The sequence below is a fragment of the Leucopleurus acutus genome (genome assembly GCF_964270905.1).
Source record: "Leucopleurus acutus genome assembly, chromosome: 7".
NCBI lineage: Eukaryota > Metazoa > Chordata > Mammalia > Artiodactyla > Delphinidae > Leucopleurus > Leucopleurus acutus.
Window position 1 is genome coordinate 105,280,645 of NC_139150.1, and position 288,358 is coordinate 105,569,002.

The 288,358-nt window shown below is 41.7% G+C and overlaps 2 protein-coding genes across 2 annotated transcripts; one reads left to right on the forward strand and one right to left on the reverse strand.

The window, feature by feature from the left end:
• Nucleotides 1-32,860: 32,860 nt before the first annotated feature.
• Nucleotides 32,861-73,876, reverse strand: NUGGC (nuclear GTPase, germinal center associated; the record flags this gene model as incomplete). The annotated part of the gene is made up of 18 exons (XM_082842365.1): nucleotides 32,861-33,006; nucleotides 36,428-36,518; nucleotides 38,541-38,677; nucleotides 39,750-39,858; nucleotides 41,027-41,168; nucleotides 42,629-42,786; nucleotides 44,619-44,783; nucleotides 49,314-49,447; nucleotides 51,136-51,241; nucleotides 57,833-57,922; nucleotides 58,203-58,221; nucleotides 59,607-59,782; nucleotides 64,607-64,816; nucleotides 67,347-67,577; nucleotides 68,040-68,262; nucleotides 69,293-69,401; nucleotides 70,012-70,116; nucleotides 73,834-73,876. The coding sequence occupies 18 exons, from the start codon at nucleotides 73,874-73,876 to the stop codon at nucleotides 32,861-32,863; spliced, it is 2,394 nt and encodes a 797-aa protein (XP_082698491.1).
• A 10,283-nt stretch (nucleotides 73,877-84,159) lies between these two features.
• On the forward strand, nucleotides 84,160-195,492 carry ELP3 (elongator acetyltransferase complex subunit 3). The gene is made up of 15 exons (XM_082843287.1): nucleotides 84,160-84,268; nucleotides 89,985-90,084; nucleotides 92,829-92,967; nucleotides 102,438-102,508; nucleotides 103,451-103,514; nucleotides 105,196-105,264; nucleotides 107,629-107,783; nucleotides 129,399-129,560; nucleotides 132,644-132,770; nucleotides 141,244-141,437; nucleotides 160,931-161,021; nucleotides 163,568-163,633; nucleotides 165,209-165,436; nucleotides 166,364-166,445; nucleotides 193,887-195,492. The coding sequence occupies exons 1-15, from the start codon at nucleotides 84,250-84,252 to the stop codon at nucleotides 193,961-193,963; spliced, it is 1,644 nt and encodes a 547-aa protein (XP_082699413.1). The 5' UTR covers nucleotides 84,160-84,249; the 3' UTR covers nucleotides 193,964-195,492.
• Nucleotides 195,493-288,358: the final 92,866 nt, after the last annotated feature.

Here is a 288,358-nt window from a genome sequence, read left to right on the forward strand (position 1 = left end):
AATGGCAGCTAGACCTGGCTTATGAGCCGCGCAAGAAAACCAGCCTTGTAAATTTATGCAGAGGACGGAATTGGCATTTCTCGGTTCATTCACCAAACTTAGCTTAGAATTACTTTCTGTGTTTTCCTGGAGGCACATCCACCCGTAAAGGACACGGATTGCCTGATTCAGAAGAGGGTTCTGGGAGTGCTGAAGGAACTTCCCAAAGACAAGTTCAATGCAACTCAGTAAGGAAGCCAGCATTTCTGGAGCACTGACACCGCGCAAAGGTCAGGATACAGAGGTGAGTGAGGGGATACAGAGGTGAGTGAGAGGACACCGCCGGCCGCAGGGGGTTGCAGTCCAGGCTGAGAAGTGGGCTTGGGCACAGATAACTGTAAACCTAGCGTAAACCTAAGCATAACTGAAGACGTGTAAAAAAGGAGATTTCACCAAAATGTTCAGAGGGTAATTACCTTCAGGTTGAGGTGGTGATGGCAGCTCTGCCTGGGGGACAGAGCTCTGAGGTGACATTCACGAACACGCTCCCGTTTCTTGGTTACGAGCTCAGCCTTAACCCCTGAGGGTCAGACCTCGTACAGGAGAATAGTTTGCCAAGGCTCAGCTCTCCCCACTGTGCAGCCAGCAAACCACGGCTGAGTCGCAAATGTCTTAGTCATTTGCAGTGACTGCGCCTTCTGACCGTCCCTGGCAGGCAGCTACAATGTGAGGCTCCAAGACTCCGTTTTACAGGAAAAAAAACCCCAGTAATTATATCATAATGATGATGATAATAATAATAATTGGAAAAGGAAGAGGAAGAAGGAGGGGAGGGGAGCGGGGAGGAAGAGGTGGGAAAAAAACCCTTCATAATATATATGCTGTGCTAGGCAATTCCAAGTGCTTTTCATATATTAACTCATTTAACCTTGACAATAGCCCTATGAGGTAGGTACTGCTATTATTCCCACTTTATTGAGACAGAAGAACTAAGCAATATGTCCAAGGTCAAGAAGCCTGTAAGTGGCAGAGCTAGATTCCACTCCAGGCAGTTTGACTGTAGTCTGTGCCCCGAACAACTCCCCTAACTGCCTCTGATGAAGAAGAGTGTGTTTTAGTCACCCATCAAGTCACCAGTAATTCTGGGAATGTAATCTTACAAATAGCAGGAAATGTGCTCAAAACGTTACATCCAGCGATCTCACGGTGGAGATGTATATATTAACAATAAATGCCGTGGTTGGTGAGACCCTGGTGATGTCCCACTTATGTGAAGCAAGGCCTTTTTTTTTTTTTTTGAATATAGCTGATTTACAAGGTTTCAGGTGTACAGCAAAGTGATTCATTTATACATACATATATATTCCTTTTCAGATTCTTTTCCATTATACATTATTACAAGATGTTGCATAGAGTTCCCTGTGCTATATAGTAGGTCCTTGTTGGTTATCTGTTTTATATACAGTAGTGTGTATCTGCTAATCCCAAATTCCTAATTTATCCCTCCCCCACCCCCTTTCCCCTTTGGTAACCATAAACCTGTTTTCTATGTCTGCGAATCTGCTTCTATTTCGTAAATAAGTTCATTTGTGTCATATTTTAGATTCCACACATAAGTGATATCATACGATATTTGTCTTTCTTTCTGACTTACTTCACTTAGTATGAAGTATGATAATCTCTAGGCCTATCCATGTTGCTGCAAATGGCATTATTTCATTCATTTTTATGTCGGAGTAATATTTCATTGTATATATGTACCACAACTTCTTTATCCATTCATCCGTCGATGGACATTTAAATTGTTTCCATATCTTGGCTATTGTAAATAGTGTTGCTGTGAACATTGGGGTGCTTGTACCTTTTAGTTTGTTTTTGCACTACGCGGGCCTCTCACTGCTGTGGCCTCTCCCATTGCGGAGCACAGGCTCCGGACTCGCAGGCTCAGTGGCCATGGCTCACGGGCCCAGCCGCTCCGCGGCATGTGGGATCTTCCCGGACCGGGGCACGAACTCGTGTCCCCTGCATCGGCAGGCGGACTCTCAACCACTGTGCCACCAGGGAAGCCCTGGGGTGCTTGTACCTTTTTGAATTAGAGTTTTTGCTTTTTCTGAATATATGCCCAGGAGTAAGATTGCTGGATCATATGGTAACTCTATTTTTAGTTTTTTAAGGAGCCTCCTTACCGTTCTACGTAGTGGCTGCACCAATTTACATTCCTACCAACAGTGTAGGAGGGTACAAGGCATTTTTTTTAACACTCCTAGACTGGTGTGCCCTGCCCGTAGGGGAAAGGAAGGATGGGGACTCAAAGGCAGCCCAGGCTATTGGCTGAGCCTCTCCTTACCATTGGTAATTGATGATACAGACATGGAGGGGTCTCGTTCTCTGCATGTGAGACCCACGAGTGGGTACAGAACTATTAAACTCTAAAATTGCAGGAGGAATAAAGCTTAGCCTTTTAAACTCAGTAGCTTCAGGCAAAGGACATGACTTTCTCTCATTAATGCCTGATTTATTTCACTTCTTATAGTGATAAGATTTGTCCATATCAGTGCACATAGCAGTAGTTTGTTCTTTGTATTTTCCTTTGGGCTGAGTAATACTCCATCATATGCGTAGAGCACAACTTGTTTATCCGTTCTCCTTTTGATAGGCATTTGGGTTGTTTCCAATCTTTGTCATGAATAAAGCTGCCCAAACAGGCGAGGAGACATTTGATAGCAAAGTATAGGAATGACCTGGGAGGTATGTGTTCTAGTGGATGAGAGTCGTGCTGGCAGCTCATAGCTCCGATGATACCTTCTTGCCACCTGAAATCAGCATGGTCCAAAAAGCTTGTTTCCATTCAATGGCAGAAGGCGTTTATAATAGGCATTTTCCACCAGATGGTATTATGAAACTGTGATTACATTGAAGGAGAGTAGAACAAACTTCTGCAGTAGCTGCCTCTATGGATGTGGAAGCCAATGAGGCACATCAGTGTGCTCAAGGGCGTCCTGCTTTCTTTGAATGATTTCATTTGATTGTCCCAACAACTGTCTAGGGCGGAGATGGGGAGAGAGTTATCATCCTCGGTTTTCATATGGAGAAACCCAGCAATGCTGAAACTGAAGGTCACGATGCTGGGCTCTTGGATGCAACTTTCACAGCTGTCCTCTACCTCTAGAGCCTCTACATCTGTAGGGATTCCTTCCATACATTCAGTTATTCACTCAACAAACATCTGTTATGTAACCTTCATGCAATGTATTCCAAATATTTCTACAGACATGAATTAGACCCAGCCCCTGTCCTTCAGGATCTCGGTCCAGGGGGAGAGAAGGTATGAGACCAGAGAATCACAGTCCAGCACCCCTCAAGGGGCTCCTCGTGGCTTCAGGTTGGATGAATCTCAAACCTTCATCCTCAGGCCAGGATTTTCCCCCAAAAGGCTCTTTTTTTTCCCCCAACAAGAATCTTTTTTAAAAAACTCTAAAAAGTTTAACTTCCTTTTGTAATCTCAGGGAGATATATATATATATATATATATATATATATATATATATATGTGACTGGAATGAAGAAGACACAGAATTTTTTTTAAAGTCCCCAGGCAAACAAAATAAAACTCTAAAATGAAACATGGGGAAAAAACGTCAAAAAAGTTTAACATAGCGAAGGAAAAATGGACAAATCATAATCCAATTTGTACATTCTTCACCATCTGAATGGAATCCAGCACCTGAGTGTAGAGCAGAACATTCCAAGCACCTCAGAAGCTCCCCTCGTGCCCCATCTGGTCCCTGATGCCCCCGAACCAGATAATCACTATCCCATATTCCATCACCACAGATGGTTTTGCCTGTTTTTGAACTTCATGTCCATGGAATCATTCACTGCGTGTCTGGCTTCAACATCATGTCTGAGATTGTTCCCTCGTGCTTAGCAGTAGTCCGTTCGTTCTCGCTGCTATAAGTACTCCATTGTGTGAATATCCTTTCTACTGTGGATGGCCATTTGGGTAGGTTCCAGGTTTCGACTGTTGTAAAGAGTGCCGCTATGATCATTCAGTGCATGTCTCCTGGTGAGCAAATGGGTGCATTTCTGTTGGGTATATACCTTGGAAGGGAATTGCTGGGTCCTAGGGTGGCCTGTGTTCAGCTTCAGTAGATATTGCCCAAGAATTTTGCAGAGTGATTGTACCAGTTTACCTTCCTCCAGCAAAGCATGAGGGTTCCAGTTGCTCCACGTCCTGGCCTGTGTTAGTGATGTTTATCTTTTGTGGAGTCATCATACTGTGGTTTTAATTTACATTTCCTTGACAACCAGTGAAGCTGAGCTCCTGTAACTATACTTACTTAGTTTGATTTTTTTACCTGAACTCTGGACCTGAATTCCCAGCTGTCTGTGCGTCTCCGTCCCTGCCTGATGAATTTGTGTTGACTGTTCCATCTGCCGGGAGTGGTTCCCCCACATGTTTGCAGGGTGAAATCTTCCCTCCTTCCAGTCTTTTCTCAAATGTCACCTTCTCAGTGGAGCTGACCCTAAGAATTTTGTTTAAAGTCGCTCTCCAGGACCTGCCTGGAGATTCTCCTTACCCTGCTCCACTTTTGGTCTTTTTTTCCCATTATCCCAATAGACTTAAGTTACCACATCATTCGCTATGCTTGCAAATGATTACTACTATATTGTTTATGGCCTGTAGAAGCCCAGCTCTGTGAAGGCAACTCACTCATGCATCCCAAATGCCTACACCAGTGCCTGGCACACAGCAAGTGCTGCACAGATACGTGTTGTGTGAAGATCTGGGTTAAGAGCGTTCTACGCACAGGGAGCAAATAGATTCATAGACCCCAGTGTGGAGACAAAGTGGACAAGCTAGGGGGGCAGACAGGAGGCCTGCAAGGCCGAGCACAGAGAACACAGGAGGAAGGACCTGGATTATTCTGAGCACAGTGGGAAGGCCCAGGCCACTGCCCTTCTCACATCATCCTCTTTTTCCAGCAAGCACAAAGGTCCATATCATATATTTAGTGTTTTTTTTACATATATCTTCACTATAATTTGCTATTTATTTATTTTTTTTAATTGAAGTATGGTTGATTTACAATGTTGTGTTAGTTTCAGGTGTACAGCAAAGTGATCCAGTTACTTATATATCTATATACATACACACACATATATATTTGTATATATATGTATTCTTTTTCAAATTCTTTTCCATTATAGGTCATTACAAGATATTGAATATAGTTCCCTGTGCTATACAGTAGGTCCTTGTTATTTATCTCTTTTATATATAGTAATGTGTATTTGTGAATCCCAAACTCCTAATTTATTTTTAAAATTAAAAATTTTTAATTGTGCTGAAATACACAAAACATAAAATACACCACCTTGACTATTTTTAAGTATATAGTTCAGTAGTTAAGTATATCCAAAGTGTTGTGCGACCCTTCTCCTGAACTGTTTTATCTTGAAAAATGGAAACTCCATGCCCATCAAATAATAACCCCCCACTCCCTTCCCCCACCCCTGGGAGCTCCCATATACTTTGTCTCCATGAATGTGATGATCTAGGTATCTTGTTATTTCTTTAGTAGTGGCCTGCTCTACAAAAATATATTCTTCATTAATTTTTACTTTTAGTCTTTTCTTCATCATTTGTTTTTAATCTGGTTCAGGTGAAATATAAATATTAAAAAACAATTTTTGTCCATGGTTCACAAACCAGTGTTTATCTTTTTCTGTCATTGTAGGCTTCATAGGAATGTCCTGGTGAAAAGTACATAATCTCTCAAAACCCAGAATTTACATTTACCGTTTTAAAAAAGTAACTATTGTAGAATTATACAGTGAATTTCGTCAGTTTAGCTCTTGTTCAGGAGATTTTTGGTAAAAAGTAGTTATTGTACACATGAAATGATGTAGGAATTTGGCTTGTGTGGTTTTATACAAGTTAGTTTGATCAATAACATAAATGCTTTCTGGCTTGTCATCTTATTGTTTATCTCAAAGCACCCATCTGATCTTAACTGAAATCCATCAACCACCTCCAGCCACTAGCCCCATCGCCCCCTGCCAATAAGAGCTAAATGTGAGGGGAGGAAGAATGTACCCAAGGAAAGGGGCTTCTGAATCAGAACAGCCCAGGCCTCTGGAGAATCTATGTCTGATCAGCTTTAAGTCATTCCTAGTGAATTTTATTTCCTCCTCCATAACTTTCTATATCCACCCCACCCCCAAATAAGTATGTATACTCTGTTAATTAGGAAAAATACAATAATTGTCTTCAAAAGATGATTCAGGGCTTCCCTGGTGGCACAGTGGTTAAGAATCCGCCTGCCAATGCAGGGGACACGGGTTCGAGTCCTGGTCTGGGAAGATCCCACATGCCGTGGAGCAACGGAGCCCACAAGCCACAACTGCTGAAGCCCGCTTGCCGCAACCAGAGAAAAGCCCATGCACAGCAGCGAAGACCCAACGCAGCCAAAAATAAATAAAATAAAATAATTAAAAAAGAAAAAAAGATGATTCAGACACTGTACGCCTGAATTCGGACAAAGCCATAGACTCATAGTGTTGAGTCCAGACCTTAATCTGAGGATTCCTACTTGCATGTCCTTGGGCAAAGCACTAAGTTCTTAGTCTCAGCATTCTCACTGGACATAAAGATAATAACCCCTTCCCACAGGGTAGTTCTGAGGATCGGATGGGATGAGACAGTGACTGTGAGCCCACTAGTTTCATGAGATGTTTGTAGGAGTCCCTTGAAAAAGGGTTCTCTGATCAAAACAAAAGTGTCCTTTTATTGCAGGACTTATCAGAGCCTTTAAGATGCTATTGAGCGTGGTGCCGCTCCAAGAGGGGGATGGAGTATTAAGTTTTCTCCCTTTTTAAGTGCACACAGAGAACAGGGCTGGTGTTCTACAGCACATGCTGAAGGAAATTCTGAGCTGTAATAGTAAAAAGACTTTGTTTACAATTAAACCAAAACAAATTTTAGAAAATTGGAAGTCTCATTCCTTTGAGTGCCAAACAGTAGAAGATGTCTCGTGCTACTGGTGTGTGGGGAGGAGGCGTTCATCCTGCGAGGATGTAAGATAATCCTGCCTGTCACCTTCCTGAAGGAGGGACCGCGTCCTTCTTGTTACTGCCACCCCAGGCTGCAGCACAGCCCCATAAATGTTCGTGAGCTGGACGCCTAAAGCGTGGGTTTCACCTCCTTGCTCAAGGCCAGTGGCTGCCACCGGCTCACACTCTCCATCCTGTTTTCTTCACCTTGACCCCTGCTAGGCCGGTCCCTTCTCACCCCTCCCCTCCCCACTCACACCCACCCACTGCCTGGCCCCCACCCCCATCTCCCCAGACTTCCCAACACAGCTCACCCTGCAGGACCAGCCCATGCCCTGCCCCTCTTCTGCAGCATCCTGCAGCCAGCGGGCCTCCTCTTCTCTCCATGGCTCTTGTGCTCAGAGGCTGCCCCACCTGCTCAGGTGCCTGAACGAAGTACCATAGCTTGCTCTGAGCTCGTGGAGGTCAGGGTTCACGTGTCATACTCTTCTGTGTACCCCCTCCAGCATCTAGCCCAGCAGTAGGCCCAGCGCAGTTGGTAGGTCAACACTTACTAACGGATGACCTGACAGTTGGCTTCAGAGACACCCTGTGGTGAGAACACTGCAGGCAGGATGCCCAACCTTGCCTCCTGCTCCACCCTCCCGGGCTCTGGGGCTGTGGGCAAATCTCCGAACCTCTTCAAATCTTGGTTTCCTCATCGGTCACACTGGGTTGCTACTCCCAGGCCATCCCGTCTCAAGGGTTATGACAAGGGAGAGCAATGCTGAAAGCTCAAAGCACTTCGCAAATGTTAGCCATTGTGTTCATTTTTCAGAGTTGACAGCCCCTGACGGATGGAGTAGTCACTGTGACGTGGCTCTCTCGCTAGTGTCCAGCTGCTGACAGCTGGCACGGAGTCCGAGGCAGCGGGAGCAGGGGCCTCTACCTCGCGGGGTTCCCTGCTCCGCGTCCAGTATGGAACCCACCCAACCATCTGATCTGTCCCCACGTGCTCAGCTCATTTTCATTCATTTCCCAGAAGATGTGGGGACGGATGACGGATTACAGGAGACAGCTCAAGTTTTCTGACACTGGTCCAGGGTTGTAGGCAGTAAAGGCCATGAATCCCACTCCCCGTAATAGGCACAGGCCAGAGACCCAAGAGGAGGGCTGGCCTGGACTTCCTCCTATTGTCAAACTCAATGGCCCAGGGGATCCAACGTGGGTCATACAGTGAGGGGCTTGAAGGGGATGTGTCTTGGAGCTGAGGTGATGTAAATTTTGTTTGGGAATTGGGTGATGAAGTAATTTTAACGTGAGCAGTTTGTAATTGGGAGCGAAACATGTTCATTCAAGTGAATCATAAGGAACTTCTCAAAACAGGGTGAAAATTGGGGCCAAAACTTGGGAGAAGAGATTTAGTGGGATAAATGTGAAATAGACAGCAATGCTGGAAAAACTCATCTGTTTACATACAGGATATGGGATACCAGGCCTCTCAGGAACACATAAGAGAAAAAGATAAGATTTTAAATGACTTTGAGGGTGATGTAAGTCAGCAAGAGTTGAGGGAAATAGATCTTCGGCTATTTCAAAACTGAGGCTGCATCAGCAGAAGCATGGTGAGCGGAAAGAGGGAGGTGACAGAGCTCCTGCAGTCTGTACCACTGAGCTCACACCTGGTGAAGTATGTTCAGTTCTAGGTGCCTCTGATTGAAAGAGTAAGTTGCAGCTTAGAGGGTGCCCACGGGTGTGGGTAGGGTGGAGAAGGGTCCAGAAACCAACAGGAAAGAGTAGTGTTTAGCCCAGAGCAGAAATCACTCATGGGGTTGGGATTTCTGCCGACAGATGATATATGAAGAGCTGTCATGGGGAGCAGTGTTAGGTTTTATTTTTTAAATCCTAGAGAAAGAGGCAGATTTCCATTCAACATCTAGAAGCTCTTATTCACAACTGAGCTGTCTGGCTCTGAAAGACCTGGCTGATGACTGAAAATTCACATTGTTTAATCAGAGCCTGGGTAGTCTGTGCTGAACAGAAGTACCGCAGAGAGGGTCTCCTAAACCAGGTGACCGGTTGGACCCAGTGACCTCTGACATCTCTCCCAAGTCTAAGAGCGCCTTTACATGAAAAAATTTCTCCACCTTGTTAAGAAGTAACTTAAACTGATTTTGCTGCTTAGAATGCTCTGGTTGGGGGAAAGAAAGAACATTCCATGCATGCTTTTACTATTAAGAACTAAGAACAGGAAACATTATGTTCAATAAATATAATAAGTAATAATAATAAAGATATTTTGGCTACATGTCATGCCAGAAGGAGAGAAAAGGAGGAAAAAGGGGGAAAGTTGAAGAGAAATTAAGAAAGAATTATGGTGGTAAAAGAGAGGAGAACAAGGCAAATAAACAGAAAAAGAGAAGGGGAGGGAGAGAGGAAGGTGGGGAGGGAAAGAGTGAAGGAATCAGACAGAATATCAAGTGATAGAATATTTTCCTTTCTTTCTCCCCCTTCCTGAAGCGCTGGGTATATATCACAGCTAGTGCAACATGAAGGTTTTCTTTCTTTAATTTAGATTTTACGTTTATCAAAGATATGCATGCATTTTAAATAATTTTTTAAAATAATCAATTAGTTCTACCAGTTTATTATGAAACAACAGCTCCCTAAATGCTCAAACCCAAATCCTAATTCCCATAGGCACCCATTTTCAGTCTTTAAACTGTTAGTTTTTATATTTATTTCCATCTTTCTAAATTACACAGTTATACTGCTATTTCCTGATTTTTGCGTGTTTTAGGCATCATCCATTCCCACCGTGGAGAAAAGAATTAGCTTTCCCTGCCTCCCACCTCAAACACATTCCTTCCCCTGCCGTCCTAGTCAAGCCATATCATACTTCTGTTTAGACCATTTTTCAGCTTATTTTATTATGACTATGCAGATACTATTTACAGCCAAGCCATGTGATATATTTTCTTCTACAATATTTGATTTTCCGTGGAGTTAGTAATGATCTTATTTTTCTGATTCTGTAGTTTTCTATTTATGTATCACGAATTTTTCTCCAATCTCCACCCATCCCCCAGCATCGTTTGCATCCCTCTCTTCTAGATATAATCAAATACACCAGATATCCTACTAAGTTATATTTCTGTAGATATCCCCCCGCAAACTTTCTGATTGGCTTCATGTAGACCAGTTGCACGCTACACCTAGTTCATGGCTATTATCCAGAAATCTTCCTTCACCTGAATCCTGGAGCTTCTCCTTGATGCTGTTCTGGATTGGAGGCTCTGCTTTCTTATCATCCTGCCTTTCTCTTCCTTGCTTGGTGGAGCACATTTATGGTAGAATACTTTTACGGAGACTCTGCACAGCTGAAAATATCTTTACTTTTACCTTCACCCTGGACTGATAGTTTGTCTTGGTATAAAATTCTAAGTTGAGATATTTTCTCCTCCAAATTTTGAAGGCATTCTACTCTTGTCCTCTAGCTTCCAATATGATGAAGTTCAAAACCATTCTTATCCCTGACCTTTACCTATGACCTTCTTCCTTTCCTCCTTAGAAGTGTTTGAAACTTCCTCTGTCCCCAGTGTTTTGAAATTTTACAAAGATGAGGGTTGATATGGGTCAGTTTTTATCCATGGTTCCAGACACTAAATGGGACCTTTCAATCTGAAATCTCAGGTTCTATATTTCTGAGACATTTTCTTGAATTATTCCCTTCACAGTTTCCTTCCCTCCCTCCCCCCTGCCTTTTCTTTTTCAAAACTCTTCTTATTTTGATGTTGGACTTCCTGAACAGGTTTTCTAATTTTCCTAGCTTTTCACTCCCAGCTTCCATCTTCTCATTTTTTGTCCTACTTTTGGGGACATTTCCTTGAATTTATCTTGCAAATGCCCTTTTTAATTTTAAAAAATTTCTGCTAGCAAATTTTTTAATTTCCAGGAGTTTCTTACCATGTGATATATTTTCATCATAGCACTTTCTTTTCTCATCAGTGCCATATCTTCACATGTCTCCCTAAAGATATTAATGATAGTTTCTAAGTAATATTTTCTTCTCCCTGTAATTGTCTCTGTTTTCTCTAAGCTGCTTATATTCTCTTTGTTTTGGTCTTTATCTCTCATTTGAGAGACGTTTCTCTAAAGTCTTGATTGTGTTTAAGAGTGGAGGACTGAAAAAGCTATTTGAAAAATTTGTGGATGTGGGTGGGTCAACTCAGGCTTTCATTGTGGGGGTGATCTGAATGGGCTGTTTTACAAGAGAACCCCCAATATTTATCTTTAATATTGTTTTCTTGTTGTTTGATCATCTTCAGCCTTCTCTCTGGAGAGTCTAAGACTGGCAGTCAATTTTCTGGGAGCTGAAGGGGAAAGAGGGCTGAGAAGTAGGCATCAGCATCCTGCTGTGTACTTAATTTGTTTTCAGTATGCTATCAGTGTGATAGAACCAGGCTTGATGTTCCTCAGTCTAGAAACCCCCGAGAGACCAGCCCACAGTTTTCTGTTGGGGAAGGGAAGGAACAATTTCCTCAGAGTATGGAGTCGGAGAGACTGGCTGGGAGTTGAAATGCTTAATATACAGATTCTCAAAATCATCCAGTTTTAAGCTCTACCTTCAAACTGGTTCGAAAGGTATCTGGTACTGTCAGTTCCTGAGACTCTGGGGTGTTTTATGGTTTGTATCAGTTACTATTGCTGTGTAACAAACCATCCCAAATCCTCATAGCATGAAACTAAAACCATTCAACAGGTTCATGGAGTCCATGGGTTAGGAATGTGGGCAAGCCAGGCAATGATGTCTGGAATTCAGCTGGGCAGACTCAGATGGCTAAATGTGACTCAAATAGCTGAAGATTGAAACAGCTGAAGCTGGAAGATGATCTACTTCCAAGACAGTTTCATTACTCATCTGGTACTTGGGCTGCAAAGATTTGAACTGGACTCAGTCTGTTAGGCGGGACTCAGCTGGGACTGTCTACATGGTCTCTTCATGTAATTTGGGTCTCTCACAGAGTGATGGCTGGGGTCCAAGAGGGAGCACTCTGAGAGCAAGCATTCCAAGAGAAACAGGCAGAGGCTGCATGGTCTTTTATGAACTGCTTCAAAAGTCCTACAGCATCACTTCTGCTATTCTCTATTGATTGAAAAACTCACATCCTTCCAGATCAAGTAGAGAGGACATAGATGCCATCTCTTACTGGGAAGAGTGTCAAAGAATTTGGGGGCTATGTTTTAAAACCACCACATTAGTTTTCAAATCAGATTGTTCCTTGGCCTCTCTGCCTTCACAATTTGGGGAATTCAGTTTTCCTGAATCTTCGTTTTTCTGCTTTTCAGCTTCTAGAATTTTGTTGACATTGTTTTCTCTCCCATTCCCTTTGACTAGGTTTGTGCCTAAAAACCACAACAAAATGCCAAAACCATTTTTAGTTGTTTTAGTGGGGTTCTAAAGGCAGAGGAGATATTTATATTCAATCTGTCATATTTAACCAAAAGCCCCGTTTATTTAATTTTTTAAAATTCTTTGCACATGTAATTTTACACTAGTTCATTATTGTGACTGATTCATCCATGATTGTTTTAGCCAATCTTTAAACACTTATTGGGACTTCCCTGGTGGTGCAGTGGTTAAGAATCTGCCTGCCAATGCAGGGGACGTGGGTTCGAGCCCTGGTGTGGGAAGATCCCACATGCCGCGGAGCAGCTAAGCCCGTGTACCACAACTACTGAACCTGCTCTCTAGAGCCCGTGAGCCACAACTACTGAGCCTGCATGCCACAACTACTGAGCCCATTCCCCTGCATGACTGCATGGCTGGGCAGCAACATCTCCAGAGACCACAGGCATTTTGCCCAAAGGTTGAAGCCCAAGCATCCAGGTGCCAACATGCCAAGCCCACACCCTTGACCTCTCTGCACCCTGGTGATTCCCAGGACCCCTTTGGTGCTGACATTCCAGTATTCAGTTGGGCACATTTGAGCGCGTGGTCTCATATTACAGCACACCTTGGCACACATTCAAAGCACTGAGCAGTCGCTCCCAAGCTTCCTCTTCCAGGCACCAGGCCCTTTAGGCCTAATCTTTTCTGATGGAGAGGGGAAAGCACTTCTCAGGGGGCCAGGGGACCAGTCACTAGTGGGCAGTTGGAGGAGTATTGATCCCTCAAGCATACAGCAATTTTAAAAATTGACAATGCATTCTACATGGAGAGGAACTTTTGTGGGAATTCAAGAGTTAAAGGAATAAGCAGACATAGAAAAGTTTGCCTGGTAACCCTGGGGCTGCTCCATTGTACAAATACAGGGGGTCCCACTCACATGCATCCCTGGAGTTGTGCAGCACTGCTATCTACTGTGGCCTTCCTATTTCTTCATCCAGTCTATTATCATTTGGGAAAATGCCCCACCCCTTTGGCAAACTTCAAGTTAGTCTCTTAGAATGTGAGATCCAGAAAGGACCTTTGAATTCAGTGACACACTGTTCCCTCATTTTGGAGATGAGGGGTCTGTGGCCCGAAGAAGTGAAGTAACTGGTGCAGGCATCCCAGCAGAAGAGGCAGGACCTGTAGCCAGGGCTCTTGACTTCCTCTCCCTCTTTTCTCCCCGAAGAGTGGTCCGGAGACCAGCAGCTTGAGCAGATCTGGGAGCCTGCTCTATCAGAGCTCCAGCTCCAGCTCCAGCCGCAAACCTGCTATATCAGAGCCTGCCTTTAAACAAGACTCCCTGGTCACTTGTATATACACATGCAAGTTCCAAGCACTGACCTTCACCCACCCAAGAAGAAATCATGGAGATCTCTACGTGCGCTCTTGTTTTCAGAATGACCCAAATTTTCCCCTGCCCTCTGGAAGGAAAAGAATTGATGGGGAGAAAGAGGAGAGACTAGTGTGTGCACTTTCAGAATCTACTCGTCTGGGGAACTGCACCCTTCCAGGTGGACAGCCTCAGAGGGACATCCACGGGGCATGCTCATGTACGTCTGGGGAGGTATGACCTCACGTCTTCTCTCATCCTCTTACTTGAGCAGGCTTTTGTCTTGACTTCTGCCTTACTGAACAGAGGCCCAGCCGCTTGGCTCCCCACCCTCTTGATATCAAGAACATGACCCTTTGAAGAGGGAGGAGGGCCTGGAGGAGTGAGGGGCCTTGGACTTGAACACCCTCCAGTGCCATTAGCTCAGCTCAGCTTACCGTCTCCTGCAGTCACTGCTTTTCAGGAAGAGGCTACAGCTACCCAGGTGCTATGGGCTGAATATTTGTACACAAAATTCATATGTTGAAATCCTAACCCCCCATGTGATGGTATTAGGAGGTGGGGTCTTTGGCAGGTAATTAGGCCATGAGGGTGGAGCCCTTTTTTAAAAAAATCTTATTGAAGTATAGTTGATTTACAATGTTGTACTAATTTCTGCTGTACAGCAAAGTGACTCAGTTATACATATACATGTAACAATTCTTTTTCAGATTCTTTTCCCATTTAGGTTATTACAGAATATTGAGTACAGTTCCCTGTACTATACAGGAGGTCCTTGTTAGTTATCCATCCCATATATAATAGTTTGCATCTGCTAATCCCAAATTCCCAATCCTTTCCTCCCCCACCCCACGCCCTTGGCAACCACAAGTCTGATCTCTATGTCTGTGAGTCTGTTTCTGTTTCGTAGACATGTTCACTGGTGTCATATTTTAGATTCCACACATAAGTGATATCATACAGTATTTGTCTTTCTCTTTCTGACTTAGTATGATAATCTCTAGGTCCATCCACATTGCTACAAATGGCATTATTTAATTCCTTTTAATGGCTGAGTAATATTCCATTATATATATATATATACACACACATATATATATATATATATATAAATATATGTGTGTGTGTGTGTATATATACACACTCCACACCTCCTTTATCCATTCATCTGTTGATGGACATTTAGGTTGCTTCCATGTCTTGGCTATTGTAAATAGTGCTGCTATGAACATAGGGGTGCATGTATCTTTTCAAATTATAGTTTTGTCTGGGTATCTGCCCAGGAATAGGATTGATGGATCATACGGCAGCTCTATTTTTAGGTTTTTGAGGACTCTTTCCATAGTGGCTGCACCAATTTACGTTTGAGGGTGGAGCCCTTGTGAATGGGATTAGTACCCTTATAAAAGAGGCCCCAGAGAGCTCCTTTGCTCCTTTCATCATGTGAAGACACAGAGAGAAGGCCCTAGCCATGAACCAGGAAGTGGGTTCTCACCAGACACTGAATCTGCCAGCACCTTGATTTGGACCCCCTGGCCTCCAGAACTGTGAGAAATAAATTTCTGTTGTTTATAAACCTCCCAGCCTGTGGTATTTTATAGCAGCCCAAACAGACTAGGACACCAGGCAACAAGCTCCCTCTCCCCACTGAAGCCCCGTAACTCTTTGGACCTCTCTTTAGGTTTGGTTTTGTTTATAGAGGTCACCTCCACATCTCCAAAGCTAGATTGCAAGCTTTCATGAGGGGGGGCTTACTCTTGGGCATTGGAGCCCTAGTCAGACTTAGTAGATAGGTAGTGCTGACCATGAATTACTGGAGAAGGACTGGTGAAGAGCACATGTCCAGAGTGTGGAGGCAGCCAGCATTGGGCCTTGTCAAGGATGCGCCAGGCGCCCCTTGGCTCTGGGAAGACTGGCTGATGGTTATGGGCTGAACTGTGTCCCCCTCAAGTTCACGTGTGGAAGCTCTAACACCCCACTATCTCAGAATGTGACTATATTTGGAGATAGTGTCTTTAAAGAGGTAATTAAGTTAAAATGAAGCTGATGGGTGGTCCCTAATCCAATCTGACTGGTGTCCATATAAAAAGAGGAAACTCCGACACACTGGAAGACTCCAGGGAGCCCAGACAGAGGAAAGATGGTGTGAGGCTGCAGTGAGAAGGGAGGCTTCTACGAGCTAAGGAGAGAGGTCTCCTGCCAACACCTTGAGCTTGAACTTCTAGCCTCCAGAACCGAAGAGAATAACTTTCTGTTGTTGCAGCCACAAAGTCTGTGGTTTTTTGTTACAGCAGCTCCAGCAGACTAAGACACCCATGAATATGTATAGCAAACCAGATTCTGACTTACCAAGCAGACATTGTTTTCCATTTCTATGAAGAAATTGGAGCAATTTCTAGGCTCATAGTGAAAAACTTCTTCTCTTACTTTGTTATAAACAAGTGATAGAAGAAAACAGAAGACTGTGGAGAAAATGTAAAATTTTCTCCCCACTGGAAAAGAATCTGCAGCATATCTGATTGTCTTATGGCTGAGGTCTTTATTAGCATATTTTACAGCAGGGAGTGTGTACACTCCCTTTTCCAGGCATAATTAGATTTCCGTAGGAGCCGGAGAACCTACAGCATAGGGTCTGATTTGATCTGTTGGTTATTAGTCCTCCAGCAATATTTCTAAAGCTCTATGCCTCAGGAGAGCAGCACTTGAAACACTTTTTAAAAAGGTAGTTATAGTGCATAAATCTCTTTTTAAATTTCAGTTTTATTGTGATATAATTGACACACAGCACTGTATAAATTTAAGGTGTCCAACATAATGATCTTACATATGTCACGATTATCCCAATAAGTTTAGTGAACGTCCATCATCTCATATTGACATAAAATGAAAGAGATAGAAAAAGTGTTTTTTCCTTGTGATGAGAACTCTTAGGATTTACTCCCTTGAGTTTCATATATAACATACAGCAGTGTTAATTATATTTATCATGTTGTGCATGACATCCCTAGTACTCATTTATCTTATAACTGGAACTTTGTACTTTTTGACCCCCTTTATCCAATTCCCCTTCCCTATTCCCTGCCTCTGATAACCACAAATCTGATCTCTTTTTCTATGAGTTTGTTTGTTTTTGAAATATAATTGACCTACAACACTGTATTAGTTCCTGTTGTACAACATACTGATTTGATATTTCTATACATTTCAAAATGATCACCATAGTTATGGCTATGTCACCATACAAAGATATTACGTAGTTATTGACTATATTCCCCACCCTGAGCATTTCATATCTGTGACTCATCTATTTTGCAATTGGAAGTTTGTACCTCTTACTCTCCCTCACCTATTTCTTTCCTCCCCCGCCCCCGTTTCCTCTGGCAGCCACCTGTTTGTTCTCTGTGTCGATAACTCTGTTTCTGTTTTGTTATGTTTGTTCATTTGTTTTGTTTTTAGATTCCACATATAAGTGAAATCATACAGTATTTGTCTGTCTTCTGACTTATTTCACTTAGCAAAATACTGTCTAGATCCATCCATATTGTTACACGTTGTTACAGATGGTAAGATTTCATTCTTTTTTATGATCAAGTAACATTCCATTGTGTGTGTGTGTGTGTGTGTGTATGTGTGTGTGTGTGTGTGTACACCACATCTTAGGAACTTTCATATCTTGGCTATTGTAAATAATGCTTCAGTGAACATAAGCACGCATATAACTTTTCGATAATAGTGTTTTTCTTTTCCCTCAGATAAATACCCAGGAGTAGGATTTCTGGATCATATGGTAGGTCTATTTGTAATTTTTTGACGGACTTCCATTTTGTTTCCGATAGTGGCTGCACAAATTTACATTCCGACCAATAGCACATGAGGGTTCCCTTTTCTCCACATCCTGGCCAACACTTGTTATTTGTTGTCTTTTTTATAATACTCTTCTGACAGGTGTGAGGTGATATCTCATTCTGGTTTTGATTTGCATTTTCCTGATAACTAGTAACATTGAGCATCTTTCCATGTACCTGTTGGCCATGTGTATGTCTTCTTTGGAAAAATGTATATTCAGACACTCTGTCCATTTTTTAATTGGGTTTCTTGGGTTTTCTGATGTTGAGTTGCATGAGTTCTTTGTATAGTTTGGAAATTAACCCCTTATCGGATATATCGATTATCTTCTCCCATTCAGTAGGTAGCCTTTTCGTTTGGTTGATATTTCCTTAGTTGTGCAAAAAGTCTTTTAGTTTGATGTAGTCTCATTTGTTTATTTTGGCTTTTGTTTCCTTACCTGGAGAGGCATATTCAAAAAAATATTACTAAGACCAGTGTCAAACAGTTTACTGCCAATGTCTTCTTTTAGAAGTTTCATGGTTTCAGGTCTTACATTTAAGTCTTTAATCCATTTTGAATTTATATTTGTGCATAGTATGAGAGAGTATTCCCATTTGATTCTTTTGCTTGTAGCTGTCCAGTTTTCCCAACACCACTTAAAGATGCTGTCTTTTCCCCATTGCATATTCTTGCCTCCTTTGTCATACATTAATTGCCTGTATATGCCTGAGTTCACTTCTGGGTTCTCTATTCTGTTCCATTGATCTATGTGTCTGTTTTTGTAACAGTACTATGCTGTTTTGATTACTGTAGCTTTGTAGTATAGTTTGAAATCAGGGCACATGATACCTCCAGCTTTGTCCTTTCTCAAGATTGTTTTGCCTATTTGGGGTTTTTGTGTTTCTGTATAATTTTTAGAATATTTGTTCTAGTTCTGTGAAGAATGCCATTGGTATTTTGATAGAAATTGCATTGAAGCTGTAGGTTGCCTTCGGTAGTATGGTCATTGTTAAAATGACCATGAACACAATATAGCTTTCCATCTGTTTGCATTGTCTTCAATTTCTTTCATCAGTGTCTTACAGTTTTCCAAGTACAGGTCTTTTACCTCCTTAATTAGATTTATTCCTAGGTATTTTATCCTTTTTGATGTTATTGTAAGTGGGATTATTTTCATAATTTCTCTTTCTGATAGTTTCTTTTTAGTGTATAGGAATGCAACAGATTTCTGTATATTAATTTTTGTCTTGCAACCAAATTCATTGATGAGTTCTAATAGTGTTTTGGTGGCATCTTTAGGATATTCTATATATAGTATCCTGTTATCTGCAAACAGTGACGATTTTACTTTTTCCTTTCCAATTTCGATTCCTTTTATTTTTCTTGTTAATTTGTTAATTGGTTATCACATTGATTGATTTGCAGATATTGAACCACCCTTGCATCCCTGGGCTAATTCCCACTTGATCATGGTGTCTGATTTTTTTAATGTATTGTTGAGTACAGTTTGCTAGAATTTTGTTGAGGATTTTTGCATCTAAGTTTATCAGTAATATTGGCCTATAATTTTCCTTTTTCTGTAATATCTTTGTCTGTTTGTGGTATCATGGTGATGCTGGCCTCATAGAATGAATTTGGAAATATTCCTTCCTCTTCAATTTTGTTTGGAATAGTTTAAGAAGGAAAGGTGTTAACTCTTCTGTAAATATTTGGAAGAATTCATCTGTGAAGCCATCTGGTCCTGGACTTTCGTGGCTTGGGAGTTTTTAAATTACCAATTCAATTTTATTACTGGTAATTTGTCTGCTCCTATTTTCTATTTCTTCATGATTCAGTCTTGGGAGATTGCACCTTTCTATAAATATGTCCATTTTTCTTTTAGGTTATCCCTTTTATTGGTGTATAATTGTTCGTACTAATCTCTCATGATCCATTGTATTTCTGTGGTGTTGGTTGTGACCTCTCCTTCTACATTTCTGATTTTACTTATTTAGGCTCTCTTTCTTTTTTTCTTGATGAGTCTGACTAAAGGTTTATCAATTTTGTTTATCTTTTCAAAGAACCAGCTCTTAGTTTCATTGATCTTTTCTTTTTTTCCCTTTCAGTCACTGTTTTATTTATTTCTGCTCTGATCTTTATGATTTCTTTCCTTCTGCTAACTTTGGATTTTGTTTTTTTTTTCTTTTTCTAGTTTCTTTAGGTGTAAGTGTAGGTTGTTTATTGAGATTTTTCCTGTTTCCTGAGGTGGGCTTTTATCTCTATAAATTTCCCTTTTAGAACTGCTTTTGCTGCATCCATAGATTTTGGATCATTGTGTTTTCATTTTCATTTGTCTCCAGGTATTTTTTAAATTTCTTCTTTGATTTCCTCAGTGATCCATGGGTTGTTTAGTAGCATATCATTTAGCCTCCATGTGTTTGTGTTTTTTGCATTTTTTTTTTCTTGTAGTTGATTTCTAGTCTCATAGCATTGTAGTTGGAAAAGATGCTTGATATGATTTCAGTCTTCTTAGATTTACTGAGACTTGTCTTGTGGCCAAGCAAGTGATCTATCCTGAAGAATGTTCCAAGTGCACTTGAAGAGAATGTGTATTCTGCTGCTTTGGGATGGAATGTATATATACAGTCCATTTGTTCTAATATATCATTTAAGGCCAATGCTTCCTTACTGATTTTCTATCTGGATGATCTGTTCATTGATGTAAGTTGGGTATTAAAGTTCCCTACTCTAATTGTGATGCTGTCAATGTCTCCCTTTATATTTGATAATATTTGCTTTATGTATTTAGGTGCTCCTATGCTGTGTGCATATATATTTACAAATTGTTATATTTTCTTGTTGGATTGATCCCTTTATCTTTATGTAATCTCCTTCTTTGTCTCTTATTATAGTCTTTGTTTTAAAGTCTATTTTGTCTGATATAAGTATTGTTAACCCAGCTTTCTTTTTATTTCCATTTGCATGGAATACTTTTTCCATCCCCCCACTTTCAGACTATGTATGTTTTCAGATCTGAAGTGTGTCTCTTATAGGCAGTATATACCTGGATCTTATTTTTTTATCCATTCACCATTATATGTCTTTTGTTTGGAACATTTAATCTATTTAATTTAAAGTATTAATAATTATTAATAGATATGTACTTATTGCCATGTTTTTAATTGTTTGGGGGTTGTTTTGTGGTTTTCTTTTTGTTCCTTTTTTTTTCTTTTGCTCTCTTCCCTTGTGATTTGATAACTACCTTTAATGTTATGTTTAGATTCCTTTCTCTGTGTGTGTGTGTGTGTGTGTGTGTATCTACTATAGATTTTTTGTTTGTGTTACCATGAGTTTTATATATAGCAATCTATCTATCTATATGTATATATATACACGATTATTTTAAGTTACTGATCTCTTAAGTTCAAACACATTTTATCAACCCTACATTTTTACTTCCCTCCTCCCATGCTTAATGTTTTGTCTTTTAACCTTCCTGCTAGCTTTGTACATGGTTGATTTTTACTTTTACTGTATATTTGCCTTTACCAATGAGCATTTTCCTTTCATAAGTTTCATATTTCTAGTTTCTTTCCTGCTTAGGGAAGTCCCTTTAACCTTTCTTGTAAAGCTGGTTTGGTGGAGCTGAACTCTTTCAGCTTTTGCTTGTCTGTAAACTTTTGATCTCTCCATCAAATCTGAATGATAGCCTTGCTGGGTAGAGTATTCTTGGTTGTAGATTTTCCCTTTCATCACCTTAAATATATCATGCCACTCCCTCTGGCCTTGCAGAGTTTCTGCTAAAAAGTCAGCTGATTGCCTTAAGGGAGTTCCCTTGTATGTAACTTGTTGCTTTTCCCTTGTTGCTTTAATATTCTCTCTTTATCTTTAATTTTTGTCATTTTAATTACAATGTGTCTTGGTGAGGTCCTCTTTGGGTTGATCCTGTTTGGGACTCTCTGTACTTCCTGGACTTGGATATCTGTTTCCTTTCCCAGGTTAAGGAAGTTTTCACCTATTATATCTTCAAGTATGTTTCCTGCCCCTTTCTCTCTTCTCCTTCTGGGACCCTTATAATGCAAATATTAGTATGATTGATGTTGTCTCAGAAGTCTCTTAAACTGTCCTCATTTCTTTTTATTCCTTTTTCTTTCTTCTGTTCAGCTTCAGTGATTTCTGCTACTATGACTTACAGTGTGCTGATCTGTTCTTCTGTATCATCTAATCTACTGTTGATTCCTTCTAGTGTATTTTTTATTTCAGTTATTGTATTCTTCTCTCTGTTTGGTTCCTCTTTATATTTTCTAACTCTTTGTTAAAAACTTCTAGTTTCTCACTCAGTTCATCCTTTCTTCTCCTGAGTTCTTTGAGCCCCTTTATTATACTCACTCAAATAACATAAATAAATGTCATTATCAAAATAATAAAAATTGAACAGTCTCAGTAAGATGTAAAGAAGTACATGCCTAAATATAGTCCTTAATTGTCCTCAATTATTCCTACCTAATGTTGGCTCTGCCCAATCTGGACTTGAGTAGGAATGTTTCAATCACCCTGAACTGTTTCTAAGACATAGGTAGTTTCAGAGTTTCAACAATTCTACCAGGTTTTCAAAAACTTTCTACTACAGGTTTTGACTTCAGAGAGAGAGAGAGAGCACCAATCAGCGGTCATCAGCTTTCTTTCTACCTGTCTATACTGCCTTTTCTCATCTTCTCACTCAAAGTAAAATCTGCCTTTTTCTCCATGTGATGCCAAAAGACAAAGACCACAGTCACATAACTTGTCCCCTTTCCAGCAGCAAGAACCCACATGTTTCTGCCAGAGGGAAAAATAAAGGAGAAGACTTGTATAAAGACTAGGCAGCAAGATTTTAAAATAGAACTTTAAAGTGGCTCTTATTACAGAGGGTGTCTAGAACACAGTCTCATCCAGATTTCATGGCTTCTTATCAGTGTTCTCTTTATCCCTAATCAGATTAAACCATGTGGCTGGGAGAAGGGAAGATATACTGAGCTATGACATGGTAGTTAGAAAGAAGAAAATAAACCAGCACACATTCGTACTTTTCTGGGTAATTCAATTAGAATGGAGAGAAATGCAAGAGAAACAGAAGAACTGAAGGTAAATTGGTAACACACACTGCGTGTGGTATGATGCTTGCAGAGAAAATGAGAGGTCCCTTCTCAATTCTCTCCTTGACACGGAAATGCTGATGCTGTTGTATTTTGATAATAACACCTCATTTATCCCATGTTGTCAGGTAATGAAGTGCTCCACAAACAACACATTCCCTTATGTCATTTATCAGTGAAACGTTTTTTATTTTTTAATTGTTTTAAACTTTAAAAATAATTTTACTGACATATAGTTTATTTGCAATTTTGCATTAGTTTCAGGTGTACAACAATGTGATTCAGGTTTATATATATAAAAGGCTTTGGCCATGAGCTCTGGAGCTTTCACCAGAAGATAGAAAAGGGAGGAATTCCCAAAGGAGGATGTGTGGGGCCTGAAGGGGGCTGCTGGAAAATGAACAAGAGGAGGAGAGACCAAGGGAGGTCAGGAGACAGGGAGCTGCTAGTGGTCTCAGCCTGGCAGGGTCCTCTGCTTAGTGGCAAAGGTCATGCCTTTTGTCCCCCCCACTGCTGTGCTCTGAGATGCGCCCTGCGCTTCAGGGGTTCAGCCGATCTGGAGAGTCAGGGAAGCTTGAGAAAGGAAGGTATTGCCTCCTGAAGCCCCCAGGCTGATATGGAGCTGAGGGTCCACTGCCTTCTCCCTGCTCCTGCCCCACATTGTGAAAGTGTCTTGGCAATGCCTCCTGGTCACCAGCAGCCACGGGCAGAGGACATTCCAGGTCTAAGGGACTGGGAGGCTTATTCCCAGTCTTCCTCAATCTCCCTGCCCTACACACTCACCCCCATGGGCTAGTGAGGACTGCCCTGCAGGACAGAAAGTAAGGGACCTGCTTCTAGACTTGTATCTGCTTTTAGTTTCCAGATTCCTCCCTCATTGTCAGGAGGTCAGCGGTGAATTCCGACTCTGTTCATTAAAAAGGATGAGGCACTTAAACAGTTGTTTTTAGCCAAAGATATCTAATCCTGATCACGAAGAGACATCAGACAAACTCACATTTTACAAAACAGATGGCCTGTGTTCCTCAAATATGTCTGAGATTAAAGGAATCTAATGAAGTACTTGGTCCTGGGTTGGATGCTATACTGAAAAGTATTGCTTTATAAGCCAACTGGACAATTGATGAAATTTGAAAGTAGACTGTGGATAAGGTGATAGTATTATACTGATGTTGAATTTCCTGAATTTGGTCATTATACTGGGGTTATAGGAGAACATACTTGTTTTTATGGAATACACTACAGTATTAGGGGGTGAAGGGACATGATATACACAACTCCTTTGGAATAGTTGAGACAGGTATATGCACAAGCACACACACATACATTCATAAAGAACGGTAAAGGAAATGTTATAAAATGTTGGCAAGTTGATACACGGTAGATGGGAGTTCTTTGTACTATTGCAACTTTTCTGAGTTTGAAATTCTTTCAAAGTAAAAAGAAAAATGTCAACCCAAGCAGTACAAGGTAGTAATATTATAAATCTGATCCCATGGATCTAGTGCAGGAAAGAATAATATTCATGTTTGGTTTCAAAAAAAAATGGTATCACAGGAATTCTCATTCCTGCTAGTAAGCAGTGTTTCTTGAAAACATTTGAGTCTTTAAAATGCTCTTATACTCAGATCTTGTAATGGAATTCTTAAAAATTCATCCTGAAGATAAAAATCAGAGCTGGAGACAGAGATATCTGTATAAGAATATTCCCTACGATATTATTTACAGTGGAGAAAAACAGCACCATATAAATGTCCAACCATAGGAAAATGGTAAATTAAAGGGTAGTACATCTATACATCAGAATACTGTGTGGCATTTAAAGCTGTGTTTTCAAAAACTATTGTTTTCCCTGCCCACCTCCCAGTCTTCTGAGCAATGTAAATTCGCCCCTGGTCTCCTCTAGAATCAAGGCCTGGCTTGAACCCCAGTCTTGCTGTTTCTGATGGTAGCATCCTGCCTAACTCTAGCCAGTGTCCCATTTCCTGGGAGGATGGATCAGCTGTGATTTACAACCTTGATGGAGCCCGTGGGCTAGACTAAGGACCAAACGAAAGACTTTTTTTTTAATTGAAGTATAGTTGATTTACAATGTTGTGTTTGTTTCTGGTGTACAGCACAGTGATTCATTTATACATATATATATTCTTTTTTCATATTCTTTTCCATTATGGTTTATTACAGGATATTGAATATAGTTCTCTGTGCTATACAGTAGGTCCTTTTTTTGTTTATTTTATATATAGTATAGTGTGTATCTGCTAACCCCAAACTGTTAATTTATCCCTCTCCCACCCCCTTTCCCCCCTTACAACCACCAGTCTGTTCTCTATGTCTGTGATTCTGTTTCATAGATAGGTTCATTTGTGTCATATTTATTTATTTATTTATTTTTGGCTGCGTTGGAGCTTCACTGCTGCGTGCAGGCTTTCTCTAGTTGCGGCGAGTGGGGCTACTCTTCTTTGTGGTGCGTGGGCTTCTCATTGCAGTGGCTTCTCTTGTTGCTGAGCATGGGCTCTGGGCGTATGGGCTTTAGTAGTTGTGGCTCATGGGCTTAGTTGCTCCACAGCATGTGGGATCTTCCCGGACCAGTGCTTGAACCCATGTCCCCTGCATTGGTAGGCAGATTCTTAACCACTGTGCTACCAGGGAAGTCCCTGTTTCATATTTTAGATTCCACATATAAGTGATATCATATGGCATTTGTCTTTCTCTTTCTGACTTACTTCACTTAGTATGATAATCTCTAGGTCCATCCATGTTGCTATAAGTGACATTATTTCATTGTTTTTTATGGCTGAGTAGTATTCCATTGTATATATATACCACATCTTCTTTATCTGTTCATCTGTTGATAGACATTTAGGCTGCTTCCATGTCTTGGCTATTGTAAATAATGCTGCTATGAACATTGGGGTGCATGTATCTTTTAGAATTAAGGTTTTCATTTTTTCTGGATATACGCCCAGAATTGGGATTGCTGGATCATTTGGCAACTCTATTTTTAGTTTTTTAAGGAACCTCCATACTGTTCTCCATAATGGCTGCACCAATTTACATTCTCACCAATAGCGTAGGATGGTTCGCTTTTCTCCACACCCTCTCCAGCATTTATTGTTTGTAGACTTTTTAATCATGTCCATTCTGACCAGTGCAAATGAAAGACTCTTGCTCCCGACATCGACCACCTGAACCAGCAGCTCTTGTTCCTGAATCTCCTGTATTCCTCTTGATTCCACCCTTCGTGTGTAAGCTTTGTATAAGCTTTCCCATTCTTTCCGGCATCTGTTCTGATCTTCTCTCCTGGATTCTTGTTAGCATCAGCCAGGACTCAAAACTCTGCCCCAACTTCTTCCCCATTTGTTCTGCTCTGCCAGCTAAGTGCCTTCCTAACAGACAGCTCTCAGTTATGTTCTTCAGGCAGTTAACAAACAGCCCCACTGCCAGTGCCAGCTCCGACTAACTTACTAAGCTTTGGCTGCAGTCAACTCTACACCTCCTGTTAGCAATGAGGTAATTTTATTTGGGAAAAACTAAGATTTGGAGGAGAGAGATATAAATCCAACAAGATGTTAGTTTGCAGACCTCACTTTGCACAGAGGTTATTTGGAAGTGTGTTGTTTACTTTCCAAATATTTGGAGATTTTCCAGATTTCTTTCTGTTATTGATTTCTAATTTAATTCCACTGTGGTCAGGGAATAAACTCTGTATGATTTCAATACTTTTAAACTTATTGGGACTTGTTTTGTGGATCAGGATAGGGTCTATCTCGGTAAATGTTCTAAGTACACCAAAATGAATGTGTACTCTGATGCCGTTGAGTAGAATGCTCTATAAATATCAATTTATAATGTTGGTTGATACGTTATTCAAGTATTCTATATCCTTTCTGAGTTTCTCTACTTGTTCTATCAACTAACAAGAAGGGGTATTGAAATATCTAACTGTAATTGTGGATTTGGCTTTTTCTCCTTTGAGGTCTATCAGCTTTTGCTTCATGTACTTCATGAAACTGTTTGTGGTGTACAGTTAGGATTGTTATATACTCTTGATGAATTAACCATTATGTCACTGTTCAATGACTCTCTTTATCCCTGAAATCAATACTTTGACTGATATTAATATAGCAACTCTAACTTTATGTTAGGATTTGAAGTATATATTTTCTATCTTTTTACTTTCAACCTACTTGTGTCTTTATATTTAAAGTGGGTTTCTTCCCCTTTCTGAGAGCTTCATGATGGCGAATCATACTTCCACTTGCCACCATGCCAGGCCCCATGCCCTACAAGGACATAGCTCCATTATTCAGGACCTTGCCTTATATATCTCTTCATTTGATTTGCATCCTTTTTTAATAAATCAGTAATCTAGTGTGTAATAAAATAAATAAATAAAGTGTGTTTCTTGTAGGCAACACATAGTTGGGTCTTGCTTTTTTCAATCCAATCTAATAATCTCTGCCTTTTAATTAGTGTTTTAGGTCAGTTACATTTAATGTAATTATTTATATGGTTGGGTTTAAATCTACCATCTGGCTATATATTTCTATTTTACCATCTTTTATTTGTTCCTTTGGTCCTTTTCCTGCCTTTTTTAGGATTATTCAAGTATTTTTAATATTCCATTTTACTGCCTTTAGCAGCTTATTAGATATATCTTTCTTCTGTGTTTCTAGTAATTACTCTTGGGTTTATAGTATACATCTTTAACTTATCACACTCTATCTTCAAGTAATATTATATCACTTTAGATATAAAATCCTTACAATATATTCCATTTCTCCTTTCCTGGCCTTGTGCTGTTGTCATACTGATACATTTTACTTCTACATGTTATAAACCCTGTGGTACACTGTTGTTCTTTTTGCTTTAAACAATATTTTAAATCTTTCAGAGATGAAAGGAAAGTGATAAAGTCTTATATATTTACCCACACATTTACTATTTCAGTGTACTTCTTTTCTCTATGAAGATCAAAAATTCCATCTGGTACCATTATCCTTCTGAATGAAGGACATTCTTTAATATTTCTTTTTTTTAATGTATTTATTTCATTTGTTTATTTTTGGCTGCTTTGGGTCTTCATTGCTGCACACGGGCTTTCTCTAGTTGCAGTGAGTGGGGGGCTACTGTTCGTTTCAGTGCACATGCTTCTCATTGTGGTGGCTTCTCTTGTTGTGGAGCATGGGCTCTAGGCACGTGGAGTTCAGTAGTTGTGGCACGGGGGCTCAGTAATTGTGGCTCATGGGCTCTAGCGCGCAGGCTCAGTAGTTGTGGCACACAGGCTTAGTTGCTCTGCGGCATGTGGGATCTTCCCAGACGAGGGATCGAACCCATGTCCCCTGCATTGGCAGGTGGACTCTTAACCACTGCGCCACCAGGGAAGTCCTCTTTTTTAAAATTAATTTTTATTGGAGGTTGATTTACAATGTTGTGTTCATTTCTGCTGTACCGCAAAGTGAATCAGTTATACATATACATATATCCACTCTTTTTTAGATATTTTTTTCCATATAGGTCATTACAGAGTATTGAGTAGGGTTCCCTGTGCTATACAGTAGGTTCTTATTAGTTATCTATTAACATTTCTTATAATATGAATCTTCTGGTAATGAATTCATTCAGCTTTTGTATGTCTGACAAAGTCTGTATCACCTGGCTTTTGAAAAATGTTTTTGCTGGGTGTAGAATTCTCAGTTAATGGTTTTGTTTTGTTTGTCCTTTCAGTCTTTAAAGAGATCATTTCTCTCTCTTCTGAATTGCATTGCCTTTGATGAGAAGTCTGCTGTCATTCTTATCTTTATTCCTCTGTGTTTAATATCTTCCCCCCCCCACACTGGCTTTATGATTTTCTCTTCATTACTGGTGGTTTTCAGCAATTTTTTTATCGTGTGTCTTGGTGAGATTTTCCTGTTTTCTTGTGCTTGGGATTCACTGAGCATCTTGAATCTTTAACTTTATAGTTTCTATAAAGTTGGGAAATTCTCAGCCATTGTGCTTTTAAATGTTTTTTTTTTTCATATCTGCATCTCTTTCCTATCCTTCTGTGATTCCAGTAACACATATTTTAGGTTGCTTTATGATGTCTCATAATTCACTGATACTCTGTTCTTTTTTTTTCTTCAGTTTTTTTCCTCTCTGTGTTTCATTTTGACTGTATTCTGTTATGCTGTCTTCAGGCGCACTCTTCTTTTCTCTCTTTTTTTTTCAGCTTTATTGAGGTAAAATTGACAAATAAAATTGTAAGATACTTAAAGAGTACAACATGATGGTTTGGTATGATTTGATATACATATACATTGTAAAAGGATTTCCTCCATCAAGTTAATTAACTAGCACATCCATCACCTCACATATTTACCTTTTTAAAAAAGTAACCTTTTTTTTTTAAACAGCATCTATCCTGCTGTTAATTCCAGCTGAACATTAAATTTTTTTTATCTCGAGAAGTTCAGTTTGGGTCTTTTTCATTTCTTTCATTTCTCTCCTCATTGAGTTTATCTTTTATCCTATCTTCTTGAGCATTTGGAGTAAATTTGTAATAGCCATTTTAATATCCTTGTCTACTAATTCTGTCACCTGAGTCATTTCTGGGTCTGCTTCTACTGATTTTTCTCTTCACTGTGGGTCATATTTCCCTGCTTCCTTGCGTATCTGGTAATTTTTGTTTTGATGTCATACCTTGTGAAATTTCCATTGTTGGGTGCTGGAATTTTTATTCCTTTAAATGCTATCATGTTTCGTTTGGGGATGCAGTTATTTGAAAACAGTTTGATCCTTCTGAAGCTTGTTTTTAAACTTTGTTAGGGGGGTGCACAGCAACCTTTAATCTGGGACTATTTTGGCCCCGATATTAAGGCAATATTCTTCTGAGAACTCTACTTGACACCCCATGTGTATGAGGGTCTTTCCACCAAGGCTGCCCCTAGCTTGATGTGAGATTTAGGTATTTTTCTGGCTGCTCCTTTCCAGTGGTTCTTTCTGGGCAGTTGCATGTGCTAGTCAGTACTCAGTTAAGATTCAAGGGAAACCTGCTTCATACCTCTGGAGCTTTCTCTCTGTACATCTCTTTTCTTCGTGGTACTCACCCTGTGAATTCTAACCACCTTGGACTCGCCAAACTCTGAACTCTGTCTCAACTCAGGGAGACCTGAGGCTCTGTCTGGATTCTGCCTTCCTGTATTGTGGCCTGGAAACTCTATTCAGGCAGCAGAATGGGCAATTGTAGGGCTCACCTTTTTGGTCTCCCTTCTGGCAGGGATCCTTTTCCCGCACTATTATTTTCTCCTACCTGAAAACTGTTGTTTCATAAATCTTGCTTGGTTTTTTTTTTTTAGTGGCTTAAGGCCAGAGGGTAAATCTGGTCCCTGTTACTCAAGCATGGCTGGAAGTAGAAGTCATCCACATTCCTCACTTGAAATATAAAAAGTGAAACTATGCAAACTGCAATGGAACTGTATGTGTTTAGAATTTTTAAATGAAAAGGAAGCACTGAGACCCACCTAACCTACATGGATGAATCATTTTTTATCCTACTCAGGGAAAAAAAAAAAAACACCAAAATAAGAAGGGAAGAATTTTAAAATTCTAGAATTTTAAAGACGCAAAAGATTTAAAAACCATCCAGTTCATCTCCCTCATTTGGTATATGAGAAAATGAAATCTGAGAGATGTTAAGGAATTGTCAAAAGTCATATTAGTAGTGGGAAGAGCTGGGATTAGCCAAGTATCCCAATAAACAAGCCATTAAACCATGCAACTTCTGTTCTGCCCCCAAATAATAACCATTTATCAAGTAGTCTTGAGTACAGTGTGTCAAAAGCATTCTTGAAAGCATTATTTTAAACTTCCTGGCACCCCTAGTAGTTTCAAGGTAGGTATTACTGTTTTCATATTTTAGAGATAAATAACCTGAAGCTGAGGGAGTTTAAATGATTTGTGATTCTCGGGGGTTCTTGAAATACTTCTGGGGTCTGGTAGGTCAAACTATTTTTATACTAGAATTAGGACGTTTTTTGCCTTTTTCTTTTTACCATGTTGACCCTTACATGGAAGGTTTAAAAACAAAGGTAGTAAAACCACTTGCACCTTAGCATGAACCAAGGCAATGCCACCAAACTATTCTAGTAACTATTGTATTTCTCACTATTCTGCACTTGCAGTTAAAACAAAAAAAGGCCAGTTTCACTTTCAAATGTTCTTAGTGAAATATTATGTTATTAATTCTATTCATTATTGACCCTTAAGTAGATGCCAATTTATGTGACAGAATGGCGAGTACACTTCAAGCCCTTCTACTGCCTCAAAGAAAAGCACTTGTATGGTTCAGTTGTGAGTTGAACTTGACAGTATTTTCATGGAACATCATTTTTGTTTGAAATGGCATTTGACAGACAAACTATGGTTAATCATACTTAGTTATATGGTGGACATTTTCTCGAAAATGAACAAAATGAAACTATCACTTCAAAGAAAACACCTGACAGTATTTGTTGCCAATGATAAGCTGAACTTTTAGGGGAAAATGGATATTTATAAAACTTGTATCTTCCACCACGAGCTTGACAGATTCCCAGTACTTCAAAACTTTCCTGGTGAAGTTGGTGGAGATATCAACAAATATGATTTTTAGTATTATATAGTGAAATGGCAACATTTGGAAGGTCTGCTTAACCCAGTGAATGAATGTTTTCAAAATGACCAACGCCTGACACCACAATTGGTAAAAGATACATTCAGAATATGAGATAGAAATGTATTTTAATGTAACAGGATATAAAAAAAAATTCACCAGTATGATTTCAGATTCCACACTGCAACTAACCTTTAAGAAACTACCACTTGTCAAGACTGTAGTATCAAAGAAGATATCCAGAAATGACCTAAGAGTCTATTAAAAGACTCTTCCGTATTCCACCTCTGTATCTGTGAGACTGTATTTTTTTCATATTCATTGTCCAAAAAGATTGCAACAGATTGAATGCAGAGACAGATAAGGGAATCCAGCTGTCTTCTATTAAGCCAGAGAATAAAGGAGATTTGCAGAAGTGTAAAAGAATGTCACTCTTCTTCACTAAATTTTTTTGAAAACTTTTTTTCATAAAAATATGTTATTTATGAAAGCATGTAGTGGGTTTATTATTGTCATTTTAAAATGAATTAGTAAATAATTAGTTACAATTTTTCTTGGTTTTAATGCTGAGTACAGTATATATCAACCGATATAACCCACATCAAAAAATCTCTTTAAGGTTCTGAGTAATTTTTAAGAGTGGGGTCCTGAGATCAAAATGTTTGAGAAGTGCTCATTTTAGATAACAATCCTGAGAAGTGGTAAAGCCGGGTCTCTTATCTGTCTGGCTCTCAACCCACAGAACAACCCACGTTGTTTCCATGGCACAATGTTACCTCCTTACCCAAAAGTCTCATCAGTATTAAAAGGGCAAATAGAATTGGGTCCCTAAAGCTTTATTTTGCAATTTTTTTCCTCAATATTTAAGTTTTTCAATGTTTATTTTTGGTGTTTGCTTTTTATTAAACTATAGTTGATATACAATGTTTTGTTAGTTTCTGGTGTACAGTAAAGCAATTCAGTTATATATATATATATTCTTTTTCATATTCTTTCCATTATAATTTATTACAAGATATTGAATATAGCTCCCTGTACTATACAGTAGGACCTTGTTGTTTATCCTTTTTACATATAGTACTTTGTACCTGCTAATCTCAAACTCCTAATGTATCCCTCCCCACCCCATTTCCCCTTTGGTAACCATAAGTTTGTTTTCTATGTCTGTGAGTCTGTTTCTGTTTCATAAGTAAGTCATTTGTATCATATTTTAGATTCCACATATAAGTTTTTCGCTGTTTAGATATTTTTCTCCAGTAAAGCACACGTTTCTTGTCCCTAAAGCTTTAGACCTTCGTGAGGGTTTCACGATGACTCTTTCTGGCAATAGTAGAAAAATGAAATGATGTTGCTTCGTACTCAGCTTATGACAGAAGTAACAATATACTGAGTTGTCTATAAAGCCCCCCAAAGTTGGGAGGTGTTCTTTATTAGGTTTTAACAAACAGTAGTAAATCTGATTATTTGCCTCCAGGTTTGTATTCAATGGTGCTAAGCCCCAAGAATTAAATCCATGTTTTGGGGGGGCCAGATTTGCTGGGGGACATTCTCAGAAGGAAATCTTGCATGCCCCTACGCAGCAGTGCATTCTCAGCAACCTCCCTCAGGCTCCTGTGCAGCTTCTCCATCTCCTTGTATTCACTTTTGACATCTACAGAAGAGCAGAAAGTAAGCGTTAGGAGGTAGTCCTTTTCAGAAACGTCCCCAGAAAACAAATCCCCCGAGAATCCTGTTCTGACCTCGGTCACCTGTCCCAGAATCTGAGCTTGAGAATGGAGCTTAGAGATCAGACAGTCCAGTCAATATGTTTTATAAATAGCTCGATCAAACCAGGCATTCTTGCTCTTATCTTAAGGCTTATCTCAGCATAGGGGGCACCTTGAAAATAAACACAAACCTACCCATAAAAAAGGTCTGGGAAATCACTGAGTTCTTTACAAAGGCCTCATAAGTGCTCAGTGGAAGGAGATACAAAGCACACCCCCCACAAAACCTCCCCCAAGTCTTTTCCAGGCATCTCTCTCCTTTTCCGATCTCTCTCCCCACAGCTGTGCCCATTCTAAGGGAATCTGCTCTTACTTTTGGCATCTCAGGCTCTTAGCCCATGACCTGCAATCAAATGGTATCCTTTTGATGGTTAATTTTATGTGTCCACTTGTCTGAGCTGTGGTGCCCAGATATTTGGTCAAACGTTATTCTGGTTGTTTCTGTCAGTATATTTTTGGATGAGCTTTACATTTAAATCAGTGGACTCTGAGTAAAGCAGATTGCCCTCCGCAATGTGGGTGGGCCTCATCTAATCAGATGAAGATCTGACTAAAACAAAAGGCTGGTCTCCCCTGAGCAAGAGGGAATTAATTCTCCAGCAGACTGCTTTTGGACTTGAACTGCAAGTCTTTCTTGTATCTCCAGCCTGCTGGCCTCCCTTATCAGATTTCGGATGCACAAAACTGCCATAGTTGCATGAGCCAATCCCTTAAAATGATCTCTTTCTCTCTCTCTGTATGGACATACGTATACATTCTATTGGTTCTGTTTCTTTGGAGAACCCTGACAAACACAGTCCTCTTTGAAGGGACACTTCAGACTGACCTTGGGGTTGGCTCTGGCATTGCTCCTGGAAGCCCCTCCATCGCCCTTGGCTCTATATGCCCGGCATCATGACTCAGACCCACCCACCCTGAGCTGGCCAGTGATGGGAGCCAAGACCTTGACCAAGAAGGGAGTCAGGGGCTTCCCTGCTGGTGCAGTGGTTGAGAGTCCGCCTGCTGATTCAGGGGATGCGGGTTCGTGCCCCGGTCCGGGAAGATCCCACATGCCGCGGAGCGGCTGGGCCCGTGAGCCATGGCCGCTGAGCCTGCGCATCCGGAGCCCGTGCTCCGCAACGGGAGAGGCCACAACAGTGAGAGGCTCGCGTACCGCAAAAAAAAAAAAAAAAAAAAAAAAAGGGAGTCAGAACCCTGAGTCTATTTGTCTTTCTCCTGAGTCTAGAAGGTCTCCCATTTCCTCACTGCCTCTTAAATCGTATTTATCCTTCCAGGCTCCATTCTAGGGCCCAGCTTACTTGAAGCTACCCCAGTGTCCCAGCCCTGAATAACCACTGTCTTCTGCACTGTGGGAATAACAGTCTGGTGCCCAAGTGCATCCCCTCCCTCAGGTTTTTGTTTAAATGTCACATTTCCAGTGAGACCTTCCCTGGCCACCCTGGCCCCTCCTCCGGGACCTCTCTCTCTCCTTCCCTGCTTTATTTTTCTCCATAGCATGTATCACTCTTTGGCTTGCCACACACTTTATTTATTCTGCTTCCTGTCTCCCTTCTGCCCTCTGGGTTGTAAGCTCCATGAAGGTGGAGATTTTTGTCTGTATTGGTCACTGCTGTATCCTCAGTACCTAGAACACTGCCCAGCGCCTAGGAGGGGGCTGTGGTTTCTTGTAGAGTGAATGCATATGATCTGCTATTGTGATTTACAGTCTTGCACATCTTGTCTTAACACCCAGCTAAGACTCAGAGCAGGCACTGTTTCAGACCTCTTTGGTACCTGGCACAGTACTCCCTACATAGTGTATATTTGCTGGTGATGGGAAGAAAAGGAGACGGTCTTAAATTATGGCAAAGAGTAATTTACATCAAACTCAGGGGAACATTTTCTGTCTGTGAGACCTGGAGAGTCGGAAGACCTTTGACCACTTCGGGGGGGGGGGTTCTTAGAAGACACGATTGGGTGACTCTAATCTTAAAACAGGTTCAAGACAGATGGTCATGGGAAAGACCGATAAATTGCAGTGCAAGGGTGTCGTATCTCCTTCCCAGAGACCACTAGGAACAGGTTAGACGGCCGTCTCACCAGCCAGAATTGGGAGAGAACGATGATTTCCAAAGAAATACGTTAAGTGCAGGACAGACCTTTAGAAGCAGAAATTGTGGCTTTTTCTTTGGAAATAGCCCTGACCACTTTCACCCTGATGGACTCACCAAAGGCAGCAGCTCTTTTTTTTTTCCAAGCAGGCAACTGTGCACATAGTTTAAAACCTAAAAGACCCAGTGCAAAGCGAGTCTCTGCCCTCCCCATTCTCCAGCCTCCAGTTCCCCTCCTTAGAGGCGACCAGTGTGACCAGCTGCTGTATATCCCATGGAGATTTTTCTGCATACACAGACACAAACATATGCTTTTCCTTTTTTCTCTCTCACAAATGGCAACATATTACATGCTTTTTTTTTTTTTTACTTTACTATATATCTTGGAGCTTGTTTCTTACAGCTACATATAAAGCTGCTTTTTTTTTAACCAGTTGCAAGGTCCTCTACTAGTGGTGTAGCTAAGTGAGCTTAACCATCATGACCCCTAAGTCTATGGACGGATCTCTGAGGTCTTGACACCATGAACAATGCTGCCCTGCCTGAATAACCTTGTGCACGTGCCACTCTGCCATGGATGAGGATATCAGAGGATAAATGCCTAGAAGAAGGATTGCTGGGCCAAAGGATGTGCACATTTTTAATTTTGCTAGCAATTGCCCAGTCGCTGTTTGCACCAGTTTACACTTTCCGGTTTACACCAGGGGACCTGGTGGAGCCCATGGTGTGAAGGGGAGATGGTTGCCTGTACCACATGCCCCTGGTGCTGCATCCCCAGCTTCCTGGTGGATGAAAACAAACCTTCTCCACCACAACCAGAAAATGAGGCTTCTCATGGGAAGATATCAATCTAAAAGAATGGGTTTATGGAGACACCAGGACAGAGGTATGGACTTGACTTTGCCGCTTTCCAGCTACGGATCCTCAGCACATTATCTAAGTTTCTGCATCTGCAAAATGGAGCAAGAATGCCTGCCCCTGAGGGTGAATGTAAGAATGTGGTGAGACGTTGTACAGAAAACCCGAATATAATGCTTGGTCTCAGCTGGGTGCTCAGCAAAGGAGGGGGCAGTTTTGTTCTTATCATCTCCATCCCTTGCCCTAGAAATTCTTCCTAACTTAATTTCTTTAAATCCAGCAAAGAGCAGCCACAGTTTGGGGGGTGGGGTAAGGGTGTGGCATCATCACCCTTTATGCAAAGGTTGTATGTATTTACCTGCAAGCTCCTTGTAGAGCCCATCCCCCTGGGACGAAGCAAGGGTCAGCATGGTGGTGACGCTGCCCTTCACCTTCTCCGTGATTCCATTCTACACGACAAAGGACGGTCATTCTGTTAGGAGGGCACAGCCTAAGGGAAAGGAATCTCATGAAAGGGACCCCACCCAATCCCCCAGCCAGAGAGTGTTAGCGACTGGGATTGTCTTTCGGCAACTTTTTCAAAGTTTGCATTTTGGCACATTTTTCAAAGTCAGGTCCAAGGGTGGACCGCTTGAGAATACCCTGGGTGACCAGAGTCATCAGGACAACATTTCTGAGGGGTCCCACCTGCCTTTGTATCTCCTTTCCCAGACTCGTGGAAATTGTACCTCTGATGCTGAATGACCAAATCAGGAATAACGAGGAGTCTCAGAGGCGTGGTGGGGGGATAACAGCCACCGCAGAGACAGAAAAAGAGGCAAAGCGAGGGTCACCGTCCCATTGTCCTATCATGCATTTAGTCACTGCGTAAATGTTTGTTGACCTCCTGCATTTCATAATACACCATTAATATATAACTTTCCAACTACCTGAGAAATGTCTTCTTGCTACTGTCAGTCGTTCTATCAACTAAAACCAGTTTTCCTCTTCTAAGCATCTCTTGCCTCCCGTTGAAAAACACTGGACTCTCCACTAGCCTGACAGAGCCTAGTTTTGAACCTGCATCTCCTGACTCCAAGTCTTATGGTCTTTTCTTCAATGCACCAGGCTGGGAACCCAAAGCTCTAATCTCAGCTGCATCTGTGAACCTTCTTCTAGTACCTCAGGCCCTTGGCCTCAGCTTCCTTGTTTGTGAGATCAGAGAATGGGAACCCTCTGTGGTCTTGCCCAGTTTCACCTTCCTGCATGGCTGTCACTTAAGATACATTTGTACATGCTCAACGTGCTAATCATTTTTCCGTGGAATTGTCTTCTTGGGCACCTTAAGGGCCGGTTTTTAAACATTCAGTGGGGATTGGCAGCTGTAGAGTTTGGCAAATTTTCTGCAGGTATTTGTATTCGGTGGTAATATGTTAAATGATGGAAACTAAACCACGCCTGGTAAATGAGATACCTCTTAGCCTGGTCCAAGAGATATTACATGCCTTGTGTTGTGGAGAAATGTATTTTCCATAACTGTGGTGAAGCGGGGAGAGGAGATTGTGCAGAAGCAGGTTTCAGGAAGCAGGCTGGTTCAGAGGTGGACGGAAATAGCAAGGAGCCGGGGTCCTCAGGAGGTTGGGAGAGAGTCAGCTAAGCCTGGACTGAGGCTGGTGAATTTGCAAACCCTATTGGCTTAGGGCCTGGGGAGGGTGGGGGGCAGCCAGCAGTACCTTGGACTAAAACAAAGAACTTATATTACTTGGGGAGGGGTTGGCTAGCTAAGAGACCCAGGGCTGGGATAAGATCATCCAAGCGTACTTGACAGAAGCACTTAGGGTTGAGGAAACTGTTAGGAACTGTCTTCTGAGATAGACAGCATCACACCTAAATCTATGCCAGGGACTGTAACAGACTGATCTATAATAGTTGACTGGCATTTATCTATTGGTATTTTATGTAGACAAGTCATTTTCCCTCATTTTAAAAAAAATCTGTCTTAAGATTATGCTATTGCTGGAGCCAGGTTACCTGGTCCCAAATCCCCGCTCTGTAACTTACTAGCTGTGTGACCTCTTGATACACCTCTCTTTGCCTCCATTTTCTCATCTGTAAAATGGGAACAATAATAGTATACTTCACAGAGTTGCTGGGGATTCAATGAACTCATGTTTGTGAAGAGCTTAGGATCCCCTCTAGATATTACAGTTGTCCTAGTGATGACTCAGTAAAGAGGAAAGAGGCAGGAGAGGGCTGGAGGGGCTGCATTTCCGAAGCCACGGTCTCAGAGAGAAGCCCGAGCCAGCATGTGGTGGCAGTGGAGGCTGGCCTCCTCCCCAGAATCATGGCCATCGGTTGGGCACTCTCTAGAGAAGGCATCCGGCTCTATTTGGGCCCAAACAACTACTACTTCTTCTGTCTTCTGTACCTGCTTCCTGTGCTCCCCCAGGAGCCTCTTTGGGACTGGAATTCAAACCATGGATGTCAAATACCTTCAGCTGGTGAAATTGGTGCTGCATCCTTTCTTGAGCCCGTTCGAACATGCCCTCGTCCACCTGCCGGTCCAGCCCTCTTCTGAGGACATCTTTCATTCTTTCACATGCTTTTTTGCCCGTGATCTGAGCTACCTCTGGCAAAAATGATAGTCACAGTCACAGCACAGCAAGGACTTGCTTAGAGACCTTTAGCACCAGAAGGACAGACAAGCAAACAGGGACTTCCCTGGTGGTGCAGTGGTTAAGAATCTGCCTGCCAATGCAGGGGACACGGGTTCAAGCCCTGGTCCGGGAAGATCCCACATGCCGCAGAGCAACTAAGCCAGTGCGCCACAACTACTAAGCCTGTGCTCTACAGCCCACGAGCCACAACTACTGAAGCCCACGTGCCACAACTAGTGAAGCCCGCACGCCTAGAGCCCGTGCTCTGCAACAAGAGAAGCGGCTGCCATGAGAAGCCCGTACACCACAATGAAGAGTGGCCCCCGCTCACCGCAACTAGAGAAAGCCTGCGCGCAGCAACGAAGACCCAACGCAGCCAAAAATAAATAAATAAATTTATTTTAAAAATAAAAAATAAATTTAAAAAGCACATTAAAAAAAAGACCAGCAAACAAACTATACACACACACACATACACACACATATGTATTATACATACCTACCTACATACACATATATATTCATACATGTAGCACCATTTTCTACACCGTGGAAATAGAATAACATGATACAAAACACTAACTCAATGTTTAGATCATTTTCATGTTGAAAATCTAATGAGTGTATTAAGCAGAAGCTTCCAAAATTCCAAACTCACCCGCCCACCCCAGAAAAAAAAAACAGTGGGACCACCAAACCAAGAAAAAGTTGGAAAGTGAGTTTACAAATACTTAAAGAAAATAAGGATGAGAATTGGATAATGGATTTTATAGTTTAATTAGCTGAGATGCAGCACGGAGAGGAGAAGCAAGGTGTCTAGATAAAGGGTAGACAGAAAGAACTAGAAACACACAGATAGAAATGGGTCATGACTGACCTCTCCCCACACCCTTGCAATTGTTTGGTTTTAATTTGTAGACCAAGAGTGTTATGGGGACTCAGGACACAGGAGGACAAATACTTTGAAGGGGGAGCAGCAGACTAGGATGCTAAAGGAGCCGACAGACCCCGGAGGAGGTGGAAAAGTTACTCTCGGGGGCCCACCTTCGTAACAGGGCTTCAGGTCGTTCTGAACAGAGGTGCTGAGAGACTCATAAATCCTCCTCTTCTTTCTGAGGATGTGTCCCTCCAGGCCTCCCAGGATGGCGCTTATCTGAGAATCCACGTTAACAAAAAGCCATTTGTGACAATCCCTTAATAGAAGCAGGGCAGGGGTTCCCGTGTACGGCCACCGCCTCCTCTGCCCTGTATTATCGTTGGCTGTTCACACGTCTCCGCCACTGTGAACTCCTCACAAGCAGGAACTTTATCTGAAGCACTTTTCTATCCCCAAGTGCTTCCCACAGTGCCGGGCACCTCAGAAAACTCGATAACTATTTGCAGAGTTGAACTCGGGTGCATGCAAGCTGCTGGGATGGGGCATTTGGGGGAGGGCGGGGGAGGCACAGGCGATTTCTCTAGTGTTACCCTGTAATTTGGGCTGGGCCTCTGCTGTGGACTGAATAGTCACGTTCCCCCAGATTCTTCTGTTGAAATCTTAAACCCCGATGTGATGGCATTAGGAGGTGGGGCCTTTGGAGGTGATTAGGTCTTAAGGAGGGAGCCCTCCCCATTGGGATGATTCCCCTTATAGACAGGACCCCAGAGAGCTCCTCTGCCCCGTCTGCCATGTAAGCACACAGCAAAAAGATGGCCACCCGTGAACCAGGAAGCAGGCCCAACCGGACACCAAACCTGCCTGCGCCTTGATCTTATACTTCCAGTTCCAGAACTGTGAGAAGTAAATTTCTGCTGTTTGCAAGCTGCCTGGTCTACGGTATTTGTTACAGCAGCCCAAACAGACTAAGACAGCCTGGACTAAGCAAATGAGTCCCAGACAAGAGTCTTGAGGCCTCAAAGCTAAAAAATGATCTACAACAAAAGACTCTTCTTTAAACTTCACCGCTGTGGATAATACTTCATGATATCGGCAAAAATGATAAAGAAGTCGGTGAGAATGTTACAAGTGGGTTCAAATGTTTATACTTCTAAGGATTCTTTGAAGATTCTTCTTGGGAACAGGGGCTACTTGACAATCTCAGCATTTACTCTTCCTTTCTTCTCAGTGGGACAAAGCTCGCTACGTCTGTAGCAGACTCAGGACCGCTTCTCTTCGCCCCATCCCACTATGTTCCGTATCCCACAGTGCCTGCTGTAAGGTCCACCCAGACCCTGGACACTCCAGGGAAACAGGTGGGAAAAGACAGGCAACCTCCAAAATCCCGCTGGGAAGAAAACCACTACCCAACCTCGCTGCCCCCTTCACTTTATAAGGATCTTACCTCCTGGATCAGGAAACTCTTTTTATAGCTATCATATTTCCAGCCATTTCTTATCCCAATTTCCGTCATCTTCTCCTGCAGAGAGTGCTTAAAAGCATCTATGTGGGGCATCAGAGCTGAGCCATCACTGGGCTTCCCAGACCTACAGGGGAAAGCACGATAAAATGTTAAGAGACAACAATGGCTATTGTGGGGTTAAAACAAAGAGGAAACTAGCTGGTATTCTTTTACTCATTTTTAAGAGAAGGAGGACGAGATCTAACAGTTACAAAATTCCTATAATGAAGTCCGTGCAATGATGTCCATTTTACAGATGAGAAAGCTGAGGTTCAGAGACGGTAGCTAATGTGTTCAAAGTCACACAGCTAGTAAGTAGCAGGGCCAGACCTTGGGCACCGGTCTGTTTAACCTAAAAACTCATAGTCTTTCTGCTGCCCAGGTGTTCCCACTTGAAAGGGTGGGACGAACTACACCTTAAAAGATGGGTAAGATTTAGGAACGTGAAAAGGAGGAGGAGGCATTCTCCACAGGGAGGACATAGTGAACTAGGTTTCAGGACATCCCAGGAATAAGAAGCATCAGGTGAGTAGAGGAGAGGGCAGAGGCTTGAAGTCCTAGCTCTCTTCTTATGAGCCTGGGAAAACTATACGATTCCTCCGAATGGCAGTGTGTTCACTTGTAAGAAGACCAGAGCCACTTCAGGGGGTTATGGGGAGGATGTGATGACATGATGCATGCAAAGTGCTTAGCACAAGTCCCTGGTACATCTCAGTTGCTCTTTGCTGTCCTCAGGCTGGTTAAAGCCAGGGGTTGACACTGACAGGGGGGTGGGGAGAGATGGGAAAGGCCAGTTGGAAGCAGGTGGAATGTCTTGAAGGCCGTTTCAAGGAATTTGGAGTTTACCCTACAGATGTGTAAACAGGGGTGGGTGAGCATAGGTAGAATCGCAGGATTCCAAACACATTTAAAGGAAGGTTGGGGGCACGGGGGTGGAGGCACTGATTAAGAATCGAGGAAAGGTAGAATGGCTCAAACAGGAGAGGGTGGTAGGCCAGGTGAAATGCCAGGGGCAAAGGAGGGAGACTGGGGACAGGCTGGGGATTAGGAGAGACTGTTTCTGTGGATGGAGAAAAGGATCGGAGGTCAAGGAAAAAGGGAAGGACGGGGTGCTGTGAAGGTTCGAGCCCCCCACCGCACGCTGTGTGATCACGCTGTGTGTCAAAAGCAAGCAGAGTCACCATGAGCCACTTTTCCTTTCCTCATTCAGGGAAATTTACAAAGGCCGCGTGGTTCCTTAACTCCACGCTCTCCAACCCAAATACCCCTGTCCTGGGCTCAGACCCCCGGTGCATGTAGGAGATATTTGGAAAATAATGAGAATCATAATATTAATCTGAAAGCAGCATCTCCAGCTGCACTCCAGGTCACCACAGGAAATTTTTAAGTAAACCAAACTAAGGCTTTTGTGTTTTGCCAAAGACTAAGTTTTCCTCCTCAAGTTGCAAGCTACTCCGGACCCTTCCAGGTCCAAAGTACAAATTCTTAAAGATGAGCGTTCTTCGCATGTTTGTTCACAGAGGATCCAAGTGAAGGATCCTTTACCTAAAAATGCCTCCAAAAACAGGATCAATCTGTTCATAGATGGGCTGCGTGATGGCTTCGTTCAGATCTATTCTCCCAAGAGTCCTGGAGGCATAGATACCGTTTTTCAGGCAAACCGCTTTCAGAGTCTGGTGAAAACCCTGGTTTCCTCTACTCCTCTGGATAATTAAACAATAAGATAGTGGAGTTAGTAGGTGTTACCTAGAATTCACGGGATCAGAGCTGCACTGCCTTTGGCCAAACACCATTACTAAGAATCACAGGGAAGAGTAGAGACATGATCTTTCAATGTATTATTAAGCTACACAGAGAGGACAGCAGTCACACCTCAAGTTGGCAGGTGCCCCTGCCCTGGGTTCCCAAAGCATCCTCTGCTCTCTGCTTACATACAGCTTTGCGTTTGTCTCTTTACTCATCAGGCTGCTAAACTGGACCATCAGCTGGTTAAGATCAGGCCCGATGTTTCATCCATCGTGATATCCTCACCATCTGGTCCTGGTATAGGTCATGCTTGATAAATAAGTGCTAAATGAGCAGTTATTAAATGAAAGTGTGCTCTGACTCTACCGCGAGTATGTGTTTTAGGTTTTCCGAGCACAGCCTTGATGTTTTACACTTTTTATTACATATTTGATAAAATGTAACTTGATGTGTATCTCTTTGTAGTATTTTCTCCCAGAGACATAAACTCACACATCGGAAGAAAAAAATAATATGAAGCTAGAGCTATAAGAGACTTGACAAATTTTAGCCACATGGTGATTGATCCTCAGTAAAGAGAGTAAAATATACATTTACACTGACTGAAATTTCAGTAGAGGCCTTTGTGATCATTAATCAATGATATATGTTTTCCGTGAATGGCCATGTAGCATGGTACAACTGGCATCATACTATCTCTATCTATCTATCCATATCTATCTTCCCATATCAATCTGTCATCTATCTCTATTTTAATATTCTGCCATTTTTGCTTAATATTATAACATGAGCATTTCCTGAATTCATTGTAAATACTTCCAAAAAATTATTGGAATAACCATGTAATGTCATATGGATGTATCATATCATTAGCATTCTCGTATGATTAGACATTTAGGCTATTTTACTATGTTACCTAAAGATATGATGTTAGTATATACATGTCTGCCCAAATATCTGATCGCAAGGGCAAGTTGCTTATCAAATAGGAACGCCCATAGTCACAGAGTAAAGAAGCCATTGAAGGGCTGAGGAGAGCGGGGACAGTTCCTGGGATGAAGCCCTGGTGACAGCCTGAAGGTGCCTGATGCTGCTTCTTCCTCCACAAGCACATTGTCTCAGAGGACTGGTCCCCACCTCGTGCCTTCGCCTTCTCAGCACCCACCCACTCATTCACTTTTTGTGATCTGGGATCTTCCACCATCGTATAGAAACAGTTCTCTCCAGGGTCACTTCGTTGCCGATCACTATGAAACAAATTACCCCAAACTTCATGGCTTAAACAACCACACACATTTCTTATCTCTCATCCCTTAGAAACCCCATATAACTGTTGAATAATGAAAAGATAAAACAACAATTTGTGTGCCAAGTGAGAGATTATAGGGTGCTTTCTTACTGTGTATCTAATTGACACTTACATCAGCCCTGTGAAATAGATTGGGCAAGTGTTTACCATCCCCATGTTACAGAAGAAAAGTCCCAACAGGCTTAAGTGGGTTTAGGGCCTTGCCCAGGCCTACAGAGAGGATATTTGGTGGGGCTGGCATTCCAAACAAGACCCTCGGATCCTCAATTCCAGTTCTTTCGGCTGCACATGTACCCTTCCCTGCGTCCTCACAGTGCACAAACAATTCCCTCAATATGCTTTCCTGTGTGCAATTTTCACTCTCTCCTAATTTCTTCTAGCTCTTTATTTCTTTCAAAAGCAATGGCATAGTGAAAAAAGGTGGAGAATCAGGCGGGCCTCACCGAACATCACGGCTTTTCTTTTTAGAGGGTCACTCACCACCAGGCATGCCCCGAGGATCTGTCGGTAGGAACTCCTGGCATTTCGGACCCCTTCTTGCAGAGGCTGCACTATGTGGGCAAAGCACTGGTCGATGGCCTTCTCCAGCAGCTGTATCTTCTCTTCCACAAATCTCCGTAGGCCACTCACGTGCAAGTATTCGTTCTAGGGACAAGGGCCATCGGGAACGTGAGGCCACCCCCTCCCTAAAGGCACCATCTCCTCCAACTCTGCTTTCTTTAAGTGTGTCACCAACACAAGATTTAGCTTGAGCAGATCACCCACGGTGGACTCCTCCCTGTCAGCCCCGTAAGGCACCCTTCAGGGCACAGACCTCCTTACGCTTTGTGGGATTGGAGAATCGAACAAATATATCCTCCTGCAACTTTTCCTGGGGTTTCACCCATTAGGCTACTTGAAAGAGTAAATATTTTTTAAAAATCCAGTTGTCATTAAAAGAGATTTTTCCAATGGCATCTGATTCAACGAATATTTAATGAACTTCGTGCACAAAGCAGTTTTGGAGGAGAGGGTTTCTCAAACTTTAACGTGCATAGAAACCATCAGAAGAGTTGGTTCAAACCCAAGGGCCTGGGATTCTACAATGCTAGCGAGCCCCAGGTAATACTGATCTTCTGGATCCTGCTTTAAATAAACAGCAAAGCTACAGGACCACAGAAATAAGGACTTGGTTCCTGCTTCAAAGGAGAATAGTCTTGTCAGGGAAGAAAATATCTATTCAAGTAATACAAGGGAGTGACCGCCAGGGGTGGTTCTAGGTTCCAAACTGGGAACTCTGTAGTGTCTGTCCCCTGTATGAGAACCCTGGGGACCACACAGTGCCTGACTGCAGTGGAAAGAAACCACACTCCTTAGCTCATCACTTAAGGTCCTTCGTGACCAGAACTCAATCAATTTCTCCAGCACCACCAGCTCTCTGTTTGCCCAAAAGGTCCTCCCACGTAGCTGCCTCCGAACTTTCTACCATTCCCCAAACGTGTCATCCTTTTGGTCCTTTGCATGTGCTCTTCCCATGTTCTCATACTCCCAAAGCTCAAAAGTCACTTCCCATGTGATGCGCTCCCTGACTCCCCGGGCAGAGTTGGGGCGCTCTTTCCTGGGCTCCCGTTGCATTTAGGACACCCCTGCTGTGCTATGTCTCTCTCAGGCCATGTGTCTCCTGACCTGGGCCAGGACCTTGCTGGAGAGACAGACTCTGTTATTCATGTTTGTTTATTCCAAGGCAGGGCACGGAGAGCACGGTCCATAAACATTTCTGGGGTGAATGAGTGGCGTGGAGAAATGGCTGGATAACGTAGGCTTTTAAAGTGTATTCCAAATTTGATGGCAGAAATAGCTCTTGAATTGAGGTGTGACCTTACAGAGATGACTTAGCATCTCTGGATCGCAAGGGCATCGTCTGTGAAGTAAGTGAATGGGGCTGAATGGTCCTGAAAACAGCCTCAAACTCCTATACCCTGAGTCTCAGAATACAGGAGTTTTAGAAGTTAATGGAAACTATTCTGCTTCAGGCAAGCCCTGGGGAGTTTCAGAGTTTTCACTAGTTAGAATTCTATAAGCCATACTTTCTCCCCCAGAGTTCCCTCTAGATTCTTTGGAGTTTTTCGTGTCACTAGTGATCAAAATGAAAGAAGAAAAGAGTCATGAGAAGAAACTCCACGGGCAAGATTCTCACAAAGGCTCACTCTCAAAGAATCCTTGTTGAAGAAGCAAAAGAATGATAAGAAGGGAAGGGGCTGGAAATAAAAGAGCAGTGAGAAAGGGAAAGGCTGGCATCTACTATGAATAAATGCAGGACTCATTCAACATTGAGATCGTCATAATCAACTTCCCATTGATTCTTCAAAATAAAGACTAGATCCCTGTTCATTTAAAATCACTAACTATCCAAACTCTAAAGTTTTTGGTTTGAGTCACAATCTTAAAAAATGATCTGTCACATTTATTTTTAGATTTGATTTTTTTTTCCCAGAATGCAAAGGAACTGACAAACTCTTGCCTTCCAGCTTTCCATCAGAGAACTAAGACTGAGACCAATAACTGAGGCCAAAGAATGTTGAGTAAGCCTGCTGGCAACTCCTTCTAAAAGGCTATCACAGAAGTACCAGCCAGCCCCCTCCTCTGTGTCTTCTGTAACCTGCAGTCTGGCTACAAGGAGGGACTGAGCCCCTACACGGGTTGCACCTCCACAGCACGCTCCAACTTCGATTGCAAAATGCTTTGTCCTGGTGTTTATAAAATAAACCAACAACACACAGCACCACATCCGATTCGTTTTCCATCAGCACTTCCAAAAACCATCTTTTGCTGAGCAGAGAGGCAACTTTCACCCCCGAAGAATTTTGGGGGGAAGTTAGAATGTCAAAACGTTCACTAGTATTTCAGAGGACAAAAGTCAAATTGGAAAATCTCAGATTCAAGGAGGGTTTCTTTTTTCTTACACAGAACTAGACCCAAACAAGGAATAAGAGATACGATGAAAAAGATGGTGAATCTTACTCTATATGGCACTTTTAATTTCTAAAATGTGGACATTTGACTGACACTGCGTGGACCATCAAGAGTTGACATTGCTGGGATTTCCCTGGTAGTACAGTGGTTGGGAATCCACCTGCCGATGCAGGGGACACGGGTTCGAGCCCTGGTCCAGGAAGATCCCACATGCCGCGGAGCAACTAAGCCCGTGCGTCACAACTACTGAGCTTGCGCTCTAGAGCCCTCGAGCCACAACTACTGAAGCCCACACGCCGCAACTACTGAAGCCTGTGTGCCTAGAGCCCGTGCTCCACAACAAGAGAAGCCACCGCAATGAGAAGCCCGTGCTCGCCGCAACTAGAGAAAACCCACGCGCAGCAACGAAGACCCAACACAGCCAAAAATAAATAAATTAATTAATTAATTAAAAGTAAAAGAGTTGACATTGCTTACTTTTCACACTGAAGTCAGGTCCGCACCAGCTGCCTCTGCTCATCACTCCACAGGGCCCTCCCAGGTTCACTGTCCCACATTCTCAGGACCAGCCCTACCCGTACATTTCTCTCCCCTTTCCCTATTCTGCATAACAAGAAGTCAGACAGCTTGGCTGTGCAAACCTGATAGCTGACAGCAAGTGTGGAAATAAAGAAATACCAACCAAATGAGAACCCACAAAGGCTATTAATTTAGAGCTTGCTATAACAAGAGAGTCTGTGGCCATCACTTGCGTTTGGCAGACACTCAAAGGCAAGCAGAGGGATGGGAAGGCTGCTGGTGCCCTGATCAGAGGCCCCTGGCGTGGGGCAGCCGTAGGTGGAGACCTCGAAGCAGGGATCTTATGTGATTCGTGAGGATGCGTATTTATCTTTTCTTGGTTGGTCCTCAGTTGGAAGCAGGGATAAGGGTTAGGGAAGCCCATGAGCTAACAAGGCGGTCTGTGATGAGAGTTTCATGGGCAGCCAATTATACCGAGGATGTGCGGGATCAGAATAATGCAGCCTGCCGGGAGACTGTCATTTGCAGAATTAAAGGCAATGCCATCGTTGCTAAAGGGTTTAGTTTGGACGGGAGATGTAACCTTCCAGCCATACTTCTGTCATCTGAATCTGATGGGTTGTTTTTGTGTGTTTCAGGTTGTTTAAATTTTCTTTTCCGTTTTGTAAGCAGCCATTGCGCGTATGTTAAAACACCTAAGAGAAATGGCAATCTCTTTGCCATAAAATATGGATGACAGTTAAAAAAAAAAAAAGGATAAGGGAAGACTTCGTTAACAAAGGTCTGGCCATTTGGGGCTGATTGTTTCAGAAGTTATTGTTTAGCTTCTTAGATTGTTACTAGAGATAGCAGTCTAACTTCCTGCAGGTGTTAGAGCAGGCTGGCTTCCTGAGCTGTTCATTGTAGATGGGGGGTTGGTTTCCCAGGCACCCCAGGTTGTGGGTCAGATTTCTGTCTTTATATGTGCTTGTCTGTTTGTATTTTCATTCCCTCACAAGGAAACAATGCAGTTGGTGATTGATTCCAGCAACAAAGTTTTCTCCCAAACCTCGAATTTAGCAGCTTATCCCTCTTATCTTAGGGTTAAAAAAAAATTCATCCATCAAAAAGATAACTTTGTCCACTACTATGAAAAAAGTCATTTTTAACTGGTTATTCAGAAGACCTGCATTCTAGACCATGAAGATAATATCTCTCTGCTGAAAGGCCCTCCTCTTTTCCTTCCCCTCACATTATATAACCATGCTGCTCTGAGTTTGAGATTCTGACAGCACCAGGCCATGCAGGAAGTCCACAGGCAGAAGAAAGTTTTTTGGACTGTATGTGCACACATGCCTCTTTAGGATAACCAAGAACTGACATATTCCAGTAGAAGTAGACAAATCCCTCCTGCCATTAAACACATTCTACCCGATTCAAGTCTCAGGAGAGGCAAAAGTGACTATTTTTACCTTCTCCTCTCAGCCCATCTGTCCTAGGTAAAACATTATTTCTTTTCTCTTTTTTTTTTTTTTTTTTTTTTTGCTCAAAGGTTACAATGTTAACCCTCGAATTCTCTTTCTGCTCTCTTTAGATTCTGTAAGCTTAGGGTCTTCCTCTGATGAGAAAAGAAAGATTACGGTGAGTTAATTTTCTAACTTGGTAAGAGGGAGCACTCTGCCCAGGTCAGGAGGCAGAGGACACACAGTCCAGGGGTCTTCCTACCGGCAGGTTGTCCGTGCAGCTGAAACTGTCCGTGAGGAGAAACAGGCCAAAAGCTTCGGTGACATACTTGGTCACCATCCTCCTCTTCTTATCCAAGAGCCTTCTCCTGATATATTCTCTTAACTTGGGGATTTCTGGAATTCACAGGCAGCACAAACAATTTGAAAAGGCCAGAGCTGGTGGGAAATAGAATTCTTAAACATTAACAGATCATGCTGGCAGTCTGAATTAACTTCTGCTGAGGTCCTATGCGGGTGGGTTGCTCACTAAACCAACCTATCTGTTTTCCCCAGTCTAGGATCAGCAGTTATGGATGGTAGATCAGCAGTGGTGCATGCTAATTTTATTCAGTGGTGAACAAACTCTGTGGAAAAGTTCAGGCTGGGTAAGAAAACGGGCACTTCCCTCTGGACGATAGTTACCTGGATAGTATATAGAACCCGGGGCTCACATCTCTAGAACCTCAGCCATTTGGTCCCGCTAGACTTTTCTATCTATATCAAATAACCATTAACATCAAAATAGCGCATGCTTGCTGTAGAAAGGGTAGGACCTCTCACAAGTGCAATTCCAGATTAGACACGTATCTTAGTCCGAATCCTCTGTTAGTCGGAAGATAATAGATGTCAAGCTCCTTTCCCCCCATTATCCCTGTAGGTGGAAATGTTTCTATATTATTCCTTGCCTGTGCCGTGCTGATTATTTCTTTGATATCCTTGTTCAAGCAGTTCCCCATTTCTGGCAACTTTTCACATCTTCTGCTCCTTAATCGCCTTTGACGCTCATCCATGTCTAGCGACATATCGGCCCATTTTAAACCATTTTCAAGGTCAAGCTCGGATCCTGCCTCCTCACACAGCTTCCTTCAGTAATCCAGTCACACAGGTCCTGGGTTCTCTGAATTTCTGCTGTACTCAGAGCACCATAGAACTAGCCTCATTTTTACTTTGATTTTTGCACATGGCTTAGTATAGTAAGTCTCCTACTTACGAACTTTCACGCTGCAAACTTTCAAAGATGCAAACGTGCATCTGGTTCCAGCAAGGAACCAGAACCTGCGCCATCCACATCAGGCGTGAGTGACACTGCAGCCTGCCCTCCCTCTCCTATCGCTGACCATCCTTCAGCTCTACCATCTCCCACCTCCTCTCCCTCCTCCAGTCAGTAACTCTTCTTGCCTGTTCACTCCATGCCAGCCCCTGGATGCCAGCTGTTGTTCTGTACTACTGTACTTTCCAAGGTACTGCACTGTAAGATTAAAAATGTTTTCTTTACTTTTTGTGTTTGTTTTTTATGTATTATTTGTGTGAAAAGTATTATAAACCTATTACAATATAGTACTATATAGCCGATTGTGTTAGTTGGGTGCCTAGGCTAATTCTACGGGACTTACGAACAAACTGGACTTACGAACGCGCTCTCGGAATGGAACTCATTCGTATGTAGGGGACTTACTATATTAGCTCTTCATGTACATTTCAAGTTCTCTGAAGAAAGCAGCCATGTTCTCTAACCCCACCCCACCCTCAAAGAAAAAGCACGCCATGGATGCTTTTTCTACCTGTCCCTGGGTGAGCAAGGACTCTCAAGGCAAACACTAAGGAAATGACAACTCATCGTAAGATTTGGAGGAGAAAGGAATTGTGGTCTCAGGCACCACAACAATGCAGAGACAAACACGCATATAGCTGCTCATAGGTATAGAAACTGTGGCAAACTAGAAGTGCGGCACAGAAAGTTCTAGAACGGGAAATTCAGAGTGCCAAGCTTAATCCTGAGAATTGGAGTGATTGAGATGAAAAAATATATATGTATAAATTACCAGTTTCCTCCTCGGTGAGGAGAGCCTGCTGCCAGTACTCCTGGGCGCTGACCGTGTACACCAGCTCTGAGTCTTCCAGAACCCTGGAGTCAGCTGGCAGTTTCCTCTGAAGTGAGAGAGGCACACAGAGAACAGAATAACTCAACCGCCGCAAAGGCAACCACGCACATGCTCCACAAGAACCTTCAGCAAACTTTAGCTCATTCGTTTTCAGTTCTGCACAAGCCCTGTAAGGAACAAGCAGTAGTCCCAGTGTCAAATGTTCCCATCTGTCCGCCTTACAAGATCGGAGGTTGTGAGGACACTGTTGGAGAGATTCTCTTGGGAGTTAAAAAAAAAATAGCAATTCTAGAAGGAAATGTATAAAGAAAATAGTTCAAAAGTGTATTTAACCTTAAAAAACTAAAGATAGAGTTACCATAGGATCCAGCAATCCCACTCCTGGGCATATATCTGGAGAAAACTGTAATTCCAAAAGATACATGCACCCCTATGTTCATAGCAGCACTATTTACAATAGCCAAGACATGGAAGCAACCTAAATGTCCATCGACAGATGAATGGTTAAAGAAGATGTGGTATATATACAATGGAATACTACTCAGCCATAAAAAAAAATGAAATAATGCCATTTGCAGCAACATGGATGGACTTGAAGGGCATTATGCTACGTGAAATAAGTCAGGCAGAGAAAAACAAATACCGTATGATATCATTTATTTGTGAAATCTTAAAAAAAATGATACAAATGAACTTATTTACAAAACAGAAATAGACTCACAGACATAGAATACAGACTTACGGTTACCAAAGGGGATAGTTGGGGGGGAGATAAATTAGGAGTTTGAGACTAACATATACACATTGCTATATACAAAATAGGTAAACAACAAGGACCTACTGTATAGCACAGGGAACTATAGTCAATATCTTGTAATAACCTATAAAGGAAAAGAATCTGAAAAAGATTAGATAGATAGATAGATAGACATAGATATTATAACTGAATCACTTTGCTGTACACTTGAAACTAACACATCATAAATTAACTATACCTCAATTTTTTAAAAAGGTATATTTAAATGTTCAGAGGGGGGAAAGTACCAGGATCCATTTTGGAAAAAGAAGCACAGCCCTGACAAAGGCAGCGATGGGCAGGAGCCAGCTTGGACCAGCTCCTCCCAGCTCCCCCCTCAGCACCAGCACATCGGTAGCTTGAAACTGGCAAGGGAACATTTACACCACAGGAATCGGCAAATGGTACACATTGGGCCTTTTTTGTTTTTTAAACAGAGAGCTGACTGTTAAAACATGTATCAATTTATCAGCACAACACAACACTGGGCAAAGGTCCTATAAAAGTGCAAGTTTCTTAACTGGGTGGTTAGTCATCCTACACATTTAAATGCAGAGTAATGTTTAAGCAAATGATGGTTTTAAATGTCAAGGAATTAAGAATCATATGAGAAATTTTTTATGATTAGAAAAACATCACCACAGAGAAGTCATACTAGAATGACACATAAATGATGTTTCATAATCCTTCATTCTTCTCACTTAAAAGAGAAAAGCCATAAAGAGTATGCATGTGTATGCATGGGTATATGGGGGCGGTAGAGCACAGTAGGGAGTTGTCAACCTTCTTCTGATGCAAAGATATAAAAAAAGCTGAGTGAGTGGTCCACTGGGAGAGGCAAGAAGCTGCATCTCTGGCAAGTTGTGAGCCCATCTAGTCAAGGCTGGAATAGAGATTGCTAGAAGCCCCACACTCTAGTCAGGACTAAAGTTATATAAAGGAGCTGCCAAGATTATTATGTTTTCCCTGCTTGATAGAGTTTTGACTCTAGGAAAATGTTTAGGGAAAGTTGACCCCACTTTCTACTGGGAGATAAAACTAATGTGCAATTAAATGTTAGTAGAGTTTTAAAATAGTTGAAAGGAGTATTCCTAGCTTTACCCAGGTGTTTGCATTATTTAAAATTTTGCTCTAAATTTTGTATATCTTTTCTAAAAATTATTGAAGATTCGTTTACACTTCTTGTTATTGTAATCCAAAGAAATATTTTTATAGTGTCAGCGGGATGGCTACAGTAGCAGGTTCTGTATTATTGTTAAAGAGAAGTAGAAACAGTTACAGTTGGAGGGTAGGATCCAAGAGCTAAGTAGATGCTCATCAGATTATCCTATAGAAAGATGAGCCCCTGTTATCATTTACACACATGGTTTTTAATAACTATATATAGCATAATATATTACGTTTGTAAGAAGATATTGTATATAAGAAAGGAGAAAACCTGGAAGCTCAAAATAGAAGTGACACAAGATGGAAGCAGAATCAAAAAGCATATAGTAGGGCTTCCCTGGTGGCGCAGTGGTTGAGAGTCCGCCTGCCGATGCAGGGGACACGGGTTTGTGCCCCGGTCCGGGAAGATCCCACATGCCGCGGAGCGGCTAGGCCCGTGGGCCATGGCCGCTGAGCCTGCGCGTCCGGAGCCTGTGCTCCGCAACGGGAGAGGCCACAACAGTGAGAGGCCCGCGTACCGCAAAAAAAAAAAAAAAAAAGCATATAGTAAAGTTGGAGTTAGATTGAAATCAGGAATATAATTTGTAACCCCATTTTAAAAAAAATTTTATACAATTTTTAAAGGTTACTTTTCATTTACAGTTATTACAGAGTATTGGCTATATTCCCCATGTTGAGCCTATCTTACACCCAATAGTTTCTACCTCTCACTCTTCCACCCCTATATTGCCCCCCCACTGGTAACCTCTAGTTTGTTCTCTATATCTGTGAGTCTGCATCTTTTGTGTTATATTCAATAGTTTGTTGTATTTTTCAGATTCCATATATAAGCCATTATCATACAGTATTTATCTTTCTCTGACTTATTTCACTTAGCATAATGCCCCCCAAGTCCATCCATGTTGCTGCAAATGGCAAAATCTCATTCTTTTTTATGGCTGAGTAGTATTCCATTGTATGTATGTATGTGTGTGTATATATCTCTATCTATCTATTTATCTACATATATATATATACACACACACATATATACACTGCAACTTCTTTATCCATTCATCTGTTGATGGAGACTTAGGTTGTTTCTAAGTCTCAGCAATTGTAAATAACGCTGCTATGAACATTGGGGTGCATGTATCTTTTTGAACTAGTTGCAACCCCATTTTTAAAAAAATCTGTTTTCTAGCTTTGTCATTAAAATGACTTTGCAGTGACATCACCCTGTCCACTTCTTTTACTTGTATGAATTATTTGATATGTACCCCTTGCACCCCAACTTTTATTTTTAATATTATTCTCTGCTAAAAGAAACCCAAGTTTCTTCAATAGTAATAGTTCCATGCCTTGGGGCAGGGAAAAAGAAAATGGGCCTGAATATGTTCTTGTTACCAGAGAGGAAAGATATATTTTTTTAATGTCTGGGTAATGCTAAAAGGAACCAGCTTAAATTAAAGGCTCCCTTTGGCCAAGATGTGAACTTGAACATAAAAAAGAACACAGTAATTCTGTGAAAAGCCATGAGTTCATTATAATCCTCAAACTGAGTAAACTAATAAGGTATTATGAAATAATAAGCTCTATCTCTATCTATCTATCTATCTCTCTATCTATCTGTCTACAGGTCTCTGCTCTGAGTTCCCAACACAGGGCTCCTAAACCCCTTATAAATAGGGGGTTTCATTCTAACATTGAGTCTTTGGCCCCAGTTCCCAGCACAGAGCTCCCAAATCCCTTGGAATTTCTACCCCCCACCCCCATTCTCCAGAGAGGGGAGAGGAGCTGGAAATGGAGTTAATAATTGATCATGTCTATCTGATGAAGCTCCCTAAAATCCCAGTAGTGTGGGGCTCGGAGAGCGTCCAGGTTGTGAGCACATCCACATACTTGGAGAGCGATGCACCCCAGTTCCATGGGGACAGAGGCTCCTGTGCTGGGGACCCTCCCAGACCTCGCCCTATGTATCTCTTCATCTGGCTGTTCATCTCTTATCATATCCTTTATTATATAGTAAACTGGTAAATGTGAGTGTTTCACTGTGAGTTCTGTGAGCTGTTCTAGCAAATAACCCAATGCAAGGGAGAGGAGGTCATGGGAACCAATTTGTAGCCAAGTCAGGCAGTTGTGGGTAACCTGGGGACCTACTTCTTGCGATTCATATCTGAAGTGGGAGGCAGTCTTGTGGGACTAAACCCTTAACCTGTGGGATCTGACACTATCTCCAGGTAGACCATGTCAAACTGAGTTAAATTGTAAGGTGCCCAGCTGGTGTCAGAGAGAATTGCTTAGTGTGAAGAAAACTCCTACACATCTGGTGTCAGAAGTATGAGTGCGGTAGTCATGTGCGAGTGAAGGAGAGAGGCACTGGAGCAGTAGCATAGGTTTTCTTTACAGATTTGCTAAAGCAAAGGCAAAATGCTGTATAATAATCAGCTCAAAAGACATGCCTGAAAAAAAAAAATGCCTGAGAACATCAAAACCCAGCTTTCTTTTACCTGCCACATACAGTTAGTCGTCCAGACCTATGGATCTGAACCCCCTATTAGTTCTTGAATGCATCTCCTCTACTCTATTTCTATGGTTACTGCCTAGTTCAGGCTCTTATCACTTTTTTTGGGGGGGGGGGCTACATTGGGTCTTTGTTGCTGTGCGCCGGCTTTCTCTAGTTGCGGTGAGCGGGGGCTACTCTTCGTTGCGGTGTGTGGGCTTCTCATCGTGGTGGCTTCTCTTATTGTGGAGCACGGGCTCTAGGCATGTGGGCTTCAGTAGTTGTGGCACACAGGCTCAGTAGTTGTGGCTCACAGGCTCTAGAGCACAGGCTCAGTAGCTGTAGCGCACGGGCTTAGTTGCTCCGCAGCATGTGGGATCTTCCCGGAGGGCTCAGACCCATGTTCTCTGCATTGGCAGATGGATTCTTAACCACTGCACCACCAGGGAAGCCCTATCACTTCTTTTTTTTTTTTTTAACACCAACTAGATTACAGAAAAAGCCTCCCAGCTGGTCTTTCTACATCCAATCTTCACCAGCCCCTCTCCCCACCATCCATTCTCCATATTCCCGAGAAAATCACCTTTCTAAGATGCATAATGTTTCCAAATTGAAATCAATAAGTGTAGTCCCAGGAGCCTGAAATTTTTCTTACAATATTTTTCTTAATTTTCTTTTTTATAATTAAAAAAATAGAGACATCTCTATGAGTGGCTACCCTATAATCAACTTCTGACTCATATTTTCTATGATCGAAATTAAATTTGCTCCAAATGAAGGTCTGCAGTACAAAAAAAGGTCTCACAATAATTCAAACTGAAAAGAAGCGGTTGGAGAATGAAGGCGTTACCTAGCCATCAGAGGTGTAGGTGTGCAGACCTAAAAGAACTTGTGCCATAAGAATCAAAACCACAGTCACCCTGCAAGCTGATGTACTGTTGCCCAGACCCTATCCTGTACATACCAATTTGCCACATTTTTTAGCAATAAATATAATTGTAAATTGTGTATTGAGGTATTTTATGTTTCTGCTTCCAGAAACAATATAATTAGGTCCTCATAAAATGCATATTTCTTTAATGCCAAGAAGAACAATTAAAGAGAATAAGAACAGCTTTACTGAGTTATTGCCTCATTAAAATCAACATTCAAGAATTGCTCGGTAGAAGACTTTGGCTTGAGTATGAGGTCTGATTATTCTGAATTAGAAACAAAAGCCCTGAAATTTCCAGTTCCACATTGTACGCCAGACATTTTCTGCATCAGTATAATGGAAGTCAAAATACAGAAAGCAATGAAACATAGAACTGGACCTAAGGCCATGTGTTTTTACTGTTAAATCCAACACTGAAGGTTTAGTTTCAGCAAAACCATCCCTTCTATCACATTATACTAACTGTGATATAACATTTAAGTTGTTTTGTTTATATTTTATCTTCAAGTTGGTTTCAGTTTTATAGCTGCATAAGACTATTACAGGAAGAAGTTTTATGTTTGTACCTATTTTAGTGACAGCATAATAAAAATAATTTAAGAAACAGCAAGATTCCCACAGAACAATTAGTCAAGCTTGAAAAATAGAGCTCAGGGCTTTTCTCCCAACACTCCTGCATATGCCCCTTGCTGAGCTATTCCAAACTACTTGCCTGTAATTCACCAAGCGTGGCAGTTTTCTTCAACCATGTTCTTCCTTCTGTATCAAACACATTTTCTCCGACTTCTTCACCTCACTCAAGACTATTGGTTCTTTAAAATTCTGCTGAAGAGGCTGAGAAGTTTTCCCTGAACTTCTCCTCCACGTCGCCCCCCCCAACGGCCCGCGTGACTGGGGCATCCTTCCTCTGTGTGTCCGCAGCCCTGCCGCATCCCGCATCCCTCTGGCCAAGCACACTTCAACCTGCACTGTGACCCCTGATTTTATCTGCACACAGTTCTCAGTAGACCATATGCTCATTCAATCCTTCCAACAATCACAGGCAGTAGATATTATTATTCCCCCATTTTACAGATGAGAAAATGGAAGCTCAGAGAGGTACGGTAATTTGCCTAAGGTCACAAAGTAATTAATCAACAGGACTAAGTTGTCTACTCCAAAGCCTCTGCCCTTGCTACGGCGCAAGACCAAATAGGTGTTTCTCAAAATCTGAGTGGTTGAAAAGCAGAAAAATGCATAGGAGAATCTGTTAACTTACCTTTAGTTTTTCCTTGAGAACTTTATTCCTTTGTAGCTTTATCATTTCATTTCTTTCTAAAACAGCCTCTCGCTGACTTTGAATAGCTTGCTGGATTGTGAAAAGAAATAAAAGCATGGCAAAGAGTCTAGGGTTATCAAGAGTGATAAAGGGATAAGATGCACATCTTGCGGGCAGCTCTTCCTCTGGCCCAGACAAATGTGCATGTGTTCGAATCATATAATACTAATCATAAAAAGTATTATTTAAGAATAACAAGTCCAAACTCATCAAGATGTTTACATTAAATGTGTGTAACTTTTTGTCTATCAATTATATCTCAATTGAGCTTTAAAAAAGAAAGAAAAAAAAATAACTAGTCCATACTTACACTTCCCACTTTTCTTTCCCTGAAATGAGAAATGTAACAATTATTTATCTCATGACGTGTCACAGCAGTCTTGACTTTCCCTGAAGGCAGCATATACTGTCATGCCTTTATGCCTCTTCCTAAGCTCTTTCTTCAGTCCAAATGCTCTGACCCATCTCCAGTGTCCATTTGAAAAAAGTATCTTAATTTCTCAATATTTGGTTATCGGTGGAATTTTCTGTGACCTCACCACCTGGCCCAGTCAAAACGCAGCCCTCACTCTCCGAGGTCCCATGGTACTTTACTTGTCCCTCTCATATAACCTTTCATCCTCTTTTAAGACAGTGACCTCAGTGACTAAGCAGGATGCCTCTCTGAATCTGCTGCCCCTACCACAGTGTTCAATAAACATTTAATAAATTCAACTGTATTATGTTCAGTTTTAGAGCTGGCATTGGAAAGGGAGCACTTGAGATACTATCCTGTGGTAGGGAGTGGGGTGAATGGAATTGCAGGGAAAAAAATAATGGAGCTGAAATTCCAACTTAGACCGTGAAAGCAAGAAGTTGGGGGAAAAGTCTTAGTCTGTTTCTTCACTGAGGAATTTTTCTCTGCTAAGTTAGTTCCTGGAGACAGTAGACTCAAGTCGGGGGGGATACGGCAGAGCGGACAGGTGGAGAAGCTTTTGTTAGAGCAGGGAAACACTGGCAAGGGTAGAGCCCATGACCATATGTCCCATGTCCCTGGAACAGACCAGTGTACACCTGTGATCCTCTGTAAAGATTAATAACAACCCCTTTCACTTTCAGAGTGCCCCAGCATGGAAGATAAGTTCCAGTCCGCCTAGTTACAGGGGGAACAGACATGTGCATGGAAATCAACATATATTAACATCTATTAAGGTCTAAAATGCTTACCCTTCATTATGTTTTGTTAGAATATGACTCTAAGAATGCTTTTACTTTGGGCCGAGTTCTGAACCTTTGAGAACCTTACTCCATATGGGTTTAAAATCTCAGGAGGAGACAAATCTGAAACAGAATCTTGACACTTCAAAGCGGTACCGGGCCAGACGGTGTTATAGGAAGTGCCCACTAGCTGTGGGGCGTCTACACTTCCCATATCTGGGGGGACGGGCAGGTCCACCACTCTGTAAAATGCCAGGAGCTGCTCTTTGCATCTCAGACACCTGAGTGGCGTAAGAGCACAGCCTGTTGGGCGTTAAGCAGCTGCTCTGGAAGATTCCCAAGACAACCTACCCAAGAGTCCTGATGTCCCAGGAAATCACCCAGACTTCTCTTTTAGCCCCAGTGGTCACTTCCCTGAGTCCGAAATGCCCATGAGTCAAAGCTCTGTTGTTACCGTAATTACGGCAGTCAGGACCCATGGAGGAAAGCCCGCATCCCTGTAAGCCCAGCACCGTACCTTAGATATTCCGGCAAGTGGAGCTTGTCGGTCTTGGTGACCACCAGGGCCATGTCCCTGCAGAACCCCCTTTGGCAGGCTTTGATGCTCTCGTTCAGAAGGTCTTCATGGGCTCTCCCTCCAGAAACTCTTTCAATGTCACTGATCAGCCAGATCACTGAGCATTTATCAATGGTCTGTGAAACATGACCACAGCATGTTTAAGAGCATAAATGGTGCCTCGGTTGTAGAGCATGTGCTTCCTTAATGTACCATGTCTGTCCTCGATGCCCTGCCCCGACTCTCTCTCCAGCCCCACCTCTCATCCCTCCCCACCACATTCTTTTAGGCACCAACCATACAAGCTTCTTACACTTCCTGGGATGTAAATTGTTCATCTATCTCTTGGGCCTTTGCCCTTGCCGTGACCTCTGCTTGACCTCCATTTGCCATCTGAGACTGCCAAGGGCCACCTGAGGCTAGGTTGGCCACCTCCACCTCTGCATCCCACAGCACCTGGACTTACCCGCCACAGTACTTCTCAGGCAGAACTATTGTACACGGTCGGCACTCTATACCCCTCTCCCCCTCTTCACCCAGACTGTGAGGTACCGGATGGGAAGGGGCTGCACCTTCCAGCTTGGAATCCACATCACCTCAAGCACAGTACTTGGCCCATAGTAGAGGCTTCAGAGATGTTTGTGGCAGTAGTCATTGATAGAACTCAAGAAATCAGACCTCCAGTTCCAGGTCCATCACGGGCTTGCTTTACCTCAGCTGTCCTCTAGGGAAAATTATTGTTCTTCCAGAGCTAGTCCTGGTCATGATCTACCCCAAAGCTGTCACCACAGGGCATCATTTTGATGTCTGGCTGCCCCTGCATATTCAGCATACTACCACCAGGTGGCAGCAGGGAGCCAGAAACCGCGTGATTCAAGTTGCAAAGGCCAATGCACCTGAAATTGCAACCTACTCATCGATCACATATGTATTGCTTCAGCTAATATGCAACTTTCACGTGACAAGCAATAGTGTGTTGCCTTGTGACATTTCTCTGACTGTATTGTTTCACTCATCTTATCTCGCCATATAAGTGAAAAGCGGGTCCATCACCAGGACTGAGTTTGTTTATGGTTCCTCAGAACAGCACTTTGTACAAAAAGCTGTGACAAGTTTGCGAGTTGCTAATTAAATCATTATTTGCTTTATACTAATGGTTCTTAACTAGTGGAGATTCTATACCCCAGACGACGCTTGGCAATGTCTGGAGACATTTTTAACCGTTTTGACTTGAGGGGGCGCTAGTGTGGGTAAAGGCCACGGATGCTGCTAAACATCTTGCAATGCCCAGGTCGGGCCCCTACAGCAAAGAATTCGCCGGACCCAAAATGTCAAAAGAGCTGAGGCTGAGAAAGCTTGATCTAGAGCAGGGGGTTTCAAACATGTTTTTAATGGTGGAGCCTTTTTCAAATGAAATCTTAGGAAGAATTCCAATTGCCAAACTTGATTTTTTAAAATAGAACTGCTATAGTTGAATTGGGGGTGGAGGGTTGGGAGTCCCCACGTGCTCTGTGTCCCACACCCTCTGCCCATGAACCTCTTGGCTTCACGGATCATTGTTATGAAAGCATCCATCTCAAGTGTCAAACAAACTTCATTGTTTTATAAAGAAGGTACATGACAGGCCCCGAGAGGCAAAGGATCAGCTTAAGGCCACACAACCATGGGTCCTGAACTTCCTCCCCTACATGGATGGACTCACATTCGGGCAGGAAAATAAAACCAATTGCTCCCTCCCACTTCCCAAATTATAACCAATTTAGGGATGCTTCAGATTATGCCATCAGGCTGTGGAAGATGAAGCTCCTCCTCTAGGGCAGGGCCCCTTTCACTTTTATATTCCCCTGGTCCTGGTAAACTACAGGTGCTTAATAAATGTTTATTAAAAGAGAAGAGAAATGCAATCATAAAGGTTGCATTGGTTAAATTTCAGGCCCTACACAAAGCTCCCGACTGCCAGGATTTGGTAAAGTTAGAGTCACAGAAAACACCGGAAAAAAGCCGATCTATAAGACAAGAGCCACTGGATTTGGGAGTGGGTAGGATGGCCCCCTGCCATCGCCGCCCTCCTCCCTTCCCACAATGAGAATGGGCCTCCAAGAGGTCAGGTGACCCAGGCAGCACAGGCACGTCTGAGCTCTTAATGGTTTTAGTGTAGGGAAGGTACTGCTGGGCAGCTGGGGAGGTGGGGGCGAGGCATCGTGTTCTGTTCTCCCTGGAAGGAGGGGTGTCTTTAGTAACTTCTCATGAGAGGATATCACAAAACCACAAGCACGGAGGGGAGCGGCGACCAAGCAGAGCAGGCCGGGAGCCATCACTTCGCTTCAGCCCCACCTCCTCAGAGCTCCTCTGTTCTGAGCAGCCTTTGATACGGTGCCCAGTGTATCTGAACTGGCAGCAGCCATGGCTCCATCCTGTGAGAGAGGCCGGCCACCTCCTCAGGCTGTCGTTCCCTGGGACTGGCCTGGAACTAGAGGAGGTTGGCGATTCCACTCCCAGAGCTGAAACCCCGCAGAAACAAAGGCTCTCCCGGCCAGGCCTGAGCAGACCACCAAGGGTGAAGGATGCTGGGACTGCCTCCCCTTTAAAGAACTGTTAGGGGATGTCCTGGGGGGTGAGAGACAGAGCCTCAGCTGGAAAGGCAGGAACCTGCTCTCTGGTTCAAATTCTGCCACTCAGTAGATGTGTGGTCTTGAGCAGATGACTTCCCGTCTCTGAGCCTCCATTTCCTTATCTGTAAAATCAGGGCATAGGCTGATTATCTGTCAGCTGTCATCCTGGTCTTTATCGGAAACCACAGTCACAAAGCTCCCCCGGCCCGCTGTCATTCGTTTAGCGCAAATCTGCTGAATTTAAAGTCTACCTATAACAGAGGAGCAGTGGGCCCGCAGTGAGTTTTTTGGCAGTCACTGCACTGATCGTGACTCACAGACACTGGCCCTCCTTCCCAGTCTCTTCTGGCTCTGGTCCTGTGCCCCGTGTTCCCTCCCACCCTGCACTCCTGAGCTCCTTCTAAGACGCCCTTTCTCTCTCTATCACTCACCCGAGTCCCTCCTGTCCTTCGAACTTCCCCAGGAAGCATGGTATTAAAGCCCACCCCACCTTTCCCAGGCTTGGCTTCTGCGCCTCTCTCCATCCTTCCCCCACGCCCTCAGCCCTCTGGGCTCCGCAAATGCTGCAAACGGCGCTCAGGGTCCCACTCCCACCTGCCTCCTCTACCTGGGGGAGGCTGAGCATCTGTATCCACTCCACTCTGAAGCCTCACCCACCTCCCAAATGAAGTCATCACCTTGTGCTCGCATTTTTAAGTAACGGGGTTTGTTCATTAGTGTATTTCATTCCCTCTGGACTACGAGCCTTCCAAGGGCAAGGACTTTGTCTCCGTCCGTCCAGAGCCTATCATAAAATTGAGGAGATGCTCAGTGGCTATTTGTTGAAGGAATGAGCTCTCTGGTTGGAGGTGATTTCGACTTTTGAGAGCTCATAGCTCCTTGTGCTTCTCTTACATCATTTTCTGCCACGTATTTCGTCATCTGCGTGTTTCATTTCTCCTAGTAGACTCTAAGCCCCTTGAGGGAAGGCTCCGCTTCGCATTCACATTGTTTTATTTTGTTTTCATCTTTTTAGTTGTAAAGATAATACATGTTCAGGCAAAATATACAAACAATACAGAGGTGTCTGTAGTAAAGAGCGGTAGGAGACACAGAAGCTGCTGTTAACAGTTGGGTATGTATCTTACCAGAAGGCAGGATCTGACTTTTGCCGTGCATTTGCAAACATTACACACGCACACACTTCTTAACATAAAAGGGCATGTTCTGTATCTGTTCATTCACTCTTCATTTTGTGTTGTTTATCTTGTAGGATATAGTAGAGGTTGACAGCAGAGAGGCTCTTGAGCCTTCTTGCATGGGTTATGAGCTATAAAATTAGCTCAGCTCTCATTATTATTTGCTATAATCTTTGCATCCTCAGTGCTTAGTACATAGTCTTACATATTGTATGTGTTTGATGAACAGAAAGCAAATTAACAAAGAGATAAATTCTTAAAAATCCCCCAGCCTCTAATCACTAGGTGCAGCTCAAACTGCCCTAATGCTTAACTCTCTGGCTGCAGACACATCTGGGGGGGCCCCCCGATCAGCTTATGCTCCATTTGCCGGGAATTGAACTCCTACCCACTTTCATCTCAATGACCCCCTTCAGGCACAGCTGACTACACTAGGGATGGATACTTAATCCAGAGAGAGTTGATCCTTAGCTGAGTGGTAATTGATCAGATTTTCCTTCTGAGGAATTTGAACTAAAAGACATAGAGACTAGAGTCAGACAGTGACAGGCACAGGAACAGCAGTGTCATTCAGAGACGCAGCTAAGGCGGTCCTGTTCCACAACATGGGCGCTAATGGCTAAGGGAGAAGCAGGACTCAGCTGACAGATGCACAAAGAGAAACAGAGTCACAAGAGACCAGGCAGAGGATGAGCGAGAAAATAGCTGCTTCCAGCCTGATAGGTGGGCCTGGGGCCTGGCTGTGTCTCATGAGATCCTTCGATAGCCTTGTGATGAACCCTTCTTGACTTGGGATTTGCTTTAGTGAGTTTCTCTTCCCTACAACCAAACATGGGAGCAGCCTCCTGGTTCCTTGGTGCGTGGCTATTGGCTTCTCTGCTTTGTACCCAAATCTGGGCCTCCCTCTCCTGCTCTGTCCTTGTTTCCTCTGCTCACTCTTGGACAACTTTATTGCTGGCTCTTTTCATCTGTCACATACTCATGATTCCTCCCTCCCCAATTTCTCTGGCCAACCATATCCTGCCATGGCCCTGAGGCTTAGAACGTGGAAGAATTTAACTACGATGAGCTCATAAAATCCTGTAAGCGGAAAGCAGAGCATTCTTTGCTGCTTTAGAAAGGGTGCTGGAGTTGAGGAGAGAGGGAACAAAGCCATATGAAAGAGAATCACCTTTCTCCACATCTCGTCCCTCTTGCTGTTGAAGTCGCCTGTGCCTGGAATGTCCACCAGCACAACGCCTTCTGGAATCAGCTCCGATTTGGGAAGAGTCACTTCCACCAGTTTGATCAAGGGCCAGATTTGTGTCTCAGCTGATCCTTCATCCCAGCCTCTCCTCTGAGTCCGGATGTAGGGGTCCAGCTTGAGAGACAGCTCTCCTGCCTGAGGAAGAGGGACAGGTGACAGGTCACACACACCAGACATTCTCCCAGCACGTCTACCCTGAATGGGCTGTGACTCAGGTTCACCGAAGGTCCACCGAGAAACGTGAAAAGCAGCACCTGGGCAACAGGCACCAGGAGGCCTCAGATCCAGCCTGGAAGGGTCTAGACTCAGAACCAGAAAGGACGCTGGAGATCAGGAAGTTCAAGTTCCTTAACTGACAGAGGCAGAAAACAAAGTCAGTTAGAACAGGGCTTCGGGAAAGTTATAGCTTCACTGGATAATGAGTGTATCTTCTAAATTCCGTTCCAGTTCTAAAATTAATGGAAGTCATATGCAATATTCTAAATTTGAGAGAGAGAGGATTCTTCCCACATGGTTAATGTGAGCATGTTCGTTACCAGAAAGCCCTGACTGTGGAAAATGGATAGTGAGATGGTGACCATATTTTCCAGATGGAAAATTGAAGTTGATCTTCAAAAAGATTTTAAAAATTTATCTTCCAAGTACCAAAAAAATATATTGACATATAGGCATTTCCAGGATGTTTTCATGATGGTGGGTGAGATGGGGGATCACTCTCAGCCTGTTGTTTTTCACGAAACATATCTTGGTACAATGACATCTCCATGCCAGCTACTATGTATGGCAGCGAATCTCTATGGGATACTTCAGGGGAGAGAAGATTTGGGATGCACGGTAGTCATTGTTAATAAATATCTACAGAATGGTCCTGAAAGAAAGATAAAGTAAATTCTTAAGAGAGTTGAGATTAAGTCAGAGGATTTGTTGCAATCTGATTTAATTGCAGGGTAGGGAGTAAGAGGTTTCATCAATTCTAATCGAATCACAAGAAATTGTGAGAGAGGAAATGATAAAAGTTCTTTACGATATTTTGATTAAAAAATAAAGGAGATACAAAAAGAGCAGCCTAAAAGAAAAAGCATGGGCTTTCTGTAAGAAGAGGGCTCCACTCAATAAACTGGTGGAGGCGAGTCATTCTGGAAGGGAAACTCAGATTCCCTCACCCCAGCCTACAATCCCTGACCCAAACTCTGAATTTGTGCCCTCATTCATGGAGATGTTAATTCTGTTCCTCTTGTTTCAATGGGTAAATTCGTAACACCGGGAAGGGATATTTCTAAATACAGAGTAGTGAAGAAATGAATATTATATTGATACCTTGGTGTAAGTTGTGTGTATTCAGATAAAGTAACCAGTTTTATCATCATTATGTTTCTTTGGACGTGCTCGGTCTATGTTTTAGATATTAGGAGCATAATGCGTTTTAACTATAATAGCCATTTAAATATAAGAAATGGCTACTACATTTGTTCCATTTTCTAGTTATATAAGAGCTAAGTGCCTTGAAAGGTTTAATTCATTTGACTTCTAAGTATGCCTGGTCAAGTATTTCAATTTTTTTGAGAGAATCAAATATATTAAATTTGAACTATAAAAAGAAATGTTGATTAATTATGTAAGTAGCATTAACTTTGAAAGGAGGCTTTTCTATGGTAAACTTAGGAGATAACTGAACATTAAATTTTAGAACAGGTGTAAGTAATTGTTCTTGTTTTATACAAAAATTGCCAGATTTACAAATGGAATAACAATATATTAAAGGGAACTTTCAGATGCAAGAAACACTAGGTTTTTAAATGTACAACATTAATAAATTACGTATTAGTTGCCCGTGTATTCTGGTTTAATTTAAAAGCGAATTTTAATTTTAATAAAATGAATATTGATCATAAAAATGAAGAGGGCATTGTTCTACTAGGTGCCCATCCTGTATCCATCCTGCCCTTCACCTGCACCAGCAGCATCCTGACTATGTGTTTACTGGGGAAGGCAGTGGATTGAGATTGGTCTCAGCCAATCTCGGCAAGTCTGCTTCTTGTTTTTTCTAGACTCTCCTTCCACTCAGAAAGGCCATGTGACTCAGTTCTGAACAAGAAAGTCTACGTGGAAATTTGTTGGGTGTGTTTCTAGGAAAGCTTTTACTTCCCAGTGATAGAGGAGATGTGGTTGGTGCCACCTTTTTATCCATGTCTTCCTCCCATGAAGCTAGCTGTGAAGTCCAGCACTTCAGTAGCAATTTTGTTACAATGAGGCAACAGATGTGGAAGGTCAGGGGAACCAGAAGATGCGGCCATGGTTGAGCCACTGAACCAACCCACAGACCCAACTGCCTCCAGACTCCTTACGTGAGAAAATGAATAAATCCCTATTTGTTTAAGCCATTAAAAATTGGGCTTATTTTTTAAATTATTTGCCACTAAAAGCATCCTTAATTCATCTTCAAGTAACTGTAAATAGTCTTTCCTGTGAAAAAAAACTCCCCATTCAGACACTAAAAATTCCCATTTGACAGCCATAAATAATGAAAAACCACTTTCTCATGGATACTTCTGATTTTGGTATCAACTTATTTCCAATAAGAACACTGTGCCTTGCACAAATCCCCTAAGGGGATGCAACTGTTATCCTTGAGACTCATGAAAAAATAAAGACGTCCTGAACCCACCTCTTCCGCCTTGAGGGTGATGACTCTCGAGGTGGGGATCTTTCCTTTGGGCTTTGCCCTTAGTAACTCCTCATAGCTCTTCCTTTCCACCCCGTTTCCATAAACCATTTGTAGCTTCCAAATGGCTTCCTCCACTGCATCGTCCCTGTCCCAGGCATCCTCTTCTTCTCTGCCCAGCTGCTCAGGCCTGTGCAGGAGTTTCGTCAAGTTCTTCAGCTCCTGCTTCCACTCCTGCCAAGGCAGAGTGGGGGCCAAAGCCCCCCAGGACACAGATACAGAAGACACTGACAAAGAGAGAAATCCATCGTCCCTGTGGAGGGCAGGGGGCTGCATACCTGGGAAATCTAAAATCACCTAATCCCGTCAGGGATCATCTAATCCAACCCCCTTGTTTCGTCCATGAGGAAACAGGAACCCAAAGAGGGAAACGTCCTGCCCAAAGTCCCATAAAGAGCTGAGACAGGACCCACTAGAACCCCCATCTTGTTCTGTTGGACTTTCTCATTCTGTACTGTGTTCTTTTCGTTTAACGAAGACGTGAGCTATATTTACAAGGAACATAATGTTAGTCTCTGAGAGGGGGCGGGAAGGAAAGAAAAGGAAGAAGGAAGGAAGAGAAGGAAGGAGGAAGGAAAGGAGGGAGAGAGGGCGGATAACAGGGAGGGAGGGAGGGGGGAGGGAGGCAACACTTACCTGGTTGGAGAGTAGGTGGATTTTGGCTTCATACTGCTCACAGCAGCCTGAGCTCACTTGAACAATACAAGATGTACATATACTTTCTCCAGACACTGGCAGAAACATGGCTTGCTGGATGATGGCATTGATCAGGGAGCTCTTCCCAGCCCCAGTGCTTCCAAATAATCCGATGTAGATTGGGTCCAGTGATGGTTTTTCAATCAAGGCAAGAAGCCTGTTTCTAGATCGATTTAAAAATGCTCATTGTCACGGTCCTCGAAGCATAGTAGGGAGGTCATCAGAACAGAACACAAAACAACTGAGTTCTAGGGGCTTCCCTGGTGGCACAGTGGTTGGGAGTCCGCCTGCCGATGCAGGGGACGCGGGTTTGTGCCCCGGTCCGGGAGGATCCCACGTGCCGCGGAGAGGCTGGGCCCGTGAGCCATGGCCGCTGAGCCTGCGCGTCCGGAGCCTGTGCTCCGCAACGGGAGAGGCCACAGCAGTGAGAGGCCCGCGTACCAAAAAAAAAAAACAACTGAGTTCTAATCCTGGGCAAGTCACCGCATCTTTCTGAATCTCCGTTCTCTCCCTGGTCAAGGGGGAATATTCATCCCTGTTTACTATACAGAGTTGTCATGAGGGTCAAATGAGATTATGCAAAAATACTTGGTAATGATAACTCTACACAAACTCTACAGTGTCTATATAGATGTGAGGTCTCCTTGTTTGTGTTCCATGGAAATTACATAGTCTTGATCTTAGAAATAAAGTTTATGCAGAGGTGAAGTGTTATTAGGAGCAACATGAAGAGTCTTACTGGGCGGGAGATGCGGCCTTGACACCACTCAAGTCCTTCTAGTCAGCTGGGCACAGGCCATTGAGGGCACAGGCTCAGAGTCCCACAGCCTGGGCTGGATTCCAGGCCCTTTCACTTACCAACCGTGTGACCTTGGTCAATGTCTTGGCCTCTCAGAGCCTCAATTTCTGCAAAATGGGGGTGATAATAACGGCTCCTACTTTATAGGGGTATTGGGACACTTAAACGAAATTTGATATATATAAAGTATCTGGCAGATCACCTAGCAGCAGTGACAGCTCAATGAACGGTAACTATGGGAAATAACAATAATGGCCCGTAGCTACAGAACTTGTTGGCTTTCTTTGCTCTGTTTTTAATTGAAAATTCCCTTTCATTGTTGGAGAAAAGCATCTACCACCACCTAAGGAAAGACATCCAAGTAAGATCTGATGGTAGCTGATGTCAGACTCACATGAGGTACTTGACACCATTAGGGATGCTGTCATCCAGGAACACAGACTGAATGAGTTTCTGGTAAGTGTTGCTCAAAACCCTTCTGGTCCGTGACTCCAGTTTTTCATCTGGAATCAATAGAGATGTATTAGCTGGGGTGTACCTGGCAGGGATCAAGTACTTGGTCTCCACAAGAGGAATCTGCCCAATATTACAGAGAAAGGAAAAAAAGAAAAAGAAATGAAAAGCCAATTAAACAAGAGAACAAGGTATCTGACATAAGAGATGATAGCTTGTGGGAGAGCAATCATTGATAATGAGGGCATCCCATGAAGCCAGCCTGCTCTGAGGCTCAGTGTAACAGAAGTCACACAGGCTTCGCCATGGGCTGCAGCCCTTCTAGATTCTTCTCTCCTGTGGTCACAAAAAGAAAAAGAACAATGCAGGGACATCCTATAAATGCCCATGAAAGGACCAAAACAACCGTTTTCATTCACAGTTCTAATCAAGAAGAGATTCTTTTTGTAAGAAGCCGCCTATCCAGATTCTGAGAGACAGACGGTCCTATTACATTATCTCTGCAGAGACTAGGAGGCCTCCTTTTTTGGATCGGGATCATTCGGAGATGTCCCATCCTGCTTCTCAATGTAACCTCCTCTTCCTTTGAGCACGTTAACACATTTGGAAAAGAACAGAGCCACATGAAAACACGCGGCAGAGCCCTTTCAGGACACTCACATTCCCTAAGGGCGCTTTGTTCCACAGAGGGAAACGCTCGGAACCGCTGGTCTCGATCTGACCGTCTTCTTTTTTTCATGGGTTCTTTAAAGAAATCATCATCAACTAGGGATAAACAGAGGTTATATAAAATTATAGGTCTTGGGGGCATAGTATACGGTTGACCTTTAAACTATACGCAGATTTTTGACTTCGAAGCAGGGTGGGCGCTCTAACCCCTGCGTCGTTCAGGGGTCACTGTGTTTGCCTGACCTCTACCGATACACAAACCCAAAGAGTCTAGGAGGACCCCTGCCAGCCCTGGATGTCCGGGAGCTCATTTCAGAAGCAGCCCTGTTGGGCCATTCCTAATGCCCAGAGTCCCAGGACTCTGCATCTAGTTCCAAAACGCAGAGTCCAACGTATGTCCCCAGAAGATAAGTTGAAGTGACATGAAAAGTTCCTGTTTGGGAATCCTGAGAAGACAAAATGGCTCCATATTCTTCACCAAGTGCCGAGAGTGTAAAGAGAAGCCCAAGACGGCTCAGCGTGGGGTGGAGAAAGGCCCCTGGGAGATCTTTTCAAACAGGGAAATTGACTGGGAGCAGAATCAGAGGAAAGAACAGGCCACGTGACCACGGCAAATCTCTTCTTCTCCCGGAGCCTCAGTTTCTTCATCTGTAAAATGAGTCGGCTGACAAAAATATCAATATAAGTAATACAAGAGTTTTGGAGGGTGCCCTCCCAGTGGACATCCTTCAGAGATTAAACTGGGGGGCTTTCCCCCCGCTTCCTCACTGAAAGACATTAGCAGCCGCTTCCTTACATGGGCGAGAAAAGAAAAAATTGCCAAGAAGCAAATCTTTGTAGTTCTGCAGAGATTTATTTACTTTAGTGGCTTCCATCAGTTATGAAGTGAAGAACTGGAAGGGTCCATAAACCTCAGGAAAGGGTGTAACCAACACTGTGTGTTTGGGTGAGTTTTAGAAAACACTCCCCTGGCAGGATTCACCTGGTTAGAAAGGGGCAGTAGGTGGGGTCTTTGGAGTCAAGATTGTTGGAAATGGTTCTAACCCAGTGCCCCTGGGGCTGGCGTGGGCCGTAGGAAACGGCCATGAGGTGACCTGGAAAAACAGGTGACCCCAAAAGTCATACTCTCTAAGCTCATAAAAGGGCGTGAAGACTCCAAACTGAACATGACACAGGGTTCATATTCCTTCAAGAACCACGGAGAGGGAGTTTCGCTCAGGGACCCAGGGTGGCAGCCTGAGCTGAAGGACCAGCCTCTGCCCCTGGCCTGCAGACGCGGGTCTCCCAGATAACTCAGGCGGCCTCGGCCTCGCATCTTCCAGCACAGATTCTGCTGTGTTCTGGAGCCAGTTCACACCCCACAGAGTACTGCAGCACAGCCTGAGCTGTCTGCCAAAGCCGGAATCTCTGCACCCTCATGCTCACACAGTGACAGAGAGTTGAGAGAACTTGTCCTTAGACCCCCTCTCTCAGACATTCTAACTTTACGAGTGAGCTCCGCTCAAAGAATTTATCCTGGCTCAGTCTAAGGACTGCCTTAGAAACAACCAAGGGGTTGCTGGCTCAGTGGCTATGCCGGAGTGGAATGGGCAAAGAAGAAAGAAAAACATGCCACTGGTTAGGGAGTTGGGGATGGACATGTACCCACTGCAGTATTTAAAATGGACAACCAACAAGGACCTACTGTATAGCACAGGGAACCCTGCTCAATCTTACGTAACAACCTAAATGGGAAAAAAGAATTTGAGAAAGAATAGATACATGTATCTGTATAACTGAATCACTGTGCTGTACCCCTGAAACTAACACAACATTGTTCATCAGCTATACTCCAATATAAAATAAAAAGTTTAAAAAAAAGTGGAGCCAGATAAGGTATTCCACAGTCCCCAGATTATTTGATTATAATATGCAAATATCAATAGCTAACTTTAATAATTTAGCTTAAGTAAGGGAATACACTGTAGGTTAAACTTTTGAACCTAGATATTGATAGTGGGGGGGGGGTGACAGAATCACAGGATTTTACATTGAAAAACAATGTAAAATATGTATGAATTGAGATGTAGAGTTCCAGAGAGATCAAGTGACTTGTTATAACGGGCACAGAGCTGGCAAATGACACAGCAAGAACAAAAAGTCAAGGATGTAAACTACAAGTCCAATGTTTTTTAACGCACAATTACAGTCTTAATACTTTAAATCATTATAAATTATGGTTTAATATTGTGGAAGATGTTTGTAACTCATTCTTCTATTTTATCCATGATCTCAGAGTGTGGACAAGAAAAACATTTAGAGTTATAAATATGTCATGACTGAAGCTATCAAGTGAAATTCTAGAAAATCTGCCAATAAGTTTTAACAAGATAAAGCAAATAATTTTAACCATTAAAAAAAAGACAAAAAAACCAACATGCAACTTGGGCCCCTAGGCCAGAGGCCAGCTGAAGAACAATTTAGTACATGTTATAAACGGTGTCTTGGAACTCCAGCGTGTTTCCACCCTGCCTGTGGAAAGAAAGTAAAAGGATGGAGGGCCTTGATCTTGACCCTGTAACTCGGGAACTCTTCTGTGTAAACAACGTTTGCACAGTATCTTAGCCACATGTACAAAAGAGTCTCAGTACAGCCCATGTATCCTGGCCTTTATTTCAATTTTGTAAAGACTGGCAATTAATCTGATCAAAGTTTGGAAGCTTATTCCTCAACTAAAGCAAACGCTGAGAAGTCAGATAAAACAGCAAGGTTTTAAACTTTTCCTTCAATTTCTAAAATGAAAAACCACGTGGAAAGGAAAAAAGTACTTCATCTGGGATTTAAACCACTTAAGGGTAGTGGTTTTATATTAAACTGTAACCGGAATGAATTGGTGTGAACCGGCCACATTCATTCGTCCCTGTAATTGCTCAAGCACTCCCTCGCCTTTTCCAGCATTTTACACTGATTTATTCGAAGGAAGAGCAGAGGGGCGAGTAGGAGCAATCCAAAGAAGTCTACCTTAGTCTCTGCTGCTGTTGCTTCTTGTTGCCACAAGGTGTCGCTTTTGACAACTGCTCTCAATACACGCTCTGTGTTGATCCAGACCGTTGCCAGCACCTGCCGCAGATCTTCCCAGCAGAACGCCCCACGCCTTCAGGGCTAACCTCAACCAAGGGGTCCCCAAAGTTGCAGTTCCTTCAGTTTTCATGCCCAGCCACGTCTCAGATGCTAGCACTACCCCACTGACCCAGAAACACTGATCCCTTGCTCTTAAAGGAATTCATCCCCAGGAGTGAAGCAATTTTTCCTCTTCAATTCTCAAAACACGAAGGATGTGATACACCCTGCTTTCTGCACATAGGAGTTACTCCCCTGCATCTTCCGAGGGAAGGTTCCCTCCTTGTCTCCGGGGGCCCTACACCCAGCCTTCTAGGAAGGGGGGCCACCCTCACAGACTCCAGTGTTGTTCACCCTACAACTCTCCTTCTAAGGAAAGCACCTGCAGTGATTCCAGGGGCTCACCTTGCCCGTTCTGAGAGGGCTACCCCCAGAAAACCCAAGACGGTTTCCTGGAACCTTCTTTTAAAGGAGGGGGGATCACAAATGTAATTGCTGGTCAGACAACCCACTGTACTATGAATGGGGTATTTTAGTTGTTACTGAAATAATTGATGTCCATTCACTGTTAAAAATGTGTCATGAGAAAGCGGCTTCTGAATGAAGAGCAAGGAACTGACTGTAGTTCAATACAGTCTCAACTCATTTGTCCTTGATTATATAATGGTAAATAGTTCCCATTCATTTCATCAGGTGATATTGTAGGGATGTTACCTGGATGTGGCTCCTGACCCACACAATCTTCAGTTTCTGGCATTTCCTGTTGTGTAATCACCTGCTTTTGTCCACTTAGAGCGTCAGCCTGAAAAGAAATGCACGCAAAGTACAAGGGTGGAGGTGGGAGGGGTAGACTGCAGAAATTGTAAATACAAAGCAAAAAACCAAAAATAACGTGTAATTTTGCTTACGCTTTGTCTCCCCAGGTAGATCCCAAGCTTCTAAAGGGTGGTGGCCATTCTAATTTATTTTCAAATCCATCACAACAGCTAATTCACTACACATTGGTTTAAATATGACAAAAATCCATGTTTGACTATTGGTTTTCAACAGTAGTTGTATCCGTAGAACTTTAAACTGAAAAGACTGAGATCTTTAAGGCAACTCACTCTGAAAAGAGAGTAAACCTCTAGTGACCAGACCCTTGAAGGTGAAGTTATATAGCTTTGCTGCTTTGGGAGACATCGGCACCCCCATCAGGTAACCCTTGAACTCCTTTGCCAGTGATGTCGAGTCCCAGGAGGTCTCAGCAAGTGTCTGGGAGTTGGATGGAATATTTGATACTCCTGGGGCCCCCTGGAGTTGCCCTGAGTGGGGGAGGAGAGGTGCAACAACTAGGGTCTCTGGATTTTCCTCACCAGCCCACCCAACACTTCAATCAGGAAGACACCCCTACTGGGGGCTACGAGAAGCTCCGCCTCATGGAGCACCTGCGGGTGGCGGGGTGGGCGGACAGAAGGAGAAGCCCCTCCAAAAGAAGGGCCAGATCCAACCTGTCTCTAGTCCCGGGCACACAGGGTTGGGCACAGAGGGAGAAGTGGGTCTGTAAAGGCTCAGAACAGTGGGCCCTGCTCCCCTGGAGTTTCTTTGTCCCCACACGTTGAGGAGAATCTGAGGGACACAAGTTGGGCGGCATCTGTGCTTCTTCTCCACTTCTGATGTTGCTATTTGGATCACTCAGCCGCGTAATTCAAAAGCAGAGAGTCACCAGCCCTTCTGAAATATGCAAAAGCCCACCTGACCTGTCAACCCCGACTAGACCCACAGGCCGTTGGTTGTGGAGACGGTGCCTCGTTTACATATTACCCCCAAACGAAGATCACCACTCATCAGTCGAAAGAGCCCCTTACTCTTAGTTTGCATCATGGGTATCAAACCAAACAAATGGATTCTGTACTTGCTGGGTTTTTGTTGAATGTGGGGTGAACCGTACTATGTACAAGGTCCTGAGCCTTCACTAGAGCTCCTCATATCTCCGTTCTTCCTCTCGAGGCTCCCTCTCGGACCACCCCAAACTCCTAGCGGTCCTCCGAGGCAGGGAATCCAAGAAGAAACGTGCTTCTGTGTAGGGTACCCTTCCCCTCTTCTTCCTGGTGGATTCCTACTCTTTCTTCAAGATCTTGTTTGAGTATTTCCTCTGTGCAGCAGTGTCCTGATTCCCATTCATTCCCTTCTTGTGTCACCACTGCTCCAAGGACATCTGTGCTATGATGCTTGCTATGCTTCCTTTATGTCTCTTCCTCTTTACTGAACCGTGAGCTATTTCAGGTCATGGTGCATTGATTTCAATGCTGCATTTCTATCATGAAGTGCAATGTCTGACAATAATGCTGGATGACTGAATGAAGGAAATAGTGGTGGGAAGCTTTTGATGAGATTCTATACCAAAGGATGTTTTAAAATCAAATTCATTTTGATAGGACTGCTCCACAGAAACTGAGAATGCTTAGCTTGAGGAAGGGAAGACACAGGCAAAGGCAGAAGCCAGGGAGAGGACTTCGTAGTGGTCTTCAAATACTTGACCTTAGAGCTGCATATAAGAGACGGACGATGCATGTTTCCAGTGGTCCCAAGCAGGGAGAACTAGATCCACTAGGTGTAAAGTATGAGAAAGCACATTTATGCTGAACATTCTCTGGTGGTCAGAGTTGTCCAAAATGGAATGTAACAAATTTTCTGCCCCAGAGTCTAAACCTTTACTGATACAGCAACCTAATAATAGCATTGGACTAGATGGATTTTAAGGCTTCTTTAAATCCCAAGATGCTGTGTTCTTGCTTGAAATGGTCACCAGTAAAGCTGGTGGTGGGAGGGCTCTACGAGGTCACTAAAATTCATGAGAGTTTCCTGATTGGAAATGCTGAGTTAGAAATGCTAAACCACATCAAAACCTAGGCGAGTTAGGAGGAAAAAATATGGTAACGTCATCAATAACTTTAGATGAGGAACTGGGAATTGCCCCTCAGAAAGAGATCTGTTGTTTTCTGAAGACAGCAGCTCCATGAGCCATAGTCACACAGAATATTAGGCATCATATCACAGTGGGCACTGGAAACAAAACAACATGTGTGGTCCTCCCAGGGGACAGATCCACTGTAGACCTTCAGGACAGCTTATTCTGCTAGTCAAATGCCAGGAACAGTTAGAGAAGCCGGATGAAGCCCCAGAGAACTAACAAGTTGATAAGTGTTACCACCATTTGAACACTGAGATTAAGGCCCTTCAATCCAAGACGGAAGAGGGCCTGGAGTACAAGCAGACATGTTCGCCAAATTCTAGACTATGGGCAGTTTTGGGCTCCCCAGGGTCACAGGACTTTACTGATTAAATCAACAGTGCACAGTGGCCAGCAAGGGTTATTGGCATGTAACTGTCTGGGGTTAGATTGAGTTTAGCTGCTTGCAATGCAGACACCAAACCATGAGCCTCCCACTATAAAGCATCTATGGTACCAGTATAGGAGTAATGTGTGACCCCTAACTGAAATTTGGGGAAGCTGGAAATTATTTGAGTTGTGGTTGTGGTGAATTCTGCTTCATTTGTTCCTTCTGCCAATGTTCCAACACGGGCAGAAAGGGCCCATTTGATTGATAAACGCAGACACCGGAAAATGGAAAGGGATCGTTTACTAAAAGGCTGAAGAGGCAGAATGAAATAAATGCCAAGCACTTACAAAGGAAAACCTATAGACAAACATATCAATTAATAGGAGATAGTGTGGTATAGCCCCTCAGTGTATAGCCATTGAGTTAAACTAAATGATATGGTGGGAAGGGCATTAAGCTTGAAATCAGGTGTGGCAGTTTCCAGTTCGGGCTTTGCCGAAATCAAAGGCGTCATGGGACTTGAGACCCATCGTTGTACCACCCTGGGCCTTAGCTTTCCCATCTATAAATTGAACTAGTCCTTAAGGTGCGAATGTTCTCTGATTTAGCTGGGAGCCAAAAGGATTAAGTTCTTATTTTGAAACGTCGCTTGCCATGGAAACCAAGATTGTACCAATAACTAGGGCTCCTGTGTCATCAAAAGCAGCACAGCTGAGATTATGGTCATTTCAGGTTCATTTTGCTTTGAAGAGCAAAAGACCCATAGTCCTTCCTCAAATGACGTTGGGCTCCACTTTCCACCAAAGAGAGGTAGCAACGATGGTATATTTTGTGAGAATTTATTTCTGTAGAGAAGCAGTTGAAAATGTCCTAATGCATTGCTCACACGGGCAAGCTTTTTATGTGTGGTTTATTTCACTTGTATTTCAACTGTGTGGTTAACAGTTACGTTTTTCTCTTAGTACTTATTTACATTTGTGTGCACTGAGCCTAAGAATAGCATCTTTTAAATGAGACTCTCTGCATATTTATCTAAATGTGGGAAGGGTGCACAGAACCAGTTTCCTGTCAAATAATTGTGACTATTGACACTTTTTCTTGCTTCTCTTGCTCTCCTTTCCTTCTGTTTGTGTTTGCTTACTGCCTTTTTTCTTAAGAGAACATAACAGAGGTGACACAAATGCCATGGTCACTCCTATACTAGAACAGCTTCATGCAGTGGAATTAAATAATGCTCTTGAGCCCCCTTCTACAGATTTGGACACTGAGGCCCAGAGAGGGGAAGGGACTTGTCCAAGGTGACGTAGTGAGTCCAAGTTCCGTGTTCTCTTCGTTCCACCAAGCAGCCTCTAAGTGGTACTATTTAAACAAAGTCTCCGGAGCTTAAGAGTAGGAGAATGAGGGAAAAGTGCCCACAAATGAGGGGCTCCCTCTAATGCATGATGAAGGCATTCGGGGAGTGAAGGCTGTTGAGTAGCAGGGAGAGTGGGAACTTGATAAAAATTGTGCTTAGGGGCTCCAGCTGAAGCTACTGTCTGCAAATTCTTCAATGCCCTCAGAAGAAAACAAGCCAGACTGTGTGCGGGGTGTGTGCGTGTGTGGTGAGGTGGGGGACGAGTAGTACATTTCACTGCCTTCAGTCCGTGTCCGAGGCAAACTGCATGTGTTTATTAAGAATGACAAGCGTCCAGGTTTCTTCTCCTCCTTTAGTCAGAATCTCATCCCACCTTCCGTTGCTCCCCATTAACCCCTCCCGACATGATTCTTGTTTTCCTTTCATTTCTGTCCCCTACCCGCCATCCCAAGGTAACACTGATAGGAAAAAATTAAAATGCTTCAATTAGCAAAGTTCCTTGAAGGGGCATTTTGATCATTAACATTGGTTTATGCCCTACTTTTAACAAATGTGGGAAGTGCTCAGTGCTTAGTAAACACTGAATAAATATTTGTTGAATGAATGAAGCGTGTCATTAATAATGGCAGGAATTATATTCATTCATTCAATAAATATCTGTTGAGTGTCGACTGTGTGCCAGGCACTGTTATAGGTGTTGGGGACACATCAGGGAAGAAAATGGGCAAGGTGTGCCCACGCCCAGAGCTTATATTCCAGACTGGGAGTGGTGTAGTGGGAAGTACTCAGGTTTTGGAGTTAGAATGCCTGGATTTGGAGATCCTGCTCTGGTATTTCAATGTAACACTGAACAAATCACTTAATCTCTCTGAGCCTCAGTTTATCCACGTATAAAATGAGAATTAAAAATACTTATGTCTGGAGTTCATCGTGGGGACTAAATGTGACATTGCATGCATAGTTGGTCTACAGACACTTACACATCTGTACAGATGTTATTGTCTTTCAGAATATTTGGTGAAGACAGTTAAACACGAAATCAGTACTAATAGTTACCAAGGCAAAGTCTATCTATTTTGGGGGGAACAGATGCCACCTTAATGATAAACTGACACCCCCATTCTTGTCCCCATTGACCAGTCGCCTTGAAGGTTCTATGCACTTGGTAGAGTCTTGTACCCTTCTCACAGGGAGGTAGCTGAAGAAGGAAATAAGGGCAAGGAGGAGATTCTTAATAAAATGATGGAATGTTGATGACGTTTAGGATTTATCTCCTTTCTGTTTTTAAATCTTAAATACCTTTGGTGTTGGCAAAATTTCCTAGCCACTTTATTGGACATTGCACTGCTCTTCCAGACTAGGTACATTCCAAAGGAACCATTTAAACACGTTAGCTTAGAGGCAGAATTGAAACAAGGGCCTTCAAACCCCCAAAGGAAAAGAGTTCTGTTTTGAGCATTAATGCATCAGCAAACGTGTGCAACATTAGAAGCACAGCCATGGGAGGCAGATACAGTAGAGAAGGCATTGGGGTGACATGCCTCCAACCTTCTCCCCCAGGCGAATAGGTCAGTAAAATAAGCAGATATTTTCATTACATACTTTATCAGATTCTAAGGAAATGAACTTGAATCCTCTCATATTGTTTCCTCAAACTTGCCAAAGTTAATGAGACTTTTAACTCTGTAATCTTCCTCCCTAAACCCATAACGCCAGTCTAATCCTGAGAAAAAAAGGACAACTCTCAATGGAGGTGAGCCCTACAGAATGTCTGACCAGGACTCCTCAAAACTGTCAAGGTCATCAAAAACAATGTCACAGGCAAGAGGAGCCTAAGGAGACATGACAACTAAATGTGATATGGTGTCTTGGATGGGATCCTAAAACAGAAAAAGGACATTAGGTAACAGCTAAGAAAATCTGAATAAAGATAGCCTTTAGTTAATAATAATATTATAAATGTTGGTTCATTCATTATAATAAATGCATCATACGAATGTAAGATAAGAGGGGAAACTGGGTGTGGGTTCTATGGGAACTCTCTGTACTATCGTCTCAAATCTTCTATAAATCTAAAGCTATTTTTTTAAGCAACCATAAGTTACAGCATAAATTGCATAAGAGAAACAACTTACCAGACGTCACTTTTTCTGCTTCAGCTCCAGGATTCCAGAAAGAAGACAGTGGCAGCTTCTTTGCCTTGGTCTCGGTATGTGGAACCAGCCGGGATATAGAGCCCTTTGTAGCCACAGTCACAAAGCCACATTTACCAATAAGCAGAAGTGAAACTAATTTGTCATCTGAGGGCTATTTATGATGACTTCCCCCCTCAGAAATTGATTCATGCTATTTGCCTCTTTCATTTAAACTTAAATTGTATGTGAACTGGGGCTCTTATCTTCTTTCTTCTCTGCCCTATCCCTACAGGTTAGTCATTTCTCCCTTCCAAATAGATTGCAGGAGCCATCCTGCAGCATTCTTTCTTTGAGGATGAGAATTATTCAGATGGATCTGACTTACATGAGCAAGAGAGGAAAAATGCCCCCGTCCCAAGAGAGACAAAGTACTCATTTCCCTCTCCCCGCCCCCTGCCAAATACAAGACAACTGGAAGAGATGGATAATATGAGATGATGAAGATAAACTGATTCTTGATACACAATCTTGAAATTTACCGAAACCCATACAACATTGGATTGTTTGATTGTAGAAATGTCATATAGTTTTAAATAACTCTTTCTGGAACTTAAATTTTACATCCGTATTTAAAAAACAAAACAGAAAAACAAGGATTTTTAAAACGCTGTCCAGGAGAAGAAAGCAGAACCTACTCCACGTTGCTATATCTGACAACCCAAAAAATCACATCAAGTACAGGGGAAAAGTATGTTTTTTAACCTTCAGCTTCAGGTAGTGTTTGACCCTCAAAGACAGAGTCAGTCATTACTAGGATAACCCTCGGTAACTGTAGGTATGTTTTTAGTCCAAAGTGGGGATTCAGAAAGCAAAAAGGTCAAAAAGAATGTGGTCTTAAAAATTGCTTTGAACTTTTAGCAAGATGGCTGCCTTATCCATAAGAAAACCATAGAAATACCAATATAAAGTTCAAAACAAAGAAAATCAGCGTGAATAACATCGTTAGTGTTGGATCTACTTATCTCTGGGCAAAATCATACCTTATATTCATGACATATGTGCTGAGCTCTCCCTCTGCTGGCTGTTTCTCTGCTTCAACAGGTAACTGTATTCTTAATCAGAGGTGCTACTAAAGTACCTTATAACTGACATTAATTTTGGTCCTTTTTTTTATATATAAATTTATTTATTTATTTATGGCTGCGTTGGGTCTTCGTTGCTGTGCGCGGGTGCCTGGGTCCTTGACACCTGCTGGTGGACATCCGAACGCTAAGTCCTGAATGCTCGGTTAGAAGTTTGGGCAAACTACCAGGCTGAATTTTCATTGAACTCACTGGAACCCCTGACGCAATTGAAAGAGAACTTCCACAGAGCCCCACCATCACACCCAACCACCTCTCAGGATCAGCATCACCTGCTCCGCCTTCCAGCCTGTAAACAGATGAACTACCTAGGCATGTGCCCATCAAAAGCTAATCCCTCCTCATGTGCACCAGATCCCACCCCCTCTCTCCAACCGCAGGACGAGGTAATTTCCCCTCTTCGTTCATCAGATTTTCACTCTCCACTGGATTATTCCCATCGGCACACAGACATGCTGTTATTTATTCCATTTTAACAAACACTCCCTCTGACCCCGGTTTCCCTGCCAGCTACTGTCGCATTTCTCTGTATTTTATGGCGAACCCCCTCAAGAGTTGTGTCTAAACTTACTGTCTCAAATCTCTCTCCTTTCAATCATCAACCCACTCCAGTCAAGCCTTCACTTCTACCATTCTGTGAAACTGTTCTTGTGAAAGTCCCCGGTGACCCTAGTTAATTTTCAGCTCTCCTCTTTTCTTGACCCATCAGCCGCATTTTACCCAGTGGATCACTCCCTCCTCCTTAACACGCTTTTTCCACTCGGCTTCCAGGAACCACACTTGCCTAGTTTTCTTCCCAACCTCCCTGGAGACACCTCCTCAGCCTTCTTTTCTAGTTACTTCTCTTTCCTGATAATAGAATGCCCCCGAGCTTAATCTTTGGTTGCTTTCTTTTCCACGTTCACCCAGTTTCATGGCTTTAAATATCACCTATATGCCCACAACTCTCACTTGATTATCTCCAGCCCCAATCTTTTTCGTGTCTTACTGCTCACTAGGCATCCCAAACCCAATGCGTCCAAATTAAGCCCCCCACACTCCCCTCCCGCCAAACCCCACTCCACCTACAATCTTCCCCATTTCAGCTCAGGGCAACTACACGGTTCCAGTCCTTCAGTCCAAAAGCTTCCGTGTCACCCGTGACGTTGATGCCTTTCTCCCACATACCACATCTGGCTGTCGGGAAGTCTTGTTGAAATCTTCCAAGCGTATTCAGAATCGGAACACGTCTCACTGCCTCCACTGCTTACTACGCTGATTCAAGTCATAATCCTCCCTGGCCTCGTTCAGCGGTTCCCAAACTTTGCTGCATTTTGAAATCACCCAAGGATCTTAAAAAATACTAATGCCTGGCTGCCACCCCCTTGAGAGTTTGATTTAATTGGTTTGGGATGTGACCTGGGCACCAGGATTTTTTCACTTCTCTCCAGGTGATTCTCATGTGCATCAAAGTTTGGGAATCCCCGGCATAGGTATGCTAACAGCCACCTAACTGATCTCCCTACTTCTACCCTTCCTCCCTACAGTCCATTCTCAACACAGCAAATAGAGGTACTTTTAAATTATAAATCAGATTATATCCCTGCTAAAAACTCTCCAATGTCTCCTCGTGTGCCAAGTAAAAGGCAAAGGCTTTACACTGGCCTACAAGGTCTTACATGAGTTGCAGTGTCCCCCACTGTACCCCATCACTTCTCTGACCTCTGTTACACTTCCCCTGGTTCACTGCTCAACTGACAGCGGCTTCCTTACTTTCCTTGCATACACCAGGCATCCTCTCTCCCTAGGACCGTTGCTCTAAGTGTTCCCTCTGTCTGAAATACTCTTCCCCCAGATATCTGCATATCAAATATTAGCTCAAATATCACATTTCCAATTATAAGTTAAAATCTACAAATGTACTACCCACCTCTTTCTCTTGTGTGAGGTAAAGGAGTGATGAGGTAGAGGATGGTGTCTTCATTTTAAGGAAGATTGGGGAAAGAACAGAACTGAAGTAAAAGCAGAGTTCCTTTTGGGACATGTTAAGTTTCCGATAGATATCAGACATGCAGATCTAACAAGATGTCAAATAGGGAAGAAGTTGGAGTTGGACTATAAAAATGGGAGAAGGCAGATGGTGTTTAAAAGCTCTGGTACTCTGGGGATCCCGTTGGGGAAGACAAGGCTGAGAAGTGACCCCTCTGGTACACCAATATTTTGAGAAGATATACAGCAGGATTGAGAAAAAGCAGAAGAAAAACTCAGAGCGTGGAGGGTCCTATCATAAAAGACTTCCTAAGTAGCTAACTTATGTCACTTGGTACTAGGATGACAATAAGAACACATAAATGCTACTGAATTTGTCCTGCTGGGCAGTCACAAAAGACCAGGACAGTTTCAGTGTCATGGTGAGGTCAAAGACTTGGAGGTACCTCAGTTCTAGTGGAAAGTAAGGAATTGGAACAGCACAGATTCCTGTCTTTGTTAACGAGCGGCGTTCTTAATTTCTGGTCCATGAACAAAGGAGATCATGGATGGGTTTCAGGAAAACATGATTCCAAGTCCTGCCTGCAAACACTACAAAACTTCGTGCGTGTGTGCGTTTTTCTGGAGAGACCTCCAGAGCTTTCATGATGGTTACTGATAACGCGCCATTCATCTGAGACCAGGGGGATCCATTGGCGTCAGAGCCTGAACCTCAGATCGTTACTTGATTCCTGCGTGGTCCCTTCCAGGCTCTGAATCTAGTTTCCCGCGATCCCCACTCACGTTCCCGCCCAGCCACCCTGGACGCAACGCACCCTGGGCTCCTCCACCTTTATTTAGAGACCACCCACATCCCCCCTCTTATCTAGGTTTCCTGGCACAGCCTCTGTCCATAAGCTCTGTCCTGTCGCTGTGCTGCCCAGATCGCGGTTTCTAATGCCCAAGCTGCCCTTAGGGGACCCTACAGCCCTTAGACTCCAGCCTGCCTCGCCCGGGCCGCGGCTTTGCCCCGCCTCCTGGAGCTCTGCGAGCAGCTGCAGGGAAGCTGGGCGGACCCTTGCGCGCGCTGTCTTCTGGGAACAGCTTTACGATATATTGATCGTCGTTTTACGACAGGACACGGTTACTTTGTGGCTGTCAATTTTACCAGAGGCCCGAGTGGGTAGCGCTACATTGTCTGGGGTGGCGTCTGCTACGACAACGGAGAGATGAGGCAGAAGCGGAAAGGTGCGAAAGGGAGGGGGAACGGGGCGGTGGTAGGGAAGGGGCGAACCCCGGGCCCTCAGATGCTGAAGCCAGTTTTTCCCGCGGGAATCCGCTACCTTGTCCAGTCTCCCCAGCCACCTGTGGTCCGTCTGTGGCCTCCAGCCCCCTGCTTTCTCCTTTCACCTGTTGTGTTTTTTGAACCAACTTATCTTTACTCTTCCTTTTTGGCAGTCACTTGGTGTCTTTTGCATAAAGGACAAAAGCTCTAGTCCGAGGTATACCCTCCAAGAAGTTAACGTGGTCGGTGGATTTAACACGTTCTCGGACTCTTAATTTGCTAAGATTCGTTTTACGACACATTTCACGTGTTTTTTTATCTGAGATTGTTTTAAAGCTCAAAGCTAAAAAAAGAAAAAGAAAACCACTGAATTATTCTTGGATTCTGTGGGGGCAGTTAGGCAGCCATTCCCATTTGTATTACCTCCTGAGTTAGCGTGGAGCAATTCCACCTTTAGTTTTTCAGCCGAATGGAGTCAAACTTCAAGTATTTTTTCACAGGTGCTAGTGTTATCTCGAAGCTCAATTGAGCAGTCGGTCTAATAATAGTGATGGGTATGATAACTATGGCTGCCATCTGTTGAGCCTTTGCTAATAATTCTTAGGCTGATATCGTCGCCTTTTCACAAATGAAGAAGCCGAGATTAAGAGTTCAGTAAGTTTCTTAGCCCAGAACTGGTTTGTCAGGCTGTCTCTATGAACCCCAAAAACATAAAATTAAAAAAAAAAATCTGTTCTTTAATCACTGTGCCTCTTGGCATCAACTGCTCCAAGTGTTCAAATTACCTTCAGTTGTTTTGTGGCATCAAATTCTACATGCCCCTAATTGATTACTCATCTTCTCCCTCTAACTTGCTCCTCCATCTCCAGCTTTAACCTTTTGACTTCATTTATCACCAAGTCCTGTTAGTTCTTACAGAAATTGCTTCTTGAAATAGTTTATTCCTCATCATTCTAGCTACCATCTCCCTAACCCACCTTCATTAAGAACTGATATTTGAATAATACTTTGGCTTTCATATATACATTATTTTTGTTGATTCTTACTGAATCTTGTGAAAGATATGTACGGATAATCCTAATTCTGCAGACAAGGAAATGGGAGCTCAGAAGCCATTCATCTTCCCATTATCACACAGCCAGTAGGGTTTGGAAGCTAGGGACTGAGTCTGTCATCCAAGTTTTTTACTGTAAATCTGTTTTGTTTTGTTTTTTAACAGTGTTGCCTTTCAAGAGCCTTTTACTTAGTATCCAGAGGATGTGTATTCTTTTCATCTTCTGAATCATTTTTTGTATCCTCTTTTTCTTTAGTATATTTTGTATACAGTTGACCCTTGAACAATGGAGGGGGGTGGTTGGGGGCACTGACCCCTACACAGTTGAAATTGAGTGTTGCTATCTCTGCCTGAAAAACAAAGGAATTGATAAATGACTCACCAAAGGGCAGGAAGCTGAAACAGTTTGGATAGAATCAGGACTCAGATCCTCAAACACAAACTTTTCCGCACACTTAGTTAATTTAAGGATCTGTAAAATAAAAATACAGGTACTGTATTTATTTGAAAAAAATCTGCATATAAGTAGACTTGTGCAGTTCAAGCCAGTGTTCAAGGATCAATCTGTACTTATTTTCTTTCAACACTACTTTCATCTTTTTACTCCCAAACTTGAGAACATATAATTCTCCACTGTGTATTGCATCCTATTTAAATGCCTTTGCCTTGTAGCCAGTGATCTGTTCTTACTGAACCCTGTCAAAAAGCCTCTATTCTAGTTAGGCAGTACTCCTGCACATAAAGATGATCGGTAACTCCTATACCTAACATTGTTCCTTCTGGATTGCCCTCTGTTTCGCTTGTCCAGATCCTGCCCTTTAAAGATCCCTGTGTGATTTCCTCCATGAAGCCTTTTCTTACTAATTTACTTCTCTGATTAATTCTTGATATACTCAAGGGCTATACAAGTGTTTTAAAAATCTTTATCTTCACGCATACATACCTCGTTTTATTGCACTTAGCTTTAGTGTGCTTCACAGATGCTGTGTTTTTTACAAATTGAAGGTTTGTAGCAACCCGTTTGAGCAAGTCTATCAGCTCCATTTTTCCAACAGCGTTTTTGCTCACTTCATGTCTCTCATTTTGGTAATTCCCGCAATATTTCAAACTTTTTCATTATTGTTATGTTTATTACGGTGATCAGTGATCTTTGATGTTACTCTTGTAATTGTTTTGGGGCCCCACAAATTGCCACATAAGACGATGAACTTAATTGATAAATGCTGTGTGTGTTCTGACTGCTCTACCTGTTGACCATTTCCCCATCTCTCTCCCTCCCCTCAGGCCTCCCTATTAAGACACAGCGATATTGAAATGAGGCCAATTAGTAACCCTACAGTGGCTTCTAAGGGTTCAAGTAAAAGGAACAGTCGTACATCTCTCACTTTAAATCAATAGCTAGAAATGATTAAGCTTAGTGAGGAAGGCATGTCGAAAACTGAGGTAGGCTGAATGCTAGGCCTCTTACACCAGTTAGCCAAGTTGTGAACACAAAGTTCTTGAAGGAAATTGAAGATTATACTGTATTGGACACATGAATGATAAGAAAGCAAAACAGCCTTATTGCTGATATGGAGAAGGTTTTAGTAACCTGCATAGAAGATCAACCAGCCACAACATTTCCTTAAGCCAAAGCCTAATCCAGAACAAGGCCCTAACTTTAATTCTTTGAAGGCTGAGAGAGTTGAGGAAGCTGCAGAAGAAAAGTTTGAAGCTAGCAGGGGCCGGTTCATGATGTTTAAGGAAAGAAGCCATCTCCATAGCATAAAAATGCAAGGCAAAGCCCCAGGTGCTGATGGAGAAGCTGCAGCAAGTTATCCAGAGGGTCTAGCTAAGATAATTAGTGAAGGTGGCTGCACTAAACAACAGATTTTCAATGTAGACAAAACAGCCTTATATTGGAAGAAGATGCCATCTGGACTTTCATAACTAGAGAGAAGTCAGTGCCTGGCTTCAAAGCCTCAGAGGACAGGCTGACTCTCTTGTTAGGGGCTAATGCAGCTGGTGACTTTTAAGTTGAAGCTAATGTTCATTTAACCATTCTGAATTATGCTGAATCTACTCTGCCTGTGCTCTCTAAATGGAACAAAGCCTGGATGGCAGCCCATCTGTTTCCAACATGGTTTACTGATTATTTTAACCCCACTGTTGAGAGCAGATTGCTTTCAAAATATTACTGCTCATTGTTAATGTACCTAGTCACCCAAGAGCTCTGATGGAGACGTACAAGATTAACGTTTTCATGCCTGCTGACACAACATCCATTGTGCAGCCTGATCAAGGAGTCATTTCGACTCTCAAGTGTTATTATTTAAGAAATAACATTTTGTAAGGCTATAGCTGCCATAGATAGTGATTCCTCTGATGGACCTGGGCAAAGTCAATTGAAAACCTACTTGGAAAAGATTCACCATTCTAAATGCCATTAAGAACATTCATGATTCATGGGAAGAGGTCAAAATATCAACATTAATAGGAATTTGAAAGAAGTTGATTCCAGCCCTCATGGATGACTTTGAGGGGTTTAAGACTTGAGTGGAGGAAGTAGCTGCAGATGTGGTGGAAACAGAAATAGAATTGAAAGTGGAGCCTGAAGATGGGACCGAACTGCCACAATCTCACGATGAAACAAATGGATGAGGAGTTGCTTCTTACGGATGAGCAAAGAAAGTGGTTTTTTGGGATGGAATCTACTCCTGGTGAAGATGCTGCGAAGATTGTTGAAACTACAATTAAAAATGTAGACTATTAGGTTAAACCTAGTTGATACAGCAGCACTAGGGTTTGAGAGGATTGACTCCAGTTTTGAAAGTTCTGTGGGTACAATGCTGTCAATCAGCATTGCCTGCTACAGAGAAATCGTTCATGAAAGGAAGAGGCAATGGATGAGGCACACTTCACTGTGGTCTTATTTTAAGAAATCGCCACGGCCACCCAGCCTTCGGCAGCCACCACCCTGATCAGTTTGGTAGCTAACATCGAGGCAGGACTCGCCACCAGCAAAAAGATTATGATTTGCTGAAGGCTCAGATGATGGTTAGCATTGTTTAGCAATAAGGTATTTTTTAATTAAGGTATTTTTTTAAGGCATAATGCTCTTGCACACTTAACAGACTGCAGTACAGTGTAAACATAACTTTTATATGCACTGGGAAACCAAAAACATTCGTGTGACTTGCTTTATTGCAGTATTTATTGTGATGGTCTGGAACCGAACCTGCAGTATCTCTGAGGTCTGCCTGTATTTTTATCACCCGAATCACCTTTTCTCCAAATTCTTATGCCGAACTTCAGCATATAAACAGATGAAAGCCCAGCGGCTTTGGTTGAAATGGAGAAAGAGACCCTCCCTCTTCCTCCCTTCCTCCTTTATCTTAATCACCACCAGCCTGACCTGTTACATGGCCCCTCAGGCACCTTTGTAGAACTCTGAAGGGCTGAGTTACATGGTTTAGAAAGCACTTAAGCCTCTGACTATAGATGGACTTCTTTTTCTCTCAGATTGTTTTGTATGTGTTAGCTTTACCTCATTAAATTAGATGTGGCTTGGTACAGTGGTTAAAAGCATGTAAGTTGCGGAGAAAAGACCTGGATTTGAGTCTTAACTATGCCATTTACAATTATGTCTTAACGAGCCTTAACTTTTCACATCTGTGAAATGTGGTAACAATACCTACCTTCCAGTGTTGTGAGGTTTCAAATGAGATAAATGAAAGGGCTCCATGAGCGCCGGGGCTTTCTCATCTGTGTTTCTCTCCGATGATATCATTATCTTTGCACACCAGCTTTCTCTGCAGGCAGGAGGCAGGCTTGCTAGGAGCTCCCAAGCTGAAATCTCACAACTTTTTATCACTGGAGAGGGGCTGGTGTCTTTTGCCTTGAGAAAAAGAGCTCAGATTTGCCGGACCTGGATAGGTGCCCATCCTTGAACCAGTCAGCCTTAACTGGGGGGATGGGGTCATGTAAGAACATGTCAGCTTCTGCTGTTGCCTTTTAGAGGAGAAGGGCGGCCTCAGTTGCCAGGAGAATGTTGCGATGGCGGACAGACTATATTTTACAGATGTGTTAAGATCCCTAGGCACGCACAGACCCATGTCTTTGTATTTCAAAATAGTACTACATTGCTTTGTTTTTCAAAATAGTATTAACATTACTTCTGCGGATACCTGGGTTTGAGTTTCAACTTCACCCCTTGGTAGCATTTTTATGGGACAGCCAAATATTCTTGTTCCGTCTACCTCACTGTGTTCTGAGAGTCAGATGAAATAATGCATCTAAATGTAATTATCAATCTGGAGATAAAGGGAAGCTACTTTAACTACTTTGGTCCTTTCCTGTGTGATTAGGTTCTTTTTTCTTCATGTTTGTCTCTACTCTTTCCTGCATCTATCATTCTTGAGGTGTATATGCTTCTAAAGTGAACTCTTCCCATATATAGGTGAAGCCAGGTTGGTTTTATAACTAAAGATATAAAATATATGATCAAATTGTAAACAACAGTGTCTTGTGTACTTGAGCTATCATTTTGACATGATTGGAATGATTTTGGAAGACAAACTCCTAATAAATACGAAAACCTTTACTGAATAATATGATTTTTTTAGTGTCAAATATTATCCTTTCAGGAGATCTCAGCCCTGCTGAGCTGATGATGCTGACCATAGGAGATGTTATTAAACAACTAATTGAAGCCCACGAACAGGGGAAAGACATCGATCTAAATAAGTAAGTGGATCTATAAAAAAGAAGGTAATCTTGTTCTTGGGTAGTAGATCTCTTTTATGAAATTATCAAATACTACTGGTTCTATCTATGTTTCATGTTTTAGTTGAGAATTTAGCTTTCTGCCCTGGCCTATAGATTATTTATGGAAAAATTGCCTTGTAGCCTTATAATACTAATAGTTTCTAACATTCCTTGGGCGCTTACGGTATTCCCGTCACTGTTAGTAGTACGTTATGTGTATTGGCTCAGCTGATCCTCTTAAACACTATATGAGGTAGGTATTTACCTCATTTGACAGATGGGTCCTCTTAGACAGAGAAAGGTTAAATAATTTGTTCAGGAGTAAATAACGTGATTGGCAGAGCTGGGATTTAGAATCAGGTCGTCCATCTCCAGAGCCCAGGCGCTGTCCTTCTGTGCCATCTCACTTCACATCCTTCCTCTCTTCCCGGTCGTCTCAGAGAGGTGGTAGCTCTCTTCCAGGGAAGCCCTCTCTTTGGGACCTTTGATCAAATCCAACCTTTCCCTACTTCAGAACCTCCTGGACACGTTCATCCACTTCCTCTCCACCACATGTTCAGCTTTGACTTGGCCACATCCTCAAATAAGAGTGGTTTTTCCTCTCTGCATGTATTTATTTACTATATATTTGTGATACAGATCTGCTGTAGTGAAAGGGTTCTCCCCCCATCCCCAGGTCGTCAATGGTCTAGTCATTACGCACATGACCTTATTTTGGACTCTGTCTTCTGTTACTTGAGATACTACAATGTTATACCCCTTCCTTGGAACATTGTGCTTGATAAACATTTGCTAAGGAATAAATTAATAACTATTCTTTTATACCATGAAGACATTATATTTTATTGGTTTTTCTACCATGTGTTTAGCAGTGGGGTTTTTTTCCTCATCTTTGTTGGCTATACCCCTAATTATACAAATCTTTTGTTTCTCATGAACATTCCTACTTCTTGTATATCTTTGTCATTCTCTTTAATTTAGCACATCTAAAGCTAAAGCTAGCATCTTCTTTAAAACCAGCCCCTACTCAGATGTCTCTTTGCCTAATTGTTTTAACCTTCACCCAGGTTTGAAACTCTAGTGTCATCTTTGAATCTTTTCCCTTAGGTCCACTTAGAGTCAAAATTTTGCCTACTGTTTCTTCATTATAACTCTTTCTTGTTCACCACCAACTTCCTCTTCCATTCCTTTTTAAACTTAAGTCTGGACTCCTGCAGTAGTTTATGCTTTCAGTTCTTTTTACTGTCTTGCTGGATTAATTTTCCTTCGTCATCTCCCTGTGCGGGAACTTTCAGCACATTGCCAGTGCTTGTGGAATTAAACGCAGATTCCTCAGCCCATTATGTAAGGCCTCTCGGTGTGGCTTCAACTTACTTTTCCAACTTTTTAAACTTCTGTATCTTCATATTGAAAACCTTCTGCTTTCTGTTAAGTTGGTCTACTCATATTTCTTAAAATCTGTACTATCCTGTTTTTGCATCTTCACATAATAAGCCAGCCTTGGTGGCTCTCGGTGTCATCTCTGTGTCTTTATTGCCTGTCTGAAGCCTGTCTTTTTTCTGTGCCCATTTTCTTTGAATATCTCCCCAGCACACACTGAGTTCCTCTCTTGAGCTCTGGAATCATTCATTGTTGTGTGTGTGTTTTATTATTGATACATATGTTTTTATTACTTGTAGATTTATTTTTGTGCATGCCTGTCTGCAAACATGCGAACATAGAGCACGAAACAGCTATGCCTTACACCTCCTGACGTACCAAGTACTTAGGTAGTCTCTTGTACCTATCAGGTACTCAGTAACCATTTGTTGAAATGATTTGAACACCCCATAATACTTCTAGATGGATTAAAGTGAGAAGATAAAGTGATTATTAGGATTTGGTTAGCAGCCACAAAGAAAAGAAAAATTTCTAAATTATAGAGGAAAGCGAGGAATTATTAGTTGGAATAAAGGTTACTTCTGGGGGTTAGGGATAGGGTTACGGTCAGGAAGGGGCAAACGGGTCTTCTGAAGTGCTGATCATATTCTCTTTCTTGGAATGTGGTTACAAGAGTGATTGTTTTATAATTGTTAGAGTATATTTATATGTATCTTTATATAATATTTATATGTATCTTTATATAATATTTTGAATTAGAAACTAAGTTTTAAAACTTTTAAAGCTTTAAAAATTTATCTATTTTATTTCCTATTTGGTTCCACGTAGCTTTGCTTTGAATTGTTTTGTTTTGTGTTGTTGGCCTGAGGCAGTGCTTTGCAACCAGGCATGACCATCCCCACCCCCAAGTCATTTGGCAATGTCTGGAGACATTTTTGGTTGTTACAGCGGGAAGAGGTGCCCGTGGGTAGAGGCCAAGGATGCTGCTAAACCTCCTACGATGTACTGAACAGTCCCCCACAACAGAATTAATCTGATCCCAAACGTAGTGGTGTGGAAGCTGAGAAAATGGTAGAATCCTTCGAAGCTGGAGCACTACTTTGAACGAGACCTACACTGTATCACTGTCCTGGGCCTCCGCCCTGTAGTCATCTGGTTTTCTTTGTGGTACTCTGGAGAAGAGGAAGTCATGAATTTTGTTCTAGTTCCCTGATCATTACAAATGTTAAAACCACTGTTGTCATCTGGTGAAAGGAGTTGATGATGTTATTTATAGGTTATCCTTTTGGTAGCTTGTCCTGGAAATATTGTGATCTTGATAATGCTAGATGCTTTATTTTCAGGGTGAAAACCAGGACAGCTGCCAAATATGGCCTTTCAGCACAGCCCCGCCTGGTGGATATCATTGCTGCAGTCCCACCTCAGTATCGAAAGGTCTTGGTCCCCAAGTTAAAGGCAAAACCCATCAGAACTGCCAGTGGGGTGAGTGATTCAATTCATCAAAGATTGATTGTGTATCTGTTCCACCACAGATCCCTGCCTCCATGTAACACCCAGGTAGTGAGGTGGAAGTGGGGGATTTGGACTAATAAAATCCATATGCTATGGTGTGTGCTGGAGTGGAGACACGTGCAGAATGCTAGGAGGGCACAGGGGAAAAGGTCACTGTTCTTAGAGGAGTAGATGATGTTTTGATTTTTGGTGTCTTTAAAAGTATAGCTAGATGCTTGGTGACTATCATAAGATGACCAATATTGTCGGCCATCTTAAGCTTGTGGCTTATAAGACTGATACTTATAAAAGGTATTTTGAAAAGTTAAATTGATAGTGCAAAGTCATTTTGTTAATATATATGGTAATTGTGAAACAGTTGACACCATAGAGAGTGATATGGGAGTCCAGAGGACAGAGATGTCCCTGCAGTAAAAGGGACTAGGGAAAGCCCAAGAGGAAGCGTGGAGCTTGACTAACATATAAATGGCACCCATACAAGCAGAGAAGAGCAGGTTCAAAGAGTAATGGGAGCAAGGACCCAGGAACTAGGGCACAGAGGTAGAGATGATGTAAGAGGTGTGTGTGCAGGGAACCACGAGTGTACCAGACTCACTGGGGCTGACAATTCATTTTGGAAAGCCGCAGGACATTGGGGTGAAGAGTTAGCGTGGGATCCACTTGTAAAAGATCTTAAATGTCCTGCAAAATAGCCAGATAATAGGAAACTGAAAGATTTTTGAGAAGGGGAGTGATGGGAACCAGATAGATTTTCAGAAAATTAATTTGCATACAAGTTGTAGGGTAGCTTGGAGCCAAAAGGACCAGTTGGGATACTCTTGGTTTGACCTAGGTGTGAAGTGTTAAGAGCCTGAATCAAGGTAGGGCCTCCAGGATAAAAAGGATGAGTGTGAAAGACATGAGGGAAGAATTGATAGTATTTAGACCCTCTTAAAACATGGTACCCAGAAGCGAATGCTGTGTTCCTGATGTGATCTAAGAAGTTCAGTCTGTTCTTTGGATGGGGATATTGTACTTCTAGTAAATGCAGCTTATAATGACTTGCTGGGTAGCCGTATCTCCTGGATCATATATTTGTGACTAATTAAACCCCAGACCGTTCACACAGAGTGTACCACCTATCCTAGTCTATTCTCCTTTGAACTTAAGTGTTTGGGGTTTGTTTGTTTGTACCTAGTATAAAAGACTCTTTCAGAAAAACGAATTAGGTCCAAACCCCTCACCTCCCATTCTCCCCTGACTGTTCCCCCAGGGCAACCACTTTTAGGTCTTAGCTGATTTCTTGGCATTTACTTCCATATCCCTAAATAACGTGCTTTATGGGTGAGTCTTGGATTTTCAGTTTTCAGCATTGTGTGTGGGCTTGCTACCATGGAGACAAAGGTTTAGCAATGTTTCAACCTGACAAATGCACTTGGCTTTCATAATTCCATTCTCTCTGTCTTCTTCCTACCTCGGATCATTTCTTTCTTTGACAGCTACTCTTGTTCTGCTTCCCTCTAAAAATTGATTTTTCTGTGGTCCTGGGCCAACTGCTTTTAGTGCCATACATGCTTTCTTTGGTGATCTCATCCATTGATGTTTTTAAGTATTGCCATATGCTGACTCATAGCTCCAACTTCTCCCCAAGCTTCACATCCATGTCGGATTGCCTGTTAGACATTTCTCCTTTGACTGCCTGTAAGTATATCCTTAAGTGTAGCATAACCAAAACCTCAGACTTGCTCACCCATCTTCCTTGTCCACCTTAGCTAACGGTGCCCCCGTCCACTCAGTTTCTAAAAGATGCGAAATGCATTGTCCATTCCTACCACCACTGGGAGGAACGTTTTGGCCTTTATTATTTCTTGTTTAGATTGTTTTACTCATTTCCTAATGGGCCTACTTTGTCTTACCTGCACCAAATCCATTTTCTGCAGTATCACCAGAGTGACTATTAAAAATATCAAATGAACACAGCTGATTGTCATTCCCTAGCTGCTATGCATCCTAACCTCTTTGCTTTTTAAAAAATTTATTTTACTGAAGTATAGTTGATTTACAATGTTGTGTTAATTTCTACTGTATGACAAATGTATGATTAAGTTATACACATATATACATTTTTCATATTCTTTTCCAGTATGGTTTATCACAGGATATTGAATATAGTTCCCTGTGCTATACAGTAAGACCTTGCTGTTTATCCATTCTATATATAATTGCATCTACTAATCCCAAAATCCCAATCCATCCTTCCCCCACCATGTCTCCCTCTTGGCAACCACAAGTCTGTTCTCTGTGTCTGTGAGTCTGCTTCTGTTTTGTAGATAAGTTCATTTGCGTCATATTTTAGATTTCACATATATGCAATATCATATATTTATCTGTCTCTTTCTGACTGACTTAGTGTTATAATCTCCAGGTCCATCCATGTTGCTGCAAATGGCATTATTTCATTATTTTTTATGGCTAATATTCTGCTGTTTATATGTACCACATCTTCTTTATGCATTCATCTGTTGATGGACATTTAGGTCGTTTCCATGTCTTGGCTGTTGTAAATAGTGCTGCAATGAACATTGGAGTGCATGTATCTCTTTGAATTATAGTTTTCTCCAGATATATGCCCACTAACCTCCATGCTTTTACTTCTGCTGTTACTGTAGTGCTTTATATTTTTGTATAGAGCAGCTTTAGGCTTACAGAAAAATTGAGCAGAAAGCACAGAGAGTTCCCATATACTTCCTCTCCCCCTTCCCCAGGTTGCCCTACTATTAATACCTTGCATTGGTTTGACACATTTGTTATAATTGATGAACCAATATTGCTATCTTCTTATTAACCAAAGCCTGTAGTTTACACTGGGGCACTCACAGTGTTGTACATTCTGTCGGTTTTACCAAATGCATAATTTCACGTATCCATCGTTACAGTATCATATGGAATAGTTTCACTGTCCTAAAACTCCCCTCATCATTTCCTGTTTCATACCTCTCACAACTACTGATCTATTTACTGTTTCTGTAGTTTTGCCTTTCCTAGAATGGTATATAGTTGGAATCAGCGTGTTTTGTAGCCTTTTCATATTGGCTTCTGTTACTTTGCAGTGGGCATTTAAGGTTATGCCATGTCCTATTAGTGGCTTGATAGCTCATTTCTTTTTAGCACTGAATAATATTCCATTGTCTGAGTGTGCCACGATTTGTTTATCCACACACCTATTGAAGGACATCTTGGTTGCTTCCAATTTTTGGCAATTGTAATGGACAAAGCTGCGATAAACATTTGTTTGAAAGTTTTTGCATACTCAAAAGTTTTCAAACTCATTTGGGTAAATAAATACCTAGGAGCATGATTGCTGGATCATATGGTCAGACTACGTTTAGCTTTGTTAGAAATTGCCAAACTGTCTTCCAAGGTGGCTGCACTGTTTTGCATTCCATCAACAGTAAATGAGAGTTCTTATTGCTCCACAAGCTCATCAGCATTTGGTGTTGTCAGTGCTCTGGATTTTGGCCATTCTGTTAGGTATGTAGTGATATCTCATTGCTTTAATTTGCAATTCCTGAATGACATACGATGTTGAGTATCTTCTCATATACTTATTTTGCCTTCAGTGCATCCTCTTTGGCGAAGTGTCTCTTCAGATCTTTTGCCCTATTCCTAATTGGGTTGTTTGGGTTTTTTATTGTGAAGTTTTAAGGATTTTTTTTTAATAGTTAAGATACATGTCTTTTATCAGACATGTGTTTTGTAAATATTTTCTCCCAGTCTGTGGCATACCTTTTTAGTATACTTAAGTCTATGATCCATTTTGAGTCTGTTTGTATTTGAGTTTTTGTTCGTTTTGTTGGTTTTTTTGCTTTGAAAATCCTGATTTTTATTATTCAGAGTAGTATCATTACTCATTGCAACAGTAGTGACCATATGTTGCCCACCTGTTACATACCAGCCACTGCACTGGTGTGTTTTCTAATTTAATCCTCAAAACTGTTTTGAGGGTAGGTAGTATTGTCTTCATTTTACAAAACAGGAAAATACACAGTAAGAGGCAGAGAAAAGATTCAAAGGTTCATCTCTCTGGCTGACTCCAAAGTCATAGCTTTTTCTACCTTATCAGTAACCTTTAAGCTGTATTCTACAAAACTACAGGATCCGTATAAGTGTTTTAGGAGCTACTGTGGGGAATAATAGGGAAGCCGTGGGAGCCGGCCCCATCTCTACTTCACCCAGGGCTGTTGCTTTTCTCTCTTCTGTAAGTTGATGTTCTAAGTAAAACATTACTTGAAGGGAGAGTTCAGCCACTTAAAAAATGCTTGAAAACTCCTGCACATTGCTTCCCTGGTCCCCACGTCCCTCTGCCTTCTTAGCTTAGTTAACTCTTACTCAGCATGGCTGTCAACCCCTTAGGAAGGCTTCCCTGACGCCCCCGGTCAGGGCTAATTAATCCCCTTCTTTGGGCATCCCTAATATTTTCTTTTATCACATGCTTCTTACCATGTGGTTTTGAAATAACCTATTTTTCTATGTCCTCCTCCCCTGCTAGCTTGTATGATTTCAGAGGACAGAGGCAGTGCATTAATATTTTTGTAGTCTTAGGGCCCACCTGCTCTGTGTAGATCAGAACCTGGCCTATATTGTAGGCCCTCAATAAAAGATTGGGAAATTAGACTGACCTCATCAGTGGTATACATATACCACTGGTGTCTCATTTTAAATACAAACATTTGTTTGAAAATCTAAGTTTTTAATTCAGATTTGCAAAATTATTATTATTATTTTTTTGTGTGGTACGCGGGTCTCTCACTGTTGTGGCCTCTCCCGTTGCGGAGCGCAGGCTCAGCGGCCATGGCTCACGGGCCCAGCTGCTCTGCAGCATGTGGGATCTTCCCGGACCGGGGCACGAAACCGTGTCTCCTGCATCGGCAGGCGGACTCTCAACCACTGCACCACCAGGGAAGCCCTTGATTTGCAAAAGTATTTATTTTGGAGTTTCTCTAGATCACTAATGATTTAAGTTCAATTTTAATCATTTTTATTATTAAAAAATAATCACAGACTTACAGAAAAGTTGAAAATCCACTACAAAGAACACTTTATCCCTGAGCCATTTGAGAGTAAGTTGCAAAGCCAATGGCTTTGAATACTTTAGTGTGTACTTCCTAGAAACAAGAACATTTTCTTACATCACCACAATACAGCCATCAAAATCAGAAATTTAACACTGATACATTATCATCATCTAGTCCTCAGACCTCATTCAAGTTTCTAATGGTGTGTCAGTAATGACCTACAGGACCCAGTTCAGAATCACATGCTGTGTTTAGTTGTCATGGCTTTTCAGTCTGGACACTTCCTCTGTCTTTCCTTTACTTCATTACCTTAACACTTTTGAAGATTTCAGGCAAGTTGTTTTGTATCATCTCCCTCAATTTGGTTTAATCAGATGTGTCCTCATAATTAGATTCGGGTTTGCATCTCTGGCAGGAACATCACAGAAGTGATACTGTGTTCTTATTATATCCTGTCAGGTGGTGCATAGTTTGTTGTCCTGTCACTGATGTTGTCTTTGATCAAGGTGATGTCTGCTAGGCATCCCCTTTGTAAAGTTATTCTTTTCCACTTTGTAATTAAGAAGTTTTGTGTGGTGAAGTACTTTTTTTAATTTTAATTAATTTATTTATTTATTTTTGGCTGTTGTTGGGTCTTCATTTCTGTGCGAGGGCTTTCTCCAGTTGCGGCGAGCGGGGGCCACTCTTCATCGCGGTGCGCGGGTCTCTCACTGTCGTGGCCTCTCTTGTTGTGGAGCACAAGCTCCAGATGTGCAGGCTCAGCAGTTGTGGCTCACGGGCCCAGTTGCTCCGTGGCATGTGGGACCCTCCCAGACCAGGGCTCGAACCCGTGTCCCCTGCATCAGCAGGCAGGCTCTCAACCACTGCGCCACCAGGGAAGCCCAGTGAAGTACTTTGAAACCATGCAAATATCCTGTTCCTTATCAGATTTCCAGTTTCCTCATTCATTTGTGTGACTGGATTAAATGGTTTCCTGTTTGGTGGGTTATAATCTGTTCCATCATTATTTATTTTGATGTACAAATTTTCCCAGTTTTGACCAGTAGGAGCCCTTTCAAGCTGCTTTCTGTTCCTTTTTTAAATGTCCCCATCATTCTTTGGGCAGTTTCTAGCTTTCAGTCGTAATAAAATGTTCCAAGCTCATCTTGTACTTTCTTTACCCCAGCCCTGGAATCAGCTGTTTCTCCAAGGAACCCTGGTTTCTTTTAGTGGAGAAGAATATTTAGAAACAAAGATCTGAGTGCTAGATGTGCTCAATGCCATTAGGGTGTTGCTGCTCCCAGACCCTCTCCGTGGACCAAACTAGGAAATATTATGTACATACGTGCACACACATATACATAAAACATTTGCATCTATATTTGTGTGTGTGTGTGTGTGTGTGTATGTATGTACTGTGAGTCCACAACAGTACCTTTGATTTCATCCAACCCACAGAGTTCATTCTAGTTCTCTCCCTTTGCATATTTTAACTTTCTTCTCTGAGGTACCGCCTCACACCGGTGAGAATGGCCATGATTAAAAAGTCATTACAAATAACAGATGCTGGAGAGGGGGTGGAGAAAAAGGAGCCCTCCTACATTGTTGGTGGGAATGTAAATTGTGCAGCTGCTATGGCAAACAGTATGGAAGTTCCTCAGAAAACTAAAAATAGAGTTGCCATATGATCCAGCAATCCCACTCCTGGGTATGTATCTGGGTAAAACTATTGATATAATTCAAAAAGATACATGCACCCCTATGTTCATAGCAGCCAAGACATGGACACAACCTGAATGTCCATTGACAGATGAATGGATAAAGAAGATGTAGTACATATATACAAAGGAATACTACTCAGCCATAAAAAAGAATGAAATAACGTCATTTACAGCAACATGGTAAGTAAAGTAAGTCAGAAAAAGAAACACAAATACCATATGATATCACTTATGTGGAATCTAAAATATGATACAAATGAACATATCTACAAAACAGAAACAGACTCACAGACATAGAGAACAGACTTGTGGTTGCCATGGGGGAGCAGGGTTGGGGAGGAATGGATTGGGAGTTTGGGGCTAGCAGATGTAAACTATTTTATATAGGATGGATAAACAACAAGGCCCTACTGTATAGCACAGGGAACTATATTCAATATCCTATGATAAACCATATGGAAGAGAATATGAAAAAGAATGTATATATGTGTATAACTGAATCCGTTTTTTGTAGACAGAAATTAACACATCGTAAATCAACTGTACTTCAATAAAATAAATTTAAAAAATCATAACTTTCTTCTCTGACAGTAAGAAATCTGGCTTGCATTCATCTTAGTGTATACCCTTATTTGACCAGCTGCCCCCATATGTAACTGATTGTCTAACTCTGCCATCACGTCCTTCTCAAGCAGATGCCCTTCCTACCCCACTGGGCTCTGACAGACCCCTCTGAGAATATCTTGCACACACTCTGAAGTCTAGCTCCAGTTTAATAGTCTCTATTCTAAATAGTGAGATCTATTGGGAAGAGTTTGAGATACAAAGGTTAGGTTTAGATATAATTTTACAGAATTGCATAAGTAATTGTTCTCTTATAGGCTATTTTATTAAATCAGAAAGAGCAAGAGAGAATAAGAATCGCCGTGACTTTAAAAATTATTAATTCCTTATTTTGCACTTAATTTATTATAAAATATAATACAAACTAGTGTATACAATGCATATGTACATTTTGAAAATTAATTATATTGAAAAGAGATCACCCTGGTACCCACAGCTCAGTTTAAGAAATACAGCGTTACCAGTACTTTTGAAACCCCGTTGTGTGCCACCCTCTGATTGCATTCCTCTCCCACTTTCTGAGCGATAACAACTCTCCAGAATTTTGTATGAATTATTTTTTTTTTTTTTTACATTTTACCAGGCTTCTTTTGTTATGCACATATACATAGGCACTACATACAGTATGTTAAAGAACATGTTAAATATCAGGAGGACATGGGGGCGGGGGAAGGGTAAGCTGGGACGAAGCGAGAGAGTGGCATGGACATATATACACTACCAAATGTAAAATAGACAGCCAGTGGGAAGCAGCCACACAGCACAGGGAGATCAGCTCGGTGCTCTGTGACCACCCAGCGGGGCGGGACAGGGAGGGTGGGAGAGAGACGCCAGAGGGAGGAGACATGGGGACACATGCACATGCACAGCTGACCCACCTTGCCATACAGCAGAAGCCAACACACCATTGCAAAGCAACCACACCCCAACAAAGATGTTAAAAAAAAAAAAGAAATACCAGGAAGTTTATGTATCTTTTTCGTTTACCCTGTGTTTTGTGGCCTTGTTTATCACCTCCTTGTACCAGCTCACCAAACTTCCCTGGAGGAGCAGCAGACCAAATTCCTTAGCACCCAGTGGCTCTGAGCAAATATAGAACGTAGTAGCAAGATGCAAAAGTAATGAGACAGACCGAAGGCACATAGCAGGGGGACAATTTGTGAGTGGGGAAAGGGTTTTTCCGTTTGTTTGGTTTGCTTTTTACGGGATAGGGAAACACCAACTTTGGACAGTGGGAGAGAAAAAAGCTGCAGTTGGTCTTTTTAACACACACAGAACAAGTTAATATTGTGCTAAAAATATGTCTATGTATTAGGTTGGTCGAATAATGTGAAGGGGTGGGCACCCAGAAGGAAGACATGGAACCTAATGTACTCAAATATCCTCTCTTGTTGTTTGAAAAGTTGTCTGGAGAGCAGTGCAAAGCCTCTTCTTCCGCTCGGGCCTGGCGAGTCTGCCGCCATGCTGTCCTCAGCAGCGCCATGGGGTGGTGACTAATTGCCCCTGTAAATCACCGAGCACCACTGTGCTACTCCGTCTATTTTTCTGACAGTAATTTAGTGCTTGCTCTTTCCCACACTTGTCATTCCATGTTTTTCCTCACATTGGAAGCCTTACTACTTGAGAGAAGTCAATACAATTTTCTGTTTGTATAAATGAAAGGCCACAGTTTTTAACTCTTTTATAATAATATTCCTTGAGCCAGAAGAAGATATATTTTCCACATTTTAGTTACACTTCAACAATTATGTATTATATGCCTATAGGGCTCATGCTCAATGGCAAAGTGAAGTGGACTGATGGTCTCAGATGTTTCCTTGTAAGATAGCATGTCAAGAACTGGCTTATATATTATCCGTCCTCCAGACTGACATCACACTTCATAATAGCTTGGTATGATGATTGCTGTCAAAATTGCACTGAGCCTGGCCGTGCCGCGCAGGGACCTCGCCGGGAAGGACGCGCAGGCTTGTGCAAGGAGAGCGGAGCCCCAGCGGGTGGCACCCATGCCGCCTGTATGAATTATTTCATAATTGCTTTTTTATTAATCTTCCTTTTATAGATTGCTGTTGTGGCTGTCATGTGCAAACCCCACAGATGTCCACACATCAGTTTTACAGGAAACATATGTGTGTGAGTATGATGATTGTGATAAATTGTGTATGTGTATGTATTTTAATTGAACCAGTTAAGTCCCCTAGAGCCTTGATCAATACATGCTGGTAATATTTAAAACTGTTTTTTGTTTGTATTTGTTTTTTGGCCATGGCTTGTGGGACCTCAGTTTCCCGACCAGGGATTGAGCCCGGGCCACAGCAGTGAAAGCCCGGCATCACTAACCACTAGGCCACCAGGGAACTCCCTGGTAATATTTAAAACTTTGACTTAATAGATTCATAAGTTAGTTCTTTGAAACAAGCACCTATTAGTAGGATGTCTCAATGCTTTAAAAATGAAGCATATAAAGATTTTAATTTGTTGCAATACACAGTAAAAAAAATTCATAGGTTACAGAACTCAAAACAGTAGATACTCTGTTAACTTGATAAATGATACATGGGAATATAAGCTGCGTAAATTCCAAATGTCAGAAGTTTATAATGAATTTGGATCAGAAAAGTATCAAAGTAAAAACTTAGCCTTACTAATAATCTTTAAACTTATTAAATTTAGATAATTAGAAAAATTAGCAGAAGAATATTCATGACTCTAGACAGGAAGATTATTAATCAGGAGAAAGATTTTCTTAAGTGTAGTTACCAAGAGAGCACTGTGAGTATCAATCCAAACTTAGGAAAACTTAGGCCCGGTTATTTGCCCCTAAAAGCTTAAACTTCTAAAATAATAGTGACTGCAATACTCTGAAAATGACTGTAATAATGTTCCTTTATATGTTTATCTTTTTACTTGTTAGTAGAAAATGTATATATTTGTAGATGCTACAAAGGTACAACCTTCTGTTAGGATTCGAAAATGAAGCTGGTTCAGTCAGGATTTTACGGAGCCTGTAGATACTTGAACTAGACTGTTGAACTAAGTTCTGTATCTGACATCTTCATTTTATTGTATTGGCAGATACTGCCCTGGTGGACCTGATTCAGACTTTGAATATTCGACCCAGTCTTATACTGGATATGAGGTAAAGTAATGTGAGGCTGTCCTGAGGAGTGTTACAGCATACTTTATTAAGAGTCTGCTTTTATAAGTACCGGCTCTCTTAAAATTTTTATTTTTTTCCTGATTACATAAGTTATTCATTCACCAAACATTTGCTGAGTGTCTGTTGTTCTAGTCACTGGCGAAATATTTATGTAAGCACTTATTATTAATATGTCAACATTGTTCTAAGTGCTTTACAACTTTAAACCTGACAGCAGGATTTTGAAGGTAGACACTATTATTATCCCAGTTTTTTAGATAAGGAAACCAGGGCCTAGAAGTCTTACATGACTGGCCTGGAGACATGCCCCTAATATGTAACAGGGCCGGGCTTTGAATTCTGTGCTCCTCACCAGTACATTGTCCTGCCTCTGCAGCTGTGAAAAAACAGGTCAGGTCTTGAGAAATTTACATTCTAATAAATGGGGGTAGACAGTAAAGAAACAAACAAGAAAAAACAACCAGGTACTAGTAAATGCAAAGCAGGGAAGTAAAGTCAAGTAAGATGTCGTAGCAGGGTGGATACTTCAGCCTTGGGGGCTAGGAAGGAATGGTCTGAGGAGGTGACATTTAAACTGAGCCCTGAATGACAAGAAAGAGCCTTTCAAGAATACCAAGAAAGAGTATTCCTAGCAGAGAGAATAGCTGGAACACGGAGCCAGGCTCAGAATGACAGTGGGGGGCTCTGGAGCAGAGCAGGTGAGGGGAGAATGAGATTCGGGAGACGGGTGCTGCAGGGGATTGTAAGCCAGGGCAAGGAGTTTGTTATAGGTGTTGTGAAAAGCCATCCAGATTTAAAGCAGGGGTTGATATAATCCAGTGTTGGTTTTTAAAAGATCATTTGATGGTTCTGTGAGGGCAGGATTAGAGCGGGTGCAAGAGTGAAAGCAGGAGGCCAGCGAGCAGGCTTTCGAAGTCGTCAGCCTCATCCAAAGAGGCCAGCAGCCAGGAAACCATGTGACTTTTTTCTTATACATGGTTTTTCATTTCTTACCTGTTTTTCATAGTTCAAATTTTTAAAAATACTAAAAGAATTTTTCAGTGAAGACTCCCTCTCGTCACTCTCCCCTGGCCACCCCTGTCTGCTTCAGCCCCCGAAGACAATCAGTATCATCCCCTTCAGAGATAGTATATAGATATAAAAGCAATACATACTCTTTATCCTAACTTTTTACACAGGAGGTAGTCTATCAAAACCTTGCACCTTACCTTTCTCATTTGACAATGTATCTTAGGGAACATTTTATATCAGTATATTGTTTCATGGCCATAGACTATTCCATTGTATGATAGCATGATGGCTTTTTGTTAAGCCATTACAAACTGTTGTTGTATTGATATTTAATGATCTGGTTTAAAAGTTATTTTATCAAGTAACTCTTTTGAATGTGTATACACAGCTATGTCTGTGAGCAGTATAACAATTTGGTGACCCTGGGGTTTCCATAAGGGTTTACACAAAGATATAACTATGGTCCAAGGAGCTGCCTCCTGTTGAGTGGAGACCAGCCAAATGCTATTCAGGACATTATTTTGAACCCTGACAAGACTGAGAGAGGAAGAAAGGAGCCCAAGGGAACTTTATTTTTAATACCCTTTTGAAACTACTTTTTATTCTTAATTCAGTGTGGGCATAACAGGATACTTCTCTTTTTTCTTAGCCAACCTCCATGCGAGCTATCCGTGCTAGGTATGACCCTTATCTACAGACAAGACACCGAATAGAACAGGTAAGGTTTTAAAAAGCATTGTTACATTAGATCTTTATACTTAGAAGGTATTCTTGCTTGATTTGAGTTGAACCAGAAATAAGAACTGAAAGAATATTTCTCCCCTTTGTAAGTTTTTAATATCCATCTGAGGGAGGGGGACTATTTTGCAATACCTAGCAAGGTCAAAAACACTGCTTCCTTTAAAGACTGTATTATTTTCTGTAAGGATTTTATAGTCTCTAAAGTTCTTTCAATTTGTAGAAAGTTATTTGTGGTATGAAATTTACAGAATGTGGATATGTCTTAGACAATAGGTGGGTGGATTGAATTTTAGCTTCCATAAGCCAAGTGAGAAGTATTGTGACTAGTTTGCTGGGGTGTGAATGGGGAATTGACTGTACAGGGGGATGAGGGACTCTTGGGAGCCATGGAGTTGTTCTGTATACTGGTGGTGGTGGTGGCAGTGGTTACACAACTCTAAACATTTGTCAAAACTCATTTAATTGTACAGTTAAAGTTAGTGGATTTTGTTGTATATAAATTATACCCCGGGAGTTCTCTGGTGGCCTAGTGGTTAGGATTCCGGATTTTCACTGCCGTGGCCTGGGTTCAATCCCTAGTCGGGAAACTGAGATCCTGCAAACTGCATGGCAAAGCCACAAAAAAAAAAAAAAAATTATACCTCAATATAACTGATTAAAGACAAGTACTGTGTAGATGGCCTTGCTCTGTTCAAGAACTCTGAACATTAATACAGATTTTCTTTTTCACAATTTTATTTTAAACTTGTCCAATTTCAAACAATGCAAGCACTGTCCATAGTTTTTATAGTTACATCTAGTAAGACAACTAGAAAATCTCAAATGGAAAGTAGCACATACCATAGTCAGTAAGTCGCTTCTGTGCTTAACTGTTATTACGAGTGGATACCAGCCACTTCTGATTTTCACATCATTGTCACCCAAGCATATATGGATCAGGATTGTCAGCTGTAGGAGAGGACCCCACCTGCAGGGAGCCAACATAGTTCCTAAACTGACCATTGCTTCAATTTCTTCTTTAGCCATAATTTTTTTTTTTTTGGAACCCATGCCCCTTGCAGTGGAAGCACGGAGCCCTAACCACTGGCTGGACCACCAGGGAATTCCCTTAGCTATGATATTTAACTCATTTGAAGTGTTTCAGTAGAGTTCAAAATGTTTATATTTTCCAAACAGGAGCATGGGTTTTGAAAGATTTTAGAAACTACCAGAGAGTAGTGATTCTTTTCCTAACTGTAAATGCACTAGAATCACCTGAGTAACTTTTCCAAAATACATGCCAGATTTCACTGCTGAAGTTCTGATTAAGTCTGGTTTAGGGTCCAGGCAAGATATTTTGAAAAAGCTACCAGGAAGATTTTGTTGTGTATTCCTGGTAAACAACCGTAGTTATAGAGTATTCTTTTAGTGTTGATAGCTATATGTACACGTACTTACAGATATATATTTGCATGTGTATGCACATGCATGCCCATATGCTTATGTATCTGTAAGGATTTACATATGTATAAGGATGTATGTATGTATAAGTTATTTGCCATTTTCAGAAACAAGTATAAAACAAGGTAACCTTTTGCTCATATTAAGTGTGGACATCCTCTTTACGTAGTACATTAGAGTTCATAATTTGTAGTCTACTTGACCTAGTTTTCCTCAGGCCTAAGATATGGCAAGAAATTTAAATACCTGTTTCTAAAAATTAGAATCTTGCCTTATTGTAGTTTAAAAACCTGAAAGATCTATACCATTCTCTTCCCAAATAGAAGAGATGTCATATTTCAGAGTTTATTGTCCTTCCCCCACCCCTGAAACTAGGCTTAAGGTGCTACCTGTACCCAGAAACTTCATAATTAATTCAAAACTTTTAATTTAAAACTGCTTTCTTAACGTTTCTTTCTAATCTAGTGTTCTCTTTCTTTCACTTGCATCAAGTCCTGATTATGTTGTGTATAGTCTTCTTCGTCCCCAATGCTGACCACAAAGTCTCGCATAAAATATGTAATCAATAAATATTTGTTTATTCTATTACATATTGTGTTATTTGCTTTGCTGCTCTCTAATTTATATTCTTTGTATTATTAAGTTTTCACTTAACTCTGTAAGTTGACATCAGACTTCTTGTTTATTATTTTTAATTCTCGTCCTCCTTATTTGAGCAATAATTTCCTTTTCAGACCCTGGAGTCTATTTTTTTTAGTCCATAGAATTTGCTTAACATGTTTGCTTCTCATTTTTAAACTATACTGATGAGAACACCGCAAAATAAAATTAGAAATTTGCAATAACCCTCTTAGGGTAGTTGACTATATCTTTCTAATGCTGATGAATTTATATCTTTCAGTTAAAACAGCTTGGTCACAGTGTGGATAAAGTGGAATTTATTGTGATGGGTGGAACATTTATGGCCCTTCCAGAAGAATACAGAGATTATTTTATTCGAAATTTACATGATGCCTTATCAGGACATACCTCCAACAATATTTACGAGGCAGTCAAGTAAGAAATTCTTATTTTATCATATTCACCAACGCTGGTTGTCAGTTTATCCTCCTAGCAGCAGTCTGTGAGAATTCCTTTTGCTCTATGTCTATATTCCTAGTTCTTTTGGGGAGGGAGGGGAGAGGATGTCATTCTTTTTATTTGCATACCTTTCATGGGTTGTAAGGTTAAATACATTTTTTCCCAATTTTCTTGAGATACAATGAACGTAGAGCACTGTATAAGTTAGGGTGTGCAGCATAATGATTTGATGTCACATATATCATGAAATGATGAGCACAGTAAGCTGAGTTAACATCTGTCATCTCATGCAGTCCTAGTCCTTGTAGTTGCTTCTGTTTTGTGGGAAAAAGGATTATGTTTTTAAAAAGTGAGTATGGTCCATTGGTTATTAGTATTTTCACAAAATCACTATGTGAAAGAATAAAAAGAAACTTAAGAAAAAGAAAGAACAACAGCAACAAAAAACCAAAACCAAGGGATTTCCCTGGTGGTGCAGTGGTTGAGAATCCGCCTGCCAATGCAGGGGACACGGGTTCGAGCCCTGGTCCAGGAAGATCCCACATGCCATGGAGCAACCTAGCCCATGTGCCACAACTACTGAGCCTGCACTCTAGAGCCCGTGAACCACAACTACTGAGCCCGTGTGCCACAACTACTGAAGCCCAAGTGCCTAGAGCCCGTGCTCCACAACAAGAGAAGCCACCGCAGTGAGAAGCCCCCACACCGCAACGAAGAGTAGCCCCTGCTCGCCGTAACTAGAGAAAGGCCCCGTGCAGGAACAAAGACCCAATGCAGCCAAAAATAAATAAATAAGTAAATAAATTTACTTTAAAAAAAACCAAAAAAATCACTGTGCAGATCTTCTCAGCCTGAGGCTGGTCTAAACTGCAGGGGTAGCTTTGATTGGACTAGGTGAGCCCACCCAAAAAGAGCACTGGGAGTACTTTCAATCTGAGACATTTAACTGCTATATAATCCACAAAACAAGTGACTTTTTTTAAAAAACATATTTATTGGGTATAATTGTTTAACAATGTTGTGTTAGTTTCTGCTGTATAACAAAGTGAGTCAGCTATATGTATACATATATCCCGGTATCCCCTCCCTCTTGTGTCTTCCTCTCACCCTCCCTATCCCACCCCTCTAGGTGGTCACAAAACACCAAGCTGATCTCCCTGCATGTTGCGGCTGCTTCCTACTAGCTATCTGTTTTACATTTGGTAGTGTATATATGTCAGTGTTACTCTCACTTTGTCCCAGCTTGCCAACTTCCCCCTCCCTGGGTCCTCAAATCCATTCTCTATGTCTGCGTCTTTATTCCTGTCCTGCCCCTAGGTTCATCAGAACCTTTTTTTTTTTTTTTATGATTCCATATATATGTGTTAGCATAAGGTATGTGTTTTCCTCTTTCTGACTTACTTCACTCTGTATGACAGACTCTAGGCCCATCCAAACAAAACACTCCCATTTACCATTGCAACAAAAAGAATAAAATATCTAGGAATAAACCTTCCTAAGGAGACAAAACACCTGTATGCAGAAAACTATAAGACACTGATGAAAGAAATTAAAGACGATACAAACAGATGGAGAGATATACCGTGTTCTTGGATTGGAAGAATTAACATTGTGAAAATGACTGTACTACCCAAAGCAATCTACAGATTCAGTGCAATCCCTGTCAAGCTACCAAAGGCATTTTTCACAGAACTAGAACAAAGAATTTTACAGTTTGTATGGAAACACAAAAGACCCTGAATAGCCAAAGCAATCTTGAGAAAGAAAAACAGAGCTGGAGGAATCAGGCTACCTGACTTCAGGCTGTACTACAAAGCTACAGTAATCAAGACAGTATGGTACTGGCACAAAAACAGAAATATAGATCAGTGGAACAGGATAGAAAGCCCAGAGATAAACCCATGCACATATGGTCACCTTATCTTTGATAAAGGTGGCAAGAATATACAATGGAGAAAAGACAGCCTGTTCAGTAAGTGGTGCTGGGAAAACTGGACAGCTACATGTAAAAGAATGAAATTAGAACACTTCCTAACACCATGCACAAAAATAAACTCAAAATGGATTAAAGACCTAAATGTAAGGCCAGACACTATGAAACTCTTAGAGGAAAACATAGAGAACACTTTGACATAAATCACAGCAGGATCCTTTTTGACCCACCTCCTAGAGAAATGGGAGTAAAAGCAAAAATAAACACATGGGACCTAATGAAGCTTAAATGCTTTTGCACAGCAAAGGTAACCATAAACAAGATGAAAAGACAACCCTCAGAATGGAAGAAAGTATTTGCAAATGAAGCAACTGACAAAGGATTCATCTCCAAAATATACAAGCAGCTCATGCAGCTCCATATCAAAAAAACAAGCAACCCAATTCAAAAATGGGCAGAAGACCTAAGTAGACATTTCTCCAAAGAAGATACACAGATTGCCAACAAACACATGAAAGATGCTCAACATTACTAATCATTAGAGAAATGCAAATCAAAACTACAGTGAGGTATCACCTCACACCAGTCAGAATGGTCATCATCAAAAGATCTACAAACAATAAATGCTGGAGAGGGTGTGGAGAAAAGGGAACCCTCTTACACTGTTGGTGGGAATGTAAATTGATACAGCCACTGTGGAGAACAGTATGGAGGTTCCTTAAAAAACTAGAAATAGAGGGCTTCCCTGGTGGCGCAGTGGTTGAGAGTCCGCCTGCCGATGCAGGGGACACGGGTTCGTGCCCGGGTCCGGGAGGACCCGTGTGCCACGGAGTGGCTGGGACCGTGAGCCATGGCCGCTGAGCCTGCGCGTCCGGAGCCTGTGCTCCACAACGGGAGAGGCCACAACAGTGAGAGGCCCGCATACTACAAAAAAAATAAAAAACTAGAAATAGAACTACCATATGACCTAGCAGTCCCACTACTGGGCATATACCCTAAGAAAACCATAATTCAAAACGAGTCATGTACCCCAATGTTCATTGTAGCTCTACTTACAATAGCCAGGACATGGAAGCAACCTAAGTGTCCGTCGACAGATGAATGGATAAAGACGATGTGGCACATATATACAATGGAATATTACTCAGCCATAGAAAAACAAGTGACTATTATTTAATAACTATTGTTCTAATTACTGTTTAATAACTATTAAATAATTTGTTGATGGGATCATTTATTTCAAATTCTAGTTGACGGAAGACAATTATGCTTTCTTTTGATACCTCATATCTCCATTTTTAGTGAGAAGAATACTAAGGTTTCATATATAGTTCAATGATTTAAGAAGTGAAAGTCTTAGAATAGTTTTTATTTTCAGAAATTTCAGGAACACCTGGCTAAGTTACTGTGTACTGTTCTCTTTTATTTACTGAACATTAATTGAAGGCCCATTAGGGGCCATGCATTGCCTTGGACACTGGGAACAACGTGGTGAACAAGACGGATGTTGTCCTTGCCCTCGTGGTGCTTACATTCTACTGGTTCAACAAATACCAAACAGCAAGTGCTGTGATGGATATAGACGGCTATGATGGAGAATACCTGGGCTGATTCTGCACACAAAGTGGTGACGTTTAAGCTGAGATCTGAAGTATAAGGAGGGAGTCAGGCCAAGCGCAGAAAAAAGAAGAGGCACTGAAATGAGGAAGAACTTGAGGTGTTCCAGGAACAGAGAGGAGGCCAGGGTATCTAGATTCCAGTGAAAAGGGGGGCATATGTCATGAAGGGAGATTGAAAAGTTAGGTGTGGGCCTGATTATACATGCTTTTGAGGACTTAAAAACTTTCGAATCAGCAGTAGGAAGTAGATGAATGGTTTCAAGCAGGAGACTGATGTGTTCGGGTTTGTAAGAAGCTCATTCTGGTTATTGTGTGGCTGCAACATGAGAATGTTGGTGCAAGAGTGGACGTGGGAAACTGGGTGGAAGAGTGTTGTATCCACCCCAGCTCAGATGAGGGTGGTGGCAGTAATGACAGAAAAGAATAGATGGAATAGCTGTATTTTTGTGTGGAAACTGACAGATTTTGGATCAGGTCCGCGGTAAGAAAGAGGAACGAATCAAGGATGACACCCAGGTTTTGGTTGTAGGAAATGATCGAGAGTTGTGTCACATACTGAGACGGAAAAGACAGAAGGAAGAACAGGTTTGTGGGAGAAAATCAAGAGTTTTACTTTGGCTGCATTAAGTTTGAAATGCCTAGAATACATTCAGGTGGGGATGTCCATAGGCTATATAAGAGATGTCTGGGCTGGCGATATAAAATTGGGGATTATCAGCTCATAGATGGTATTTATAGCCATGCAAATGGATAAGGTCACCTTATGGGAGAGTTACAGATTTCCAAGGTATGCTACATGAAAACGCAATTTTTAGGGCCATTCTTGCAGTGTGAGCCCATCATTTTTGTATACGTGCCTGTGAGTATAAATGCATAGAAGAGGTGGTAGAATGGTGATCATCATAGGCAATAGTTAGCACTCAGGAGAAAGGGACATGAGACGTGGGGGTAAAGGAGGACGTGTACAGCGTACAGTGTGCTGAGCATTGTGATAAGTATTCACTTATTCAATTCTTATAAGAAGTCTTTAAGTATTTAACTCATCCCTGTTTTACAAGTGAGGAAACTTTCATTACCCTGTAATTAAAACAGTTTTGGACAAGTACACTTGTGAATGAATTTTGAATGATCCATCTGTTGGTCAGATATTGACAGCTAACGACCTAGGTGGGGCTTCCTCTTGGAATTGGGGACAGGGCCGTCTTTTTGTGCTCTCCCTACTTCTCCTAGCCCCTTCCTTTGCTCTCCTTTGGGTTGGTAAAAATGAAAAGAGTAGAGACTTTTTCATAAGTTTAAATAAATCTCAAGGGTAGTTTGAGGGGCCTGGGTAGAGAGTTCAGCAGCTGGGAAAGCATGTGTGAGCAGCTACTTTGTGTGATTGCCAGTAGAGGATGTGACAGGTTAATTCTATGTCCATGAATCTGGACTTTGAGCAACAGCTGGCCCAGGTGATCTCTCCATCCTGCAGGGCCTTTCGTAGCAGGATGAGATGGGACCGTATTTTACTGCTCATTCAGAACCTTGATCATTCATGAATATGAGTCATGCTGAGTAAAACGCTGAAGTCTTTCAATCTTTAGAGGAGTAATGATGTAAATCCATCGCATTCTTCCTAATAATACTGAAAATCAGATGATAGCTTAGAATAAAATGCAATTGGAGGAAGAAAAACAACCTTAATTAGTTCAAAGCCCCATGATATTAGGATGGCAGCAGTACCTCAGAGGATTACTGACTAAAATCCATTGAACTCTGAGAATTCCCTCACAGGATAATCTATTCAGACCATCATATTTTTCTACGCATGCTTATGTATTATATATTTTTTCGTTAGTGCAGCTGTTCTCATGTTGCAGACCTTGCACATTATGTGGATTTGAGCCATAAATATCTTGGACTTGTCCCGCCCTTCCCCACCCCCATGAAAGTTTGCTGCAGAGCTTTTCAGTCTACAGTTTGGGTCCCCCGGGTCATGTGAACTAGGCCAACTGAAGATCTGCATAATGAATTTTTAGGATGCAGTTAGTCTGACATCTCATCAGCTGAAACTTTAAAATATTTGCTATATTCTTTGTGTGAAGTTTTATCTTTATTTTTGCAGAAATGGTCCAGTGTCTAGTGGTGTTTGTAAATTGCCTCTTTTTTTCCAGGTGAAAATAGAGTTTTATTATTATTATAACTTGCGATTACGGTATGTGTGTAGAAAAAGCCGTTTGGAGAAGCAAGCCTCTTTCTCTAATGGACCAGGCAGAGCCGGCGTTGTTTTGTTTCTTGAATTTACCTCAAGGGGGCAACAAACACTTTACTTTCGGATAAAAATTTTTATGGGATTTGAGCCTTCATTGCAACAAATATCATGAATGGCTCTCGGGAAGTAGTAAAAGTACAATCTGGGAGTCATGAAACCATCCATAAATGCTACACTGAATCCTGCCAACCCACATTCGACGTGTTTTGCTTTTTACTCCTGGTCTCTATACTTTTATGAGATTATCTGGAAAAAGCCAATTTCTGGTATCTTGTTTGCTTTGTTGAGGTAAATTTTTACTGCCAATTCCCTATAATAGAGTTGGTATTTGTTTTTCAGGGAAGCTTTGTATAATTTGAAGAAATAGTTGTCTGGTTTGTATTATAGAGACATAGAAAACTATTTTCAAATGTTGACATCTTTGCAAAATGTAGAGCAGCCCAGAGATACTGTGTTTTGAACATAACGTTTTCTTCAAAATTTTTGGATGAGATATTTACTTTGCCGTTCTCTAAGTTCTCTTGCGCAGAGGGTATTCATGAAAATTGTTTGGGTTACCCAGCGTGACCCACCTCTCTCAGAGGTAAGGTGATGAATTTCATGTTTATTTTACTAGTAGTTGATACTAGTACAACTACACAGATGTAATACTGACTTTGACAAGCTTAGCATAGGTGGGGTGTTTTTTGTTGTTGTTTTTAATAAATTTATTTATTTTATTTATTTATTTTTGGCGGCGTTGGGTCTTCGTTGCTGCGCGCAGGCTTTCTCTAGTTGCAGCGAGCGGGAGCTGCTCTTTGTTGCGGTGTGTGGGCTTCTCATTGCGGTGGCTTTTCTCTTTGCAGAGCAAGGGCTCTAGGCGTGCGGGCTTCAGTAGTTGTGGCATGTGGACTCAGTAGTTGTGGCTTGTGGGCTCTAGAGCGCAGGCTCAGTAGTTGTGACACACGGGCTTAGTCGCTCTGCGGCAGGTGGATCTTCCCGGACCAGGGCTTGAACCTGTGTCCCCTGCATTGGCAGGTGGATTCTCAACCACTGCGCCATCAGGGAAGTCCCTAGGTGGGTTTTTTTTTTAATATTAATTTTAAATTAAGTTAAAAGTTACATATTGTGACAGATGAGTCAACCGTGTTTAAGGTTAAAAGTCTTTGTTCGAATTAGTGTCAAGTTCTACTATCAGCTCAAGTGTGTCTCTGCTTTGCTATTGTGTGTGCCATCTGGTTAAAGTTTTGTTTTTTTCTTAAAAGATTAAGAGTTAGGGTAAGGAAAAGCCCTAACAAGGTGAACTTGGTTGTTATTTATGGCAGGTTAGTAACAAGCAGTATGTTATATCCTTGCAGATGGAAACATTGGAAAGCTGAGTGAACAGAGAGGTCAAGGACAAAGCAGGTATGATTTCTGTGAAGGCTCATTAAATCAAGCAAAGTGATAATCACTCATTACTCTCAGCTAGACTGAGACTGCAGTAATCTCCAGAGATCATCAATTACTGGTGACTATCATCCTCTAAAAATCATAGCTCTGGAGGTGAAAAGGACCAGCAGTGGGATCTGAGTCACCCGTTCACCAGAATGCAAATGTTGCCAAATATCTCAAAACAACCTTTTAAAATGGTTTTATTCCTTTTTAATCAGCCTTGCCCAGAAGCAGTTTTGCATTCAATTTTTAATGCTCCTTGGCTGTTTTCACAAGATGCAATTTAAAAGGGTAGTTACCCACCAAGAAGTAGGTGAGTCATACCTTCTCCCTGTGGAATTTTTAATTCAGTTCTGTTCCTTCCTCTTTTTTTCCCCCTCCATCAATGACTTTAAATCCTCCAACTATGTCCTTCTGTGTCTTGGAAAAACTAGAGTGCTAGGTAATGCTGGGTCCCAGGCCCAGAAGCTAATTTCATAGACTTGCAGAGGAATGAAGAAAGCAAAGCAACCTAAGAAGGCCTGAAAGTGGCCATCTCCTGCCTTGCTGCCCTGGCCTTATTTCTGGCAGGCCTCAGAACCTCTTGCATGTCTGGACTTTGGCTCTAATACCCTCCCCATCCCCGCCCCTCACTTCACATTGTTGATCACTTTTGCTTTCTCCCTTGGTAATCAGATTTTCGTAGATGGTGACCAGGATCCTCAACATTGGCAGTCCAACCTAGGATACAATCTTAGTCATCATAAAAAGAGGTGATATTAGTTGTTTTTCTTCCAACATTTTATTTGAAACAAACAGAAATTGAAAGAATTTTCCAGTGAACATCCCATACCTGTCACCGAGGTTCTACAGTGTTTGCTTTATCACATACTTATCCAACTAGCCATTCCTCTATCAACCCATCAATCCTTCTTTTTATTTTTTTAACACATTTCAAAGCAGGCTGCAGACTTCAGTACCCTTCTCCCCGAATACATGCATTTTGCACATCGTTAGCTACTTCACTGTTTGTAATATTTTCTTTTCAAGTAAATTTACATACTGTGAAATGCACAGGTCTTATGGGTACTCTTTGATGAGTTCTAACAAATGCATATACCTGTGCAACAAAATCATACTAAGATATAGAACATTACCATCATCCCAGAAAGTTTCCTCCTGTCTCCTCCCAGTAAATCCTCACCTGCACCTCCCAGAAGCAGCAGTCTTCTCTTTTTTTCCTTTCATAGATTAGTTTTGCCTGTTCTAAAACGTCATATGAATGGAACCATATAGCACATACTCTTTTGTGTAAGGCGTCTTTCACCGAGCGTTATATTTAGAGATTCATCCACGTTGGGTATTTCAGTAGCCGTTACCTTTTTAGTGCTGGGTAGGATTCTATTATATGCATAGAGCACAGTTTGTTTATCCATTCTATTGATGGATAGCTGGGCTGTTTCCAGTTTGTAGCTATTATGATAAAACTTCAGTGAACATACTTATATAAGTCTTTTTGTGAATATATGTATTTATTTCTCTTGGGTAATAACTAGAAGTGGAATTGCTACATCATATGTTTAGTTTTGAAATGGCCAGACATTTTCCCAAAGTGGTTGTACCATTTTTACTCCTACGAGTGATGTATGAGTGTTCATTTGTTCCACGTCCTCACCAGCATAAGGTGTTGTCAGTCTTTGTAAGTTTAGCTATTCTAGTGGGTGTGTTGTGGGTTTAGCTGTGGTTTTAATTTGCATTTTTCTGATGACTAATGATGTTGAGCACTTTATTACGTGCTTATGCTTTCTATATATATTTCCTTTGTGAAGTGTGTGTTAAAATCTTTTGCACATTTTTTATTGGGCTATTATATATCCTGGATTCTAGTCCTTTGTTAGATCTATATTTTACAAATACGAAAACCCAGTCTGTGGCTTGAGTGTTCATTATGTTAATGTATTTGAGCAGAGTATTTTGTCTTGGTAAAGTCTAATTTGCAATTTTTTCTTTCATAATTACTGCTTTTTGTATTATCTCTAACAAACCTTTGCCTACTCACAAGGCAAAAAGATATTTTCCTGTGTTCTCTTCTAGTTATTGTTTTAGCCTTTATATTTACCTTTCATACGTAGGCTTATGATCCATCTTGATTTAGTATTTTATATATAGTGTGAGGTAGGAGTCAAGATTTCTTTTTTTCCATATACATACCTAATTGTTTCAACATTACTTGTTTTAAAACTTCCCTTTCCTGTATAGATTGTATTGGCACCTTTGTCAAAAATCAATTGGCTAGGGCTTCCCTGTTGGCTCAGTGGTTAAGAATCCGCCTGCCAATGCAGAGACGTGGGTTCGAGTCCTGGTCCCAGAAGATCCCACATGCCGTGGAGCAACTAAGCCCATGCACCACAACTACTGAGCCTGCGCTCTAGAGCTCACAAGCCACAACTACTGAAACCCGTGCGCCTAGAGCCCATGCTCCGCAATGAGAGAAGCCACCGCAATGAGAGGCCAGCACACCACAACGAAGAGTAGTCCCCACTCGCTGCAACTAGAGAAAACCCACGCGCAGCAACAAAGACCCCGTGCAGCCAAAAATAAATAAAATAAAATAATTTTTTAAAAAATCAATTGGCTATATAAATTTGGGACTGTACTCTCTTCTGTTCCGTTGATGTGTTTTTGTCTTTATGCCAGTACCACAGTCCTGATTACTGTAGTTTTATACCTTTAAGTAGTATAAGTCTTCTAACTCTGTCATTGTTTTTCAAGATTGCTCTGGATATTTTAGGTGCTTTGCCTTTCTATATAAAGTTTATGCTTATCAATTTCTATTAAAAAGTCTGATAGCCATATTAACAAACTGAAGGATAAAAACCATATGATCATCGCAATAGATGCAGAAAAAGCTTTCAACAAAATTCAACACCCATTTATGATAAACACTCTCCAGAAAGTGGGCATAGAGGGAACCTACCTCAACATAATAAAGGCCATATATGACAGACCCACAGCCAACATAGTTCTCAATGGTGAAAAACTGAAACCATTTCCTCTAAGATCAGGAACGAGACAAGGTTGCCCACTATCACTGCTGTTGTTCAACATAGTTTTGCAAGTTTTAGCCACAGCAATCAGAGAAGAAAAAGAAATAAAAGGAATCCAAATCGGAAAAGATTTAAAACTGTCACTGTTTACAGATGACAAGATGCTATACATAGAGAATCCTAAAGATGCTACCAGAAAACTACTAGAGCTAATCAGTGAATTTGGTAAAGTAGCAGGATACAAAATTAATGCACAGAAATCTCTTGCATTCCTATACACTAAAGATGAAAAATCTGTAGGAGAAATTAAAGAAACAGTCCCATTTACCATTGCAACAAAAAGAAAATACCTAGGAATAAATCTTCCTAAGGAGACAAAACACCTGTTTGCAGAAAACTATAAGACACTGATGAAAGAAATTAAAGGTAATACAGACAGATGGAGAGATATACCATGTTCCTGGATTGGAAGAATCAACATTGTGAAAATGACTGTACTACCCAAAGCAATCTACAGATTCAGTGTAATCCCTGTCAAGCTACCAATGGCATTTTTCACAGAACTAGAACAAAAAATTTTACAATTTGTATGGAAACAGAAAAGACCCTGAACAGCAGAAATAATCTTAAGAAAGAAAAACAGAGCTGGAGCAATCAGGCTGCCTGACTTCAGACTATACTACAAGGCTACAGTAATCAAGACAGTATGGGTGGGAGGGAGATGCAAGAGGGAGGGGATATGGGGATATATGTATACATATGGCTGAGTCACTTTGTTATACTCAGAAACTAACACAACATTGTAAAGCAATTATACTCCAATAAAGATGTTAAAAAAAGAAAAAAGACAGTATGGTACTGGCACAAAAACAGAAATATAGATCCATGGAACAGAATAGAAAGCCCAGAGATAAACCCACGCACGTATGATCACTGTATCTTTGACAAAGGCAAGAATATACAATGGAGAAAAGACAGCCTGTTGAATAAGTGGTGCAGGGAAAACTGGAGAGCTACATGTAAAAGAATGAAATTAGAACACTTCCTAACACCATGCACAAAAATAAACTCAAAATGGATTAAAGGGCTTCCCTCGTGGCGCAGTGGTTGAGAGTCCACCTGCCGATGCAGGGGACATGGGTTCGTGCCCCGGTCTGGGAAAATTCCATGTGCCACGGAGCGGCTAGGCCCGTGAGCCATGGCCGCTAAGTCTGCGAATCTGGAGCCTGTGCTCCACAACAGGAGAGGCCACAACAGTGAGAGGCCCGCGTACCGCAAAAAAAAAGATTAAAGACCTAAATGTAAGGCCAGACACTATAAAACTCTTAGAGGAAAACATAGGCAGAACACTCTATGACATAAATCACAGCAGATCCTTTTTGATCCATCTCCTAGAGAAATGGAAATAAAAACAAAAATAAACAATGGGACCTAATGAAACTTGAAGCTTTTGCACAGCAAAGGAAACCATAAACAAGACAATAAGACAACCCTCCGAATGGGAGAAAATATTTGCAAACGAAGCAACTGACAAAGGGTTTATCTCCAAAATATCCAAGCAGCTCATGCAGCTCAATATCCAGAAAACAAGCAGCCCAATCCAAAAATGGGCAGAAGACCTAAATAGACATTTCTCCAAAAAAGATATACAGATTGCCAACAAACACATGAAAGGATGCTCAGTTGTCACTAATCATTAGAGAAATGCAAATCAAAACCACGAGGTATCACCTCACTCTGGTCAGAATGGCCATTATCAAAAAGTCTACAAACAATAAATGCTGGAGAGGGTGTGAAGAAAAGGGAACCCTTTTGCACTGTTGGTGGGAATGTAAATTGTTACAGCTGCTATGGAGAACAGTATGGAGGTTCCTTAAAAAACTAAAAATAGAACTACCATATGACCCAGCAGTCCCACTACTGGGCATATACCCTGAGAAAACCATAATTCAGAAAGAGACATGTACCACAATGTTCATTGCAGCACTGTTTACAATAGCCAGGACATGGAAGCAACCTAAGTGTCTATCGACAGATGAATGGATAAAGATGTGGCACATATATACAATGGAATATTACTCAGCCAAAAAAGAAGTGAAGTTGAGTTATTTGTAGTGAGGTGGATGGACCTAGAGTGTGTCATACAGAGTGGAGTAAGTCAGAAAGAGAAAACCAAATGTTGTATGCTAACGTATGTATGGAATCTAAAAAAGAAAAAAAAAGAGGGTTCAGATGAACCTAGGAGTAGGACAGGAGTAAAGACGCAGACGTAGAGAGTGAACTGGAGGACACGGGGAGGGGGAAGGGTAAGCTGGGATGAAGTGAAAGAGTAGCATTGACATATATACACTACCAAATGTAAAATAGATAGGCAGTAGGAAGCAGGTGCATAGCACAGGGAGATCAGCTCTGTGCTTTGTGACCACCTAGCAGGGTGGAATGGGGGGGGTGGGAGGGAGGCGCAGGAGGGAGGGGATATGGGGATGTAAGTATACATATAACTAATTCACTTTGTTATACAGCAGAAACTAACACAGCATTGTAAAGCAGTTATACTCCAATAAAGATGTTAAAAAAAATAAGTAAAAAATAAAAAGTGTGATAGGATTGGGAATGTGTTTAAACCATAGAAGAATTTTGAGAAAATTACCATTTAATATATTTTTTTCCAGTTTTTGAACATAGTCTATCTCCTGGTTTCCTTAAGTGTTTTTTAATTTCTCTTAGCAGTTTGGATATTTTGTAAGCTTTTTGTTAAATTTATTCCAAAGTATTTTGTTGATGCTATATTAAATGAAATTTTTAAAAATTGTATTTTCAAATTGTTTGCAGCTAGTATCTAGATACATGGTTGATTTTTGTATATTAACCTTATATCATATGACCTTACTATAAATTCACTACTTAGTTCTAAAAGTTGTTTTTGTAAATTTGCTGGGATTTTCTTCAAAAACAATCATATAATCTGCAAATACAGTGAGTTTTAATTTTTCCATTTGGATTTGCATGCTTTTCTTTTTCTTGCCATATTGCAACGGCTAGGACATTCTGTACAGTGTTAAATAGAAGTGGTGAGAGTGAGTCTCTCTGTCTTATTCCCAGTAATACAGGGAAAACATTTAATATTGCAGTGTTAAGTATAGTGTTACTTGTGAGTTTTTTTGTAGATACCTTTATCAGATGGAAGAATTTTGCTAAGAGTTTTTATCATTAACTCATTTGTCTAATGATTTCTCTGTCTGTATTTAAATGATCATATGATTTTCCTCCTTTATTCTGATAATATATAGCACTTTGATCTTAATGTTAAACTAACCTTGCATTCCTAAGATAAACCCTATTTGGTCAAAATGTATTTTTCTTTTTATATATCACTGGATTCACCTTTCTAATACTTTGTAAAGGATTTTTTTCATGAGGGATGGTGGTTTGTGATTTCCTTTTATGTAACTTGTCAGGTTTTGGTTTTAGTGTTATGCCGGCCCTATAAAACAACTTATGAAGTGTTTCCTCCTCTATTTTCTGAAAGAGTTCATGTAAGATGAATATTATTTCTTCTGTAAGTGTTTGCTAGTACTCAACAGTAAAACTATCCAAGACTGGAGTTTCTTTATGGGAGGGTCTTAGATGATTAATTCAATTCCTTTAATAGATAAAGGGATATTCAAATTTTCTGTTTCTTCTGTGTCCATTTTGGTAAATTATACTTTTCAAGGAATTTGTTTTATCCAGATTGTCAAACTTTTTGGTATTAAGTTGTTCATAATGTTCCCTTATTTTGTCTTTAATGTCTGTAGGATGTTAGTGATCATCCCTCCTTCACTCCTGATATTGATTACCTTGTGTTCTCTCTTTTTTTTCTTTATTAGTCTAGTTAAGGTTTATCAAATTTTGTTCTTTGTAAAGAATTAACTTTTGGTTTTGTTTATGTCCTCTACTTAATATATTTCTGCTTTTATTTTTATTATCATCTTCTACTTGCTTTGGATTTCCTTTGCTCTTTCTGTGCTTAAGTAAGGTATAGAAACTGATCACTATAGACCTTTCTTCTTTTCTAATAAGTATTTAAAGCTTTAAAGTTTTCCCCTAAGCACTGCTTTGGCTGAATCCCACAAATTTTAATATGTTGTATTTTAATTATTATTCAGTTCAAAATGTTTCCTAAAATTGTTTGTATTTTGACCCATGGATTATATACAAATGGATGGTTTAATTTCTAAATTTCCAAAAACTTGGAGTTTTTCTTGATTTCTTAATGTCATTGATTTCTAATTTAATTCCATATTGGTCAGAGAGGATCTGTTCTATACAATTTCAGTTTCTTGAAGTTTTTTTATTGAGGCTTATTTTGTGGCTCAGCATATATGGTCTGTCTTGGTGAACAAACTATGTATATTTGATAGAATGTGTATTCTGCAGTTGTTGGATGTAATGTTCTATAAATATCAATTCAGTCAAAGTGGTAGATAGTGTTGTTCAGATGGTCCTTGTCTTGGGGTTGGTTTGTTTTGTTTTGTTTTCTGTGTAGTTCTATCCGTTGCTAAGAGAGATTAAAATATCCAACTATGATTGAAGAATTATCTATTTCTCCCTTTAGTTATATTAGTTTTTACTTCATTTATTTTGAAGATCTGCTCTGAGGAGTATGCACGTTTATGATCGATATGTTTTCCTGGTATTTGAACTTTTTATCAATATGAAGTTACCTTTTTATCATTATGAAATGTCCTTTCTTTCTGGTCTTGAAATTTCCTTTTATTGATGTTAAATTAGACATTACAGCTTTTACATACTTAACTGTTTTCCCTATGTAGTATCTTTTTCCATCCGTTTACTTTCCACCCACATGTGTCTCTGCATTGAAACTGTGTTTCTTTTAACAGTCTAGTTGGCAGTTTTATGGAAGTCTACAGTAGTTGGGTCTTGTTTTTTTTATCCATTTTGACAATGTCTGCCTTTTAATTGGAATGTTTAATCTGTTAACATTAGATACCATTAATATTTGCATCTACCAATTTAGTCACTCCCTCACTTTGGTTTTCAGTAGCCAAGAGTAATGGTTTTACTGAATACCATTATTGTCTAATTCTGTGCAATGCATTTTTTCTATATCCTTTAATAGGGAATGTCTTCTTAAGAGAGAGGGTCTGTCATACCTAACACAATTCCTTGAGGAGAGAAGGTGTAGTAAGTCCCCTACATACGAACCTTCAAGTTGGGAACTTTCAAAGATGTGAACATGCGTTTGCGTGTCCAGTCATGTAAGTTAGTTCATGTGTCTGGCATTATCTGTAAAAGTTGGTTACCTAGGCTAATTTTGTTGGACTTACGAACAAATTGGACTTACGTATGTGCTCTTGGAATGGAACTCGTTTGTATGTAGGGGACTTACTGTACTTAAAAAACATTGTTAAATGAGTGCAGTGGGAAGAACTGTGCATTAAGAATTAGGTTCCAGACTTATTTCTGTTGTTATCTTACATTATTAATGAGGAGGCAGGACTATATTATTTCTGAAGTTACTTCTTTCTGTGACATTGTATGCTTTGAAGATTTCTACTGGAATGGGAATTTTTATCTAAAAGATGTGCTCGGGGGCTTTCCCTGGTGGCGCAGTGGTTGAGGGTCCGCCTGCCAATGCAGGGGACACGGGTTCGTGCCCCAGTCTGGGAGGATCCCACATGCCGCGGAGCGGCTGGGCCCGTGAGCCATGGCCGCTGGGCCTGTGAGTCCAGAGCCTGTGCTCCGTGACGGGAGAGGCCACAGCAGTGAGAGGCCCGCGTACTGCAAAAAAAATAAATAATAATAATAAAAGATGTGCTCGAAGGTTATTTTTCATCTAGCAGTCACTTTCTGACAATGACAACTTTTCTGTAATGCATTTATGTGTATAGCCCTTAAATTTGAATGTGAATACAATATTAAAAGAATGTGTAATAACCATGATTGTTTTTTTCTATTAATAGTACATTGCTGTTGGCTCTTCAGCTGTCTGATTAGGAGTATAAAATGGTAGCATTCTTGTCGGCTACTGAAAGAATCAAAACCCAAACTGTTAATGGGTTGTTTTTCATATATCTTAAACCTTGTCAGCTAGCATGATAAGGGACCAAAGGTCCCTGATTACTCTCTAAGCTATGTTACCAGGTGAGTTTTTCATAGGTTGTACTCATTTAAAAATTGAACTTCTGTTCCTGTCTGTTTCCTCAGTTTGTGTTGGGCAGAACCTTATGTTATAGACCCTCTTGACATAACTGCCAATATCCAGGAAGCAAACTTGACCACCATCTCAAAAGGGAAAAGATAGTTATTTTTAAATTCTCAAACATTCAACTCAGTCATTCTTAAGTTTGGAATATCACTAGCACAGCATTATACAAAACATAAAATTTGGGCTTAGACCTCTAGTGAGATTTCACACAGGAAATCTAAAGTAAGACACATCCAGCTTAATTAATGACAGAGGTTTTAGAGAGCACTTCAGGAGATTAATAGTAATCAGAAGTGTTCTTTGATGCCACAGGCTTCTTGGAGCGAATCAGAAACCGTTTACAGGAGATAATAAAGAGACCTTCACATCGTCTTTCTTCCGTGTCCCCCTGGTTGGGACCTTAGTGTGAAGGGACAGTAAGTAATAACAATAGATGTCACTTTTATAGGTCACTTTCTTCCTTCCAGAAATAGAAACATGCTTTCCAAGAAATCATTTCTATCCAGTTATATATCTGCCACTTCTGGCTCTTTGTTCTTAAGTGGTTCTTGGTTTTAGCTGTGGGTCTTATCCCTACAGCTAGACTGTTGAGCATCTCTGGGACAAGAACTACTGTATCTTTACTTTCTGTAGATTACCTGGCCTAGTGTTCAGCAACTTTTAGGGTTAACTATTTGCAAGAGGAAAGGTAACCAGTAGAATTAGCTAGAGGCTGCTATGGGAGTAGAGAGAGACCTCCTATGTCTTCGGTTATGCCTCATTCATTTACTCATTCTTCATATTTGTAATTTTTATATTGAAGGAGAGTTTTTAGTGCTGAAGCCCTTACCTCTAAATGTATACGAGCCTACTGCCTTCCAGAAGCTTCCTGTCTAGGTGGATAGACAGACATAGCCACAAATAACAAGACAAACTCCATTCGGAGGAGGGGTAAGGTACGTTAGGGATGAGAGCGCAGAATTACTTAGAGGCGCTGGGAAGATGTCATGGCAGGAGAAATGTATTTGAGCTTTGTTTTGAAGTCTGGGTAGCGTTTGGTTTTTATTTGCTTTTATGTTCCCAGGTTATTGTCCCATCTCCCACCCCCTCCTAGCCCCAACCCCCCAGTTAAAAAATAAATACTGTCGGCATAAGTTATTGGCTTAAATTATGCTTCACAGAGAACATTAGCATCTTTTATAGTTGATGCCACTCCTATGGCATACAGAAAAGTGTAGGATTCAGCATAGCCCCACAGTGGTGGCATTTAGGCTTATTTAAAATGACCCTATAATGCCACAGAAAGAGAAGTGGAATTGGAATCAGAAGACCTGGGTCCAAGTCCTGACTTTGTCTCTTAGAAGCTCATGATCAGGGTTGGAAAATTTGGTACATTTCCTAAACACCTAAGAATTTAACAAGTCTGCCTCTCCCCGCTCCCCAATGGTATGGTAATTGAACTCGGTAGTAAATGAGAGCCACACTGTCGGATGGCTGTCTAAACAGTGTGGTGGGTTATAGCAGGCCATAAAATGCCAGCGCAGACATTTTGCTTAGATTAGTTGACAGCCTTTGTGAACATATTTGCAATATTTTAAAAAACCAATCATACTGATATCTTTACATCTCCCTTTAATGAAGAGGCAAGAATTAGTGATATGTAGAACTAAATATAGCATTAACAAAAATCCTTTTAAAAATGACCTTATACTGTATAAGATGACCTTATATTCTGTTCTTTAGAAAATACTCCATTGTTTTTGCTCAAATTTGATAGGTATTTCTGCTTAATTGCTTTTCAGATGAAAATACAATTCTGAAAGAAAGATAGTGGTAAATAGAAAATACTGGCTTTTAAAAACGAGTTATTTTTTGTTCCTCCATTTCTGCTCCTGCAAAAGGTAATGACATTTTCCCCAAGAGGAAAGACACTTTTGAAATGGAGTTAAATTATTGTTTGCGAATAAGGTTTGCCTCTATGTCCTGTACTACATTCTAACTACTTATGAAGAGACCTTATCATCCTCGCCGCAGCTTTCTCTATCAGTCTTGCTTGGGCCTTTGATGATCTGTGCAATAGAGATTAGCTAGTGGATTTCTCTTTCCTCTAGATGAATTCCCATCTGTGCAGTTACCTGTCCTCTAGTTTTAGTATTGCTAGGTACTGTTGTGCTGCCAACTTTGCTGATAACTTAATGGCATCCTTTTAGGAAATACTGTGGGTTGTTTTTTTGTTTTGTTTTGTTTGTTTGTGTTTACTTATTTATTTATTGGCTGCACCTTGCGGCACATAGGATCTTTGTTCCCTGACCAGGGATTGAACCCGTGCCCCCAGCATTGGGAACATGGAGTCTTAACCACTGGACCACCAAGGAAGTCCCAGGAAATACTGTGGGTTTTATAAAAATATCAGTTAATAGAGAGGTTTTATGATACAATTTTGGAATGCCTGATTGTAAAATGTTCTCACTTATTTTGTTAAATATACTCAAAACTTAGAGTTTTCCGCTTTTTGGTTTTTTCAGCTGTCATGCAATATGCCTTCTCCATAATACATTAGTGTTTTCTTTTTTTTTAATTTTTTTAAATATTTATTTATTTTATTTGGCTGTGTCGGGTCTTGGCTATAGCACGCAAGATCCTCGTTGTAGCACGCAGGATCTTTTTTGTTGTGGCGCACAGGCTTCCCTCTAGTTGTGGGGGCGCAGGCTCAGTAATTGTGGTGCACGGGCTTCGTTGCCCCGCGGCATGTGGGATCTTAGTTCCCCCAACCAAGGATCAAACCCACGTCCCCTGAACTGGAAGGCAGGTTCCTAACCACTGGACCACCAGGAAAGTCCCTTAATATTTTAAAACAATGGTTTTCTCCAAACACAATAATTGGTATTCAAAGAAGGTGAGTTACATGTATTCTGCATGCCTTGGGACCCACCTGTTTGAGAGGCATGAGACTTTCTGATCTGATTGTTTCAGAGAAGCTAGCTGTCAGAGGCAAGATTTGATAAGATCTGTACCCTTTTTTGTCTTATGATTCATCGTTTAGTAACTATAGACTAATTGTTTACCTTTGGTTCTTGCTGCCTGTAGTAATCCTATATAAAACCTTAGGAATAGGGTAATAGTGTAAACACTTTGAACGTCTAGAGTGAAAGACTTCAGAATCAGTCCTTCAGTTCAGTGATTCGTAACCTTCTTAATAATTATTATTAAATTAGATAAGTCAGTTTTATTGACAATTATGAATTGTCAATAATAAATGAACTTAAAGGAGAACAGTAGTTACAAAACTGGAAATTTTATGATTTTTATTTTTCAAGAAAAAAAGCTATGAACTTCTTTGGAAACACGAAATTAAGTGGCAAAAAAAGGCTTCCCTCACCCTGCCCGAAGAATTGAGAAAGTTGTAGAAGGGTACACTGAGAAGAATTATTTCATTCTAGAAGTTGAAGAGAGGACAGATCTGATGTCCCATGCTGAATTGTCCAAGCCATGTGATAGAGTGAAACACAGGGTAGGATTTTTGAAGTCAGACAGACCTACCTTCAAATCCTGACTTGGATTTTATGAGCTCTGTACCCTTGGACAAAGTATTTAATCACTTTAGGAACTTCAGTTTCTTTATCTGTAAAATGGGGATAATAAGACATACTTCATAGAGCTAACGGGAGCATTCAGTGCGTGTGGAGTATATAGTGCAGTGCTTGGCCGCAGTGGCCTCTAGGTAATGGTTCCTATTCCGTCGCATCAGCAGACCACTTAGCAAGTCATTTTCCTCTTCTAGATTCTAGCTTGAATCTAAAGTGGTACTCACGGGCTTCCCGGGTGGCGCAGTGGTTGAGAATCCGCCTGCCAATGCAGGGGACATGGGTTTGAGCCCTGGGCTGGGAAGATCCCACATGCCGCGGAGCAGCTAAGCCCGTGCGCCACAACTACTGAGCTTGTGCTCTAGAGCCCGTGAGCCACAGCTACTGAGGCCCATGCGCCAGGAGCTCGTGCTCCACAACAGGAGAAGCCACTGCAGTGAGAAGCCCACACACTGCAACGAAGAGCAGCCCCCGCTCGCCACAACTAGAGAAACCCTGCACGCAGCAACGAAGACCCCAACGCAGCCAAAATAAATAAATAAATACATTTAAAATGGTCCTCACTACTCTGATATCTGGTTTTAGTGAAGGAGAAAAATGATTCCTAATTTTGTAAGTTGTTGCTAAGATTAATAGGCTTGACAAAAAGACTTGTGGGTATAGAAGACATTTCATCTGAATTATTCCTATGATCATTATGCATACCCTCCCTTCCCCCCTCTTTTGTTTTCTTTTATTTAACATAACTCTAAAATATGGAGTGGGAAATATATAATGCAGATGGTTTTCACTTCCATGAAAAATCGTTGCTAGGAATTGAAAATTAGGGTTCTCACAGTTGAAATCCCTGCTTTCAAGGAGATTATGGCTGCAGCACACTGAGGAGAATAATAATGATAATGGTGATGATAACATTACTTTGTGCTGGCTCAGTCACGTCAGTCCCATGAGGTATAGCTACTATTATCCTCATTTTGCAGATAATGAAACCGAAGCACAGGGAGGTTAATAACTTTCCTGTTTGCATAGTTAGGAAATAGCAGAGCCAGGATTTGAACTCAGATAGTCTGGCTCCAGAGCCCACGCTCTTTTTTTTTTTTTTTTAATTTTTAAAAATTTATTTATTTTATTTATTTTTGGCTGAATTGGGTCTTCGTTGCTGCGCGTGGGCTTTTTCTAGTTGCTGTGAGCGGGGGCTACTCTTCGTTGCGGTGTGCGGGCTTCTTATTGCAGTGGCTTCTCTTGTTGCAGAGTACGGGCTCTAGGCACACAGGCTTCAGTAGTTGTGGCACGCAGGCTCAGTAGTTGTGACTCGCGGGCTCTAGAGCGCAGGCTCAGTAGTTGAGGCGCACGGGCTTAGTTGCTCCGCGGCATGTGGGATCTTCCCGGACCAGGGTTCGAACCTGTGTCCCCTGCATTGGCAGGCAGATTCTTAACCACTGCACCACCAGGGAAGTCCGAGCCCATGCTCTTAACCACTGGGTTAGAGCCGGGAGGACAAAAGGAAAACATCCTTTAAATGAGAGCAGATGTCCTAAAGCTTTGGCAAGTTGTTTACTTTTCGATTTTACTCTACAGGTATTCTGAGAGAAGCCTCACAAAGTGCATCGGAATTACTATTGAGACCAGACCAGATTATTGCATGAAGCGGCATTTAAGTGATATGTTGACTTATGGCTGCACAAGGCTGGAGATTGGGGTGCAGAGTGTCTATGAGGATGTGGCCAGAGATACCAACCGGTAAGACGGTGCAGATGATCTTGCACAAGGCTTCCTTTTCCCCCACCGATTGGATCTGTGTTACTACCCATCTGACAGGGAGAGGTCTAGGTATTCCTCCTATTCATTCTTCTGTCTGTGCTCTTAATTCCATTTCCTCCTTCCTTGATTTTCGGTCTTTGTTTACTGGCTTTTTTCCAGTAGTCTATAAACATGCTCATCTCTCTTCCAATTCTTGTGATAAATAGCCTTTCCCATATGGAAAGCAGAGGGCAGGGCTCAAGGTTAGTAGTTTAAAGCATGAGAGAAGGCCAAGGAGAATAGGAACAAAGAAAAGGGTTTGAACAAGAAGGAAACTAGTGTGAGATTTAAGAGATTAGTTTTGGTGAAGCAAATGCCAGTTGGTAGGGTAGTGAAAGAAAGGCTGGTGAGGTGATGGGTATAAACTTTGAGAAATTTGGGAGTCTAAGGAAGGAAAGAAATAAGGGTTGATAGAGCCATATGAAGTTCTCTTCCCTCCAGAAATAAAGGCAGGCTTCAGGGAGTAAGTGTGTGTTGAGTTGGACCTTAAAGGCTGCTTCACTTTAATAGGATTTGGGTAGACATGGCAGAGGGTTGTGCTCAGAGAAGGAAGTAAAGGGATACTAGGGAAACACACGGGTCAGCATCTTAGCAACAACCAGGAAGAGTGCCAGGCTAAGGAGGGCGGATGCTTCCCGTTACGTAATAGAGGTCTATTAAATATTTTGCACAGGAAGAGTCAGATGGATATCAAGCTTGAGAAAGAGCCTGCATAGGATGCGTTCTTGTCGGGGAAGGCTTGAACTGGGAACGCTGGTAGGGCTGCTGCAGTAACCAAGGCTACACCAGAGAGGTACCTTGTGGGTGGAAGGAGTCTCTGGAAGGTCAGGGAAGCTTTTCGAAGAAAGTGACATCGAAGCTGAGACTTACAGGAAGAGTCTGAGTTAGTCAGGTGGGGAAGAGGCAGATTTTTTCAGGCAGAAAGAAGAGTACAAGCAAGCTCCTGAGGATAGGAGCACATGGCACATTTCAGGAAATTGGAGTGGTTTCATTTGGTGGGAGTGTGGAGCGTGAGGTAGGAGCGTGGTAAGAGGTGAGGCTGAAAGGGTCAGCAGGATGGCCGGACCATGGGGCGCCTTAGAAGTCAGCCCAGCAAGTTTGGGCTTTAATCCAAGGCCCGGCTGCAAGCTAACTTGTGATCAAGGCATATCTGCGTTTTATTTTTATTTATTTATTTATTTTAAAAGATTCGTTTTTTATTTTATTTATTTTATTTATTTATTTTTGGCTGCGTCAGGTCTCAGTTGCGGCACACAGGCTCCTTGTTGTGGTGCACGGGCTTCTCTCTATTTGTGGCGTGCGGGTTTTCTCTTCTCTAGTTGTGCACGGGCTCTGTAGTTTGAGGCATGCGGGCTCTAGTTGAGGTGCACGGACCCAGCTGACCTGCGACATGTGGAATCTCAGTTCCCTGACCAGGGATTGCACCCACGTCCCCTGCACTGGAAGGCGGATTCTTTACCACTGGACCAGCAGGGAAGTCCTGGGAATCACAGTGTGAGGGTGGACTAAGGAGACCAAGCTAGAAGCAAGGTCAGTTCAGAGGCTGCTACGGTAATTTAAGCAGGAAATGATGTCCTGAAAAGCAGTGTTCGGTGACTGAGTGGGAATGAGGGTAAGAGAGAATGGGAAATAGTGAGGCTTGGAGGGAAGATGAGTTTCATTTTGAATAAACTAAGTTTTAGATACTTGTGGGACAACTGGTTGAAGGTTTGCTTTAGAGCAGGCTGTCCAGCAGAACATTCTGCAGTGACTGAAATGTTCTGTACCCGCACTGTCCACTGTGATAGCACAACCGAGAATTGAATTTTTCATCTGAATTAATTTAAAGATAAACTTGAATAACCACGTGTGCCTCGTGACTCTAATATTATACAGTGCAGCATTAGAGTATTGGATATTTGGGCGTGGTAGAAGAGAGGCCTGGCCCAGTCATATAGATTGAGAAGTCATTAGCAAAAAGAGATTAGAGGGGCTTCCCTGGTGGTGCAGTGGTTGAGAGTCCACCTGCCGATGCAGGGGACACGGGTTCGTGCCCCGGTCTGGGAGGATCCCACATGCCACGGAGAGGCTGGGCCCGTGAGCCATGGCCGCTGAGCCTGCGCGTCCGGATCCGCAACGGGAGAGGCCACAACAGTGAGAGGCCTGCGTACCGTAAAAAAAAAAAAGAGAGAGAGAGAGAGATTAGCGATGGAAGCCATGGAAATGGATGGGAACCTTCAGAGAGTGGGAAGGAGTCCATGGTTTGTAGGATTCTTTGGTGGTGAATGGGAATGGCTAGGTGGCGAAAGGATTGACACAGGGCTTCAGTCTTTAGTAGCCCCAAACTATTATTCGGGCTTGCTTCTTACTTGAATGTGGCACTAGAATGTTAAGATGATTTATACAGCTGGCCCCAAATGATTCTGCCTTGTCACTAAATCATTCTCTCTTCTTACTTTTTTTTTTAGGGCCCTCCAGCCCACCAGAGTGAATCTACTTTGTGTATAGATGTATCTCTCCCTCCCTCCCTCCCTCCCTCTCTCTCTCTCTCTCTCTCTCTCTCTCTCTCCCTCTCCCTCCCCTCTCTTTCCCCCCTCCCTCCCTTTCTTTCTCCAAATGAAATTATTTGTTAAAAGATTTTTAAAGGAAAGAGCATAACAAGATGCTGCTCCTGCATGGTTTGGGGCTCATTATTCTTGTTTTTAACCTAGATATTTACATTAGCAAGCTTATTTTGGCTGATGATGCTAAATCAAATAATTTTAGTGTATATTAACTCCTGTGACCTAAGTCACTTACTGTCAGAACTTTGAGTAAGTGCATAAGGGAATTTCTGAGAAATATCTCAGAAGTAAAATTATTTTTTTCCAGGCCTTCTCAGAGGTGGAGATGTAAAAATGACTTTCTAAGATTTCTTTTTCCCCAACCATATTCTTCATTATAGAGCTACTGTTACCTGTCTCAGAGATTGTTTTCCCTCTATTCCTTGTACTCACCTTGTTGCCCATTTATTTGTGTAACAGGTAGTGAATTTTCTTCTTCAGGGGCCACACTGTGAAGGCGGTATGTGAGTCCTTTCACCTGGCCAAAGATTCTGGTTTCAAAGTTGTGGCTCATATGATGCCCGATCTGCCAAATGTGGGACTAGAGAGAGACATTGAACAGTTTACAGTAAGTGTTACCTTAAACCAGGCTACTTGAGAATGCCTCTGCATGCTGCTTCTACCCTCTCTGCTCTTTGATTATTTACTGTTGATTTTTTTTCCCATTATTAAAGCAAGACATTCTCATTATGACACAGTGGAGAAAGAGGAGTCACTCACAGCCCCGACACCAAATAAAACTCTTACATGTCAGTATACTCCCAGGACTTTTTCATACTTAGGATTTTTTAGGGGATGAGGTGGGTGATACATAGATACACAAAGATATACTTAACATATATGATAGGCAATTATTTTAATAGCTTTTCCACTTAACATTATAGCAAGCATTTATTCCTGTTATAGTATGGTCTCTGTTAAAAGGTTAACATGTTTAAATATCCACTTAATTTCCATTGAACAAATATGCCATACTTCACTTAACCACTTCCAGTTTTTTTAATTGAAGATATTATCAGTTTTTGATATTATAAATAGACTGCACATCAACAAATTTTACGCCTGTAATTTTTTGTAGTATTTAGGGTTATTTCTTTAGGACAAATTCCCTGGAGTAGAATTATCAGGTAAAAGTATAACTACTTTAAGAATCTCACCATATTACTTAGTTGTTTTTCCCAGGGTTGTAACAACTTACACTCATTTCAGCAGGGTTATCTTTTTCCCAAAATAATTCTCTCCTATGTATGTATTTTCTACATACATATATATATATATATATACACACACACACACACACACATATACAATATTTTATCTTCGTTAATTTGATGGATAAAAGTGCCGTTTCAACTTGTATTTTGTAATTATAAGTAATGTATTTTTCAGGTTTGTATTTAATAAGTATAATTCTTTCATCTTTTTGGAATTGTGTGTTTTTGTCCTCTGACCAGTTACTCTATTGGATATGAATATTTTTAATATTAATTATATGGACTTTCTAGGTAATAACATTATGGATTGTTTTTTATATTTGTTAAAAATATTTCCCCCAACCTATCCTTGACCTTTTGTTTCTGTTGTCAAATCTTATTTACTTACTTACTTTCTTCGTGATGATTTCTTAAGATACTTCTAAGCTTAGAACTGCCTTTCTCGTACAGCATTTCATTAAACAGTGGAAGAAAATATTCTGTTTTCCTCTAGCCTTTCTGTTCTTTGAATTTTAATACCTAACTCTGGGGTTCATTTGTTTCTTTGTTTGTTTGTTTTTACTCTATCACGTGTTAGCTTGATTCATGTTAGCTTTGTCTTGGGAAATGAGATTGCTCAAAACGCTTTTTTCCTTCAGATTCTCAAATAGGGAAAGTGGCTTAAGGATATCCTTTTAGAGAAGAGAATGAAAATATTTATCAAGTTATTTCATCCACAAAATTGCTTTTATTTTGCTCTGTTTATTAGAACAATAGAATTCATCATGCCTTATTTGTGAAGTTAATAATTATTTCCTTTTAAAAAGTTTATTATTTCTAAGCCAATGAATTACAAATAAAAGCCTATTTTATAAGACAGCATTAATTCACAGATGTTATTAATTCCCCCATATTGACTGTGTAATAGATTTTGTGTCTAATATCTTCCCCTCAGTAGTACTAGCCAGGCACCCAGACTTCAAGCCTAAAAGGCACCTGAAACACACTTTTCTTTAGCACAGCTCCTAGGTGGGCCAGTGGTATAACCAGAATTCATAACTTTAAGTGCCCTTGGAAAAAATATGTCAAGTAATACCAAATAGCTGAGTCTTAAAATTCATTTTCTTAGTGTCTTCAAAATAAAGAATAGTTCAGAAATAATATTGCAAAGACAGCCCTTCATGTAAACGGATTTATCTGCTTGTTTATAATCTTTTCAAAGAAACCTACAGGGAATGTGAGCAGACCATATGCCTTTTCTAACTGCATCCCAGCAAATGAGTAACAAAATAGAGCTAAAATGAGAAATCTGATTTCTCTCTAGAGAAAAATTCTCTGAAAAATTAATCTATAGATGGTCTTAAATATTTTTACAAATCAATTAAAAAAAAAAGACATGGGCTTCCCTGGTGGCGCAGTGGTTGAGAGTCTGCCTGCTGATGCAGGGGACACGGGTTCATGCCCCGGTACAGGAAGATCCCACATGCTGCAGAGCGGCTAGGCCTGTGAGCCATGGCCGCTGAGCCTGCGCGTCCGGAGCCTGTGCTTCGCAACGGGAGAGGCTACGACAGTGAGAGGCCCGCGTACCGAAAAAAAAAAAAAAAAAAAAAAAAAGACAGACCACCTAATAGGAGAATGGGAAAAAAAAAAACTTGAACAAACACTTCACAGATAGGATAGTCAAATATTCAGTAAAACTATTTAAAAGTTCTCAAAGTCATTTATCTTCAAAGAAATGAAATTTAAAACTACATTGCATGGCTACTGTATACTCATCAGAATAGCTAAAATGAAAAAAGACAATATCAAGTGTTGGTAAGAGTATGGAGCAACTGGAACTTTCATTTACTGCCAGTGGGCATATAGTACATCATATTAGAAAACTGTTTGACAATATCTGCTAAAAGTGAACGTAGGCATACTCCATGACCCAGCAATTCTACTCCTTCACGTTTACCTAACAGAAATGCACACACATATTTACCAAGACACAGTCACAAATTACTGAGTGTAGTATCATCAGATTGGAAACAACCCAAGTGTCCATTAAAGTCAAATACATCAATATTGTAAGTTGTGGTGTAGTCAAACAATGAAATACATAAAACAATAAGAGTAAATTAATTACGACTTCATGCAACAACATGGCTGATTCTATTCAGCATAATATTGAGCAAAGGAAACCAGATCCAAAAGACTACCTAACGTACAATCCTATTAATGTGAGGTTCAGAAGCTTTGGATGGAATTGTAGCTGGAAACAGGCATATGGGAGGCTTCTGAGGTTTGGATAAGGTGCCTTTTCTTGATTTGAGTGTCTAGGTGCTGGCTACATGATTTGTAAAAATCTATCAAGGTGTACACTTATGATTTGTGTACTTTTTTATACTAAGATATATTTCAATAAAACGTTTACTAAAATTTTTTTAAACTAGTTTTTGTTTAAGAAATCTTGTTTGGGCCTATTTGGAATTCACAACTTTTCCTGAATTAGTAGGCAGTATATTTTACACTTTAAAAACTTCTTTTTTCCCTACTTTATTTTATTGTCACATTATTAGCAACCCACAGATACAGTTTCCTTAATGTGTTTTATCCATAGGAAGGGTTGCTAAGTAAAGGGTCTACTTGTATAATTGTAGAAGTCTAAAAAATGTTATATCTGTAGAGGACAAGATACCCTTGCCTGGCACGGATCCATAAAGCCTCTACGCAGCTATGTGCCTGCATGTGTTAGTTATAAATTGGCTTTGCTCTCACACCTTGTTGCTTAGGTCAGTTCCGGGTCGCTAAGAGCGGAGCTGGTCATTTGCGTCTGTTCATTGCAGATTCACGCTCTTATCTAGTGGTAGGTACAGAGCTCATAGCTGTTTGTGATAAATAGCACTTGCTTATATTTTTCAGTAACTGAGATTTATTTTTGAAGTGAAGTTTTCTTTTTTCTTATAAGCTGAAAGTCCTGGTTGTGATGGAGAATGTTTAACATCTTAGGAATTTATCCTCCGAGCATTAACTTCACCCTTTCCATCTGTCCTCAGGTCTCCAAAATGGTATATCATTTACTACTCAAAATAACCTTTAGCTGTTTTTGTATTTTATTCTTTTAAAATTAGACTGCTCCTGGATATCCAAGCTCAGGTTGCTGAAAATGCTTAGAGAGTGTCAGTTTCTCTTGAGGAAAAATTTATCTCCAGAACCTCTTGTCAGTAATGCAAAATCTTTCAAAGTCCATTAATGTTTGCCCACCCTTTGGACACTCAGAAGTTCTTTTTTTCCCCCACTGAGCTGTTTTTCCCAAAAGCCAGTGTGATCAAGTTACAGTTTGGCAGGTATGGTTAGAGGTGTTTGTTGTTGTTACTTCTTCATTTGCTTGGTTTTCTTAATGTAAAGGCTCGATACTTAAGGTAATATCATAGAATACAGGTAGTGTAGAATTATATCAGAAAAGACCACCTGTTGCAGCCTCCTCAGATAAGGAAACAAGACCTGACGCAGTTAAGTAACTGTTAAAGGCCATGGTGAGTCTCAGGTAGAAGCAGGCTCTTAGGAAGGCACCCTTTCTATTGCACCTTTCTGTGTCTCCTTTCTTAGGCCAAGGAAAGTCTGTTTTATGATGAATGACTATGCATGACCTGAATGATGTTGAAATCCTGGTCGGGTTGGATCTTACAGAAACAGAACTTTACATTTTCAGTTATTTTTTATTTGTATCAAAGGAACACATGCAAAATTTTAAAAGTCAAATTGTACTGTAAGGCCTACAGTGAAAAACAGCAGTACCCTGCCTTCCTTTCCCTTGAGTGCCCCCACGTCATTTACAAACGCTTCAGTGTCCCTGCTTCCTCCAAATCCACTGCAGCTTGGCTTCTACTCACTCCCCGCTGCCCGCCAACACACACACACACACACACACACACACTCTCTCTCTCTCTCTCTCTCTCTCTCTCTCTCTCTCTCTCTCTCTCTCTCTCTCTCTCTCTCTCTCTCTCAAACTATTCTCTCAAACATTGTAAAGTACTTGCTAATCTCCAAATCCAAAGAATACTTCTCAGCTGACATTTTATCCAGTCTTAGCACCTGTTATTGTTAAAGACTCTCCAGTTTTAAATTCTCATCTCCCTGGCTTTTGTGACTCTGCTGTCCCCTGGTTCCCTTTTTAACCTCTAGGACTATTTCTTTTCCACTAGATCTTCTTTTTCTTCCCACCACTTAAATGTGGCTTCTGTCTTTCGCTCTCATCTATATGCTTGTCTTTCTTCTGTTGTTCTAACTTTACCACTTACACTTCAATTAATCTCATTTCCTCTCCAGCCTTAAGCCTTAGCTCTTAAGTCCAATTGCTGAATACTCTTCAACTAGCACCAGATGTCTTACTTGTACTTCGGACTTAACGTGTCCAATATGGACATACTTCATTCCCCCCGTGGTCTCCTCGTCTTCTGTTTCCTGTGATATTGGTGTTCCATCATCCACATACCCTCCCAAGCTAGAGATTCAGTCATTCAGAAGGAAAGAGAGAATATGTGGAGCCAGACTGGGCCTAGTTTGAATCCTGGCCCCACCCGCCACTTGGTAGCAAACGGACTGCTTTGTTCCTCAGCCTCCTCATCTCTGAATGAGGCTGTTGTGAAGGTGGGCAGAGGTAATGCATGCATCATGCTTAGAAGAATGCCTGGCACATAACGAGTGCTCAGTACATCACTGCTGCTGCTGCTGTCGCTGTTCCCTCTACCGTGGGTCTACTCTAACAGGAGGTCCTGTCTGTTACTCCCTCTGCATATCTTTGAGGGCTGTCGCCTCCTCTTCATCCCCACTGCCACAGCTTCAGTTCATGCTTTTGTCAGCTCGCTGCACAGGCAGACAGCTGCTTAGCTAAGTCCCACGGCCACCAGCCGTGTTCCCTTCTAATATATCATCCACATTGCCACCAAAATGATGTTTATTAAATTAATTTTTATCTTTATAGTATAAAAGGTATTAATTAATAAAGTTATTATTAACTAGTGTTTGAAAATCCAGTAAGTCCTAAAGGGGTCACATCAAAACACAGTAGTCCTCCGCCACTTTCAACTGTTTCAACTGTTGGGGGGGGGTGTCCCAGTATTTACCACTATGTTTCCTTCTTCTATGCTTGGATTCCTGTTTCCTGACTATCAGTAGAGAGATTCTCTTGTCTTACTGTTACCAATACAATAGTTAAAGAGTTAATTCTTTGAACTCCCATTCTCCCAATATTATTAGGCCACTATTTTAGTTATATGAGTAGTCAGTGTTTTCATTACAGTTTTTACATAAATTATTATTTGCATGGAGCCAAGTAATATACTATACTTACTTTCTTTTCTTAAATAACTTTTTGTTTTTCCTAGAGTCAACAGTAAAATTGTCTTATTTCTTTATTTGCTTATTAGTTCTCTGAGTATCTGTAACCTTCAGGTGTGCCCATTCAGTGTTAAAGCCCCTCTCTCAGTGGCCGACCCTATCAGATATTCTCTAAGTTCCTTTTTTAGGCTGGAGTCATAACTCCTGGAGGTCTAATCTTCCAGCTCCAAACTGGACTGGCAGTTCTCTGTGCCTAGTTCACAGAGGTCTTCCTTAGGGCTCCTCTTCTCCACTCTCTAGGATCAGATCCTTTGTTTTTTAGAAACCAAGTTAATCCTTTTTATTGGTTTACTCCTTTACTTTACTAAAACACATTCTCCAGCAGCTTTCTAAGAAAGGATTCATCATGGGAAGTAAGCCTTTTACATGCCCAAAAATGTCTCTGTTCTAATATCTTCACACTTACAGAATTCTGTGAAATCATTTTCCCTCCTTTTTTTTTTTTTTTTTAAACTCCTTATTGACCGGGGTATTTTTGCAGAAATTAATGCCTGTGGCCAGCAATTTTTATTTCGGCTGATCAAAATTAATTCTGTTATTTCACTAACACTTTGTGGGTTATTACATTCAATAGTTACACCTGACACACCTGTAGAGTCTTCTAATTTTCATGAAATTTTGTCTTCAGTCCACTCTTCTGTAGAAGCAGAGGAGCATTCTCCAGCATCGTGAGTTTCATTTTCACTTTCCATATCAGAATCAATCACTAAGGTTTTTGTCTTTTTGTTGGTATAATATTCACATCATCTGAATCATAACTATATTCTGAAGAACTGTCATTACTGCTATTTCTGATCCATGCTCATTCCTGGGACTCTGGTGTGACTGAGCTGCCCTTTCATCCGTATCCCCCTTTGCAGATAGTTTGTTTACAGTTTTCTTCATTTGCAAAGTCATTTACCAATCTTCCATCCATTTTCTGTCTTCCAAAAATTTATTGATATCACTTATTCCCCCTCCTGTCTCCTCTGATGTTCTCTTTGTTCTTCTGGGTTTGTGCTTTTTAAAAAAATTATTTCCTCTTATTTCAGTGTGATTTTGGAAGGAAAGGAAAGAAACACATATTTTAATTCTCCATGTTTAACCGGAAGTCCAGCACCAATTCCATCTATCATCATTCTTATGAAAGGATTATATCAGCCCATATGTCCCCCTAATTTATTACACGAGTAACCAGAAGTACTGTACTGAAATCCTATGTTCCAATATAGATGCAGACTAGGTAGAAAGTGACTTGCATACATACTCTTTGTGGATGGCTATAGAATATTAAAGACCTCATGAATCTTTAATATATAAATGTTACAGGGAAAATTACATGCAATTACAGAAGAATAGCCCTAAGAGCAAATGGTGCACAAAGATTATAGCATTTAAGACTGTGACAGAAATCAGTGAGAGAGATCGAAAACTCTGTAGTTATATATTTCTTTGAAAACCAAGTTAAACAATGGAAAGCTCTGTAAGAATAACAGCACGAGATAAAAAAGCATTTTCACAATTCACAAGATACGGTACTGCTGGCCGTTTAAGTACTAACGCCAGGGTCGGGGTGAGAGGGAGCTGTATGAGTCCACCTTCATTCCTCTATCACATGTCAAGCGAAATCAAGATAAGAGCAGATTAGCAGTGCAAAGTCATAGAAAGGAGAATGCCTGATGTCTCCTTGCTACAACCCAAGTAGAGAAATAAGGCAGCCAGCTGGGATGATACAGTGCAGGAAATTACTATGTCAAAGTAGATGAATTAGATGTATCCCTCAGTGTCCAGATAACAAATGGACTGTGTGTATCCCGGGTTAGGAATGCTGCCAGTTGGCCTGAGGACAAAATAGTCATATCCAGGGGTCGGCATACTTTTTCTGCAAAGGCCCATATAGTAGACAGTTTAGGTTTTGCAGCCCAGATGATGATCTATGTCACAACTTTTAAAAGTTTAAACAATTAAATATATTCCATTATTAAAGGAGGATACAGTCTAGAGGTGAAGGCAGGCATCAGATAAATTGTCAGTATGATGCTGCTAGGAAGGCAAGAATACAGAATTCCAGAAAACATTTTTAAGTGAAGCAACTTGTATTTGAAGGTAAGGAAGACCTCTCTGAAGAATTGGCATTCAAGCTGAGACCTGAAGATTAGCTAGATGAAGAAAAACTGATGAAATTTCCAGGCAGAGGAAATTGCCTTTGCAAAAACAGAAAAGCAAGGTGGGGAGGGTGGCATGCGATGACACCACAGCAGTGGACCGGGGTTGGGTTGGTTGGCAAGGGCTTGGTCACCCAGCACACACATGTTTTGCTCCACTGAGGCTGTAAAAACAATGAGTTTCTGTTCTGTATACCTTCCCTCGCTTGATAGGAAGGAAAGTCAGTCTAAGAACCACATAGGTATGTGAGAGAAGCCAGCCCCACTTCACTGTGGGTAATCTCCATATAACTAATGGAGAAGTCATTTTCTCTATTCACAGGAGTTTTTTGAGAACCCTGCTTTTCGTCCTGATGGTTTGAAACTGTACCCTACCCTGGTGATTCGTGGAACTGGGCTTTATGAGTTGTGGAAATCGGGAAGATACAAGAGTTATTCTCCCAGTGACCTGATTGAATTGGTGGCCCGGATCCTTGCCCTCGTGCCTCCGTGGACTCGAGTGTACCGAGTGCAGAGGTAATGTGTTAATCTTTTATGCCAGAAGTCATCAGTGATGAGTCTTATCTGTTAACAGTTTCTAATGAGAAGAGTCTTACTGCAAATTGATGGGTTTGAATTTTTTTTAATTAAAAATGGGACACCTAGAATGCTGTCTGTAGATAGAGAGGATGGAAATGATAGGACAGCACGTCCAAGCCTCTTTGCCAGTATCACGTTTATTCACATGTTCATCTCTCCATTCGCGAGCCAGGAGGTGGAGGATGATGGGAAGTGAGCATGGTGTTTGGTTCCAGGAGCTTGTGATCTACATCAGCGTTTCCTTTCTCAGATCTGCTCCAACCCAGATACTCTAGTGAGTGTGGGAGGAGGACGTGGAGCCATGTGTCTGTTATCCCTGTTCTAGAGCCTCTGAAGAAAAAAGAAAGAGTAGCAACGAGCATTCTTTACTGACATTAATGTAAATGTGGAGAAAGAGTGACATATTCCTGATAGTGAAGGAAATCATCTGAACTACTTTTCTAGGAGAAACTGAGATCTCATTTACAATCGTGGTCTTTTTTTTTTTTTTAAATAGAAACATAACACTGAAGGAAAAATTTAGAAGCCATAGAGTTACCTATTTACCTACAATCCTGACAAAGCCATTCCTGTACTTCCTGGTCGTTAAGGCACATTTCCACCACCCTGCCAAAAACTGCCTGGATTCCAGTATTACCAGTACGAGGCCAAATGGGGATCGATAAATGCATGTCCAGTCAGCTGCTGTGACTAGGATTCCACTGAGCACAACAACTGTGCTACTAATAACATAAAGCAGAACTATCAACTAAAGGGAAATTATCAAGGATATAAAATAATGGATTTCCTTAAAGGTCAAAGGATATTTACACCACATTTCTGGCACAGTGTATTTTTTTCTCAAATTTTTTAAATTATTGGCCCAACTTAAGGACCTAAATTGCTTAATGATCTCTATTTTTAAAAATACTAAGGAGATAGTGACTAGAAAATCAGCCATCAAAATCATTTGCATTATCCTTCCTCTTCTCTTCCACCTTTCTGGAACAATTCAGTCCAAAATACATTAGGAGCTACTGAGCAACGCAGGCATCCACACGAGGGACACAGGGAGCCGCAGGGCCCAGAGCACAGGGAGAAGGGTGTTCTCGGGGAGGAGGTGGTGGTGTGGTTCAGGCTGCTGCAGCCCAGATGTGTGAGGAAGGCGTTCTCACTGACGGCTGACCTGGCACCAGATGTCAGAGCTCAGTAGGGCGAGGAGGATGTGTCTGAGGGGTGTGGAGACGAGGACAGCAACACAGGGTCAGTAACTTGCAAGGGGTGGATCTAATAAGCAGATAATATTAAGGATAATGGGAGCTGGGTTTTCTGTTATCTGAAAAGGGAATGACAAATATGAAAAAGGAGAAAATTCGAATGTACCCCATGGTGTTTGGGAATAGGAGATACTGGTGTGAACTTGTGGTTTTCAACATATTGGTAGAGATAGAAATAATTGTAAATGTAACAAACGATAACAAATGCAATGGTGTGTGCACATGTCCTTTTCACAGTCTGTTTAATGGCCACGATTTTTGCAGTTTTGTGCTGTTTGTTGGTGATTTCACTGTTTAAAATGGCCTCTAAGCATAGTACTGAAGTGTTGTGTGTAGTGTTCCTGAGTGCAGGAAGGCTATGCTGTGCCTTACCTTATGGGGATTCCCTTGTGTGTTATTTGTTGTTTTTCCCTTGCTGCTTTTAATATGTTTTCTTTGTATTTAATTTTTGACAGTTTGATTAGAAAAGGCATGTGTTAGGTTAGCTTCATTCAGACATGAGCTATGAGCCATGAGTTTCATGATAATGAATAATCTGCCTATTTATTGAGAGAGAGAGAGAGAGACACCTTAAACAGAATACACATAAAGGAAGGTCATGTGTTGATCAGCTGATGGAAATGCTGTGACCGGAGGCTCACAGGAAGCTGGGATGGAGCCTAGGATTAGACAACAGTAAAGTGCCAATGTTAGTTTCCTGATTTTGATGGTTGTATTACTGTTATCCAAGAAAATATCCTTGTTGTAGGAAATACTTAGAGTATTCTGGGGGTATTGGGACATCTTGTTCCCAATTTACTTTCAAATATTATACTTCAGGAATATAGTTATTTGTACCACACTTGGGAATTTTTCTGTGACTTTGAGATTGTTTCAAAAACTTAATACAATAGAAACAAAGATGCAATAAGTAATACTAATAACAACAAAAGAAAAATAGTATTTGCATTTAACTCACTGGGGCAACCAGAGAACAGTGAAGACACTACTTCCCAGCAGCAGAGCAGGGTAACAGATACCACAGAATAGAAATTTCACAGCCATAGACACCATAGTTTTCCTACCAAGAGTAACAAGGCATAGATCACACGGGCAATCAGATGAAGAATTTGCATTCTCCCCATTCATTTTTAGCTTTAAATTTCTTCTTTTTTCTTTATACATCTTTATTGGAGTATAATTGCTTTACAATGGTGTGTTAGTTTCTGCTTTATAACAAAGTGAATCAGTTATACATATACATATGTTCCCATATCTCTTCCCTCTTGCGTCTCCCTCCCTCCCTCCCACCGTCCCTATCCCATCCCTCCAGACGGTCACAAAGCACCAAGCTGATCTCCCTGTGCTATGCGGCTGCTTCCCACTAGCTATCTACCTTACGTTTGGTAGTGTATACATGTCCATGCCTCTCTCTCGCTTTATCACAGCTTACCCTTCCCCCTCCCCATATCCTCAAGTCCATTTTCTAGTAGGTCTGTGTCTTTATTCCTGTCTTACCCCTAGGTTCTTCATGACATTTTTTTTCTTAAATTCCATATATATGTGTTAGCATACGGTATTTGTCTTTCTCTTTCTGACTTACTTCACTCTGTATGACAGACTCTAGGTCTGTCCACATTACAAATAGCTCAATTTCGTTTCTTTTTATGGCTGAGTAATATTCCATTATATATATGTGCCACATCTTCTTTATCCATTCATCCAATGATGGACACTTAGGTTGTTTCCATCTAAGGGCTACTGTAAATAGAGCTGCAGTGAACATTTTGGTACATGACTCTTTTTGAATTATGGTTTTCTCAGGGTATATGCCTAGTAGTGGGATTGCTGGGTCATATGGTAGGTCTATTTCTAGTTTTTTAAGGAACCACTGTTCTCCATAGTGGCTGTACCAATTCACATTCCCACCAGCAGTGCAAGAGTGTTCCCTTTTCTCCACACCGCCTCCAGCATTTATTGTTTCTAGATTTTTTGATGATGGCCATTCTGACTGGTGTGAGATGATATCTCATTGTAGTTTTGATTTGCATTTCTCTAATGATTAATGATGTTGAGCATTCTTTCATGTGTTTGTTGGCAATCTGTATATCTTCTTTGGAGAAATGTCTATTGACATCTTCTGCCCATTTTTGGATTGGGTTGTTTGTTGTTTTGTTATTGAGCTGCATGAGCTGCATATAAATTTTAGAGATTAATCCTTTGTCAGTTGCTTCATTTGCAAATATTTTCTCCCATTCTGAGGGTTGTCTTTTGGTCTTGTTTATGGTTTCCTTTGCTGTGCAAAAGCTTTGAAGTTTCATTAGTTCCCATTTGTTTATTTTTGTTTTCATTTCCATTTTTCTAGGAGGTGGGTCAAAAAGGATCTTGCTGTGATTTATGTCATAGAGTGTTCTGCCTATGTTTTCCTCTAAGAGGTTGATAGTTTCTGGCCCTACATTTAGGTCTTTAATCCATTTTGAGCTTATTTTTGTGTATGGTGTTAAGGAGTGATCTAATCTCATACTTTTAAATGTACCTGTCCAGTTTCCCTGGACAGGTACATTTCCCAGCACCCCTTATTGGAGAGGCTGTCCTTTCTCCACTGTACATTCCTGCCTCCTTTATCAAAGATAAGGTGACCATATGTGCGTAGGTTTATCTCTGGGATCTGTATCCTGTTCCATTGATCTATCTTTCTGTTTTTGTGCCAGTACTATACTCTCTTGATTACTGTAGCTTTGTAGTATAGTCTGAAGTCAGGGAGACTGATTCCTCCAGCTCTGTTTTTCTTTCTCAAGATTGCTTTGGCTATTCGGGGTCTTTTGTGTTTCCATACAAATTGTGAAATTTTTTGTTCTAGTTCTGTGAAAAATGCAGTGGTAGTTTGATAGGGATTGCACTGAATCTGTAGACTGCTTTGGGTAGTACAGTCATTTTCACAATGTTGATTCTTCCAATTCAAGAACATGGTATATCTCTCCATTTATTTGTATCATCTTTAATTTCTTTCATCAGTGTCTTATAATTTTCTGCATACAGGTCTTTTGTCTCCTTAGGTAGGTTTATTCCTAGATATTTTATTCTTTTTGTTGCAATGGTAAATGGGAGTGTTTTCTTGATTTTTCTTTCAGATTTTTCATCATTAGTGTATAGGAATGCCAGAGATTTCTGTGCATTAATCTTGTATCCTGCTACTTTACCGAATTCATTGATTAGCTCTAGTAGTTTTCTGGTAGCATCTTTAGGATTCTCTATGCATAGTATCATGTCAACTGCAAACAGTGACAGCTTTACTTCTTTTCCGATTTGCATTCCTTTTATTTATTTTTCTTCTCTGATTGCTGTGGCTAAAACTTCCAAAACTATGTTGAACAGTAGTGCAGAGAGTGGACAATCTTTTCTTGTTCCTGATCTTAGAGGAAATGGTTTCAGTTTTTCACCATTGAGAACCATGTTGGCTGTGGGTTTCTCATATATGGCCTTTATTATGTTGAGGAAAGTTCCCTCTATGCCTACTTTCTGCAGGGTTTTTATCATAAATGCGTGTTGAATTTTGTCAAAAGCTTTTTCTGCATCTACTGAGATGATCATATGGTTTTTCTCCTTCATTTTGTTAATACGGTGTATCACGTTGATTGATTTGCGTATACTGAAGAATCCTTGCATTCCTGGAATAAACCCTACTTGATTATGGTGTATGATCCTTTTGATGTGCTGTTGGATTCTGTTTGCTAGTATTTTGTTGAGGATTTTTGCATCTATGTTCATCAGTGATATTGGCCTGTAGTTTTCTTTCTTTGTGGCACCCTTGTCTGGTTTTGGTATCAAGGTGATGGTGGCCTCGTAGAATGAGTTTGGGAGTGTTCTTCCCTCTGCTATATTTTGGAAGAGTTTGAGAAGGATGGGTGTTAGCTCTTCTCTAAATGCTTGATAGAATTCGCCTGTGAAGCCATCTGGTCCTGGGCTTTTGTTTGTTGGAAGATTTTTAATCACAGTTTCAATTTCAGTGTTTGTGGTTGGTCTGTTCATATTTTCTATTTCTTCCTGATTCAGTCTTGGCAGGTTGTGCATTTCTAAGAATTTGTCCATTTCTTCCAGGTTGTCTATTTTATTGGCACAGAGTTGCTTGTAGTAACCTCTCATGATCTTTTGTATTTCTGCAGTGTCCATTGTTACTTCTTCTTTTTCATTTCTAATTCTATTGATTTGAGTCTTCTCCCTTTTTTTCTTGATGAGTCTGGCTAATGGTTTATCTATTTTGTTTATCTTCTCAAAGAACCAGCTTTTAGTTTTATTGATCTTTGCTATTGTTTCCTTCATTTCTTTTTCATTTATTTCTGATCTGATTTTTATGATTTCTTTCCTTCTGCTAACTTTGGGGTTTTTTTGTTCTTCTTTCTCTAATTGCTTTAGGTGCAAGGTTAGGTTGTTTATTCGAGATGTTTCCTGTTTCTTAAGGTAGGATTGTATTGCTATAAATTTCCCTCTTAGAACTGCTTTTGCTGCATCCCATAGGTTTGGAGTCGTCGTGTCTCCATTGTCACTTGTTTCTAGGTATTTTTTGATTTCCTCTTTGATTTCTTCAGTGATCACTTCGTTATTAAGTATTGTTTAGCTTCCATGTGTTTGTATTTTTTACAGATCTTTTCCTGTAATTGATATCTAGTCTCTTAGCGTTGTGGTCGGAAAAGATACTTGATACAATTTCACTTTTCTTAAATTTACCAAGGCTTGATTTGTGACTGAAGATATGATCTATCCTGCAAAATATTGCATGAGCACTTGAGAAAAATGTGTATTCTGTTATTTTCAGATGGGAATGTCCTATAAATATCAATTAAGTCCATCTTGTTTAATGTATCATTTAAAGCTTGTGTTTCCTTATTTATTTTCATTTTGGATGATCTGTCCATTGGTGAAAGTGGGGTGTTAAAGTCCCCTACTATGAATGTGTTACTGTTGATTTCCCCTTTTACGGCTGTTAGTATTTGCCTTATGTATTGAGGTGCTCATATGTTGGGTGCATAAATATTTACAATTGTTATATCTTCTTCTTGGATCGATCCCTTGATCATTATGTAGTGTCCTTCTTTGTCTCTTCTAATAGTCGTTATTTTAAAGTCTATTTTGTGTGATATGAGAATTGCTACTCCAGCTTTCTTTTGGTTTCCATTTGCATGGAATATCTTTTTCCATTCCCTTACTTTCAGTCTGTATGTGTCTCTCGGTCTGAAGTGGGTCTCTTGTAGGCAGCATATATATGGGTCTTGTTTTTGTATCCATTCAGCCAATCTGTTTCTTTTGGTGGGAGCGTTTAGTCCATTGACATTTAAGGTAATTATCGATATGTATGTTCCTATTCCCATTTTCTTAATTGTTTTGGGTTCATTATTGTAGGTCTTTTCCTTCTCTTGTGTTTCTTGCCTAGAGAAGTTCCTTTAGCATTTGTTGTAAAGCTGGTTTGGTGGTGCTGAACTCTCTCAGCTTTTGCTTGTCTGTAAAGGTTTTAATTTCTCCATCAAATCTGAGTGAGATCCTTGCTGGGTAGTAATCTTGATTGCAGCTTTTTCGCCTTTATCACTTTAAATATGTCCTGCCAGTCCCTTCTGGCTTGCAGAGTTTCTGCTGAAAGATCAGCTGTTAACCTTATGGGGATTCCCTTGTGTGTTATTTGTTGTTTTTCCCTTGCTGCTTTTAATATGTTTTCTTTGTATTTAATTTTTAACAGTTTGATTAATATGTGTCTTGGCGTATTTCTCCTTGGATTTATCCTGTATGGGACTGTGCTTCCTGGATTTGATTAACTATTTCCTTTCCCATATTAGGGAAGTTTTCAACTATAATCTCTTCAAATATTTTCTCAGTCCCTTTCTTTTTCTCTTCTTCTTCTGGAACCCCTATAATTCGAATGTTGGTGCGTTTAATGTTGTCCCAGAGGTCTCTGAGACTGTCCTCAGTTCTTTTCATTCTTTTTTCTTTATTCTGCTCTGCAGTAGTTATTTCCACTATTTTATCTTCCAGGTCACTTATCCGTTCTTCTGCCTCAGTTATTCTGCTATTGATCCCATCTAGAGTATTTTTAATTTCATTTATTGTATTGTTCATTGTTGCTTGTTTCATCTGTAGTTCTTCTAGGTCCTTGTTAAATGTTTCTTGCATTTTGTCTATTCTGTTTCCAAGATTTTGGATCATCTTTACTATCATTATTCTGAATTCTTTTTCAGGTAGACTGCCTATTTCCTCTTCATTTGTTAGGTCTGGTGGGTTTTTATCTTGCTCCTTCATCTGCTGTGTGTTTCTCTGTCTTCTCATTTTGCTTATCTTACTGTGTTTGGGGTCTCCTTTTTGCAGGCTGCAGGTTCGTAGTTCCCGTTGTTTTTGGTGTCTGTCCCCAGTGGCTAAGGTTGGTTCAGTGGGTTGTGTAGGCTTCCTGGTGGAGGGGACTAGTGCCTGTGTTCTGATGGATGAGGCTGGATCTTGTCTTTCTGGTGGGCAGGTCCACATCTGGTGTGTGTTTTGGGGTGTCTGTGGACTTATTATGATTTTAGGCAGCCTCTCTGCTAATGGGTGGGGTTGTGTTCCTGTCTTGCTAGTTGTTTGGCATAGGATGTCCAGCACTGTAGCTTGCTGGTCGTTGAGTGAAGCTGGGTGCTGGTGTTGAGATGGAGATCTCTGGGAGATTTTCGCCATTTGATATTATGTGGAGCTGGGAGGTCTCTTGTGGACCAGTGTCCTGAAGTTGGCTCTCCCACCTCAGAGGCACAGCACTGACACCTGGCTGCAGCACCAAGAGCCTTTCATCTACACGGCTCAGAATAAAAGGGGGAAAAAGTAGAATGAAAGAATTAGTAGAAGAAGAAAGAGAGAGAGAGAGGGAGGGAGGGAGGGAGGGAAGGAAGGAAAAAAAGAAAGAAAGAAGATAAAGTAAAATAAAATAAAGTTATTAAAATAAAAAATAATTATTAAGAAAAAAAATTTTTAATGGACGGATAGGACAAATGGTGGAAGCAAAACTATAAGACAAAATCTCACACGGAAGCATACACATACACACTCACAAAAAGAGGAAAAGGGGAAAAAATCATAAATCTTGCTCTCAAAGTCCACCTCCTCAGTTTGGGATGATTCGTTGTCTATTCATGTATTCCACAGATGCAGGGTACATCAAGTTGATTGTGGAGCTTTAATCCGCTGCTTCTGAGGCTGCTGGGAGAGATTTCCCTTTCTCTTCTTTGTTCTCACAGCTCCCAGGGGCTCAGCTTTGGATTTGGCCCCGCCTCTGCGTGTAGGTTGCCGGAGGGCGTCTGTTCTTCGCTCAGACAGGACGGGGTTAAAGGAGCCGCTGATTCGGGGGCTCTGGCTCACTCAGGCCGGGGGGAGGGAGGGGCACGGAGTGCGGGGCGAGCCTGTGGCAGCAGAGGCCGGCGTGACGTTGCACCAGCCTGAGGTGCGCCGTGCCTTCTCCCGGGGAAGTTGTCCCTGGATCCCGGGACCGTGGCAGTGGCGGGCTGCACAGGCTCCCCAGAAGGGGGGTGTGGATAGTGACCTGTGCTCGCACACAGGGTTCTTGGTGGCGGCAGCAGCAGCCTTAGCGTCTCATGCCCGTCTCTGTGGTCCGCGCTTTTAGCCGCAGCTCGCACCCTTCTCTGGAGCTCCTTGAAGCAGCACTCTTAATCCCCTCTCCTCACGCACCAGGAAACAAAGAGGGAAGAAAAAGTCTCTTGCCTCTTCGGCAGGTCCAGACTTTTACCCGTACTCCCGGCTAGCTGTGGTGCACTAACCCCCTGCAGGCTGTGTTCACACCGCCAACCCCAGTTCTCTCCCTGGGATCCGACCGAAGCCCGAGCCTCAGCTCCCAGCTCACCCGCCCCGGCGGGTGAGCAGACAAGCCTCTCGGCTGGTGAGTGCCGGTCGGCCCCGATCCTCTGTGCGGGAATCTCTCCGCTTTGCCCTCAGCACCCCTGTTGCTGTGCTCTCCTCCGCAGCTCCGAAGCTTCCCCCCTCCGCCACCCGCAGTCTCCGCCCGCGAAGGGGCTTCCTAGTGTATGGAAACCTTTCCTCCTTCACGGCTCCCTCCCACTGGTGCAGGTCCCGTCCCTGTTCTTTTGTCTCTGTTTTTTCTTTTTTCTTTTGCCCTACTCAGGTACGTGGGGAGTTACTTGCCTTTTGGGAGGTCTGAGGTCTTCTGCCAGCGTTCAGTAGGTGTTCTGTAGGAGTTGTTCCACGTGTAGATGTATTTCTGGTGTATCTGTGGGGAGGAAGGTGATCTCTGCGTCTTACTCTTTCGCCATCTTCCCCTCGTCCTCCTTTTGCTTTAAATTTCTTACTGCTGTAACCAGCGAGTCAAAAGCAACACAGACATTGCTGTAACATTAAAAGCTTAATTTTATAGGCGTTATGAAATGCCACTATGGGACATTATCCTGGCTTACCACCAACTGAAAAAATAAGGATTTCAAGAAAACAGGAGCAGCAAATATAGTCTCTATAGGAAAATTGTAAAGGGGCCATGACAGCAAGAATTAAGAATATGTATATTATACAACCAAAAGGGTGTACAAGGAGAAAGGCATGATATTATGGATAACGAACATGAGGCTGATTAAAGACACCTCCCTGTTCCCAGTTCTCCTGTCATGACCCCATTGCAGCCCTCTGGAGAGCTGTCCTTGTTCACATAGTACACTTAACAGTTAATAACAATTTGGTAGCTGTGTTCTGACAAAACGGCTTCATATCTCTGCATAAAAACTTTATGCTCCATTTACTGATGTTTTTAAAGTTATATTCAGATATAGTTGGAACTTGGTATATCTGGACTTCTAGAAAGAAACTTGTATCGAGGGCTTGATGGTAAAATGTTGAAAAAGAAGTGCTAAGGAAAGTGTTAATGGGTAACTCAAGGTTTACATACAGATGTGTACAAGAGAAGGCTGAGTGTTTAGACAGTGTTCAGGGGCTGAGAAACCTTTTGAGTTGGGAAAAGAGAATCGCAGTGTTTCTTCTATCTTCAATTTTAAACTTTTAGAACGATTCTGAAAATGTAGAAAACTGATAGTGGTCTAGAAGTGCAGTTAAGTACCCTCACTCTATTAATTTGGAAGCAGTTGGTTATGTCTTGCTGGAAAGAAGCCATTGGCAAAGCAAAAAGCCTCCTCTTAGGGTGTTTAATCCAGGTGATTTTAATAAGTATAGTTAATTTTTGCTTTAAATCATAGTAAAGGAAAATCATGTGTGTCTTTTTGTTCTGTGCCTTTAGAAAATCTGGCTATCTCTATGTTGGTTCACCTAGTGACAGCTTCTACTAATTACAAGCAACTTGCTTAGTGTTCACTAGCAAATCTAAACTTATGCATGGAGGAGAAGATTTTAGGAATTATTTTCTAGACAGGTTTCAGAAGGAAGGAACAAAGGAAGGAAAATGGGAGGGAAGATATTTCAAGTGAGAACACAGTGTTTTACACTTGTCTTTTTTTAAAAAAAACACTATAATTTACTATTAGATTACCTGATATTTTTTTAATTGGCCATTTTCCCCACCCCACCCCCCTTTTTTTTCTTAATTAATTTACACTTTAAATTTTATGACAGTTGAGTCAATACCATTTTACGGGTGTTTTTATGAAGTAGCATCCCAATAGATGATTCTGTATTGCAGCCCTGAAGGGTGCAGTCAATGATTAAATGTAAAATTCTGTCCAGGCACATGATGGAGCCACATTAAACTGCTGGTGCCCACAGGCTGTGTAACAGCTGTCTGCCTTGATGTGATTTTTTTAAATCACTGTGAAGCATTAGAATAGAATACCAATTTGCAGCCAAAAGATGCTTCTGAAGTGCAAGAAACCTCAGACCAAAAAAGCTCTAGACAGCATTTTGAAAGGCTTTTGATGAGCAGATTGCAAATATTAGTGCCTGTAAGCTTGAAAATGTTACCTGTGAAATAGAAAAGTGAATATTTTTGAATGTAGTATCTCTTCAAGCCAAGAAAGTGAAACAAATGGAAAAACCTAGAAATAATTTTAAGTCCCACCTAGATGGATGTATCAAGTTCAGATGGTCAGTAATCTTACCTGGGTTTTGAACTCCTAGGAGTCTGTAACAGTGTCTATTTATATATTCCAAATTGCTTAATATACTACTTTGCACATAGAAGATGCTCAACATATATAGAACTCTCTCTCTTCATTTTTAGTGAAAAAAACTTTATCACTGAAAGTGGAGGTTGCCACATTTCTATTCCCTAATGAGGAAAAACTCCTGTCTGGTACACTCCAGGCATTTCACTGCCAAAGACCATTAAAGCCATATTGCATTTGTAGTGACAGACATAAATTTAAGGACATTTATGAACTGTCAGCATCATTATAAAGCCCTGTGTTACCAGGTCCACACTGACTTGTGCTTTGGGGTAGTCAGTGCCAGCTTCAGGGACATGCAACCTGTGTAGTCTCATAGGTCTTTAACTTGGCCTAATGCTCTGCTCTCACTGTCTTGAAACCATTAATAATTTTTTCAGAAGAGGCCCCCTGTTCTCCTTTTGCACTAGGCACCACAAATTATTAGCTAGCCCTGCTGGTAATTCTGTCTTTCTGTCATATAGTTCTGCTTAACAACACCATATGATAAAACCTAGACCTTAGAGAGTTTACTTGTATTGAAAATTTTAGTGTCTTTTAAAAGTACCGGTTCACAAGAGATCACTGAGGAAATCAAAAATACCTAGAAACAAATCACAATGAAAACACGAGGACCCAAAACTTATGGGATGCAGCAAAAGCAGTTCTAAGAGGGAAGTTTATAGCAATACAATCCTACCTCAAAAAACAAGAAACATCTCAAACGACCTAACCGTACACTTAAAGCAATTAGAGAAAGAAGAACAAAAAAAAAACCCAAAGTTAGCAGAAGGAAAGAAATCATAAAGATCAGTTCAGAAATAAATGAAAAAGAAATGAAGGGAACGATAGCAAAGATCAATAAAACTAAAAGCTGGTTGTTTGAGAAGATAAACAAAATTGACAAACCATTAGCCAGACTCAAGAAATAAAGCGAGAGGACTCAAATCAATAGAATAGAAATGAAAAAGGAAAAGTAACAACTGACACTGCAGAAATACAAAAGATCATGAGAGATTACTACAGGCAACTATATGCCAATAAAATGGACAACCTGGAAGAAATGGACAAATTCTTGGAAAAGCACAACTTGCCAAGACTGAATCAGGAGGACAATATAAACAGACCGATCACAAGCACTGAAATTGAGACTGTGATTAAAAATCTTCCAACAAACAAAAGCCCAGGACCAGATGGCTTCACAGGCGAATTCTTTCAAACATTTAGAGAAGAGATAACATCAATCCTTCTCAAACTCTTCCAAAATATAGCAGAGGGAGGAACACTGAAACTCATTCTACGAGGCCACCATCACCCTGATATCAAAATCAGACAAAGATGTCACAAAGAAAGAAAACTACAGGCCAGTATCACTGATGAACACAGATGCAAAAATGCTCAACAGAATACTAGCAAACAGAATCCAACAGCACATTAAAAGGATCATACACCATGATCAAGTGGGGTTTATCCCAGGAATGCAAGGATTCTTCAGTATATGCAGATCAGTCAATGTGATAAACCATATTAACAAACCGAAGGAGAAAAACCATATGATCATCTCAATAGATGCAGAAAAAACTTTCGACAAAATTCAACACGCATTTATGATAAAAAAAACCCTGCAGAAAGTAGGCATAGAAGGAACTTACCTCAACATAATAAAGGCCATATATGACAAACCCACAGCCAACATGGTTCTCAATGGTGAAAAACTGAAACCATTTCCTCTAAGACCAGGAACAAGACAAGGTTGTCCACTCTCAGCACTATTGTTCAACATAGTTTTGGAAGTTTTATCCACAGCAATCAGAGAAGAAAATAAATGAAAGGAATACAAATCGGAAAAGAAGTAAAGCTGTCACTGTTTGCAGTTGACATGATACTATGCATAGAGAATCCTAAAGATGCTACCAGAAAACTACTAGAGCTAATCAATGAATTCGGTAAAGTAGCAGGATACAAAATTAATGCACAGAAATCTCTGGCATTTCCTATACACTAGTGATGAAAAATCTGAAAGAAAATTTAAGAAAACACTCCCATTTACCACTGCAACAAAAAGAATAAAATATCTAGGAATAAACCTACCTAAGGAGACAAAAGACATGTATGCAAAAAACTATAAGACACTGATGAAAGAAATTAAAGATGATACAAACAGATGGAGAGATATACCATATTCTTGGTTTGGAAGAATCAACATTGTGAAAATGACTATACTACCCAAAGCAATCTACAGATTCAGTGCAATCCCTGTCAAGCTACCAAAGGCATTTTTCACAGAACTAGAACAGAAAATTTTACAATTTGTATGGAAATGCAAAAGACCCCGAATAGCCAAAGCAATCTTGAGAAAGAAAAACGGAGCTGGAGGAATCAGGCTACCTGACTTCAGACTATACTGCAAAGCTACAGTAATCAAGACAGTATGGTACTGGCACAAAAACAGAAAGATAGATCAATGGAACAGGATACAAAGCCCAGAGATAAACCCACGCAAATATGGTCACTGTATCTGTGACAAAGGAGGCAAGAATATACAATGGAAAAAGGACAGCCTGTTCAATAAATGGTGCTGGGAAAACTGGACAGCTACATGTAAAAGAATGAAATTAGAACACTCCCTAACACCATACACAAAAATAAACTCAAAATGGATTAAAGGGGCTTCCCTGGTGGCGCAATGGTTGAGAGTCCACCTGCCGATGCAGGGGACACGGGTTCATGCCCCAGTCCGGGAAGATCCCACATGCCACAGAGCGGCTAGGCCCATGAGCCATGGCCGCTGAGCGTGCGTGTCCGGAGCCTGTGCTCCGCAACGGGAGAGGCCACAACAGTGAGAGGCCCGTGTACCGCAAAAAAAAAAAAAAAAAGGATTAAATTTAAATTTAAGGCCAGACACTATAAAACTCTTAGAGGAGAAACATAGAGCACTCTATGACATAAATCACAGCAAGATCCTTTTTGACCCACCTCCTAGAGAAATGGAAATAAGAACAAAAATAAACAAATGGGACCTAATGAACCTTAAAAGCTTTTGCACAGCAAAGGAAACCATAAACAAGGCGAAAAGACCACCCTCAGAATGGAAGAAAATATTTGCAAATGAAGCAACTGACAAAGAATTCTTCTCCAAAATATACCAGCAGCTCATACAGCTCAATATCAAAAAACAAACAACGCAATCCAAAATGGGCAGAAGACCTAAATAGACATTTCTCCAAAAAAGATATACAGATTGTCAACAAACACATGAAAGGGTGCTCAACATCACTAATCATTAGAGAAATGCAAATCAAAACTACAATGAAGTATCACCTCACACCAGTCAGAATGGCCATCATCAGAAAACATACAAACAATAACTGCTGGAGAGGGTGTGGAGAAAAGGGAACCCTCTTGCACTGTTGGTGGGAATGTGAACTGATACAGCCACTATGGAGAACAGTTTGGAAGTTCCTTAAAAAACTAAAAATAGGGCTTCCCTGGTGGCACAGTGGTTGAGAGTCCGCCTGCCAATGCAGGGGACACGGGTTCGTGCCCCTGTTCTGGAAGATCCCACATGCAGCGGAGCGGCTAGGCCCGTGAGCCATGGCCGGTGAGCCTGCGCATCTGGAGCCTGTGCTCTGCAGTGGGCGAGGCCACAGCAGTGAGAGGCCCGTGTACTGCAAAAAAAAAAAAAACTATAAATAGAACTACCATATGACCCAGCAATCCTACTACTGGGCATATACCCGGAGAAACCCATAATTCAAAAAAGAGTCATGTACCACAGTGTTCATTGCAGCTCTGTTTACAGTAGCCAGGACATGGAAGTAACCTAAGTGTCCATTGACAGATGAATGGATAAAGAAGATGTGGCACATAAATACAGTGGAATATTACTCAGCCATAAAAAGAAACGAAAGTGAGTTATTTGTAGTGAGGTGGATGGACAGAGTGAAGCAAGGCAGAAAGAGAAAAATAAATACTGTATGCTAACACATATATATGGAGTTTAAAAAAAAATGATTCTGAATAACCTAGGGGCAGGACAGGAATAAAGACGCAGACGTAGAGAATGGACTTGAGGACACGGGGAGGGGGAAGGGTAAGCTGGAACAAAGTGAGAGAGTGGCATGGACTTACTTGTACTACCAAATGTAAAATAGCTAGTGGGAAGCAGCCGCATAGCACAGGGAGATCAGCTTGGTGCTTTGTGACCACCTAGAGGGGTGGGATAGGGAGGGTGGGAGGGAGACGCAAGAGGGAGGAGATATGGGGATATATGTATACATATAGCTGATTCACTTTGTTATACAGCAGAAACTAACACACCATTGTAAAGCAATTATACTCCAATAAAGATGTTAAAAAAAAAAAAAAGGACCGGTTCATTATTAAAAATACTTGTAGAGCCCATCTTCCTTTCCCTTCATCTCCCCTTCCCATCACCTCCAGAGGCAGTGCCACAGAGGTGTTGAGAGCAGCATGCCTGGCATCTGAAGAGATGTAGAGTAATAGTGAGCGCAGAGGTGTCACCAAGCGTAGTTGGGAGATTGGTTATACTGAGCAAATAAGTTGTTTGATTTAGCAAACAAATAAATATACTAAAGATAAGGAAGCCAGGTTTCTCACTGTCCAAAGGGATTTACAGACATTGAAGCTGAAAAGAACACTGAGGCACTGGATTAGAATTGAAAGCTGAAAAGAACACTGAGGCACTGGGTTAGAATTGTAATTATCAGCATGATTTCACAGCTTTTTAAATTTGTATGTAGCAACGGTTATAATGTTTATATATTTGAATATATGAATATAAATATATATATACATATGTGTATACATACATAAATTTCTTAGTTGTGTACACTGAAAGGGTCTAGAGGCAATGATACCTCAATAGTAATGAGCACAATGAGTGCTCAGATCTTGGTTTCTAAATACCACCCTCCACTAAAAGGAATCAGCGATGCTTGGATAAGTGGCCAATTCTAGGACTGGGGCAGCAAACATATAAGATCAACGTGTAACATCATGTTGTTCCAGAAAGTAAAGAAATATTCAAAGAATGGTGGGAACATGTCAAAAGGACCCCAAAGCCAGCCTGAATGCATGCCCACTGACCAAATCTAATGTAAGCAACAAAATAAATACTGTTAATATCAGATTACAGCTCATTGAATAAAGTAGAAATCTATGCATTTATAAATAAATGAATAAATAGAGAAGGGAACATTCTTCCTTAATATACAAGCTTAACTAATAAATGCAGAAGGGATGGTAGAAATAGATAATCACCATTGATGTCTATTATACGGACGGTGATACAGAAGGAGTCATTGGTGGATGCTAGACTGGTAGTTGGAGGCTTGGAGAGGAACAGGATATTGGCATGATGCAGTGTACTTGTTTCAGCTCTCATACTGTAACAAGTGTCCTTTCACAGTCCATTTAATAACACACTTTTCACATTTTTATGCTTTTTGTTGATTTTGCTGTTTAAAATAGCCCCCACATGTAGTGCCGAGGTGCTGTCTATTTAGTGTTCCTCAGTACAAGAAGGCTGTGATGTGTCTTACAAAGAAAATGAATGTGTTAGATAAGCTTCATTGCAGCATGAATTATAGTGCTATTGGCCACAAGTGCAATGTTACCGAATCAATTCTGTGTTAAATAAAGTGTTTTTAGCTAGAAACCCACATAAAACAAGGTTACATGTTGATCAGTTGGAGAAAATGGACTAAAGGCTCACAGGAACCTAACCCTGCATTTTCCATAGGAGCAGTGCTTCACTGTTTGCTAATTCAGTGTTCATGGCACATTATAGGACTTCACTGCCACGAATAACAAGAATCAGATGTATCTCGTGTAATGGGTACTGCCGAAACCGATAAGTGTCGTTTCAGGGGGGCCCCAAGGAGCCCGGTCTTTTATGTCTCAGCACAGAAAGAATTCAGCGAGAGTCAAAGTGATAGATAAGCAGTGATTTATTAGAATAGAATAGGATGCTTGTGAGGCTTACAAGCGGCTGGGCAAGAAGGTGCTGCGCCCTGAGAACTTAGTGGGCTACAGTTTTGTAATCAAAGGAAAAGTGGGGAGGGTGAAAAGACCACCTTCTTCCTCATTCTTGAGTAGACGTCATGCTTCCATCATCAGCTCCTCCTCCAGATTGGGCAGGGGAGTTTTCTTGTCCCTACATGGTCAAGCCAGGACTGTCATGGCACTATGGAAAAATTATTTCAGGTCTTTCACTTTGAAATGTCACCTTTCCATAAAGTACTGTTTTTTATGTGTGCAGAGAGCATGTCCTAGGGATCATTAACTTACTGAGCTCACTGGGCAGGATGTGGGTCTCATGTCACCATTGTTTTTATTGTTTTGGGGCTTGTCTCATGCATGGGTTTTGTTGCTAAGCAGGCCTGCTTGGCTTTGTGGTTAAGCAAACCTGCTTTCTTGAATGACCATTAACTTACAGGGGTCTCCCATACTTTTTTCTTTACTTACAATCCCCTAGTGGGACTAACTGTTTAATTGCCTAATTTGTCCCTTTACTTTGTCCCTATCACTAACAGTGGTTGCCATTGGTTTTATCAGATTAATTTCACATGATGTATAACAGTGTTCAAAATTTTACTCTGTTGTGAAACTATACATATGTATTTGTGAGTGATATATAAAAAATTTCAGGGTTAAAAGGGACATGTGGAAGACTAACTTTGACTTATATAATATGAAATAGTAAAATATTTAAAACAGTTGTTTGTGCATTTCTTGTTAAAATAAACTATACTTTTTAGTTGACTAGCCTTCTTTCGGTTTCATCTGCTTACTGATTTAAGATGAATTTGATTTTAAGAAATTATAGTTCCAAAAATAGAAAGTTTATTTTACTAGAAAGTATAAGTAAACCATATCTATTAACTAATCACTCTAAAATATGTTTTTTATGTTGCTCTCACTTTGAACTCCTTGGTATGTCTTTCTCTTAAAGAATTTTGGCTTATCAGTGCTTTATAGTTGCTTCCAGAGCCTGATAGATTTATTGTGTATAGTTTTTAATGCTTATCAGTTGGCTTTTGATACTTTCTTGAGTGATTGGGGAATATCTTATTAGAATCAAATAGATGAATTAGCTAATTTTATTTACTTAACATTTGGAGGGATAAGTGAAAAGAGAAGGAAAAGACTCACGCTGATTCAAAAGCAAAAATGAGAAGAAAAGATAAATGACATATTCTTCAAGTCTTCTAATCAACCAAATATTAGACAAAAGAAATTAGACAAAAGAAATTGGGGATTTGTCTTTAAACTGGAGATGTGCTGAGCATATTCTTACTTTAGGGGTTTTTTTTAAACTGTCTTTAGATACTGATTTTTGTCTAGAAGGGATAGTGGGGGCTGCTAAAATGAAACTCATAATTTCAACTTTTGCTTGACATTTCCTTGGTGCTGGGCACTTTACACTATATTAATGCCAGGAAAAAAATTTTATCTACTCTCATCTTTAGGCAAGTTCTTATTCTTCGAATGCAGAGTCACTTCTAATTTAGATTTTTAGGAAATGGGAAAAAATTTGTTCTTTGAGACCAGTTGTCTAAGCCAGGCTTTTGTGCTTCCTGGTTACTTGTCATTCAGCAACTGTATGGGAAAGTGTTTGTAAGCTATAAATCAGTGTGTTAATAATAATTTTTATTTCTCCTCTGAAATTGGACTTTGTAAAAACTTTGTAAAAAACAGTTTTATTTCTTGTTTTGTTTAGTACAGATGTCTGTCTCTTCAGCCAAAAATCATTACTAATGGTTATTGGGCATTTGTTTTGTACTTTGTAATCTTATAAAGTGTTTTCATCAGACGTTTCTTAGAAAAACCCTGAGTGATAGGTGAAAGTCATAATTTCATAGATGGGAAAACTGGGAGGTAGAAAAGCGGTGAACCTTGCTTTTGGGTCAGAATATTCAACCTCTGCTTTCCTGGTCGGTTTTGAGGTGGGGAAGGGGTGGTTTTGTTCTTTTTGTTTTTTTAAATATCCCTGCCTTTTACTGCTGTAGAGAGTGACTTATATTTTACAACAGCTGATGTTTTTCTCCTACAGAGATATTCCAATGCCCTTAGTCAGCTCAGGAGTAGAGCATGGTAACTTGAGAGAGCTGGCATTTGCAAGAATGAAAGACCTTGGAATACAGGTAAGAGTCTGACCATAACTGTTGAGATCAAAGTAGTCTGAGACGCGAAAACCTGTGATACTATCACATTACAAACTTACAGGTTTGGTCAAAAAGCTTTCATGTATTGAAGCCATTCTTACTGTATAACACATTGAAATTGAAGCTAGTGGTTGCAAAGTCTGCATCCTATCCCCTACACCCCTCTGCTTTCTTCTAAAAGAGCGTAGGTTTGTCAATTTAATGGTTGTTTTTCCTGCCTTCTCAGATTGCCAACTATGTGTTCAACTCCTTTTTTTAAAAAACTTTTTTTTTTGTTTTGAAGTATTGGGTGTTCAATTCTTGACTAGTGGTTAGAGAAGAATACAACCATTGAAGAAACAAGGCTTACATACTGAAATAATTAGCAATGTTATTGCTCAGATATACCAGTCTCCCTCGCCCTGCCCCACCCCCATGTCTATTCACTCACTCATTTATTTCACAAATATTTACTAAACACCTCCTTTCTGCTTTCCCTGAAAGAGCCCAGGAATCTGCAATTTGACAGTCTGTAGATGATTCTGAAATCACGATAAGGTTTGAAACTCAGTGCCCTAGGAGCTATTTCTCAGAGCTGCTAAAGAGAAAAGGCCAGGAGGGTGTCTAGGCCTGAGCACTGATTCCTGGCCTCTGCCTTCAAAGATTCTCGTTCACTCCATCTGGGATGGAGCTGTGGGAGGTTCTCATGCACAGTGCAAACATGGACCCCACTTCGAAAGATGTCGTTGAGAGGACTGCATATCATGTTTGTGGACCTACCCAAAACATTTTGTCCTCTGTCAATATATTATGGAGAAAATTTTTCAGAAAGTTGTTTGTCCGTAGGAGAATTTGTGAACATTATGGCTTATTCTACCCTCCCCCCCCCAAAAATTTCAGTTCTAGAAAAACAGCAAATGTATGTACAGTAATGAAAGCCCCAAACAAGAGCGTGTGCCTGCTCAGCCTCCCAGTCCCTGCCTGTCCTTGTCGTCCAGCTCCTCCTCCTGAGAATACCACTGCCCAGTGACCCACCCGGCCTGCTCAGCCTGCTGACCTCATCAACCAGGCACTGTTTTTAACCCTGTACCCCTCTTAATCCGTGATAGCCTGTTGTAAGGTAAACTGGGATTGAGTCTAAAGACTGGAATGCAGTCACACCGAAAGACATCCAGTTCACATAGGCAGTGTCTTTACTAGAAAATAAGCACACACCAATCTCTGCCTTAAAAAGCATTCCCCTCCCCTCCAAAAACAAAGAAAAAAGCATGCAAGTGTTCATTAAAAGTATGTAATATGGGTTCCCGGGGCATGGAAATAGCTTAGTTCTTTTAGAACTGAATAATGAACTCTTATTTTTCTCATGGAATTCCATCCATATATATACTAAATATACTATTAGTAGTATAGCTGCATGACATCATCAGATTTCCTATGGCAGTCTTTTCTCACTGATGGAAAATGTTAGAATCCTGGAAATAATTTTTACAGTTCTATAGGGGAAAATATACCATAGGGCATATAATAGTTACTGTAATTATAAATGTCAGGCTGTGTAGCCTGCACACTGGGTTGTGGAATAGGAGCAAGAGTTACATCACATAGCTTGGCCGTGCAGACCAGGCACTGCTTCCGTATCATCCACAGGCAGCTTTGTGCTTCCAAGGGACACTCAAAGAGCCAATCTGTGACTGTGGTTCAGATTGTATAATAAATAGCTCAAGGTTCTTTCTTTCCATTCTTCTTCCTTCCCTTCCTTCCTCCCTCCCATCCTTTCTTCCACAGAGCCCTTCTCTGCAAAAAACACCAGTCTTAGCTTCCCTCTTTCTGACATTCCTAAAATGATACAAATATGGTGATGCTAAAAATGTTAACTGCCATAAAATGGTGAAGGTTTTAAAAAATTAGGAATTGGGTTTTTTCTTTTTTTTTTCTTTTTTTTTTTTTTTGCGGTACGTGGGCCTCTCACTGCTGTGGCCTCTCCCGTTGCGGAGCACAGGCTCTGGACGCGCAGGCCCAGCAGCCGTGGCTCACGGGCCCAGGCGCTCTGCAGCATGTGGGATCTTCCCGGACCGGGGCACGAACCTGTGTCCCCTGCATTGGCAGGCGGACTCGCAGCCACTGCGCCACCAGGGAAGCCCAGGAATTCAGTTTTTACTCTTCGGTAGACATAGTTTTGGGTTGCACTTTCAGATACAGTTATATCCTCTGGATTTTCAGATTTTAGAATGTATGTTCTTTACTTTCAGTATTGTATATTGATCTCCTTTGGATTCTAAACTTATTTTAAAAGCAATACTGTACCAATTTCATGTATTTCTAGTTTGTTTTTCCCTATCCTCAGGTTTATTAAAGATGGCTTCATTTTTAATTCCTTTCTTTTACCTCAATGTAAATTATGTCCAAACTTAATTTTGAGCGCAGGATTTGGTGGAGAAGTTTCAATAAAAATTGAATTAGTTACCAGTTTTATATTTGCCCCCCCTTCCCACTTTTTTTTCTTTCTTTCTTTTCTTTCTTTCTTTCCTTTCTTTTTTTTTTGGCAGTGTCGAGACGTGAGAACCAGAGAGGTTGGAATCCAAGAAATTCATCACAAAGTGCGTCCATACCAGGTTAGTTTCTTCATTTTATAGAGAGATTGGGTCCTGTTCATTAATCTTTGTCAAGCCTGGGCCTACACCTACTTACCAGTAGGACCAAACCCTAGAAGTTAATGAGTAAACTAGGAGCAAAGAGTAATTCAGAATGAAGTCAAGCCAGGAAAGCCAGATATGAGGGTGGCTCAACCCTAGAAGAGCCAGGTTAGGAAAACCAAGTTAGAACTTCACTGTAGATCAGCACTGTCCAGTAGAACTTTCCGTAGTGTTGGAAATATTCTATAATCTGTGCCATCTAATAGGATATCAGCTACCAGTCACATGGGACTTGAAATGTGGCTAGTGCAAAGAAGAACTTAGTTTTTAATTTTATTTAATTTCAAGTAATTCCAATGTAAATAGCCAAATGTGACTAGTGGCTACCTTTAGGTAAAGCTGAGTGTCATGTGCTTATCTCTGTGTGCAACTGTTAAATTATTGCCTGTTGATGGTAATCAAGCGAATAGATCAGCCATATCAACAGGGGTTCCACACAACGTGTTTGTGATGAATTAACTTCTCTCCTAGAATGACATCGTGTTAGCCATTTGCCAGATTTTCTGTGGGGGTTAGCTGTCGTGTAGGAGCCCATTTGAGAAAGGCTAGAGTAGATCTGCATTGATATTCCTGTTCTCAAAGTGAATTGTTTATTTGATTGACGTTTTTCACATTTTGGATCTTTTGAGGAAAAAAGTAGACCCAAGCATAGTTAGTCATTTTGTCAAATTCTTGTGCAATCCAGTTATTCAGCAAACATTAAGTTGAGGAGGAATATCAGTATTAGTCTGTTTATTCACCTCGCTGTGGGTCCAGTCTGCCCATTTTCAGTGTATCTGGGTGTGACCATGCCCACATATGTAGCTTTCTCTGCATGCATATTGCTTATATTTACGCAAAGTACGAGGGACACTTGAGCAGGAAGCAAGAGTCAAAAGCCCATGTAGACTGCTAACACAAAAGCTTCCCCAAAAGCCCCTCTCCGGTGATTGGATTTTCTTTAACGTGTTAATCTCATAACTAGGCATACTATTTTAAAGGTCCTGTGGGATGCTTTTTTAAAAAATTCCATCAAGGAATAAGTAACCAATAACACATTTTTTCCCCTAAAAGCAGGTTTTAGTGGAGGAGGTAAGGGCTAGAAAAGAAAACCATTGAGTGAGTACCTGACAGTTCTGGGGCCTCAGGGTGCTCCCAAGAGCTGCACACGTGACATAATGTATAATTTTACCTTAGAGACTCTTCATGGAGGATCAGATTTAAATACATGGAAGCATTTACTGAGCCAAACTGTAAGAATCACAAGGTTAATGAGGTTCAGATATTTATGAAATTGTAAAACTGGTTTCCTTTTTTATAGTCCACGAACAAGTCATGAACTCTCGTTTAATCAGTGCTATTGAGAGGAGACAAGTAAAAAGAAACATAATTTGTGGTTATTTATTCTTTATCCCTAATCGTGGATATTAGTCTAAATAAACATATATAATAATAGAAATGTACTTTGTTCTCTAGTTTAAAAAAAAAGTTCTTGCGTGGCTTTTTATGAAACAGGTTGAATTGGTAAGAAGAGATTATGTTGCAAATGGTGGCTGGGAGACATTCTTATCCTATGAAGACCCCGATCAAGACATTTTGATTGGCCTCCTGAGATTACGGAAGTGCTCAGAGGAGACATTCCGTTTCGAATTGGTCGGCGGGGTGTCCATAGTCCGAGAGCTGCATGTGTATGGAAGTGTCGTCCCCGTCAGCAGTCGGGATCCCACTAAATTTCAGCATCAGGTATCCTGTATTCCATTTCTGTTTGACTGTGATTAAGAAATTGCTCAAAGGAGGAAAAGAGAAAAAGAATGGGGCAAGGGTGGGAGCAGAGGAAAAGGAGAGGGGAAATTCGGGAAGTGTAGAAACAGGAACCAGTATAATAGTACAGTTGTTCAGAGATGTTTTCTCTTTAAATTGCTCCCCTTTGGGTGTGAGGGAGGGGGAGGGAGAGACAAATTGAGACTCAGTCAAGTGGAATATAATAATAGACTGAACCGTATGAAATTGCTATTTTTGAAAGTCAGTAATGGTCTAATACTGGCAATTTCGTATGATTCAACTATTTTGGGATCGAAGGAGATGATAATTTGAAAGAAAGCACTTATGAAATGTTAAAGCACTTCGTAAAGACAAGCAAGCTATGTGATATATATAGTGGAACACTATTCCACTCCCCCAAACAACCTAAATAAATAACTCACTTTTTTAAATTTCAGGAGAATAGGTTAAAACTGCTAATGGTGGATGTAGCATAAACCCCCATATTGGTGATTTAAGAATATTGCCTGGTTTCAAAAAGCTTTTTAGAAATTGAAGGGGTGACTAATAATACAAGGGTAGATGCCCCAGACTTTCATCACCTGGAGATTGCCTAGAACTTGTTTAAAAAGAGACAAGTGGAGAGGCAATTACCCCCTTGCTATGACTAGATTAGTCACCCACAGAATACCTTTTGATGGCTTTTGTTGCAGTTATTCCTAGTCTGCTACAGTGTGCTTCTGGTACAATTGAATAGTGAAACTTTTCCTTACCCCCGTAAATGGTTTTTTGTCACTCTTATCTTAAAAGAGTTTAGCAGCTACAAAATATTACCCTTCTTGTTTTATGGACCCCTCTTAATGACTTCTTCCCTTCTTAATTCCCTAACCCCTCCATTGCCTCTTACAGGGATTTGGCATGCTACTGATGGAGGAAGCAGAAAGAATAGCTAGAGAAGAACATGGATCTGGGAAAATAGCTGTTATATCAGGTAACTGGGGGAGGGCAAAGTTCATGATTCGTTCACATTTTTAACTTGGTACCACAATGAAAAGTACCTCAGGCCTCTTTTTTCCCCATATATGATTATTATGTTCAAAATTGGGCAGAGCCAAATAGGGAAAGGCTGGTGCTCAAGCACAAAGAAAATTCCTGTAAGCAGTTTGGCGGAATAGAGCTTGCAGAAGCTCTCCATCCCTTGAGTGGCAAGGCCAGTAATCCATATCCTGTCTTCCTCGTGGTCTGTCACACTGGTCTCTTGTGCTTTGTGCCCAGTTACTCTGTCTGGGAAAAATGAAATTTGATGTATGGATCTAAGAAAATCGTAAGTCAGTGTGGAGATTTGTCAGTATCATTCTGGAAATTAAAACAGAACCTAGTTGCCAGTACAAGATGTTGAAAGGCAGAGTTCCTTGCTCCTTAAAAATTGTTTTCAGTGACTTTGTTCCTGGGGAACAGATTTCCCCGGTTTGGAAGCTTTCCCCTTACCTTGCCTAGGACATCAGATAAGTGGAGAAGTGGGCATGTAAAGGAAGGCCTGCTGTAAGTGGAGCAATAAATAACACATATGCACCCTTTCACTCATATCCTCACAGACTTTGCTGTTCTCAATAAGAAGCTAACATGGTGAAAGCCATGATCAAGATTCAGGTTATTTTCCCTCCAGCATTTGTTTTCCCATTAGACTATGGCATTATTAAATGAAAGTTGAAATGACACTTTTTAAAAAAAAATCAGTAAGTTGTTGCCAATCAATAAATCAGTACCTTTGCCCAGATTTCAATGATTCCAAATACGGAAATGTAATGACCCAGGCTCACTTAATCGATTATTCAGTCTGGCTATGGTTTTTGGCATTATCCAGACAGATAATAAGCATTTTTTAACATGGCTAGCTCTATGTTTCTGTGTTATCTTTAATATTTTTTATTGAAGTACAGTTGATTTACAGTGTTGTACTAATTTCTGCTGTACAGCAAAGTGACTCAGTTATACACATATATACATTCTTTTTTATACTCTTTTCCATTATGGTTTACTCCAGGAGACTGGATATAGTTACCTGTGATATACAGTAGGACCTTGTTGTTTATCCATTCTGAATGTAACAGTTTGTATCTACTAACCCCAAACTCCCAGTCCATCCCTCTCCCTCCCGCTCCCCCTCCCCCCTTGGCAACCACAAGTCTGTTCTCTGTTTTTTCTGTGTTATCTTTAATCCCACTAAAGAAGTAGGAACTAAATGAGGTTCACCTAATTGGTGCCAATATTTGTAATAAAAAAAATGTTTACTTCTCATTTGTTTAGCCTGTGGTTGTCCAGAAGTCAGCCTTTCCTGGTACCAGGAAAGAGCCAGACCAGCTCAGAGCTCTTTGTACATGTGCACCCGTGGATTACCCGAAATTTCAGTGGCCTCTCTTGCCAGCGCACTGTCAGTGTTTTCAGTACAGTACTTCCCAAGCGTTAATGTGCTTGTGAATCATCTGGAGATCTTGTTAAAATGCAGATTCTGACTCATTAGGTCTGGGGTGGGGCCTGAAAGCCTAGATTTCTAACCAGCACCCAGTGATAACCTATACTGATTGTCTTCAGACCATACTTTGAGTAGCAAGGGTTTTAGTATTCTCTTCCAAATGTAGTATTCTCTTTCAGATCACTAAGGTAAAGATATTCTCTGTGACCCTGGCAGTGCCTGCATTCCCAAAGTCTGATATGCAATCAAGTGATTTTCTGGTATCTGTGGGAACTTGATCAGTTTTAAAACTGAAGGGCATCTGTATTCTTCTTTTTTCTTAATTTTTTTTTTTTTTTGGCTGTGTTGGTTCTTCGTTGCTGCACGTGGGCTTTCTCTAGTTGCGGTGAGAGGGGCTACTCTGTTGCAGTGTGCGGGCTTCTCACTGCGGTGGCTTCTTTTGTTGCAGAGCATGGGTTCTAGGCGCAAGGGCTTCAGTAGTTGTGGTGCACGGGCTCAGTAGTTGTGGCTCATGGGCTCTAGAGCACAGGCTCAGTAGTTGTGCATGGGCTTAGTTGCTCTGTGGCATGTGGGATCTTCCCCAACCAGGGCTCGAACCCACGTCCCCTGCATTGGCAGGCAGATTCTTAACCACGGCGCCACCAGGGAAGTCCCAGGGCATCTGTATTCTTTCACTTCTCCATTATATTTAATTTGCCTTCATGATATCTATCTCTTTTTAGAAATGTTACGTGCAGAGAGGGGCCTCTGACTTGCCTGAGGTCACATTCAGTTGCCTGTAAGAGCCTCAGTTTCTGCTTTTTGAGCAGTGTCTTTCTAAGTGGAAATCAGCGTCTGTCCTCTTTCTAGCCTTTTGTTATACTCTAAATAATAGCTCAATTTCAGATCATCTGCTTGTAGAACTTTTAAAATAACAAGAAGAGACTTGCTAAAAATAACAGGGAAGAACCTTTCTGCTTATTAGTTGTCACAGTAAGACTTCTTGGTTTCTGTACAGGGGTTTCTCTTAGCCAGAGGGTTTCTACAGAAGCAGCCCTGGAATGCATTCTTGGCGCTCAAGGGAGTTCTGTGTTACTTCCTGTCTCTCTGGTCTGTGAGCTTCCCCACCACTGCTCTGTGCTGGGGAAACCAGCTAGGGCCTTGACTTGCTGTTTGACTGACGACCTGATCACTCTTCAAATGAAAACACCAAGAACATTTACTCTGTGTGATGCATTTTATTTCTCTAATTTAGTAATATATTACTGTTCTATTTAAGTTCCTGAATCAGACATCTGAGGTGTCCATTATTCAGAACTTCAAGGAAGGCAGATTTAAAGTGTTTTTTTTATCATAATGTGTTCTTTGGTTGTTTTTTTTCTTCCATATTTGTTCAGTTGACTTTGGTCTTTCTGATTTAAGTACAGTGCTGTGTGTGTGTGTGTTTAATTGGTTTTTGTAAAAAGTGAATTATTCTCCATAGGTTGATCCTTAGAATGCAAATCTCCTTGTGATATTACTGGTGCTTGTGTGCTGCATTTATTCACAAGACTTCATTAGATGTGGTGTGTAAGAAGAGACACTTGGACGGGGGTGTTAGGATTCTATTCCTGCATTGACAGTAGCTCTCCTTGTGATCTTGAATAATGTTGCTTGATCTCCATGGACCTTTATTTCTCTACTAAAAATAAGTGGGTTAGGTTATCTTTTACAGTTCTAACAGTCTAGAATTCTGCCCCTTAATATCTTCATTTCTTTTAGTTCTCAACAAGACCAACTATGTTGTACTGATTACATATGAAGTAGATTCTTTTCTAAAACCATATTAAGAGACCCTTTAATTTCATTAGTAATTGATCTCAGTCTCATTTAGTTTGGGGTATTTGATGATAAAGTCTCCCGTAGGTAGCTAATCCTAGCCATGATTTGTGGAGGCATGTCCATTTCTGTCCCAAGTAGTGATATTTTATGACCTGTGTCCTACTTTTTTTTCCCTGACCTTGTCCTTTATTTGTAAATCCATCTTTGTTCTGGTCTGTAGGCTTTTGCATAACTCATACACGGTGGTGGTCTAGGTATTCTGTCCTGGCATAACTAGTAGCTTGAGTAAAGGGAGAGACAGATCATTTATCATTCTGGTTTCTGTGACTGTAAGAGGAATGCATTTATGTAGAATTTTTTTTTTAATTACATCCTGATTCATTGTGACTTCCCTTCATCTTGCCAGCAGATTTTCTCTGTTTTCTTGGCTTTATAACCTTTGATTCTGCCTCTAGACAGTATTATTAACTACACAGTAGATGTGATTTGAATCACTAGTCAGAAAGACTCCATATAGTCTATTTTTCCATATTAAAAACTAAATTGTTTTTATCTGTTACCTCAAGATATTTTGTTAATAAAAGGTACATACTGTATATTTTATAGCTGATTTATCTTTTTTAAAAGACTAACTTTATAGCTACATGAGAAAACTGAAAACTTGTTTATCAGAGTCCAATGAAGCACTTTCTCAGAGTGACTTTTAAGTTTATTTATTCTGCTTAAGTATATAAAATTGTCTTAGTAAGTAAACTGTGTGTTTTAAAATTAACCATCAACTCTAAATGTGAAAATTAAACAAAGCAAAAATGAAATGGCTAAGTTCATCAACATCAAAACACTGCATGTATTGAGTATCTCCTGTGTGTGGGGAACATGGACTGAGAGGGCAGAGAGAGGAAGGAGGAGATGCCACCCTGCCTTTGAGGGATGTTGATGGGGCCAGAGCAGCTCGCTCAGTCTTCACCCTGCAGATTGTCCTTAACTGCAGAGGAAGACAAATTTTTCCTACTTAGACTATTTCTCAACTCAGGATTAGTTGCTTCAGCGTAAGAAAATCATCTTTTCCTACATATAAAAATGGGTAAATCAGTAGTATGAGAACAACCAGCTTATAATGTGTAGGCAGGAAATAACAGTTAATTGCTGCTTAAATATCTAAGCAGTTAATTAATCTAAGCAGTTAATTAAGTTAATTAATACTTAAGTCCAAGTACTTTAGTATCTTTCATCAACTTACTCATGTAGCTTCGATCAGCACACATCTGTTTAAGATTAACAAATCGTATCTCCTTAAAAGCCATGATGTTTATCTACTTGGATGATCAGCATTCTTTCCTTTAAAAACGTTAAGATGGAGCAGTTTTTTCCTTCCCTCTCATATGGTGTAAAGTGCAAAGATTACACTGTAGAACTTAACCATAACATTTGAAATGCCATCACTAATAATCACCATGGAAACTGGAGAGCTCTGATGTCACACTGCCCGTGTGATTTCTCAAAGGGCAAATATAACTGTTGATAGCCACTATTTAAAGAGCCACTTAATACCTCCAACAAAATGATTTTTTTTCCTTTAGGCAATTTTGGCTAGGCATCAGATCCAATCATGTTCCTGTTTCTGTTTGCCAAGCTAATTGCTGTGCATCAAGATGAACAGCTATTCCCCAAGCTCCCCCTACTACCTTCGTCATAAGCGGTATCCTATTTGTGTTCTTTCAAGGAGAAAATTAACATGGCCATTGGCCAAGAATTGTACCAGGCTGACGGATCAAACAATGATGATGAGAAACGAGGAAAATGTCTGAGTGTTTGATGACAGAAATCACTGAAGTCAGAGGCTGATAGCCATTTTGTTTAAACCTTTTAAAAAGGCAGAGAAGAGGGGAGAAGAGCTTAAATACAGGATGAGCAAACGAGTCACCGTGGGATGACATCGTTCTAGATCATGATGCTCAGAGTTGTATGACTCTAAAGCCACATGTACAATCCCCACTAGTGAAAAAAATCAATGTGCCTGAGACTTATAGCATCCGATATGGCTTCCTGGGACTGAAATTAATGGTCTTGTGCCCCAGAGCCACTGATTAATCAAATGGTATGTGGGCAGAAAGTAACAGTCGTTTTGTTTCAATGAACTACCAATGACTGAGATTACTTACTGGGCCCCAGAAACTTGGCCTGTATTCCAGGCTGTGACACATCTCCCTCCTTTTGAGGTGAAGGTAGTTTTATTCTTTGCATTATAATCTAATTGGAAAAAGAAAAAGGGTACATTTGTAACTAGATCTGTCTGGTAGTGGACTTGTAATCATTACCAAAATGCCTAGAAAAGCTTTCCTTATTTTGGCTTACCTATTTGCTAATGGACACAGGAAGCCTGCCAAATGCAAACCGGTTTGTGCCGCATGTGTTAATATAGGACTTCTCAGAAAGGAAGGGAAAAGGCTGTTTGCTCTTTTATAGCTTCTGTTTCATCCCTTTACATAATTTATCTTTTCATAAATTATCCCCTAACTATTCCCTCGTTAAATGCACATTATTAGGGCTCTGTATATTCCTCTGTTTCTTTCATTTTGATATTCTAACTGTGATCATACAGATTTCTTTTTTGGTGCATGTTCCAGTGGGATTTTGTCGTGGTGGTGGTGAATATCTTTCTTTTCAAGAACAATAGGTACAACATAAAATATTGCTTTACAACAAGAACTTTATTAATTTCATCGTCTTTATTAATCAGACTAGCACTGATGACATAGAATACTACTTAGCTTGGTATCAAATTAGCTAAATGTGTGCTAAGTGGTGTCTGTATTGCTGTGGAGGCATTGATGCATAGCTCACTTCAGGACTCTTTATTCCCTGACTTGATGTTTATTCATTTATAGATGAATCAGGTACCAGTTATATAGTACATTGCATATCAAGTGCATTGGACCCATCTCTCACTTGGCATCACATGACTATATTAATTAATGCATGTTTTTCAAATATTCCCAAATAGGCCATTAGTCAGTTTCCACTGTTTGGATCTTGTGGGCAAGTGAATTTTTGGTGACGTTTCCTAGGCAGAAGCTAGTGATACCAGTAGATATGCTGGCACTGGAGGAACAGGATTTGCATTTGGCACATCCTTCCCACATCCATGCTGTCAAGTCTTCCTGTGTCTCCGAAACGTGCAGGTTAAAGTCTCGGAGGATAGCCTTGCTAATTTGGCTGACACACCTACGTTTGTAGACTTTTTCTCCCCATTCTTGTTCCCTTTTGTTTACGGGTATTGGGAATGATAGCTGTATACTTCTGCTTGGGTAGAGGAATAGAGTTATGTGGTTCCTAATAATATGCCCGAGAGGTCTGGGAGCTTTAATATAAAGGACCGCCTTTATTGTAAAGTTACATGCTTCACAGGCTTTTCTCTGAGCAAGGACTCCTTTTCCAAAGTGGTCTAGCCTGCACTGCTCACCATCTGCTGTCTATCACAAAGGCTCTTTTATAGTTTGTTGCAGCGTTAACTCCTTACCTGTGTAACATTCATGTGATTAGTACTGTGCTTTTCTCTAAATGTTTGACATTGCTGTAACCCATTCAATTTGATAAAGCTTTTCTCTTTTAGATCTGTTAGAGGCAGGGCTTTGGCAGATTCTTCCCATTTGGGTGAGCAGGTAACTAAATAATGCTGGAAAATACTGATGCTCCCTTTTTTTAGCAACAACCAAGATACTGATATTATAGAGCCTTTTTAGTTTGGGCATTTCCAATTCCAGCAAGACATACACAGGGGATTTCTTTGGTCAGTCTGGCTTAAACTGTTGACTCTAACCAACGGCTCACATTTTCAAGACATTAAGTGGTGGATTTAGGTTTTAGATTGTAGCCACAGGGTAATGTTTCCTTACGCACCTCATCCTGTGCCTCCCAATGCGTCCAGTTGTTCAGTTTGCCCACCATTTGTGAATGAATCACTGATGTCTAGTATACCAGTCAGAAGCCCCAGATCTATACCCTGTGTGGTCTGTTACCTCTTACTGCAAATCCTACTAACTAGTGGTTGTCTGGGTTATTTATTGTGGTGGAACACACCACCCCAAAATTCAGTGGCTTCAAACAACCATTTTATTTGCTCAGTGATTCTCTAGGTCAGACATTCAGCAGGGCACGGAGAAGATGGCTTATCTCTGTTCCATGATGTCTAGGGCCTCGGCTGGAGTGGCTTGAATGGCTGGCAGCTGCTGGGGTGGCTTGCCTAGAGTCTGTCTTCTAGCTGGTAGCGGGTGCTGGCTGAGACTGTCCACATGAGCACCTTGCTGCTTCTCCACATGCCTTGAACTGCTCCTAGCATGAAGGCTGGCCTCTAAGAGGAGGGAGGAAAGGCCTCGGTTTAGAAGTTGCAGAACATCTTATATGCATCATTTATCGCTGTGTAATAAAAAAGCCACAAAACGTAGTGGCTGAAAACAACAAGCAGTTATCTCATGGTCCCTGTAGGTAAGGAATCCAGAAGGGACCTAGCTGGCTGCCTCTGGCTCAGAGCATCTCATAAAGCTGCATGTACAGTGTCAGCCGGGACTGTAATCATTTCAAGATTCAATTGGGATGGAAGGGTCACTTCCAAGTTCACTGTATGGTTTTTGGCAGGCTTCAGTTTCTCACGGGCCGTTGGTCTCAGGGCCACCATTCCTCCCCATGCCATGTGGGCCTCTCCATGGGGCTGCTCATCACGTGGCAGCCTGCTTCCCCCAGCAGAGTGATCACAGAGACAGAGTCCCTTTGACATGGAAGCCTAGTCTTCATAGCCTGGTCTCAGAAGAGAGCTGACGAGTCTAACGCCACCTTCAAGGGAAAGGGAGTACACATGACTGTGAATACCGGGAGACAGTGAACTTCGAGGGTCATTTTAGAGACTGCCTGCTACGATGTGACTTCTGCCCCATTTTTTTGGTTAAGGAAGTCATTGGGCCAGCCCAGATTTAAAGGGAAAGGAAAAAAATCCCACTTCTCAAAGAGAGAGGCTCTGGTAGTGACCATCTTTGGATACTAAGTGAGTGAATACACTTCCATTAACTTGTGATTAATAGGCATCCAGCCCCTTTCTACAGGAAACTTCATGTAGCCTTCTCCCAGGATGGACTGTCTTTGGGCATACCTAGCATTAGGGGTTCTTGTCCCCGTCATGATGTCAGTATTTTCATGCAGCCATCATGCAGCACAGGCACACCTAACACTGTCTTAAGCGGAGTTTGGCAGGCCGCACAAGAAGCACCTGCATCTGACCTATGTCTGCCCTCTCTTCCATGAGGACATTCCTCTGTTTCCCCTTACAGGCCTGTCTAAATGTCTCACGCTTTAGGTCTAAGATGTTGCCCATTTATGTCTTCCTTCTAGGCTATGGAATATAGAAGAGCATCTTAGGCAAGGGTACATGCTTTCCCTAGGGAGATCTGACCCTAATCGACGGATGTTCCTTCCTCTCCATAAATACCGAAGATAGTTAATGCACCTTAAAGACTTTTTCCCCCCATTTGGGGAAGCAGTAAATTGTATATAACATAAAATTTGCCATTGCAACCATTTTTAAGTACACAGTTCAGTGACATTAGTTACATTCACAATGTCGTGCAACCATCACCACTATTTCCAAAACATTTTCATCACCCCAAACAGAAACTCTGTACTCACTAAGCAGTAATTCCCAATTTCACCATCTCCCAAGCCCCTGGTAACTTTTTTTTTTTTTTTAACATCTTTATTGGGGTATAATTGCTTTACAGTGGTGTGTTAGTTTCTGCTTTATAACAAAGTGAATCAGTTATACATATACATATGTTCCCATATCTCTTCCCTCTTGCGTCTCCCTCCCTCCCACCCTCCCTATCCCACCCCTCCAGGCGGTCACAAAGCACCGAGCCTATATCCCTGTGCCATGCGGCTGCTTCCCACTAGCTATCTACCTTACGTTTCTTAGTGTATATATGTCCATGACTCTCTCTCGCCCTGTCACAGCTCACACTTCCCCCTCCCCATATCCTCAAGTCCGTTCTCCAGTAAGTCTGTGTCTTTATTCCTGTCTTACCCCTAGGTTCTTCATGCCATTTTTTTTTCTTATATTCCATATATATGTGTTAGCATACGGTATTTGTCTTTTTCTTTCTGACTTACTTCACTCTGTATGACAGACTCTAGGTCTATCCACCTCATTACAAATAGCTCAATTTCATTTCTCTTTATGGCTGAGTAATATTCCATTGTGTATATGTGCCACATCTTCTTTATCCATTCATCCGATGATGGGAGAAAATATTTGCAAATGAAGCAACTGACAAAGGATTAATCTCCAAAATTTACAAGCAGCTCATGCAGCTCAATAACAAAAAAACAAACCAATCCAAAAATGGGCAGAAGACCTAAATAGACATTTCTCCAAAGAACATATACAGACTGCCAACAAACACATGAAAGAATGCTCAACATCATTAATCATTAGAGAAATGCAAATCAAAACTACAATGAGATATCATCTCACATCAGTCAGAATGGCCATCATCAAAAAATCTAGAAACAATGAATGCTGGAGAGGGTGTGGAGAAAAGGGAACACTCCTGCACTGCTGGTGGGAATGTGAATTGGTTCAGCCACTATGGAGAACAGTATGGAGGTTCCTTAAAAAACTGCAAATAGAACTACCATATGACCCAGCAATCCCACGACTGGGCATATACCCTGAGAAAACCAAAATTCAAAGAGTCATGTACCAAAATGTTCATTGCAGCTTTATTTACAATAGCCCGGAGATGGAAACAACCTAAGTGCCCTGGTAACTTCTAATCTACTTTCTGACTCTGTGAAATGGAATCATACAATATGTGTCCTTTTGTGTCTGGCTTATTTCACTTAGCATAATGTCTTGAAGGCTCATCCATGCTTTACACACAAACACACACACATACACTCTTGGGTTGTTTCCATCTTTTGACTATTGTGAGTAATGTTGCTATCACGTTGGTATACAAATATCTATTTGAGTCTCTGCTTTCAGTTCCTTTGTGTCTGTACCCAGAAGTGGAGTTGCTGGATCAGCGGTCATTCCATTTAACTTTTTGAGGAGTCATCAAATTGTTTTCTACAGCTGCTGCATCATTTTACTTTCCCATCAACAGTGCACAAAGGGTGCAATTTCTCCACATCCTTGCCTGCACTTGTTATTTTCCTTTTTTTTTTAATTTTTTTTATTTTATAGCCATCCTAATGATATGAAGTGATGTTTTATTGGAGTTTCGGCTTACATTTCCTTGATGACTAAAATGATGTTGAACATCTTTTTGTGTGCTTATTTGTCATTTGTGCCTTTTAAAAAATGTCTATTCAAGTCCTATGCTCATTTTTTAATTGGGTTGTTTGTCTTTTTGTTGTTGAGTTGTAGGAATTTTTAATATCCTCTGGCTACAAGACTCTTAAATATTTTCTCCCATATATATTCATAAAGATAGTGGTCTGTAATTTTCTTTGTAGTGTCTTTGTCTGGCTTTGGTATCAAGGTATTGCTAGCCTCATAGGATGAGTTAGGAAGTGTCCCTCTTCAGTTTTTTGGATGTGTTTGAGAAGGATTGTGGTGTTAATTCTCTAAACATTTGGTAGAAATCACCAGTAAATCCGTCTGGTCCTGAGTTTTACTTTGATGGGAGGTTTTTGATTATTGAATCAATCTTTTTACTTGTTACAGGACTATATCGACTTCCTGTTTCTTCTTGAGTCCGTTTTCGTAGTTTATGTTTCTAGGAATTTGTCCATTCAACTAGGTTATCCGATGTGTTGGTGTACATACATATTCATATTGTTATTCATATTCTCTTATAATTCTTTTTATTACTGTAAAGTCAGTAGTAATGTTTCCTCTTTCATTTCTGATTTTAGTGATTTGAGTCTTTTTTTCTTTGTACTTTTTTTTTCATACTTTCTATGATTTCAGTCTTTTAAAATTTATTAAGACTTGTTTTATGGCCTGATATATGATCTAACCTGGAGAATGCTACGTGTCCACTGTGGAAAACGTGTATTCTGTTGTTGTTGGGTGATGTGTTCTGTTAGATCTAATTGGTTTAGTCCTCCATTATTGAAAATGTGTATGGTAGTCTCCAGCTCTTGTAGAACTATCTGTTTCTCCCTTCAGTTCTGTCCATTTTTGCTTCATATATTTTGAGGCTCTGTCATTCGATGTATATACATTTATAATTGTTAAACCTTGATGAATTGAACCTTCTATCAATTTGCAACGTCCCTCTTTGTCTCTTATAAACTTCTGTTTACTTAAAATGTGTTTCATTTGATACTAAATCCACCCCAGCTCTCTTTTGGTAATGAGTTATTTTCTTAGTGATTACCTTAGGGATTGCAATTAACATCTTAAATTTATAACAACCTAGTTTGGATAATAACCATTTTAGTTTGAGTAATATGCAAATATTCTGCTCCTATACATCTCTATCTCTTGTTTACATTGTTACTGTCACAGATTACATCTTTATACCTGTCTGACCTTTGACATAAATTTATAATTATTTTATGAATTTGCCTTTTAAATTATATAGGGAAAAAAGAGGAGTTACAAACCAAAAGAACAATAATATCAGCTTTTATATTTATCTATGTAGTTATCTTTACCAGTGTTTACTTATTTCTTCACATGGCTTTGAGTTACTACCTAATATCCTTTTATTTCATCCTGAAGGATTCTTGTAGGGTAGGTTTAGTGATAATAGATTTCCTTAGCTCTGGTTTATCTGGAAATGTCTCAATTTATCCTTTATCCTTGAAAAATACTTTTGCCAGATAAAGAATTTTTGGTTGACAGTTTTTTTTTTTCAGCACCTTAAATGTGTCACCCCACTTCCTTTCTGACCTCCATGGTTTCTGATATCAGCTCTTAATCTTATTGAGGATCCCTTGTATGTGACGAGTCACTTCTCTCTTGCTACTTTCAAGATTCTGTCTTTGGCTTTCAACAGTTTGACTGGGGACTTCCCTGGTGGGCCAGTGGTTAAGACTCTGCGCTTTCACTGCAGAGGGCCGGGTGCGATCCCTGGTCAGGGAACTAAGATCTCACATGCCACTCAGCACAGCCAAAAAAAAAATTTTTTTTTTTTTTTTTTTTTTTTGACTATAATGTTCCTTGGTGTGGCTCTCTTTAAGTTTATCCTGCTTGGAACTTGTTGAACTTCCTAGGAGTGTAGATTCATGTCTTTCATCAAATTTGGGAAGTTTTTGGCCATTATTTATTTTTTCTACCCTTTCTCTCTCTCATCTCCCTCTGAGACTCCTATGATGTGGTGTTAGTATGCTTGATGGTGGTGGTGTAACACAGGTCCCTTATTTTAGCTATTGTACTTTTCAGCTCCACTATTTCTGTTTGATTCCTTTTTATAATTTATCTTTATTGGGTTCCCCCCTTTGTTCATACAGTGTTCTCATTTCCTTTAGTCCTTTTTATTTTCTTTTTTTAATTGAAATAGATTTGACATATAACTGTGTAAGTTTAAGATGTAGAACATGTTGATTTGTTACATTTATATAATGCAGTATCATTGCCATTTTAGTGTTACACCTCTAAGACATCACATGATTATCATTTCTTTTTTGTGGTGAGAATAAAGATCCAGTCTCTTAGCAGATTTGATGTTTATAATGCAGTACTGTTGTCTGTAATCATTATATTGTGTATTAGATCACCAGGATTTATTTATCTACAGGTGTCAAGTTTGTACCCTTAAATGGCATCTCTTCTATTTCCCTACCCCGCAGCCACCGGTAGCCACCATCCTATGCTCTCTTTTTACAAGTTTGGCTTTTTCAGATTCCACAAGTGGTATACAGTATTTGTCTTTCTCTATCTGACTTATATCAATTGGCATAATGTCCTCAAGGTTCATCTGTGTTGTTGCAAATGGTATGAAAATGAATTTCCACCTTTCTTAGGGCTGAATTATATTTCTCTGTATGTGTGTGTGTGTGTGTGTGCGCGCGCGCGTGCCTGTGAACAGTTTTTTTATACATTTATTCATTGACATACTTAGGTCGTTTCCATATCTTGGCTATTGTGTATAATGCTACAATAAATATGGAGGTGCAGATTTCTCTTCAATATCCTGTTTTTATTTCCTTTGGATACCCAGAAGTGGAATTTGCTGGATCATATGGTAGTTCTAAATTTTTGAAGAACCTCTGTACTGTTTTCCATAGTGGAAAAAAACATTACCAACTTACATTCCAGCAGTGGTGTACCAGGCTTCCCTTTTCTTCATGTCCTCACCAGCACTTGTTATCTCTTGTGACTTCTTGGTGATGGTCATCCTAACAGATGTGAGGTGCTATCACATTGTGGTTTTGACTTACATTTCCATGATGATTAGTGATGTTGAACACGTTTTCATGTCCCTGTTGGCCATTTGAATGTCTTCTATGGCCAATAGGGAAAATGTCTATTTAGTTCCTCTGCCAGTTTTTTTAATCAGATTTTTTTATTGAGTTATATGAGTTTTTATATATTTTGGATATTAACTCCTTATCCAGTATATGGTTTGCAAATATAAATATTTTCTCCCATTCTGTAGGTAGCCTTTTCATTTTGTTTTTGGGTTTTTTTTTTGCAGTGCAGAGGCTTTTTAGTTTGATGCAGTCCCACTTGTTGACTTCTGCTTTTGTTGTTGGTGCTCCTTTAGTTCTTTGACATGATTTCCTTTAGCTCCTTGAGCATAACTGAGACAGTTGACTTTGCCTAGTAATCAGTGTTTAAGATTCTTCAGGCATAGTTTCTGTCCACTTCTCTCTTTCTTGTGAATGAGTCTTAGTTTCCTGTTTTTGGTATGCTTTGCAATTTTTTGTTTAGAACTGCACATACTCAAGAATTATAAAAGTCAGATTCTCTCCCTCCTCGGGGATTGCTCTTCAGGGCTGTAGTCATCCACTTGTATTTCTTCAAGCTATTTTGGCAAAGTCAGTATTCTTTGTTGCATGTGCTCACTAAAATTTCTTGTTTCATTTTCTCTGCAATCAGCCTGTGACCTGACAGGGATTTCCTTAAATGTCTGAATCTTTTTTAAAAAGGTGGTAAGGGAATACAATAGATACCCTTACTGCCCACCCTGGCTCCAGCTGGCTACTCTAGGAGAGGGGGATGGTAGGTGGTTCACATCTGCTGCCCTCTTACCAAAGGGCAGCAGCCTCTCCCTTCATCAGGCACTCCCCTGGTTGCTGTAAGTGCCTTATCAGGTTCTGGTGTCCCCGTGTAGTTGGCTTTGATGGTTGTTTCCAGCTTACTGGTTGTTTCAGTAGAGGGACTGATCTCTAGCGTTTTCTACTCTACCATTTTCCTTCTTAAAGTCTTTTTTTTTTTTTAAAGACTATAAATAGAAGGGATCCCTCTTCCTACCAGGTTACCGATGACAGCCTTTAACTTCTACAGAAACACACTAATGATTTGAGACATGAAGTAGTGAAAACGATCTGTGACATAGCATACATTCTGCACTGGTGGGAACAGAGCCACTCATTCTTGAATTAGATGACTGTGGGCCCTCCTATGTCAGACTCCCTGTGAAGAATAAACCTAAGAGCTATAGGATAACCCTCCAGCATCTCCCTACTGTAAGTATCATCCTACTGTAAGTTACCACAGTAGCTTCTATTTAGAGTCTATACGTGCTTTATAAGTTACTGCTTTTATTCTTTGTTCATTTTTACTTTGTTATCTTGGTGTACCCATTTCAGAAGGAACAGGGGAACCTTTAGGCTGCTGGGTAACTGGTTGAATCTATTCTCCTGAGATAGTCTCTGTGATGGAGAATAAATGTACTAACGTGCTGTGTTAATGACTTGCAATAACCAACTACTTTGAAGAGCTAAGATCATATGTGGGTAACCTTCTAAGAGTTTCTTTTTAACAGAACAGGAAAAAAAATTCTCTTTCAAAGATTTAGGGTCATTGAGTTAATCTGGCTCATTTTCAAACAGAAGAAAAACCTTTCCCCAACTCTGATACCAGTGTGTATTGTTGAAGAGTGAAATATTGCCATCCTACTAAGAGATCAATGAGATGTAATAAAATCTCATTTCAGCAGCAAATGAATGAAACTAATGAATACATTTGCCTTGTATTAATGCTGCTAGTCATACATCAAGCACTCAATAAATAGTTGATTAATTGAACCCAAAAGTAAAACATTTTTTTGAAGTTATTTTTATTTCACTGATTTTTTTTTTTACTAAGTGATCATGACTTATCTCAGTCTTTTGCATCTAATCAGAAAAATCAGAGATTTAAGTTTCAAAGGATAGATTTAGCATATTTTCTCTCTTTTTTCAAGTTTGGCTTTAGGAATGTGATGTGGGCTCAATTTTAATTCAGTCCAACACATAACTAGCCATGAAGCACAGCCCTGTGTCCTAACAAAGGTCGTGTCAAAGAACAGGAATGAACCTCCAGATTTCGAATTCATTTTCCTTCTTCAGACATGAAAATGTCTATTAGGCTAGAGTTTTTCTTTTCTTGAAGATTCTAGGAGGTAAAACTCATTAATTTCCAGGCTCCTAGTATATCCTCAATAAATACTTGATTAAACGATTTCTTCCTCTATTAAGTCACATTAGAAATTTCATGTTTTCTTTGTCCAGTTGGAATCACTAAACCCAAGTTTTCTCATTTGATTTTCCATATGCATGAAGAACTGATTTATTTCCCCATTTAAAGAAACATTCATGTAGTTGAAATAACTTAATCTTACCTTCTCGTTTTCATTTTTTTTTTTTTTTTCATTTTTAAAAGTTGACAGTGAACTGTAGCAAATAGACAGCAAAGTTGATTAGATGTTAAAAAATGAATTGTTTAACCAGCTGCCACTTAGGTCAAGAACGTAACCAACATCCCTGTTGACCCCACCCCACTGTAATCCCCTCCCCTCTCCTTGCCTTCCTCCTTCACCAGTAGCCTCTTTTTTCCTACTTTCTTCTGTGTGTTTCTTTATATTTCACTACCTAATTATGAATCATTTATAAATAGTTTAATTTTGTTGTTTTTAATTTTAGATAAGTGGGATCATTTTGTTGTTCTGGCTACTTTGGTGCAACATTGTTTGTGAGATTAGGTCACATTGTGTGTGGCTATGTCCATTCATTTTCATTGGTAGGCTAGATTCCATTACGCAAATATCTCACAGTTTATCTGTCTTACTCTTGCTGGATATTTAGGTAGTTTCCAGTTTGGGCTTATGAATATTCTTATATATGTATCTTAAGGCTCATAAACACACATTTGTGTGGAATATATACCTAGGGGTGGCATTGCTGGATTTCAGGGAGTACATATGTTCAACTATAAGAGTCTGCAGAGTGGTTTTCCAAAGGGCTACCAATTTTCACTCCCACCAGGAATGTATAAGAGTTTCAGTTGTTCAGTATGATGTGTATGTAGTGGTGTTTCTTTGTAGTTTTAATTTACAATCCCTGATGACTAATGAAGTTGACTGCCTTTTCATATGCTTGTTGGCCATTTAGATGTCCTCTTTTCTGAAGTGTCTGTGTGTGAGAGATATTTTTTCAAAAATCTAAAAGACATTATTATTATTACTACTATAATTATTGTTATATACAGTCCATATTCATTTAGATTTACTGGTATATTTATCGCTTTCTTTGCTCTTCAATCGTTGCTGAATCTCTAAGATAGTTTATTCATTTTCATTGATATATAGGATTCCATGATCTGGATATAGCACAGTTTATCTGTTAAGTATTTATTTGGGTAATTTGCAAGTATTGTTTTCTTTGTACCTAAAGAATTTATTTTAGTAATAATCTGGTAGCAAATTATTCTAATTTTGATTGTATGAAATATCTTATTTTGCTTATTAAAGTAAGTTTTCACTGAGTATAGAATTCTGGGTTTGCATTTATTTTTTTTCAGCACCTTGAAGCTGTCTTTCCAGGGTCTTCTGATTTTTAATGATGCAGTTAGGAGGTCAGATGTCTGTCTTTGAGGATGCCCTCTGGCTGCTTTTATGGTTTCTTTAGTATCTCTATTTTTAGATCGTCTTTGTTTTCTCTAGTTTTCCCATGATTGTTGCTAGATGTGCATTTCCTCTGCTTCAGCTTGCTTAGGTTTCCTTGGGTTTCTTTAATTGGTGGTGGTTTGTTTTTTTTTTCCCCATGTAATTTTCAGTCTCTGACTCATATATTGATTTTATCCCATTCTCTTCCCCCTCATCCTGGGACTCCAGTTAAACATATGTTAGACCTATACATTGTATCCATTGTGTCTCATACCCTCTTTCCCCCACCCCTTATTCTGTTTCTCCATGCTTCCTTGTTGATAGTTCCTTCTGACTTAACTTACACTTTACTGATTAAGTCTAATCTACCATTAAACTCATCCATTGATGCCTAAGTTCTTATTTTGTCATTCAATTCTCTGATTTCTGGCATCTTTTTCAACTCTGTTATTTCATGTTTTATAGTTTCCTGTTGCTTCTAAACATTCTTAAATTCGGTATCCATTTCCATGTATGTAGTAAACATAGCTTTTCTACAGTCTATGTCAGATAATGGCAGGGACTCCAGATTTGAAGTCTCTTATTTCTTATCATGTGGTCGTCTCTTAAGTGTGCCTTGTTTTTATTATTCGCTGAGCATTTTATGAGAGAATTTGCTTTCAGGAATACTTCAAGACCTAGATGTTCGTTGCTCCCCCACCTCCCTTCGTGAAGGGGAGTGAGATTCAAGGTGTTGGCAGCTGGTTCTCTGCCTCTGGTGGCCACGTGACTCCTCCCATCCTACTTGTCTCTGGTCGACCTTCCTGGGTTGGCACCACCACTGAGGTAGAAAAGGCTCTACTTCCTTCTCAAAGCTCACGTTTTCTCCTTATTTTCTGCCTGATAATAACTGTTAGATCTTTCGATATTTTTCTAGTGGAAGCATTTTTAATTTTGTCTAAATTTTTAAATTGTCTTCAGCTGGGAAGTTGATCCTGGTCAAAGACTGAAGTCACCTTTTCTGTAAGCTTAAATACTCCTGACTTGTCTCCTCCTCTAGGGTCTAGTTTCCATCATTGTTCCATCTTTGTTGCTTTTTTTCCCCCAAACTCTACATCGTATTTCTCTTCATTTTAAAAAGGGTGACCACATTTATCAAGTTGTTATTTAAAAGTATCCCCCTTCCCAGTAGTTCTCACACTTGTAAGCCATATCTTTTAACACAGTTTTGTGTTGCCTACCTGTGTTATCAGAATCTTTTATGTAAGTATTGTTTCTTACTGAGCTCTGTTAGTGAAATGGAAATAAGGTCACCATGTTTGTTTCATCTAGTGATTTATCAAACAAAGGACACTGAGAAATTAGACACAGATAGAGGAGGTAAGGTGATTGAGACAAGTCAAATGTCCTTTCTGTGCTTTAATAAAAAATGGATGTACTGTTATCAGAGCCAACTAGATATTTAAAGCCAGAGCTGGGGAAGCAGGGTCTGGCATCACCCACAACACAGGCACCATGGCTCCTTGGGAACACTCTGCGTGCTGTGGAGACAAGCTGGCCCTGAATTATGGTTCTTCTACTTCCCAGCCATGTGACCTTGAGTTATGACCCTTTCTGAAGCTCTCGCGCCTCCCAGGATAGTAATCTCAGTCTTGTTGGTGTGTGTTGAGCATCCAGCATGCGTGCCTGGCATGTATTTCAGGGCTCCAAAAAGAGTCGTCTTCCTCTAGCTTTGTACTTCACAGTCGCTCAGCTATAAAGTTGTTGCTTCTTTTGTTTTGAGATGGAGTTAGTTAGAATCACAAGCTGGGTTGAGTTGAGGCTCATTTCCTGCTCCTGACTTATTTTCTCTTTTAAAGGGAAAATGTGTTTATTTTCAGCTTCTAAGCTTTACTCTGGTGTTGGATTTATCCCCTTAGAAAGAAAGGGCTGCAGTAAGGTGGAGAAGCAGAGTTTTGCAGCCAAATCAGGTACCACATTGACTAGTTTACTCCTTTTGCCTGCTTCCTCTAAAGTTATGTTAAAATAGATTGCATCCTTTCTAATACAGAATCAGTAGAATTTAAATAAACAGCTAGGTTTTTTCCATTTTCATCTTTGATTCATCTTTTTAAGGTTTTGTGATTCCCCCCCCCCACCCCACACACACACTTTTGTTTTTTAGTTTTTTGTTTTGGTTTGGTTTTTTGGCTGCTTTGGGTCCTCATTGCTGCACTCGGGCTTTCTCTAGTTGTGGCGAGCAGGGGCTACTCTTTGTTGCGGTCACGGGCTTCTCATTGTGGTGGCTTCTCTTGTTGCAGAGCACGGGCTCTAGGTGCATGGGCTCAGTAGTGGTGGTACCCAGGCTTAGTTGCTCCGCAGCATGTGGGATCTTCCCGGACCAGGGCTCGAACCCGTGTCCCCTGCATTGGCAGGCGGATTCTTAACCACTGAGCCACCAGGGGAGCCCCAAGGTATTCTTTTTCACTTTCTCTCCTTTCATCATCATCATAGCTGGTAAAGTAGTGAAGATAAAAATATTTATCCTGCCTCCAAGAGTAGGAAAAAGGGCCCCGTGATATAGGTAGATTCAGGTTGTGGGTCCAGCAACTTGGAGGATAAAACAAAGCAAGCATGTGGACTGCCCCTCTGCTCCCCGTCCTTACTGCTCCGCTGACAACTGTTGGCTCTGCCGCTAGGGCTCCCTGAGGACTGCTGCACAGAGATTACTCCTGCTCACCCCCAGCCCAGGGATTGGCAGAATCGCACGCAGGCGATCAGGTAGAGAACACGGATACTTGTACAGCCCCGCTGCGTGTCTGTCCTCAAGGGCAGGAGCCTGTGACACAGCTGCCCACGTCAGTCCAGGAGCTTGGCTGACGTCAGCTGTGAAAGGTAATTGCTTTTTCTTGGCTGGCTAACGAGAGGAAAGTTACTGTGACGAGGACTGTAGGAGCCCTGCTAACCAAGGAGAAGGCTGCCGAGTGTGGCCCACCCACGCTGGTGATGGTGTGTTCCCTTCTAAGCTGGCTAAGAATGCTAATACTTCTGCCAGCCTGTTCTGCAGAGTGTAGAAACGGAGGAAGAATCTTTCTTTCAAGAAACAAGAGGCACAGAGAAATACAAATGGGGAATATTTTTGTTCAGTCATTTAAGTAAGAGGTTGGAGTCCAGACTGGCTAGAGGTTAAAAGACTTAAGGCCGGGCTTCCCTGGTGGCGCAGTGGTTGGGAGTCCGCCTGCCGATGCAGGGGACGCGGGTTCGTGCCCCGGTCCGGGAAGATCCCACATGCCACGGAGCGGCTGGGCCCGTGAGCCATGGCCGCTGAGCCTGTGCGTCCAGAGCCTGTGCTCCACAAAGGGAGAGGCCACAGCAGTGAGAGGCCCGCATACCGCAAAAAAAAAAAAAAGACTTAAGGCCTCCCTGAAGGTCTAGAAGTAGACTTCTCATCTCAGTGCTACAGCATGTTACTGAAAACAAGGAGAGGAGCTTGAAAGATGCCTTTCCTTCAAAAAGGCTCATAGCAAAGCCTGAGTGCCTCTCCTCAAGGTGGTAGCAGTTTCCAGCGCCCACCTCCTGTATTAGGGCAAAAGTAGAGAACCTGAGGAGCCTGCATGCTCAATGGGAATCTGACTGAGGAATGCTGAGTTGTACCCCAGTAAAGCTGTCCCTTTAACCGGCACACTTAGGGAATCAGGGCACTCCAGAACATGGCACTTTGTGGTTGTCCAGGGGTGTTGAGTCCTGTGCTAGGTGTAAGGAACAGCTTCTCTGTCACCTCTACAGCTATTTATGGTGGACAGATGAAGCTTGTGGCATGTTTGGGGAAGTAAAGCTCTTTGACCAGCTGCACATCTTCAATCTGGTAATAACTGGTAAAGAAGATGGTAAAGATTACCATCATCTTTATTTGAAAGAGGGGAATTAAACATGTCTCCAGTGACTGAGCTGAGCAGAACCAAAAGGAAATGTTAAATCTGTCTTGTGACTTCACATGGGTAGACAGCTAGAAGCATTAGAAGTCTGATGGATGAACTGATAATCGTTGAAGCTGGGTAGTGGGTCTGTGGAGGTTCAATATACCATTGTCTCTCCTTTTGTATATTTGAAATTCTCTGTAATAGACTGTTTTAAGCCCATGGGAAATGGCATCTATGTTGTAAAATTAGAAGTATAAAAAGCCAACCTCACACCAGTCAGCATGGCCATAATTAAAAAGTCTACAAATAATCAATGCTGGAGAGGGTGTGGAGAAAAGGGAACCCTTCTACACTGTTGGTGAGAATGTAAATTGGTGCAGCCACTATGGAGAACAGTATGGAGTTTCCTTAAAAAACTAAAAATAGAGCTACCATATGACCCAGCAATCCCACTCCTGGGCATATATCTAGAGAAAACTCGAATTCGAAAAGATACATGCACCCCAGTGTTCACTGCAGCATTATTGATTGATACAATAGCCAAGACATGGAAGCAACCTAAATGTCTATCAGTGGATATATGTCTATAAATGTCTATAAATGGATAAAGAAGATGTGGTATATATGTACAATGGAATATTACTCAGCCATAAAAAGGAACAAAATAATGCCCACACACACAGAAAATAGACTACTACACGGCCATAAAAAAGAGTGAAATAATGCCATTTGCAGCAACATAGTAGACCTATAGGTTATCATATTAAGTAAGCAAGAGAAAGACAAATATATGATATCACTTATATGTGGAATCTAAGGAAATTATACAAGTGAACTTACTTACAAAACAGAAATAGACTCACAGACATAGAAAACAGACTTATGGTTACCAAAGGGGAAAGTGGGGGGAGGGATAAACTAGGAGGTTAGGGTTAACAGATATACACTATTATATGTAAAATAGATAACCAACAAGGACCTACTACATCACACAAGGAACTATATTCAATGTCTTATATGTGTGTCTGTGTGTGTATATATATATACACACACAGACACACATAACTGAATCACTTTGCTATACACTTGAAACTAAGGTAACATTGTAAATGAACTGTACTTCAATTTTTTAAAAATCCAGAAATATTCCTGAAAATTTTAGGGGAAGTTTTTTATTAGTTAGAGGTAATAGTATAAATCAGAGAGCTGCCTCTACATCTGTAAGCTAACCAAGTAGGAAATCTGTAACTAGATTAAGAAGCCCTACCCCCCTTCATCCCTTTTACATTGAGTCATTCCCACTACCTGGCAGCTAACATAGGGCCAGTTCTTCTTTCTTTTTTTAAAAAAAAAAAACATCCCCCAGGAGCACATTTCTTTATATGTACACAACATAGTGATAACTGAATACAGTACAGTAAATCCGCAAGCATTTATTGCCTGTTGATTATATGTACTAAGCCCTGAGGATAGAAGTCATTGACTTCAAAAGGCTTACATTCTAGGAAGGGGGTTAGACATGCAAGTAAAATAAAGCACAGCATGACTACTGAAACAGTAGAACTCTAAAGGATCCCGCCAGCGTGGAGAGGGGGGTTATGAATGCCAGACTCTGTGGAGAGGGGAGGTGTGTGCCGCGGTCTCCTGGCGAAAGTGGTGTCCGAGTGAGGGTTCAAGGATGAATGGGAGTGGCCTGGGGCATAGGCTGCAGCACTGAAGGGGCAGCGGCCAAGCCAGTGGATTAGTGAAATTATGCCTTGTTTGGTAACGCCGGACTATAAGGACTGAGGTCAGTTGTGGCAGGAACTAGAGGTAAACCAGACGGGACGTGAAAAGCTTTGTGAAAATCAGGCTGAGGAATCTGAGCTCTGTCTTGGGACTTGCCAATAGGACAGCAGCATGGTCAGAATTACCCTGATTTATGGTTTTAAGTGCTGACTTGACCTCATGTGTTTAATCTCTTCCTGTCCTCAAGCTCACATGTCAGTTACAACATTTTCAGTTACAAGTAACACCGAACTCAACTCACATGGTTTAAACCCAGCATGGATGAACCTTGAAGATATAAGCCAGTCACCACAAGACAAATACGGAATGATTCCCCTTACATGAGGTACCTAGAGTAACCAAATCCATAGAGACAGGAAGTAGAGCGGGGGGTCGCCAGGGACGGGGAAGAGGGAGCTATTGTTTACTAGGTACAGAGTTTGTTTTACTTCTGGAGACGGATGGTGGTGATGGTTGCACAAGAGTGTGAAGGTACTTAATACCAGTAAACTGTACACTTAACAGTGGTTAAAATGATAAGTATCTTATGTATATTAGTACAATACAAAAAAGTACCAAAACAAAATGGCTTAAACCAAACGGAAAACATTATTTCCTAACAGCTTCCTTGGTAGAGCAGCTTCAGACTTGGTTAGTTGTTGATTCAACAGTATCAAAAAAGGACCCAGGTTGTCTTCAGCTGCCCACTCCACCAGCCTCCACCCACCTGCTTCCCCCTCAGCCAACTCCCCTCGTAACATAATTGCCCCAGTCAGAAATTTCTTTCCAACAGACTCACAGCTATGGAGAACAAACTAGTGGTCACCAGTGGGGAGAGGGAAGGTAGGGGATTAAGAGGCACAAACTACTATGTGTAAAATAAGCTACAAGGATATGTTGTACAGAGCAAGGAGTATAGCCAGTATTTTATCATAACTTTAAATGGAGTATAATCTATAAGAATTTTGAATCACTGTGTTGTACACCTGAAACTAATATTATTATAAATCAATTATCCTTCAATTAAGATAAAGAAAACAAATTTCTTTCCAAAAGAGCATCCAAGAAAAGAGACCATCTAAGAGCAAGAAAGGCTTCCAAAACCACGTATTCCTCAACATCCCCACTTGAATGTCTAATAGCCATTTCACGTGCAGCACAGCCAAAGCCGAGCTCCTGATGTCCTCCCCCACCCTCTTCTCACCTTCTTTCAGTCTCACTAACTGGCAGTTCATTCTTTCTCCAAACCATTCCTGTACTCAGGCCAAAAACCTTAGAGTCATCTTGGGCCTACATCCGTCAACAGATTCTTTTGACTCTGCCTTTAAATGTTTCCAGGGTCCAGCTACTCTTCACCACCCTGACTCTGCTTTGAGCCACCACCATCTCTTATCTGGATTATTGCAATAGCTTCTTAACTGGTCTCCCTGTTTCTGCCCTTGGTCACTTATTCATTCATCAAACAGATATTTCAGTGAGTACTTAATATATGCAGGCATTGCTCCGGGTGCTAGCAATTCTGCAGGTAAAAATCCCTGCCCTCCTGGAGCTTTCATTCTGTTCTCAAAATAGCAGTCAGAGTGATCTCTTTCAAATGTAAGTCAATCATGTCACTTCTCTGCTCAGAATTCTTAGATTTATGCTGTAGTCTGTACATGGTACGTGATGAGGAAAAGCACGTTTTAATCTCAGGGTGCCTGTGCCTCTGACGAATGCTGTCATGTCACAGAGCATAGTTCAGTTTGAATGTGAACTTTTAAAGTGCAGAGAAAGAGGATGAAAAAAAATAGTTTCTAGCATGCAGGATTCTAGAAATAGAAAGCACCGCATTGAATGACGTCAGAGGCATCTATGTAATAGAGTGATCACTCCAGTAATGATTTCTTAACCACCTGCCTCTCATCCTTTTTCCTTATTTTGCTGAATTCTTTGGACAAGTTGAGCTCTCAAAACACATTGAACATCTATTAAATGGATGTGCCCCCTCTTGAGTTGTTTTAAATTGAGCTAAGGCGTACATGCAATAATAATCCAGATCAAGATATCCCATTTTTCAGCACTCCAGAAGACTCCCTTGTTCCCTCTTTCAGTCCATATCATCTTCCAAATATAACCAGTATTCTGACTTGTATCACCGTAAAATTAGTTTTGCCTGATGCATTGATGAAATCTTTTACATCTGGTTTCTTTCATGCAAAGTTAGGTCTGTGAGATTCATCCGTGGCATTGCAGGTAGCTCTAGTTCTTTCTTTTTTGTTGCAGTATCATAGTCCATTGTGTGAAAATACACAATTTATCCATTCTACTATTGATAGATATTTGGGTTATTTCCTGTTTTGGCTGTTATGAGTAACATGTCTTTTGTTGGCTGTAAGCATTCGTTTCTCTTTTCACTCTGGGAGTGTACTTGCTGGGTCATAGGACATGCTTACGGATAGAGAACTTTAGGAGAGAGTGCAAACAATAAAGTGGTTGTACCCTCTGAGGGGTGTGAGATGTCTTCCTGGATCCGGTGGGTCTGAGCTGCTGCCTGACCCATTATTTGTTCATGTTTTTGTCTTCCCCCTGCTCTACCCCAAGCCACAGTGTTGAACAAAAGTAACGATTAGAACACAAAGACAAGGTTGAAATTGTGCAAGACGGAATATCAGTAATCCTTGGATTAAAAGGGAAATTCTCCAGTGACCTAGTATCACATGACACGGTTCTGTTACCTTCATCACATCAGTTTCAGTTCCATTTTCTTAATACTTGAAATTTGTTTGAAAGAGGTGGGAAACAAAACACGGTAGGAAACCCTATCCCTAAATAGTAAATGTTTGGGCTACAGAATTAGGCGAGACTGGAGGGGGCTAGCAGTGATCTGATTTCATGCACATACTGATCACTAGGAATACAAAGTGACGAACAAGATACATAGAGCTTCCACCACGTGGGGAAGCCGACCAGCAATCGCAGTGCACCGTGGGGAGAGCCGTGGGGAGGAGTACGGTAAAGAGAAACGCCGGCGTCTTCCTTTACGTGACACACACGAAAACCACAGCTACTGCGCCGGAGGCGTGGGCTTTCCACACGTCACTCAGCTCTGCACCACCAGCCAGGTGGCCTACCATTGCCTCCGTTCTGACACTGTCTCCCTGGAGGTGGCATCAGACTCCACAGGTTACAGGTCGGTCCCGCGGGACTGACCCCACCTCAGATGCCAACTGCAAGTCTAGGTTGTCACTGTGCTTCTGACCGACGAGCTCCAGATCAGAGGTTCCCACGACCCCCTCCTTGGGTTCGATCAGTTTGCTAGAGGGCACAGCACGAGCCAAGCCTGGAAGCTAGGCAGAGCCCGACACGCCGGGAGCTTTCAGAAAAGTTAAATCTTCACTGGGGCTGACGCATAGTGTTTCAGGGGAGAACAGTAGCAAGCAGTGAAGCTAGAAATATAATCAGATATCAGACCATGGAAAGCTCTAAAATAATAACAGCAGCCAGTGTTCTGGAGGAATTGGCTTTTTCCAGACTCCGGACTAAGCACATATCAAGGACTATCTCATTTAATATTTAATATCCTTAAAACATAGGTACGTTATTACAGATGATAAAATGTAATTAAGTAATGGCCAAAGCTACAGCCCTTAAAATGACAGGTCTAGACCTTAAATCCGTATCTTTTGAATGATCGAAAGCCCGTTCTCTTAGCCACTCCGTATAGCTAGTACCACATAAGCCATGCTTTATCCTCCTAGGAGCTCAGCTTCTTAAATGTGATCATGTTTCATTATAGCGGCACCATTTAGGATAATGATTCCTTTTAAAGAAAAAAACCTCACGGACCTTTAATATTGACTTAAATCAGCTAGTGTTCCTCAAATGGATGCAAATATAAAACTGACATAAACTCCTGGTACTTAACACTGCTCGTATATCAAAACAAGTATACCAATTAATACCCCCCCCCAAAAAAATTAAAGTGAATGAAATGCAAATTAAGTAGCACTAATTTAATGCCACTGATGGTGTTTGGTGAAAATCGTTGCTCTGGATGAGTGAGTGGCACTGACACTTCACTTGGTCAGGGCACCCTGGCTGCCGGCGGCTGTGGAGACTCCACTTCCCATACCTGACCTCTCGTTCAACCTTCCAGGAAACCATAACGCTGTCTCGCTTCGCTTGGAGTGTGGACATCTCACACGTTAGATCCACCACTTCCCATTCACCTATAACACCTGAAGCCGTGCTGCATGGTACCCACAGGATTGGAAACCCACAGGCTCTGAAATACAGTTCCTGTGTTTTAATGCAACTTGAATTCAGAATGTTTTTAAAGTTCCAAACTTAAATGAGATTCGATCTGGAAAGGACTTTGGTCTGTGAATGAGAGTGGGAAAAGGAGGACGGCTACGAGGGGCACGTGTGCTGGCTTTTGAGGGCTGCTAAAGTAATGCTTAGTAAGAGACTCTTCTGACTTTTGTTTTTCTGCTTCTTCACAGGGGTTGGCACCAGGAATTATTACAGAAAGATCGGCTACAGATTGCAAGGTCCGTACATGGTAAAAAATCTAAAATAACCGCCACACCAGTGCACCTTGACACCTGTCCTCCCTGGCAGAAAACAGAGATTCAGGATGTGTTGAACACTCAGCACAGAGGCTGAGCGAAGCACATGGACCTCCCTGACCCCCTGACAAGGAGCCTCCCCCTCGCCCTCCCGCTGGAGCCACAGAGACTGGAAGCCGCACTCAGGGCCGGGCCGGGTGTCTGCTGACCAAGCCTACGGAGCCTGGGCGCTCAGAGCCCCCGCACCGCGCCCTCCTGCATGTTCTCAAGACGTCACTTCCGTTGCGAGGCTTAAGTCCTGTATCCAATTTCTAAATTCTGCATGAGGCCTGCAAGTGACCTAACCATGACTCAGGCACAGTGACAAAAGCAAACTGATCATCTCATTTGAACTGCATGGTTCATGAACTAAAAACTGGCTATGTCATTTGAGGAGGACACATAGTTTCTATCAGCAGGTTATTTATATCCAGTTTCTATCAGCAGGTTATTTATATCCTGTACAGACAAAGCGCCAGGTTGGGACATGTGAAAACTGTCACATTGATCTCTGACCTATTACTACATATGCCTTCCAGCACAGGTCAAGAAAATGAGCTTTTCTTTTCACGGACATCATTCTGGTTTGAAATAACAGTGTGATGGGGAGAGAAGAAGCAAGATTGTAGGCTTATGTTTCAAGCTTGAAACCAGCCTTTCACATTTTTAATCGTCTGTACTTTGCACACTCTTGACAATTGCAAAACACCGTGGGCGGCACTTTCTCCCAGAGAGGCGTTTGGCTTCCCCATTGGTCTGTCCTGAGCAGGCAGAGTCTGCTGTGCATGTGTCTGGGTTTGGGTGACATCTGTGGATGTCAAGAGGCACATCCACAGGTGCTGTTCCCTTTATTTTAATTCTTTAAATCGATTTTGGTTTGTTTTAAACGGAGAAAAATCAGGGTTAAACTTTTTTGTGAAAGCAAAAAAATGGAAAACGCCCAAATCTAAAAATAGGAAAGAGACTGGCTTTTTCAAAGTTTCATCTTTATAGAACTGCCTCTATGTAACTTCCAGGTAATCTAAGGAGACTCAGCCTGGAGAGGGTCAGTTCTTAAGAACATAGCTTAACCCTGCATCCCTTGGCTTCTGTGGCATTTTACAAAGGTTTATTAAATGGAATTGATTCTTCTAAAGGTTTGAAAAATAAAATCTTCAACATACAAGGAAGAATCACGTGAGGTTTTTCCTCTCCCTGTAAACGCAGTGACATTTGCCATGAGCTTACGGGTTTGGGTTTCCTGCCCGGGGCACTGTTTGTTTCTTCCTGGGTCCTGTTTGCCATTTTGTTAAACTGCTACAAGGCAAACGGCGTTGACATCCTGTGGGCTCGCTGTGGCACTGCAGAGGCTTCCTGTGAGTGCCATTTAAGGAAGTCAGCTACTTCTCCATCTTGAGCCAAACTGACGATTATAGCCCAGAACACAGCCTCTCAGGTAACTGAGGAACTGCCCCAGAGAAGCGTGGTTTTCAGCACAGTCTTGGGGGAAAAAAAACAAAAATGATCAGCACATACACAGCAAGTCAGTATGCTCTTGGCACCTGGGAAGGAAGTCTTGTCATGGAAGGAGTATCGGCATTGGCTTCCCAGCCAGAGAGGCATTTAATCTTCATGTTTAACGTCGACATTCTTGCAGTCAGTGCGCCCTTTTCTTTAATAATTAAAGCAGATGTACAGTGTATGTTTGATAGGCCACAAGCAGGCTGTTCTGTTTAGCATCAGATTCAAGTTAACTCATGGATAAGCCAGAATGACTTCCCCAGACCTCGATATGTGAACATTTCTTTTACCGAGCCTTTCTGCCGCTAGAAACTTCAGCTTCTCCCCTGACTGCCAAGCACTGTCCCCAGCATCTGTGGTGCCCGGCGCCTCCACAGCCCAGAGCTGGCCTGGCTCTCCTAGAGATTACGTGCACTGGCTCAAATGACCACCTCGTGAGAAAGATCAGTTAGGCAGGATCCTGTCGGCCTCCGCTTGAAACGTTTAAAGCTGCAGCTTGTGTTTCTGATCTGTATTGAATGACTCCTTAGCAACCATCTCAGGCCCACTCACATAGCTCCGCTTTTGACTCAAGTTTTTGTTAAATCACCTGGAGAGGTTTTGTTGTTGTTTTTAAATTATCAAAAACAGACCGAAATCTATTCAAATAAAAAATGAGACTTTAAAAATACATTATCGCCAAGTAAAAGGGCCTGGTAGAGCTCACTGTTTCCCCAACTTAGGAATGAATGTGGAGCCCTTTTAAAGGAAAAAATGTCTGCTAACACAAACGAATACTGAAAAGTACAACTTAAAAGCCAAAGCCTGTTCTATGAAAACAGCTTTCGAAATGCAAGTTTTCATTTCCAAAGGTTTTTATGGGTGGTGGTTGTTTGTTAAGATTATCACCTAATTAAAAACAAAATTTTGTTCATAAAGAACCCACAGACCCTTAAGCTGATGAAAGAGCTCAAGATCTAGGTTCTGAAAACCTGGGCTCCTTTATTAACTCTGAAGCTGTGGGCAAGTCCCCTCCCCTTTTTCAGCTACACACTCCCCCCCCCCCTCCAATTTATAACATGAGAGAATCACCCATCTGTCGGGGTAAGCGCAAGGTCCAGTGGGGTCCCATTTGAGAGACACTGCCTAAACCACGACATTATGTAAAATGCGGTTAACTCCAGTGAAGTGGCTTCTCGACAGATGTGTGACCTCGAGCAAGAAAACTCTGCCTCTCAGCAAGCTTCCTGTCTGTAAAGTGGAAATGATAACAGTTTCTCCCCCATGCAGTAGTTGTCGGGATTAAATGAGCTCACGTATGTCAGTTTCTTAGACCAGGGCCCGTGGAATGTAAAACACACTACAGGCACTGGCTGTTACGACCAATATGTAACAAGTGCAGTGTCTGGCCCATTTTAACATGGGAGTTTCTTCTCTGTTGGCAGTAGAATCTTATTTTTTGCTAGAATCTCTAACTTTCTCTCCCATCCTCTGATCATTCCTTCTGTTTCATTCACATAAGTCTAAGGTTACAAATTGTCAGATCCATGCTTTGAGGGACAAGAAACTAGCTGAGACTCTGCAACAGCAAAAAGCATTTCCAAATATCACTGTCATTCTGGGGGCTTCCCGGAAAGTTGTCCAGTATTAGCATGGACTGCGGTCTCCCATGCGTGTGCACAGGTAGCCACATCCACTTAGGGAGTCCCCCGAGGGAGGCTGGCCCCCTTCCGTGGCAGGGAGGACAAGCAGTGCCCCATCTGTGCCTTAGGGTCGTGTGTGCCCTCTGTACGCTTGTGTTGAACTCCGTGCAGGCAGCTCCAGAAACTAAGCTTACAGACCTTTTAAAGAATCTGATTTTAACGTAGATAATCAAACACATGCCTGTAACAAGGGGCAAACCAGTTGCTTTTCTACAGCCAAATGTGCAGCCTTATCTCTTCCTGTCTCCACATGCCTAGAATACCCTTCTGTCCACCTGGAGGACTACTCCTCCAAGGAGGGAGCTGCCATCTGAGGCCCACCATGTGCTGCTTCTCTATCTAGGCCACCCTTATGCAGCCCTCATGGTCAACGCTCATCTTCCCCCATTAACAAATGAAGGCACAGGCTGGTGTCATCATGGCTGGGCCTGAAGCCCCAGGGCCACCACGTTGCCCATTAGAGTCGGCACCAGCCCTAAATGTCCACGGATCGCATACACATCCATGTGAAGGGTGCCCGCAGAGTGGCCCAGCACAGAAGCCCTGAGCTCAGCTATAATACTAAGTGGGTTTAGGATTCCAACGCGAGTCACCGACTCGGCCTTTCTCCACTCCACCCCCACGTTCTCAGTCATCTTATGTTTAAAGAAGACACAAGTATTGAGCAACGAGGCTATGCTTTCATATTATTTCATCCTCACAACAACCTGTAACCTGAGTCCTGTCACCAGCCCGGTTTTCCCCAGTGCAGGTAGTGGAAGGGCACGATGTCATCAAGAGAGAACGCAGGGGCTTCCCTGGTGGCGCAGTGGGTAAGAATCCACCTGCCAATTCAGGGGACACAGGTTTGAGCCCTGGTCTGGGAAGATCCCACATGCCACAGAGCAACTAAGCCTGTGTGCCACAACTACTGAGCCTGTGCTCTACAGCCCACGAGCCACAACTACTGAGCCCGCGTACCACAACTACTGAAGCCTGTGTGCCTAGAGCCCATGCTCCACAGCAAGGGAAGCCACCGCAATGAGAAGCCCACAAACTGCAACGAGTAGACCCCGCTTGGTGCAACTAGAGAAAGCCGTGAAGAAGACCCAATGCAGCTAAAAATAAATAAATAAAAAACAAATACAACATTAAAATAGAAATAAAAAATGTTTAAAAAAAAAAGAGAACGCAGAGCAAAGGGAGAGTCTGCTCTTTCCGTTTCAATAAAAATAGCTCTTTTTGGTTCTAAAAATTATATATGCTCAATATAACAGATTGAAATGAAACAGAAAGGTACAAAATAACCTGAAATCCCACCATCAGACACTGGTAAGCCCTGTGATGAACGTGCTTCCATACGTCTCACCCGCACCCGAACACACACAGCCATCAGTCACCTTTACGTAAAATGGTCACACAGTGCATGTCGCTTTGTAACCTTTTTCACTCCACAAAATGTAAGTAATACCAGCATCTTCCCGTGTCAGTACACACGGATCTACTTCATCCTTTTTAATGACTACCTAGCTTCCCGTTGTCTGCAGATCCCACACTTTAAGTGGGTCTTCTCATATCTTACATTCTTTTATATCCTCATTGTCACAATAGCTAGAATTGTGTATGAAGCATGGGGGCTGCATACATTCGTTGACTCAATACTAAGATTTGCTTTCGTTTTTTTCTATAAGCCTCACTCATCCGTGACAGGCTTCTGTGTCCCTCCCTGTGGTTCTTCGCCCCCAAGCCCTTCCATCCTTCACTGTTACCCACCTTCCAGGAGATGGGGAAGGAGCAACCTGCCTGCGGCCTGGCCGTGCCCCAGCAGAGGCAGCAGCACCTGCGGTTGGGAGCAAGTCCCATCACACAAAATGCCAAGCTCTGCATCACCGAGAGGCGCCGGAGCGTGAACGTACTTTCATTGAGGTCAGAGGTGACCGTACCTTATCTCGTCTCCCCTGATGGAAGTTACTGCTTCAGGTCACATTCCTCAACTGCTCAAGCCCTGCAGGGAAGGTTATCCTCTTGTTTCAGGGCCGATCTTGTCTGTGAGGTTAGCGGTATGAGCTAACCTCACAACATTTTTTTTTTTAATGGTATTTCAGGGCTCACATGCCCTCTCTGTAACTCTCTCCCTTTTTTTAAAATTAATATCTTTTTATTTTTGACTGCTTTGGGTCTTCGTTGCTGCGCGCGGGCTTTCTCTAGTTGCGGCGAGCGGGGGCTACTCTTTGTTGCGGTGTGCGGGCTTCTCATTGTGGTGGCTTCTCTTGTTGCAGAGCATGGGCTCTAGGTGCATGGGCTTCAGTAGTTGTGGCTAGTGGGCTCAGTAGTTGTGGTGCATGGGCTTAGTTGCTCCACGGCATGTGGGATCTTCCCGGACCAGGGCTCGAACCTGTATCCCCTGCACTGGCAGGCGGATTCTTAACCACTGTGCCACTAGGGAAGTGAGCCAGGAAGACGATAGTCCCTGCTGTCCAGCGGGGCATGGGGAGGGGCCCGGCACTTGGCCACCACCCCACCCCACCCTCCAAGGAAAAGCCGGCATGGCATCCAGCTGCCTGGGTTTGAGGCTGGCTTCTGCCTCCATCTAGCTTTGCAAAAACTAGGGTCTTGGACCACCGCGTGTTTGGGGTGCTGAGGCAGTAGTTAAGGGACTACTTACATCAACCTGAAGGAAGGGAAAGGAACGCTGGGGAAAGGGAAGGAGAAAGAGAAGAATATCTGAACGGACAGGCCTGGTATTGCCGTCACAACAATCCTCCGAGGTAGGAATTTTGGCCCCCATTTTATGAATGAGAAACCAAGGTTCAGAATGGTTAAATAATGTAACCAAGGCCACAAAGCTGGTAAGTGAAGAGCTAAGTATAAAGGCAACAGGTTGACTTTCGCAAACTTGCAAAGATTTAAGGACCCTAATACCTATGAGCAGTGGTGGCTCTAGAATTTCTAAAACTGATGGTTTCAGGCTGGCAATTGGGTTGGAAAGGGATTTTTTTTTCTTTTTCTTTTTTTTGAAGCTATGTTTGCCTTGCAAATGCTCTTTGCTCTCCACCCCCATCAACCTCAAGCCACTTCTCACCACAACTGCCAGTGAGCTCTCCTTTGAAAAACAACTCGAATAAATACAGCCAAGAGACATATCCAAATAAGGAACTTAGGAATAGGAATAATACGGAAAGAGAACCAGCAGCAAGTAATCAATCCACTTAAATAGAGAGCTGAAACCAAGTAACTCTGGAAGTTACTCTCAGAGAAAAGGATGGACGCTTCCGAATTAAAATAGAGGAGTGAATGTGCACTTCTAGTTTGGCTCCCAACCAAAGCTCACACAGACTAAAGGGGATTTCTTTTTTTTTTAATCCACAAGGACAAAAGAGGAGACGAAAGTGCTAAGATTTTGGAAGCTCTAAAGCAGATGGACGATAGTAACTCAGTTGGCAGTTGAGACTGGATAGTGGAGAAAGTTCCAGTACAATTTAAGCCACAGGACCTGGCAACACCATACACTGGAGGGAAAGCGAAGAGCCGGAGCAGGACTGACAGAGCCCCTTTACAGGTCCTGGGTTCCCTGGGTTCCCTCCATTCAGCACGTGCTCTGTTACTACCTCAGCAACAGACTGGAGGTGAATTAAGGGAGTCAAACAAGAGAGGATCTTTGGGTGAGAGAACTCCAGACGAAGCCGAAGGTCGGGGTAACAACTGAGAACAGGATGATGAAGTGAACCCATGCATATTAAATAGTGAGTACTGAGACTTCCCGCCGTCTTCCCCAGCTCAGTTTTCAGAATGCTGACGTTTCCCCACAGGCCAGAAACTGACAGGCTCTTCTAGAGAATAACCAGTCCGAGAGGAAAGACTTAAACATACAATCATATAGAGTTCCTCAAGAAACAACCCAGACGGCAACTCCACCGCAAAATCAGTAAGCCCTGCTCTGATGGGCTGAATGTTTGTGTCCCCCCCCGCCGAAATGTATACATTGAAGCCTCAACCCCCAATGTGACTGAATTTGGAGATCAGGCCTTTCTGGAGGTAACTAAGGGTAAATGAGGTCACAGGGTGGAACCTTCATCCAATAATATTAGACAAGAGACAACAGAGGACAGTGGCATCACCAAGACAGTGACACTATCCATTCCTATAGGCCTTCACTCCCCCTCAAGAAGAACAACTAACAGTTCTTCATGGGCAAGACACCACTGAGAGAACCTAGAACACAAGAGTGAGGCGGAAGCAAGCACGCACTGCAGAGACCAAGACACCACATCAGAAGGGTAAGAGGAGCCGCTGCATGCTGACAGCACCGCCTCATCCCCAGGCTGGTGCAGTATCACACTGAGAGGTCGCCCCTGAGTCTACGGCGCCTCCAGTGGGAAAAGAGAGCCAAGGGTACATATCCAGCTCCCACTGTGGGTCCCTTCTTGGGAGCCCTCCACTCTGGTCATGCCCCACAGGAATTGCAGGGGTACCTGCAGGACTTGACCCCCGGGAATCTGATTGTGATGGAGAAGTGGGGAAGGGCTGGCAACAACCACCACTCAGATCTTAGCAGACCGAGTCCTACCTGTGGCGTCTGAGCAGTGGTCCCAACGACTGCAGCCTTTTTGTTCATCTGCGGAGCCAAGATGGGCACAGTCTGGCCAGGGAACTCGGCAGGATAGAGGCTTGCCTGGTGTGGGCCCTCAAATGAAGAGCTTTGCCAGCCCTGGAGGCTGGTCGGCCCTGGCCCAGGCGGCGGAGCTGAGTCAGAGCCCAACCTACTGCTGAGTGTAGCTCCCAGCCCCTCCAGCTAGAAAGCCTGACTGGGGACACCTGGGAGGCTGCATAGCCCAGCAGTGCTCAAGCAGAGCAGGGGATATGGCAGGCAGAGCTGATGACCTGTAGAGCAAAGCCAGTGGCACCAACTGGCCAGGGAACTTGGGGAGTGGGTCAGCTTGAGTAAAGACCACAAACAAAAAGCCTTGCTGGGCTTGGAGAATTCCCCTCTTCACCCAAGCAGGAGAATTAAACCATAGCCCCACCTACAGCTGAGTGTAGTTCCTGGTCTCTTCTGACCAGAAAGCCTGATCAGGAACACCTGGGAAGCAGCTATGAGCTGGCTTTTCCTCCTGCCCATGGAGGGGAGTTGAGTCAGCCCCACTCACTGATGAGTGTAGCTTCCAGCCCCACCTGACCAAAAAGCCTGACCATAACACCTGGAAGCTGTGAACCCAGCAACCCTTGAGCAGAGAGCTGGTGGTCTGCAGAGCAAAGCCAGGGGCCCTGTTCAGCCAGGGAACTTGGGGCATGGGTCAGTTTGAGTCAAGACCACATACAAAGAGCCTTGCAGGCCTTGGAACTGGTGCTCCCACTGCACCTGGGCAGGGAAGCTAATTTGTAGCCCCACCCACTGCTAAATGCAGCCCTCTGCTCATCCTACCAGAAAACCTGACCAGAGCACATGGGAAGCTGCACGGCCCACCCAATGGTCCTACTTACAGAGGCACTTGAACAGAGAGCACACTCACGGCTTTCCCTGTCTGCAGAGCAAAACCAGAGGTCCCAACTGGCCAGGGAATTCAGCGCAGTCTTACCTGATTCAAGTCCCCAAAGAATAAGCCATGCAGGTCCTGGGGCCCATCCTGCTGCCCCTCCTAGACAGGGAAGCTAATTCATAGCCCCATCCTTTGCTGAGTAGAGTCCTCAATCCTGACCCTCTAGTAAACTAGATCAGAGAACTGAGGCAACCAGAGAGCTCATCCTACAACTTTGCTTAGGCAGAGAACCAAGTCTGCTTGGGCAGGGAACCAAGCTAGTAGTCCTATCCAACTGTTCTCAGCCAGTGGCACAACCCCGTTCTGCCACCTCAGAGCTCAGGCAGTGGCCTCACCCAAAAATAGACCCTGCTAGCAAGTCTTACCTGCCCAAGAGCATTACCAGCACACACATTCAGAAACGTAAACTGAGCTGACCGGTGAAGACCTGCCTCTGCCAAAGGAAACATGTAAAGTCTGGAAGAGGAGCCACTTACTCAGATGGACAAATACCAACATAAGGAATCAAGGATTATGAAAAATCAGGTAAACATGACACCACCAAAGGAAACCAACAGAGGTATGATAACTGACCCTAAAGAAATGGAGATCTATGAACTGTCAAAGAATTCAGAATAATCCTCTTAAAGAAGTTTAGTGAGGGCTTCCCTGGTGGCGCAGTGGTTGAGAGTCCGCCTGCCGATGCAGGGGACACGGGTTCGTGCCCCAGTCCGGGAAGATCCCACATGCCGTGGAGCGGCTGGGCCCATGAGCCATGGCCGCTGAGCCTGGGCGTCCGGAGCCTGTGCTCCACAACGGGAGAGGCCACAACAGTGAGAGGCCCGCGTACCGCAAAAAAAAAAAAAAGTTAAAAAACAAATGTAGTAAAAAAATAACCATAACTACAATAATCTGTTATTGGTTACACAATATAAAAAATTTGTAAACTGTAACATCAATAACCTAAATTGTGAGGCATAAAGTTTGGAATACTATTGAAGTTAAGTTTCTATCAGTTTAAAATATGGTGTTATAATATTAAGATATTTTATGTAAGTCCCATGGTAATCACAGGGGAAAAACCCATAGTAATTACACAAAAGAACATGATAAAGAAGTCAAAACATACTGATACTAAAAGACCTCAAAACACAAAGACAGACAGAAGAATAAGAAATAAGGAACAATGGATCTACAAAACAGCCAGAAAGCAGTTAACAAAATGGCAATAATAAGTCCTTACCTACCAATAATTATTTTAAATGTAAATGGATTAAATTCTCCAATCAAAAGACACAGAATGGATGAACAGATTAAAAAAGGGGGGGGCTTCCCTGGTGGTGCAGTGGTTAAGAATCCGCCTGCCAGTGCAGGGACACAGGTTCGAGCCCTGGTGGTGTGGAAGATCCCACATGCCACGGAGCAACTAAGCCCACGTGCCACAACTACTGAGCCCACGAGCCACAACTACTGAAGCCCACGCACCTAGAGCCCATGCTCCACAACAAGAAAAGCCACCGCAATGAGAAGCCCATGCACCGCAATGAAGTGTAGCCCCCACTGCAACTAGAGAAAGCTGTGCACAGCAACGAAGAACCAAAGCAGCCAAAAATAAGTAAATTTATTTTTTAAAAAAATATCCAACAATATGATACCCACAAGAGACTCACTTTAGCCTTAAAGACATACACAGACTGAGAGTAAAGGGATATGGAAAAAGATATTTCAAGCAAATGCTAACCAAAAAAAGCAGGGGTAGCTATACTTAGACAAAATAGACTTTAAACTAAAAATGGTAAAAAGAGACAAAGAAAGTCATTATATAATGATAAGGGGGTCAATCCATCAAGGAGATACAAAATTGTAAATATTTATGCACCCAACATCAGACTACCTAAATGTATAAAGCAAAACCTAACAGGGCTAAAAGGAGAAATAAACAGCAATACAATAATAAGTGGGGACTTTAATACCCCACTCTCAACAATGGATAGATCATCCAGACATAGTCAATAAGGAAACAGCAGATTTGAATAACACTATAGACCAAATGGACATAACATATACAGAACATTGTACCTGATAACAGCAGAATATACATTTTTCCCCAGTGCACACAGAACATTTTCCAGGATATACCAAATGTTAGGCCACAAAACAACCCTCAGCAAGTTCAGGAAGACTGAAATCATACCAAGTGTCTTCTTTGACCATGATGGTATGAAACTAGACATTAATAATAGGAGGAAAACTGGAAAATATATGAATAATGGAAATTAAACAACACTCTTCTGAGCAACCAATGGATCAAAGAGGAAATTAAAGGGGAAATGAAAAAGTATTTTGAAAAAAACAAAAATGGAAACACAACATACCAAGACTTACAGGTGCAGCAAAATCAGTTCTAAGAGGGAAGGTCATAGCTATAAACACCTACATTAAGAAACAAGAAAGATCTCAAATTAACAATCTAACTCTATGTCTCAAAAAACTAGAAAAAGAAAAAGAAGGAATTCCTTGGCAGTCCAGTGGTTAGGACTCGGCACTTTCACTGCTGGGACCCGGGTCAAATCCCTGGTTGGGGAACTAAGATCCCACAAGCACACAGCATGACCAAAATAAAAGAACAAACTGAGCCTAAAGTTGGCAGAAGGAAGGAAATAATAAAGATCAGAGCAGAAATACATGAAATAGAGAACAGGAAGACAATAGAAAAGATTAATAAAACTAGGAGTTCGTTCTTTGAAAAGATAAAATTGACAAACCTTTAGCTAGACTAACCAAGGAAAAGAGAGGGCCCAAATCAACAAAATTATAAATGAAAAAGGAGACATTACAACTGATATCACAGAAATACAAAGGATCATAAGAGGCCACTATGAACAACTACATGCCAACAAACTGAACAACCTAGAAGAAATGAAAAAATTCTTACAAACAATCAACCTACCAAGATCGAATCAAGAAGAAACTGAAAATCTGAACAGACCAATTATTAATAAGGAGATTGAGTCAGTAATCAAATATCACTCAATGATGAAAAGCCCAGGACCAAATGGCCTCATTGGTGAATTTTACCAAACATCAAAGGAGAATTAACTCCAATCTTTCTAAAAGTCTCCCAAAAATCATAGAGGACAGGACACTCCCAAACTCACTTTACAAGCCATCATTACCCTGATATCAAAGCCAGAAAAGGACACTACCAGAAAAAAAAACTACAGATCAATATCCCTGAAGAATACAGATGTAAAAAATTCTCATTAAAATACTAGGAAACCAAACTCACATTAAAAGGAACATTCACCATGGTCAAGTGGGATTTATCCCTGGGATGCAAGGATAAGTCAACATATGCAAATCAGTCAATAGGATACATCACAGTAATAGAATGAAAAAAAAAAGCATATGATCATCTCTATAGGTACAGAAAAAGCATTTGACAAAATTCATCATACATTCATGATAAAAAAAAACTCTTAATAAAATAGGTATAGAAAGAACGTACCTCAACGTAATAAAGGCCATATATAACAAGCCCACAACTAACATTATATTCAATGGTGAAAGATTGAATGCTTTTTCTCTAAGATCAGGCACAAGACAAGGGTGCCCACTCTGGTAAGGTACAAGACATAGGTGCCCACTCCTATGCAACATGGCACTAGAATTCCCCGTCAGAGCAATCAGGCAAGAAAAAGAAATAAAAAGCATCAGAATTAGAAGGGAAGAAGTAAAATTGTCTCTATTTGCAGATGACATAATTGAATATATAGAAAATCATAAAGACTTCAAAACACCATTAGATCTAATCAATGAATTCAGTAAAGTTGCAGGATACAAAATAACATACAAAAATCAGCATTTCTGTACACTAACAATGAATTATCTGAAAAAAAATAAAGAAATCCATCCCATTTATAATAGCATCAAAAACAATAAAGTACGTAGGAATAAATTTAACCAAGGAGGTGAAAGATCTCTACAATGAAAACTACAAGACATTGATGAAAGAAATCAAAGAAGACATAAATAAATGGAAAGGTATCTTGTGTTCATGGATCGGAAGAATTAATATTGCTAAAATATCCATACTACTCAAAGCTATCTATAGATTCAATGCAATCCTTATCAAGATTCCAAGGGCATTTTTTTACAGAAATAGGAAGAAATCCTAAAATTTATATGGACCCACAAAAAAAAAATAGTCAAAACAATCCTGAAAAAGAACAACAAAGTGGGAGGCATCCTGATTTCAAGCTATATTATAAAGTTGTAAACCAAACAGTAAACCAAAACAGTATGGTACTGGCATAAAAACAGACACATAGACAAATGGAACAGCAATCAAGAATCCAAAAATAAACCCATACTTATCCAATCATCTAATATTTGGCAAGTGTGCCAAGAATACTCAATGGAGAAAAGACAGTCTCTTCAATAAATGGTGCTAGGAAAATTGGATAGTCACATGTAAAAGAATAAAACTAGACCACTACCTTACACCTCACAAAAATTAACTCAAACTGGATTAAAGACTTAAATGCAAGACCAGAAACCATAAAACTCCTAGGAGAAAATATAAGAAAAATCTCCTTGACATGGGTCTTGGCAATGATTTTCTGGAAATCACACCTGAAGTATCAATACCAGCAACAAAATAGAAATAAACAAGTGGGACTATTCAAAAAAAAAAACTTTTGCACAACAAAATAAATGATTATCAAAATGAAAAGACAACCTACAGAATGGGAAAAATCTTTGCAAACAATATATCTGATGAGGTGTTAATATCCAAAACATATAAAGAATTCATACGACTCAACAGCAAAAACAAAAAAAAACCCACAAAAAAACAAATAATCCAATTGGAACATGGGTAAAGGACCTAGACATTTTTCCAAAGAACATATATAAATGGCCAACATGTATATGAAAATGTATTCAACATCACTAATTGTCAGGTAAATGCATATCAAAACCACAGTGATATATCACCTCACACATATTAGAATGGCAATCATCAAAAAGACGAGAGATAACAAATGCTGGCAAACGTGGAGAAAAGGGAAGCCTCATACACTACTGGTGGGAATGTAAGTTGGTGCAGCCACTGGGGAGAAGAGTATGGAGTTTCCTCAAAAAGCTAAAAACACCACATGATCCAGCAATTCCACTTTGGGCTATATATCCAGAAAAATGGAAAACACTAATTTGAAAAGATAACATGCACCCCAATGTTCATAGTAGAACTATTTACAAAGCCAAGATATGGAAACAACCTAAGTGTCCATTAACAGATGAATGGATAAAGAAGATGTGGCACATATATACAATGGAATACTACTCAGCCATAGAAAACAATGAAATTTTGCCACTTACAACAACATGGATGGACTTGGAGGGCATTAGGCTAAGTGAAATAAGTCAAAGAAAGACAAATACTGTATGATATCACTTATATGCAGAATCTAAAAAATAAAACAAACTAGTGAATATAACAAAAAAGAAACAGACTCACAGATATAGAGAACAAGCTAGTGGTTACCATTGGGGAGAGGCAAAATATGGGTAGGGGATTAAGAGGTACAAACTACTATGTATAAAATAAGTAAGCTACAAGAATGTATTGTACAACAAAGGGAATATAGCCAATATTACATAATAACTATAAATGGAGTATAACCTTAAAAAAATGAACACATGTCAAAGATTTTAACTAATTAATGAGGTAACCAGAAAGATGTTAAAACCTATCAAGGGCCTTCCCTGGTGGTCCACTGGTTAAGAATCTGCCTTCCAATGCAGGGGATGCAGGTTCGATCCCTGGTCAGGGAACTAAGATCTCACATGCTGGGGACAACTAAGGCCATGCACTGCAACTACTGAGCCTGCACACCACAACTAGAGAGCCCATGTGCTCTGGAGCCTGCATGCCACAACTAGAGAGAAGCCCATGTACCACAACAAAACCATAGGCCAATATCACTGATGAACATAGATGCAAAAATCCTCAACAAAATACTAGCAAACAGAATCCAACAACACACTGAAGGGATCATGCTCCATGATCAAGTGGGATTTATCCCAGAGATGCAAGGATTCTTCAATATACGCAAGTCAATCAATGTGATACACCATATTAACAAACTGAAGGAGAAAAACCATATGATCATCTCAATAGATGCAGAGAAAGCTTTTGACAAAATTCAACACCCATTTATGATAAAAACCCTGCAGAAGGTAGGCATAGAGGGAACTTTCCTCAACATAATAAAGGCCATATATGAGAAACCCACAGCCAACATGGTTCTCAATGGTGAAAAACTGAAACCATTTCCTCTAAGATCAGGAACAAGAAAAGATTGTCCACTCTCTGCACTACTGTTCAACATAGTTTTGGAAGTTTTAGCAACAGCAGTCAGAGAAGGAAATAAAAGGAATCCAAATCGGAAAAGAAGAAGTAAAGCTGTCACTGTTTGCAGATGACATGATACTATACATAGAGAATCCTAAAGATGCTACCAGAAAACTACTAGACCTAATCAATGAATTTGGTAAAGTAGCAGGATACAAAATTAATGCACAGAAATCTCTGGCATTCCCGTACACTAATGATGAAAAATCTGAAAGTGAAATCAAGAAAACACTCCCATTTACCATTGCAACAAAAAGAATAAAATATCTAGGAATAAACCTACCTAAGGAGACAAAAGACCTGTATGTAGAAAATTATAAGACATTGATGAAAGAAACTAAAGATGATACAAATAGATGGAGAGATATACCATGTTCTTGGATTGGAAGAATCAACACTGTGAAAATGACGCTACTACCCAAAGCAATCTACAGATTCAATGCAATCCCTACCAAACTACCACTGGCATTTTTCACAGAACTAGAACAAAAAATTTCACAATTTGTATGGAAACACAAAAGACCCTGAATAGCCAAAGCAATCCTGAGAACGAAAAACGGAGCTGGAGGAATCAGGCTCCCTGACCTCAGACTATACTACAAAGCTACAGTAATGAAGACAGTATGGTACTGGCACAAAAACAGAAAGATCAATGGAACAGGATAGAAAGCCCAGAGATAAACCCACGCACATATGGTCACCTTATCTTTGATAAAGGAGGCAGGAATGTACAGTGGAGAAAGGACAGCCTCTTCAATAAGTGGTGCTGGGAAAACTGGACAGGTACATTTAAAAGTATGAGATTAGATCACTCCCTAACACCATACACAAAAATAAGCTCAAAATGGATTAAAGACCTAAATGTAAGGCCAGACACTATCAAACTCTTAGAGGAAAACATAGGCAGAACACTCTATGACATAAATCACAGCAAGATCCTTTTTGACCCACCTCCTAGAGAAATGGAAATGAAAACAAAAATAAACAAATGGGACCTAATTAAACTTCAAAGCTTTTGCACAGCAAAGGAAACCATAAACAAGATCAAAAGACAACCCTCAGAATGGGAGAAAATATTTGCTAATGAAGCAACTGACAAAGGATTCATCTCCAAAATTTATAAGCAGCTCATACAGCTCAATAACAAAAAAAACAAACAACCCAATCCAAAAATGGGCAGAGGACCTAAATAGACATTTCTCCAAAGAAGATATACAGACTGCCAACAAACGCATGAAAGAATGCTCAACATCATTAATCATTAGAGAAATGCAAATCAAAACTACAATGAGATATCATCTCACACCAGTCAGAATGGCCATCATCAAAAAATCTAGCAACAATAAATGCTGGAGGGGGTGTGGAGAAAAAGGAACACTCCTGCACTGCTGGTGGGAATGTGAATTGGTACAGCCACTATGGAGAACAGTATGGAGGTTCCTTAAAAAACTAGAAATAGACCTACCATATGACCCAGCAATCCCACGACTGGGCATATACCCTGAGAAAACCATAATTCAAAAAGAGTCATGTAGGGCTTCCCTGGTGGTGCAGTGGTTGAGAGTCCACCTGCCAAAGCAGGGGACACAGATTCGTGCCCCGGTCCAGGAAGATCCCACATGCCACGGAGCAGCTGGGCCCGTGAGCCATGGCCGCTGAGCCTGCACGTCCGGAGCCTGTGCTCCACGATGGGAGAGGCCACAACAGTGAGAGGCCCACGTACCGCAAAAACAAACAAACAAACAAACAAAAAGAGTCATGTACCAAAATGTTCATTGCAGCTCTATTTACAATAGACCAGAGATGGGAAACAACCTAAGTGTCCATCATCGGATGGATAAAAATGTTGTGGCACATATATACAACGGAATATTACTCAGCCATAAAAAGAAACGAAATTGAGCTATTTGTAATGAGGTGGATAGACCTAGAGTCTGTCATACAGAGTGAAGTAAGTCAGAAAGAGAGAGACAAATACCGTATGCTAACACATATATATGGAATTTAAGGGGAAAAAAATGTCATGAAGAACCTTGGGGTAAGACAGGAAAAAAGACACAGACCTACTAGAGAATGGACTTGAGGATATGGGGACTTGAGGATATGGGGAGGGAAGGGTAAGCTGTGACAAAGCGAGAGAGAGGCATGGACATATATACACTACCAAATGTAAGGTAGATAGCTAGTGGGAAGCAGCCGCATAGCACAGGGAGATCAGCTCAGTGCTTTGTGACCGCCTGGAGGGGTGGGATAGGGAGGGTGGGAGGGAGGGAGATGCAAGAGGGAAGACATATGGGAACATATGTATATGTATAACTGATTCACTTTGTTATAAAGCAGAAACTAACACACCATTGTAAAGCAATTATACCCCAATAAAGATGTAAAAAAAAAAAAAAAAAGATCCCACATGCTGCAACTAAGACCCGATGCAGCCAACATTTAATTAATTAATTAATTTTTAAAACGAGAGAGAGACAGGAGAGAACCTGCTTCCCTCTCTCCTCTCTGCCATGTGAGGATACAGAAAGAAGACATCTGTCCGCAAATCAGTAAGAGGGTCCTCATCAGAACCTAATCATGTGGGAACCCTGGTCTCAGACTTCCAGCCTCCAAAACTCTGAGAAATAAATTTCTGTTGTTAAAAAACCAAACAAACAAACCTATCAAAAGATCAACTGAGAAGCTAGATGTGTACATATGGTTTAATTACGGGTTAAATACAAAACTGGTTAATGTCCAACAGGGCCATAAACCTTTGGGGTTATCTATTCCGCCGGACAGAAATGATTTTCATCTCTACCTGACGACCATCTGCAAGTTAACTTAACCTCTGCCCCAAGGGCTTGTGAAATACCTAGTAAATAGAGTCAGGCCTAGCATTGCACTGAAAGAACACTTTCGGTGTTCTCTCTTTTTCCTGTTTCCAAGTTTCAGATAACTTTTCCTGCAAAAAGCCAAACATGCAGCAAAATTAATAAAACACAAAGCAATGGGAGACTAATTCACTTCTGCCAAAGTGAGACCAATCCTTTTTATCTTTTATAGTAACTATAAGTGGAGTATAACCTTTAAAAATTGTGAATCACTATACTGTACACCTGTAACTTGTATAACATTGTACAGCAACTATACTCCAATTAAAAAAAAAGATCAAACCATCTTTTAAAAAATAAGGAGAGATATAGAGCCGGGGTTACAATCTCAAAGCTTGCAGGGGATTATCATAAATGAAGTAGGTTTAAGAAAAAGATCAACAACCAAAAGTATGATAACCTATGTGTAAGTGCATCCTTCACGCGGGACGTGATGGTACTCTTCCTGCCGTCTCAGAGTTTGGGCTGAAGTCCCCAAGCTGAGGCTGATAGTGACAAGGACCTCTACTTCTACAGACAGCTGAGATTTAATAAACTAACATTTTAATAAATGAGAGCAGATCCAATAACCCAGTAAACTAGAGCAGAACCAATCTAGCTGGACACCCCCAGCCTAGAACAAGAAGACCGAAAGGAGAATTACTGGCAGGGAATTCACAGGACTAGAAGAGGGAGGCAGGGGCCTCCCACAAGCCAGCTGAGAGGTCTCCAGGAAAAGTACTGAGCCGGACGGGGAGCTCCCGGGGAAGGGGTGCCTGAGGTCTCCCTGCAGCTACAGAAACTCATGGGACCATCTTGGTGGGGCCACCAGGATGTGGATGGGGAGAGAGGGTTGGGGAGAACCCGAGTCAGAGGATACGTGTGAACATAAGCTCATGAGCAGTGAGTAGGAGTGCAAGGATGGACACATCCCCATGAAGCAAGAGGATCCAGGGAACACAGCCTGCTTGAAACACCTTGAAGTTCCTCCTTCCAAGAGGAGTGTCTTCAGCGATGAGGGAATCAGCAGAAAGAGGCTGCCTTAGTTCATGTTACAAATATCATAGACCATAAACAGAAGAAATTTATCTCTCACGGTTCTGGAGGCTGGGAAGTCCAAGATCAAGGCGATGGCAGATTCAGTTTCTGATGCAAACCTGCTTCCTTGTTCACAGTCAGCTGTCTTCTTGCTGTGTTCTCACATGACAGAAGGGGCAAGGAATCTCTCTGGGGTCTCTTTTATCAGGACACTAATCCCATTCATGAGGGCTCCACCCTCCTGACCTAATCACCTCCCTAAGGACTCACCTCCTAAGACCATCATATTGGTGGGCAGGATTTCAACATTTAAATGTTGTGGGGACACATTCAGACCACAGCAGATATTGTAGATGCAGATGGGGACCAGGGTAGGGAGAGAATCCACCAAGTGGCAAGAAAGAGCATGGCACAGAGGTCCTTGCAAAGGTGTGTTCCAGAAACACACCTCTTGCCTTTAGAGTAAAGAGGTACCAGCTGGCCTCATCATGGCACTCCTGTCACATAGGCTTTACCCTTTTCTTCTGTGCCCCCCACTCTCCCTACACCTTTGAGGAGCCTGCAGCAGGAGGACATAGAAGGCGTGACAGAGCAAGATGAAGCCAGAGTACACACCCCAGGCCCCTTCCTCACCCCCAGGGGAGGGGACCCATCTGGAACTCAGGGTGACGTCACAGTGCTGACTTAGGCTAACTTTTAAATGACTGCAAAGGAGACTGTTCTTACAGCTAAAACAGGACAAACATGGGTCTGTCTGAGATGTCATAGGGGGTAGGGGGGCCGAGAGGGAAATTGATGGAATCATGTGAAGGTATTGGTAGTAAAAAATAATAATAATAGGGCTTCCCTGGTGGCGCAGTGGTTGAGAATCTGCCTGCCAATGCAGGGGACACGGGTTCGAGCCCTGGTCTGGGAAGATCCCACATGCCGCGGAGCAACTAGGCCCGTGAGCCACAACTACTGAACCTGCGCATCTGGAGCCTGTGCTCCGCAACAAGAGAGGCCGTGAGAGTGAAAGGCCCGCGCACCGCGATGAAGAGTGCCCCTCCCCCCCCCCCCCCCCCGCCGCAGCTAGAGGAAGCCCTCGCACAGAAACGAAGACCCAACACAGCCAAAATTTAATTAATTAATTAATTTAAATAATAATAATAAAGCTGGTCCCCGACACTGCCTGTGGAGCTGGTCCATATAATGAAAGGCAAAATGGTAGCTCCAGCAGGGTTTCTGAGGAGTGAGCTATCCAAGTGGGGTACCCAAACTCGGGGCGCTGGACATGGATCTTAAACCTCTCATCATCCAGATCAGGAATGTAAGTCAGATTGGAGATGAGGAGATTTTGGAATCTAAAATGAGGGGTTTAGAGACACCCCTCATCCCCTTTCCTCAAAGAGGGGAGGTGGAAGTTGCCATCCCCTGAATTCGGCTTCAGCAGGCCCCTCTGTGAGCATGCTCTGTGCTCCGCCTGCATGGGCACAGTTTCGCCCTCCAGGGAAATCTGGAATCTTCTGACAGCCCCTCCAGGGGAAGTGAGAGGAATGGGAGGGAGGAGGGAGAGAGGAGGGGACGCGCTCCCAGGATCTGTCTGGATGCAGACGCACAAGTGTTCCCAGGGGCCAGAGGTGAGCCACGCGAGAGGAAGCCAGCGCGGGGTTCCAGGGCTGGTCCAAAACTAGGGGCAACTAGGTCTCTGCCAGGAGAAGCTGAAAGCACCCCCAGATTCCTAGGGCTGCAGAAGGAGCAAGTGGCCAACCAGAAAAGAGGTGCATGACCCCACAAAGCCAGCCTAGGACAGGCCTCCCCACCTGGACTTGTCTATGGCCCCAGCCCTTCATCCTGCAGGGGGTGGGGAGGAGGCCTGGCACCCCACTGTAGCAGCACCCCACCCCACCCCGCCAATAGGGAGAGGGTAGAGGTCACACCTTTGACGCGCGGCTTTTATATGGGATGGGACATTCTCACTGTTGAACTGGGATTGTGTTGAGGGACTCAGAAGAAAAGGAAGGACCTCTCATAACCTATGAGAGGTCACAGAAGTCCTGGGAGGCCCCTGAGAACCTCCCATCCACTGGGCTCATTCAAGACAGTAGTGAGGACCTAGAGATTGTCATACTGAGTGAAGTAAGTCAGACAGAGAAAGACAAATATCATGTGATAGCACTTATACGTGCAATCTAAAGAAATGGTACAAATGAACTTATAATATTTATAAAACAGAAATAGAGTCACAGACATGGAAAACAAACTTATGATTACCAAGGGGGAAGGGGGGAGGGATAAACTGGGAGAGTGGGATTGACATATACACACAACTATATACAAAATAGAGAACTAATAAGAACCTACTGTACAGCACAGGGAATTCTACTCAATACTCTTGTAACGGCCTATATGGGAAAAGAATCTAAAAAAGAGTGGATATATGTATATTTATAATTGACGCACTTTGCTGTGCACCTCAAACTAACACAACATTGTAAATCAACTATACTCCAATAAAAATTAGAAAAAAGACCTCGTAATAAAAAATATATATAGTAGTGACGTTCTTCTGACCCCACTCCATCCCCTCAGGCCATTCAATTAGCATGGGCAACACTCGATTTGCATTTTAAATTGAAAAAAATTGAATAACAAATATTTAACTACCACTTTTGTTTTAATCATTTGTTACCCCCCCTTGAAAACAGACATTTTTTTCTTCTGTACCAAGATCTCAGTGCCAGGTGTGGAATTTGACACTGCTCTGTAACTAGAGAATGCAGCCTTAAATCTGTAAACAAAAAATGTTGCCTGCATTTCAGTAAACAAAGAATGTTGCCTGCCTTTCTGGTAAACAATAAATTATGCTGGCCATCAGGCCAGCAGCCATTGCAGCTGCCCTGACAGTGTGCCCTCAGGGGATTCAGGATGGAGTAAAACAGGAGACTGGCCCTAGATAGTTAAAGTGCGTATCAAAGGAATGATTTCAACCAACCCAGACTCTTGCATCTTCCCATATATAGAAAAGTGCTAAAATCATTAACTTAAGATGTCTTTTTTTGTTGTTTTTTTTTTGCGGTACATGGGCCTCTCGCTGTTGTGGCCTCTCCCGTTGCGGAGCACAGGCTCCTGACGCGCAGGCTCAGCGGCCATGGCTCACAGGCCCAGCCGCTCCGCGGCATGTGGGATCTTCCCGGACCGGGGCACGAACCCGTGTCCCCTGCATCGGCAGGCGGACTCTCAAGCACTGAACCACCAGGGAAGCCCAGATGTCTGTTTTATGTAGTTAGCGGTTTTCTTTTGATGTTCCACTACCTTTTTTCTTTTTCTTTTTTTTTTTTTTTTTAGCAAAAACTCCTGTATATACCAGCTCCTCCCTGACCTCTTTGGAACAGACCCTCAGAGACATCTGAGAAGCTGCCTTCCTGGGCTATAGTCTTCAGTGATGCCCTAAATAAAACATAATTCTCAATTTTAGGTTGCGCATTTATTTTTCAGTTGACAAATCCTTAGACTGAGATTATATAAGGGTGAAATCGTTTTCAACCACGGAAAGTTTAAAATGAAATTCACACTATCGATACTTCGGGGCTAAGGTTAGATATAATCTATGTATTTGGTGTTTAAAGTGTCATTTTTCAGAGAATGACATTTTAGAGTATTTGACAGATGAGTTAGTGATTCCAATTTAAAATATGCCATTAATTTAGACTTAACGATTTTAAGTTGAACGGTGTGAATTTGTCTAAATTTGCAAACAATGCTGGAATATTTAAGAAAACATGAGATTTACAATATTTAAATTTTTATTAGATTTCTAAGAACTTTTTTACATTACTTGGGAAAATTTTGTGTGTTGAGGTCATAAACTGCCCAGTCAGGGATCTGAAGTGAATAAAAAGAAAATCAAGCATATGGAATTTAAATGAATTCATGAATGTGCTTTATAACATTAAAGGAAAGTGTATTAACTGAGTTGAAAACAGGGCTGGTTTTGAAGATTCATGCTTAACCTGCATACCAGCTACGGAGAAGTGCAGGGAATCACAGCCCAGTCTCATAATCTGGGGTTTCATTTCATGCACTTACCCCTCGTGGCTCTGGAAGTTTCACAGCAGTTAGCTGAGAAAGGCAATACCCTAAAACTGCCTGATGGTGGTCGGTTCCTGGCATTCGTCTATTACCAAGAACAGACTGTAGCAGGAAAATCTATGGAAGCCTAGTGGAGGGCATTCAATGAGAGGAAACCTTCTGTGGGGAGGGCCATGAGGATGAATAAGAGCGGCTGGGGTGCAGGGACACAGAGAGAACTCACAAACCTGCAGAGAAGCCACGGAGCAGAGTGCACTCCAGAGGCTGGACCTGGTGGGGGGTGAAGGACGTTTTCTTACCACTGGGTGGTGTCGACCGAAAAAAATGCACCTAAAAATTGGGAACTATGTTTTATTTGGTAGACTTGCTGAGGACTTAAGCCAGGGAAACAGCCTCTCAGATTGCTCAGAGGGACTGTTCTGAAGAGGTAAGGAAGGAGCCAGGATATAGGAATTATAGGAAAAAAAAAAAAAAACCTCACCATGGAACCTCAAAAGATTACTGCTAATTAAAGAAAAACCAGACATCTCAAGTTAATGAATTTAGCACTTGTCTGTGTATGGGAAGATGCAAGAGTCTGGGCTCACTGAAATCATTCCTCTGATACGCACCTTATCTAGAGCCAGTGTCCTGCTTTTCCCCATCCTGAATCCCCTCAGGGTGCACAGTCGGGGCGGCTGCAGTGACTGATGGCCTGATGGCTGCAACCTCCTTCATTGACTGATATGGCAGGGGACAGTCTTCGCCCACAGTGGAAAGACCAGTTTTAGAAAGAAGTAGGCTCAACAAGGTGAAGGAGAGAAGACATCTGAGAACTCAAAATGCAGCAGCAAATGGACAAAAGCGGGGGCAGGGAGGGGTACACAGAGCTGCAAATGCAGTGAGTATCCTCGACCCCACTCTACTCAGACACAAGTTCTTTACAACCACATCCGAGTAGAGAAGGCAATTGGGGGCGGGGAGGGGAAGTGGGGGCTCACCCCTGCCCCCTCCAGGCTGTGAGCTGCTCCAACCCCAGCACGCCTCCTTCACCTTTGTGTCCCCAGAGCCCGGTACCCAGGCAGCCTCAGGAAACGTTTGCTGGAGGAAAGGCCAGAACAGAAGTCACGCCCCTGCTGTGGAATCAGGAGATTCCTGGAGAGCAGGTAAGCGGCCTTAGCGCAGGGTGCTGTGGTCAACGTGTGGTTTCTCTCTAATCTTTACGCACTTGTCTTGCCAGACACAAAAATAACCAAAGTTGCTTTATATTTTGTAGCTTGCATTCAATACTGTGAGCCAGGAAGCTTTTACTTTAAATGTTTTAACAGAAAAGTGTCCTGTGCTTTAAAATGTCAACATGGACCTCCTATTTTCAACTCTGGAGTCCTTTTCTCCAGTATTTTTTTCTCTCTCCCCAGGATCATTATGATCCTTCCTTGGGCTCAGACGACATTCTACGTTAGACAAGTGAGCTTCCCCACCACCCTCCCCTCCCCCGTCACCTCTCCGCGAGGACAACGGCCTCCACTGTGATCTAAGACGCGTCATGAATCCATTAGTGACCATGGAGTCCCCTCTTCATGGGCTCCAGTCAACCGTTTCCGATTGCGTACTTGACATTTCTACTGTAATGGCCCACTGTCACCTCAAAGTCATCTGAAATTAAGCTAGAGTTCCTCCATCCCCACAGAACAGCTGCCCTGCCTGACTTCTGTTTCTACTAATGGCTTCAATAGCCTCCCAAGTCCAAACTCAAGTTCATGGTCACTTTGGACTTTGCTCACTCTCTTGCCTTCCCCCACCCACCACTGCAGATGTAGCCAACTCCTGAGTTCTTCCCTCAACTTTTCTCTAGCATTCATCTGAATTTCCACTGCCTCGACCATTCTTTAGGTTCATACTACCTCTTTTTTTTTTTTTTGGTTCACACTACCTCTGCTCCTAATGTATCTACCTGCCTCCATTTTCTCTGTCCTTTAATCTGATCTAACAGATTAATCTTCCCATAATAAAAGTAAAAATAACAATAGCCAACATTTACTAAGCACGTATTATGTGCCAGGTTCTGTTCTAAGATCTTGACATATATCCATTCATTCAATAACCACAGCAATCTTCATTTTGTTATTCTGACTTTACAGATGAGAAAACTTGAGGCACAGAGAGGTTAAGCAGCCCACCCAGGAACACACAGCTAGGTGTGTGGAGCATTAGGATGACATAAGGGCCCCCTCACCACTGTCTACAGCGTGTTGACCAAACCACATCTCCCACAGAGCGGCCCCCACCTCACTCTCTCTGCTGTACTCATGTCAGCGAGACTCCTGCCTTTCCCTTGGCTAAATGTGTCTGGTACTTTCCCTCTCCTGTCTCCTAGGTCCCCCTCCATCCTTTCTGCCCTCCTGACCCGTCCTCCCAAGCACAACTGCAGGCGCCCTCCTTCCATCCCATCTTTGAGGCCGTCGTAGCCCGCCGTGGTCCCTGCTGCCTCTGCTGTTGTCAGTGCCCCTGCTGAGCAGTGCCAATGGTACCTTATCTCTCGGGGTGTACCGCCAAGTACGATGTCCTGACATCACTGATGTGACAGGGCCACTCTGGCGTGGAAGACGTTTTGAGGTGGCAGGATCCAAACAGTCGTATCTAAATATAAACAGGTTATTGGTTTTACTTTTTGTTTTTTTATCTTATTGTATTTCATTTTTAATAACCAAGAAATATTAATAGACATCCTTAACCCTTACCCTTTCCCCTTCTCTCCACCTCTCCCTGAGCCTAGCTTTTGCTCAGGGATTGGTGGTGTGCGGTCTGTGAAACACACGACCTGATCTTTTTTGTTTTCTTCATTACTTTTTCTACTAGGATATATACACACGGCACAAAATTCCAAAGGCACGAAAAATGTGTCATGAAAAATGTCTCCCTTACTACCCTGTCCCTTCCTCTCCCAAAGGCAGCCACTCATCTTTCCGGAGATATTCAGGATATGCTCAAGCATATAAATATATATACTTGATGTTTTTCAAGATGAAAGTTTTAATCATTTGTTTTCTGACACTGTGATTATCAAGACATAGATATTAAAAAGTATTCGGTACACACTACTATATACAAAATAGATAACTAACAAGAAATTACTGTATAGCACAGGGAAGTCTACTCAGTACTCTGTAATGACCTACATGGGAAAAGAATCTAAAAAAGAGTGGATATATATATAACTGATTCACTTTGCTATATAGCAGAAACGAATACAACATTGTAAATCAACCATACTCCAATACAAATTAATTAAAAAATAAAAAAATAAAAAGTATTCTAATGTTGGGGCAATTAGTATCTAATCAGTGTAGTATTTCAGTGTTGCAAGTTTTAGAGATCTGTTGCACAAAATGAGAATATACTTAACACCACTGAACTGTACACTTAAACATGATTAAGATGGTAAATGGAATATTATGTGTTTTTTTTTTACCATACTCTGAAAAAAATGATCCTGATGTCCAAATGGCGGTATTGACACATCATGCACCTCCCCTCCCAGCTCTCTGTAACTCTACTGTCTTGTACATTTCTGTACCTCTGCTTCTCTCTTCCCCAAGACCCAGTACCGGTCCAGTGTCTGGGCTCGGCGCAGACACTCAGTAATCTGGTTTGGCGCACTGCGGGGCTCAGTGAAAACCACAGTCCAGAACAAGGAAAGGCTCTGAGTGAGAAATGGAGCGGGGGTCGGCAGGGGCAAAGAGAGGGGAAAGATGGAGGAATTAGCCAGGGAGAAAAACCCAGACATGGAGAAAAGTGGAAGTGTGAACTTCAGTGTTTGCCGTGACCACTGCCCCTTCCACCAGCGCCTGGACGCGCCACGGGAGACGCCCCGCGTGTCTGTCTGCTGGGGTCTCACTCACCCCAGCCCCACCCCCTGAGGAAACAGGGCCCCAGCTTGGCCCACCTTCCCTGCAGTTTGTTCACTTTGCAGAACTGGGCTCGGCCTGGCTTTCCTGGTGCCATTCCCCCAACAATCACCATCTCTTTGAGAAAACTGTTTCTGTGGTGACTCAGAAAAGGAGTCATAAAGCACTGAATCACCACTGCCCCCTCCTGCCCTACTCCGTAGCTTCTGCTTTGTGTTTTCCCTTCCAGAGACCACTTAGGATCCGTTTCTGTGCTCTTAGCCCTATACAACAGCTGCCGCTGCCCGCTAAACCCACACCAGCAGTAACCTTTTCCCCTACTCAATGTTTACCTGGAACTGGCTGGCACTGATAAATGCCCTGCCTTGCCTGCCTACTAACCAAGTTGAAAAAGGAAAGAAAATCAGATCAGCAAGAGAACAAATCTGTACTTGGCTGAGGTCCACACTGCTTCTAAACGATAAGCAAGAAATTCATGTCCCTTACTGAGACTCTGAAAAAGCTTTAAAAACTGTTTAGGAACGATTCTAAATGATGTAACATTGAAAAGGCCCACATGGAAGGGAAATGAAATACTCCTTTAAAACATATGAAATTTTTTCTAATAAATGCTCAGTAATTCACACGCAAAAAATCTAAACAAAGACCTTAAACCCTTCCCCAAAATTAACTTAAAACGGATCAGAGACCTAAATGTGAAATACAAAATTACAAACTCCAGAAGAAAACCTACAGACTTCGGGTACGCGATGACTTTTTGGATATGATACCAAAGGCACAATGCATACAAGAAAGAATTGATAAGCTGGAATTCTTTAAAATTAAAAACTTCTGCTCTGGAAAAGACACTAACAAAAGAATGAGAAGACGAGCCACAGACTGGGAGAAAATCTTTGCAAAAGACACATCTGATGAAGGGCTGTTCTCCAAAGTGTACAAAGAACTCTTAAAACTCAACAATAAGAAAAACAAAAAAAGCAAACAATTAGGAATAGGGCAAAAGCAATGAGCAGACACCTCACCAAAGAAGATATACAAATGGCAAATAAGTACATGAGAAGATGCTCAATATCATGTCACTCGGGAATTGAAATTAAAACAACGAGAAATGAAACTGAGTTATTTGTAGTGAGGTGGATGGACCTAGAGTCTGTCATACAGAGTGAAGTAAGTCAGAAAGAGAAAGACAAATACCGTATGCTAACACATATATATGGAATCTAAAAACAAACAAAAAAATGGTTCTGATGAACCTAGGGGCAGGATAGGAATAAAGACGCAGACGTAGAGAATGGACTTGAGGACACGGGGAGGGGGGAAGGGTAGGATGGGACGAAGTGAGAGAGTGGCATGTGCATATATACACTACCAAACGTAAAATAGCTAGCTAGTGGGAAGCAGCCGCATAGCACAGGGAGATCAGCTCGGTGCTTTGTGACCACCTAGAGGGGTGGGATAGGGAAGGTGGGAGGGAGACGCAAGAGGGAGGGGATATGGGGTTATATGTATACATATAGCTGATTCACTTTGTTAGACAGCAGAAACTAACACAACAATGTACAGCAATTATACTCCAATAAAGATGTTAAAATTAAATAAAAAACAACAACAACGAGATACCACTATACAGCTACTGAAATGAACAAGATCTGGAACACCAACACCAAATGCTGGTGAGGATGTAGAGCGACAGGAACTCTCATTCGTTGCTGGTGGGAATGCAGAATGCACCAGCCACTTTGGAAGACAGCTACAATGCTTACAAAACCAAGCATCCTCTTACCGTACAATGCAGCAATCGTGCTACTTTGATAGTTACTCAAAGAAGTTGAAACCTTATGTCCACGCAAAAAAAACTAGACATAAATGTTTATAGCAGCTTTATGCATTATTGCCAAAACTTGGAAGCAGCCAAGATGTCCTGTAGTAGGTGAATAGATAAACTCTGGTTCATTCAGAAAATAGAATATTATTCAGCACTACAAAGAAATGAAAAGATGTGGAGGAACCTTAAACGCATATTACTAAGTGAAAGAAGGCAATCTGAAAAGGCTACATATTGTATGATTCCAACTATAGGACATTCTGGAAAAGGCAGAACTATTGACAGTTAAAAAGATCAGTGGTGGTCAGGAATTAGGAGTGAGGAGGGATGAATGGGTGGAACACAGGGGACTTTTAGGGCAGTGAAACTAAGCTGCATGATACTGTAATGATCTATACATGTCATTATACATTTGTCCAAACCCTTAGGACGGACAACAAAAGAGTGAACCCTAATGTAAACTACAGACTCTGGGTAATAATGATGTTCACCATGAGATTCATCAATTGTAACAAGTAGACCACTCTGGGGAGGGATGTTGGTAGCGGGGGAAGCTATACGTGGGGCTGGGGGCATATGGGCAGTCTCTGTACTTTCTGTTCAATTTTGTTAGGAACCTAAAACTGCTCTTAAAACTTAAGTCTATTTAAAAATCATAAGAGGAAAGATTTTAAGAATAAATTAAAACTCAAGCTTATGTTATAAACAATGAATATTCCTACTATAAACAACCACATGAATGACCACACAAACCCTTCAGGCCAGGAGGCCTGGGTTCTCAACACATTCTCTCTTGGACCTGTTGGGATATGTGTATTCTGTCCTGACTTTTTAAACCAAACCATCAAGGTGTGGCACAGTAATCTTTTTTTTAATTGGTTTCCTCCTCATATTTTCCTCTTGTTCTTCCCCATTCTGATAGACTCCATTCTTAGTCTCAGGATGTAAACTTTTATCACCATTTCCTTGGTTGAATTAACAAGTGGATTGGCTAGATTGTGAAAGACATTAGGGAAACAGAAGCTGGAACCAGGAGGAATTAGATGCTGTGCCTAAGAAGGCTCTGTGCAAGGCCCATCGGTTGCTCATGTCTCCATGGACACCTAGGACCAGTGGTCATAGCACTTGACAGGGTCAGACAAGGATAATTCACATAGCCAAGAGCATTATTCACACAATGCAAGTGAAGAGAACAAGTGCGGCCATGAAGGAATAAAAAAGGATCTGACCAGCAATTTGTACAGATCTATGCATGAGGATAACTAAAACATGCACAGGATCAAATTCATTTGCATGTATGTGTGTGCATCTCAGGTTATACATAAGTTATGCACACAAGAAGATAAGCTCTCATGGGCGCATAGGTATACTGAAAAGATCAGAAAAACTTCTCCTGAGTATGTATCTTTAACCAAAATGCAAAAGAAAACATTTCCAATTTTCATCATTATCATAATTAATATTAACGAGCAAATTACAATGTAACGCCAGCTGGTACGTTTCTCAGATAACACGTTGTGCACTAATACACAGCTTTTTCTGTTTTGTTTTTTTAAAGTATTCTGTTGTTACTTTTTCTAAAATTATAAACAGAGTTCCACATCAATAATTAACCTGAATTTTTTTTAATCCTTCTGAATCTGGAATGTAAGCTAAACAGTTTGAGATGAAATTCACACACCATACAACTCACCCATTTAAAGTGGTCAATTCAATGGTTTCTAGTATATGCACAGAACTGTGCAAACATCACCACAATCAATTTTGGAACGTTTTCATCTCCACAAACAGAAACCCTGTACCTTAGCAATCACCCTTCTATGCTCGCATCCACGTCAGCGCTAAGCAGTCACTAAACTACTTTTCGGGACACTTTGCATAAATGAAATAGTATAATATGTGGTCTTTCATTACTGGATTCTTTCACTTAGCATTGTTTTGGAGGTCCATCCTCGTTGTAGCATGTCTCAGTACTTCATTTTTTTAAAAATATTTGTTTATTTATTTATTTGGTTGTGCCGGGTCTTAGTTGCGGCAGGTGGGCTCTGTAGTTGTGGCATGCAAACTCTTACCTGTGGCATGCGTGTGGGATCTAGTTCCCTGACCAGGGATCAAACCCAGGCCCCCAGAGCCTTAACCACTGCACCAACAGGGAAGTCCCATCATTCCTCTTTATGACTGAATAACATTAAATTGTATGTATAGAACATGTTTTGTTTATCCATTCATCTGTTGGTAGACACTTGAGTTATTTCCATCTTTTGACTATTGTAAAGCTGCCATGAACACTGATGAACAAATATCTGAGTCTCCATTTTCGATTCTTTTGGGTATAGCCCTAGAGTGGAATTTCTGGATTATATGGTAACTCTATGTTGAGCTTTTTGAGGAGATGCCAAACCATTTTGCATAGTGGCTGTACCATTTAACATTCCCACCAGCAATGGGTTCCAATTTCCACACATCCGCACCAAAACCTGTTAATTTCCTTGATGATGATGATGATGACTGTGAGAGCCATTTAGGTGGGTATAAAATGGTATCTTACTGTGGTTTTGATCTGCATTTCCCTAATGACTAATGATGGTGTCTTTTCATGTTCTTACTGGCCATCTGTATATATTCTTTGAAAAATATCTATTCAAGTCCTCTGCCCATTTTTAAATGAGAGTGTCTTTTAATTATGACTCCATTTTTCTTAGCAGTCCTTGTTTTTAGCCCAGGTTGCCATATATGTTAGTAAGGAAGGCCCAGAGGTTAAATTTCATGTCCCTCACTGCTACGACTTCAGTAATATGGACAAGTCTGTTACGGACTCGGCTGCTGCCCTACATTGCTCTGTTGTCCTCAACCACAAGTCTGTCATTCTTACATCATCTGGGGCCTCTGAGTGGCATGACGTTCACTTTATGCACCACTGTAAGACAAACCTAGTCAAAGCATCATCGTTGCTGGAGGAGAGTTTGATGCAAGGGAGATTATGGCTGACTTTGTGAAGTGAAGGGTCTAATCCTCCCCTTTTAATAAACTAAAATTTAAAGAAAATAATGTTAAATTTATACCTACCACAAAGGAAGCAGTCAGCGATCTTTGCATCTTTTGCAACTTAATCTTGATGTAAAACGTGAGTTGCAATGAAGGATAGGTTATATTTAAATGAGGAAAAACTCTGATTGATTCATTGCTAACTGCTGAGAGAAATATCAGAGGACCATTCCGTGATGAATGGAATTGAACTGTGAGGCCCACCCCTACCCACTTGGCGGAAGCTACTCCATTAACAAGCATCACAGTGTTTTTCAGAGTGGGGTAATGCGCAGCTCGCATCAGAAGCACCAGGGGGTGCTGGGTAAGAATGCATATTCCCAGGTCCCGCTCCAGCCCAGAAACATACATTCCTACAGGTGGGCCCAGGAATCTGAATGTTAACGTTTCCTAGGCAATTCCTATGCACAGCACAGTTTGACAAAATGGGGCTGGAAGACCTTTATCAGCCTCTAAGGGAACTGGGAAATTTGATGTACAGTAAAAATGACCACTTTTAAAGTCTTCAGATTAAGCATAAATGGGTATGTTAAGAATTCCTCCTTCAAACAGGTGCTCAAGACTTTTCTTTAAAATGTTGTCAGGTCAGAATTATCCCGATGATCTTATTTCTAGTTATTATCTGCCTATCACACGGAAGTGCAGCCTAGGGCTATACCAATATGCGTTAACCTTGAAATACCGAAGGTTATTTCAGGACGTTGTGGGGCTCCTGGGCACAGAAGCCTTTCAGACAGTTGCTAATCAGGGAAGGGAGGGGATGCAGAGACAAGGGAGGCGCAGCCACGAGACAACAGTGCAGCCTTGCAGCAGGGTCCTGGTTCTGCCTCAAGGGATACACATAACAACATCTTTGAACTCATCTGCAGAACTAAAACTCCCACCAAATGGAAGATGTTCCAGAGAGAAGGTCACAGCTTGATAACCTCAAAGCTCACCAGGAAATCACCTGAAGCCAGATTAAAGGAGTACAGGCCCTGCACACACCCTGATCCTTCTCAGCAACCCCACCCTAGAAGCATTGCTATAAAACGCCTTCACCAAATGCCCCCAGGTGGGGGGACACAGTTTTTCAGGGCATGAGCCTGTCGTGTCCCCTCTGCCTGGTGAAGCAATAAAGCTATTCTTTTCTACTTCACCCAGAACTCTGTCTCCAAGATTCCATTCAGCACTGATGCACAGAGGCCAAGCTTTCAGCATCAATACCATTTCCAATATTTCCATATACCTACTTTAGAGGATATTTTTCTGTCCCTATCTCTCTCTCATGCAGCGAAAGAGTAGAAACAACCACACGTTCAATAAGAGGGGGATGCCAAGCTGGCCCATTAAAACAATGGAATATATGCACTTATTTAAAATTAAATTTATAAAGATTATGAAATAACAATGTTATTTCATAATGTTCATATTGTGGTATCAAGAAAAACATGTTCATATTGTGGTATCAGGAAAAACAATCTATATAGACTCTGACGATTATAACTTTGTATTATAGAAAATACAAATATAAAACAGCTGGAAGTAAGTTCCCAAAAAGGTTAGCAGTGGCCCTAAGTGATATGACTATAGCGAGTCTGTTTTCTTCCTACTCTTCAAATTGTTCCGCTTCAAAGACCATATCTTATTTTTATAATGCAAAAACCTTTTTTTCTAATAAAAGGGGCATTTTATTGCCATGAATAATTACCACTACTCAGTTCAATTTCTCTAGACAATGGTTTAGCAACAACCATTCATCTTGCCTACAGCACAGTTCATCTAATCAAAAATGCAAGGAAGTTAAGTCTTCCAGAAATTCAGGACTTGAGTTTTTCTCTTTTAGCCTCCACTGGACTGGTTTCCCTGGAGCAAAATGCTGGGGGCATTTACTCTGATTGTTGACTTTCACCAAACTGAAGGATATCATCTAGACAGGGTGTAGTGCTTTCTGAGATAAAACTCAACAATTGAACAGGGTAGAATCAATTCATCTGAAAGCACAGAGTTATGAAACTTGGGTTCTGGGCCCTGATCTGCTCTCAGCTGCCTGGCTGAAGTTGAGAAAATTACTTCCCCTCTCTTGGCCTCCATTTGTCTGAAAATGATAAGGTTTTGAAACCAAGCAGGACCTTGTGGGGCTCCTGGGCACGGAAGCCTTTCTGTGTCCCCCATTTCTTGTTTGTAAGAAACAGGTTTCAGCCTCCATGACCTTGTCTGAGTTCCAAAGGGCAGGTTCAAACAGCTGCTAATCAGGGAAGGGAGGGGATGCAGAGACAAGGGAGGATCAGTCAAGAAACAATAGTGCATCTCGGGCAGCTCCTGGCTCTGCCTCAAGGGATACACAGAACAGCATCTTTGAGCTCTTCTGCAGAACTAAAACCCCACCCAATGGAAGATGTTAACTACTTGATGAAGCACTCTTCATTCCAGAGAAGGTCACAGTTTGATAACCTTGAGAACAACAGAAGCTCATCAGGAGACCCCCTGAGGCCAGATTAAAGGAATGTGGGACCTGCCCACACCCTGATCCTTACCAGCAACCCTGCCCTTGAAGCACTGCTATACAACTTCTTGCCAAATCCCCCTGGGTTGGGACACACAGTTTTTGAGGGCATGAGCCTGCTGTGTCCCCTCTTTGCCTGGTGAAGCAATAAAGCTATTCTTTTCTACTTCACCCAAAACTCCGTCTCCAAGATTCAATTCAGCACTGGGGCACAGAGGCCGAGTTTTCAGCATCAGTTTGACTAGATCCATAAGGTCTCTCTAGCTTTAATAATCGGTGAATCCCACTTAAAGAGGTCAACAGCCCAAGGAGATCACAGTTTTGTAGAAAATACCTCTTGTGTGTATGGGTGAGGGGGAGCATGAGAGGGAAGCCAGAAGGACTCATCCTCAAGAAATCATAGACAAAGGACACAAAGTTATATAAGCAATGATACTGTTTACAGTGTTGTTTATAATAGAGAAAAATAGATAATGTAACTTTTCAACTGTACAGGAAGAATTAAATAACAGTACAGCCAAAAAGTGTAATATTTGGTAGTCATTTAAAATGAGAGGGACTTCCCTGGTGGTGCAGTGGTTAAGAATCCGCCTGCCAATGCAGGAGACACGGGTTCGAGCCCTGGTCCAGGAAGATCCCACGTGCCGCAGAGCAACTAAGCCCATGTGCCACAACTACTGAGCCTGCGCTCTAGAGCCTGAGAGCCACAACTACTGAGCCCGTGTGCCACAACTACTAAAGCCCATGCGCCTAGAGCCCATGCTCCGCAGCAAGAGAAGCCACCACAATGAGAAGCCTGCGCACCGCAACAAAGAGTAGCTCCCGCTCATCACAACTAGAGAAAGCCCGTGTGCAGCAACAAAGACCCAACATAGACAAAAATAAATAAATAAAATTAGGTAGATCGGTACATACTGACATAAAGCTATTCATTACATATTAACTGGAAAAGCTACTTATAAAACTATTTAAAGTATACATTTTTGAAATCTGTACATCTACACACAGCTCTTGAGAGGTTATTTTGTGGTGGTGGTGAAATCGCTGCTAAGATTTTTCTTTTGGTTTATCTGTAATTTCTAACTTTCTATACTAAACATGCGTTATTTGTGTAATTAAAACAAATACCCAGTGTGTATCAGTTTGGGTTCTCCAGAGAAACAGAACCAGTAGGAGATTATATACAATCTCACACACACAGAGAGAACCTATAGGATAGATAGAAATACATATTCATAGGATATGTATGTGTATGTATGTATATAAGTATAAAGAGATATATTTTAAGGAATTGGCGCGTGTGATTGCAGGGGCTGGCAAGTCTAAAATCTGTAGGGGAGGCTGGCAGGCTGGAAACTCCAGCAGGAGTTAATGTTGCAGTTTTGAGGCAGAACTTCTTTGGAAAACCTCAGTTTTTGTTCTTAAGGCCTCCAACCAATCAGACGAGGCCCACCCGCACTGAAGGTCATTTCCTTTACTTAAAGTTAACCGATGATGGATGTCCACCACACCCACAAAATAGCTTCACAGCAACACCTAGATGAGTGTTTGATGAAAAAACGGGGTACTGCAGCCCAGCTAAGCTGACACTCAAAACTGACCATCACATAGCAGAATTCCTTTCAACTGATCAAGTAAAACAGCAAGATGGAGACATTTTAATTCACTGGGATCTCAGGGGTCCCAGGCCCTGCGATCTGGTGTGATGAGGGGCTCTTCCTCCAAGGAGAGCCTGCAGGGGTGGCCCTTTCCAAGGCCTGTGGGTGGGTGGTCCCGCAGGTGTGACAGCAGGGAGGCCTCAGGTAGGAGGAGACAGGAGAGCCGGCAGAAGGCGAGGGCTGCCTGGAAATGATCCCTTCCCTGAGAATCTTCAGTTACCAAATTCGTGAGACACCTGTGAACCAGAGCTGCCCATGTGGAAGCAGGATGGCAGAAGAGCGCCACAAAAAAAAGCAAGGACAGAGAGTGGAAGGAAGCTTAATATCCCAGGCTGTGGAAATGAGTTTGGGTCAAGTTCCCCCGGACTTTCAAGGGGTGCGGGAGCCCCCAATGACATCCGGTTTTTACAAATCAAACCCAGATCTAGTTGGCTCTGCAGAGTTCCTTTTTCCCCCACGTTGGTGGCAATCAAGCGGCTCAGGCTGATGTAACCTACGTTCCACATAGAGTTTTCAGTGATTAGCAGTTCTAAATTAACCAGCAGGATGACCTCGCTGCGAGAAGGAACAGGGGGGGGTCACTGGGGTTCCGGGGTATCGACTGATCCTTCAGCAGCACAAATGAGGTCAAAGAAAGATGTTAGACGAAGTGGAATTACAGGAGCACCAGTGACGATTCGAAAATAACAAAATAAAACGTTGCTGCTTCCTTTGGGAAAATTACAAGGGAAAACTGGACAATCTTTCTCTCTCAATATGTTTGGCAAGGAGGAGGGAGAAAGAGGTTTCTTTACCATTTCTCAGTCCTGGCAGATGAGAGATCTCTATTCTTCAAGGAGCAGAGAGCCCTGGCCAATTTTCTTGTATCTCTCTGCCTTTTCAAAAGCTCAGAGGCACCAGGTGTTTCCTCTTCGCTTCACACTGTTTCTCCAATGAGCATGTATTACTTTTGTAATCAGGAAGGAAAAACAATTTACATTTCAAAAATCTGGCAGGCGACTCCTGCTTTCAAGACGGTAGTTTGAGAACACACACTTTACCTCCCCACTAATGTAAAAATCCTTTGAAATGATCCAATAAATAGTAATATAGGGGGAAATATGTGTAGCAGGGCTGGAAAAATACAGACAGGTACCATAAATGAACCAGAACCTCTGAGGACTTTCTAGAAATCCTGAAGTAGGTGGGAGCAGGGAGACATATTGGGAGAGAATAAACTGGTCCCCTTTTCTGGAGGGTGATTCAGCAGTATATTAATTATGTATATAAATGTACACACCCATGTTTGCAGCCACCCAGCCCCTGGGAATTTATCCTAAAGAAATAATGGCACAAATGTACAAAGATGTATGTTATGATTATAGCTATAGTTTCACATTTTTATATATTTTCAAGGCTTATTAAACTTCACTTCTGTCCTTCATCTAAGTGTTCCCCATTCATACGCTCACTCTAGAAGTTGAAACCAATAAAAGAAAGCATTTCATTACCATTATTATGCAAATATTTCCCCATTCTGGGCTGCACAGTGTGTTAGAATTACATTAATTTCTCTATGAATTTAATTTTACAACACCAGGCCACTTGAAAGGGAGTATCTCTAACATCAAGGAAAAATAAGATTCTCTATTTTCACACCCCATTAACTCCTTATAATTATGTCACATTTTATTTTGGCTTATATATTTCTTGTGCACTTATATTCCCTCTCATTTCTAATTTTCTTTCCTTTCTGTAATTATTTGCCTTTATAGTCTCAATATTTTTTCAACCTTTTAGTCATACTCTCCATTCTGTGACCACCCCCCACCCCTTCTTAAAGAAGAAGACCCCCTAGTCCTCTTCTCCCTTGTGGGCTGGGACTTCCAAAGTCCACCACACAGCCATCTCCCAGGACTTTGCTGCTTATGCTTCCAGAATATCAATTCCATGTTCTCCCCTTTCCTGGTTTACAAACTTGGTTTTCTGGAGAACACCCTCAAGTAACTTCCTAAGAAAGGTAGATAAATAATATTAGAAATGAAAAAAGGAACACAACTCCCAATGCTGCAGAAATAAAAGATATGGACCATCAATAAAACAAAAAGACAATCTACGGAATGAGAGAAAATATTTGCAAACGATGCAACCGACAAGGGCTTAATTTCCAAAATATAAAACAGCTCATACAGCGTAATATTGAAAAAAACAAACAACCCAATCAAAAAATGGGCAGAAGACCTAAATAGACATTTCTCCAAAGAAGACATACAGATGGCCAACAGGCACATGAAAAGATGCTCAATGTCGCTAATTATTAGAGAAATGTAAATCAAAACCACAATGAGGTATCACCTCACACCGGTCAGAATGTCTATCAACAAAAAAGTCCACAAATAATAAATGCTGACGAGGGTATGGAGAAAAGGGAACCCTCCTACACTGTTAGTGGGAGTGTAAATTGGTACAACCACTACGGAGAACAGTATGGAAATTCCTTAAAAAACTAAAAATAGAGCTACCATATAATACAGCAATCTCACTCCTGGATATATATCCAGAAAAGATGAAAACTCTAATTCGAAAAGATACGTACACCCCATTGTTCATAGCAGCACTATTTACAATAGCCAAGACATGGAAACAACTCAAGTACCCATCAATAGACAATTGGCTTGAAAGATGAGGTATATATATACAATGGAATATTACTCAGCCATAAAAAAATGAGACATTGCCATTTGCAGCAACATGGATGGACCTAGAGAACATTATACTTAGTGAAGTAAGTCAGACAAGGACAAATACTCAATATCACTCATATGTGGAATCTAAAAAATAATACAAATGAATCTATATACAAAATAAAAACAGACTCACAAACATACAAAACAAATTTATGGTTACCAAAGGGGAAAGGGAGAGGGGGAGGGATAAACTAGGAGTATGGGATTAACAGATACAAACTACTATACATAAAATAGATAAACAACAAGGATTAATTGTATTGCACAGGGAGCTATACTCATCTTGTAATAACCTACAATGGAAAATAATCTGAAAAAATATATGTATGACTGAATCACTTTGCTGTATACCTGAAACTAACACAGTATTGTCAGTCAACTATACTTCAATTTTAAAAAGATAAGAATATATTATGAGGAAATTTATTGTTTGAAAAATTAGTTGAAATGGATCCATTCCTATAAAAAGTAGAGCTTACCAAAATTGATAAAAAATAGAAAACCAAATCATTCCGTAATGTTAATGAACTGAATCAATCGTTTAAAATCTTTCCACAATAAAGCACCGTCAGCTTTAATGGAAAAATCTACCAATCATTTAAAGAATGAATAAATTTCAGTCTTACCCAAACACTTCCCAGAAAAAGAATACTCCCAATTTATATCCTTTTATAACTAGTATAATCTACTCTATCCTTAAATATCAAACACCAGACGAGAAATATACGAAAGAGGAAAGTTAAAATCCAATCTCATTCATGTAAACACCACGTTAAGGACATCTGATGCTCAATAAAATCTATACTCTCCTTTTCTTCCTAAACACCAGGACTACCGTTTCCAGCCTCCCTTGCAGTTTGTGTGGCATTCTAAACAATGAAACGTGAACAGAGTGATGTGTGCAATTTCAGGCGGAGGCTCTCAAGTGCTCATACTTCCTTGATACTGTTTCCACTGACTGAATGCAGAGAGGATTCCAAGGCCCGAGGGGATCATGAATCCACAAGACAGAAGGAGCCCGATTCCCACCAACCAGATGGTTACATGAGTAAGAAGTAAACTCTGTAAAACCATGTAAATTCAGGGGGTTTGTTACACAGCAGCTAACAGCATCTTTCATTAGAGACTGATAGTTCAAAGTGCGGTGCTGTCATAATAAAGCCCAAAAGATGTAACCATAGCTTGGCCGTTGAGGGGCAAGCCGCAAGAAAGTAGATTTTTAGAGGCCAAATCAACATTTGGTAAAAACTTTCACCTGTGATAACTTGGAAGCTAGACCAGCGGCCCATTCGAGCTTGTAGTTCTAAGAAAAATGGTCGGACAGGCCATCCTGTTAGTATGTGTCTGTTTTTAGTTGTTGCATTCTGTAAGCATTCTGAGGAAGAGGGGAGCACAGACAATGCCTGGTTTGAGAACAGAAGTGAGGAAATAGCACAAAAATTGGGATGGAAAATCTGAGCCAGGAGCCTAAACCCTAGGAGCTTCGCTGGTTTATCCAGGCTTCTTAATGACTCAGTCCTGTAACAACAATCAGCCCAGGAGAGCAGCCATCCACTCAACGCTTGCTGACTCGGGCTCCAGGTAGCTCCCAGTCGATTGAAGCAGAGAGAGGCTGGAGGGTGAGAAAGGAAACTAACAAGCCAGGCTTGAGAATTATGTCTAGAACTACGCTGTCCAACACGAGTCATGAGCCACGGAAATGTGGCTGGTTGGAACGTACATGCACTGTCAGCGTAAGACACCAGATTTCAAAGACTTGGATTAAAAAAAAAAGGTTAAACATCTAGTGAGCAATGTTTTCCTACTGGTTACATGTTGAATTCATATTTTAGAACTGTACTGCCGTCAGAAAAAAAAATTTTCAGGCCCAGGCTTAAGGGGCTGCAACTGTAAAGCTTCAGACCTTCAAACTTGCATCAGCAAGGAATTCCCACGCACATGGGCCTCTGTTTCTGCGCTCTCCAAACTTTCTTAAGAAGGTGAAACTCCCAAATCATGTACTACAATACCGGTGATGAATCGTTTTTGATTCAGACTTAGAGAATATACAATATCTGAAGAAGCTAAGAACGTGATAGAGAAAAATGGGCTACTCAGAACACATTTTGTTTTTACTAATCAAGTTCAAAATAACAGACTTAATAAGAATGCTTTAAGAAGACAGTTCCCTAGAGTTTGGGATCTAGAGACGCTAACAGTTTTTAAATAAAAGGTCTGTAAGTATGCTTGTATGCTTGCTGGAGAATGATGCCAGCAGGTAAAGATGAAGGGCTTTCAGATTTGCACAAGTTATGACCCCTTGGCACCCAATTGCTCCTAGAAAACACGCTAGTTAAAATACTAAACTATTTTCTGCTATGCACCAGCCTCTCAGCTGGTGGTACAGCCACTTATGAGAACTCACATCTCATTTTCTTTAAGAAATCATTCCCTTCTGGAACAGAGCTTCCTGAGAGCCATCCTTGCAGACTTCCATCCATCAGGCCCAGAAGCAGCAGCATTTCAACAGGTAGGCAGGCGGCGTGTGGCCCTGTGCAGGCTGGAGGGGCTGCCGTGACCCACATACCGGAGGCCATCGCAGTGGGCTCTCATCTGGGCTCCTGCAGCCGCCTCCTTGCAGACTCCAGCAGGAATGAGCCTCCCTTTCACGTGGAGCTCATCATCAGCCTGGATGAAGTGCTATTTAAACTGAGTGAGGGCTTCACAAGGAAATCCTGTGATCTGCTGTGTTTAAAGAGCCCGAGTTCCTTTTTCTAAGCACATGGAATTGTGGCAAAGTATACTGAATGGAAACAGTCACGTATTTTGGAATTTTCCATTAAATAGTTTGCTTTTTCCAGAAAAAAAAAAAAATAATGGTGCATGTCCTCTTCTTGGTTCGTTGCTGCTAGTTTCCCAGCTCATGGTACCTGGCCCTCCGGATGGCCGGCAGTCAGATGCCGGCTCTGTCCCGAGGCACAGGTGTGGGCCCTTTGGAGGGTCCAAGGGGCTCGGCAAGACGGAGGAAGCCCAGGTGTCTTCCAGAGGACCATGCTTTCTCAGAGTTCCCGGATGGCTGTTGCTGAGGTACATCTTGCAATCATCGTAAGAACCACAAGGGCTGGTCCAGCCAAGACATTGGCTCCAAAAGGGGAAAGGTCTGTGGGAGCTCGCATCAAAAGGGTTAATCATATTTTTTTCACGTGCCATTAAAAGCGAGCACCTATATGGTGCAGAGGCTTCTCCTGCAGCAATGCGGCTACATGACCTTCCCTGGGTTCTGGGGCTGGGCCTCCAACCATGTTAATGCTCTTGTCCAGATATCGGCCACTGTGACTGTTCAGCCCTTTGCATCCTCAAACCTGTTGCTCTTAGATGTTGGTATTTGGGCATATTTAGAGTAGTTTTGAAAATGCACCTTAGACATTTTGATGACCTTCAGCACGTTTTGGTTATAGACTTTAGGCTGAAGGTTTGAAGGGTTTTCTGATTAACTCAGAACCAGAGAATGCCTGTGAGCTCACAGCCCTTCACCCTTGAAAAAACACTGGGATTTTCATTGAGTTAATTAGAAAAATGATTATAATTTTTTTTTATCCTTCCCTGGATTTTTTTTTTTTTTTTTTTTTTTTTTTTTTGCAGTACATGGGCCTCTCACTGCCGTGGCCTCTCCCATTGCGGAGCACAGGCTCCGGACGCGCAGGCTCAGCGGCCATGGCTCACGGGCCCAGCCGCTCCGCGGCATGTGGGATCTTCCCGGACCGGGGCACGAACCCGTGTCCCCTGCATCGGCAGGCGGACTCTTAAACACTGCACCACCAGGGAAGCCCTGGATTTTTTAATTTACATGGAACACTGTATTAGTTTCAGGTATAAAACATAATGATTCAATATTTGTATATATTGTGACATGATCACCACAATAAGTCTATTTAATGTCCAACACCATACATAGCTACAAAATGTTTTCTTGTTATGAGAACTTTTAAGATTTACTGTCAACAACTTTCAAATATGCAATACAGTATTATTAACTGTAGTCACCAGGCTGTATATTACATCCCTATGACTTATTTATTTCATAACTGGAAGTGTATACCTTTTGACCCCCTTCACCCATTTGACCCCCACCACATCCCTCACCTCTGGCAACCACAGATCTGTTCTCTGTATCTATGAGCTTGGACTTCTGTGTTTTTTGTTTTTTAGTTTCGACATATAGGTGAGATCATATGGTATTTGTCTTCTCTGTCTGACATATTTCACTTAGCATAATGCCCTCTAGGTCCATCCGTGTTGTCACAAATGTCATGATTTCCATCTTTTTTATGGCTGAGTAATATTCCATATTATATGTACACCACATCTTCGTTATCCATTCATCTATCAGTGGACACTTCAGTTGCTTCCATATCTTAGCTATCGTAAATAATGCTGCAATGAACATTGGGGTGCATATATCTTTTTGAATTAGTGTTTTCATTTGCTTTGGATAAATACCCAGAAATGGAATTACTGGGTTATATGGTAGTTCTGTTAATTTTTTGAGGAACCTCCATAATATTTTCCATAGTGGCTGCACCAATTTACACTCCCACCAATAGTGTACGAGGGTTCCCTTTTCTCCACATCCTTGCCAACATTTGTTATCTCTTCCCTTTTTTTTTCATAGCCATTCTAACAGATGTGAGGTGAGATCTCATTGTGGTTTTGATTTGCATTTCCCTGATGATTAGTGATGTTGAGCATCTTTTCATGAATGTTTTAATTAAACATTACTTTTGGAATAATTCTGATTTACAGAAAAGTTGCAAAGATAGTTCAGAGTTCCTATATACTCTTCACCCAGCGCCGCCTAACGTTAACTTCTTACATAACGATTCTACATTTGTCAAAACTAAGAAATTAATACAAGTACAATACTATTAATTGAACTACAGACTCTATGTGAATTTCACTCATTTTTCCATTAATATCCCTTTTCTGTCCCAGGATCCAATCCAAGGTTCTGCTTTGAATTTACTCTTGTCTTTTTAGTCTCTTCTGGTCTGTGATGGTCTTTCAGTCTTTTCTTGTTTTCAAGACCTTGAAAGGTCAGGTATATTATAGAATTCCCCCAAGTTGGGTTTGTTTGGTGTTTTCTCATTACTAGACTGGGGTTATGGGTTATTGGCAAGAATACCACAGAGACAAAAGGCACTTCTCATCATTTCATGTCAAGGAATACATATCAACATATAATTTATCACTGGTGATATTGACCTTGATCATTTGCTTAAAGTGCTGTCTGCCAGGTTTCTCTGCCATCAAGTTACTATTTTTTCCCTCTCCACACTCAATTTTTTGGAAGCGAGTCACCAAGTCCAGCCCACACCCAAGAGGAGGGAAATTGAGTCCCACCCCCTGGAGAAGGAGAGTCCACATACATAATTTGGTATTCTCTTTAAGGAAGGTTTGTGCCTTCTCCTCATTTATTTATTTCTTCAATTGTTTCTTTATATCATTATGGACTCAGATAGTTATTTTATTCCTTAGGTTATAATCCATTACTATTATTATTTATTTTGTTCAAAATTTTCTAGCTTTGGCCATTAGGAGCTCTTTCATTTGGCTCCTGGGTCCCTTTGACATACCCCCATGCTTCCTTCCTCCCTCCCTCTTCTTTTCCTTCTTTCCTTCCTTCTTTCTTTTCCCCCTTTTTCTCACACCTCTCCTCTCCTCTCTCTCTCTTTTTTCTCTCTCTCTCTTGCTCCCTCCCTCCCTTCGTCACTCTCTTCCTATTTCCTTACTTTCTTCCCTATTTATTTAGGGAGCACTTCCTTACTTCCCTGCTTCAAGGTGCACCAAGCTCGTTTTGTCTTTCTCTGCCCAGTTCTACTGATGGCAATTTTGATATTAAGATTTTTAAATGCAGGACTTCCCTGGTGGTCCGGTGGTTAAGAATCCGCCTTCCAATGCAGGGGACGCAGGTTCGATCCCTGGTCGGGGAACTGAGGTTTCCACAGGCCGAGGGGCAACTAAGCCCGCGTGCTCTAGAGCCCGCATGCCACAACTAGAGAGCCCATGTGCCACAACTAGAGAGCCCACATGCCACAACTAAAGAGAAGCCCGAGCACCACAACTAAGACCCGACTCAGCCAAATAAATTAATAAATAAATAAATCTTTAAATGTACAGAGAGCAGAATACAAAGCAGCCAGAGTTCACAATATTGATGCTAATTAACTAATCAGCATAGAATCCATATAATGAGGTTTTTAAATGACATTTCATCTGTCTTTATTGGGAAAGAATGGGGTAACTCTCTGAAAGAGGAGCTCACATATGAAGGAAGAGGCCACATTGTTTAGCTCTGGAATTCTACCTTTTTTATTCTATTGGGCATCCATCTCACCTTGGTACTCATTTTCAAATTCACACAGTTTTTCCAGGACAGACATCCAACTAGAAGAAACATTTTATAAAGATCATCCTAAGAGATTTTGACTATGTAAATTCCAGAAAGGAGAGGGGTATGATGCATGTGCCATCTGCTACAATGAATGTAAAGATGGGACCAACTCAGCAGTCTTCCCAGTTTCCTCGTTTATCTCTGCAAACATGTAGTTGCAGACTCTTGGTTAAATATATCCCCAAACTACCTGTCCCATCTGTAAACAAAAAAGAGGGTTCCTTCTCAGAAAAATTCAGACTCTGACACAGAGTGGTCATGAAGGGTCCAGGCACACCCCCCATTACAACAGAATGTGGCTGCTATTTGGAGACAGAGCCTTTAAAGAGGTAATTAAGGTAAAATGAGGTCACTGGAGTGGGCCCTAACCCAATGATTGGTGCCCTTATGAGAAGAGATTAGAACAGAGACACACACACAGATGGAAGACCAGGTGAAGACACAGGGAGAGGACAGCCATCTAACAAGCTGAGGAGAGAGGACTCAGAAGAAACCAATCCTCCCGACACCTTGATTTTGGACTCCAGCCTCCAGAACTGTGAGTCAAGAAATTTCTGTTGTTGAAGCCCCTAGGCTATCATACTTTGTTACGGCAGCCCTAGCAAATGAATCCACTAGTCATCTGGGGCTCTGTGGAAATCCTGCTCTTACCAGGACATGACAGAATCCTCAGCCTTTGAGGAAGACAGCATTAATTCCAAAAGTCCTGACACAGAGACAAAAGTGATAAACACAGGGTCATGGTCCAGCCGCAGCTGGGTGGGGGACAGGATGACAGCGTAGCAAATGCTTTTTTGACCTTCAGAGGCTGATGAATTTATTTCCCTTCAAAATGCTGATTTAGGAATACTCTTGGATTTCTTCCCCCTTCAAGTATTTCTGTAAAATAACTTACATCAGCATTCTGTATTTTAATCAGATTATTGAAAGAAGGGTTTTGAATCAGGTGTTTAACTGTAGGAATAAACTTCATTTCACTATTAAATATAATTTTTTCAAGTAGAATTTTTTTTAGAGTAGTTTTACGTTCACAGTAAAACTGACTGGAACATACAGAGATTTCCCATACACCTCCACCCTCACACATGCACAGCCTCCATCACTAAAGAAACATATATTCAACAGTTGTCTTCTTCTTTTCTGTTCCCAAAGCAAGAACAGGCTGCTTTGGGGCAGATTTGGAAATAGAATTTTTTTTAGAGTAGTTTTAGGTTCACAGTAAAACTGACTGGAACATACAGAGATTTCCCATACACCTCCACCCTCACACATGCACAGCCTCCATCACAAAAGAAACATATATTCAACAGTTGTCTTCCTCTTTTCTGTTCCCAAAGCAAGAACAGGCTGTGTTGGGGCAGATTTGGAAATAGTGGTAATTTAAAGGTTTCCAGTACTATTGTGTTATGTACAAATTTGATTCAGCAGCTGAATGAAGACACTCTGACTTTAACCTCCTAAACTTTGGTAACCTTAAGAGTTTGGTGGGTGTCATCAAGTGAAAGATAGAAGCACCACATGGAAATCCACAAGTTCAGCAACTGTTCTGTTGATACTCGTACGAAAGCTCATCTTAGGACCATCAGCCCAACTGTGTATAGGCAAATTGTGCACCTGGAGTATCAGATTTGAAAACGAATGCATATGTATATTTAACAGAACTTGTGATGTACCTAAACCATATATCAATAGTATCAAAAGCTAAATTACGTCACGTGCAATTGTAACTCTGCAGGACACACATATGTATTTAATGAAATGCTAAGAATATCTATATGGCTGTGTTTGAAGCTACGTATCCATACAACAAATGCAGGTTTTCCACTTTAAGTAACAGCAAAATATTTAATTTTTAATAAAATGTCAGATTCATTCTTATATCCCGTGAGTTCTTTCTGTGTTAGTGATAACTGGCTTCTGCCTCAGTTTCAGCTTAATGTGAAATGTTTGCCCTTAGCCATTTGGAGATCAACCGAAATGAATATTCAGTGCATCGCAATGAAGTCCACTTTAGCCAAGCACCCATTCTCCTACAGTGTTCATTTATAGAAGCTGGGACTGGGACTTCCCTGGTGGCCCAGTGCGTAAGACTTCACGCTCCCAATGTAGGGGGACCCGGGTTCAATCCCTGGTTGGGGACCTAGATCCTGCATGCATGCCGCAACTGAGTCCACATGCCGCAACTAAGAAGTCTGCATGCCGCAACTAAGAAGATCCCGCGTGCCACAACTAAGACCCAGCACAGCCAAAATAAATAAATACATACATACATAAATGTTTTTTTTTTTTTAAAAAAAGATGGGACTTCCATTTCTAAGTTAGTTCAATACCACTGAGACACTGAAGGGGCCCACGTGCCCAGAGTTCTAGCTCTGCTGTCCCCACAGAGAATGGGATTGATGGGAGTGGGTTTTGTCTCTCCCCTGTACTGCTGGCAAAGTACCTGCAGTGCTGCAGACACTGACTCTGGGCATTAGAGACTCAGACACGCAAGCAAAAACTAAACTCTCCACATTAGAGCAAGGAAAATGGATCTCACACACCAAGGGGAGAAAGACGCCAGGGATACACTGGACTCTCCTTAGGCTGCTCTGGAAGTTCCTGATATTGGGCAATTTTGTTTCTCAGAGGACTCATGTATAGTTGGGCAATTTCCCTTACAAAATCAAGCCAAGAAAAAATAGGGTTTAGACACCTACAGAATCTTCTGTGTCCCTCCCTTGGTTAGGACAATAAAACTTGATTACGGTGAAAGAAATTGCATGAGTCATCATTTTGGCAGAAACACAGGTGATATTGTTAAGAGATATTTGTTGACTTTTGTTTGTTATTTTCCTGCCATTACTTTAACCTGTGAGCCTTTGCTTTGCAGGCCAGAAAATTCCGGACTGAGTTTGCCCCAAAGGGAAAAGAGCCATGAAGAAACAAGAGGGAAATAAAAGTTTTTGCCTTTAGGTTTAGAAAACCCCAGTTAAATTCTGCTTCCACCTAGATCTGTTCTCCCCCATGAAACAACCAAAACCTGGACAAAATACATAAAAATGGTTTTCGAGATAGCGAACATCAGACAGGGAAGGACTGTGATCCCTGAGACAGGAAATAGACAAAGCAAGCCCTACGATGGCCCCACCTGAAGCCTTGAGAGTTTCCAGGACACAGTACAGGGAGGGGGATCAGGTGGAACCTGGCAGACTCCCTGAATTGGAAAGACAGATCTGAAAATCTAGAAAGCCCAAGGAGGCTAGAGTTTGCAGGACACAGAGCTGCCCAGGGAGAGAAACTGGAGCTCTACAGGGGATCACCCTCAAGTATTCAGCAGAGCACTGAGAGAGCACACACGTGAGGATACTACCCGGTCCGGGAGAGACCCACGTGAAAGGATTAGAGGCCGCCAGGAATGAGGCATGGGATTCATGGCAAATTAGATATCAAAGCTTGATAGCAATAATTTCAGATGCTACGATGCCTCCAATGCAGTGCCCATATTTCTTTCTTGATCTTTTCTAATAAACAATATTCAGTTTCACTAATGGTTTGTATATTGCTTGTTTATTTACTTTCTTATTGATATGCATATATTTGTTAAATTCTTTCATCTATATACCTTGGACTTTATTTTTCTCTTTCTAGCTTCTTAAGGTGGAAGTTTAGGTCACTGATTTTAGGCTTTTCTTTATAATATAAGCACTTCACATTTTAGTTTTCTCTTGTATATCAATAGTTCTTTATTTCCATCCCTCAAATTTTAATGTGCCGTGTCTACATTCTCATTCAGTTCCAAATATATTCTAATTTTCTTTGTGACTTCTCTTTTGACCCGTGGATTATTTAGGTTTTATTTCTAGCTATTTTGTGATATGATGCATATATTTTTGTTATTGCATTCTAATTTAATTCTTTTTGTATCAGAGAACATACTTGTATATTTCAATTCCTTTGCACTGAGACTTTTTTATGGCCCAGAATATAGTCTATCTTGGTGAGTATTCCCTGTACATTTGAAAAGCAGTACCCTTTTTTTTTTTTTTTTTTTTTTGGTGTTTCGCGGGCCTCTCACTGTTGTGGCCTCTCCCGCTGTGGAGCACAGGCTCTGGACGCGCAGGTTCAGCGGCCATGGCTCATGGGCCCAGCCGTTCCGCGGCATGTGGGATCTTCCCGGACTGGGGCACGGACCCGTGTCCCCTGCATCGGCAGGCAGACTCTCAACCACTGCGCCACCAGGGAAGCCCCATTTTTAATCAAAATTTTATACAGGGCTGTACCCCCAAAGGAAAAACACATGGCCTGGGAACCAAGGGGTGGCATCACTTACCATCACACTCAGTTACCCACATGGGGAATTTGTGATTCTGTCCTTCCAACTCTGGGCTCTGCAACTCATGGTTCCCAAAGGTAGGGCACCTCTTCCAGTGGACACAGCAGGACTCCCACTGAAGTTGAGGTGATGACTGCCACCTGTGCGCTTCAGCTCCTGGAGCCAAGGGACCACCAGGAAAGAAGGGGATGCATATCCTGGCAGGGCTAATTAACACTGATCAACAAAATGGGGGTGGGAGGAACCACTTGAGCACCTCCTTTGTCCAATTTGGACACAAAATGAACAAAGGCAGGAATTCCAGCCTAAGATGGCGTTAGTGACCAGGGCTCAGACTCCCTCAGAGGTGAGAGTCTATTATGCCACGAGGACCAGAAAATGTGCTAGCCAAGGTTGCAGGGAATCTAGCCAGTAGAGGAAGGGGATAATGAATGTCAGTGTGGCCCAGAGGCCAGCTCAGAGGTGAATGTTGTAGTTCATCCCATAAACCTTCCCCTTGTAAATTTCCCCCAGGAGGAAATTTACACCCTGGAGTACCTGCTCCTGAAACACAGATGGAGAAGATCCAAGCAGTGTGATGGACTGTAGTGGATACTGTAATGTATCACCAGATCTGCAGCTACAGGTGGGTGGGTGGGTGGTGTAATTGGCAGACAGCCTTCAGCTGTCAGCCCCTTAAGAGGCTGCCTCAGGGGACATCCCTGGTGGTGCAGTGGTTAGGAATCCGCCTGCCAATGCAGGGGATAGGGGTTTGAGCCCTGGTCCGGGAAGATCCCACATGCCGCAGAGCAACTAAGCCTGCGAGCCACAACTACTGAGTCCGTGTGCAACATCTACTGAAGCCCACGTGCCTAGAGTCCATGCTCCGCAACAAGAGAAGCTACTGCAATGAGAAACCTGTGCACTGCAACCAAGAGTAGACCCCGCTCGCCTCAACTAGAGAAAGCCCACACGCAGCAATGAAGACCCAACTCAGCCAAATAAATAAATATCCCAAGGGCACTCCTTAGCAAACATCCTGCATCTCATAGTTTGCTCCCCAGGAGCCCAATCTGCAGCACCAAGATTGCACAAGATTGTAAGTAGAGATGCTGGTTTTCAATGCAGGTTCAAAGCCTCATTCATGATCATAACAGTCTATGGCCTGCCTAAGCCTGGAATTTAGAATCAATCTTATGGAGAGGAAGGGGAGTAGGGGAAATCCTTAGCTAAGTTTAAATCTAAAAGGACTGAGAAATCATTGAAGGGACTGAATTTTCTAGAAGTGGCTTGATTAAATTTTGATCAGGTAAATGAAGCTTGAGATAGAAATTATAGGGGAACAATTAAGGGGTTCCTGTTTGCACATCTGAGTCTTAGAAATCATACCCATTACAAAATATTTAGCATCAGTGAGCTTTCACTATTCGAATTAGAGAAATAATCAGAATTACAGTGCTTTTATAGTAACATAACCATTTCTGTATTTTCCCAGGAACTGTCTAGTACGTCAGCCCACAGAAATGTTTCTGTGCCCAAAACATCAAAGCATGGGGCTAAAGATAAAATATCTGTAAGTCATCCAATTTGAAGTCATTCTTAGTCCTCTGTGGTAGACTAAAACAAGGACCCCAAAAAGATACCCATGTCAAATCTGGAACTTGCCCATGTGAACTTATTTGGAAAAAAGGATTTTTGCAGATGTAATTAAGTCAAGGATCTTGAGATGAGGATTATCCAGGAGGGTCCTTAATTCAATGACAAACGGATTTAAGAGAAAGGCAGGGGAAGATTTGAGATAGACAGAAGAGGGGAGAAGCCACAGACACACAGAAGAGAAGATGACGGGGAAGAGGGAGGCAGAGATTGGAGTGATGCACTCCCAGCCCAGGAATGAGGGGGCAGCCCCAGAAGCTGGAAGAGCACCCAGGGCAGCACTGCCCTGGTGAATTTCAGACTTCTGGCCTCCAGAACTGTGAGAGAATAAATCTCTGTTGTTTTAAGCCGCCAAGTTTGCAGTAGTTTGTTACAGTAGCCGCAAGACACCTGCACATCCTCCTGCCTTCTACCTCTGAATGCATCCTTGACTGCTGGTGAAATATACAGATTTACATTCCTCAACTGGCCAAAGAAATAGTTGGAATAGCACAGCTTCCCCCAGGTATAAGCGCTATGGGTACAATCGCTGTGTAAAAATTGCCCACTGCTGAAGACACAGCAGTATTGATCTGCCCGTGAAGATGAATTACAGTTCCTTTCCTGAGAGAGTGGGCAGTGGAGTGGGGATGCGTAGATTTTTACACGCTCAGTTTATTTCAGTCATATCCATGCTGAAGGTCAAACAACTTAAAAACCCGTACACAGTCAGTCTTAGATCCAAAGAATTGATCTCACTGGCATTCTGTTAACAAAATAAAAAGTCAATCATTTATTATTCCACGACACTCAAATGATTAATGCCAAGCGGGAAGTCAGACCTTGCTTTGATCCCATTTTCCACTGTAGAAAGAGTGCTGATAAACTGGTGAGGATATCTGAATAAGAAAGAGAACACTTCCAAAGAAAGCCAAGGAGAGAGATTGTTCTTTCACTTAGCATAGCAGGGGATTCATTTCATGATGCATAATCCAACAGTTACATTGTCTAGAGAGCTATTGTTCTCGCTCCCCGGGGGAGCATGCACAAGGATCCCGCTTATCTGTGGAGGTTCAGGAACCTCTCAGGAGGGACTCAGGGGCCTCAAGGCTCAGCACCTTTTCTCAGGGGAGGGTGGGGTCAGGTGGAGGTAGGAGCGAACTAATGAATAAAGAATGAGTTTTTAAAGACTGTTAGTGAAAACTCCCAAGTGATGGCCAATTGTTTAGTGCAAAGGCTTAAGAGTGAATAGGCAGAAATGAATAAATATTTTCCTTAACTCTCTGCACCATTCTGAGTGGTGGATGTTATTGTCCCCACTTTACAGATGAGAAAAATGAGGTTCTAAGAGGTTAAGAGACTTGAGGTCACAGTAAGAGATGAAGCTGGGATTAGAACCCAAACCTGTCCGGCTCCAAAAGCTCGGCTCCTTGAACTCTACCCTAATTCCCCAAGGTCAGATATACACATAAATAGAAAGGGGGTATATGGACACTCCCTTGAGATAGAAAACAGTAATATTTGTCTACCTCACAACACATGAGGTAGGGGGTCAAATAAGATAATTAATTTATTCATATAAATCAATATTCATATTCATATATTGAGTTATTTCTATGCTTAACCAGTAAGAACATGGGGCATATAAAGATGAAAAATGGATAAACAACAAGGTCTTACTGAGTAGCACAGGGAACTATATTCAATATCCTGTGATAAACCATTATGGAAAAGAGTACAAAAAAGAATATATATATATATATATATATATATATATGACTGAGTTACTTTGCTGTACAGCAGAAATTAACACAACATTGTAAATCAACTGTACTTCAATAAAATTTTTTAAAAAGGGAGTTCCCTGGTGGTCTAGTGGTTAGGACTCGGTGCTTTCACTGCTGTGGCATGTTTTCAGTCCCTGGTCAGGGAACTAGGGAACTAAGATTCCACAAGCCATGCAGCCATTAAAAAAAAATTTTTTTTTAATAAAAAAGAAAAGAAACTGGGAAAAAAGAAACAAAGATGAAAAATGCACAGTTGTCTCTACTTTCAAGAAATGTGTAGTTTAGAAGGGGAAGTGCGAAATAGAGAAACAATAAAGTGAGGATGGTCTGGGCAAGCACAGGTAGAGATCCAACACAGAAGGTCAGAAGGAAGAGGCTACTTTTAGACGGAGGTGGCGTTTTACCAAGTGGGAGGAATTTAGTCACGTGAAGAAGGAAATTTCATGCTAAAGAAAGCATGCACAAAGTTAGAGAGGCAAGATGGGATATGAAAGGGCTTTGAAAATATATAAAATGCAAAGACTTGTTTGGAGAGAAGCCCAAACAGAAATAAATATTAGATTCCAGCTTCTGTCATATCCAGGAACAGACCCTATATATAGGTGAGAATTTATTGACCTCAGCCCATCAGACCATTATGGATCTAAAGTTGTAAAAGATTCTTTAGAACCCCAACTATACAGTAACTATGCTTTAGTTAATATTTTATATAATGCATTAGTTTGGTATATCAAAACAACTACACGAAAATAAACATAATGGTCAACTAAAAATTACAGTACAGAAAAGTGCGCATTGTGAAGACTGTCAAAACATAAACTATTGTGTTATATAATATGCAGGGGAGACTTCTGCTTCTGGGAAGATGGAGTAGACACACGTTTCCTTATCCCTCCTGCTAAGCACAACTCAAACTCTGGATATTACATGTGCAAAAACATAAAAAGACTGAAATGTGGAGAGAAGATGGCTCACTATATAGGGACTTCGGGTCCCGAGGAATCTGGTAGTGAGCTCCCTGGGTTTTCTCTTTGCCTCACCTCTCTCAGACTTGGAGCTAAGAAGTTGCACTGCTCTACTCCAACCAAATATTATGGAAAACAAATTGTGGCCCCACCTCCACCCATGCCAACAAAAGCCAAGTGGGGAGCCTAGATTTCCATGCTTTTCAGGGAGTAACGAGGCACTCCAACACACCTCCCTCCAACCATAGTGGTGTCAAAGAAGATAGAGTGTGGACCAAGATGTTCAACCCTGACAGGTTATAACACTGTTCATCAAAACCACCACCACCACCACCCCTCCCCATGGTGTCAGCAGAGAATACACTGGGAGTCTGCCCTGCCACCCCTATCAGGCAGTCATGAGGCACCCTCTCACTCCCCCCGGGTGGTACCAAACATTGCCTAGTGGAAAGTCATGACTTTCATCAGCATACAACAGTAACAAGACCAGCCTCCCACGTAAAAGTGCCAGTGGAGACCATATGGGGAGCAGTGACAAGGCACTCATACCTCTCCCAGGCAAGTCAGTATCAGTGAATGCCTAGTAGGGAGATGCAACTCTTACAGCTCTCCAGTAGTAATGAAGAACTCCCCACTGTCAACAGAAGCTGAGAGGGGAGCCTAAATTTTTACTTCCATTTGGCAACAGTTAGGCAGCATCCCCCCTTCTCCTGATGGAGGAGTGTCAGAGGAAGCCAGCTAAAAGAGAAGCTGTTTGTTTTTTTTGGTTTTTTTTAATTGAACTATAGCTGATTTACAATGTTTCAGGTGTACAGCAAAGTGATTCAGTTATATATATAAAAGGTCATATGTGAAAAACCTACAGATAACATCAAAATCAACAGGGAAAAACTGAAAGATTTCCTTCTAAGATCTGGTACAAATCAAGGATGCCCACTCTCAACACTTCTTTCCAACATAGTACTGGATATCCTAGCTAGAGCAATTAGACAAGAAAAGGAAATAACAGGCATCTAAGTTGCAGAGGAAGAAGTAAAATTATCTCTGTTTGCAGGTGACATGATCACATACATGGAAAAATTCTTAAGACTCAAAAAAAATTGTTAAAACTAATAAACAGATTCAGTAAATCTGCAGGATACAAATCAATACACAAAATCAGTCACAATTCTTTACATAAACAGCAAATTATCTGAAAAGGAACTTAAGGAAACAATCCCATTTGAGATAGCAACAAAAATAATAAACTTAGGAATAAACTTAAAGAGGTCAAAGATTTGTACTCTGAAAATTAGAAAACATTGATGAAGGAAATTTAAAAAGATATGTAAAATGAAATGACATCCCATGTTCATGGATTGGAAGAACTAATATTGTTAAAATGTCCATACCACCCATAGTGATCTACAGATTCAATGCAATCCTTATCAAAAGCCCAACAGCATTCTTTAGAAATAGAAAAAAAAAATTCTAAAATTCATCTGGAACCACAAAGCACCCTGAATAACTACGTGATCTTGAGAAAGAAGAACAAAACTGGAGGCATCACACTTCCTGATTTTTAAATATATTATAAAGCTATGTTAATTAAAACAGTATGGTACTGGTGTAAAAAAAAAGTCATATAAACTGATGGAACAGAATAGAGGGCCCCAAAATAGATCCACAGATCTACAGTCAACTTATCTTTGACAAGAGTGCCAAGAATACAGAATAGGCAAAAGACAGTCTCTTCAGTAAATGGTGCTGGGTAAACTGGATATCCACATGCAGAAGAATAAAAAAGGACCCTTATCTCACACCACATACAAAAATCAAGTCAAAATGGATTAAAGACTTAAACATAAGACCTGAAACTATAAAACTACTAGAAGAAAACCTAGGTAAATAGCTTGTTGGCATTGGTCTGGGCAGTGATTTCTTTGGATATGACACCAAAAGCACAGGCAACAAAAGCACAAATAGACAAATGGGATTGTATCAAACTAAAGAGCTTCTACACAGGAAAGGAAACAATCAACAGAATGAAATGATAACCTATGAAGTGGGAGAAAATGTTTACAAACCATATATCCAATAATGAGTTAATATCTAGAATAAATGAGGAACTCATACAACTCAATAGCAAAAACCCAAACAACTCAATTAAAAAACAGGCAAAGGACTGGTATCTAGAATATATAAACATTTTTAAAAACCCTCAAAACTCAACAGTTTGAAAAAAGCAATCCAGTTAGAAAATAGGCAAAAGACATGAGAAGATATTTCACTGAAGAAGATACACAGATGGCAAATGAAAAGATACTCATCATTAGCCATTAGCGAAATGCAAACTAAAACCACAATGAGATATCACTACACACTTAGAACGACTAAAATAAAAGGCAGTGATGATACCAAATGCAGGAAAGGATACAAAGAAACTGGACCACTCATGAACTGCTGGTGGAAATGTAAAATAACACAGCTACTCAAGACAACAGTTTGACAGTTGCTTTAAAAACTACACATGCAACTACCACATGACCCAACAACTGCATTTGCAGGCATTTATCCCAGAGAAATGAAATCTTGCGTTGCCACGAAAACTTGTACACAAGGGTTTATAGCCCCAAACTTCAAACAATGCAAATGTCCTTCAACAGATGAATGGTTAAACAAACTGTGCTACATTCATACAGTGGAATGCTACTCACAATGAAAAGAAATAAACTATTGATACATACAACAACCTGGGTGAATCTTCAGAGAATTATGCTAAGTGAAGAAAGCCAAATTCAAAAGGTTACATACTGTATGATTCCAGTTATATGACATTCTTGAAATGAGAAAATTATAGAATTGGAGATCAAGTTATTGGGGGAGGGAGGTAGCTATAAAAGGGCAACATGAGGGATCTGTGTGGTGATGAAATGAAAATGTTCTGTACCTTAACCAGATCAATGTCAATATCCTGGTTGCTATATAGTAGTAAGTTTTATAAAGATATGACCATTGGGGTAAACTGAGTAAAAGAGCATAGAATCTCTCTGTTTTATTTACAACTGCATGTAAATCTACAGTTATCTCAAAATAAGAGCTAAAACAAAAAATGCAGTGGAAACAGAATATAAAATGATGCCCACAATAATTACAATTGTATAAAAATATGGGCAAAGACTGGAAAGAATAGACAAAATTGAAAATAGCTGTATTTGGAGTACAATTATAGCAAATTTTCCCCTAAAAATTTAAAAATGTTATAATTCCACTATGTCTTTAAAATTTTTGTCTAAGGTGTTTTGGACAGCATTCTGGTGAGTGGTTCAATATTTCTTACCTTCACATGCAAATATCAGGTTTTACTTTTTATTGCAAGAGTAACAAAAATTACCCCCAACTTAATCTGTGCATGAATGAGTCCTATAAATCTCTAAGCATCAGTTTCTTTGGAATATTAATAACACCTCTCCTATATGCCTCACAGCATTGTTAAATGAGGCTCCAATTGGTAAGGTGTTTCCAATCTGTAAATTCAATGTAGCATATAGCACATAAGGTAGTCCCCATTTTAGATAAATTTAATGTACACAACTTCATTGACTAGAATTGACTGAAGTTAGGAAGTAATTCTATCTACACAATTATGGGCTGAATTGTGTCCCCTCAAAATTCATACGTTGAAGTCCTAACTCCTCGTACCTCAGAATGTGACTGTATTTGGAGATAAGGTCTTTAAAGAGGTAATTCAGTTAAAATGAGGTCACTGAGGTGGGCCCTAATCCAATTCAACTGGTGTCATCATAAAAAGCGGAGATTAGGACACAGAGACACACAGAGGGAAGACCATTTGAAGACACAAGGAGAAGACAGCTATCTACAAGCCAAGGAGAGAGACCTCGGGAGAAACCAACCCTGCCACTGCCTTGATCTCGTACTTCTAGCCATCAGAACTGTGAGACAATAAATTTCCATTGTTTACGCCACCCAATCTATGGACTTTGTTATAGTGGCCCTAGAAAATTAATACATCTGCCTTTTCAGATTTGATTGTTAACTAGTGCTATACAACAAAAGGTCCCACAGGATCCTAACCCAGGATATAGCTTGGATTCGGAATCAAGTCAACCGGGTCAATTCTGTGTCTGCCACTTCCTAGCTATGTGACTGGGGAAAACACTACTGTCTCTGGACCTTAGTTTCTTCACGTATTAAAGGTGGGTTCCTACCTCACAGTGTTAAATAAGGACCCAATGAGACTGGATGAAATGAGGTCAAGTTTAAGAAGTAACTGAAACCTGCAAGGCACTAAGTACATATCAGTTTCCTTTCCTTTCTCTTAAAGATTGCATATCCCCAGGTAGATTGATCCTACATTCACTTGTAGACTGCTTGGTACTTTCACATATCTTCACATTTTCATCTAAGTTTTACTTGATTTTCAATTAAAATAGAAAGGGTAAACATGACCCCATTTTATAGAGAGGAAGAATGAAATAATTGGACAAAATACAAAGCTAAATATAGAAGAGACTAAAACCCAAGCTTCCTGTTTTTCTGTGACTACAGAAGCGTAAAACTTCCAGACGTGGAATGTGGCTGTCGCCATGTAGGACAGGAATATCTATCCTTGGAGGAAGGGGGAAGGAGAGTGATGACCATGTTTGTAAAATTCTGCCAAACTGTCTAGTAAGAGATACTAAAGTGTTTGACCTAGTGATTCCACTTTGGGGAACAGCCTCCCAGAAAACCCAAAGAAAAAACACTAATTTATGCAAAGAGGTTCATGATGGTTTCACAGAGAGAACTAAAAGTTTGGACATTCCTCAAATGCCCCCTCGGCATGTACCACCACTCCCCCCTACCAAAATTAGGGAAATGGTAAAGGAAATTATAATAAATCAATATGCTGGACTATTGTAAAGTTATAAATAATGTCAAGTAGGTAAATGATTTTAACACATGGAAATGTGTTTGAGAAAAAAATTAAGTGATAAAAGCCCTACACATGACTGCACCCACAGAGGGTGCATCTGTGCAAACATTCATCACCCAGCACTGACAGAACCACAGTGAAACTGATGCAGTAGAAAGAAAACGTTTCATGCGTTAGGTTCTTTAATATGTAAAGTCACTTAAGTTTTTAAAATGTAATGCCAAAAGAGTTCTCCCAATACGCACAGGGGGACGGCCACTATTTTAAAACTACCTCTTTGCCAGAGCTATAAAGAGTGTAAAATGTCCCTCGCAGTCTTTCTAGTAGTAAATTTACCTATTTTCAAATAAGTAGAAGAAGCAGGAGATGTACGTCTGCATTCCTAAAGCTCTGTGTTTTCTCCTCTTGATGGTTTTGGAGTCCTGCCCTCTCTCTGTGTAGATCTTCTGGCTACAAGCTCCAGTGAGGACTGTCCCAGGAGCCCTGAGCAAACACAGCCTTGACCTCCAAAGCCCAGAATTCTGGACTGAGTCTCCCCCCTTACTTCTATCCCACAAAGCCTTCTCTTTGCCCCCCCCCAAAAAAAATCTGAGAAAAAGACATTTAAGTAGGATGCCTAACTATAAGAGAGTAGGAGTTTTCCCAGATATTTTTTTTTCCTTTTATGGAGGCAAGGGGACCTTGAGAATCTGAATTCTGAGTCTGAATTTGACCTGGCTTGGCCCAATGCCAGTATTTCCAAGTTGGCTCTGGACCAAGTTATTTAAGCCTCAATTTCTCCGTCTGCAAATTGAGGATGCCATCAACCTGCTGGGATGGTGTGAGTATAAACGTGTGAAAGACTTGGTACCCAAAAGAAAAACAACCACTCGATCCTGCTCGCCCCACCAATTCCTCTTGTCAGGCTCCAAAGCTACTAGCACAGTTTTCAGTACTTGGTTCCTCAGCTGTGTTTCTCTCAATAGATATTTTCACTGATGGGGAAAGGCCCTGGGAATGGGCTACCTCGCAGAAATGTCTCTAATTCTTCAAAAGCCCCACATGAAGAAAACTATTCCCTCCAACAAGGAACACATAACAACTCTTCTTCAGAATAAGGAAGGAAATAAATGAGCACGCTTTCCCTCTCACACACGCCTTGCCCAGAGGAGGCGGCCACCAAGGACCCGGTGGCTGGTCTCTCTCCACCTACTCCCCCCGCAGCACATGGACCAGGCGACCAGTGACTTGAGTTCGACTTCCGGCCTCCAGTTCTGTTGTGGGCGGAGCCTCCGGGTGGATGGCTAGGGAGGCTGAGCCTTCAGTATCCCAATAGCCTAACTCTAAGGGGTATCCCCACCCCGCAAATTCATCCGGACTCGTTCTTGCAAACACACTCTTCATTCCATCCCTTCTCAGAACCTTCTCTGACTCCTCTCCCCCCATTTCTACAAGAAACCCTGCACAGCTCTGCCGTCTGACCTTCACACGGCTCTGTGGCCGGCCTCACCCTCCTCGTCCAGCCTTGTCCGTGAGCCCCTCCACTCTGTGGGCCCCGTTTCCCAGCCCTCCCTCTCCGGCCATACTCACCTCCACCTCAAGCCTCGGCTCTATGCTTTTCTTCCCTTCTCCTTCTCTCCATGCAAAACCAGTGTGCCTATTCAAGGCCAACTTTATTAGTCTCTGAAGGCTTCCCAGACTACTGCAGACCCCCTTTCCCGGCTCCCGATACCTCAACCCCTCCCTTCACTCCCATTTCACTGAATGATGATTCCCTTTGCTCAGGGATCACCCTTCACTGCCTCACCACCCGCGGGACTCAGAATCTTCACAAACACAGCTTCCACTGTGTTTCAAAATAAATTAGTAAACAAGGACCCAAGGGCTTTTTCCTCAACGGAGAATTAAAGGATTTGTTTGAAGACTCTTTTTCATTTAAAAATGTACAAGGATCTAGCTTGGGGCCTCCTTCTGAAAGCAAGAAAAATACAAATTTCTTTTTAAAAGGCAAACATTCCATTTTTATGGATTAAATCTGATCCTCGGGATAGAGGCTTAGTAAAAGATATTTGTAGTACTTTCTCTTAACACCAGAGATAACTGGTTAAGATAACACAGGGATCACGCTGGGGCACGGCTAAGCCTCAGGAAGAGTGAGGAGAGGAGGTCAAAGGCCAGAGGGGAAAGAGGACTAGACACCTACACACTGGCTAAAGTGAGTTCCGGAAAACAATTTTGTCAAGATCATCATAGGGCAGATTATATATTCCTCATGGAAACTACATTATAACTGGAAGTTAACTGAGCACCATTAACATACCATGAAAGCAAAGACGTATTCAATACTATAAAATAGTTCTCTAATTATTTACAAGAAATATGTATGCAAGAATTGGCATAAATATATCATATATATATGATATATGCTGATTAAAAGAGGGATTCATGGTACACCCATAAACACATGCATGCACAATTCTACTGTATCACAAATTTTTATCTACAACTAACATATTAGTCATAATAAGTATAAACATTGAATGAATACTAACTTCCCTTCTTGGTATTTGGACCAATTTTGAGAGAATGGTTTGGATGTTCCAGTTATCCTAAAGAGATAATTGGGAAAGTTTGAACAGATGTAGCAAATAGAAGTACTGAAACGATCTGGTTAATCTCAGAGTGACCTCAGAGTTTGTGGGTGGTAAGCAGAGCAGATGAGGGTGGCGGGAAAAGTGTGAAAGCCGAAGAGAGTGCCCCAAATTATTCTGGAAGGAGAGAAGAATGCAAGGAGTCATCCAACCTTTAGTGAAATGTTTGCTGGAAGGAGGGGGAGAGGAGGACCGATATGGATACTGAGGTGACAGCAGCCCACATTCTCTTTGTGGTGGTGAACTCTTCGTGTCAATTTGGCTGGGCTCTGGTGCCCAGCTGTTTGGTCATACACTAGTCTAAATGTTTCTATGAAGGTATTTCTTAGATGTGATTCCATTTAAATCAGTAGACTGTGAGTAAAGCAGATGACCTTCCAGAATGTGGGTGGGCCTCATCCAATCAGTTGAAGACCTTAAGAGTAAAGACTGAGGTTTCCCAGAGAAGAAGGAATTCTCCTCAAGATTGCCAGATAGAAATGCTACCTGAGTTTCCAGTCTGTCACCCTGTGGGATCCAGATTCAAGATGGCGGCATCCACTTTTACCCAGCTTAGCAACCTGCCCTACAGATTTCAGATTTGCTAGTGTCTACAATCACATGAGCCAATTCCTTGCAACAGATCTAGATAGATAGATAGGTAGGTAGGTAGATAGAAAGATAGATAGATAGACAGACAGACAGATATGTATATCCTGTCATTTCTGTTTCCCTGGAGAACCCTGACTAATATACTAATATACTTTCTGTTTCCGTGGAGAACCCTAATATACTTTTCCAGCACCAGTGGGCCCCAGATGGGAGCAAGTTATACAAAGAGGGGCCTGGACAGAAGAGAAGCTTCAAAAAATGAGGAAAACTATGCCTGAGGACTCCAGTTCACTCCATCCATAGATTCCTCTTCCAAAGACAAGAAGAGCCTTCTGAGGCTATTGGACAGCCCTGGACACCACACTTTTCTTTTCTTTTCTTTTCTTTTTTTTTGGCCATGTGGCATGCAGGATCTTAGTTTCCCAACCAAGGATCAAACCCACGGCCCCTGCAGTACAAGCACCAAAGTCTTCACCACGAGACCACCAGGGAAGTCCCTGGGCTGGCCTTGATATTGCTTTGGGCATCAGAATGTGGTGGAAGTGGCCTTGAGTGAGTTCTAGAACTGAAGAGGCCTGCAGCTCCCACTCTCTCTTTTTTCCCAATCAGTATGTAAAGAAGTCCACACTCTCCTGTGGGAGAGAGGCCACACAGAGGGAGGGACCCCAAAGGATGAGAGGCCGTGGGCAGAGAGAGGTCACAGGAAAGAGACCCAAGAGCCCCCAGATAACAGCCCCACGAGGCTCCATCCACGCGAGGGGCTCAGACCGCATCCCTGCTGACACCGCATGGAGCAGAGACCAGCTGGAGCCACTGAACTCTGCCCACATCCCTGACCCACAGAGTCATAAGCAACAAGATAGTCATTTTTGCCCACAGAGTTCTGAGGTGCTTTGCTACATGGCAATAGATAACTGACCCATGGTGACAGAACAAGGAGATGAAAATACAGCTCAATTAACTGAGAGTTTTCAGAACCCAGTCATAGAGAGTAAACAGGAAGTCAGACTATAACTGGGCCACCTGACTCTCATCAACTCAGCCAAAAAAAGACAAATCTGACACCAAATTCTCTTTTTTTTAATTGAAGTATAGTTGATTTACAATGTCGTGTTAATTTCAGATGTCTAGCAAAGTGATTCAGTTATGCATATATATATATATACACATATATATATTTTTTCAGACTCTTTTCCATTATAGGTTATTACAAAATATTGAATATAGTTCCCTGTACTATACAGATAGTACAGGGGAAGTCCACCAGGGAAGTCCATCAAATGTAATTTAAACTAGGTCATCAATTCAGGTCTATTCCCAAAAAATTGACATTTGCTGAGAAAAGCTGGGGACATTTGCATACTGAGCCCAACCAAACTGGAAGCAACATGAAATAATAAATTATTAAAAATATAAAAATTATTTTAGGGACTTCCCTGGTGGCTCAGTGGTTAAGAATCCACCTACCAATGCAGGGGACACAGGTTCGAGCCCTGGTCCAGGAAAATCCCACATGCCGCAGAGCAGCTAAGTCCGTGTGCCACAACTACTGAGCCTGCGAGCCACAACTACTGAGTCTGTGTGCCACAACTACTGAAGCCGGTGTGCCTAGAGCCCGTGCTCCTCAACAAGAGAAGCCACCGCAGTGAGAAGCCCGCGCGCCACAACGAAGAATAGCCCCCGCTCGCCACAACTAGAGAAAGCCTGTGTGCAGCAATGAAGACCCAACGCAGCCAAAAATAAATAAATTTTTTAAAATAAATTAAAATGATTTTATCGTTTATACCCCAAAAAGTAATAGACTGTTTGCAAAGTGATAATAGGACTGATATTTTTCTTCTACTTTTTCAGTGTTTTCCTAATTTTCTTAAGTAAATGTGTGCTTATTCATGATAAAAATTAACTTTTAAATGAGTAAATCAGAAAACAGAAATTAAATTATCATTATGTTTAGTCCACTGGATGCTTTTTTTCAAAGTGGTATTAAGGCAGATGTATTGTTTCTTCAGCCTGAAAGAATCATTCACCAGTTTTCTGATCATCAGCTAAATATGATGTGTGGTCCAGCTCTCTGACAGACAGAAGCCAAGCATCTAAAAGCCAGTCAACCCACGTGCCCAGCTGGCCAGCTTCCCTGTTTCCAGCTGATCCTTGGAATTTAATCTCAGTCCCAGATTTATGGGTGAAATTCTCCCATCATACCCCCCATCCATATGAATGATCAAAATGGCTCTAGTTTCATTATTTGAAATCTTTTCAAAGTTAAACCTCAAGAAACACTTCTGTTCTTATTTGAGGAGCCTTCACCTTGATATCTTTCCTTAAGAGAGTCTAAAGTTGTCTTTAAATTAAAATAAGATCTTCACTCCTCGATCTACCATAAAAATCCTTCACCACCTGGTCCAGTCTGCCCTTTCAGCCTCATCTCTAGGTTCTCCCTGGAACCCTGTTTCTCAGTGTGGCTGGTAGAGCATCCGTATCAGAATCACCTGGGTCTGGTTAAAATGCAGATTCCTGAGCCCATGTACGGATGCAGAATTGAAAACAGGTTCCCCGGGTGATGTTCTGGTCCACAAAATCTTGAGAGTCACTGCTGCAGAGGCAGAAGACTACTCACCATTCTTCCAGCATAGCATGTAGTTTTGTGCCCTCTGCCTAGAACGCTCTGTCTTCCTCCTTTGCTGATGCCTATTTTTCTAGACCTCGCTTAAATGTCACCTGCCCTCAAGCCTTCACTAGCCCTCTGAATGTGGACTGAATACTTGTATCCCCCCAGAGTTCATCTGCTGAAGTCCTAACTGCCATGTAGCTGTAATTAAGGTTACATGAGTTTCATAAGGTTGAAGTCCTAATCTGATAGGATTAGGATCCTTATAGGAAGAGACACCAGAGAACTCACCCCCTTTCTCTCTCCGCATACACACAAAGAACTGGCCTCCAAGCCAAGAGAAGGGGCCTCAGAATGAAATCTACTGTGCCTGAAGCTTGATCTTGAACTTCCCAACCTCCTGAGCTGAGAGAAAAGAAATTTCTGTTGTTTAAGCCGTGCAATCTATAGTAGGTTGTCGGGCAGGATAAGTCATTCCCTTGACTGGTCCACCACACTTCTCACTTTGTACTGTCATTAGCTGGACACTTGTCTGGCCTCTGCCGGATGGGAACTTTGTGAGGACGGGGATGCCTTCATCCCAGGGCACAGGGCCCCATCAGAGCTGAGTGCAGCAGAGGAGAGGTCAGGCTGGAGGTAACTTAGGGCCAGGCCAGGAGGGTATCGAGAGTGGTCTAAACACAATCTGCTGGCAAGACCATGAACTTCCAAGTCCAAAAAACTGTTTCAATCCTGCACTAGTTCTTACTGGCTCTGGGACCCAAGGAAGTCACTCAAGCCTCCCTGAATCTCCACTTCCTCATCTGAAAAATGAGGATGACGCCACCTACGTCCCAGGTGGGGTGTCAGGTAAAATGCAGGATGTGCACTTAAATGTGAATTTCAGAAAAATAACAATTTTTTAGATAAAGCATATTCTGTGTACGGTTTGGGACATGCTTTCACTGCGAAAAAAATATTATTTCTTCCTCTGTAATGAACTAGATGGGAAAAGAATCTAAAAAAGAGTGGAACTGATTCACTTTACTGTACACCTGAAACTAACACAACATTGGAAATCAACTATACTCCAATAAAAATTTTTTTTAAATATTATTTCTCTGAAATTCAAATTTAACTGGGCATCCTGGTTTTTTGTTTGTTATTGCTGTGAAATCTGTGAACCTCTCCAGGGGTATTGTGAAGATTAAAGAAAATGATAACAAGGGCCTGTTAGCATGCATACAGTAGGCGCTCTGTGGTAGTCCTTACTACACAACAGGACACCATGAACATTACTTGAGCAAAAGGATGACAGAACCATCCATCTTAGAGGTTCTAAATTTAGCTCTGGCCAAAAACAATTATTTGAGATTTCTTAATGTGCCTAGAAGTATAAAGTTGAACTCATTTAAAATATATCACGTAAGTAGCTTTCAATTATAACTTCATCTTTTGCAGGTTCTGCCCCAGCAACTTTGTAATCTAGTGGTTTTTGAAGTGTCTGAAGTCTCTGCACATAATGAATGGGGATAATCATCCTCTCCCAAAATGCCTTGGCTTTGATGATACAGTGTTAGACATATGGCCTGACTCGAATGACAATCGACTAAATCATTGTTTCCGCTCAATTAACTTCCAGCCCCAGGGAACAGAGCCTGAGTTCTGAGCTCAGGTCTCCTGACAAGCCCCCTCCCCATTAACAGCCCCATATCTCAACCCCAGGCTTTACTAGAAGAATGGAATATGTCTTCCTTTCATAGGTGACTCCTGCAGCAAACAAAAAAGTTAACAAATTTGCAGAGAAATCATGTAAAACTTAAAACAGGTGTATTTTTCTCTCGCATCACTAAAAACACGATGCACAGATCCACTAGCCCGCTATCCCCCAGTTATTTCTCCCCTCTTTCCTGGATACGTGGCTATACAGCTGGAGACAGGATCCCCCAGTTTCCCTTGCAGCCCAGTGTGCCCATGGACTTGTTCCAGCCCGTGGGTTGTAGATGAAATTGACGCATGTGAATTTCAGGGACATGGTGAGAACCGCACCTGCTACTCTGGGCTCCTGGATGAGGTCATGGTGCAGAGGCCACCCACCTGCCCTGGACCAAATCGTGAGAGAGGAATAAACTGCTATGTTCCTGAAGCCATCAAACGTTCTCGAGTAGCTTTGTTACATCAGCCTCACGTTTACTCTAACTGTGAGAAAATTAGTCCATGTAACTCGTTTTGCTCACATCAATTACGAGAGTGAAATCCAAATGCCTTGATCAAAGCCTACAGGACCACACATGATCTGGCGGCTCCCCCTGCCTCTGCAGACATGAAACCCCTGCTTCTTCTGCTTCTGCCTCCTTTCTGACTCCTCCTCAGTAAGTCTCACCTGCTGCTACAGGCTGAATGCTTGTGTCCTCTCCAGATTTATGTTGAGGCTCTAATCCCCGGTGTGGCTGTGTTTGGAGGTGGGGCCTTTGGGCAGTAACTGGGCTTGGATGAGGTCATGGGGGTGGAGCCCCCAGGATGGAATTGGTGCTCCTTATAAGGGGCTGAAGAGACCAGAGCCCTCTCTCTGCCAAGAAGGCCCTCTGCAAACCAGGAAGAGGGTCCTCGCTAGAACCCAACCACACTGGCACCCTGATCTGAGACCCCCAACCTCTGGAACAACGAGACGTAGATGTTTGGTGTTTAAACCATCCAGTCTATGGTTTTTGTTACAGCAGCCCGAGCAGACTAAGACACCCAGCCAACAGCTCTAAAGTAAGTGGCTCACACCCTACATCTCTACCTGCTCTATTGATCTTCTTCTCGGCATTGATGTAATTTTTTGTTGATGTATTCTTGTACTCCCTCATTGGCTCTGTCACTATGTAGGCCCCCTGACAGCAGCAGTGTTACCTCTCTTGTCCCCATTGCGTCCCCAGCACCTGGAGCAATGCCTGACACACAGCAGTGCTCCATAAACATGTATCAAAATAATGAATTATTGATTATTTATATAGAGAGAGCTAGAGCTAGAGGCCAAGGGGCTAAGAATGAGGAACGCCGGACCTGGGGATGCGAGCAGACATCTGGAGGGGACACCAAAGGGAGCCTTCCACCTAGACAGCTGAGAAACTCTCCAGGGACCTTCTCTCCACCTTGACTTAGCTTTCTACCCGCTACCAAAACTCCAGGTCTGCTTCTGTCAGATTCCTGAGGCCAAAGGGGAGAGGGCGAATAACAAAGGAACAAAGTAGGATTAGACTAACCTGGTTCTCTGACGATTATAATTCATTGAGTTTCAGGTCCTGTTCTAAGTGCTTCTATTTAATCCTCGCTATGGGGTAATCCTATCTCTGAGGTAGGTCCTGTTATATCTTTCGAAGGGTTGAGAAGACAGACACAGAGAGGTTACAGGATAAGCCCAAGGCTGTACAGCCAAGATTTGACGTTTGAGGTCTGGCCTCAGAGCCTGTGCTCTGACCCCCTTTGCACACTGAGGGACAGAATACGTAATGCACAGCCTGCACACTGGCCCCGTGCTGGAATGAGGGACACCAAGACTAGCTGACTGCAGCAGAACGGCAGGACAAGAGTCCAAGAGAGGTGGCCACTAGACGCTGAGCAGCGCCAGGCTGGTTGGCAGGAAGCAGAAAACACCGTATCGAAGCTTGTGGGATAAACAATAAGGTCCTGTGTACAGCACAGGGAACCATATTCAATATCCTGTGATAAACCATAATGGAAAAGAGTATGAAAAAGAATGTATATATGTGTATAACTGAGTCACTTTGCTGTACAGCAGAGATTAGCACAACATTGTAAATCAACAACACTTCAATTAAAAAAATGTTTAAAAGAAAACAAAAATGCCTGTAGGACCTGGCGTGAGGGCAGGGCCACTTCCAAAGGGAGGGGAAATCTGTCTACACTCTGGACAGGGTTATGTGTGTAAGGCTGCATCTATGCTATGTCTACATGATGCATCGTGTGTGTGTGTGTGTGTGTGTGTGTGATCAGAATAAAGGTCAGAGCTGCCTTAGATACAACTCTAAGGGTAAAACCTAACTAGAGAAACATCGACTTGTGACATGGCAACTGAAGCTTCTGTGCCCTGAGCCAACAGTCTCTGTCATCACTGACAACAAGGATTTGAGACCCGGACGAGAGGCAGGAGCTCTTCCCTCGCTACCTTGAACCCCACAGTCTGCTCATAGAAACTGCCTTAAGATGCTTCTATTTCATTCTTCAATGCCTCGCCCCAGCTCTTTGTCAGTTTGGGAGCTGATCAGTTCCAGAAACCCAAGTAAATTCAATCTTCAGTTCACAATCCCAAGGTAGTGAGCATGGGCTGAATAAGTAACCACACAGACCTAAGGAAAAATTCAATCATTTTTTTCTGTTGTTTCTTTTTCTTTCTGATATCATCTGCAGGGACGTGCTACAGTGAAAGGTTATGACTGCTTGAAATGAGGGTTCTTCCCTCTACTGAACTAGGCTCTGCATTCCCAAGATACGATCATATCTGAACAGCAGGGCCTTGTTGCTGGATTAACCAAATAAGGAGCTCCTGGAACTCCTTCTTAGAGCTGCTTCCCTGTGAGTCACTCTCTTAACCAAGGCCCAGCATCGTCTCAAGAGCTAAGATACTCAGCACAGCAACAGCCGTCTCTCACTCTGGGTGTCTTGTAGAAGTGAGAAGAACCGTGCTGCATGCAGAAGAAACTAAGATGGGGACTCACTCTTGCTTTCTCCTGGCACACTCGACTCAAGACTAAATTTGTTCCCGCAGAACAAGAGGGAAGAAGTAGTCACTGGGTTGAGCGTGAGACACCATTTCAACAAAGAGAGATTTCCAAGCTATTGAGTCTAAAGACTAGAATGGGGTCCCCAGCCAAGAGGCATCAGATAACATTCAGAGAAACACAAGATAACAAGAGAAAGGGAAAAGAGAGCCACGGACACAAGAAAAAGAGCAGGGAAAGAAGAGAAAACATCCAAGAAAGTAAGAGACGGTGCGGCCAGCAGCAGCAAAGGGCTTGGAGGAGAAATAAGGGGAGAAGGTAGTTACTTGAATCCACATAAAGAAATTGGGGAGTTCCCTAGTGGCCTAGGGGTTAGGATGTCAGGTTTTCACTGCCGTGGCCCAGGTTCAATCCCTGGTCAGGGAACTGAGATCCCGCAAGCCACGCAGCGTGGCCAAAAAAAAAGAACATCACTGGGCTTCCCTGGTGGCGCGGTGGTTGAGAGTCTGCCTGCCTATGCAGGGGACACGGGTTCGTGCCCCGGTCCGGTAGGGTCCCACATGCCGTGGAGCGGCTGGGCCCGTGAGCCATGGCCGCTGAGCCTGCACGTCCGGAGCCTGTGCTCCGCAGCGGGAGAGGACACAACAGTGAGAGGCCCGCGTACCGCAAAAAAAAAAAAAAAAAAAAGAACATCACTAAATGTAACTACATAGGTGAATATAAAAGACAGTTTAAAAGGAGTCAAAAGGAACAAGCTTCCAGTTATAAAATAAATAAGTAATGGAGATGTAATTTGAAAAGTAAAATTTAAAAGACAGTTTTTAAGTCTTAAAAAAGAATATTAATACCTGAAAATCAGACGACATCTCCAGATGGGTCATGAATGATATGAAAAACCAAAATCAGAACATCATCAGAACCTGGGAAGCACCTAGAAAAGTGTAAGTCTGGTAGAATCAGGGTAAATATAATCTCTGAGCCACACTTAATTAAAGGTTTTTAGAAGGCTTTTTGTAGGGAAGAATTAAAAATTAGTAATACTTTTGCATTAATATTAGGCATGAATTAACTCTACCTTAAAGTATATTTAGATTTTTTTCGATATTTTTGATTCAATTATTCTTATGTTCTTGACTTCAGAAAATTTTAGGTTAAAGACTCTACCATTGCAGTGATACTTAAATTGGGGACAGCCATGAACTTATCTGATTATCTATTAAAATGTATACCAAAAAAAGAAAAGAAATAGGGGAGAAGAAAAATGACAGGTAAGGCTTAGAAGGAAACAGACACAGTAAGAGTCAGCCAGAAATGCTGATACAGACACGCAGAGATAAATGCAAAAACCACAAAAAACGATAGGCAAAATGACCATAGGCAGAGGTCCTGTGTCTTAAAATAAGCCAAAACAGGGACTTCCCTGGCAGTCCTGTGGTTAAGACTTTGCCTTCCAGTGCAGGGGGTGTGGGTTCAATCCCTGGTCGGGGAGCTAAGATCCCACATGGCTTGCAGCCAAAAAACCAAAATATATTAAAAAAAAAAAAAGAAGCAATATTGTAACAAATTCAATAAAGACTTAAAAATGGTCCACATCAAAAAAATCTTTAACCCAAAAAAAAAAAAAAAACACTAAAAAAAAAAAAAACTCAAAACAATCAGTCAAAGCCCTTGGTGGCAAGTATGTCATTGAAAGGACCATCTTTTACGGGAAGACTGCAGGTGAAAGTCCACAGTATAATTTCATCGCACCTGTGTCTCAAGTATGCCATCCCCATTAGAAAAGCCTGGAAAGACAGAGCGCCCTCAGGCTCATGCAGCCAAGTGAATCTTGCAAAGTATTCAAGCGCTTGAAGAAGAGTGGGTGACCAGCCACAGGTAACAGCGGACCATTTCACTTCAAGGTAATATCAGATGTTCCTTCCCATCCACCCTCTTCCCTTCGTACCCAGTGAGCGTGTACACAGCATCCTCTGGAAGGTTCCAATGATCATTAACGGGGGTAGAGATGTGGGTGGGAACGTGGAACATGGGCAAGGCTTGAGGGATATTTTCCCTCCATGACTGTCAGGTTTTTCCCCATATTTTTTGAAATATTTTATTTTCTGTTTCTAAGCTCTATATTGCTGATAAATACAGAGGTCCCTCGCTATAGCCCGGTTACTAACCTCAATTTTTTCCTGGCTTCACCATAGTTACTCTAAAGGTCTAACTGGTTGCAAATAACCTCTCCTTTGCAAAACACTCAACAGTCATCCGAATGTATTCATATACACTGAGTAAAGGATGTTCACAGAAACACTTTAAAGAAGGTAGGGCCACATATGCATTTTCTCTACTCTACAAAAGGAAGCCCAGAAGAAACTCGTGGAAGAAATTCATCCAAGGTCTCACAACCCAGCCAAGGCAGAGACAAGACCCAAATTTAGGTCCCCCGCCCAGTGACCTTCACTGCCGACTATATTTCCTTGGCTGTATCCTTGGGGTACAGAGCTTCTGATCTCACACAGTTTCCCTCCCTTTGCTTCAGATCTTTGCTGTTGTTGTTAAATTTATTTTTGTTGAAGTACAGTTGCTGTCCACGATCTTTGTTGTTTTTAATTAAAATATCACATTACTTGAGTCCCTACCTAGATCCCATCATCCTTCCTCCCTCTCCAGAGATAACCACTGTCCTGAACCCAGAATTTGTCCTTTCCGTGTATATTTGATAGTTTCATTCCTAGGCTATATACATACAAATAACCTAACCCCTTGTTTTGTAGATTTCAAAATCGTTTCTATCATTCCGCAACTTGATTTTTTCTTTCCACAGTTGCTTCTGAGCTTTGTCCGTACCTTAGCTCTGATTCTTTCGTTTAAACTGTTATTAGTATTCCATGGCCTCACCTGTTTTCAACAGCCAAAAGCCACACTGCAAGTCCAATGTTTTCCTTTTTTCCACCCTCCTCCTCAGGACTGAGCATCAGAATCTGGAACCAGATGGGCTCCATGATCCCTCCTGGGCTTTCAGTGGGCCCATCCCCTGCTACGTTACAGCCTTTACTAATTTCCATTGGGGTTTATCCCGAGTGATTGGATTAATGAGACTTGATATTGTCATTTCACTGCCATCTTCATAATTAGTTCTCAGTGGAAATTGTTATATTCATGATCCTTCTCAGTAGGAAGAAGTCAAGATCAAATTCTGGGAATAGAGCTTTCGAAACTACGTGAAGCAGGAAATTTGAAATGGGACCTGACTCATTGCTACTCAAGAAGACCACTAAAACTAGGTAAATAAAAGCAAAGTAAAAGTTGTGGTTTGGGAACGTTGGGAAAGCATGTGTATGTAGGGATGTCATATTCTAAAAACATTCTGGTACAATAATTAAACCAATCATTATCTGAACACTCATTTGGGGGGAAAACCCTAGGAATTATATGGCATAACAAAGCAATAAAATGGCTTGTTTCTTGGGATAGGTGCTCATGAGAGTTGTTCATTGTCTATGTTTACCTCTACTGCAGCCCTCAGCATTACACGATAGCTGTTTACAAGCCCATCCCTCCTACTGCAAATTTCATGATGGTGGAATCCATGTCATTGGTCCCTGGAGCCTGACACGTATTTGGAGTTCCATTTGTCAAATGAACTGTTTAGTAAGAAAAGAAGAGTAGCACCAGTGAAGTGCTATTGGCATGTAAGAATCTCCTAGAGGCTGCCCGTGAAAAAACGAATCACACCAAGCTACTAAAATCGCTGCAGAGCAAGCTCAAATACGGCAGCCATGAGAGGAAGGGGCAGAAGCGCATCTACAGACGTGATGAAGCCAAGTCCATTCACTCAGCAAACACCAGCTGAGTGAGGACCTGCGGAGGAACAGAAACAGTCTAAAGGGAAGGGAAGGAGGGAAATATATAGTTACTGAACCTCTACTTTCTAAGCTTATTTATGTTGGATATAATATTTACCACACAGAAAAGTGGGTACAATCTCTATTTACTCACAAAGATACCAAGTCTCAGAGAGGCTGCCTTAGCTAACAACTATCATTTCGCTCATCAGTAATAAACCCAGGATGCAAGCTCAGTTCCATCTGACCTGAAGGCCAATGGACTTTCCATAGAAAACATGGCATCTCTCCAAGGTGAGGAATGATTCCTAACTTTGAGGAGCTTATGGTCTAATAAGGGAGATCATTTTGGCTTAATAAAAAAAATAATAATAAAGACTAACTAGAAAAGAAGCACATCGCAAGAGGGAGGAGATATGGGGATATATGTATACATGTGGCTGATTCACTTAGCTATACAGCAGAAACTAACACAACATTGTAAAGCAATCATAGTCCAATAAAGATGTTAAAAAAAGAAAAGAAAAGCAACACAGAGACTGAGATGTCAACATTCCTTATAACCAGGTAAAGTTTAGCCTATTAAATTTTGCCTACTAGTTTTTTCCTACCTTCTAGAAAAACACCATGTCAATGTTCTCATTTCTTCTGTTTCCTCTACCCAGGACACTTGATTTACTCACTCTACCTGACCACATGCCTTGCAGGTTTGTCATGGACGTGTTCACTTTTGGACCACCCAGAATCTGAAACTCTGTCCAGCATTTGGGAAATTCCCAACCTTATGAATTTTAGTGAGAGGCAGAGCCCACCTCCCACTTCAGAGGCCAAAAATGTCAATGGGTCACCTTCTGCCTACCTTGCAGCTAGAACACAGCTCAAGTTCTGCCAATCAGGCATACTCACCACAGACCTGGAAACAGGAGCAAGTGAGGTGAGGAAGCAAGGACCACAGATGATTCTGTCTGGAAGTTTAACAAGATTGAGGTCCTAGAGTGAAACTGAACAGGACTGGGCACAGAAGCTTTTCTGTGTCCGCCATTTCTTGTTTGTAGGGAATAGACCCCAGCCACCATGACCTTCCCTGAGTTCCAAAGGGCACATTCAAACAGCTGCTAATCAGGGAAGGGAGGGGATGCAGAGACAAGGGAGGAACAGTCAAGAAACAATAGTGCAGCCTCAGGGCAGGGTCCCGGTTCTGCCTCAAGGGATACACAGAACAATGTCTTTGAGCTCTTTACAGAACCAACACCCCCAACAAATGGAGTTAGCATTCTTCCAGAGAAGACCACCTGAGGCCAGATTAAAGGAACCAGAGAAGCTCATCATGAGATTACCTGAGATCAGATTAAAGGAGTGCAGGCCCTGCACTCACCCTAATTTTATCAGCAATCTCACCCTTGAACCACTGCTATAAAAACTCCTCACCAGAGCTTCCCCGGTGGCGCAGTGGTTGAGAGTCCGCCTGCCGATGCAGGGGACACAGGTTCGTGCCCCGGTCTGGCAAGATCCCACATGCCGCGGAGCAGCTAGGCCCGTGAGCCATGGCCGCTAAGCCTGCGCGTCCGGAGCCTGCGCTCCGCAGCGGGAGAGGCCACAACAGTGACAGGCCTGCGTACCGGGGGAAAAAAAAAAAAAAAACTCCTCACCAAATCCTCCCAGGTTGGGACACACAATTTTCAAGGGCAGGAGCCCTCTGTGTCCCCGTTTGCCTGGCAAAGCAATAAAGCTATTCATTTCTACTTCACCCAAAACTCTGTCTGTGAGATTCAATTCAGCACCAGTGCACAGAGCCCGAGTTTATGGCATCAGTAGTAGCTTAAACAATAAAGGCTTTAATTATATCATATAAAAAGCACTCTGGGACTTCCCTGGTGGCACAGTGGTTAAGAATCTGCCTGCCAATGCAGGGGACACGGGTTCGAGCTCTGGTCCAGGAAGATCCCACATGCCACGGAGCAACTAAGCCCGTGCACCACAACTACTGAGCTTGTGCTCTAAGCCCGTGAGCCACAACTACTGAGCCCACGTTCCACAACTACTGAAGCCCACATGCCTAAAGCCGAGCTCCAAAACAAGAGAAGCCACCGCAATGAGAAGCCTGTGCACCACAACACAGAGCAGTCCCCGCTCGCTGCAACTAGAGAAAGCCTGTGTGCAGCAACGAAGACCCAACAAAGACCCAATGCAGCCAAAAATAAATAAATAAATAAATTTATTTTAAAATATATATATATTATATATATATATATATATATTTTTTTTTTTAAAAAAGAACTCTGGAAGTAAGAATTCCGGGGTTGGCATGGAAATCCAATGAGGTCAAAGGCCCAGACCTCTTCTTCGCACTCTGCCCTATTGTCCTTATTCATAACCTCATTGTTGCAAGGTAGCTGTTGCAGCTCTAAACATCTTGTCTGCATGAGGGTAAGAAGAAGAGGGAAGGGAGTGTACCCATCATCCTTTGTTTTTATCAGAAAAGCAAAACATTGCTCTGAGGGCCTCAAGCAATGAGTCCATCATGACTCACTACTTGTAGTTGGACAAGCCCTCCCATGCCCACCCCTCCAACAAAATCTGAGTTCCATAAGCAAGAAAGGAAAAGCCAAAGGAAAGTGGGATGAATGTTTATCAAAGATCCAATGGTGTGTGCCACAGTCTACCCATGAGACCAGCCAACATCTCCCTATGTGACAATCGAGCTCAAAGTCCAGGATCTTAGACCCAAACATGCCTTCTCAACGTCTTGTGACCTGGAAGCTTCAAAACACATTATTTAATTCACTCAGTTGAATTCACCCAATAAATAGTGATAAGGAAGGCATAGGATAAGTGAATCAACATTGTGCAGAAAAGGGAAGAATGGAAAACACAAAGCAAGCACCAGTCCTAACGTGCCATATTCCACTGAATAGGACAGGTGCTCTGGTTGGCGGAACAGTGAGTTCCTTTGTGGGTTAACCCAGAAATCCCTGGTTCTACTTTTGGAATGCTCTTCTTTGTCCCCTAGCCTCTGTGATCCCTTGTCCTGGCCTCTGAGAGAAGCTTCCAGGCCCACTGTCCTCACAGCCCCCTCTGAGGTGGGCCTTGAGGAAGAAGCCTTCTGGGAGGTGCATGGCTTTCATGGTCTTTTTAACATTGATGCAAGTAGTTTTTATTATTATGAGTAAGACCACTATGTACATTCTGCACAATTCTTTCTGTGGATATCAGAGACCATCTTTCACTTCACAGATTGGAAAAGATCAAAAATTTTGATAACACACTGCACTGGCAAGCCAGTACTGGCAGACACTTTCATATATATGCTGACAGGAGCATAAACTGCAGCTCCTTCCATGGAGGGCAATTTGACTAAATATATTACTCATGAGTACATATGAGTAATTTTGAGATATATATAGCTATCTATCTATATACATTTGGTTATATACATATACATTACTCATGCAATATCTTTTGACTAATTCCACTTCTAGGAATTGATCACACAAATGTATTCACGCAAATAAAATGACATTTCTGCAAGATTATTCACTGCAGCTGTGTTTCTAAAGCACAGGATTGGAAACCACCTAAATGACAATCAATAAAGGATGGTTAAATAAAGCATGGCACACCCATACGACGACATCCTATCCAGTTATAAAAAAAGAATGATAAAGCTCTTAATTTAGGTCTCCTAGAAACATTGTGAAATTTTTAAAAACAGGTGCAAAACTGTATAAGAGAGTTAAGTGTCACCTGAGTCAGAAAGAAAGGACAGTCACACATCTCTGGGAGGACACCCAAGAAACAGATAACAAAAGTTGCCACTGGGGAAGGGAGCTGGGTGGCTGTAAGCATGACTGGGAGCAGAACTTTTCACTGTGTTTCCATTCTTTCGTATTTGAGCCATATGAACACGTAGGCCATTTAAAATCTTTTAAATTGAAGTATGGTTGATTTATAATGTTGTGTTGGTTTCAGGTGTACAGCAAAGTGATTCCATTTTTTATATATATATATATATATATATATATATATATATGTATATACATATATATCAATTCTTTTTCAGATTATTTTCCATTCTAGGTTATTACAACCTGTTGAATATAGTTCCCTGTGCTATAGAGTAGGTCCTTGTTGTTTAGCTATTTTATATATAGTAGTGTCTTTCTGTTCATTCCAAACTCCTAATTTGTCTCTCACTCCCCTCACTATCCCTTTTGGTAACCAAAAATTTATTTTCTATGTCTGTGAGTCTATTTCTGTTTTGTAAATAAGTTCATTTGTATCACTTTTTTAGATTCCACATATGAGTGATATCATATATCACAAAGTCTTTCTTTGTCTGACTGACTTCACTTAGTATGATAATCTCTAGGTCCATGCATGTTGCTGCAAATGGTATTATTTCATTATTTTTTATGGCTTAGTAGTACACAGCCGTAAAAAGTCAAGTGGTACACACTTGATTTTTTTTTTTTTTTTTTTTTTGCGGTACGTGGGCCTCTCACTGTTGTGGTCTCTCCCGTTGCAGAGCACAGGCTCCAGACGCACAGGCTCAGTGGCCATGGCTCACGGGCCCAGCCGCTCCACGGCATGTGGGATCTTCCCAGACCGGGGCATGAACCCGTGTCCCCTGCATCGGCAGGCGGACTCTCAACCACTGCGCCACCAGAGAATCCCTACACACTTGAATTTTAACCCAAGGTCACCTCATGGTCCAAGATGGGTACTGGAGTGCCAGTCACCACAGCTAAGATGCAGGCAGAAGAAGGAAAAAGAAGAAAGGACAAAAAGGAACCTGTAGAACTGAATTATCTCCCTTTGAAATAGCCTTTCCAGAAATTCTGATGTCTCATTGACAAAACATAAATCCCATGTTCAACCCTACCAAGGGGACTGAGAAATGTAGTCCTTTATTCCAGAAAGCAACATATTCTACAACATGTTACTAGAGAGGAAGGGGAAATGGATTTGGGGATAAATAACCTTTAGTCTTGCCAATAGTGGGTAAGGTTGCTGCTGACACTGGCTTCCGTTTGGCCTACAGAAGTTGGCTTTCCCAGTCCCTCCAGGCTCCAACTGTAGAAACTTCAGTTAATGTAGACATCAGGCTATAGGAAAAGAAGATCTCTCTTTAAAAATTTCTATTTTCTTTTCTCTATCTCTGCTCTAAATTATTCCCTCTTTTGTAGGACTTTGCTGAAATCTAGATGCAAATGAACTAACACAATTTAGTATCCTGAATTTCCCCTATTTGCCCCAATACTAGAGCCCCAGGTCTCAGAGGAAGAGCCACCCACACTTCGTGGAAGCAGCAAGGCCACTTGGCCTGCCTTGTGACCCAGTGAGACCCGTGCTGTTCCATGTGCCTGGGCTAAACTCATGTTAACCTAATTACAGACCCCAACGGATGCTCTGGGGCCACAGCAAGCCCAAGACGGAGAATCTTAGCAGAAGCCCCGAAGTTGTCAAGCAAAGTCATATTCCCTCTTCAGTACATAACCATTTTCCTTTTGAGGAAGAGAACACCTGATGGGGGGCCCCAGGAGGCCATGGCAATGAAGTATTTATGAACTAGATTCTCTGAACCACCTAGCAGCCATAAAATCGGAGGAGCTCAGCACCATCAGAAGAAAGCGGTACATGCAGGACTGGACCAAGCAACTGCGAGCCCAGTTTCCTGATGTCTCAGAGGGAAGTTACAGGTAAAAAAGGGAGACTATGGTGAGCCGTGTGGTACTGGATAAGAGCTGAAGACATCAGTATGAACTCATGATAACCTTATTACAGATACATAGTACAGTTGAAAAGGTACAGAATGATTATAGATATATGTGTACACATGGATTAGTATATACACATATATTTCCTAGCTCTGCCCACAAAAAAGCCCAATGGCAGTAACACCCAAGTAGCAATAAGAACGCCCAGCCCCCATATCTTGTTATCTAAATACCATTTCTCTGCCTAGGGCTGAGGAATGGAAAACACAAGATGAGTCTGGAGTACCTTGTCATGCCAGAAAGTAAGAAATTGTTCAAAAAATAGCAGAAGAGGGCATGTCAATGGCCAAGGCTAGAACAATTTGATCAGTGAGATAAATAACATAATACTGGATTATAATCCAAAGTAAAACATTTCATAAATAAATAAATGGGGAAGAAGAAGCAAATCATCCTTACAGAAGGATTCCAAATAATTTATGTAGATGATGTCCCATGCCAGAGGTGGAGTTTAATCCACCACTCTCAACCTTCACCCCCACATTCTTTTTTTTTTTTTTGGCGGTACACGGGCCTCTCACTGTTGTGGCCTCTCCCGTTGCAGAGCACAGGCTCCGGACGCACAGGCTCAGCAACCATGGCTCACGGGCCCAGCCGCTCCGCGGCATGTGGGATCTTCCCGGACCGGGGCACGAACCCGTGTTCCCTGCATCGGCAGGCGGACTCTCAACCACTGCGCCACCAGGGAAGCCCACCCCCACATTCTTGACCGCAAGTGTGGACCAGATTTATGACTTGCTTCCAAATATAAGAGTGTGGAAATGGGGGAAAGGTAACTTGAGACTGAAGAAGCCTGGCAAGCACAACCTTGATCAAGGTTAACCTCACCAGTGTTAAGTCATGTTGATATCGTATGCCCTGTGATATGATGTGACAAGAAGCATGCTTCTCCTCTTTGGTACTCTTCCTCAATACCAATAACCCAGGCTTATTTATTTATCAATAATTTGATCAATTATTTTCATATAAGTAACAGAGAAAGGGAAACCAACATGTCGGACAAACAAGGTCCTGAAGCATGAGCATCGATCATTTGGTCAAGGGCAGGGGACAAAACAAGCAGTAACAAGAAGAAACAAACCGAGTCAGGTCCCTACAGTCTGTCCTAAGGAAATAAGATCTTGTAAGGGGGGGAAGGGAGACAGACCTGAAAACTAATCTGAGTGCAAAGGGGAGTGCAAGAGGCATTCTGCAAAATACCTGACCAGTACTCCTCAAAACTGTCAAAATGATGAAAAACAAAGACTGTTACAGATCTGCTATAGAATGAATGTCTGTGCCTCCCCCCAAAATTCATATGTTGAAATCCTAACCCCCAAGGTGATGGTATTATAAGGTGGGGTCTTTGGGAGGGGATTAGGTCATGAGGGTAGAACCCCCATTAATGAGATTAGTGCCCTTGTAAAGGAGACCCCACTGAGCTGCCTTGCCCCTTCTGCCATGTGAGGACACAGAGAAAAGATAGCCATCTATTACCAGGAAGTGGGCCCAAACTAGACGCCAAACCCGCCAGTGCCTTGATCTTGGACAACCCAGCCTCCAGACTGAGAGAAACAAATTCTGTGTCTATAAGCTGTCCAGTCTATGGTATCCCGTTACAGCAGCCTGATCAGAAGGCAAGATCAGAAGAAACTAAGGAGACATAACAACTAAATGCAAGGTGGTATCCAGGATTAGATCCTGGAACAGAAAATGGGCATTAGTTTAAAAACTAATGAAATCTGAATAATGTCTAGAGTTTATGTATTAGTAATGTGCCAATGCCAGTTTTCTACTTTTGACAAATGTACCATTGTTATGCAAGATGTGAACAATAAAGGGAACTGCGTGAGGGGTAAACCAGCACTCTCTGTACTAGCTTGGTGATTTTTCTGTTTTTCCAACATTTTTAGTTAATTTCAGAAACAGAATTTGTCAAAATAATCTGACTCACCTAAATTTGACAAGGGAGCTCCTTCCCCCAGGTACTCCCAGAAGTATGTCCTTCAGGTCTCTGCCCAAACGTCACCTTCTCAAGGACTCCTTTGACCACCCTGTTAAAAATAGCAAACCCTGCTTTACCTGGTTACTCTAACCTGTTTTGTTTTTCTCCCTGGCACTTATCACCATCTAATACTCTACATATAATTTATTGGTTTATTTTCTTCCTTTCCGCCTCCTCCAGCCAGAGGAGGGCAGGAAATTTTGTTCTCTGAATCCTCAGCACATGGATGGGTACCTAGTATACAGTGAGCACTCAATAAACATTTTTCAAATGAGTGAATGAACCTTCTTCTAAACTATTTAATTGGGATTTCTATTACTTGCAGACAAAAGCATCCTAACTAATATGCATGTACAGTGGTTTAAGTCAATGGAGAGCCAGAACCACCTGACACAGGCAGGGCCACCATGATTTCAGACTCTCAGGAATGATGATTTGGGTCACTGTATGGAGTGGCAAACCCCAGTCAACTGACAAAGAGAACAAGGGTTGGATGGTGCTGCAGAAGCACAGTCCCAATTATCAACTACGGCTCATGAGTAGTCTAGAAACAAGAACTGTAACATCTCACCCTAACTTTTTTCCTAATGTGTCAAAGAAACATTTATGTATTTTAACTAATGTTACCTCTGGTGTCCATCTCCCTTTTCCTCATCACTCTATAAAGGATTTCAGTAGGTGGTCTGCAAGAACGGCTTCTATCCCAAGACACTATAATGGGACCAAAGAGGTAATTGATGAGTATTTGGGTCATTCCTCTTTGGGGGAGGGATGGATGCATTTTCTATTGTACTAATGCTGCACTATGTGAGTCTGGAGTTGTTAAATTTCTATTTGAAAACGTAAATATGGGAAGACATGCGTGTGTATGTGACGTTGGACAACCATACTGGCGGACTCTGATGGACATTTATCTATCTCTTTGGCCACACAGCATTTGAACTCCCCACTATTTTTTTTTTTTTTTTTTTTTTGCGGTACACGGGCCTCTCACTGTTGTGGCCTCTCCCGTTGCGGAGCAAAGGCTCCGGACGCGCAGGCTCAGCGGCCATGGCTCACGGGCCCAGCCGCTCCGCGGCATGTGGGATCTTCCCGGACCGGGGCACGAACCCGTGTCCCCTGCATCGGCAGGCGGACTCTCAACCACTGCGCCACCAGGGAGGCCCTGAACTCCCCACTTTTATAGCTAAGATTTATTGAGTGCTTATCATGTGTCAGGCACTGTTTCAAATGCTTCATCTATGTTACCTAATAAAATCCTCACAGCAACCCTATGAGATAGGTACAATTATTCTCCTCCTTTTACAGATGAGGAAACTGAGTAACAGGGACATTTCATAATTTAACAAAAGCCATACCGTTAGTAAGTGACAGACCTTGAATTTGTATCCAAAGAGTTTGATCCCAGTGTCCACACTCTTAACTACTACTCAATATTGTCCTCACTATATCGACTATATTCAGAAAATTTCCCATCTTGTGGTTTCTAGTGGAAGGCAGAACCCAACCGCCATTTTAGAAGCATCAGGAAAATTCCAGAAATTCACCTCCCCAGGCCCCCTGCAGGTCAGTCATGAGTACAGAATCTAGACTCCATCAATCTGAAGCAACTGCCCCAGACTCTAAGCCAGTAGGCATTTTGTAAAGAAATAAACATCACGGAGAATGTTTTCTGGAGGCAGTGGCATTGTACCAAGATTGAACTCCTGAGCTTGAACCCCTACTGAGATTGAACTCCTGAACTCCTACTGCCCTGTCCAGTGGCAATGGTGCTACCCACACGTGCAGTGTTTGGTGGTGGAGTCAGTCTGTCAGATAGATAGAACCAGTCTACAGCAGTAATTTTGATCCTGACTTCTGGCTGTATAGCCTCCAAGTCTAGTTTTCCAAGCCATTTCCCCCACGTGCTTCTCTGAGCTACCCAATACCTTTTTATAAGAATGATTATTACCTTATTACTGAGTTTATTTTTTTCTTTTTTAATTGAGCTATAATTGACAGTTATCATTGTATTTGTTTTAGACATACAACATAAAGATTTGATATACGTATATATTGCAAAATGATCACCACAATAAATTTAGTTAACATCCATCACCTCACATAGTCTCAATTGTTTCTTCTTGAGATGAGAACTTTTTAACTGTCTTAGTGACTTTTAAATATGTAATACCATAATATTAACTGTACTCACCATGCAGTACATTACATCCCCAGGACTTATTTATCTTATATCTGGAAGTTTGTACCTTTGGACCACCTTCATCCAGTTCCCCCAGCCCCTAGCACTCACCTCTGGCAACCACCAATCTGTTCTATGTTTGTTTGCATTCCATTTTTTTTTTTCAGATTCCACATACAAGTGAGATCACACAGTATTTGTCTTGGTCTGTCTGACTTATTTCACTTAGCATAATGCCCTCAAAGTCCATCCAATTTGTCATAAATGGCAAAACTTCCTTCTTTTTTATGGCTGAGTAATAGTTCATTGTGTGAATAGACCACATCTTCTTTATCCATTCTTGCATTGATGGACATTTAGGTTGTTTCAACGTCTTGGCTATTGTAAATAGTGCTACAATGAACATGGGAGTTCAGATATCTTTTCAAGACAGTAACCTTGTTTTCTTCAGATAAATAGCTAGAAGCAGAACTGTTGGATCATATAGTAGTTCCATTTTTAACTTTTTGAGGCACCTCCATACTGCTTTCCATAGTGGCTGCACCAATTTACCTTCCCATCAGCAGTGCACAAGGGTTCCCTTCCCATCATCAGTGCACAAGGGTTCCCTTCCCAATATGATTTTAAGAAACGACTTTGCTACTAATAGCAATGAGAATCAACTTCTGTTGCTTGCAACCAAGGACCTTGGTATATGAGTCCTTTCCTGAGGATGAGAGACCCAGAAACATCTAGGCTCTAGTCATACCTGGGAAGTTGATGTCACAGTCATGTCAGAAGCCTATCAGTACAGAAATCACGTGGGCTGTGGTGCCTCTTGGAAAGAGAACTTAAGCTCTGTTCTCTGCTGGACTTCATCCATATCTTGTATGGCAGACTGATGGAATGGCCACACGTAATCCTCTGTTCAGGAGAGTTGAGGACCCTGTGATGGTTCATTTTACGTACCAACATGACTGGGCCACAGGGTGCCCAGACATTTGGTTAAATCTTATTCTGAGTGTGTCTATGAGGGTGTTTGGTGATGAGATTAGCATCTGAATCAGGAGACTGAATAAAGCAGATTGCACACCACAGTGAGGGTGGGCCACATCCAATCCACTGAGGGCCTGAATAGAACAAAAGGCTGAGCAAGCTAGAATTTGCTCTCTCTCTACCTGACGGTGTTCATGCTGGAACATCGGTCTTCTTCTGCCTTTGGACTCGTATGGAACTTACACCATCAACTCTCCTGGTTCTTAGGCCTTTAGACTGCATATCTTTGGCCTTCTCACGCTCCATAATCATGTGAGCTAATTTCTTAATAATGAATGGATGAGTGAATGAATGAATGAATATTCTTTTGTTCTGTTTCTCTGGAGAACCTGGGCTAATACAGACCCCCTTGAGAGAGAAATGATCCTCGGGGAATAAAGAAATGTACTTGACCTAGTAAGAAAAGGACAGGCAATTCTTTAAGAAGAGTGGTTATGTTGAACAAGGATTTCTCTGACTTTGAAATCCACAGACCACTTAACAAGCCAAATTTTAGGTCATTTCTAAAGAGAGTCATCGTGATTTTAATAATAAACATAAAAACCTTTAAAATCAATAGTTTATTTCATATCAATTGAAAGGGTTGAGACTTTGAAATCTTTCGCTCTTTGGCTTAGTGACGTAGTTTTGTCACCAGATTCCACATCTAATTGGTTTCTCCTCTCTATTTTTTTCTACCTAATTATAAAATTCTAAATTCCAATTATAAGTTATTGAGCATGGCAGGAAGAGTTAGGCTCTGTCAGATAATGCTAGGTATTTGGGTTGAACAGGGACACGGAAATCATGGAGAGATGACTCACTGAAGTCTTCTTTCAGCTTTGCATCAGATGCTCAGTCAATAAGCATATCACACTCAAAAGCTGGAGGAATGACTCGCAGCTTTGGGAATCGGTGCTGAATGGATTCCTAATCGACTCTTTGGAAAGTAGCTTTTCCTGCGCCCTTGCAGCCCTTGGACATAATTTTAAAATACGGCCAATAATACATCATTGATTTCTTCTCCCTGAGAAGGAAATCAGCAAGTGCTGGAGAAAAGACAAACTTTCTGCAACTGAGCTATTTGCACCATGAAGAAATTCTGGTATCTTACCCTCAGTATTAAAATGTATGATCATTCAGCCCTGAGGCAGTAGGCTCAGGCTCTCAAGACAATAAACACATTGCTGAAATACACAGTTGAGCAAAACACTTGAAGTCCTAGAAATGGAGTTTATGACATTTATCAGTGTCGTAGAGAAATGTTTTTATTTCCTTCCTGACTTCAAAATTTCTTGCGATCCTTTCTCTCTGACAGTTGGGTACTTCAGTATGGAAGAAGTCTTGTACTAGGTGCCCATTTCTTGACATCCCACATTAAAAAGATATGTTGTCAGTGGGTATCATTTGAATGGATTCACAGTTTTCACTATTTCTATTAACCTTGAATCAAGATCAAGATGTGTTTGAAAATGCAGGCTTTATTATCATTCAGGTACGATGAGGCCAACAGATCAGGAGAAGCTTGCCACTGAAAAAAATAGATTTGTTTTACAGATTCCAAAAGGTAAGGGCACACCATGCCATGAGGGGGGCCACATGAGGAAACACCAGGGTTGGTCACAAGACAGAGGGAGAGGGACTTCCCTGGCGGTCCAGTGGTTAAGACTCTGAGCTTCCACCGCAGGGGGCACAGGTTCAATCCCTGGTCAGGGAACTAAGATCCCACACGCCCTGTGGCCGGTGAGGGGGCGGGGAAGGCAGAGGAGAAGGAGAGAAACCTGAGCAATAGCCTTTACTGCGGTTCCCATGGGAAGGAATATGTGAGGCAGGGTAAATTGGTTTAGGATTGGCTCAATTAATATTTCAGCAGGCCCCGGGGCATAGCATAGGAACTGTCCCTAATTTCTATGTTGTCTTGAAGGTTTTAAGAGCAAATGGATAGTGGCCCGGAGTGTGAGAGCCTGATAAAGAAGGTGGTTGGAGGTATGGGCTCTGGATTGGTTGGTTTGCATATAAAAGGCAATTCTGGTGATTTTCATTTACTTTCTCTAGGAATTAGCTATCCTGGGAGGGGTAGTCTCTCCAGTGTCAGCAAGGCCCCAGATGTCAAAGCATCAGCACACAGACAATAAAAGACGCGTTGAAGGTAGGATGCAGGCTGTTAGCCAACAATTATTCTCAGTAAACAGAGCAGTGTGGGCATGACACTACAGAGGACTTTTTTTTTTTTTCAGGTATAATCTCTATGCTTTCTTCATTTCTTTTTCTTTTTTAAAATTTTTTATTGTAGTACAGTTGATTTACAATGTTGTGCTAGTTTCTGCTGTACAGCAAAGTGAATCAGTTATACATATACATATATCCACTCTTTTTTAGATTCTGTTCCCATATAGGCCATTACAGAGTACTGGGTAGAATTCCCTGTGCTATACAGTAGGTCCTTGTTAGTTATCTATTTTATATTCAGTAGTGTGTATATGTCAATCCCCATCTCCCAATTTATCCCTCTCCCCCATTTTCCCCCTGGTAACCATAAGTTTGTTTCCTACATCTGGAATGCCCCTCCTTGCTTTACACACAGTTATGTATATTCAGGGAAGGTCCCAACATTTATTTTCTAATCTACACCAGCACTCATGAACTAATCAGCAGCTAGGTGAAAACTCTCTTCTGCAGCACATGCCTTTTGACTGAGAAACAAGACAAAAGTCTCTAAACACTTCTCCCTCATGTTTGCATCCCACGTATTCCAAGAGCTATTCCACTCTCTATACATCAGGAGTTTCGTCCAACCATACATGATGATAATTGCTCTTTCATATTGCCTGTGATGTCCAACAGCATCATTTTTCAACAGCATCATTTTTTATTTATTTATTTATTTTATTTTTGGCCGCATGGGTCTTCGTTGCTGTGCGCGGGCTTTCTCTAGTTGCGGCGAGCAGGGGCTACTCTTCGTTGCAGTGAGCGGGCTGCTCATTGCGGTGGCTTCTCTTGTTGCGGAGCACGGGCTCTAGGTGTGCAGGCTCAGTAGTTGTGGCGCACAGGCTTAGTTGCTCTGCGGCATGTGGGGTCTTCCCGGACCAGGGCTCGAACTCGTGTCCCCTGCATTGGCAGGTGGATTCTTAACCACTGCACCACCAGGGAAGTCCCAACAGCATCATTTTTTAAATGAATTTTTCAATGACTTGTTATGCTTTCTCTCTGAGTACAGTTGTCATCATATTTAGCTGTTTTTATAAGCTTCCCTTCAATAACATAAATAATACTTCTTTTTGCTCTGAGGATAGCAGTTCTGAATGATGCCTCTAGTTTTGGTCTCCCTTCTGCCTTTAACGAGAAAATTAATCAGTTCAAGGTTTACTAAGGAGGTTTCTGTGCTTCATCTGCAAGAAATTTGATGGCTGTCTCTCACTACTTGACAAAGTTTCAGACAACATATATGAGGGACTGGGAGAAATAGATGACCTGTCCAACAAAATCCAATTTCTAATTTATTATCACACTTCTTCTTTGCACTCCTCTTTTGACAAATTTTGTGGTCTTACTTGTTCCAGCACATAGACTCACATGCTACATTTGAGTTGTACTCTTTACATGATTGTTTTCACCTCTATTTGTAATGCTTCCTTGAACCACTTCCAAGCCATCTATCTTGCTTTGCAAACCAGGGAAATACTACAACACATTTTAAACTAGAAATATTCCCTTAAATGTTGCTTTCACTGTTTCCAACCGGTTTTGATATAAAATGTTCTCCTGTTCTCCACTTTACTGGTTTTCTCGACATTACAATACAAAAATTAACTATGACGAATGCAAACTTCAACAAATGTATACAATAACTCACGAATGACATGGAAGTACGATGAGCTAGAGGAACTGAATTCTATTCACTGAAACTCTACGTGAGACGATATCGCAAAATTGGAGGAGATACACAATGCATTTTGTAATAAATACAAGATGTTTAAGAAGACAAACAATAATGTAGTGAGATTTTAGTTAAAATTATAACTGAGATTATAAAATTGTAAAACTCAGATGAATAATATTGTTTTTTTCTTTTGAAAATCCCCGTTCACTTGATAGCTGGGCAGGGACCACAATAATCACAGTAGGTCTGGTTTCCCTTTTGATCTTCCGGATAACTAAATCAATCATGTTTGTTCCCTTGTTTCAGGTATTCTGTTCACTTTTTTAAATTCAGAAACGACTTTGTATTTCCAGAAATGTTTTTTTTTTTCTATTTGACTGTTCCTTTGCAATATAGTAAGATTTGGATAATTTTTTTAATCTCTAATTTCTTCCTAAGGCTGTGTCAGAACTCCCTATTCTAGTTTTGGTTAGATTTGCCTTCTAGCTACTGAGCCCATTATATGATTCGGGGGCTTTCTTCGCCTGTTTGCATCACTTAATGCAAGTCAGGATGCTGGGCACTTGCAGGTAGTGGGGAGCTGATTGCTTCGGAAGAAACTGCTTCTTCTGTAGGTCAGAGCCAAACAAACTGGCAAGCTGGGACTTCTTTTTTTTTTTTTTAAACAGGGTATTAATTAATTAATTTATTTATTTTCAGTTATTTATTTTGGCTGCGTTGGGTCTTTGTTGCGGTGCGTGGGCTTCTCATTGCAGTGGCTTCTCTTGTTGCCGAGCATGGGCTCTAGGCACGCGGGCTTCAGTAGTTGCAGCACATAGGCTCAGTAGTTGTGGCTCACGGGCTCTAGAGCACAAGCTCAGCAGTTGTGGCGCCTGAGCCTAGCTGCTCCGCGACATGTGGGATCTTCCCAGACCAGGGCTCAACCCACGTCCCCTGCATTGGCAGGCGTATTCTTTTTTTTTTTTTAATCTCATTTTTTTTTATATCTCTCCTGGATACCTGGATACCTGGATACCAGGACTGCATCTTGGACACCCAGATAGTAGAAATGAATCTTGGATGAGAAAAAGGATGTTCGTGGGAAAACTGGTGAAATCTGAATAAAGTTAGAGTTTAATTAATATTTATGTACCAATGTTAATTCCTTAGTTTTGGTAAATGTTAGGGGAAATTGAGTGGAGAGTCTGCAGGAACACTGTATTATGTCTGAAACTTTTCTGTAAATCTAAAATTATTCCAAAATAAAATACGTATTTAGGGGATAAAAAGCTCACATGAGAAGCTTAGAAGAAACAACACATCTCCCAAGAGAGTCTTCTATGCATTCCTCTGTTTTAACAACAAGTTCCCATAACTTACTGTCCTTATTTTTATGTTTGCTATTCAGAAGCTCAGAGCCAAATTCCACGCTGGGTCACGTCAACTTCATTAACCCTTAGAGTTATCATATTTGTTTCCTCATTTTTCCTGATCCTGATTTCCCATTTCAGTTAGGAATAAAGCCTCACCTTGCTGTGTTTTTGCTACTGTTGTCATAAGCCACCTCTAATCCTTTCAGGAAGGAGGCTCTGCATTAATTATAGATGTGAAAATTGTCCTAAAGCAAGGAAGCAAGATCGTGAAGGCTCAGAAAGTCATGGGTCACAAGGAATGACTCCTTTAGGCAGAAAGATGACTCAGGGGAGAAACAATGGTTGTCTTCAAATAACTGAAAGATTGCCCTTGAGAAAGCAGGAGAGACTTTCTCCATGCTGCACCAGAAGGCCAAACCCCAACCAAGGGGTGCTCATCACCAGAGGAAGACCCTCAACTCAAAGTAAGGAAGAACGAACAAACCTGACCAATGGAGGGGTAGTTAGTTCCCTGGCCCTAGAGACACTTAAGGCATATCTAGATTATTTCCACAGGATCCTCTATTTTTTTTAATGCTATTAAAATGCAATAAGTCTGATTCAGTGGGTACCAAGACTCTAGTCTAGACCATCTGTCAGGAATTCCTCACTGAAGAGGTTCAGCTAGGAGATCTGAACATTTCTTTCAGCTGCATATTCTGCATAGTTCATACTACAGTTCTGAGATGTAGAATGAATAAACATAACAGCAGTGGGTGATATTAAATGCACACTCTGTGTCAGGAGCTGCAGGGTGTGCTTTGCAGCCATTATCTCTAGTAACCTTCCAACAACTCTTCCAGCTGGCCCAACAGGAGAGCTTATGCCCTCCTGGCCATGCCTTTTCACACTGCTCTTGTCTCTAGTGGCAGTGTTGGTGAGATAGCTGCAGCATGATACCCCAAAGGCAGAGTCTGAGATAGTTACTTGTGTCTTTTTGGAAAGAAGTACGGGTGACTGAGTCAGGTGACCCATTTAGTCGATAGCTATGGCCTTAGCAATCAACTTAATAATGTATTGAGAAGATGGCAAGTTTATCTGTTCAGGAAGAACATCTCCTTTCCCTCAGCATCCCTAGCTTCAAGCAGAACTTCCTCTTCTTTCTATATCTGGGTAAATGCTGTGTAATATATACTATATAATATGGCATCCACTAGCTGTGTGACCTTGGGCCAGTCACTTAACTTCTGTCCACCCCTCACTTGCTCCAGGGGGTCAGACAAATATTTTTGAGAACCCTTAGTGCTAACATTACCGATGATGGACTTCCCTGGTGACGCAGTGGTTAAGAATCCGCCTGCCGATGCAGGTGACACAGGTTCAAGCCCTGGTCCAGGAAGATCCCACCTGCCGCGGAGCAACTAAGCCCGTGCGCCACAACTACTGAGCGTGCACTCTAGAGCCCGCAAGCCACAACTACTGAAGCCTGTGCAGCTAGAGCCCGTGCTCCACAACAAAAAGAAGCCACCGCAATAAGAAGCCCAAGCACCGCATCGAAGAGTAGCCCCAGCTCGCTGCAAGTAGGGAAAGCCTGCACGCAGCAACGAAGATCCAACACAGCCAAAAATTAATTAACTAATTAATTAAAAAAAAATAATAACATTACAGATGATGGATGGAGGTGAACTGATATTTTCAACAACATTCAAAAGTCAAGTAATGAGTGAAAGATCATCTGAACGTTTCATCTTGAGGTTTAAACTTTCCTTTACAAAGCGCCCATTTGCCAGCGATTTTATTTTTATCGTTACTACCCCTTGAGAAGTAGTTATTGAGCTCCATTTTTAACATCTGCAAAATGGGGACATGGGCCTTACCCAATGACTCAGCCCTTCTGACCCTGGTGGTTTACCATGCTGGGTTCCAGGACAGTGAAAACAGTGCTCTTGTGAAATCACAGTTTCTGCCGCAGGAAAGGGCTAATGATATTGACCGTTATTACACCATCCGGAATATTTGGAAGCAGAATAGCATGGGCCCTACAGAGAATAAAACACAGGAGTTTGTGGAAGGGATCTTGGTCCCTAAGAGGAATAGCTTGTAGGAAGAGAATCAATGATGCCCAAGGTTCAAGGGAGATAGAACCTCGTTAACAAGGTAACAAGTTATAACAATTTGTAACAGTTATAACCATCTGTCTCTCAGTGCCCAGATGCCATGTGACATATACAGATCCATCAGACACCTTCCCTGCCCCTAATTACCAGCAGTTCACAGGGAAGGCAGAAAAACAACCAATAAACGAGGCAAACTGGGTTACATGTGATAATAGCGCTGTGCCAGCAGAGAAGAGAACAAGGTGGATTCAGAGAAGTCTTGATAAGCTTTTGGAAAAAAGTGGCATCAGAATTTTGTCTTAGGGATGGTAAGCGTTCTATAGATGAGTTTAAGGGAGGAAGAGATTCTGACCAGGAAGACAAGTTATAAATAAAGACACAGAAGCAGCCAAATTAAAATTGTGAGTTTCTATAAGATGAGGAAGAAAGGGGATGCAGGAGATAAGGGGGGAAAAGCAAGCTGAAGGCTAAGGCTTGCTAAGGAAATCAGCTGCCCTTGGAGGGTTTGGGGGGATTTGAAGAGTTTTCAGCCAGAGGAGAGGATTGTAGCTGTGTTTTAGTAAGACTGCTCCAGAGGCTGTGAAGAGGTTGTGATCAGAAGCAGAGACTGAGGCAGGAAGCTCAGGAACGAAGCTCTTTTTTTTTTTTTTTTTGCGGTACGCGGAGATCTCACTGTTGCGGCCTCTCCTGTTGCGCAGCACAGGCTCCAGACGCGCAGGCTCAGCAGCCATGGCTCACGGGCCCAGCCGCTCCGCGGCATGTGGGATCTTCCCGGACCGGGGCACGAACCCGAGTCCCCTGCATCGGCAGGCGGACTCTCAACCACTGCGCCACCCCAACGAAGCTCTTATAATGGTCCAAGTTCACACTATCAAAGGGCTCGGGTAGGGGCAGGGCAGTGAAGTGGAAATGGTGCGTGTGGGGCTCTTCGGGATGTCCCCAGGGTGGGAGGTCCAGGTTTCTGGAAGGCATTGGTGACATTAAGCAAGAGGGGACACATTTGCTCAGCACTTGAGTTTCCACACTTCCCCTTCCTTCCTTTCATCCCTGAGCCACCCCCATCTCCCTCAAGGTGTCACTCCCCTACCACCCAGTCTTCACTGTGATCCGTTCCCAAGAGGCTACTAGAATCGCACTCCAAACACATTTTCCCACTGGCTGGAGAACCTGAAGTGGTTCCCAGTTCAACCCCTCAGATTCCTGGCAAAAAACAGAGAGGAAGTACTTCTGATTATTAACAGTGGATCTATTTCATCCACATTCTTCCCCCACGTGGGCCCGGGTGCCAGCCAAGGCCTGTTTTCCAGCATGTATGAGTGACCAGCTGAGACCTGCTGCTGCTAGTATTTCCTTATGTCTTTTGCCCGACTCCCCTCCTTCCGTCTACACCCCTCTCCTTCTTCAAAATCCAGCCTGGAACTCACCCCTAGGAAACACGAGAGTAGCACACAGATGACCATTATCAACTGGACATGCCCCCCAGTTTGGGCTCCCTGTGCCCCTCCTCACTGCTTAAGACTAGCGGCCCCAGAGGTGGCCCTTCTGCCCAAAGGGACCCCATCTAGTCTCCCCGACCTGGTGGGAATCAAGGCTCCCCGAATCTCTTCCTGACAGAACTGTACATGCTGCAGAGACGTCCACCATCCGAAGTCCCTGGCTTCCCCTTTACCTTCCGCCTGTTCTCCAAGGACTCAGGGGGCAGAATATTTTAAGACACGGACGCCTCAACCTCACTGAAACTTGACCTCCAGGAAGACTCTCAGATCCCTGGATGACCTACCATCCCCTTCCTGCCAGCAATCTGCCAGAAACAGTGAAGGTGCCAAGATTTCTTCAACTAAAGAAAAGAGGGTAATCAGCCAGGCAGAGAAAGATACTGTAGATAACTGAATAAAGCGCTTGAAATCACTCAGTGGTGCAGCCGTCTTTTAATTACCTTGGAAACCGGAGATAAGAATAACGGAAAGCTACACATAACCCATTAGTTTCAAAAAACCTTCCACGTCAAATGTGCAGTTTAAGTTGATGCTTACAAGACACAAAAGAGGCCAGGGAAGAATTTTTGGAAAGGAAGTAAAATCCAAAGGACAGGAAAGACACAAAAACCTCCCACAGTTATTCACCGAACTCTGCACACTCTTTCCCATTAACAGAAAGGCTAAAGCTTTTCCAAGTATGACAAGTAGCATCTGATCACTCCTTAGGGATTCTCTGTTCTTTAGCCATTTAACAGTCACAATAAATTTTCTGTAGTTCCATTTAAAACGTTCTCCAGGGGGTATTCTAGTTTACCTTGAATAGCCTGTGACAAATGCCCCAACCAAGAGCAAAAATGCTTAGTTCAACCCACTGTAAGGGGCAGAAAAGTCTGCCCAGGACAGGTAACTTTGTGAGCCAGGACGGAGGCTGGTTCCAAGTCTAATTCTGCCCTCTCGCTTCGACAGGCAAGACTGTTCAGTCCAAGAAAGGGGAAAAGACACGCCCGCGGTCACATAACTCATTAGTGACAGGGTCTGCTCCAGGTCTGGGTCCCTTAAATCTGAGACCACCTCCCCAAGAATGCTTCCTTCCTACCCCTTACAGCAGGTTGTCCCACCTACTGCTTCTGGAAGCTGTGGAGAACGTAAGGTCTTGTGTAAGTGCCTAAGTAGATCTGTTAAGAGTTTTCTTCTCTTTCTACTCCTAACCCCCTACCCCTCAGCGGTAATTAAAGAAGTCCCCCAAAGAAACCACTGTTTTGACCTATGAGGCATTAGAACTATGCTGTTCAATTGGTAGCCACTTTTTTTTATATATAAATTTATTTATTTATGTAGTTATTTTTGGCTGCGTTGGGTCTTCGTTGCTGTGCTCAGGCTTTCTCTAGTTGCGGTGAGTGGGGGCTACTCTTCGTTGTAGTGTGCAAGCTTCTCATTGCCGTGTCTTCTCTTGTTGCAGAGCACGGGCTCTAGGCATGCGGGCTTCAGTAGTTGTGGCACGCAGGCTCAGTAGTTGTGGCGCACAAGC

What these genes read in the sequence shown, in the direction of transcription:
- ELP3 (XM_082843287.1), top strand. An exon ending in TGAAAGACCTTGGAATACAG is followed by an intron (nt 161,022 to 163,567) that starts GTAAGAGTCTGA and finishes TTTTTTTGGCAG; the next exon opens with TGTCGAGACGTGAGAACCAG. An exon ending in GAAAATAGCTGTTATATCAG is followed by an intron (nt 166,446 to 193,886) that starts GTAACTGGGGGA and finishes GCTTCTTCACAG; the next exon opens with GGGTTGGCACCAGGAATTAT.